Source organism: Neovison vison, chromosome 7, assembly GCF_020171115.1.
Source record: "Neovison vison isolate M4711 chromosome 7, ASM_NN_V1, whole genome shotgun sequence".
In the NCBI taxonomy this organism is placed as follows: domain Eukaryota; kingdom Metazoa; phylum Chordata; class Mammalia; order Carnivora; family Mustelidae; genus Neogale; species Neogale vison.
Window position 1 is genome coordinate 118,037,389 of NC_058097.1, and position 288,358 is coordinate 118,325,746.

Genomic DNA, 288,358 nt, shown 5'->3' on the forward strand with positions numbered 1-288,358 from the left:
TTTATCCTCTGCTCAGCTATGTTTAACATTTCGGTTTTTACAAGGGAACCATGAAATCAAAAGAGTATTGAGCATAATCTGAGCTATTAATAATATGGCATTTTTCTTACTTCTGCTCTAGTCTGGGGATAGACCTCTTTTCATGAGATCTTCAAAGAAAAATGAGTGAGTGGCAGGTCAGGATCCAGGCATTCCCAGGCTCCTGGTCCTTGGCCTGCATGCTGATTAGGACACGAATGGGGAAATAGACATAGATGAGGTGGGAGAGGGAGTGCATGCCAGAAAATACTGAGCATGCTTGCCAGACCCAGGGACTGACGTGTCCTACAGCACGGTGCTTCTCAGAATGGGATCTAACAGCCCATATCGGGGGTTTGACGTGTTCATTAGATATTGCTTCTTGAGCCCTAGTCCCAGATCTACTGAATCAGATCCAGTAGATCCAAACCTGTGGTCCAGGACCCCACAGATTTGTAAGATGACTGGGTCATGCTTATGCACACTTTTCTATCAGTTGGAAAATACTGACACCATTGACTGAGAACTGAAGTAGAGATATGATGTAATCAGATTGGTCACTTGGGTTGCACCTTATGGAATGAATTTTAAAAACTGGAGACCAGGGGCACCTGGGTGGCTCAGTGGGTTAACACCTCTGCCTTTGGCTCAGGTCATGATCTCAGGGTCCTGGGATCGAGCCCCGCATCAGGCTCTCTGCCCAGAGGGGAACCTACTTCCCCCTCTCTCTCTGCTTGCCTCTCTGCCTACTTGTGATCTCTCTCTCTCTGTCAAATAAGTAAATAAAATCTTTTAAGAAAAAAAACCACTGCAGACCAGAGAAGTGCTTATTGCAATACTTCAGGCGGGAAATGATGAGGAACTGAGCTAAGCTACTAGCAGTGAGGCTGGAACAAGGGGAGGAGATCAACCCGAGAGTTTCTGGCTTGAGTTATTGAGTCAATAAAGGATAGTTAAAGAATTTTGAAGGCAGTGTAATTTGGGGAGGAAAATTTTTAGTTGCTTTAGACACATGGAGTTGAGGGGTTTGTGGGATATCCAAACGGGAGCTGTTCAGGAGGAAGTTGGATTGATGTCTGGAACTCAGGACAAAACCTGTGCAAAAGATACAAAGCAGGAGGGAAGGAAATCCTTGGCATGGAGGCGATTTCTAGGAAGAGTAGGAGAGGGAAGAACAAGCCCTAGGACAAAATCTTTAAGAATATCAACATTAAAGGGCTATGCAGAAACAAAGTTGCCCAATGAATGGGGCTCATTATTAGCAGAAGTTTTTTTTTATTGTTTTAGGTCAATTTAAATTTTAACAAGACACAATGTTTTGGTGGGTGGTAACTGGTAAATACAGTGCAATTCATGTTCTATCCCAAGCTATTTAATAAATTGACTCAATAATCAAGATGATATTCATGCAATAGCCAAAGTCAAAAGTTCCAGTTAGAGGCAGGAGGAGAGAGGGTTGAGTTGGGCAAGAGAGGAAAACAGCTATATTATCACGTGACGAGGACAGGAGTGAACCCTTTTCACCGGGGGCTCTGATCCCTGCACACTGAGAAAGTCAATATACTTTCAGCAAAATCACCACCGGTAGGAAATGTCACTAGCCAATTCTTTCAGGTATGAGGATAAGAAAATTCAGCAAGATATTTTGGAAGGGAAAGTTACACCACACATCTGAGTGGGGACTGGAAAGATATTTGTTTAAAGGTCTCTTGGCTGGAAACAAACGGATTTTCCCTTTTCCCCTCTTGATGTGGATGATGTTGCTAATAATTCACAAAGTATTTTCTTTTTCATACTCCAATTCTCCCAAGTAAATGTTTAACCATGGTTGTGCCTTCAGAAAAAGAAGAAGAAGGAGGAGGAGGAGGAGGAGGAGGAGGAGGAGGAGAAGAAGAAGAAGAAGAAGAAGAAGAAGAATTATTTAATTGACTACTTTACCAAGGCCCAGAATATTCTAAGTGCAAAACTGATCTCAGCCCCTTTGTTCTGCACAAGCATGTTCCCCCCTTATTTCATGGAAGAGTAAGCAGAGGGATATGGAGGTCAAATGACACCATCAAGGTCACTGACCTAGTAAGAATTCATACCCACACACCTGTCCCCTTTGCCTATTATTTTATACACCTTTTTAGTTCGTAAGTCCTAGTGCCTTTTAACAAATGAAGCCTTTTAGATTACCCAGGTAGTTTTGAATTTCTCAGAGGAAGCCAAAGGTTGTTAACGGCTCCGAACTGCCATGAGGGTTTATGATAAATCATGAGCGAAGCAGAATAACTCATCAATGCTTGTTCTAGATATTGGACTCCATAATATATGTACATTTCATTTTAAGGCCTTATGCATATTTATCACTTCAGATGGTTTTCACCTGTCTGGTTTTAGCTAGATTATAAATTCTCTGAGGCTAAAGAGTGCATACTCCAAAGATTTGGAGCCCTAGCATAGGAAAACAGTGCAAGTCCAATGATGCATCTTTAATGAATGAGTCAGGTAATGAAGGGGGGAGCTCGGAAGAGCTTCTTTTAGTCACAAAAATACTTTCCAGTTATTTTCCAAATTGCCTGGGTTGTGAAATCTAAGTTGAAATATGTTTTAGGGCTTGGTATGTATTTGTCTTTTAGGAGATAGTTGAAATATATATTTTTAAGCTCAAGAGAAATGTATCTGTATAGACACAGTTCATTCTGATAGGACATTATGGGATTTATAGCATTAAGAGTCTTTTATGATTATTATTATTAAAGTAAAGAATGAAAATTCTTGCCCAGGCCAGTCTCGGAACCAAAGGGTTGTATCTGGAGGTTGACTGTGCTCCAGCGTTAGCCTGAACTCCTCTTGTACCAGCATACTGAATCTCTCTCTCTCTCTCTCCATCAAAGGTATTCTCAAATACGACTCTTGCTACCGGACGATATCTGATATAATATGTGAAAGAATAAATGCTGGTGGTCAGAGCGTCTTCGCTGAAAAGAACTTCCTGCTCTTGTCATGGGAATCCATTAATTTAGGACAACCCTCCTGCTGAGAACAGATCTTAAAACTAGAGAGAATCTTAAAAACTGCTCTTGAAGGCATCGTTAAATCTTGTTAGCGAGCTAATAAGATCACAAAGAATTAGTAAGGAAAGATCTAGATGCCCAGGTCCAGAGGCCCAGACCAGAGGTAAGCCCTGTAGCTGGGGCACTGCCCCCAGCAAGTGTGTGTTGACTCTAGAGAATCCTGCTGAAAGGCCCCGTGGCGTATTTGTAGGGCTTGGTGTCCCAGGAAAGGAGCGCAGAGCTCCCCAGCATAGGGGTGAGCCAGTGTACAAGGATGCTCTGATGAACCTACTTCCTTTTGGGTTGGGGTTCACAAAACGGCTGCACCCTAGGAGCAAATGGACAGCAGTAGATCACTCTCAAGGATACTGCAATTCAGCTCAAAGGTCTCTCAGTGTCTGGAACTGGCTTTGGTAACTCCAAGTGTTGGCCTTCCTACATGCACAATGGAGGCAAGTGCGCGTCCTTTCTGGAGCAAGGCGATATTATTCTAGTCCTCAAATTCTTTTAGCAAACCATTTCTCAAAACTAATGGTCAGAAGACAATGGGAAATAACAAACACACAAGAAGAAAAGAGAAACTAAGAGAAAAAGTAGGCAATAGAAACAGACTTACAGGGATTATAGATACAATTGTTACTAGACATGAACTTTAAAATATCTATGCACGTGTGTTTCAGATGACAAAAACCACTATGGAGAATTTTGGCAGAGGAGAACTATTTTTTTAAGAGAATATTCCAGAACTGAAAAACACAAAATTCTATTTTTAAAAAGAAGCTCAATGGATTTAATAATAGATTAAATTCATCTGAAAAGGTAATTATTGAATTTACGAACTGGTGGAAAGATGATGTCCATAATCAAGTATGGAGAAACCAAACAATGGAACGTAAGAGAGTAAGAAACAGAGACACTGTGGTGAGAGTCTAAAACACACATACACTTGGCATGTCAGGAGAGCCGACAGAAAACAAGGCAGAGACAATATTTAGAGATCTAACAACTGAGAATTTTACAATGCTGAAAAATATTAAGCCATAGATTTAAAAGATTCTACATCCCTAAGCCAACTACATTAAAAATATTTATGTCATATATATTTTGTATTTTTGTATACGTGTGTATATCTATCTATACACATCATCTTGCATGAGCACTCTCTCTAAAATAAATAAATAAAATCTTTAAAAAAAAAGAATGGAGGTAAAATGAAAATATTTTCAAATAAATAAAAATGAAGAGAATTAATTAATAAGTTAATTAGTTTCAGATCATGAAAAGATATCATTGAGAAAGTGAAAAGACAAGCCACATGACATGGTTCTTGGCCCTAATCTAGCTGGGTTTGACCACTGTTGAGTATCCCAAGTCAGGGGGCTACATCTCTACCCAAACTAGTATGAACAATTAAGGAGACTGCAGATGTGTCAATTCTAAACTGTCCTTGCTTTTTCCTTCAGAGGTAGGGGAGACCTGAGGCAAATCTTGATGAGAAAATATTGGAAAAAGAAGTCAGATGTGTTCAGGATTCACTAGAAAGGCCCAAATTCCTGTCCAGTTGAATTTCCTCCGGGCTACTGAGAAGAGAGAAGAATTCTCCAGATGGACATAGCGGGCACCACGAATTGAGCTGAATTCCAGAGACTCCTTGTTCCTCCCACTATGGCGGGTCTCAGAAACATTTTCCTGGCTATTTTGACTGTCCCTGCTTCCTTAGCTGGAAAACTTTTGGATCTTTTATCCATTTTCTATGGCTGCTGTAACAAATTACCAAAAACTTGGTGACTTCAAAAACACCTATTTACTGTCTTGCAGTGTTCAAGTTAAGAACCTGCATGAGTCTCACCAGGCTGAAATCAAGCTGTCAACAGGGGTGTCTTCCTTTCTAGAGGCTTTAGGGGAGAATCCATTTTCTCACCTTTTCTGGCTTCTGGAGGCCTCCTGTATCCCTTGGCTCATGGCACCTCATGGCTCCATCATCAAAGCAGCAACAGTGAGTTGAGTCCTTCTCACATGGCATCACTCCAGCCTGGCTTCCACATCTCTTTTCCTGACTCTCTTCTGCCCATCTTCCACTCTGAGGATTCTTGTGATTATATTGAGAATCTATCTTGAGATAGCTGATTTGCAACTTTTAATTCCCCTTTGCCACGTAACCTAACACTGTCACAAGTGCCAGGGGTTAGAGCCCAGCCATCTTTGGGGGCCATCATTCTGCCAATTGTGTTGCTGCCCTAGCCAGGTAGACTTGCCTCCTTGACACACCCTCCAGTTGGCGTGGGTGTGCACAGGCACATGCATACAACTCATTCAGATTTGAACTAGTAACCACTGATTGCCAGAGATGTGAGGAAAGTTTCTCATATAAGGGACAAAAACAAAAATAAACAGATAAAGGAAAATTAAGGGGGAAAAGAAATGGAAGGGATAGAAGAAAAATAATAAAAACTCATTTAATATTTTAGAGAGCTGGGTCCTGCCTGGATCCACTAATACGAACAAAAAGATATAAATGAGGAGAACACTCAAAGAACAAGAAAGAACTGTTGGGAATCAAAAATACAGAAGTATAAAAACTCTTTGAAAGGATTCATTTTTAAAATGAGCCGATGTCCCACAAAGTAAAATAAAATGTCACAGATGGACAATAGCAGAGAAAAGATAAGAGAAATCAAAGGTTAGCTCAGAAGCTCCAACATCCGGGTGCCGGAGTGGCTCAGTGGGTTAAACCTCTGCCTTCAGCTCAGGTCATGATCTCAGGGTCCTGGGATCAAGCCCAGCATCAGGCTCTCTGCTCAGCAGGGAGCCTGCTCCCCACCCCCTGCACCCTGCTTCTGGCCCCACCTGCCTCTCTGCCCACTTGTACTCTCTCTTTGTGAAATAAATAAATAAAATCTTTTTAAAAAGAGAGAGAGGGAGAAGTTCCAACATCCAAGTAATGAGTGTTGGGAAAATAACTGAGAAGAAAATTTAAAGGAAGTATTTTAGATCCCTAGAACCAAAGACCATAGATTTCCTATTGGGTGAGCCTGGTGGTGGGTATTAAGGAGGGCACGTATTGCATGGAGCACTGGGTGTGGTGCATAAACAATAAATTCTGGAACACTGAAAAGAAATTTAAAAAATAAATAAAAATTTTTTTAAAAAAGAAAGGGCCACTGAATGCCCAGCACAATTAATTTACAAAGACCCCTACCGAAGGGAAAAGATCATAAAATTGTCCAAAGAGGAAAAGAGTTCACATATAAGGACCAAGAAACAGAATGACACCTGACTTCTCAACAGCTAGATTTGCCACAGAAGAGAGAAAAAAAATTCAAAATATAAGGGGAATTGATTTTCAGTCTAGAATTCTATATTGATCCAAATCATCCAAAAGGGTAATGGTAGGAAGAAAGAATTTTTTTCAGAGATTCAAATTCTCAAAAATTATTTCCCTTGCACCGTTTTCCATCACAAAGAGGAAATAAAATAAGACACGAAGGTGTGATTCAGGAAATAAGGGATTCCCCGCAGAGAGAAGTCCAAGAGTAGCCCCACAGCAATCACAGCTGTGAAGCAGTTCCAGAGAAGCACCATTCTAGATATATATTTTTTAAATTAACATCTAATGCATTATTTGTTTCAGGGGTACAGGTCTGTGATTCATCAGTCTTACACAATTCACAGTGTTCACCATAGCACATAACCTCCCCAATGTCCATAACCCAGCCACCCCATTCCTCCCCACCAATGCCCCGGCAACCCTCGGTTTGTTTCCTGAGATTAAGAGTCTCTTATGGTTTCTCTCCCTCCCAGCTCCCATCTTGTTTCATTTCACCATTCTATATTTGAGTGGGAAGAGGAAGGGTTTCAGGGGACACCCTTTCATCCCCACTCTCCAAAAAGAACAACACAGAGAAACAGAGAGCATCTGATGTGTGGAACCATATTGAGAGGAAATTTATAGTTCCACATAGGCACCGAGAATGAATTAGTAAGTACATACAAAATACTGGATACTGACTGAAGGGCTCTGTAGTGTAACTAGAACTAAAAACGTAGATGGAGTGCAGATGCGTGTGTGTTGTTGGGGCAGTAACCAGACACAGCACCAGTCAAAGAAGCTCTCCCTCAGCCTCAGGGGAGGAAGTTAATACATGATGTTTAACATTGAAAAATCAAGAGGTAGCACATTGTTTTAGAAAGTGGGTCCTAGGGCGCCTGGGTGGCTCAGTGGGTTAGACCGCTGCCTTCGGCTCAGGTCATGATCTCAGGGTCGTGGGATCGAGTCCCGCATCGGGCTCTCTGCTCTGCAGGGAGCCTGCTTCCTCCTCTCCCTCTCTCTGCCTGCCTGTCTGCCTGCTTGTGATCTCTGTCTGTCAAATAAATAAATAAAATCTTTAAAAAAAAAAAAAGAAACTGGGTCCTAGGGGTACCTGGGTGGCTCAGTCAGTTAAGCGTCCGCCTTCGGTTCAGGTCATGATCCCGAGGTCCTGGGGTCCAGTCCCGCACTGGACTCCCTGCTCAGCAGGGAGTCTGCTTCTCCCTCTTCCTCTGGCCCTGCTCTCTCCCTCTCATGTACTCTCTCTCTCTAATAAATAAAATATTTGGAAAAAAAAAAAAGAAACTGAATGGTAAATATCAGAAGAGACACCTAAACAAATTGAAAAGGTTGTCTTGAGAGGCAGTAGAAATTTGAAAGTGAATGGGAATTAGGTTTCATTATAAAGACCTGTGACTATCTGATTTCTAAAACTAATCACGTGAATTAGTTCCATTACAACAAAGTTATTACAGTTGACAGCTATTATAATAAATGTTTATAAATGTACATGCTAGCTTGAAATCCTTCAGCTCACGCACCCAAGTGGCCTTCAGTTCAGGTTATGATCCCAGGGTCCTGGCATCGAGCCCCATGTTGGGCTCCCTGCTCAGCAGAGTCTGCTTCTCCCTGTCTCTTTCCCTCTGTGTGCTCTCTCTCTCTCTCTCTGCCTCTCAAATAAAAATAAATAAATAAATCTCTTTATTTTTAAAGATTTTATTTATTTATTTGACAGAGAGATCACAAGTAGGCAGAGCAGCAGGCGGGGCGGTGGGGGTGAAGCAGGTTCCCTGCTGAGCACAGAGCCCAATGCGGGATGAATTCCAGGACCCTGAGATCATGACCTGAGCCGAAGGCAGAGGCTTAACCCACTGAGCCACCCAGATACCCCAATAAATAAATAAATCTTTTTTTAAAAATGGCACCTGGGTGGCATTTAGCATCTGCCTTCAGCTCAGGTCGTGATCCCAAGGTCCTGGCATCAAGGCCCGCATTGGGCTCCCTGCTCAGCAGGAGGCCTGCTTCTCCCTCTCCACTCCCCCTGCTTGTGTTCCCTCTCTAGCTGTGTCTTTGTATAAAATCTTAAAAAAAAAAAAAAATGAATGAATGAATGAAAGAAAAGGAAGAAAGGAAGGGAGAAAGATAAAAAGAAAGAAAGAAAGAAAACCTTCAGCTCTAGAGAGGTTTTGGACTAATTCTCACATCCCGCTAGACACACACACCTCCCCCTCTCACTTCCGTGACACCACGCTCTGCTCCTGCATACCACTTCTTTGTCCCTCAACACTTCTGGAAGAGTCATGACTGCAAATAACGGCCCCTTGTTACAGATAAGGCAGCTGAGTCTTCAAGGGACGGAATAGCTTAGAAAAGTCACATGGCCAGTATCCTCAAATCTGGTACGGAGTCTGGTGGCCATAACTACATTAGGCGTGCAGTTACGAATAAAGAAGCAGTGGGCGCCTGTGGCTCAGGCGGTTGAGCCTCTCTTTTTTTTTTTTTTTTTAAGATTTTATTTATTTATTTGACAGAGATCACAAGTAGGTAGAGAGACAGGCAGAGACAGGGGGAAGCAGGCTCCCTGCTCAGCAGAGAGCCCGATGTGGGGCTGGATCCCAGGACCCTGGGATCATGACCTGAGCTGAAGGCAGAGGCTTTGACCCACTGAGCCACACAGGTGCCCTGAACCTCTGACTCTTGATCTCAGCTCAGATCATGATCTCAGGGTGGTGAGATTGATGGAGCCTGGTGGCCGGCTCCGCACCGAGCATGCAGCCTGCTTGAGATACTCTCTCTGTCCCTTCACCTTTGACCCCCACCCCCTGGAGGGCTCGCTCTCTCTCTCTCTCTCATTAATATTCTTCTCACAGAATTTAATGTACTATGGTGTTGTGTAGATCTAAGCAATTTTACAGCTAAAAAAACCCCCATAAATCTATTTGATCCATTTTTCTATAAACCTTGGGGTCACATGATCTTTGGGAGCTGGGGGCTGGGAGACTCCCATTAACAATGAAGACCCTGAAACCATGCTTGGGTGACCCTGGCCTGGGGCCTGGTTAAGCCCAGACAAGGCAGGACTGACAGGGCCTCGAAGGGAAACCGGAGGGATGGCTCCTAAATCCTGGATGACACTGAATCTTCTGAAGAGTTCTTTGTAAAAATACAACTTCTCTGGCCATCAAAGAGACACCTGATTTAGTGGCGTGTAGAAATCTGTATCTTAAAACAGCTCCACAGGGAGTTCTGGCGCGCATCCAGCTTTGGCAACAGAGAAGCCAGGCTCTACACAGTTTATGCCATTTCCTGAAAACAGGAAACCTTAAAATCATAAAATCATCCCTTGAAATTATGGAATCTCACAGTGAAAGCCAGCCCCCGTGAGAGATCTCCAGACATGACATTTTCATCCAAGTCCTGTGCAGCGCCCTTCAAACCTTACCCTTCCTTTTTCAGGCGGATTCCAAGGAAGCAGCTCCTCCTGTCAGCTCCCAGCATTTGCGGCAGGCCACTGCCCTATCAACTGCTCAAGTAAAAAAGTCAGGGCGGGGGGAGTTGAGGGAGGGGAGAGGGAGGAAAGGAAATACTGAAGAAAGCAGCAGCCTGTTGAATCAGGTCGGGAGGACCCTGCCTAGACACGGGACTCCTTGTGATTGAAAAGTGTGTCAACAGCACCATCTGGTGGCTGTTTTGATTTCTGGGCCGTTGGCATGTGGAAGCCCAACAGCACAGGAAGAGACCCCTTGTGGTTACACAGGACAGTCTTCTCGTGGGGGGCTGAGCAGTAGGAAAGTAACGAAGTTCTCTGAAATTATTGTTTCCGTGATGTTTCTTAAACATCCTTCATTCGTCCGTCTGCTCCTTCAGCAAACCTACTGGAGTACAGACCGTGTGCAAAGTGCTGATGGAGCTTACCTGCAAATCAGTGACGAGATAGACAATTGCTAGACAAACTAGTAATTACAAATCATTTCTGAGTGATAAGTGCTATTTAGAGTATTAGAGGGTGACATGATCGAGCAGCTACCTCGAACTGGGACATTAAGGAAGGCCTCTCTGATGCAGGGAGATCTCAGGGAAGAGAAGTGACCTCCCTTTTGAAGAGCATTCCAGGCAGAGAGAAGAGTATATACAAGGAACCGGGGGCAGAAATTTTAAAAGAAGCCAGTGTCTAATGAGAGAGAGAAATCAGGGCGAAGTCAGAAAGCCAGATCATATAGGCCAGAGGGAAGAGTTTGGATCAAAGTGCTGCTGGAAGTCTGTGAGGGGGCAGATGCCACCCAGAGGGAGGGGAAGAAGAGCACTCTGGGTAGAGAGAGCAGTGCGCTCACTGGGCAGCAGAGCCAGCAGTCCCAAACGACCTCCAGGTGGCACTGGCCTCCAGTCCTTGGGACTTCACAGATACCACACAGCCTCCAGGTTGGGGAGGCCTTCAAAGGTTTGCTCAGATGACCCGCCTAATATTTCCACCCCTCCTCTTACAACATCTTTGCGGGGTGATGATCCATTTCTGATTGCTTCCACCATGTAGGGTCAATGAGAACAAGTGTCAACTCCTTTCTTCTGGGAGGTGTGCAGACCTTGGGCTGACTCGTACGCTGGCTGCCTCCCTGCACTACAGTTTTGCTAAACATGTTGCCGAGGAGCTTGGGAAGAGCCAGAGCATGAGGTCCTAAGGACGTCTTTGAACAAACATCACGTTACTGAAGATAGGGGGGAAAGGTGCCCATTTGTATAAGGGGGAAACATCCCAGAGAGCCAAGATGACCTTGAAGTAGAACAGTGAAGCCATCAGTACTCTACCCTGCAACAGTCACTTGTTATTCATGTAGCAAAGTATTTTCTGAGTCCAACATTGGGTGCTTTTGCCTAGCACCGAGGAAGCCCCTCCTCCGTGACTTGGGTTTTGGTTTTTTTGTTTGTTTGTTTGTTTTTTTAAAGAAAAGGACCATAAAAATAAAAAAAATCAAGATAGCCTTTGGCACCCTAATAATCATAAGCTCTGGTAGGAAGAGAACCATTTCCCACCATAATCAGTGTAAAAAAACTTGCCACGTGGCACTGAGACGACCGCCAAGGGAAGGGGTAGCTTCTAGATCAGGAGGGGCCAGGCAACAGTGCAATCTAGAGCCTGTGGCAATTACTTTCAGAGAGTTCTTGAAGCTTCCAAGGCTCAAGACTTCCAATAACTTTATCCTGTATGGTTAGGAAACATCAAGAAATGTTCTAGCAATTCCCTTCAAAACTCCTGTAGCTTGGAGAAGGCACTCATTCAGAAACTAGCTCATTTATGTTTCCCCAGATTCTATTATCCCTTTGTACACAGGTTACTATAGAGGTTTGTGGAAAACTATCCAAGGCTGTTTCATCTTCTCTTCCAAATTTGCCATGACCTAGATTCATAACATCTTCTTGGGCCCAAACCCTAAGATGCTTTGTAGGGCACATGGGAGTAGGGGGAGAAAGCACTCCTGGACACACAGAACATCTCCATTCTTCTCTTCCAGGTAACCCCCTTTCACTACTTTCCAGTTTTCAAAGCCAACCTCCTTTAAAAAGATTTTCTGATTAGTTCTCATCCCAGTAGCTGAGATCATCTAAGCCTCCTTGCTTTCCTTTTGGGGCCATCGAGCAACACTGCTAGGGCAAACGTGTTTGTAGCATATGGACATCAACCAGACAAGTGATGCTGGCTTCAGTCTGCTGCTGAAGAAAGACAATCTGTTCTATTACAGTACCCGAACTGTTTCTGAGCACCTGCCCTCCACTGCCTTACTGTGGAAAATAGACCCATCAGTCCATCCGCTCAACAACCATCGATGCACATTGTGGCACTGTTTCAGCACTAGGACCCAACAGTGAACAAGACACAGTTCTTGTGCTCTTGGAGTTCACACTCTGGAGGAGGAATAGCTATCAGACAGGGAGCATGAGAAAGCAGAGTAAGTAGACGGAGAGAGTAACCGGGGTTGCTCTTTTGCCTAGGGTGGTCAAGGGAAGCCTTTTCCAAGGAGGTGACATCTGGTCAAAGACATAGTGTGAGAGAGCAAGTCACATGAAAATCTGGGACCTGGGCATTGTTGGCGGAGGACTGTCCGTCTGAGATGGAAGCGGACTTGGTACGTTTGTGGAAGAGGAGAGGAGGTCGGTGAGGTCAGTGAGAGGGCAGAGGAAGGGTGATTGCATTTACCTCTCACAGGATTCACAGACCACGGTGGCTCCTTAGCGAGCCTTCCTCCATTTCTCTGGGACCGGAGCAAGACACGCCATCGCTTGGCTTATGGAAGCTTTTCTCCGATCTACGATCAGAAACCTGTGGGTGCAGGGCCAATGTCTTGCTACCATTTGGGAACCGCCAAAAGTGACACCTCACCAGGAGAGCTGCCGATCCAACACTGCCCCTCGATTTCTTTTGTCCAAAGAACTGTTATTCCTTGACCCCGTCTCAGGGGCTTTTAAACGCAGCACTTATTTTCCCAAACTACGATGCAGTTGTCTGTAATTAACGGGACGGGAGAATCAAAGAGGAGAGCCTGGTGGTGTGGCAGATGCTGGTGCTGCTCACGGCTGCCCTGTTGGGCTCTGCTTCCAGACACATGGCAGACTGCCTCCAAGTGCCTCCTTACCCATGTTTGGGCAGGGCCTTGAAACGGGTTCTGGCTCATAAGCTCCGAGCAGGAACAACCTGAGTTACTTCTGGGCCACATTTTAACCACTTTCTGCAAGACCCTGCTGTTCTCTCCTCGCCTGCCACAGATTCCCAAGAATATGTATCAGATGATTTGGCTAAAGGATGGGGAAGCTGCCCTCACCCCAACGGGCTGTGGGGCCACACAGAGGACTGCCACCCAGAAGAGTCACCTGCACCTGAAGCCAAGTTTGCTTGAGCAGGAAATACACCTGTGTTTGTGTTAAGGTACTGAGATTGTGGTGATGTTACTACAGCATAGGGCCAGCCCAGCCTGATAGGAAGGAGTTGATTTCCCTGCAAATCAGTAGCATGGTATCTTCACCACTTGTGTAAGGGTATTCACAATCTTTGAAGATCCACTTTGGGAAGGTAGCATAGCATGCCCATAAAAATCACAGGCTCGGGGTGCCTGGGGGCTCTGTTAAGCCTCTGACTCTTGATCTCAGCTCAGGTCATGATCTCAGGGTCGTGAGATTGAGCCCCACCTTGGGCTCATCAGGGAGTCTGCTTGAGATTCTCTCTCTCTCTGACCACCCCCTCATCCCGGGCTCTCTCCCTAAAAAAGGCAAACAAACAGAACAACTACAGAGATACGAACTCGGGCGCATTGCTTAAATTTTCTGGGCCTCAGTTTCATTATCTGTAAAAGGGCAATAAGAATTATAGTGCTGGGGCACCTGGGTGGCTCACTGGGTTAAGCCTCTGCCTTCAGCTCAGGTCATGATCCCAGAGTCCTGGGTCTTGGGCTCTCTGCTCAGCAGGGAGCCTGCTTCCCCCCGCCCACCCCCATCTCTGCTTGCCTCTCTTCCTACTTGTGATCTGTCAAATAAGTAAATAAAATCTTTTTTTTTAAAGCAATAATGCTACTTCACATCATTGTTAGGAAGACTGAGCTATATTAATATATGTAAAAATAGACTAGCCTGGTACCAAATATTGATCAATAAATTGTCAGATCTATTAGTATCCAATCACTCTCTTCTCTGGCTGATTTTGTTTAACACATGTTGAATCAGGAAAAATGTATTTAAGAACAAGGGGAAGGCCCTTTGTTATTTACCAAGTATTACCATTTAAAACTGGAGAGAGAGTTAAAGCCACCTCTGTTCAGCAACTCTTGTAAAAATGCTGCACCGGTTTCCCCCTACTGTTCTCATCGAAGGGGAGGGCTCATTCTGTTCCTGCCACGGTGCATAGTTCTGGGCCGGCGGATGCTCAGGGAGGTACAAGACAGTGAGGCTTGCAGAAAGTCACTGCCCTGGCAGAGAAGACGCAGCTCACGTGTCTTCCTAAGATCATTTCCTGAACTGCAGCTCTAAGACTTAATGGAATGACATGGAGAGAACGTGGCTCTAACGCAGAAGGTAGGCATGATTCTGTAATCATCACTGCTATCTGCATAAAGGTTTCCCCTGAAAAACCGCAAAATATTTTCAAAAAATAAGGGCTTTCTTCATGCTCCAAACTTCACTGTGAAGTTTCATTTTAATCAACGTGTTATGTCGTGTATCGACTTGCTGAGAATCTTCCTGAAAGAGATCTGCCAACTATGTGAAACCTTCCAGTTTTTGACTCAGTTGAGTTAGTTGTATCATTAAATAATAATCATAATAATAATTATTATTATTTTACTTGACAGAGACACAGTGAGAGAGGGAACACAAGCAGGGGGAGTGGGAGAGGGAGAAGCAGGCTCCCCGTCAAGCAGGGAGCCTAATGCGGGGCTCAATCCAAGGACCCTGGGATCATGACCTTAGCCAAAGGCAGACACTTAACGACTGAGCCACCCAGGCACCCTGTATAATAAATTCTTAATGAAATAATTATATGCACATAATAGAGACCTCTTTCCTGTAGCTGGGGTAAGGTCTTGCCCCACTTCTGTTGGGTACCTGCTCTCCCCCTAAGCCCTCCTGAGACCTCTGTTGCATAATTAGCCCTCACAGGAATGGTAAGCTCTCTTCTCATTTCAGAGATGAGAAAGCCATGGCTTAGTAAAGAGTTTCAGAATTTAGAAGGGTTTAGTAGCTCAGTGAGGGTTTTAGAATTAGTAAGTAGCAGTCAGGATTCAACTACCCAACTTCAAAGTCTGCTTTTATTAGAACATAAACCCACGTTGAGAGTGCCTGGGTTTGAATTTCAGCTCCAACACTCATGAGCTGTTTGACAGCAGGCAAAGAGTTCAACCTTGTGTCTTGGCTTCATCTATAAACCAACGGGCTAGGAGGAACAAAGGAGTCGATAGCCGTAAAATGCTTATAGCTGTGACAGGCACGAGAGTAGAGTAAGCATAGTGTTAACTGTCCTTAGCTGTTAAAAATAGCACTATATTGTTGTCCACAATTGATTAAAATATATAAGCTAATTATGTGCTGGTAATTTTTTTTAAAAGGTTTTTGGTGAGAAAGGAGTGTGCATCACTTGGTTCTAAGAGTTGTTTCCATGAACACAGTGTTTGGAGCATTGACAGCATGCGCTAACTACATACACTTCCTAACCAGCCTAAATGTCCCCCATGCAAAAGAACTACGTAAGCATATAATTGGAACCAGTGCTGTGGTAATCAGTTTTGATGTTACCTGTTTTAGAGAATGTTGAATTGCTTTCTATGTTGTCAGCTCAATTAGTCCTAATTTCTATGTGTCATTGTTATAAATAATTGAGTCTAGGCTCGATATTTAACCACTGGGGACAGGGAAATGAAAGATAAATTTGGGTTCTAGCGTCACTCAAGTGATAGGGAACCAAGATATGAATGAGGAAAAAGTGGTAAAGCTAAATGAAGTAGAAAATGGCTTCTCTTTTGGAAAAGGCTATTAAAGATGCTGTCTGGATCAGTACTGATCATCCCTCTGGACCAGAATCACATGTAATGGATGCTAAAACTGTGGATTCTGGAGTCCAAGCCAGACCTGATTAATTAGGCTATCTGGTGGTTGCCCAAGAAATCTAATGTTTCACTGACTTTACGGTGTTTTTAACAACCACTTGTCCAGTTTAAAACATGAACAAGTGGCTAAGAAATCTCAGGATGCTTTTCAAAATGTTTTTAGGAAATTAAAACACACACACACACACACACACACACACACACACACTCTCTCTCTCTCTCTCTCTAACTGAATGACTCAGGGATAGTCAAAGCTGTCTGTGTGCCTAACACTCTTCTCTTCTTTCCCCCTGGTATTCCCAGTGGATGCTAGAGGTCTCCTAGGGACTCGCACAGAGAAATACTTTGCAGTTATTAACAGAGAAAATGCTGGGATCTAATCATAGATCTTTCTCACAGAATGTCACGTGCAGGGAGAACTCCCATACTCTTGGTTTCATTCTCCCTTCTAATACAGTAATATTGTACACATCTCAACTTATACAGTAATATTCCACTTTCTGAAACTTGGCTACTCAGGCACTTTGCTAGGAGAAAAGATCAAGAGGTTCCAAGTAATGAAAAATAGGAGACACAAAGTCCTAATCTTTCTGGGCCCCAGTCCAGAGATTCTTTTGCTCACCATTTTGACAAGCTTTCTTATTTTGAATGGTTAGAGGAAGAGGAAGATTAGAGGTAGTTTGTAGACAACAGCAAGAAGTAAGAGCAGAAAGAAAAAGAAGATATAGAAAATTAAAAAAAAAAAAAAGCAAGACTAGGAGAGTGGTGTAGAGACCTTGGAACAGAAGCAAACACTCCAACACTCCTTATATCTCAGTATGTCCCCAAGGGTATCATTATACTATGGATATCTGTATGTATAAGTGATGAGTCTTCAGGTATAATGGCAGCAAAGTTTGTAGTTTAAAACATATTCTTGTCCAGTATGTCATTTAAAGCCCTCATTTCCTTGTTGATCTTTTGCTTAGGTGATCTGTCCGTTTCAATGGCGGGGGGGTGTTAAAGTCCCCTACTATTATTGAATTATTTTTGATGCACTTCTTTGATGGTTATTAATTGGCTTATATAATTGGCTGCTCCCACGTTAGGGGCATAAATGTTTACAATTGTTAGATCTTGTTGTACAGACCCTTTAAGTATGATACAGTGTCCTTTCTCATCTCTTCTTACAGTCTTCGGTTGAAAACCTAATTTGTCTGATATAAGGATTACCACCCCAACTTTCTTTTGATTTCCATTAGCATGGTAAATTTTTTTCCACTGCCTCACTTTAAATCTGGAGTTGTCTTTGGGTCTAACATGAGTTTCTTGCAGACAACACATGAATGGGTCTTGTTTTTTTTTTACCCAATCTGATACCCTGTCGTACAGCCCATTTACATTCAGGGTAACTATTGGAAGATACTAATTTAATGCCATTGTATTGTCTGTAAGGTGACTGTTACTCCACATTGTCTCTGTTCCTGTCTGGTCTATGTTACTTTTAGGATCTCTCTTTGCTTAGAGGACCCCTTTCAACATTTCTTGTAGGGCTGGTTTAGTGGTCACAAATTCTTTGTTCTTGTTTGTCCTGGAAGCTTTTTATCTCTCCTTCTATTTTCAGTGACAGCCTAGCTGGATAAGGTATTCTTGACTGCAGATTTTTCTCTTACTGTGCTGAATATATCATGCCAGTCCTTTCTGGCCTGCCAGGTCTCTGTGGATAAGTTTGCTGCCAATCTAATGTTTCTACTGTTGTAGGTTACAGACCTCTTGGCCCAAGTTGCTGTCAGGATTTTCTCTTTGTCTCTGAGATTTGTAAGTTTTACTATTAGATGTTAGGATGCTGACCTACTTTTATTGATTTTGGGGGGCTCTCTGTACCTCTTGGATTTTGATGCCTGTTTTCTTCCCCAAATTAGGGAAGTTCTCCACTGTAACTTGTTCCAATATACCTTCTGCCCCCCTCTCTTTCTTCTTCTTCTGGGATCCCAATTATTCTAATATTGCTACATTTTATGGTATCATTTATCTTTCGAATTCTCCCCTCATGACCCAGTAGTTCTTTTTCTTAGCTTCTTTATTCTCCATCATTTGATCTTCTGTATTATTAATTCTCTCTTCTGCCCTATTTGTCCTAGCAGTTAGAGCCTCCATTTTTAATTTTACCTCATTAATAACCTTTTTTTAATTTCAACTTGGTTAGATTTTAGTTCTGTCACTTATCCAGAAAGATTCTCTAGTATCTTCTGTGCTCTTTCCAAGCCCAGCTAGTATAATTGTCATTCCAAACTCTGGTTCCGACATCTGACTAAAGTCCACATTGATAAGTCCCTGGCAGTCAGTACTGCCTCTTGTTCTTTTTTCTGAGGTGAGTTTTTCCGTTTTGTCATTTTGTCCAGAGAAGAAGAGATGAATGAGAGAACAAAATGCTAAAAGGGCAACAAAGACCCCAGAAAAATATACACTAAACAAATCAGAAGAGATCTGAGACCCAGGGAAAAAGAAAAAAAAAAAAAAACATATATGAAGAATATGATCAGATACGTGAATAGAACAGAGAGAGACACACACTAGATTTTGAGTGTATTTTTGGTCTGTTAGAAGAACCTGCCTCCCAAAATTTTAGAGAAATATATATATACACAAAAATAAGGGTAAATACAATGAAGGGATGGAATATGGCTGTAAAAAGTAAAAAGATTTTAAAGAAGGAATTGATAAGTTGGTTGTAAAAGGAAGAAGAAAAAAAAGGGAGAGAATGTGATCAGGCAGGTGAATAGAACAAAGTTATACACTAGATTTAGGGTATATTTTGGTCTGTTAGAAGAAAGGGAACACTCCTACACTGTTGGTAGGAATGCAAGCTGGTGCAGCCACTCTAGAAAACAGTATGGAGGTTTCTCAAAAAGCTGAAAATAGATCTAACCCAAGACCCAGCAATTGCACTACTGGGTATTTACCCCAAAGATACAAATGTAGTGATCCGAAAGGGCATGTGCACCTCAATGTTTACAGTAGCAATGTCCACAATAGCCAAACTATAGAAAGAGCCTAGATGTCCATCAACAGATGAATGGATAAAGAAGATGTGGTATATGTACACAATGGAATACTATGGAGCCATCAAAAAATGAAATCTTGCTATTTGCAACAACATGGATGGAACTGGAGCGAAATAAGTCAATCAGAGAAAGACAATTATCATATGATCTCACTGATATGAGGAATTTGAGAAACAAGACAGAGGATCATAGGGGAAGAGAGGAAAAAATGAAACAAGATGAAACCAGAGAGGGATACAAACCATAAGAGACTCTTAATCTCAGGAAACAGACTGAGGGTTGCTGGGGGGTGGAGGGTCAGAGGGATGGGGTGGCTGGGAAATGGACATTGGGGACGGTCTGTGCTATGGTGAGTGCTGTGAATTGTGTAAGACTGATGAATCACAGACCTGTACCCCCCAAACAAATAATACATTATATGTTAGTAAAAAATTAAAAAAAAATATGCTGGCAGTATTTTAATTAAAATACTTAAAATAAAAAATTAAGCCTCACAATTTTCAAGACATACAGTCTCAACTATTTGAGAAACACAACCACCTCAAATGTCTTAGTTTGGGTGTTTGTAGATGCCCGTGGTTTTGTTGCAATGGGGAATCAACAGTATTTTAAAATGTACATGCCTTTTCCCATAGAATACCACATTTAAGTAAAATCTCAAATGGCATGAATGTATCTACCACTGATTCTTCAATGAAAAATACACATTTTTAAAAAGTAAGTACCATACTTTCATCAGTATGAAGTACATTTGGTGATGAAATTACTGGTAAAGACCTGGTGGGAATTTCATACAGGTCTTTTCTTTAATCCCATCAGAACCACTTCCATGGGAACACATGTTCAAGTCTGGAACATTCGCTGAGAGCAAAGTTTACTCCTTTGCTTTTCGTCTGCAATGTGGTGTGCAGGTACGCAGAAAACACAGGCTCGCCAGGGTTGTCTGTACTAACCAGGCAACTTTTCCTGCTACAGACAAAAAGGAAAGGCCCCCATAATCCAGAATGCAGAATAATTTGTAATTTATGACTCCCAATAGAAAAACTAAGATTTCAACAGCTGAATGTCGAGGGGTCTTTTCCTCCTTCAAAAAACCGTGGCCAGGGGCACTTGTGTGGCTCAGTGGGTTAAAGCCTCTGCCTTTGGCTCAGGTCATGATCTCAGGGTCCTGGGACCGAGCCCCGCATTGGGCTCGCTGCTCAGTTGGGATCCTGCTTCTCTCTCTCTCTGCCTGCCTCTCTGCCTACTTGTGATCTCTGTCAAATAAACACTATTTTTTTTTAAAAAGCGGCCAATGTGGACATATTTTTGAGAAGAACTTTTGCACAACAATGTGCTCTAATCTCTGGCCATGTGGCTCGATTATGTGCAGAACTTGTGTTGCCACAAACCAGCCTGCCACGGAGTGTAGGAGAGGACACTCTTTTCTGGTCTCTTCTCTCTGAAAAGTCAACAGGATGTCTGAGATGCTTCGAGGGAATCTTCAGAAATATGCTTGCTATTTAGAACTCCCCTGTGGAGGATCCTGAGCTCAGAAGCCAATCCAGTTTCCTGAAAACTGGCAGCTTGGGAGTCAGGCCACAGCAGCCAGCTGTGGGTTCCTGTCTACACTTCCCAGCACGGAGCAACCTGTCTGACCTGGGGAAAACCTGGCCCAGCAGCACACTGTAGCAGATAGATAAAACAGGAGCCATTAAATCCCTTCCCTCAAATAATATATACCGTTCGGTATAATTATCTCTGTTACACACTTACCTTTTTGAATATCCCCAATTATCCCATTTTGTTATAGTCATATTATGGCAAAAAGGAAACACATACACAAAGAAGTCTGTTTTAACCTGAAATAATTTTGTTGATATTTGAATTGCTTTCAGTGGGACATTTGCTTTAAACCACAAGATATCTCCATCTGGATTATTGGAGTACAAAATCTCTTCTCTCCCCGCCCTCCCCCAACCAAAACAAGAAACGAACAAAACCCAAGCCCACAACTCAGCTTCAAATAAGTTTTGAAGAAATGAGACTCTAAATATTTACATATGGGTCAGGAAATAAATCACAAAACTATTTACAAAAATACACAAGCTTATATGCATTAACAATTTACACCAGTTCACAAAAATATTAAAACATAAAAAAAACACTATATAAATTAAAGTTAAGAACTCAAAAGTATGATCTAAGACTTCCTAGGGTGCTTCTCTCATGCAGGTCATGGCTGGAAAATCAGGTTTTGCTACCTTAGAATCTAAACTGTAAAACAACCAGTTTTATTCTTTGAACACTAACAGTACTAATCAGGAAAGGAAAAAAGACCCTCTGTGCACACAGACATTAAAATATACCATTCCTGACGTTTCCGTAACACACAGTACTGAAAATCACATGCCTCTAACCATTTGGAAGTAAACTTTCTGACATACGTTTGCTTTCATTATTTCCTTACACACACTGCTCAGATGATACTTTGCCAACATAATGAAGGGTGACTGACGAACAGGTCTGGGAACAAATAAACGGACTTTGCAGGCTCCTAATTTTTAAACTCAAGGGGCAAATTTCCAATTTACATTGTATGCATCCATTGCTGCTTTAAATGTGGCTTCCTCCCGTTCTACATCCGCTCACACTGATGGACGGTCCCGCCTGTTGACAGAGTCAGTGCTAGACTTTTTCAATCTGACCCCGACTTTAAAAACAAAATGGTCTGCCATTATGAAAGTGTGCAGGCCCTATCCATGGGACCATCCTTAAAAGAAAACTGAATACAGTTAAGTCTCGGGTGAAATTAATAAGAAAATGGCACTTCGGGGGCTATAAGCAAAGTCTCTGGCCAGACATCCAGGGAATATTTGTTTCAATCAAACCAAACTGTGACATCTGAGTTTTGCAAAATGATAATGATAATAATAATAATAAAATAAAATTTGGAGACATGGTTATAAAAACACCAGTAGAATTAAATTATGGGTTTAATGCATTAGGCGGCTCCATTTCCTTGATCATAATTTGAATATTACTGTGAAGTCACACACAGGTGAACAGTGCTGAGTTCACCTGGTTCACAGTGACCTGCCGTGCGATTTCTGGGGAAAGATACAGGCAAAGTCCCTCAAAAAACTGGATCCAAAGTTAAGGCCATGTCCACATACATTAAATGGAACAACTCTGGATTTTACCTCAAGTTGGTGTTTCACAATTATACCAGTAATTGGGGTCATTATTCTGTATTCCAAATATTCACCTGATATTTCTAAGTCCATAGGACATAAATAAAGTAATTGTTTTGAGGAATTCACCTCAGTATTCATGAAATAGACTTAGGTTCAAGAGTAAATGATGTGTGTGACCACAAATCCACAAATTTCAAAACTGGACAGGACTCTTCAGCGGCTTCCTTCTGGGCTCTCAGTTACTAACGCCATCCGTACCTCCTCGTCATACCGGCTCCTTCCTGTGCTCCATGCTGCTGGTGAGAACTTACAGGGTGTGTGTGATCTCAGAGGGGCCATGGGTTGCCTACCTGACACAAGATGGTTAAGGTTAAAACAGAAAAGAAAAAAAAGCGCTGCATATTCGCCAAGGATCCAACTCCTGTATGTAGCACCTGATGTGTTTCTGTGCTAAAAGGAAATATCCTATTAGGTTTCCTAACTGTGATTCTGCCCATTGGGTCTGCGTGCTTGATGGAGAGACATGCCCACAGACCTTTCATGGGTCAGTGTGTCCGGACTGCTACCGTGCTCTTTACTGAATGAATTCCTCTCATCAACTCTGGGGAGACAAAACAAAACCTTATAGAGTATTTCCACATATAAATAAATGTGTTCTTAAAACTTTATTTTTTTCTATATATAAACCCTTAATATGCAATCACATGATTTTCTTTTAAATTAAAAAAAAAAAAGAACTGGCATGAATCCTAATCTTTATACAACTTCACAGCAATAATAGCAGCATGAATTTAGCCTCTTAAAAAGATTTCTTCCTTTGCTCTAAAGAAAAGTTAATTCCAAGTTTTAAAAAGCCAGAGCAGCAATCATCCAGTAAATGGAATGATATTCTTCTAGTGTCTTCTACAAACTGAGCTTTTAAAACATGTGAATGTATAAAACTCAAGTATGATTGAGAGTTATGGAATACAAGGACAATCTAAACTCGTTTGTTAATACAGGACGGCCTGGTCGGTCTGGTGTGGACATTGCTGGGGCGGGGGCAGGGGGCGGGAGAAGATGGGAGTGGAGGCAGGCCAGACAGCTGTCCGACCAGAATGTGACTTTCAAATGGAAGTCCAGGGTATTCCACACATGTAACATGCCCACGGGCTTGTAAGGACTAGACCTGAAATGCTGGTGTAAAAATGGCAATTACAGGAAGACTGTGAGCGCATGGCACACAGGTCCCTTAGGACGCACACGGTCACAGACCGGGATTCTGACTGCGGAGATGGGGCGGTGTGCGGAGCGAAACTGTTGCAGGGCCTTTCAGCTAACAAATAATTCATCACCTCTTTAACAGTCCCCAAGAAACCGGTACTCTGGTTCAGAAACAAAAATCAACATGTACATGTGTAATCATTATGTGTATTTATCCAGTCAAGTCATGCTGGGTTTTTTCCCCCTCCCCAATTTGGGAAAAAGAAAAAAAAAGAAGTTGCTTCAGGAGAAAAAATGACATGAAATGTTTTACCAGGATTACTATTTACCAAATATTATTGAGAAAAAAACAAAACAAAACTGAAGGCAGGCGACACGTTAGAAGCCCTGACAGGGTTTTACAGTGCTAACAAGGTTCACAGACTTCTGCCTAAGAAGTTTCTTTACTCCTGACTTTAGAATCCCTTCTGCAGCTGACGTCAGCCTGCCCACCGAACTGCGAGGAACGACTCTGAGAAGTAAGAACGTAAAGAACATTGTTCAGCCTGGATCTAAATGGCCTGACATTTTACAATGGGTCTTTATTAGATGCTTAAAGTCTTCATTCCTTTATTATTATTTTTTAAATTATAATGTGCTAATTGTCTGCCAGACTCATCTGAAGGATAAGGGAGAAGTTTTTCTCCACTGTAACTTAACGCACGAAACCCTTCAAAGTCAGGGAGAATAAAGGGATAAAAACCAAGTGTTGACCTGGGCAAGCTGCATGGCTACTGAGAAAGTTAGTAGAAATGCAACAGAAATGCAAAAGCCTACCAGGAACTAGACATAAACCGCTTTGCGCTGTGTAGCAAATATTAAGAAGGACAAGGTTAAATTCAAATTCAGTTAAAGGCAGTCCTCAGGCTCTGACACATCAGCCCCATATGGCAAGTATGGTCTGTGACAAACTTCTTCACTAGGTTTTCAACACAGTGCTTTACAATCATTCAGATCTCTTTTAATGACAAAAATCACAGCCTAGAGATGGAAGAGATGGTGATGGAAGCAGGGAAGGGGAAAAGGATGGTGATCTTTCTTGGTTGTTGTTGTTTTTAATGTGGTCGGGGATAGGGGGGGATTGTAGCTTTTTTTTTTTTTTTTTTTTAATCTTTTTGGTTACTGAAAAAAATAGAACAGTCCACTGTCCAGCAGAGGCTGCTTCAACTCTATTGCTCCAGGGCTCATTCTGCATGAATCTGTGTTTCAGGGTGCTGCAAAGACAACTCTGTGGGCAGGAAGGCCCCCTGGCCCAAAGCTGTAGCATATGTCCTGTTTTGCAGGTGGGGAAAGCCAGAGGGCACATAGGTTCCCACTGCTCCTCCTCCAAAGCCTCCTCGCTGGTGCTGGGGTGGGGAGTGGTAGCCCTCCAGGTTATCATACTGGGACACAACAGTCACACTGCTCTGGCGCTTGCCATGTGTTTGGTATTGGTACAGCACACCGGGGTCCCTCTCCACGTTCTGAGTATGATGGAGTTTCAGGCTATGACTCCTCTCCGGTTTCGGGGGTGGAACTACTGACGGGGGGAGGTGCTCCTCCTCCTTGTAGCAGTCTCTGGAGTGTTTCTCTGGGGCAGGAGGCTGCCTAGCCCGAGGCCTCTCGAGCTCTTTGGAGAGCCTCACCTCTTTGTGGTTCAGTCTGAGAGACTCCTGCCCCGATGTAATATATTTCCCTCCAGAGTTATGGTAGCTGACTGGCTCAGAAGTGTCTGGAATCCCTTTGGGCCCATAATCTAACTGGCCAGCTCCTTGCGGGTACGGCGGCCCATTTTTTGATTCACATAACTGCCTATGGCTTGCTTCCTGATGGGCCCTGTGCTCAGGGAGACTACATCCCATGTCGTGAAGCTTCCTGTTCCTGAGGCTACTTTGCTTCTGAGGGAGAGTGGGTTTCTCTGGCGGTCCATTGCTGTATCCTCCATGGTGGTGGGCTCTATCAAACTCTGGCTCTGGATGCTTTCTATAGAAACGGTCCTCTCCCTCAGGACTGACAACCTTGGTTGGATGTCGCCCCTCCTTTCCCTCTGCCACCGAGAGAAGTCCAGTTTTCCCAGGATCTGATTTACTACGGAGGTGGATGACATAGATCCCACCCAAGTCATCTTGCATGGCTGGGGTCATGTTATCATACTGGGACATAACAGGCCCCTTCACCTTCTGCCGAGCGCGGCTCTCTCTCCGGATGGATTGCATGCGGTATTTTTCCATGTCCTCGAGATCCCACGAGGTGTATGTGTGCTTTACATCAGCAGCTGGGGGCATGTTGACTACGCTGTGGTCATTACCAGAGAAATAGCCAGTCACGTTGGCCCGGGGACGTGGGAGCAAACCAGCGTAAGTGTGCAAGTGCTTTCCTTGCAGCCTAGGATTGTAGAAGGCAAAATCGCGATTGGGTAGACGGTGGAGGGGCCTCAACTGTACCGTGCTGTAGGCATCCACGTCACACAGGGCTCCTTCTGGACTGTAATAGGAACTGGAAGAACTGGAGTAGGGGCTATACCGGTAGTGGACCCGACCATTCTCGAAGTAAGGCTGAAGCTGAGTGACGTGATAATCTGAGCGGGCCTGCGAGGACTGATATGGCTTATATTGGTACAGGGGTCTTGGGCAGTAGGCTGGTTCGTCATCTGGGGGGACTTCTGTCCGTGAAATGGGGACAGAGCGAATCATGGAAGATGGAGGGGCATGGAGAGACTGTACCCTCCGGATGGTAGGGTACGGGGGAATATCTTCAGGGTAGCAACTACTCCTAATTGTGGGGCCTAAAGAAGATACATACTCCACTCGGCTGCATGGTTTGGAGTGGTGTCCAGATGCATTTCTTCCCGGGGCCACGTATGTGTTGTAACGAGGTCCCATGGAGGCTGGTGGCTCTGATCTGGCACCGTACACTTGGTGTTGCTCCAATTTATTATGATGTGGAGGTACGCTCTGGGGACGGTACTGGCAGTTGGGATTCATACTGAAATGCACACAGTTTTCTGGCCCAAAGGGTTCAGGGGTGACATCAGGCCTGGCAAAGGTGGAATAAGTTGTTTTCTGTGAAGCATGCTTAGGTTGTGGGATGGGAATTGGTAAAGGCAGACCGTCATCCACAGAGGCTGGGGACGCGGTGGCGAAGGGATGGTAACCAGAACTGCTGGGAGCATCTGCGCCACTGGAATGGAGGGCAGTGGCGATCTTACTCTCCATTGTCCTGGTGGGAGGAACCGGCATGGGAAAGCCACAGGAGGCGTACACGGGGACAGAGTCAGCGCGCAGGTGCAGCGGTGGGGCCCTGGCACCCTCCCGCACCTTTTCGGGAAGGCTCGGTTGGAGAGCAGGGGCAGAAACGGGACACTGAGCAGCTGCGCCGCCATCACTGACAAGGATGGGTGCGGGATCGTCCGTGGCTCTGGGGTCAGGGGGTCTCTCTGGAGCTGGAATCACTTGAACCTATTGAAAGACAGTTATATCATGAGCTTGGAATCAATTACTATTCAATCTGTAACCCACAAGTTGAGGCTATCTGGATGATAGCTTGAGACTCTCCAAGCCGTGTGGTTGCGCTGGACATGATAGTAGTCCAATCTGCCCGCACGTCCAGGAAGCAGTCTGTGCTGCCACCTGGTACAAGAGCCATGGCCACCTTTGGGAAACTGTTCTAATTTGTGACAGGCTTTAAATGTGAGGCGAGGTTGCCTGTGACAGCATCTTAGTGTCCAGATCAAAAGAGAGGCGTAAAGTATAGTCAAGCTTAAAGACATATACCTAGTCTACTGGTCTCAACACCAAGCACATTTTGTTAAACAAAGAGGGTTGATTCTAGCTGGAGAGATTTATGACGTGACTCACAGCTGTACATAGTGACACTGGTCCGAGGGACATTCAGACCGCTCCGTTACTGTCGCTCCCCACCCTCTACTCCACCCTGGTCCACAGCAGCTGACGCCAAACATGACCCTCACAGCAAGGCTGCAAATGTGCTATCCCTGAGAAGCAGCTGCTAGAAATAGCATCCTCCACTCAAGTCTAGATAGCAAAGTCCTTTTAGTTCAAGGTGACCACAAAGCACATGGGGCACTTTTTTAAAATCTGAGAAAGTCAGAAAGAAATCTTAGCTTTCTGCATCCAATATTCTCTCATCAAAACAGAAGCTTGATTATAAAACAACCTGCTGGCTTATGCTAAGGAAATAACAAAATGACCTAAAACCCTGTCAGCTCTTACATTTCTAAAAAAGTCTGCAAGGCAGAAAGCCTTCCAAATGTATTGAGAATAAAGCACATTCACTGTGCAGATGTGAATCACTGGCAGAGGGTGGGTTAAAAACGACTTGCCCAAAGTCACACTGCATCAGTGATGGAGTTGGGAGGGGGGTGCGGGGACCAACCAACCCACAGCCCTGACACCTGAAGCCCAGTCTGACGTATTTGATCATGAGCTCCTTGTAGTTCTACGAGGGAATATCTACCCAGATGCTTTAGGAACAAAAGGCAGCAGGTATGCACTAGAATCACTAAATGACTGCTCCTTCCTCAGAGAAAAACTGGCATCAACGCAAAGGCAGGTCCAACCTCAGACAGGAAAGGTTTCATGGAAACTGCCACAGGACTTCAGATAAATGTCCTATCTGACTCAAAGGGAACAGCACACCCTGCTGAAAAGTGACATACCTTTGGAAAAAGTACATTTCATCTCCCCAACTCCCTCCCCTTCTTACCTTGTGGGAATTATTCAGTCCCACACTGGCGGCTGCTTGTACCTGCCCCACAACCGGCAGCTGCTCGGCTGATCTCTGGGAAGGAGGCGGTGGGAGGGGACGATTAGTCCTTGGAGGGCGCTGAAGGGTGGCAGTGGCGAAATCAGCTGCAGTGGCTTGTTCAGCCACATCCCAGCTGGCTTCCCTGGTGCTCATCTCGGCTGTTGGTGGAGCAGCGGTCATGTAAGCCATGGCGGCCGTGTTGGGATTCTCTTCAGGGGACCCAGAAGGAGGGTAGCTTTTGTCCCGAGGCAAATTAGAAGGTGTGGGCGATTTGTCTGCAAGTTCTGAAGGGTGATGATGGGGTTCATCCACACCTGCACCAAGATACGAAGGAGGCTGATCTCCACTGTAGAAATGAAGCTGACACTGGTCCTGTTCCATAAAAGAGACGGTTGGCATAGTGGTCTTCCCAGACTGCCCTTCAGGGAAACTCAGGGGATCATCCAACTTAGAGTCTGTTAAGGGAACTGAAGTGATTCTGGCCTTGTCTGGGTCCCCAGGTAAATAGGTTCGATGTGGATGATTCCCTGGGAAGTCGGCCTGGTGGAGCTGCTCCCCAGATTCCGTTGCACTGGCATAGGTAGGATTCCCAGTGGCGGCCAGATCTGGAATAGGCTGGTCACAGTTCCCAGATACATTGTTCTGGACGTGGAACTCCTCTGCTGGCCTATCAGTTTGGAAATAGGCTTTATCTAGAGTAACGCTAGAGTAGGAACTAGGCAGTTTCTCTTCTGCTGCAACCACTGCTATGTCTCCGTAATTTGTGTAAGCAGCCTGGGAAGTGCCTGGTCTCCTCAGTGACTGGGTTGAGGCTTGCTGCGCAGACTCAGCTAACGCTAGCGCCAACAGGCGGGCAACGTTTTTCGGAGGCGGTGGTGGTGGGATAAGAGAGACTGAACTGACAGGAACGGAATCCTGAGGGGGGTCATGGGTAACTGCTCCTGGTGGGAAATTGGGAAAAAAAATGAGAGTGAAAAAGTAGCTTGTGTTATCCTATACGGAAAGCCAAACTCTCCCCATTTGATCACTAAAAAGTAGGTGCCTTCCATTTTTCAAAACGGCCATCCATGATCTTCTGTCCCACATGCAAATGCTGGAGAAAACACATCTGGTTCAGAAGGAAAACTGAAACCAAGTGCTTAAAGATTGCAATTTCCTCTTGAATTGCTACAGAGCTGGGGCGGGGGGGAAGCAGGTCCCTCATCTGGCTCAGAAAAGACTGCTTAGAAAACAAGCTTCAAGTGCCTGCAGATTGTTATTAAGGATAGTTTTTACATCTGATGGTGTAGGCTGGCTGGTTAACTTGTAAGGCTAGAATATCTTTTATTAGAAAATAAAATCAAGAGCTACGAAGTTGTGCAAAAATTATCCAGGAATTCTGACTGTCCAAAGACAAAAGGGGACATTACGAAGGTCTGAAGCAGGACCACTGGCCCTTTGGGGAATTTCTGTTTGATTGATTTTAACTTAGGGCTTTGAGCCATCAGCACCACCCAGAAAAACATTCTCTTTGATTAAAGGCTAGCTGTGGAGTAAATTTCTCTCTTAAAAGGCACAGATGGCACACAGGGCTGGAGATCCCTCTTAGCTTAAGGAAAGAATGGAGGAAAACAAATGGTACCTGTCTGAGTCTGTCCAGAAGGTACAGCCTTACTCTGACTGCTCGCGACGACCTGCTCCTCTTTCCCTGGCGACTCTACTTCTGCAGCAGTCCCCTGCTCTAGGGGCTGGACTTCACATTCACATGCTCCTTGGGCGTCTCTCTCACTGGTTTTCATCTTTACTACCTGGGTGGGGGATCTATTTATGGCCTCACTGTCTTCCACACTTTTGCTCCAGGTTGGAGAAGATGCACTTGGAGCTGCCGTATTTGACACGGTCCCGATGACTTCTGACACCCGGGCGGGAAGAGTCACTGAAATTGGCTCAGATATGTTTATAGAAGGTGATTTGCTTAATTTCCGTCCAATCTTTGGAGAAAAAGCGTAGACGACCTTTTCGGTGAATGAGGATGGCTTGGATGATTTCTCTTCCGTTGGGCTCAAGTCCAGGGTAAAGAATGGACTCAGTTTCTCCTGAAGAGGAGAGACGGCTTCAGAACTTGCAGTGCTTCCTGGCGTCTGAGACTGGCTACCGCCTGCTTCCGTATCCTTTTTGTTGGAGCTTATTTTCTCCTGGGAGTATCCTAATGCATCTAGAAAGGAAGCCCCGCTCTCCAGACATTCTGATTCGGGCTTAGGGGGGCTGCACTGAAATGACATTGGGTCGAAATCCAGGCTGGCCACGCCAATGTCCGGCGGGCTCAAGTCAACATCCTCAGCCGCATGAGGAGACATCAGAGCGGGAATGTGCAGCGGCCCTACCTCGTCCTCGCTCTCATTGTCATGGGGCAGGTTATCATAGGAATTACAGCGGTTCCCCAGCATTTCTCCGTTAAAAGAGGCACTGAGTGCATCACTGCTAGACCTGGGTCTTCTGGGTCGGAACAGCTTGGAATCACCTGGCAAAAACAGGTATCAGAGTATGAATGCCTAAGACACATAATACACAATACCATGAAAAGTCGCCTACTTAGGACAGCAGGAGGGCACAACGACAGTGTAAGGAAATGTTACTTCTCATCTTCTTTCCAGAAACTGTCTCTTGGGCAAACGGATGGGACTTCTGAACCAAATGCTAAATAACAAAGACATCTGATATCATCAGGGGAGAATGCAGCCTTTGATGGTTTCAACAGGAAAAATGACTCAGAACTCTTGGATTCTATTACTAGTCCAACACTGCAACTTTGGGCAAGATTTCTTTCTTTTTGTCTTATTTTATGACTGATCTCATGCATGATTTCCAGGATAGAACTAACCACTTTCAATAGTACTTTGGATATCGCACAGCAAAAGGGTTTTGTTTTTGTTTTTTGGGTGGGGAAAAATCCTCCTCACACCTCCACTTCTGAAAAGTAAATACGTCAACTAAAAAATTCTCTACAATTCCATAAAATATTTACACATACTTGCTATAGGATTCTTTTCAGATACTTAGAACAATTTCTTTTTTTTTTTTTTCTAATAAGAATAGGCTTTAAGTCTCTCAGGCAGAACCTTCAATCACAATTTTGATATTGCTACACATCCGCTGGCAACACAGGTGTTTGAGCTCAGCATTCTACTTCAACAGTTAGAATCACCATGGTGAAAATGTGCTCTAAAGAGGCAGAAATTGCCTTAACACAAATACGTTCACTAATGTGTTGACCACTTATACAATTAATCTCTACTAAAACGTTATTTTCTGCTTAATCCTGGCATCTATCCAGCCCACTTCATCATGTCTATGAACCAGTCTCTTAACTGCAGTGAAATGGAAAATCTCGGAAAACCCTTAAGATGTCAGACACCCAACTAAAGGGATGTGTGAGGATTTCTTGAAATAAGCAAGTGTCGGCCGTCGAGGATCTGGCAGTTAGAAGAGTTAATAAATGAAGATGAGAAAGTCGACCAGGACTATGACACCCCAGGGTACCTCAAAAAAAAATGATCCCAATATCAACAGATGAAGAAAAGGCTGTGGGAAATCCGTTTAGCTCTCAGTTATTTTTGTAGAAAAGGCCTTTTTTACAATCCTGCTGCATAAGCCAACATAAAGTGAAGAATGTCGTATTTACTATTATGACAAGGTTTTGTCAAAAAAGCCAGATCTCCTTCCAATTGAAGTAATCCTTTGTTCATTCTAAAATCAGTACATAATTACAACTATACCCCGACTTTTGTTAATTAGGAGCTAAAAAAACCCTTATTTTCATAATTTTTAGTTTTGTTTGTCAAGTTGCAATCAAACCTTTTTATATCCTTTACTAAAACTTTGATCCCCTTTTTAAGAGGATTCACGTCTAAGTTTTCTTCTCCTTGTACAGAGGATGCCATCTTCAGATAATGAGGGCTGCCTATAATCAATCTCGTCTATGAAATTTAATGTCAGGTTAAGTGATTTACAAGACAAAAGACTACTGATGTGAATATCAAAACTGCTTAATCTTATACTTTGTAAAATTTTGCTTTCATGAAATCTAAAAGAAATACTAACAGCATCATTTTCCACTGGGCTTTAATAAATGTAAGTGGTTACCTATTTTTAGGTACACTGAATAGCAATCATGTCAACAGTGAAGAGATTAGAGCCTGGTACCATATGAAGACATCGATGGACAGTACGAAATAGATATGATTATTATCTAGGAGTGGTAGTCTGTAGCCTATTTATATATATATGTATTTATCAAATATACTTGATTGTTGTGTTCTTTTATGAAATACAGAATAAAACAACTGATGTTTTTAGTCTTACCATCGACTGCATGGAGAGAAGTAAGGGATTCTTCACTTTTAGCTGAACGGAGTGTTCCTTCTGCCCTGCCACCTGAAGAATTAAACCAAACAGTGTGAGGTTTTATCCACGGCTACTGCTACATATGTAGAGAAAGGAACAGCGTTCTTCTCTACACATACTTAAATTTCCTCTGTACATATTCAATTTAAGCAGCATATTGAATAAGGCGCTGTATTGTTTTCACATGGTTTCCTGTGTGAAAAATCCCTTTTCTGAAGGATTATCAACTTGAGAATAGAGATGAATTTTAAAACATCTTCCTTTTTTATTTTCTAAAGACCAGCATGATGGCTTAGGATGAAATCACACTAGATTTACGGTGAGCCCTAAATCCACTCAGGGTGTCCTTTTCAGCAGAGAGAACCCAGAGAGATGGAGAAGCAGGCCAAGTAAAGATGGAAGCAGAGACTGGGGTGATGCCACCACAAGCCAAGGAATGCCAGGAGCCACCAGGAGCTGGAAGAGGCAAGGAAGGATTCTTTCCTGGACCCTTTGGAAGGAAAATGGTCTTGCTGACACATTGATTTCAGACTTTTAGCCTACAGAACTGTGAGGAAATAAATTGGTTGTTTTAAGGTGTTTAAGCACCCAATTTGGAGCACTCTGTTCTGGAAGTCCTAGGAACCTAACACAGTGCCTTAATTACGTATGTTCAATCTTATTTGTTAAATATCCTCATTGGCCTCCCAGCACTACTCAACACTGGTGATGCTTTTCTCTTTAAACCCCTCCTCCATTATTTCTGGGGACAGTGCTCATCTCTTGTGTTCTTTGCCTACCCTTTTAATCATTTCTTCTTACTTTCATGACAACTGTACCTTTTCTGGTCTTTCCAACACCGCTTTTCTCCAGATTCAGTTTTCAACCTGCTTCTCTCACTCAACAGGCTCTCCCACAAGCTATATCTTTACAGTTTGCTGACAGCTTACAAATCTGTATTTCCCGTTATAGTAAACTCTTTTATTGAATTCCAGACCCATACTACTGATCACCTCTTGGGCATGTCCAACCCACTATGTCCACAATAAACACATCACTTCTCTTCTCCTAACTGCCACTCCCTACATGAATGACAGCATTGCCACCTCCCTAATCATTTAATCAGAACCTGAAAATTATCTTTGCTCCTCTTTTTTTCTCATCCTTCACAATCATTTGGTCACACAGCCTTGTAGATTCTACTTCCTAGTATCTCTCAAATCTATTTCCCACGTCTACTGCCACTGTGTACCCCAGACACTCACTGTTTTTTGGTTGTCCCCCTGTAACTATCTCTTGCCCACCTGTAACACCACCTGTAACTGGACAGTTATTGTCCAGTGTCCAGGCTTATCTCTCCTCGTACATTCCCTGTACTGCTGCTGAAGTCCTCTCTCTATACCCTACACGGAACCATGTTACATATTAAAGCCACAGGATAACCCCCAAAGGAAGACAGGACAAAACCAAAACTCTTTGGCAAGCACTGGAGGCCCCTGATGACCTCTCTCTGAACCATGATCTACCCAGCCACGTTCCCTGCTTCACACACTAGCACACACTGTGCTCCCATTTCCTGAAATGCCTTTCTCAGTTGGTGATCACGTGAATCCTTATCTATATTTCAAAACCCAAGTCACAGGGTAGATTTCTTCCCCCTAGGAACTGACAAGTCCTACTGTAAATGCCTCACACAAATACCTATTTCAATTGGTATGATTCTGCATGAAATTTATTTTCTTACACAGTTTCCCAAGTAGGTCTCTGAAGGTGGGGGCAGTATCTTAGTTTTCTTTCTATCTGAGAGGCTGCTATCTAAATATTTAGCACATGTTTAGTACATGATTGCAAACTGAATGAATGATGAATTAAATGAATTAAACATTATATTTCTAACATTCAAGTACTATTGTCCTTCCTAGCTTCAGAAGCTGTTAATATCATGGTTTTTAAATTATTTTTTAAAAGTAGTATTTGCAACAACAGTAGTAGATTTACTTGATCCAGTAAGATACTCTCACCAATGAGTTATCCCATAAAAAAGATCGATTCCTTGGTTATAAGAGTTAAAAACTTAAAAGGCATGTGAAAACATGGTTTTGTCACATTTTAAATATATAAAAATACAGATTAATAAAAATTAAACACCATAGCAGTCATTTTTTTATTAACAGCACACAACCATGTTATGAATTTCAATCACATCCACACTCTATATAATCTGCAGTTTCCACAAGAAACTGGGCAATTCCACATATTCCCCACATATTTATGTCTGCATGTGGGGATGAAGAACTGGTAGAAGAAGACAACTAATGGCCAGCACCATGGCTGTGGACACGCTGTGCTGACGCACACCATCGCGACAGACTGGGCACCTGTGCGCAGCGTGACGCCAGCCGGCCGAGAGGAGGGGTGTGGAGTGGCCACGCCAGCTGCTCCGATGATGCGGCACAGAACAGCAGGGAGCACCAACCTTTCAGAGCCATGGCTTTCATCTCGGAAGGCTCACTCTCGTTCCGCTGCAGCTTCCGCTTAGAAACAGACGATGATTTCCCCAAGTTGAAAAAGGAACGCCAGCTGCCCACGGGAGATTTTTTCATTTTATTTTGAGGCCTCCTCCTAAGAGAGAGAAGGTAGTCTGTATTAAGATATCCAAGGGGCTGTCTTTATTTAGAGAAATGAACAAATGATGGAAAGAACCCAACAGCCTAGAGAGGGCACAGCTGGAACAGTACCTGTGTATCACACATCCACTTCATGTGCGCAAACATGTAGCACACATATCTCTTCTGTCATGTATGTAGCACATATCCACCGTGTCGTGTACATAGCACACACCTGCTTATGCCATGCATGTAGCACATAACCACTGTGTCATGTATGTAGCACATGTCCACTGTGTCATGTATGTAGCATGCATATCGCTTTGTCATGTACATAGCATACATCCACTTGTGTCGTGTATATAGCACATATCTGCTGTGTCATGTATGTAGCATGCACAGCTGCTGCATATGAGCATACATGTAGCATGTGTGTGTGTGTACAGCACAGTCTACACAGCACAGCTGAACTGTACAGCTAAAGCATGACAAGGTAATAAAATGTATAGATTTGAGTATCAATAGTCACAAAGATAATTTTTATACAAATTTTTATATTTAGATCTAACCTTACAATCAGTGAAATAAGAATAAGAAATATTTAGAAGTAGGAATTATTAAAACTCCAATATAAAAGAGTTAAAGAAAACAGTTTTGTGTGTGAGTGAACAGAATTAAACCAAAAAAGAAGAAAAGTATTACAAATAATAACTAACATAAATTGAATGCCAGGCACTGTGATGTCTTATGTAGTAGCTCATTTAAAAGAAAAATAACTGACAAAGTAAGTACTATTATTCTTAGGTTATAGCCGAGGAAATTATGACACTAAGTCTAAGTAACTTCCTTAATGTTATAAAACTAGTAAATGATGGAGTCAGGGTTGGAACCCAGTTATATACATATCCAAATACCTGCTCTCTTGACTGCTACACTATAAATTTTTGAAGAAATCATGGAAATGGTGGTAGGCATCAACCTTCTTGCCCTCCTTCAGCCAAGCTGGCCCAACACTGGCAGGAGCCAGTTCTGACATCATCTATCTACCTTGCTAGCACCATTTGCCCCATGCCAGGGTTCCCTTCAGACCAGCCCCACTCAACCCACCTGTCCCTGCAAGCGCCCCTCCAAAGTGGTTCCTGCCACACTAGTAGGCAGTCTTGGTCAGGATGGAGCCCATTCAAGGTAACTCCTGCCCCAGGGAGGGAAGGTGGCAGCCCTGCCCAGCAGCACACCAGCACACCATGCAGTGAGGGCTGGCCCCACCCACCAGCAACCCTGCAGCAGCCAAAGCCAGGCCTCTCAGGTGACTGCACTCAAGTCCAGCTATGCCCACCAGTGTGCCCAGAGTGGCCATGGCTGGTCACTGCAAGCAGCGGGACTGAGACCCATACCCACCCACCAGCACACCCACAGCAGTCCAACCCAGTTACAACAGGAGAGCACACACAGCCCACACAGGGCACACCCCAGGAGCACCTGGTTCTGATGACCAGGAGGGACTGCGCTACTGGGCCCACAAAACCTTCCTCTAAAAAAGCCACCACTTTAAGACCAGGAGACATAGCTGACTACCTAATACACAGAAAGAAAAATGAAGAGATGGAGGAATATGTTCCAAATGAGATAACAGAACAAAGCCTCAGAAAAAGAACTAAACAAAACAGAGATAGACAATTTGCCTGAGAAGCAATTTGCGTGTTCAAAGTAATGGTCAAAGACACTCACGGGACTTCAAAGGAGAACGGATGGACTCAGTGAGAGCTTCAACAAAGAGATAAAAAATTTTCAAAAGATCAACAGAGCTGAAAAACAATAACTGAAGTGAAAAATACACTAGAGGGAATCAACAGATCAGAATATGCAGAAGAATGGATAAGCAATCTGAAGGACAGGGGAGTAGAAAGCACCTAAGCCAAAAAGAAATAAAGAAAAAAAGAACGTTAAGAAATGATGGTAGGTAAAGGGCCCTCTGGGAAACATCGAGCATGCTAACATTTACATTATGGGAGTCCCAAAAGGAGAAAAAGGGTAAGGGGCAGAAAACTTATTTGAAGAAATAATAGCTGAAAACTTCCCTAACCGAGGGAATAAAATAGATATTGAGGTGGTCCAGGAAGCATAAAAAGCCCCCCAAAAGATGAACCCAGGGTAGTCTACCCCAAGACAAATAATAATTAAAACATGAAAAATTAAAAATAAGAGAATTTTAAAAGCAGCAAGAGAAAAACAAATAGTTACATACCAGGAAAACCCCAAAAGGCTATCAGCTGTTTTTTTAGCAGACACTTTTCAGGACATTAAGAAGTGAAATGATATATTCAAAGCGCTAAAAGGAAAAAATCTACGGCCAAAAATATTCTACCTGGCAACGCTATCATTCAGAACCAAAGGAGAGATAAGGTTTCCCAGACAAACAAAAGTTCTAAGAATTCATCACTAAACTGGCCACACAAGAAATGATAAAGAGACTTTTTTGAGTAGAAAAGGCCATAACTAGAACAGAAATTATTAAAGGAAAAAATATCATGGGTAAAAGCAAACAAAGATAGTAGACCAATCATTTATAAAGCTAGTATGGGGTGCCTGGGTGGCTCAGTCAGTTAATCATTTACCTTTGGCTCAGGTCATGATCCCAGGATCCTGGGATCAAGTCCCCTATCAGGCTCCCTGCTCAGTGGGGAGCTGTTTCTCCCTCCTGCTCTACCTCTCCCCTGCTTGTACGCTCTCCTTTCATGCTCTCAAATAAATAAATAAAATCTTAAAAAAAATAAAACTAGTATGAAGGTTAAAAGAAAAAAGTAAAATCAACTATATCTTAAAACTCACTAAAGGGACTCACAAATAAAAAGAAGTAAGATATGATGCCATATACATAAAACGGAGAGAAGAGAGTAAAAACACAGTGTTTTTAGAATGTGTTTGAACTTAAGTGACCATCAACTCAATATAAACTGCTATATACATAGAATATTACTTATGAACCTCACAGTGATTACAAACCAAAATCCTGTAATAACTACACACACACAAAAGAGAAAAGAATCCAAGCATAACACTAAAGAAAGTCATTAAATCACAAGAAAAAAGAGCAAGAGAAGAACAAAGAAACAGAACTACAAAATAACCAGGAAACAGTAAATGGTAATAGTGCATACTTACCAATAACTGCTTTAAATGTAAATAGACTAAATGCTCCAATCAAAAGTCATAGGGTGATTGGATAAAACAATATGACCTACAAGACAGTCACTTCACATGTAAGACACACATAGACTTAAAGTGAAAGAATGGAAAAAGATAGCGCATGCAAATGGAAGCAAAAAAAAAAAAAAAAAAAGTTGGGATAGCAACACCTACATCAGACAAAACAGTCTTTAAAACAAAGACTGTAACAAGAGATAACAAGAGACAAAGCGGGTATTACATGATAAAAAAGAACCAATCCAACTACATGCTGTAACAACTATAAACAGCTATGCATCCAATAAAGGAGCACCTATAAGCAAATATTAACAAACACAAAGGGAGAAACTGATAGTAATACAACAGTAAGGAACTTTAACTCCATTTACATTAAAGAATACATCTTTGATCAAAAAAATCAAGAAATACCTAATACCTATCCTTCTCAAACTATTCCAAAAAAATAAATAAGGAAGCAATGTTTCCAAATCTATTCTTCGAGGCCAGCATTACCTGGACACTAAAACCAAACGAAGATACTACAAAACAAAGAAAACTACAGACCAATATTTCTGATGACCATGGAAGCAAAACCCTCAATAAAATATTAGCAAATTGAGTTCAACAACACATTAAAAGGATCATTTACCAAGATCAAGTGAGATTTATTTCGGGGACGGGAGGATGGTTCAATATTTGCAAATCAATCAACATGGTCCACCACATTATCAAAACAAAGAATAAAAATCATAGGAACATCTCAACAGATGAGAAAAAGCATTTGACAAAATTCACTATCTGTTCACAATAAAAACTCTCAAGAAAGTGGGTTGAGAGGGAACATACCTCTTCATAATAAAGGCCATATACAGCAAACCCACAGATAACATCACAGTCAATGGTAAAAGGGTGAAAGCTTGTCCTCTAAGATCAGAACAAGACAAGGATGCACTCTTGCCACCTTCTTTCAACATAGTACTGAAGTGCTAACTACAGCAATCAGACAAAAAAAAAAAAATAAGAAAGAAAGAAAAAGAAAAAAGAAATAGTAGGCATCTGAATTGGCAAAGAAGAAGTAAAGCTGTCACTATTTGTAGATAACATGATACTATATATAGAAAATCCTAGATTCCACCAAAAAACTAGTAGAACTAAAGAATGAATATAGAGTTGCAGACACAAAATTAATATACAGAAATATTTTGCATTTTTTACCATACTAACACAACTGGCAGAGAAACAAATTAAGAAAACAATCCCATTTACAATTGCATCAAAAAGAATAAAATATCTAGGAATAAATTTACCAAGGACCTGAAACACCTATATCCTGGAAACTGTAAGTCATTAGTGAAAGAAATTAAAGATGATAAAAATAAAGGGAAAGGTACACCATGTTTATGATTGAAAGAATTAATACTGTTAAAACGTCCATACTACCTAGAGCAATCTACAGATTCAATCTACAGATCACAGTATGAATGGTATTTTTCATAGAACTAGAAAAAAAAATCCTAAACTTTGTAAGGAACCAAAAAACAGCCACAGCAATCTTGAGAAAGGACAAAGATGGAGGTATGACACTCCCAGATGTCGAACCACGCTATAGATGAAACTGTATGGTACTGGCACCAAAAGAAACATAGTTTAATAGAACAGAAGACACCCCAGAAATAAACTTATGCTTCTATGGTCAATTCATCTATGACAGAGGTGGCAAGAACATGCAACAAGGAAAAGACAGTTTCTTCAACAAACGTGTTGGAGAAACTGGACAGCTACATGCAAAACACAGAAACTAGACCACTCTGTTATACCATGCACAAGATAAACTCAGAATAAAGACCTAAATGTAAGGCCTGAAACCACAAAAGTCCTAAAAGAAAATATATGAAGTAATTCTCGGACATAGGCCTTAGCAATATTCTTCTGAATCTGTTTCCTCAGGCAAGGGCATAAAAAGCAAAAATTAGCAATTGAGACTACATCAAACAAAGCCATATATGAAACAAAATGTAACCTACTGAATGGGATAAGATATTTGCAAAAGACATATCCAATAAAGGATTAATATCCAAAATATATAAAAACTCACACAATTCAACACCAAAAGATACTCTGATTGAAGCAGAGGACCTTAACAGACATTTTCCCAAAAAAGATATCCAGATGGCCAAAAGACACACGAAAAGATGCTCAGCATCAGTTATCATCATGGAAAAGCAAATTAAAACCACAATGAGATACCACCTCATAACAGTCAGAATGGCTAAAATGAAAAAGAGAAGAAATAACAAGTGTTGGTAAGGCAGTGGAGAACAGGAAACCCTCATGTGCTGCTGGTGGGAATATAAATTGGTGCAGCCACTAGGGAAAATAGTGTGGAGGTTCCTCAAAAAATTAAAAAATAGAACTATGATATGATCCAGTAGCTCCACTTCTGGGTATTTATCCAAATAAGGCAAAAACATTAATTTGAAAAGTATACGTTCACTGCAACTTTATTTAAAATAGCCAAGATACGGAAGCAACCTAAGTGTCCATCAAGAGAGGAATGCATAGGGGCGCCTGGGTGTCTCAGTGGGTTAAAGCTTCTGCCTTCGGCTCAGTCATGATCCCACAGTCCTGGGATTGAGGCCTGCACTGGGCTCTCTGCTCAGCAGGGAGACGGCTTCCCCCTCTCTCTCTGCCTGCTTGTGATCTCAGTCAAGTAAATAAAAAAATTCTTTAAAAAAAAAAAAAAAAAGAGAGATGAATGCATAAAGATGTGGTAGACACATACACACAAGGAATAGTTTTCATTCATCTCTTGATGCTGGCTGGGAGATAGCACTATGAGAAGTACTGGTCTATTCTAAACTTAATATGGAGCCAATGTTGGGGCGCCTGGGTGGCTCATTGGGTTAAGCCGCTGCCTTCGGCTCAGGTCATGATCCCAGGGTCCTGGGATCGAGTCCCGCATCGGGCTCTCTGCTCAGCAGGGAGCCTGCTTCCCTCTCTCTCTCTCTGCTTGCCTCTCTGTCTACTTGTAATCTCTGTCTGTCAAATAAACAAATAAAATCTTTAAAAAAAAAAATATGGAGCCAATGTCAAATGAGTCATTATCCATTCTTTATTTCCTGAGTAAGTTATTCCAATCCATTTCTTTTTTTCTTTGAATGAGAGAGAAAGAGAAAGTATGAACAAGGGAGCGGTAGAGGGACAAGCAGACTTCCAGATGAGTGTGGAGCCTAACACAGGACTTGATCCCAGGACCCTGAGATCATGACCTGAGTTGAAGTCAGATTTGTCTAACCAAATGAGCCACCTAGATGCCCCCAGCTTATTTGTAAATAAATTTCTAGACAACATATGTCAGAGAGAAAAGCACATCCTATATGGTGGAAGTGTATTATTTTTCCCAACAATTTGCCCTCTATAATAAATTTCATCTTCTTTAAAAATGACATGCTGCGGGGCACCTGGGTGGCTCAGTGGGTTAAGCCTCTGCTTTCAGCTCAGGTCATGATCCGGGGGTCCTGGGATGGAGCCCCGTATCGGGCTCTCCGTTCAGCAGGGAGCCTGCTTCCCTTCCTCTCTCTCTGCCTGCCTCTCTGCCCACTTGTGATCTCTGTCTGTCAAATAAATAAAATCTTTTAAAAAAATGACATGCTGCTATAATGCTATTTTGAAAATCATTTGTATCATTCCCTATGAATTATCACCTATAATGAATGAGTTTTTCTGGGACTAGCCCAAAATCAATATAGTAGTATTAGAACACAACCGTGTAAAAAAAAAAAAAAAAAAAAAAAAGAACAGAACACTGGACTATGAAAATCATATCACTGAAAAGGATTTAATGAATTTTACCTTTCAAGTGGGAACTCAATTATGGTATGAAACTTCCCCTGAAGTGCAGCAGGTCCTTCTCCGACTTCAATATATTTATTTTCAGTCACAATTGGAGAGTTGACCTGAGCTTGTGTTCGTGCCTGGGCTTCCTCCAATGTTAGCAGCTTGGTGGACGGAGAGGAAACCAGCAATGACTTGGGTCTTGAGAGAGAAGCTTTGGACAAAAAGAAAAGTGATGAAAAGAGTCAAGATCTTTGGCATAGGTAAAAAATGTGAGTGTGCGTACATCGATCTCCATCTGTCTACCTATCTCTGCTCTTTTATTTAAATGGCAAAACAACAGGGGTTTATAATGGATGAGGAAAAGAAGGATACACACCAGGATGTTAACAATGACACATATATAAATATAAATTCCTTAGGTAATAACTATTTTCCTTTCTTAAAAGATACCAAGCAAGGCCTGGTATCACTCAGATATCTCAGATTTGGAAAAAATTTTTTTCTTTCACTGTTCCATATTATATAACTTTATATGCAAAAAGTAGGTGGCACGGGGTACTTTTTAATGTGTCATAACCTTAGATCATAATAGGGCTAATGCAGTATTCATTAAATACTGAACACCCACAAAGTAACTGTTAAACCATGCATTTTGGGAAGTGGACATAAATTACCTGCTTTCTACCAAAGACAGATTTATTCAACTGAGATGAGAAATGCAGTTTTCCATGCCTTTGGAAGTTTATCCCTGTTCCTCATAAACAAAATCTGTGAGAGCCATACCTGCCCCGTCCTGAATGACGGCACTGATTTTCCCACTGAAGAGGACGTCTACATGATTCAGGATGAATTCAACCACTACAGACTGAATTCTCACTTCCATGAAAGCTGCTGTTCCACTGAAGCAGGCAGATTCTATCTGTTTTGATCTGTGGGAGAACCAACATAACCATCAGAGAATCCCAAAGACAGCAGCTTTAAAGGGCATTATTATTATTATTATTATTTTTTTAATGTGTAAACCACAAAGAGACCAGAGGAAGAAAGCATACTTTAATACTTTGGCTAAGCCCCACTTGCCTCTTTCACGGAGATGCTCATAAAAACAGCAGATGAATTTTACCTTTAAAAACTGTCCTCAAGGAACACTGACAAATTAGACTTTGATTTAAGATGACTAGTTCTACTTAAGGTCATAAGTCAAATGCAACTTACCTTAGCAGGTTTGGAGCCCAAACAATTGCTAGGTTTTTTGCATGCATATTTGTGATGGAACAATAATCAGCTAGAAGAGACAAGTGTCTCATCAGGAACTCCAGCGTTCTGGAAAACGCAATGTAACATATTAATGAAAAGAAACAGTATGTAGCAGTACAGGGCATAAAAGCCCTACTAATTAATTTTTAAGATTTCAACAGAAAAATAGAAAAGGAAACCATACAAACTCCAACAGAATTTTTTGTTGCGTCTTAGGTCTGAATATGATTGCCACAGAAGTGTCAGAAGAATATTATGAATCCTATATTCTATACATAGTAATCACATCTCCAGAGTATAAGAAAAAAAAAATCTAAGGTAGACACAGTAAGAAATTAACACTTCTGACAGGACTGGTTCCAAGAAAACGGCCTTAGTTTTTAAAAATCTTTAGAAATATTTGCTCCTGGCTGTCAGACATCTAGTTTCAAAACACCAGTGAAGTAAATCTTCCATAAAAACTAGTTCCTAAACAAATGATATCATGAAGTTATATTATTCTACTTGTAGCAGCTACACTAACAGGAGAGGATTTAAACTTTTCTTTTATAAAAGGAAACAGTATTTCATAGGCCTAAAAGATTAAAAGAAAAATTGCAGTAGGCACCAAGGGGAGAGAAGAGTTGAGCAACTATATATACATATATACACATACACATATATACACATACACACATATTTACACATATACATATATATATACACATACACACATATTTATACATACACATATATACATATACATATACACACATATACATATACGCATGTATACACATATATATACATATACACATATACACTTATATATGGGGTGGATATTAAGTAACAGGGCAGAACATTTTTGGAAAGAAGGCATGATCAGCTTAAACGCAAGTTAAATCAGATAAACACAAAGAGGTATTACCTAGCAGCTCCTGCTTCTCTCAAAATGTCCCCACCTACTTGTACAGGGATTGAAACTATTAAAGACAATGTATAGGGAACAGAAATTTGAGACAGTTATTTGCAACAGTTATGAAAGTTCAAGTGTGGTCAGCATGTGAGCCTCAAAGACCAAGATGAGCCCATGGTGAATCAGAAGAAAAAGCAGACAGCAGCTAGCAGCACTGCTCAAGAGGCTTTCTGCAGGAATCTCAGTGAATTCCCACAGCAGCCTGATCTGCCCAGTGCTACCACCTCCCAGACTATGGAGGAGAAAGCCGAGGCGTGCTCAGGTTCTGTCTCAAATCAAGGTCAGCTTGGCTTCCCAGTCTCTCATTCAGTATCCTCTACTGCAACTGCTCTGCAGTACAAATGGTACTTGTTGGTACCTCCTATACATACGCAGATACAAAAGACAGACAGACAGAAATGAGGCTGGTCTGGAGACAATGTTAAGGTGGGAAGCTTGAGAAATGGGTTTAGGAAACATGTAAAATTTTATTATTTTGAGTGGGGGGGTAGATGAAGGAAGGGAAATATTTAAGTACTTCAGAAATATATTTTAGAAGAAATGCAAATCAAAACAACCAAAGATGGCATTTTATTCACATTATCTGTTTGTAAAAATGTTTTTTAAAAGCTCATAGGGAATTTTAGTCAGAGTCCCATGAAATGAGCATTTTAATAGTCAGCAGAGTACAAGCTGCAAAAATCTTCATAGAATACAATTTGGAAATTGCTGTATATTGGGGGAAAAATTTAGTACCTTTTGACTTCTAAGAATTGAATTTTCAGGTCTTCATTCAAAAAAAAAAAATCTAGATTTCCAAAAAGATTCATGTAAATGGATGGTCTTCAGAGTAATGTTCAAAACTGAGAGAGGAAAATAACCCACCACAGAATACAAACTAGTGCAGCCACTGTGGAAAAGAGTATGGAGGTTCCTCAAAAAGTTAAAAATAGAGCTACCTACCCGACAGTCCAATAATGAAACTACTGGTTATTTATCCCAAAATAGAAAAGCACTAATTCAAAGGGATACATGTACCCCTATGTTTACTACAGCATCATTTACCAGAGCCAAACTACGGAAGCAGCCCGAGTGTCCATCAGTGGATGAACAAAGAAGAGGTGGTGTACACATTCAATGGAATACTATTCATCTATAAAAAGAATGAGATCTTGCCATTTGCAACAATATGGATGGAGCTAAAGAGTAAAAGTCTAGGTGAAATAAGTCAGAGAAAGACAAGTAATATATGATTTCACTCATATGTGGGGTTTAAGAAACAAAACAAACAAGCAAATTAGGGAAAGGTTAAATAACATATAGCCCATTCACATAAGAGAACACTATTAAAAATCATGTTTTTTCAAGAATATCTGAGGAACTAGGAAATGTGAATATTAATATCTTAAAAGTCGGGATGGAAAGAGATATATTAAAGGAGATTAATACTCAAATTATGTAGAAGAAATTTGAATATAAAAACATAGAGCAGGAGATACATCAAAATGAATTTTATATAATACAGAGTAGGAGATACATTTATAGGAAACAATATATATAAAACATGTGGGCATGTGCTGTAGGTAATATATATTAGGAATATGGAAGATAATATCAGCAAGCTATAAAGTATATGGTGCATAAAATATATAAAATGTATATGCAATATATATTATTGAACATTTACTATGTGCAAGGTTCTATTCTGAGAATACAATAATGAACAAGAAAAAATTCAAGACCTCAAGGAGCTTGTGTTTTAGAGGGATTATACATAAAGTAGGCAATAAAGAGAGTGAGAACATACAGTAGGATATACAATATATAATAAATAACAGGCAAAGATATATAATGTTCAAGATTAAATAGATAAGTAGTAAGGAAGCTACATACGTAATTAGTAAAGGAAATATCTATATATTATTGAGAAATATCTCTATTTATATAATAAGGGAGAATATATATGATGTAGGAAAAATATGAATGTAGTTAAAGAAGATAACTGTAATATAACAGAAAAGTTATATGTATCAATATATACTGTAAGCTTTCTGAAAGCCAATGTTTATGCAAGGTTATTTTAATTCATAATGAAGTTAAATGCTATCAATACTGTATTTAGACATGATTAAAAAAATATTTTCTTGCTTCTATAGGAGATATATATGTATGTAAGTATATATACACACAGACATTTATACATTCACACTATAGACAAAACAAAAAAGTAAAAGCATAGATATACATAACAATAGTAAAAGGGGTGATTAACTCATATGAAAAGCACTTACAGAACAGGCCTTGCTCTAAGAGCTACTCTTTTGATATTCATAATAATCCTAACAGAAAAGTACCAGTAGTCTCTATTTTAAAAACGAAACTGAGGCCAAGAGGCAAAGGGACTTGCCTAAGGTCACAAGGTCACATAGCTCATACAGATAATTTGGCTCCAAAGTCCCTACATTATAATACCTAATACACAGACACTATATATCAGGTAACATATATGTACTACACAACAGGGGAAAAGAGATATAAGTAAAACATATGTTGGGAGATTTGTTTATATAAAATATAAAATATATAGGAGATGTATGTACTTTACCATATGAGAAACATACACATACAAGATATATACACATACATACTCTCTATTACATACAAACACACACACATACACATGCACATGCATTTACACTCTCTCCATGTATATCTCTTCTTACTGAAGTTCTCTTAATTCACTCACAATATTAACCAATAGTCTTGGTTCCCTCTGTAAAATGTCCTGATTGGTGTCTAAGGTACTATAAATTGTTTTGCCTATAGATTTCTCTCCTGAAACCATTTTGACTAAATATGATTTAAATTCTAAGCTTACCTAAAGCCAATTTTAAGTGTTAATCTGTGTATGCAAGATTATTTTAATTCACAATGAAGTTAAATGTTATTGCACTTATAAAATATGACTTTTAAAAAAAGAATTTTTATTTCTCGCTTCCATGAAATCTGTTGACTATTTTGCAGTCTTGATAAAGATGAGTTGCCAAATGAGGAAGGAACAAATTCTATGATAAGCAGAAAACAATTTAAAACAAAACCTACAATTACTAGTAATATTCTCATAGAGAGAACAGATTATATCCATGAGGTAAGAGAAGGATGCTATAAAGTAGGATCATTCAGAAGAATAAGAATGGGTGTTCTCGGAAATCATTTTCTTTTAAAGATTTTATTTATTTATTTGACAGAGAGAGATCACAAGCAGATGGAGAGGCAGGCAGAGAGGGAGATAGAGGGAAGCAGGCTCCCTGCTGAGCAGAGAGCCCGATGCGGGACTCGATCCCAGGACCCGGAGATCATGACCCGAGCCGAAGGCAGCGGCTTAACCCACTGAGCCACCCAGGCACAAATCAAGAAATGGCCAGGGGGTGCCTGGGTGGCTCAGTGGGTTAAGCCTCTGCCTTTGGCTCAGGTCATGATCCCAGAGTCCTGGGATCAAGCCCCACATCAGGCTCTCTGCTCAGCAGGGAGCCTGCTTCCCCTCCTCTCTCTCTCTGCCTGCTTCTCTGTCTACTTGTGATTTCCCTGTCAAAAAAATAAATAAAATCTTTTAAAAAAATGGCCTGGAGGAAATCTATACATGGACACTGACAAAGAGAAGGTAAGAAATGAAAGAACTGGTTCAAGAACTACAATAAATCTAGAAAGAGAATAGAGAAAAGGGTTGGGTTTAAGTTGCCATGAGAACTATTGAGGAAATAATAGCAAGAAAAATGTTTGGAAGTTCCCTGATGGAAAGGCCCCAACAAGTGCCCCCAGCAAAGGAAGAAAAAGAACCCACTCCAAGACAAGTCAATGTGAAAACTGAACACTAGGTATGTTCTAAGTGTAAAAGCATCCAGAAAGGATACAGACAAAACAAAATGCGTCATATTAAGAACTGGCAGACTAGAATCAGATATCACTGCAGCATATCTGCTTAGATGACAGTGGTGTGATACTACCAAAATCATGGGAAAAATTATTTACAGACTAAAATTCCATAGTTATCAATCAAATGCAAGAGTTGAATAAGAGCATTTCCATATCAATGTCTCAAAACATTTACTTCCCTTATAGCTCTTCTCAGAAAGCTACTGAAGATGTCTACTACACAGCAGGGAGGACAGACAAGGGCACCCCAAAAAGAAGGATCCAACTCATGCAGGAGGCAATGAAGAGAACTTCCAAAATGAGGGGGAAGAGTTGAAGGTGTTATAGTTCTAAAGAGCATTCAGCCTGGACTGAGGGACTGAGTAGTGGGATAAAAGGCTCCAGGAGGGATGTTTCCATGGGAGACACACACACACACACACACACACACACACAGTTCTGGGAGAACATACATAGTCCTGTGAGAGAGTTTCAGGGATAAATTAGTGATGAACAGAAACTTAGCAAACCAAACATGGGCAAGTGCTCCACAAACACACACAAAGTTAACCTGGAAAGGAAATAGAAGTCTAGTACATATTATGTGCGCTTGTAAATAACAGTTAACAAAGTTATGACAACACAGACAGTGAATACTGATTTAACTCCAAATGTTGACAAGACCAGACTATGAAGACAAGAGAAGGGGAAACGTGTGTCTGTGCAGTATTAGGGTGGGTGGGTAAAGAAATCTAAATTTCATTTACTTAAAAGGAAGGTAAAAATAACATCTAAAAATGAAAAATCAAGAAATAAAACCATAAGCATGTTATTCAGAAACAGCTAAGGAGACATCAGAAAGGGGAGCTGTGAGGCAGGAAACTGCTATTTTTCACTGGCCGCAATGCAGACCATTTGACTTTTTAAAAATTATGTACATATATGTTATATTGGTCTTTTTTTTCTTAATTTAGAGAAAAAAGACATATTTACATGGTACCTCCTATTAAAACTACCAAGTCAAGAAGTCTTGGCTTAATTCTAATAATCTGTCTTGCTATGCTTTGTATTAAAAACAAAATACTAAGGACCAGACTTATTCACACATTTTAACATTAAAAAAAATCTTCTTAAGAAGGTATTATTAGTATTCTTTTCACAGATACAGAGATTAATGCTTGGAGAGGTCATGAAGGAAGTGATGAAGTTGCAAATTCAAATTCAGATGTATCAAAGCTAATATTTGTTATATTGCAGTAGGTTTCTTTTTCTGGTAATTTAAAAAGTCCCTTTCCTCCTTAAAATATTGTTCAATAACTGTGTATTATCACATTTGTCTCCTCAAACCTTCTTTTTCAGGACTGAATACATGAATACCTGAATTTCTTGAGCTTCCTTCAAAAAAGCTCTTTTGTGTTGTATTTTTTTCACTCTTCAGTGGGTCCTTAAGAACTTCTTTAATTTCCTCACATTTCTCTTAAGACACACATTAATGGCACAATGAGTCAACGCTAAGTTACCTTTTGGCTCTTGATCATCATGATTTACAGCTATAGTGTGGACTTAAAAAAAAAGTGCTGATCTTTAATGTTGATTAAAACTTTAGGAGTGTGTGGCTGGCTCAGTCAGAAGAGTGTGTGACTCTTGATCTCAGGATTATGAGTTTGAGTCCCATGTTGGGTGTAGAGATTACTTAACTAAATTAAAAAAAATTTTAGTGTTGAATTAGTGCTGAGTTTAAAAAAAAATATATATATATATGTGTGTGTGTATATATATATATATATGAACTATGTCATTTTGAAAAAGAAAGCACCAAATTATTTAATTTATATATTACTAAAACATCTACTGCATTTAATTTTCTGTCAGTAACTGAAATTTTAAAATTTTACCTTTGCCTTTTGCATATCATCATCTATGGTTTGTACTGTTTTCTTTCTCTCACTAAATGGCATTCATCTTCAATTTTATTCTGGTCTTTTCAGATATGAGCAAAAATATTTCTGAGAGTCCAAACTAATATACAAATTAAACTAACTCTTAAAAAATAGCAACAACATGGGGTGCCTGGGTGGCTTAGTGGGTTAAAGTCTCTGCCTTTGGCTCAGGTCATGATCCCAAGGTCCTGGGATCAAGCTCAGCAGGGAGCCTGCTTCCCTCTCTCTCTCTGCCTGCCTCTGCCTACTTGTGATCTCTGTCAATAAATAAATAAAATCTTAAAAAAAAAAAAAAAGGAGCAACTACAAAACCAATGAATAAGAACAAAACCTACAAAACACCCAAAAAACAGGTCTGTTGATCATCTGAGAGTCTCCTGAGGAAGAATTCTGAGACACCTATTAGAGGCTGTGGTTCTATGTAGTTTGGACATCTTTTGAAAAAGAAAAGAGGAATCCAGTAAACAGGAATCCAGTACTTTGTCTACATTTTGGACTCAAGCAATTACAAGTCAAATATTCACACATGTGATCACACACCCCAATATTTCTCAGTGACTCAAAAGACAAAGAAAACAACAAAACCAGGTTTAGTCAACTATCCATTTGTTCATTTATTCATTCATTAATTCAACATTTATTAAGTGCCTATCAGATGCCAAACACTACTCCTTGGGATACAACGACAAATAAACATAATGTTTGAACAAATGGAAGTTTATATAGAACTCCACGGAAATTTAAATAGTTAAAAACCCAAAGGAAAAAACCACTCTTCGCATCAAATGACTTGTACTTTTGGGTGATATCTTAGAACACACGATTTACCTGTAGTGTGGAGGAGGGAGCTGCTGGATGACGTCATGAATTTTTATCAGCCTTTCTTCATCTGTTGCTGCTGAAACAGCATCCTGCAACAATCACAATGTGAGATAAACCAGTAGTCTTTGTTGGTAAAAATGAAAGTTCTTCACTTACAATTCAGTTCCACTCAACTCTTTGATGCTGAACAACAAGGAAACACAGAGTATCAAGAAAGTAAACTTTGTTTCCATACTATGTGGACATTGAAATCTACTGAAAGAGAACTTTTTTAAAAACTTTATGGTAACCAATGTCTACAGTGGTAAGAGTAGTGGATCAAAGTTAGAAACTAAAAGAAAGAAAATGTGAAAACACTGAAGACTATGGACTAGCTAGCAATAACTGCTTTTTTGTTTTCTTTAAAGGAATATTTTAGTCACAGAACTATTTCTTACTCATGTAAACCACCCTTATACACTTTGAATAAAATCATCAGAGCGAAACTCCAAAGAGAATTCGATTAAAAATGACTTTACTCACAGAAAATTTCTCATACAGCTGGTAGGTGAGCAGAGGGTTTGGGAGCTCTCGAAAATACAGCTTACAGAGGGAGCCCACAGAATGGATGTCCTGAACATACGGTTCTTTTGTCAGGTCGGGGACATGTTCAGAGTCAAATTCATGGCTAACAGATGAGAGACAAAACAAAATTATTTTATTGAAGAAAAAGCAAATATAGGGCTTAAAACAGAAACCAAAGTTAATGTTTTATTCAAATGATTATATTTTACATAAACTCTACTTGGACTTCAGCAGTAACTGGATGTCTGGTCATAAGACACGTATTTTTCTAAGTACGAATTATGAGCACAACTCTCAAATTAAAATGGACAACAATCTCTGAAATGCATACAGATGAGCAGCTCTTAACACAGATCTGAAAACTGAAACTACAATTCCTAATTTCTAATGGTTCGAATATACAAAATTCTAGCAATTCTGCAAACTAGGGCTGAATAGCAGTGGTCCATGAGCAACTCTGTAAAGAAATCCCTCAGGTACAAGAAGTCTAGTTCAGAAATACTTTACTGAAGAAAGGTAAAGGAGCCAGAAATAATATAAAGCAACTTCTAGCTAACTAAAATTTACTAGCCAGCAAAATCTATAGTGTAAAGTGAGTGAAATGAAAGTTCTATTTGGAATACTAAGGCAGGTGAGGCTCATTCTCCAGGAGGTTAATTAACGTTCATCTGTAGGCATGGGTCTACTTAACAACCTAGGGGATTAGTATATGTGGACAATGTGAATGAATATGAGATCTGCTGCATTTGAAACTTAAGGCTGATATTGTCTTTAGCCAAGAATCAACTTAAGTATTTTCCAAACATGCATTCCTGAAAATAGAGATGACCTCTGTGGTCAATTAGAATACTAAAATCTGTGTGGAATAATGGCAATTACCATGCACCACAGTGAAAAATAAAGGATAATAACATATTGAGGATAGACTAGAAACTGGGAGACTAAGCAAAAATAAAATATCTATTGCTCATCTAAAGGAGACCACTATTTTTGTCTCTGAGAAGGGGAGAGGATGTAGCATACGTAAGACATACACACTTGAGCATACACTACAGCTCTGGGGTCAAATGAGATTAGAAGTTTCACTGTAGAAATGCAAATAATTATGAAAATATTATGAAAAACTATATGCCAATAATTTGGACAACCTGGAAAAATGGATAAATTCCTAGAGGCTTAAACTACCAAAACTGAAACAGGAAAAAACAGAAAACTTGACAGACTGATAACTAGCAATGAAATCGATTCAGTAATCAAAAATCTCCCAACGAGGGACGCCTGGGTGGCTCAGTTGGTTGGACGACTGCCTTCGGCTCAGGGCGTGATCCTGGAGTCCCGGGATCGAGTCCCACATCAGGCTCCCAGCTCCATGGGGAGTCTGCTTCGCTCTCTGACCTTCTCCTCGCTCATGCTCTCTCTCACTGTTTCTCTCTCTCAAATAAATAAATAAAATCTTTAAAAAAAAAAAAAAAATCTCCCAACGAAAAAAGTCCAGGACGAGATGGCTTCAAGGGTGAAATCTAAAAACATGTAAGGAAGAATTAATACTTATTCTTCTCAAACTATTCCAAAAAACAGATAAGAAAGGAAAACTTCCAAACTCATTCTATGAGGCCAGCATTATTCTGATTCTAAAACCAGAGGAAAAAAATCCACTAAAATAGAGAAGTATAGGCCAATATCCCTGATGAATACAGAAGCAAACAGTCTCAATAAAACATGAGTAAAATGAATCTGACAGGACATTAAAAGTCATTCACCCTGATCAAGTGAGATTTATTCATTGGTTACCAGGGTGGTTCAACAGAATGCTTCACTTGTTGATTTTAATTAAGAACTAAGGAATAACTTATTACAGGGTAAATTTTCATTTCTCATGGTCTTCATGGATTCAAACTTCAAAATTTAGTAAATCTTCAAATACTGCAGTGAGGCAAAATACAAGTATTGAAGATGTTAAGGGGACATGGTTTTCAAATACAACAGATAAGAAATGGGATCCAGGAAAACATTTACAGAAAACACTATGGATATGATTTCCTACTTTACCTAAACTGTATTACTGAAAATTATGGTTATCAATGTGACTAATTTTTTAAAATCATTTCACTTTAATAAATTACAGTAGGAATGAAAAAGAAAATGCCAAATGAGGTTTTACCGTAGTCTCTGGATATTAGAGGCAACGCCAGAGAGACGATATATTCCATCCACAATGCCATATCTCTCGATGAATGCTGTGCAGCTCTGAAGAACCTGGGGCACTGAAGAGAATTTTTAAAGACATGGATTACACCAGGAGTATCCCATCTCAACAAGTCACCAAAAAATGAGGATGTCTTAGTGTTCCTAAGTAAAACAAAATCTGTAAATTAAAATTACAAGGGGCAGAGATTAACCTACTACAAAAAGTGATGAGGACATATTTACTTATCTTCACATCTAAACTAGACAACTGGTTCCTGAATATCAAGACGGGCTCTCTCCCATTACATTTAAATAAGTGGAAGAATCTGTATGTTATTAGGATAATCTCTCGAAGGTCTTCAACAGCAGTCTTGCTTAGGTTACAGCACTAAGATGAACTGTTCTGTCCTAAACCATGCCAGACTTAAATATATATATATACATATATATATATGTATATATATATTTTTTCAGCTGAATTTCATACATAGAAAATGGATATACAAAGTTAATGCTTATTCCAACACTATAATTGCCTAGAAGTGCTCCAATTTCTCACTTTGAAAAGTTTCTTCCATCTTTTCATAGCTAATGCTAATTTTAAATGTTATCCAATAAACCAAACACTGACATAAGGCAAAGGACAAAGCAACTTCAAGTAGAAGGAATCTTTTGATTTCCTGCCTATCCTTACATTAATATTGCTTTACATTAAATACTATGAGCTCATCAATAAGTAGAAAGAAAAGAAGGGTCCTTTCTCTGGTCACCTCACTGAGTACCTGACACAAATGGACAGCTGTTCCGGGCCTATAGTCTAGAAAAGACTGTTTGAGGTATAAAATTAAGAATTTTTTATAATCATTCAAAACTGTACAGTAGCTGAAATCTGAACTTTGTCTTATAATGCAGAATGATGAATTTACCAGATTTAATTACTATCTTCATTTGAGAGTGTTAGCTAAAATCCCTGGAAAGAAGGTTTGGAGAACATTATTTGGTCTACAGAAAACTACTACACAAGGGATAAAACGTTCAGATTGGGAAATGAAGCAATTCAGATATTTTAGTAAGTTAATTTTAACTAATGTATTTTAGTTATCACATGTAATACCACTTTATTATTATAACAGACTTTTTCTTGGTTCTCCTGCCTTTTGCTGTTCTTCCGGCATTCTATCTTTTAAATTCTGTCAGATCCTACAATTTACATTTAAAATTTATACTCCTTAGCTTTGAAAAAGTTTTTAAATCAACTATGTTACTGAGCATGTAATATGTGCCAAGCTAATTTTTTTACAATAGATGCTCCCATTTAATTCTCACAGAAATTCACAGGAAAAGAAAGCTCTATCATTATCCCCATCATATAGAGAGGAAGCTGAATCTTAACGAAGTTTTACCTAAGGGCAAGCAGGAAACAACGGCAGAAATGAGATTCTAACTCAAGCAGTCCAAGGAGAAAGCTGATTTTTAACCATGGCAAAATACTGCCTAAAGTATAAGGTCCGTCACAGTTCCATTTATTTATTGTTACCATATTTCCATATTTCACAGCTCTAGGGCAACTGAAGTCCCTCTTTTGCCATACAAACCAGTCATTTTATAAGTCTGGTAGGGAAAAAACAATTTCCTCTCCCTGGTCTCTCTTCCTACAATCACCTTCTTATAAAAAACACCTGGCTGTTGAAAACCTCAATGAACTGCACCTCTTAAGCAAGCCTTCTGTGAATATCTCCAAGGAGACGGAGCTGCACTACGTCCTAGGAGCCCAAAGAACTATGCTATTTTGAAATATTACTTGCTTGTTTATCCAACTATTACTCTTTATTTGTCATGCTTTTAAGGAGAAAAACCATGCTTCATCCATCTTTGTGTATTCAAAATCCAGAAGCACGTCTTGAAACAATGTACAAAATTAACAAATGAATTCATTTATAAGTGCCTTTGTGAACCCAACAAAGTTATAGGACCAAGTCAGCAGAGTAGGGAAATCTCAGTTTTCGTGAGAACCTGTACTCATTTTCAACTGTGTGCTTTCTACCTCTAAAGATGTCCAAGAGTTTTAGTAACAAGAAAGGCACTCAGTTTAGTTGGGGGAGATGAAGGGCAGGCAGAGTTGCCAAGTATGTTTTGTGGACTCATTTTGATATTATGAGCAATCTCTACATCAAACTGTTATGTAAAATATAAAATATCTTACATGAACTTGAGTCTTGCTTCTAATACTGTTCCATCAATGATAACCTCAGTGCCTTAGGTTTCTATCCTTACAAACTACAAGTAAAATAAAATGAATTGGAACCTGGAAAATTTCTATCACCTACTTCGAAGCAAATATATTTAGAGACTACTGGGGTAACTAACTTAATGACTCAAAGAAAGAAAGGCACACAGAGCTTTAATTTTTTTCTGAAAAGATACTTCTCATTCTTTATGCTCCAAATTAGCATGCTAACTCACACTGCTACATAAAGCCCTTCAGAATACAGGGTTTTCTTTTTGTATTATCAGGCTCTCCTAGTATACATTACATAATCTTTACAAAAATAAGCTACCATCCATTAAAAAGTACAGATTATTCTCTTGGGGCTCTCACAAACATGTGAAATTAAATTCATACCTGCTTATAGTCTCCCAAACAGGTAGGCAAACTTCAAAAATGCAGGGAGTTGGAGGTCTTTCCCTGATAATATGGCTAAGGTTCTGCAAACATAATACTTCATTGAAAACACCTGAATTGTTTCTTTACATTTTATGTTCCCTAGGTAAAAAGACTGAATGTCCACTAATCACATAATGGGTCTTCATAAATAAAATTACCCAACTGAACAACGCTATTACTTAGAATTCTTAGAGAGACAAATGAGACAGTTATTTAAAATGGGTAGCAAAATGAAAGAGAAAAGCACAAACTTTCATTCTAAAGAAAAGAGTGTAGAAACTGACGAATAGTATCAGCAGATAAAAAGAAAAGATTTGGTTTCTCTTTTCACTAACATATAAGAAAGCAATATGGGAACCCAATACAGTATTAGAAGACATCCTAGTTAGAAAGGCATCCTATTAACTATCGTTTCCTTCCAAACCATCTAACAAACCAGGCAAGTGCATAGTAAACAATGGCCCAGTCAAAACACAGCTTGAAATCTTCAAACTGGTTCTTCCGAAAGATGATAGGACTTTAAGAATTATCCCCACACATCCTATAATCCGATCCACTTTTATTTAGTATTTATATCATCATGGCAACATAAGCACACCCCGTCGAAGTTGAAACTGATGACCCTTAAGATTAGAATCATGGCTATGAGACGTATGCGATTAAGTAGGACACAAACTGGTCTTTGGTTTTTCTTGACAGTTGCAGTTTCATTTCTGCCCTTTTCTCATCCATTCATTCACTCACTCACTCATTCATCAGTCATTTATTAATCCCTTCTATATGCCAGATATCATGCATGCATTCTGTGATACAGAGGATGAAAGAGTTGACTTCCAGTCAGGTTGGTGGCTTCTGGGCCAGGAGTACATTGGTACAGTATTATTAGCTGTTAGAATGTGCATTAGGATTTTTCGTTAGGAAAATATCATTAGCTAAAGGATTAATTTCAGGGTTATTTGGGCCTTCTTCCCCCCCCCCACCCCCGTGTGCTCTGATTTCTGTATATTTACAGGCACCTGGGTAGCTCAGTCAGTTAAGAGTCTGCCTTCAGCTCGGGTCAGGATTACAGGGTCCTGGGAAAGAGCCCAGTATCAGGTTCCTTGCTCAGCGGGGAGTCTGCTTCCCCCACCACTCCCCCGCCTCTCCTCTTTGCTTGTGTTCTTCTCTAATAAATGAATAAAATCTTTAAAAAAATTTTTCTGTACTTATAGTAGTTTTCTTAAAAAGCCACTTGCTCAAACACAGAAATACGTGCAGGCAACAGTGTTTCCTCACCTTGAGTTTTTAAATTTTCGTATTTTGTACCAACTCTAAGGGTTTGTTTGTTGTTTTTTTTTTTTTTTTAGAGAACCAAGCTTTCTACAAAGTTCTCACTTTTTTACAATTTCATTTCAAATCTCATTTTAAGGAAATATGATTTCAAATTGTGCAACAAACAAAACAAGTCCTATAAAAAAAAATGATACCTGAAAACTCTTTGCTCTGCTAGAATAAAGGTATCATAGTTAGGGAATGCATCAACACTGTAGTTATTAAGTTTGTTAATTTTCAGAAAGAAATGAGATACTGGCATCTGTCTTCTCCTATCATACTAACAATGGAAACACCCCTGAAACTTCTAAGTACAACTAAAACTTGCTGAGTTGATGTGTGAAAGCTAAAGAGCATGGCAGAACAAACGAGAAAACACTCCCTCATATTAATATCACATCCAAGCAAGGCTGAACAAAACTAGATACAAAAGAAATAAAAATGAAAAAGAGATACAAAAGAAAAAAGAAACTAAGATAACAAAAAACATTTAACTCTATAATTAAGGATGCCTATGTAAATGACACATTATCTACAAAAAAGTACTATGTGACAAGATTTTTTTTAAAAAAAATCAGTTCTTTAGATAACTGTTATATAATCTTTAAACAACTCAATTATAAACATTATGGTTTGTGGTAGCTGAAATATTGTAAGATCATTCTGAGTAATCCTGGCATCAGAGATCACTTAAAGAACTTTTTAAAAAATGCCTTGTCAGGTTCCTACATGATTTCTTACAACACTTTGTGTGGAAGAAACAGGTCTGGCTTGTCACTTGGTCCGACAGGGTGGTGCTCAAAAGTTTATAAAGCGTTAACAGGATAATCCTCTATAAAGTTAATTATTCATTAGGAATACCATTCAAAGAATGAGTCACTTAGCAAAGCAGCACTCTGAAAGGAGCTTTCATCTTAGAAAAATCTGGTACAAAATCAATTTTATATAGAATAAGGATACTATTTTAAAGTCCAAACTAAAACAGAATAAATATAAGAAAGAAGGATTATACACATTATATAATTATATCTAACTATCCATATCTATATCTCCTTTCTCTTCACAACTACGTATATACTATATAAATATAGCATTCTTCCTTATGATTATTCTGTTTGCACTTAGACTTTAAAATATTATGTATTATATTTTAACTTTTTCCTTTCTTCCTATCCATTCATCCCCTCCATCCATTTATCCAACCACTGAATTCTTGAATCAGAATTTAATTTATAGAGAAATTTAAATTTTTAGCAATAAAAATTGGGAGACTGATCTTGGTATTTTATAGTCTCAAACTTTGACTTTTTTCCTGAAATAGAATTTAAACAATTTATAATAAAATGTGAGAGGAAAACTGGCTGAGAAAGCTATCTGGACAGATACAAAAATAAGAAAGTCTAACAGTTCCTTTGCGGGAAAGTCTTACTCATCCTACAGACCACGAGCATCTCTGATGCTCAAGTGCATTCTTAAACCTTCTTTATTCTGTTATCTCAGAACTCAAATGATAGGTGGAAAGTTCCATACCGTGCAGCTAGCTTAAATGGAATAGATATTGCTTGTGTAATCTGCTTCAAAATGGATTCTAGAGAATTGATATGGAGAAATTGAAGCTTAAATTATGAGATTATAAATTTTATTTTTACCTTCAAAACCTGAATTCAGAAGGTGCTCCCCCAGGTCACAACCAAACACCCTCTCTTTCAAAATCCCCCGCTGCTTCAGCTTCTGTTTTGTTGGACGAGACTTCATGAATGTGCGTAAGAAAGTAATGAGCTTGCCGTGCTTTTTAGACACTAAAAAATAATAACAAAGAGGGAATACCTTAGTTGTGGCAAGAAGTTACATTTTTACCTACTGTGAAAAAACAACAGAAATCTCAACAGGCTGACTGCAAAACAAACTATTACAAGAACACTTTATATTCTGCAGGAAAATTCTATCAGAGGTTTAAGAACAGTTGCTCTACAAATAACATCAGAATTTTATGCCTTCTTCTCACCAACCTGAGATCCTATTTGATGAGACTGTCGGCAAATTTAAGTAATATCTGTGATCTATAAATCAAGATTGGTAAACCAGCCATCTTCCCAAGGCATACCCAACGATGCTACAGGATTATGAATGGGACTCGAGTTTTACTCTACTATATTCCTTTGGAAATCTTTATAATAGGTAAGACCTAAAATGTATAAATGTGGTTTACATTTTTAGTAAATTTTTAAAATATTTTATGTGGTGGTTAGAATTTTTTAAGTTTTTGTTAACCGGAAAAAAAAAACTGAAAAAAGAAACAAATCCCTCTTTCTTGTTTTATAAAGAGGATAATCCCATTAAGATATAGAACACACCTGTCAAACTAATAGCTATATAAAACACATATACAATATAAAAAAATCAGATAGTCTATTAACATACTTCTATAACATACTAATATGTCACCTTAATTCCTCTTAGATATAGCCAAGAAATAAGTACATTATTATGCAGTAAAATATACCCACTGATCCATATATTGAGAAAGACAACAGCAAAAAAATTGAAAACAATCAAATCCCTGGAAAAAATGACTTCTGAAAAGCGCAACCTAAAGGAAAAATTACTCTAAAAGTCAACATATAACAACTAGTATAAGCTCAGAGATTAGCTGTGAGAGAGAAGCCACAATGGCCTCAATCCTCCTACTCACTCTGCTGACAATTACTGGGAGTCTTACTGAATGCTACCATGTAAAGATCCTTGAGTGACCCCAAATCATAAGTCCCCTGAACTGATGCAGCCTCCTGTAGGAACTCCGTGTATCCAAAGAACATGTGGCCTGGGGAACTCCAAGATGGCCTTTGATGGGATTTATGGATCAGATCAGCCATTTGCCTTCCATATCTTTCCATTTTATGAGAAATAGTATTTACAGATATAAGCATCTTTTCTATGAACTGTATGAGGGCGATCAACCATTATGAGTTGCCCATATTTCCTAGAACATGAGATTATCAGTGTTAAAACCAGGAAATCCTAGGCAAACTGTAACAAGGTAGTCATCATAGACCCTACACAGATTAAATAGGTAATTTATTTTTCTACATTCATTATTTAAAATTTACTTAGAATTGTCAGAATAATTTTGATGCTGTATCTACTGACAAGCCCTGAAAATCTGGGTAAATTACAATCTCTCTTGTATCTAAGGTTCCTTGTTGTAAATGTAAACCATGCACTCTCCTGCTCATGAGACATTTACAGCACACTTGGGTAAATTCAGAAGTATTTCACACATAATATTACTATATTAAAAGTCACTGGATTTGTAGGAGTATTGTACTCCCCTAGTTGATAGCAGATAATGTGTTAAGCATCTCTGTTAAAGAATGGCCATCAAACCATTTCTGTTCATTCTCAAACACTTTCTACATAAACTTTAAAATAATTTTGATAAGATTTATTAAAAAGTATAAATGAGTTTGTTTTTTTTTTCAATAACTGAACTTTTTTATGTATCAACATTACAGTGATATAATTTGAAAGAATTTTAGTTTCTACAATATTCAATATTATCATCTGGAAACAGGGTGTGTCATCATTTTTCTAAACCTCTTACCTCTCAGTAAGTTTTGTATTTTTCCTTATGAAAAGACACATTCCACAAAAATCTCTGGTTAGGAATATTCCTAAGTAGTCTGCATTTGTTGCTCCTCTTGTAGAATAGTACTTTTCTTCAATTATGGCTTTAACTGGTAATTATTGGTATACTGAAAAACAATTTCTTTATCTATAGTTCAAATCTGATCATTTACTAAACTCTTAACAATTTTAAGAGGATTTTTTATTGATCCTTTTGGATTTCATGGATATATAATTCCATCAAAGCAAATATGGTAATTCTGTCCTTTTTTCTCATAGGAGTAAGTTTTTACTTCTGTTTCAAATTTTAATAATTGGCCAGAACTTCCAAGATACATGTTAATAGTAGGCATTCGTCCTTTGATGACAAATTTGATGAAAATCTGAGTTGAATTTGACAACTGCATATGATGTGTATGAGAGAGCATTCTTTTGGTCTCCAATCTTCAAGAATGTTTCACAGGAAGAGGAATTGAACTTCAAGTATTATTCATTCAGCAACAAATATGAAAGTGCCTACTATTTCTTAGGAAATGTTCCAAGTCCTGAGATTATAGTGGGGAACAACTCAGGCAAGCTCTTTGCTGTCACATAGCTTACTGAGGGAAGAAAGACAATGAACAACTAAATAAAAATGCCAACATAGCCAGCACTTATTTTATACTTAGGAAGTGCAACTTCCTATACATAGCAACTACACAAGTGTTTTTATTTACTGACCATTCCTTTCTCACAGAGCCCTGTAAGGAAACTACTATTATTATCCCCCTTTTCAGATGAGGAAACTAAGGCACAGGCACAGAGAGCTAAGTAACAGTCAGAGGTCATATAACTAGGATTCAAGATCAGGAGGTCTGGCTCAAAACCCAAGCTCTATGTGATATTGCCTAAATGAAGGCAACCAGGTAATTTCAGATTGCTTTTAACAGCTTGTAAGGAAACAGAGTGAAGGAACAATGGCAAGGGGAAAGAAACTATACTGGTTGGGCTGGTCAGGGTAGGAAGGTAGGAAGAAGTCACATCGGATCTGTAAGGCACCGAGAACAGTGGGAGAGGAAGACAGTGGTATGAAATGAGGTTGAAGAGGTATGCAAAGGCCAGGTACTAGAGGCCTTTGTATAGAGTCTGGATTGCTGGCAGTGAGAACACACTGAACAGTTTAAACATTTTAGAAAAGTTACTTTGAAAATAACCCAGTTTGTGTTTTAGAAACTCAAATGTGCATTAACAGAGAACTGGATGAGTTAACTATGATTCTGGCTCAATTCCAGGACCCTGATAATCATGACCTGAGCTGAAAGCAGACGCTTAACTGATGGAGCCACCCACTGCCCTGTGTTTTTTTTTTTTTTAAAAAAGGACGATCTTTACCTACTGATACGGAGTAATCTCCAGAACATATTAAGTCAAAAAGGAAGGTAGAGAACATTATACTTAGTAGAAGAATGGGGAATGCATATATCACACACACATAAATTAACACAAACACATGTATGTGTGCACCTAAGAGTTTATTTTTGCAAAGAGAAACACTAGAAGGATAAAACAGAAATTAATAAAAATGGGTAAAGAAAATGGGTAGAGAAAGTAAAACTGCTCTGAATACATATATCTTTTTATATAGCTTCATTTTTAAATTATGTTAACATTCCTTCTACATGTTCAAAATAGAATTTAGAACATTAAAAAAGCAAATCCTAATTTTGAAAATAATCTGAAACAATGTATCTAAACACTAACTTGTTAACATTGTCAACAGAGAGCAACTACTTTAAATTACTTGGAAAGAGTAAATTGACCATGCTTAGGGGAATATATTCTAAGACCAAAAAAAATTACTAAGTAATATTTAACTTCATTCAACTGTTTTACTATTGGTAATAATATTGGAAGAGTGATTCTGAAGTAATTTTATACATATTGTAGGACAAATGTATTAATGTTGTTCTTTCCTAAACAAATGTATTAATGTTGTTAGGAACGAAGGTTTTCAGTGTGAAAGGGGATTCAATTAGAAAATCAAAGAAATCAAGGAAAAACCCCAGTAATGTTCTCTTGAATTGGAAATGTGAACATGAACTTCAAATTAAAATACATATTTCTTCTAAGTTCTTGTCAATGAAAAGGTTTAGAAACTAACATTCCAGTTGCAATGAACACCTTTGGTCTCAAGAGTGGGTTTGCTAAATATCATTCCTTAATGAAATAAAGCAAGACTCCTTGGAGAAATGGCTGTTTGCAAGTTGACAGCAGGGAAAGCACAAGGTGAGATGGGGAAATTCTGTTGTAACAGCAAGGGAAACACCCACACCCAGAAGAAGCCGTGCCAAGACGACAGGTGAAAAGATTCCCACTGGTCAGCTGTGGGACATAATGAAAATTCGAACATCACAACAAGTGATGACAACTTATAGTAAAACATCAAATAAATAAAAATTTATGTGTCCATAGTAACACTCCCCAAAAGAAAGGAAGAGAGTGACAATTTCTCAGCACAAACTGAGCTAGAACAGTTTTTAAAAGTTCATGAGTCGTTTGCCATACTGAACTGGCTAGGAGAGAAAGGAATAGATTTCTTCACATCAATTAGCAGTATCATATCTGGAATGAGTGGAATTAATTCTGTATTAACCAGGAAATACACACATTCATAATTCAGTGATAACTGTATGGAAATAAATTATAATCATGATCTTCCAAGCAAACTCTCAAACACAATAAAATTACATTAGTCAGAGAGCAGCCTATGTAGAATTGCATTTTCCAGGACACAAGACAGCTCTGACTCCACTTTTGGTGTGCTATGTTTGGCTCAAGAACTAGGAAACCTGGCCATCTTTTTCTGTTAGGGTCAAGACTGTTCATGCTAATTTTTCCTAAATACTGACATAAGACTCAATTAAGTAAGGGCTGTAACAGGGGACAAAATTAGAACCAATGGAGAGTGTCATCACCAACCCTGTGATCCCATTTGGCACCTGAGGCTCCTGGGAAATGGTGCCAGCATATGTACAACCTGGCTTCTACTCTGTGTAGCCGGGCACCTTGCTTCTGCTACCTTTCAAAAAAAACCCAGAACAACAACAAAAAAACCCCATTAAAATAAAGAGGGAACTTTAAATCCAACTTGTAAAGAGATTGGGATGGGTGGGTGTGTGATCTCTACCTACTAATCTATAATTCCAATCTGAGACACCAAAAAAACCAATGTTGATAAATGATGACTGGACATACAGTCTTAAATGACTTCTAAGTCTTCAAAGTAAGATTAAACTATTTCTACACAGTTTTAGTGTTGTCATTATTGTTGTTCATCTAGCTGGCATTCTAGTCCACTGTGGTAGAGACAGTTGTGGTAAAAGGCTCTGGCATCCATAACTGAATAATGAGTTATCCATCTAGATGGATAAATTTCATTGTATTGGGAATTTAATAAAAAATATTCAATTTAGTTATACTCAAATTTGAACATCTAACAATACTTCCAAATATAAATGTCTCTTCGTATTAATTTGTTCTTTATATTTTCTTCCCATTTCTTAGGTAGTAATATGGCCGGAAAAAGCTTACTGCAGACACGGACACTGTCCCCACCCACTGCTTTATAACAAACCAGAAAACTAAGTTAGTGAATCTACCTTTTGAGGAAGAGAAGTATGGAATACTGTCACTTACATCAGAAGACTTCTATTGAGGAAGGTAGAGTGGAGATTTGGCTTTAGACAGTTAAGTGCTTATAAACCCGTTTCAATAAAGGAAACTTGGATGCCACCATAAGGGTGTTAGCGTTAAGGTCCACCAAACATGCTGGATTACAGAAACGAAAATGGTGAACAGCATTTCAACAGATAAAACAGATCAAAAATAAAACACAAACAATATTTACACAAAAGCAAATCATGCCAGTTTATATTCAACTTCCCTTTTCTGGAGTTGAAATGCAACATGGGCCACAATGCTAACTTCTTCCATGTTCCTCACATGATAGACTTTTCCATCTGCGGTCTTTTTTTTAAACCACAGAAAAACCCAACTAGACCAGTCTTTCTAGTAGTTAAAAGCTTTAGCAGTATGACACACAACATAGTATCTCCAAGGTAGATCTTTATGATACCAATAACCAGCTTACAGGGTACACTAAAAGCATACAGTTCAGTAGGCCATAGTGAACCTTGACATGGAGACATGGGGCACCAGGTGTTGCTAATTACACAGCATAATTTTGCTCTAGCAAAACCAAAGATTCCTTACTTTCTCAGTATTTCACCGAAACCAGGCTTCTCTAAACTGGGTGGGTCTCAGAAATCTTCTAGACTGATTTGAATGCAGGGCTTAGATTAATTTCTCAGGAAATTAAATTACAAGATATTTGTGCCAGAAAAGGACTGCAGCATTAGGTTTATTTGATCGTAAGCACAGAGTTCTAAGATCAGTAATAAATTCATAAAGTCAAGCAGATGAATGAAAGAGTAAAGGTGGGATGCATAATACTTAAGGAGATTATTATTACTAAACCTAAGGTACAATAAAGTATGAGAATAATGTTTAGCATGTCCAGTGGATTTTCACGATTGTGCACAATATCCTTTTTTGCTTGAAGTTTTTAAACACATATTCGATGCCATTTGGTGGAAATTTAACAGGGGAATAGAACTGGAATTCTGACAGGTAACAGGACTACATGATATTTAAGGATCTTGTAACCTCCCAAGCTTTGTCTCTGTTGCAAACTTTGAAACATTTTGTTAAATAAATATGAAAATATTTGAGTTTAAAAACAAAATTCCATAAACTTGCTTTTAGTTAAGGCTAAATAATATATCTAGTCATACCAATAAGCATGAGGAAAGGATTTTCCTCTAAGAAATGTCAAAATGACTTTCTCACTTTGTTATTATATACATGGACTAGTAAGTTCTAAAGTTCTGCTCTTCAAAGGAGTATCCTAAAAATGAATTTTAAGAAAAAAAAGATAAAATTGTTTTTTTTAATATATTTTTTAAAGACTTTATTTATTTATTTGACACACACAGAGAGAGAGAGAGAGAGCACAGGCAGGGGGAGCAGCAGGCTGAGGGAGAAGCAGACTCCCCACTGAGCAGGGAGCACGATGCAGGGCTCAATCCTAGAACCCTAGAAACATGACCTGAGCGAAAGGCAATGCTTAACTGACTGAGCCACCCAGGCTCCAGCAGAAAAAAACTGTTGGGGGGCGGGGGAAGTCTATTGTAGTACATGGTTAGTTTTAACCTCACTACTATTTAAAAGCCTACTGGCCTAAAACTTTCTTAGACTGTTTTCAGGCCAAACTGATGGGAAAACATGACCACAAGACTAGGCCTGGGTTAGAAGGTCCTGGGTAATCAAAAACTAAGGACACTGAAAAACAATCAGAGGGTTTTGAAGGGACGGGGGGTGGGAGGTCGGGGTACCAGGTGGTGGGTATTATAGAGGGCACGGATTGCATGGAGCACTGGGTGTGGTGCAAAAATAATGAATACTGTTATGCTGAAAATAAAAATAAATTAAAATAATCAAAATATCAGAAGAAAAAAAATAAAACAAGGAACTGTTAGTAGTAGTAGAGCCCTGTGTAGGTATGCTTACTTTAAAAAATATTTTTGATTATATAGAAAAGTTTAAGAGAATTACATGACAATATCGATGTGCATATCATCTAGCTTTTCAGTCTTAACATTTAGCCATATATTTCCTCAGATTCATTTTTCCTTTTTTTAAATTAAAAAAAAAAAAACTAAGCACTACAAATATAGAACACGGTTATCTTCTCCAATCCCATACTCATACAGAGAGAACCTTTATCAGGAATTCAGTATGCTTTTTTGTGTTTTACCACATGTGCTTTTTTGTGTTTGTTTTTAAAAAAATTTTAGAGAGCTTCATTGAGGTACAGTTGACATACGATAAACTAAGTTTTTTTTTTTAATATTTTATTCATTTATTTGACAGACAGAGATCACAAGTAGGCAGAGAGGCTGGCAGAGAGAGAGAGGAGGAAGCAGGCTCCCCGCCAAGCAGGGAGCCCGATGCGGGACTCGATCCCAGGACCCCGAGATCATGACCCGAGCTGAAGGCAGCGGCTTAACCCACTGAGCCACCCAGGCGCCCCGATAAACTAAGTTTAAAATATATAATTCAATATGTCTTGACATGCACACATACCTTTGAAACCACCACCACAATCCAAATAATGAACAAACCCATCTTAGTATAGGTTTCTATAATTGCTTTCTATTTGTCTGTTTTTCTAGCTTGCCATTCAGGGGAGCACTATAAAATTGCCCTTTTTTATTACTGTGTATTGGCTAATTGATGACATAAGTTTTTATACTTTACACATGAATGTAATAATAAAGAATATATCCTATCATTTAAATGTTTTTAAAATAGGCAGAAATGGAATCATACTATATTAAGCCTTCTCCCAAATTATGTATTTTCAAAATATGTAATTGTGATTCAGTATATGCATTTTAACTACATTACAGGATTCCCTCATAAGTAAGTATATACCGCCACTCGGACTTCTCTTCTCCTACTGACTGTCATTGAGGGAGTTCCCAAGTTTTTGTTATTACCACCGATATTGCATTGAGCAACTCTTAAGTGTTTTCCCTGGACAACACTCAAGTTGAGATATGGGTTGTAGAGTATATTATTTTTCAAACATATTTCAACTTTGCTAAAATATTCTCTAAAATGATTTATCAAAATGTATACTCTCATAGGATGAATTTTTGGGTTCCCAGTCTTCATTTCATTATCTGATACCAAACAGATTAGTATGAAATTTTCTCCCACTTTAATATGCATTTCTATACTTGACAATCAGGTTAAGCAATATTTCATCCATTTATCAGCCATTCCCTTTTCCTCTTCAGTGAAATAACTGTTCATACCCTTTGCCCACTTTACTATTTGATGTCATCATCTTCTTACTGATGAACAAGAATTCTTTAGATAATCTAGAAATGAATCCTTTGTTAATTATTCACATTACAAATATCTTCTCCCAGTCTGTGACTTATCTTTTATTGCACAGATTTTAAAATGACTTTAAGTATGGTTTCCATGTTTTAAGATAGCTTTCAAGTAAGGAAATGAGTAAGGTCAAAAACATGTCCTATTTCCTCTAAATCTTTTTCACTTTTTTTTTTGGAACTTCTGTATGATTAGAATGGGGTTGAGATATAATCATATTATTTTTTTCCCTTCCTCATAACCAGTAATTTCATCACCTTCTACTGAATACTTACTTTTGACCCCTAATCTTTAAGATCGATTCTTAAGTGAAAGATGTGTGGCGCCTGGGTGGCTCAATTGTTAAGTGTCTGCCTTTGGCAAAGGTCACGATCCCCCAGAGTCCTGGGATCCAGCCCCGCATCGCATAGGGCTCCCTGCTCAGCAGGAAGCCTGCTTCTCTCTCTCCCACTCCCCCTGCTTGTGTTTCCTCTCTTGCTGTGTCTCTCTCTGCCAAATGAACAAATAAATTTTTTTCTAAAAAGACAAAAAAAAAGAAAGATGTGTACAGTGTGTGAGGGGTCTGTTTCTGAGTTCTCTCAATTCTTTCAGTCTCTCTCCCTCCATTTGTACCTCAATTTCTTAAGTTCTCACACTTTCTAAGTCTTAATATCTAGAGCAAGAGGCCCCTCTACTTACTCTTTAAAGATTATTTATTTATTTATTTGACAGAGAGAAATCACAAGTAGGCAGAGAGGCAGGCAGAGAGAGAGAGACAGAGGAGGAAGCAGGCTCCTTGCTGAGCAGAGAGCCCGATGCGGGACTCGATCCCAGGATCCTGAGATCATGACCTGAGCCGAAGGCAGCGGCTTAACCCACTGAGCCACCCAGGCGCCCTCTACTTACTCTTTAAAATAGCCTTTATATTTTTGGCCTTTTACTTTTTCATATGAATTTTAGAATCAGCCTGCCAAGTTAAAGAAGGAAAAAAATTGGGGGAGAATCTGATTAAAGCTGCATTGAATTATAGATTATTCTGGATGAAAACTGGCTTATAACATTGAGCCTTCCTGTCCATAAACACAGTAAATCTCTTCACTTATTTAAGATTGATTTTTCACGTCCTTCAGTAAATTTTTCTAATCTTTCCCCATAAAGGTCATATGAACTTTTGTTATAGCTACTCTCAGGAACTTTATGGTTTTTGCTACTAATGCAAATGGTACTATTTTCTAAATTTTATTTTCTAATTGTCACTAGTATATAAAAATACAGTTACCGTGCTGTGAAGGACCACTGATTCCTTCCAGTTGTTCCCCTGAGAAGTATGTAACTTTTAGTCCTTCATTTTCCTCATCTAGGAAAAAGTTAAAAATCTACCTAACAGAATTATGATGCTATGAGGATTAAATAAGAGTAGATTTTTAACTTGTAGACAATCATCAGCAAAGATTTGTTCATTTGCTTCTTCCTTTCCAATCCTTTAACTTACTTAATATCACTAAATTTCCAATAAACAATTATCTTATTCTTGATTTATATAGGTTGTTTCTTTTTTTTTTTTTAAGATTTTATTTATTTATTTGACAGAGATCACAAGTAGGCAGAGAGGCAGGCAGAGAGAGAGAGGAGGAAGCAGGCTCCCTGCAGAGCAGAGAGCCCAATGTGGGGCTCGATCCCAGGACGCTGGGATCATGACCTGAGCCAAAGGCAGAGGCTTTAACCCACTGAGCCACCCAGGCGCCCCTATATAGGTTGTTTCTTAAGTCTTACCATTATGAATAAAATTTTCTTGGGGTTTTTGGATGGAGAGCTTAACTATATTCAAGAAATTCCCTATGTTTAATTGCCAAGATAAATAAACAACTGTTGACCTTTATCACATAATTTCTTTGCATATCTTAAGAAGATCATTTAGTTTGTCTTGTTTAAGCTTTGAGTGTGGCAAACTAAATTTACACCCACTTTTAAAGGTCTTACTTTTAGCGACACCTGGGTGGCTCAGTCATTAAGCATCTGCCTTTGGCCCAGGTCATGATCCCAGGGTCCTGGGATCAAGCCCCACATCAGGCTCCCTGCTCAGCAGGAAGCCTGGTTCTCTCTCACTCCCCTCTTGTGTTCCCTCTCTCACTGCCTCTCTGTCAAAAAAATAAATAACAAATCTTAAAAAAAAAAAAAAAAGGTCTTGGTTTTATACTTCTATGATAAGTTCCCTTTACTCCTACTACCCTTGTATCCTTTGCATGGATGTAAATGAGTGCAAGAGACGTGAGAAGGAAACAGTAGTTTAAAAAAATAATGTCTCAAGCCCAAGTTCCAACTTAAAAACTGTAATAAACAAGGGAGTACTGTAAACATATTAGAAGTGACTTTTAATAAAGGAACAGAAATAAAATAATTCTATACAGTACAAGTATAGACAAATAATTCCAAAATTACTGATGCCTTAAATAGCAGCAAAAAAATATGGCATAGATTTAAGATTTGCAGTCTTAAGACCTGAAGTGAATTGTGTTACTTAGTATTTTCACATTTATTAATAGGGATATTGACCAGAGATACAAAAATTAACTTATTTTTAGTATGCACTGTCATATGTCCTGAAAGGATCTTTGGGCAACTGAGAAACATAGCTTTGGAACCAGTGTAGTAAACACTCACACCGGAGAAAATCCAATATAATCCTTATTTACTTTATAGCTCTGAGGATCAATTGAATTAGTCCAAACTAACCAACAAAGCTGTTATTTGAAATTAAATGAACTCAGAAATTAAGCTGTGATTCACTAGAATAATAATTCTACAAACCTTTTAAAGAAAAATTTCTAGATAGTTAAGATTCTAACGTGACTCAAATATAAGTCACAAAATAAACTGAACCCAAATCACTTTTCTGAGTACTACAGAATGTCTGTAACTTTTCCTTTTGCATAATATAGAAGAATTTTAACATATATAAAGCTTTTAGGATGAAGGACATAAAGGAAGTTCTTTAAGTCAGTAAGTGAAAATACACAAAAATAACTCTAATGATGTGTTTCTTTGATCTTACAAAAAACACCCTCCAAATCAGAGTAAAGGAGCTTCTTGCACACTGAACTTAAGAGTAACTTTTTACTTGATGGAATAAGAATATGTCCAAGAAATTCTGTCACTGACTCTTTTATCTCTCAAAATCTTCTGGTCTATCTTGTGTTAGATCTGCCTCAACCTGGCTCCACCCATGGCCCAATGTTGCAAAACAAAAATTGAATCCTAACCCCAAAAAAATGAAGGAAAATTTAGAAATAGTAATATCCATGATATAGTAATATTATAAAAATAATTATAGTACAGCTAATATTTATTGAGTGTTTATCTAAACTCAGTCCATGTTAGTATCACACTCTAAATGATTTAAAACTCAAAATATAACCCAGTTATCTGATCACTAGAATTTTCTTCTTAAAAGTGTAAGAACAGGGGCATCTAGGTGGCTCAGTTGGTTAAGCATCTGCCTTCAGCTCAGGTCATGATCCCAGGGTCTTGGGTTCAAGCCCCGCATGGGCTCCCTGCTCAGCAGGTAGTCTGCTTCTCCCTTTCCCTCTGTCCCCAGCTCATGAAATGAGCTGACATGAAATACTCTGACAAAATAAAATGTTAGAAAAGCACAGAAAGCTCTCAAGTATTGGAAAATGTCTTTGCTGTAGGAAAATTCATCAGTAGGAAAGAAAGGGCATCATTTAAAACTTCATCAAAGAGCTATATAAAAAAATAAATCGGGCTTTCTAATGATCTTGGAAAAGGGTGGTATAAAAATTTAAGATAGAAAGATCACTGTTAAATGTTACTGTTTCATGCACAGTATATTAGGTTTAGCACTTTTTAAGTAAAAATAATTTTAGTTGAATCATTTTATTTCTTTTTCTCCATGAAAACTTAAAATAGTAGTAAGGAGTCTTATATAACTAATTTATACAACATGCTTATATAACTATTTCCAAAACTTGATGCATAATTATACTATCTTTAATTGTTAAAGGCATTCAGAGTTGTTGATTACATTGTATGAGATACTATTATTTTTTTGATTTGCCAGCAAATCCTTGGTAAACAGTACAATGGCCATTTATAGTATTGTTTTTACTAGAAAATGCCATATAATTTATAAAGATTAATTTTTGAATTAGGTTTCCAGAATTTGCTGCAGTAATAGAAAAAAAAAGGTAAATATGATCTACAGGTTCTGAACTTCCAAAAACTTATTTCTATCTGATTTATACTCAAAATGTAAAATCCTCACTGTCTCCCTCAGAATTACTTTTCATTTTTAAAGCAAGAATACAGAAGTTTCATCCTTGAATTTCATGTCTCTTCGTCTTTGCCCACCACCAAAAGTAGATGTCCTAGAAAACCTTTAGATAAATTTGAGTATTAAATCTTAATATGCTGTTGAAATTGTTATGGAACAAGAAAGTTCAGAAACTCTTTTGATCAATGTATCATGAATTATTTTGGAAGTTGAGAGAAAAAACTGTTCTCTAACGGATGCATGTAACAGCTGTAAGGGACTGTCCCACAGACCAGCTCAGGGATGAGCTTCTGGAATGTGGACGACTGGAACAGTTTTGCTATCTGTACATTCCAACCTCAAAGGGAGGAAACCAGGTATTTGAGAAATGTCATGTACAATGCTAAATTAAAAATAGCATTGACAGTAATGGCTCTTGATTGAAAAATTGGAAAGCTACTAACAGTTACATAAGTCAAGCATGCTTCCATTTACTTAGGAGAAGAGGCATTTCAAAAGGCACTGCTCTCTGGAATGCAGGTGGATGACACGAAGGCATCCAAAAGATAAATCTATAGTAAATTTTAGAGAAGAATCTTTCAGACACAGAAGAGATAAGACCAATTCACTTGGAAAAAGAGAGGCAGAAATGGGCAACAAAGAGCTTCTTCAGAATATTCAGCACAACTCTTAAGCAGAATGGCATGCCTGTGGTTAACAAAAATATTTGAGTATTCGAATAAAAATGTATCTCTTTTTCAGAGTGAAGAATGAAACCAAAGCAAGATCAGGCTGCTGCTCTTCCTAGAGGAGCACACAAACAGTTATAAATTAGAAAGGGCATGGTTATGTTAGATCTTTATAAATCACAGTTCCCTTGGGAAAATGGTCATCAGGTTAAGATAAGACGCTCTCATTATTTACATTACACATTTACTTTTCTAGGAGCTATAAATTTCAGTAATATCAAAGAAGGCTCAAATTTAGCTTATCTGATTACAGTATGATATAAATAAGCTATACATTCTTCTTGCTAAAATTTACAGGTTCTTATTTTAAAATTTAAATTACAAATTAAAATAAATGTGATTTGTTTTGTTCTCCACACAAAAAAGAAGCAAAAAAAATTTTTTTTAACTTGGTGACTTTACCACCTCAGTTATTATATAAAAGACTCTGACTAATTGCATTTCTAAATACAGAACAGAAAGATTTGCAATTTAGCAAAGAAGAGTAGGAGGAAACATGAGGTGGATATAAATTTCTGATGCTAAAGGATTCTAACACAGGAATGGGATACAATATACAGATAACAGAAGTATCTCTAATGAGGATTTTTAAATAATCCAGGATCTTATTTTTCCAGGATGAACTAGTACTATTTGACATGAAGCTTAAAAATTATTTCAGGAAGACATCTATCCATAGATTCCTGCTTATAAAAATGGAAGTATAATAATTACATATTCTTAGGAATTCAGTAACATCAAAGGTAAGAAGACTATCAAAAATACTACATGAAGTTCTAGAAATCTGAAAATTTAGAACCTTAAGAGTGTGAAAACTCTTTTCTTGAAATTATATTTTTTATTAGATTCAAAACAGATTAAATGTAGATTAAAGTATAATCAGATTCACTTTGATGTCATCTAATCCTCTACTGAGCCATAAAGTTTGGTGTAGAACACTGATACGATCATAGGTCATTTTTCATTTGTTTCTGTGGATTAGTTTTTGTTTTGTTTTGTTTTGTTTTGTTTTTCCCAGGAGCCGGAGTGGAAAGGTTCTGTATTTGAAAGCATGGAACTGATAATGAGGACATTTTATTTAGAGGCAATCTTAAAAGCCTGTACCACAAAAAAAAAAAAAAAAAAAAAAAAAAAAAAAAAAAAAAGGACCATTAGCAAGGAGAGTAAGACACAGATTTTGCAGGCCGACAGACCTGAGGTTTTGAACCCACTGTCTAATCACTTCCCAGTTTGCAAGCTCTTGAGTATATAACCTGTTTAAGTCTCAATTCCAACAACTACACAATAAGAATGACAGTAATAATACCTATCAGTCAGGATTACTATAATGGTTACATAAAATTATATATGCCAAGCACTTACCTCAGTAAGTGTTAATAAGCAGGAGTTATTTTTACTACTATAGTTTCTTTCTCTTTACCTTTGGTCTAAAAATGTGTAGAGTCCAAAGCACAGGGCTAGCCAGAATCTGAGTCAGCTTTCCAAGCCCGGCTTAATCAAGTCTGGTTGTAGCTCCTAAATTCAGAGCTGAGATCACTAAGGAAGGATGCACACGAACATGGGGTCACTTTCTAGTCCTTCCTATAATCATCTTAAGTGTAAACTTAACCTAAGAAACTTCAGATTTCTGTTCCCTCCTGCCAAATAGCACATAGTACTACCTGATACTTTAAAAAACGAGTTACGGTCTCAAGCCATTATCACATGAGCAACAGGTGCTTTTTAAAAAACTGACAATGAAAAAGAACTGTAAATTCTGAAATCTCCCACATTTATGGTTTTGAAAATTAAAATATTGGTGTCATTTATATGGTAGTGGAACATTCCCGAGAATCAGAAAAACGTTCAGCTGCTTAATAGGGCTGATCTGTGATTCAGAGAACATTCCAGTTTCCATGCTATCTTAATGAAAAGCATTTGTCACCAAGCTCTAAAGAAACACCATAAATACGGAATTCTACCCTAGTGCTGAAAAAAAAATAATCTCTGCAACAGGAAAAAACTTAATTTATATATTTTATGGACAGAAATGGTTATTAACGCCTATGAGGAAAAACAACACACAGTACTTGAAGTAAAAGGGCTGGAGGGTTATTTCCTTATGCTAATTTAAACAGCCTTTTAATGCTGTCTGTTAAATTCTTTTTAGTTAATCAATACTGCCTGTTTTCCATCACCAGGAAAAAGTTTTTTAATGTGCTGGTTGTTTATGATACAAAGGTATGTTCTTTTAATCATGAAGACTTTTGTACATTAACCTCAAGTCCAGAAAACATTAAGATATAAGATGATTTGAAATAGAAAAATGGGAATTTCCTGAAACTGGCCAGGGAAGTAAGATATATAACCCAATACCTATGTAGTACAATCTACTTCAACAATTAATCCTCTCTACAAACATGACAAATACTAAAGCTCAATTACTCATTTTCTGAATAATGAAGTGACTAACCACGCACCTAAAAGCAATCAAGGAAACATGCTCCCCCAAAAATGTAAAAACAGACTCCGTGAAATATTTTGAATGTTGCTGGAGACAAGCGTTTGAATAACTGACAGATTCTTACCTCTTGCTGTGGCACAGGTTTTAGGATCAGTACTTAAAGTTACTCCCAGCGACTGTACTCAGCAGTGGATCCGACAGGACACAGGGCACAGGAGCTCTGCATTCCGGGTACAAGCATGCAGAAGAATCACAGCCCCCACAGCTCAGACCTGAGCCGCCTCAGGATAAGTCCGAGTTAGATCACCACAGCACTTTTAGGCTCCGGCTCTGTCTCCAGGCACCCCTTTCCTGCAGTTTTCTTTGCCACGTGGGGTCCCTACCCGAGGCGAGCTGGCTTGTGTGTGGGCAGGAGGCTCGCCTTCAGGAGCTTACTCCTTCCCTCGGCTCGAATGGCTTCCGCAGCACCGCAGGAAGGGCCCAGCCCCAACTCAGACTCACTGGCCCAACAGGCTGGGCCGGTCTCGCTCCACCCATCAACCTCACACAGGTGAGGAGTCCCGCTCGCGAAACACCAGCAGGAAAGTGGCATTTATTGTCCTTGCAATCTTTTAGAAATTTACTTATTCTTTGGTTGTTTATATTTGTTACCTGGGTGGGAGACAGTGTATCCAATAAAAAAGAGGCACTTCAGGCCCAATGAAGAAAGAAAAGCGATCAAGCACGATGTATTGCCAGTAAAAGCCTGGATCACTAAACCAGCAGCAACCCAGGATTGTTAGTTACTCCACTAACGTGGAGAAAAGAAAAAAAGGATCAGTTTACACTGCTTCTGTGTGAACAATTCTGAGACAACAACCTGTTAAGCATCTATTAGGAGAAGAAAATAAAGGAGTATTTTTCAGAATTGAAAATCTAGAATTAAATTTTCCTGCCTATGACTTCCTCCTTTGTAAGTTATCCGAGTGTTCCAATTGTAAGGCTGCTTATGTAAGTATTCAAGGGAGTCAATATTCATCATAAATAACAGTATTGCACTGTGTTTACCTATTTAAAATGATTTGAAGAAATAAATTAATTGTAAGAGACCAACATATTTTCTGTTACAAATGACTTATTTTTTACAAATACCAATGTAAATCCACATTCAAACATTTGTTCTTAATAAAATAATGCTACTATGTGTTAGATATAATTCTAAGTATTTTACACATAGTCTTTCCCTATAACCATATGGAGTTGATTCTAATACTGTTCCCATCTTGGAGATGAGGAAACCAAGGCAGAGAGAGGACTTAAGGGACTGACAAGGTTACACGAGCAGGAACTGCCAGATTCAAGATACCCAGAGAGTATTTACCAGGTACCATGCCGAAATCTTCTGCTATCGATCAAATTTAATCTCTTTCCTCTCTGAACATAGCTCTGAATACAAAATTGTTGATAAGTGGTAGGCCACAGTAAGAGAACCAATGAATTTATATAATTTTAAAATAGGAAAAACCACAGAAAGTTCCAGTATGTGGCAAGAACAAAACATGTTAATTTTTACCAGTGGAACAGCTGTGGATTTATGGATTTTGTTGAGTAAGAAATGACGCTCTTAAAGTTTTTTCAGAGTGGAGAAGGCAAAGCCACCCTTTAAGAAAAAAAAAAATAGAAACTAAAAAGCAGCCTTCCTCCCACCCTTTCCTTGGTTAGTACTGAAGACAACACGGAGGTGGAAGAGGGCAAGGGAAGAAGAACAGGAAAGAAAAGGGGAAGGAAGGAGAAAAAGAAGAGGGAGGGGGAGGTCCATGCTATAGAAAAGCCATCTGGGAATACTTCATACAACTCCTCTGTCCCTTGTGTTACCTAACATCTAAGCACAGTTAGCAATAAATTTGACAACAGTTTGCCCAGAGTGAAGGAGAATTCCGTAATTAATAACAGTAAATCTCACCTGAAACCCAAATGGCTGCATTCTATGCTGTATAAAAATACATGTTAGGAAAATGAGAGTATGCAAAAAGTGCTGAATGCAAAGCAAGGTCTGTAGTCTCGTTCACTGCAATGTGACAACGTCAATTTCCTGGTATGGAGAATGTGTTGTAGGTTATGTAAGATGTTAAAACTGGGCGAAGTTGGATTTTGCGTATATGCGATTTCTCTGTACTATTTTTGCAACTTCTTCTGAGATGATAAGTATTCAAAATAAAAAGTCAAAACAAAATGGCTGATTGAAAGCATCACATTTTGTCTTCCAATGACTGCTTCTGGCCCAGGACAGGTCACTTGTTATTTTTCTCTCGTATTTAACAGAACGTGTAGAGGTTGTCCTGTGAAGCACTAACATGTACCTGTGTGGGTGAAGGCAGCAACAGGGGAGCTCACGGGAAAGGCAATAGCTACATTCTACTCATACTATTCTAAGAATTAGCTGAATTATTCAAACATTTCACAGTATGTCTAAAAATTCTGCAGGTTTCATGGCCAGAAATATATCCAGAATCCAATCACCTCTCCCCACTTTCACAGCTACCGTGCTGCTCTGAGCCACCCCCCCTCTCCTGCCAGGCCTACTGCAACAGTTACCAGTCTCTCTTCTTGCGCCCGCATCTTCTCCTTTCCTTAACACATCAACCAAAATGATCCGCTAAACAAGGTCAGTCGAGTCAAATAAAAGCTCTGCACAAAACCTTCTAATGTCTTCCCATCTAATTTTAAATGAAAGCCAAAATCCGTCCAGTGGCACCCAGGCCCCAAAGAGAACCCGACCCCTCCCTTCACCTCCAAACCACATCTCACGTCACTCACTGTTCTAGTCAAACTTCTAGCAAATCCTGTGACAAACCAGGCAAACGTGCAGCTCAGCATCCTCAAGCAAAACTCCCCCCAGGTAAGTGCATAGCTCCCTTCATTTCTTTCAGGCCTCTGCTCAAAAGCAACCTTCTAATGAGCCCTTCCCAAGAACTCTACCCTCCTTTGGAATTACAAACCCACATGAGCCACATACCCACACTTCCTAACCCCCGCACCCCCTTCCAGGCTTCATTTTTCTAAAGCACTTACCTACCATACTGCATATTTTACTTGTTTACCTTCTTCTCTCTCATCACACTTGAATATAAATCCCAAAATGACAATATTTCTGTCTATTGTGTTTGCTGTCTTAGCCCTAGGACTTAGTATGTACTCTGCAAATTCTGATCAATGAATGAGTGAATACTGGAAATGACCAAAAATGGAAAAGGTTTACTTACTTGGGGGTAAGAAGAAGACTCACTAGGGGCCCATTCCTAGCATTGGCTAAAGGGCATACAGGAGGGGCAGGAAACATTTGTGATTACTAGAGTGAAAACTGTTCAAGTTTGGGGCAACAGGATGGCTCAGTCGGTTAAGCATCTGCCTTTGGCTGAGGTCATGATCCCAGGGACCTGAGATCGAGCCCCAGTCAGGCTCCCTGTTCAGTGGGAGCCTGCTTCTCCCTATGCCTCTGCCCCTCCTCCTCCCCCAACACGGCCAGCTCATGCACTTGCATAAACACGTTCGTTCTTTCTCTCTTGATCTGAAATAAGTGAATAGGATCTTTTAAAAAAAGAAAATATTCATGCTTATAATTATCAATCAATGGTTTTAGAACAAGCGTTATATATAGAGGATGTAAATCAGGATAAAATAAAATATATGTCAACAAGCAGATAAGGAAAAAAGACACAAAAAATGAAATATCAAGTTCAAAATAAGTGAACTCATTACTATACACTATTTCCAAATGACTGACACAAACAATAGCTACTGCAGACTAAATACTGTCCCTTGTTATTCAAAACATAGTCTTGGGACCAGGATCATGGAATTACCTGGGAGTTTATTAGAAATGCAGAGCCTCAGGTCTGGCCCTAGGCCCACTGAATCAGAATACACAGTTTTTAATACTATCTGTCAAGCAAAATGAGCACACACTGGCCTGAAGAGCCTTCATGAAGAACACAGTAAGTCATTTGAGGCAGGAGAAAAATCAATAGTCAAAGAGAAGGAGGGAGACCCCAAAGCATACTGCAAGGTAAGGAAAGGGGTTACTGACACTAAATATGAGTTAGATCACAAAGATAAGTTAGTTCTAGTATTGATAGAGCACCTCAAATTCTAGACTAAAGATTTTATACGTAATTCTGGAACAGAAGGAAATCACCGAAGTTTTCTGAATCCAGGGATTTCCAGATAAAAGCTGTATTCTAAAAATTCATCATAGTAGTAAATATTGAGACAGTAATTAATTATACAACCATTGTACGAACCTTCTGTGAGGGAGAGAAAGATGGATGAGACACACTTGCCCCTTGTGAGGAGACGGCAATTTCATGAGCAAGTCGGAGCTGCTATTCAGTCTGGCTAGGGGTAAACAGGAGATGGGTGAGGGAGAGACGGGTCAGGGAAGCGCTCATGTAGGAAGTCGGTCACCGCCTGAATCTTGAAGCAGAGAGGATTGCAAGTGGCCAAATTGGGGAGGAGAGCATTTTATGCTCTAGCATAGCTGGAGCACGGGGAAAGCTCTGAGCACATGTGTATTCAGAGCACACAGACGCAGAGCCCGTTAGAGCACACGGGAAGAAAGACTGGAACAGGGGAGCAGAAGATGGCTCAAAGTGCTAGAACAGAATAGAGTCCAGAGTGCGGGCTTGAGGAAAGACTGTAGGATAGTTTTTGGATTAATTAGAGAGGCATTAGCAAGGATGATGGTGGGACTGAAATCATATTAAGCAGGGTCCTATAAGCACTTCTTGTCAGCCTCCATTTAATCCAGTTTTTGCCCTAATTTCTCTTCTGTTGGTAGAAGCCTTGTGGAAATCCAAATATGTTCTCATTCACTCCTATTATAATAAAAGCTAAACATAATAAATAAATATTTGTTTTGAGAGAGAGAATATCAAACTGTATCTCTACTCAATATTCTAGAGTGGGACAAATTCTAGATTTTGAGTTACTGAACAGCAAACGAGCTAATCTTTGTCTTGGTACAGGACATGACACATAGTAAGAGCTACATAAGTGTTGGCCACAGATTCAGCCAGATGTCAGAAGACGTCAGTAAATCCTAGTTGTGAAACCTCAGGCAAGCTGTCTGACCTCCCTGAGTCTCAGTGGCCCCACTTGTTAACACAGGTGTGGAAGGGGATTGAAATACTCTCCCTATTACCAGTACCTCACAGGATTGTACCAAGATTCGAATTCCAATTCACATAGTGGAAATACAAGCATCCACAAACTCTAAAGCACTTTACAGATACGTGCTGGTGTGAATCTTCTGTTTGTCCTTGATACATGGTATGAAAATATTCTGTTGCTTGCAGTGTATTTGAAAGCAAACTCCTCAGGGCCTTCTAGCATTTTGGTACTCCTTTGAATCTAATATCAAGGCCTCCTAGGGTACCAATTTTAATATCTGATTCTTGAAGGATTAGCCTCCAGATTATAAGCAAAAACTCAGTGCACATAATGTAAGTAAAAATGTAACTTACTTTATTTGATATAAAGTGTCTGGTTAGTTCGTAATAAAGTGACATGTTAAAGAAACATGGTTACAGAAGAGCAAAGTGTGAGAAACTCAAAGAAAGAAAACAGAAACAATTCAGGAACAACAATAAAAAAAAAGAGAGAGAGAGAGAGAGAAAGAAAGAAAAGAAAAGAGAAAAACTACAATCAGGCAAAATTGGTTAAAAAAAAAAAGTAAAACAACAAAGGAAGTGAGTCACTAGAGGACCAGTTCCCTAAAAGAAGAAAACAAACAAACAAAAAATTTTATTTTAAAACTATGCTACATATTTGGGTTAATTTGTTACCTTATAAACTACTTCTTAATATAAGGATTTCAACAGTATTACATCTAATTACTAAGTCCTTCCCCTAAATGAAGGCCTCAGCTACTTCTATGTCTACTAATCAAAAAATTTAGCTGTCACTAAACAGTAAGACAAAAATTTATAATGCAAACTCTATTCAAGGAGCCATTGACAGAGGCTCCCTCCCCAACCGTGGTCCCACGAAAACTACTGTAATTCATTTCTTTCAGTGATATACAATTACATGTTGGTATAAAGATTTTACCAACAAATAAATACTAATTTCATATCTAAGTAAACTAAATCTAGTTTGTGATACTCTGGAGTTTAAATAACATAACAGTGCTAAGCATATATCAATAAATAATACAGCTGACATTTATTAAATATCCAGGGGCTTTAAATGTCTTATCCCTAATCTTCAAAGGGCCGCCTCACTTTTTAGATAAGGGAATTAAAAGTCAGAGAAGCCAAATGATGTGCACTCACAGTAAAATGTGGCTCAGAGATTAAAACAAAGTTGGAGCCTATTCTCTTGTCCCTTCAGCTGTGCTGCTTTTCATACATATACATAAATTGAATAAATTATCTAAGAAGTTAGAGCTATTGTCAGAAAATATTAGGTTAAGCCTCTGCCTTCAGCTCTGGTCATGATCTCAGGGTCCTGGGATCAAGCCCCGCATCAGGCTCTCTGCTCAGCTGGGAGCCTGCTTCCCCATCTCTCTTTGCCTGCTGCTCTGCCTACTTGTGATTTAAGTAAATAAAATCTTAAAAAAAAAGAAAAAGAAAATATCTATTTTATGGGGTGGCTGCATTAAGAAGGACCCTTGGAAATTACTTATTTGGACAGGATGGAATTAAGAGGAGGTACAATCATTTTTTTCATATTTTATAAAGTAATACATGTTTATTGTAAAGGGGTTAAATAATACAGAAACAAAGAAAAAATGAACTGTCTCTTGCTATCTCCATTGGAATCCCATTACCCTTTACAATTAGGCATGTATTCTTCCAGGTCCTCTTTTATGAATTTACAATGGGATCATACTATGCTGTCATTTGCTTTTTCATTTAACAACAAAAATTTCCTATGCCTCTTCCTCTTTCTTTTTGATGGCTGCAGAGTATTTTACAGTATGGAAATAGCGAATCTATTTTGAAAATGTGATTTCCAACATCGGAATATTAAAGCAATACTGTAATGAATATTCATCTGGATGGAGGTATACTTAAAAAATGCAAAGTGACCAATTCAAAAATGACAAAGGACGTTAAAGGCATTTTTCTACAAATGGCCAATTAGCACATAAAAAGATCCTCAACATTACATTCTTGTACAATCACCACCAGGATCAACAGAACATTACTAGCACTCCAGAATCTTCTCTGTCCTACCCATCCCAATCATCTAACCCCCTTCCTTCTTTCCAAAGGTAACTGATATTCTGACTTCTAACACCACAGAACAGTCTTGAGCTCTATGATTTTGAATTCTCTCTTTATCTTTGTGGAATTATACAGTGTATGTATGTATGTATAAAAAGCAGCCTTCAACATTTACTCGACTCCACATTCATTTTTGTGAAATTCATCCATATTGTTGAACTCATTTCATTTTCATTGGTGTAGAAGAATCCATTCAATGAATGTATCTTCATTTATCCATCCCATTATGGAATACCTCTGAGATTTTCAAGTTTTTTTGACAATTAGGACTAAAGTTGCTATAAGCATTCTATATATATATCTAAGAATGAAACTGCTGGGTCACAGGGTATGTGTCTAATTCAGTATATAATGCCAAACAATGACTGTCCCACATTGTACTCCCACTATTAGCATGTGAGAATTCCCACTGATATATATCCTTGCCAACCTTTGGTATTGTTCTTCTTATATTTTAACCATTCTGGTGGCTATGCATTAGTCAGTAAGATTTCAAATTGCATTTCCCTAAGACTAATGATGTTGACCTTTTTGTCATGTGCTTACTAAAGTATCTGTTCAAGTTTTTACTCAATTAAATCAGTTTATTCGTCCTTTTCTTATTGACTCTTCACATACTTTAGTTATGTGACCTTTGTCAAATATCTTTCTCATTTTGTGACTTGCCTTCTTCATTACCTTAATAGCTTATTAGGATAAAGTTCTGAACTTCAATTAAGTTGAATTATTAAGCTTTTTGGCTATGATTACTGTTTATATCTGCCCCAAGATCATGAAAACAAGCCATGAAGATATTCTACTATATTATCTTCCAAAAGTTTTATTGTTTTACCCTTCACATACAAATCTGTAACTCTCCTCCTGGAAATGATTTTATATACAGGTTAAATAAAAAAAATAATTATATATACATATATGTGTATATATATCTCAAGGTGACCTAGCACATTTATGGAAATGACTATCCTTTCGATAATGCTCTGCAATGCCACCTTTGTCATAAATCAAATATCTATGCATTCACAGGTCTGTTTCTGGACACTAAGTTCCACTCATCTATTTGTCTACTCTTGAATCAACACCATCATCTTAAAAACTGAAGTTTTAACAATAAATCTTGGGGCACCTGGGTGGTGCAGGCTGTCAAGCGCCCAACTCTTGGTTTTGGCTCAGGTCGTGATCTTAGGGTAGTGGGATCAAGCTCAACAGAGAGGAAGGAATCTGCTTAGGATTTCTTTCTCCCTTTGCCCCCTCTCCCCATCCTGGTGCTCTCTCTCTCTCTCTCTCAAATAAATAAATACATCTTTTTAAAAACCAAATAAATCTTGATATTTAAGTAAGTTTCTCACTTTTTTTTTTTCAAAATTGTCTTGGGTATTTGGGGCTCTGCATTTCCATATAAATTTTAGAATCAGTTTAGAATCAGTTATCAATTTCCACAAAAATTCTAACTCAAATCTTGGGGTATTTATCAGCAACTCTAACCTACTGGGCTCTGAACTAACTAACACTGTGACCTTCTCTACTCCATCAGTAGATACCCTAGGGAAATAATGTCTCCATAATACTGGGGTCGCTCTTCAGGATGTTCTTCTTCCTCTTAACCTTAGCTCAGTAAGTGTTTACTGCTTTATTAACTTTCCAATCCTTCAAAGAGATATTTTTATATTTCTGTTCAAATTTTCTGTTTTCAGAGACTTTGCATCTCTAAATTCCCTATGAGCGGGCTTTGGTGGTATAGTGGGGAGCATAGCTGCCTTCTAAATTCCCTATGCCCTTCATTTTAAGAAGTTCATACTTCAAAAATGAGCTTTGCTTTGCTTTTCTCTTATCCCCTCTCCCTACTTTCCTCTCTCTCCTTTCTCCACCCCCCCAACTCCTCTTTTTCTTTCTTTCTATATGAAAAGGTAGCTAATATGAGAAAATGAGGAATTCCACCACAGAAACTATAAAAAAGACAAAATGTTGATCTAAGAAATAGCATATGTAAGAATGGAAGGAGTTTATTAGATGGGCTTAAGAGAAGCCTACAGGAAGAGAAAAATCAATGAATTTTAAGATAGGTCAAAACAAAGTATCTAAACTGAAAAGACGATGTGTGAGACAACATCAAAGAGTGTAACCAATGTGGAAAGGAAAAGAGAAAAAGCAACTATTGCACAAAAAAAACACTGAAGAGATAATAGCTGAAAAAACTAAAAACTTGAAGAAAGAGATCAGTAAATAAATCCAACTGCTCCATCAACTCTGAACAGGATAAACTGAAAGAAAACACATATGCTTTCCCTTCTTCCCCCTATCTCAATCGCATCTACCACCATCAAACCATAACCTGTAGTGACTGAACTAACTGCCAGTTTCTTATGGACAAGCTTCTATCTTTCTTCCTCTTTTCTTTCCTCTTCTTGTCTTCCTTTCTCCTTCTCTCCCTCTCTCCCCCTTCAACCCCACTTTACCACACCTCCTTCTTCTTAAGGCAGCATGAATCCTTGCTTTCTTGATTGGGACATGGTGACTCATTGATTTTATTTTTACATACACAAATAATTGAACATATTGAGATCATTAAGAAGAGCTCCAAAGGAAAAATTTTTCCTATTGCCCTTGTTGTGTAATAATATAGGGAGCTTTAAATTTCAGACTCAAACTATAGCTGCATCTTTCAGATTTGGCATCTAACAGTAACAGATGGCAATGTTAAAAATAAATAGAACATTCAAGTTGTTTATACTGTAGGCAAAGACAGTTTTAAAGTGTGAAACAAGCCTGAGGCTGAGAGAATTCACATCATCCTTTTCAAAATACATTAAGAATGCACATTTCCTTATGCCAACCCTGCAAAGCAGCTCACAAAAGATAAAATATTAGCTTTTGAAGGTGTGCTGTCATTACATGTCATCACTAATTTAGAATTAACAGTGTCATTCAGGTTTATTAATAGAAACTTATCTTCCAGAACTATCAATAACTGATTAACTTTCTCAAGTTTTTGTTGGTTGTTTTGTTTAAGATTTTATTTATTTATTTATTTGACATAGAGAGAGAGATTACAAGTAGGCAGAGAGGCAGGCAGAGAGAGAGGGGGAAGAGAGAGCAGAGAGCCGGATGCAGGACTCGATCCCAGGACCCTGAGATCATGACCTGAGCCGAAGGCAGAGGCCCAACCCACTGAGCCACCCAGGTGCCCAACTTTCTCAAGTTTTAAAAGCTTCTGGGGGTGCCTGGGTGGCTCAGTGGGTTAAAGCCTCTGCCTTCGGCTCAGGTCATAATCCCAGGGTCCTGGAATCAAGCCCCGCACCAGGCTCTCTGCTCAGCCAGGAGCCTACTTCCTCCTCCCTCTCTCTGCCTGCCTCTCTGCCTACTTGTGATCTCTATCTGTCAAATAAAAATAAATTTAAAAAAAAAAAAGCTTCTGGAGGTTATCACTATTAGAAATGTCACTTTCTCATTCAAAATATGAGAAAGTATTTAATTGGCACAATACCAATATTAAGCTAATTTTTAAAAACTAAGTTTACAGTATACCTCCGAGGCAGAATTATCAAAGATGAGACTTAATACCTAACAGGTTAAGTTTACACAGCAGAAATATATAAAAATAATGCATGAGAAACCATAATACATTTTTGATGCTGAATTTAGTAACCTCAAAATAGAGACCACAAAAACCCATGATCACCTCAACAGATAGATTAGAAAGTATTAGACAAAGTCAACACCCTTTCATGGTAAAATCATTCAACAAACTAAGACCCAAGATAAAGGGCATCTATGTAAATCCCATGAATGAAGGATGTTTTCTCCTAAAGTCAGAAATAAGACAAAGATGGCCATTCTTAGAGGTCTTGCCAGGGAACTTGGGGAAGAACAAGAAACAAAAAGCATCCAGATTGCAAAAGAAAAAGTAAAAATACCTCTATTCATAGATAACTTGATCTTGAATATAGAACATACCAAGGAATCCAACTTAAAAAAAAAACTATTAGAATATACATTTCAACAGATTTCAGGATATGTGACTAGTATACAAAATGAATTATGTTTGTATTTACTTGCAATGAATAAGAAAATGAAATCAAGAAAATAATGCTGTTTACAATAGCATCAAAAAGAAAAAAGATAAATTTAACAAAAAAAAAGAAAATTTACACTCTGAAAACTACAAAACAGTGAACAAAATTAAAGAAGGTCAGAAAAACATCCTATGTTCATGGATTGGAAGACTTAATAAATACTGATAACATGGTACCACTTCCCAAATTGATACAGAGATTCAATACAATCCCTATCAAAGTCCAGATGACTTCTTTGTAGAAACTGACAATCTGATTCTAAAATTCATATGGAATTGCAAAGGACCCTGAAAAGCCAAATCAATCCTGAGAAAGAATAAACTAAGAGCAAAACTTACCACAAAACAAATGTAATCAAAACAGAGTCGAATTGGCCTTAAGAATATACATACAGATCGGTGGAATAGAGACAAAGGTACAAAAATAAACTTGTATGTTTAAGGCCAATTAATTTTCTACAAGGGAATTAAGACAATTCAATGGGGGAAAGAATAACCTTTTTTTCAACAAATAGTACTGAGATTCTTATATGTCTAATGGAGTTGGACCTCACACCAGATACAAAAACTAACTCAAAATTAATCATAGACTGAAATCTAAGACCTAAAACTATAAACTTCTTTGAAGAAAATATAGGAGTAAATCTTGACCTTGGTTAAGCAAAGTCTTCCTAAATAAGACATCAAAAGTATAAGTAATGTGGATGTTTCTGTATAGTTTCTGTATTCATTCACCTAATGAAAGGCATCTTGCTTGCTTACAGGCTTTGGCAATTGTGAATAAAGCTACTATAAGCTTTAAAAAAAAAAAAAAGTATAAGTAATGAAAGAAACAATTAACTGAACTTCATCAAAATTAAAAACTTTTATGCTTCAACAGACAGAATAAAGACAGGCAAAGACAACTCACAGAATGTGAGAAAATGTTTGCAAATCATGTTACCTGATAAAGGACTTGTATCTAGAATATATAAAGAACACTTACAACTCAATAATAAAATAACAACGCAATTAAAAAACGGGCAAAGAATCTGAATAGATATTTCTCCAAAAACACGCAAATGGCTAATAAACACATGAAAAGATACTCAACATTATTAGTCATCAGGAAAAGGCAAATCAAACTCATTAAGATATACCACTTCACTACCACTAAGATGGCAACAATCAAAAACACAATAACAAGGATATCAGCATCTGAAACTCTCCTATACTGCCAGGGGTATTGTATAATGGTGAGTTACTTTGTAAAGCAGTCTGTCAGTTCTTCAAAAGGTTAAGCACAGAGCTACTATGTGACCCAGCAATTTCATTCCTAGATACATGCGTGAGAGATAAAAATATTTATCTACAAAAAAACTTGTATATCAGTGTCCATAAAGGCATTATTCATAGCCAAAAATGGAAATGACTAAAAAATGAGTTGATAAAGTATAGCAGACTCCTACAATGGAATATTATTTAGCCATGAAAAGAATTAAATTCTGATACATGGCTAAACCTTGAGAACACTATGCTAAGTCAAAGAAGCTAATAACAAAAGACCAAAAGTTAATAACGCCGTATTTTAGAAAAGAAGCCTATAGTCATTGCAACCACTAGTGACCATTTACTGAGCAAGTACCCACTGAGAAAGTTTTTTTTAAATAGTGTTTACCCAAAGAAGGGAGATTTAACAGAGGATAAAAATGTCTTGAAAAGAGACTAAGAAACCTGCCTCGAGTAGAACTGCAGAGAACAATTTTTCTCTACTAAACATTAAAGGTAGTCTGCCTAAAATTTTACAATTCCTAACTTTCTGTGAAGAAATAAGCTTCAAAAGGGGTTATTGCCCTTTACTTTTACCCAAATACTATAAGCAAAGATAGTGTGATATATACTTTAGGAACAGAGATGGGAAAACAATAAGATTTCTTCCTCCTAATTCTCACACATAGGTCCTAACACTAGAAAATACCTTATGGAAAACAATCCAAATAAATTCCGAGGCCCAGAAATCTTTTCTTTTTCTTCTACTGGGGCAGAGTAGGGAGAAGGGTGGAGAAAGGCAAAGGAATAATGAGAGTAGGGAGAAATAAATTTGATTACTTCCTCTTCCCTCCAAAGTCTTTCAGTCTGTGTTGTTTTCCTTTAAAAAATTTGTATCACACTAAAAACTTTCAGGCTAAGTATTCTATAGAATATGCCTAGAATAAATCACCCCAATAAAAACAAAAACTTCCATTTTCTTGATTTCCACCCCCTGAGACATAGCTTTACTTATTCATAAAACAGTCCACATATTTACACAGCACTGTGAATACACTAAGTAATGAAAACGCTGTTTAAAACAGTTTTAAAAAATAAAATACCTTTGATATTCATAGTCATCGATAAAACATCCATTCTCTTTAATTTATTAATTTTCAGCTAATCATACCATCTCTGTGAATTCTTTAAACTTGTTATTTTTATTCTATCACTGTGCTCATTAATAAGCTACATTCCTACTATAATACAAAACAAATAAGGACAAAACCTAATGGACCAAGTAGTTCTTTGAAATTATCTAAAATGTCAAATGCACCTTTGTGAAATCATCAACAGAGAAATAATATATTAAAAATCAAAACCACATAAAATTAAGGATGCATATTGTATCAATAAATGGGAAGAACAGCAAAACAAGCTATGTATTTACCAAAAAGAGAAAATCTGTTTTTTTTAACAGTTGATAAGAAAACCATACTAATGAAAAAGTATACTCACCTGGTTTTGGCACTGAGTTGGTCACTGACTGGGGAACTTTCTGATTAATTAACTCAACACAGTGTCCAGGGAAGAGTCCCACCTAAGGAAGAAAAGCAGCAAAGAGAATTCTAAACCAGAACACAGAACAGTATGTGAACACTGCCAATTCCATTCCAGTAATGTACTCCACAGTCCCTCCCAAAGGATTCTGTTATTCCAAGACTCTAAATCACAGATGATACCAATTACACAAACAAATAATAAAACAATCTGTTGCTATGTGTATACAGAGCGGTGTATTATTAGTCCAAATATCCAAGTCTGCTTCTTCAGTTTTAGCTTTTAATTTCTCAAACTTTCTTTATACAAATTAAAATATTTAGTCTGATATCAAGCTATACAAGAAGTACTACAATTTTTACCTCTAAAAACTTGCTGTAATTTCAACATAGTTGTATTGTTGTATCTATGGCCAACTTTTATATTTATTATCTTCTATATATGACAGGGTTAAAATAAACTGGTGAAACAATCACTCATTTAAAATCCTGATATTTACTGTTGCTAGTAGTGTATAAATACGTGGGAAAGCAAAAGAGAAGGAAACAACTAATCTTGGTGGTAATGACGGACTCTGGCTCCGAAAACACACCACTCTGACCTGGTGGCAGAACGGCTCCTGACGTTAGGTATAGAATCCTAAGGAGTTGTATTAGGGAAATGCTGAGCTCACCACAGATCACCCAAATTACACGGAGATACACTGCAGAGCCAATAGAATAAATACAGAGATAAACAGCCTGGAAACAAAAGTAAAAAGGAGATCTCTGCCAATATTTATAGATGTTTCCTTAGATAGGAATATAATCAGGCTACCATGCAGCAGATGTTAACGCTGAACATGAAAACTACATCACTTTTTACATCCCTCTGTTGACAGACTCGGGAAGAATGGAATGGTCTTCCAAAAGTTATGACTCATCATGAAGTTCTGAGCTGTATAACTTCCATCTGTGTGGGATTATTTTCACATATGTATTTGCTGCATTCTTATTCCAATTTCTGGATCGATATTCCATGGTAGTTCTTAAAATTATGAAGATGTAACCAGTTATCATGAGCTGAAAAGGGGCTATTAACATGTTATCAGGTCTGTTGAAAAGATATTTGAATTTGGGATTCTTAAAGTCCCTATACATTGCTTTCCAAAATGCAGCTTTAAGTGTTTTCCTGGTGAAATTTCATACCATATTTTATTCAACGTCCTATGTAGATAAAAGAGTAGGAATTCTTCCGAGATCAATTAGAAAGAACCAGCTAAGAATCAGCTTGAGAAATCCTCCTCATAACAAATCAGTTATTGTGAGAGGGTGGATGGTGTCATGGCCAATGTGTAGCCTCAATGGTAAGAGTTAATGGTTCAGTTCTGGGTCAGTTCTAGGTCTGCTGCTTACAAGGTCAGGTTTGTGACTAAGCCTCTCTGTTTTCAGTTTCTTCATCTAAACACAGTAATAGTACCTAGTTCATAAGGGTTGTTGTAAGAATTAGATGGGTCAGTATAAGCTAAACGCATGTAGTAAGCACGCACTAAGTGTTAGTGTCCTATGTGCTGGCTCCCCGAAGCCTAGCGGGCTCAGGCTTCACCATTAAATGGATGACACATAACACTTACTACCTTGTCCATGTGTGGACTTGAGTTCCTTCCCTATCAAATATCATTTTTCCCATAAAATAAGAATTAATTTTGATTTATAAACATTTTCTGCAATTTTCTAGAGAGAAATGACCAGGTTCTAAACTTGGCCTGCCCATTTACTAAGCTCTGCGATCTGGAGCAAATCAATTAACACCTGTCTCAATTTCCTACTTTGTAAAAATGGGAATAATATTAGCTACCACAATGATTTGGGTGAAAGCACTATTTTCTAAACTCAAATACCTTTCAGCAAATAAAACTAGTTTTCCATCACTTCCTAGACTGAACAAACCATAATGAACTTCTTTGGACAACTACATCATATATTAGCTACATTTGCACTTTTTAAATTTGTCTCAGTGCATTAGGTTTAGATATATGAGTGAACATGACATTGTGTACTATGTAGCGGTCCATGGTAACTTCACTTAAGGCCTGTCTCCAATCCCTGCTCACCTGTCTTCCTTTAACATAAAGTATAATATCACTACTATAAAGTATAATATTACTATTAGCATAAAGTGTAATATTACTATTAGCTAAACTATTTACTCAGTGCCCAGGCTCCTAGCATCTGGGTGTAGCCAGAGCAAATGCACATACGGCTCTACTGCTACTGTTCCAGCTCCCTCGTCCTGCTGTGATGCAGGTATTAGATCTGTAGGAACCATCAGTTGACCTTAAAAGAAAGACCAAGAGAATCTTAGAAATTTCTGTCTAGCATCTTTAAATTGCTAACTCAACAGTGACCATCAGCCACTTTTTCTGTTCACTTTTCTGTTTCTCGAAACCAAAAGCACTCCTGTTAATAAGCCTTTCAGTTGGAAGAGTTGATTCTAGAAATTAGTGAAAGGCAATAGATTCTGTTTTCATATTATAAAATTTCCATTACAAAAAAAATGAGGCTGTGTTCTGTTGAAAATATACACAAGAATGAAAAAGAGAATATAACTAACTCTAAAAATACAGTTAATGAGCATTTACTTTTCTGACTCATGCTTAAGCTAATATTTCATGAAATATAAACAATTCTGATAAACACAAAATGTCAAATGTTAAAAGTGACAGGAACTCTGGCACTGTGATCTATGAGCTATGTCATCCCGTTTCATATATTCTTTCTGCCAGCAGTGACAATTTCTAAAGCTCTAATTTTTACAGCTGAGAATGGTGAGGGAAATTGGGTATATTGGCAGAAATCAAAATGAGATTCACCTATAGCAGTAAGATGGAAGAGAGAGAAAAGACCAACATCTAGAGCCCATCGGGCAGAAGAATGGGTAAAAACACATAGGAATAAAATAGAATAGAATAAAAATATAGTAAAAGAAGAAAAAACCTTAAAGATAAGGCTGCAAGAAGTCAGGGATGAGATTCCAGGAAGGAAAAAAGATTTTCAATTTGGTAGTTTCCCCCCAAATCTTTGAGATAAAGTGAGAAAAAGCAAGAAGTACTGTTACAGTTGACCCTTCTACCCTTACCCGTAGGTTCTGCCTTCTGTTTCAGTTACCCATGGTCAACCATGGTCTGGAAGCAGACGATCCTCCTTCCCATGCGTTGTCAGAAGGTCAATGGCAGCTTAACCTTACATCACAATACCTACCAAATTTGCCTCACTTCAACTCATCACATAGGCATTTTATCACCTCATCATCACAAGAACGATGAGTATAGTACACTAACATATTTTGAGAGAGAGATCCCATTCACATAACTTTTACCATATTTTTATAATTGTTCTATTTTATTATTATTTTTGTAACTCTCTTACTGTGCCTAATTTATAAACTTTATCATAGGTATATATATATATATATATATGTAGAGGACAAACACAGTAGATATAATAATGTTCAGTACTATCCATAGTTTGGGGCATTCTCTGGGGGTCTTGGAAGGTACCCCCATGGATAAGAGAAGACTACTATGTATGCCACAGTGTGCTGGTAAATGTTGAACACCTGGTCCTTCAGGAGGAAGGGCCTTGATTTGTAGCATTTGCCAGAGTCCGTGGTATAAATACTCCCTGACCATGGCTGATTTCAAGCCACCCGCATGGCACAACTTAATGCAGAGCTCAAAAGAGACAGGGCGGCCTGTTATGCGGTATTTTATGCCTTAAAGAATACTAGATGGAAATTACTCAACAGCACAAATAACAGCAAAATACAGTAAAATAATTACAAATAAAGTGTTTATAACCTTTATTTTTAATACAATTCACTGACTTGTAAACTCACATGCTTTATTTTTTAATGGCAACTGTGTTTCCCAATTGTGCTACAACATTCCAAAAAAATTCACAACTTGCTCTGGCTCACCACTAATCCAAACCTATATACTCAGTCAGGGACCGATCCTAACTCTAACAGTCCTAGGAGTAGGTTTCAAGCAGCCTGACAAGTGTACAGCAACCTCACTGCGAGTGAAGAAGGACAGATCTAAATGTAAGACTCCAATCTGATTCTCTGAACCGTCTTCTACCTTAAGGATCGGCTCAAACTGTAAAATAAGTCTGGATACAAAAGTGAATGTACTGAAAAAATATTTTGGTACAACAGCAAGGAAATGTTAGATAAGGCACTACTGCAATAAGGTAAGGCTGGAACTTTGATAACGGCGGGAACTGAAAAAAGTCATTGTTTACCAATGGAGCCTAATCCTAACTGCGGTTTCTCTGAGGAACTACTCAACATATAAAGGAAACTTCAACACAACAACAACGTGCTTATCACTGATTTTTTAAAATTCCTATTCTAGTGGTTGATTTATGTAATTAATAGCTACTGAAACTCTGATACTGTTAGCATAACAAAATATGTTTTTTATTAAGCATAGTAAAGTAATGCTCTTAACTTCCAGAGGCATGCCACAGATTTTTCATCAACTGAAACAACTACTATGAAATGGCCTCAGAGAGTTTCCAATTTTTCATTTTCAGACTACAACTTTCTCTCCTCCCAGGCCTCTAGTATTCATATATTCCATGACAAATGAAGGTCAAATTCGGAGGTACTACATCCCCTTCCCTTCATGTATTTCCCCATTAGGGTACCTAGTCCCCTTCCAATCTCTCTTTTTTGCTACCTAGTGTGAACCCTGTGATTGATCATTTGTACTTTAAAAAATATCAGCACCCTTAATCTCCTCATAATACTAACTTTCTGCCAAACCAATCTAATAGCCTTCTCCAAAATAAATCAACATACCACCCTATTTGCATGCCTCTGTATTGCTAAAGAAAAATCATACCACTCTGGATATTCAAACAAGACAAATTCAGCTTTCCCACCTTGAAATGTCAATTATCTTCTTCCCACTCCCCAAATATTCTTCAAGAACTCACTCCGTCTTAGGATCTCTGTCCAGTCCAGGCTACGTGCCCCTGCCAACACCATCCCAGTCACAGTTAATCATACCATAAGTTAATTAGTCAATTAGTCCGTATCTTAAGATTTTGGAACTAGGTCTGAATCTTTAATTACCTCCAAGTTGCTAGAACTAGAAAGTTGTTTTCAAAAAAAGGAGAAGGATGAGACAAAGCAGCTGCTGCTACTACAGAGAAAGGAGTTAAAACTGTAAGCAAATTCCCTCAATTCCTGACTTCCCAGTTCCCGGTTCCATCCAATAATTTTTGCACTGGTTCTTTGAGATATTCCTAATTGTGTCTCCCCACCTTTATGTCCCAAGAAACACCACATTGCTTCTGATTTCTTTGCCTATTTACACTTTCTCCCAAACTTAAATGCCAGCTCCTTAATTTGTACTGTTAAAAACATTAGTCTTCCAGAAGGATGTTAAGGCTTGAAACTGAGAAACAAACTCAGGAGTGGTGCCTACGTGGCTCAGTCAGTTAAGCACCTGCCTTTGGCTCAGGTTATGATCTCAGGGTCCTGGTATTTAGCCCCACACAGCAGGGAATCTGCTTCTCCTTCTGCCCCTCTCCCTGCTAGTGTGTGCTCACACTCTCTCGCTCACTTATTCTCTCTCAAATAAATAAAACCCTAAAAAAATAAAGTCAGGAATCAGGGTACAAATCTGGGAGATGAGCAAATAATACTGAATTTAAAGCTGAAAGAGTAAATAAGATAGTTTAAGAGAAAGAGCAGAGAATGAGAAGGCAGTTCGACCCCAAACTTTCAAGGATCTACTAGAGGAGGATGTGCCGTAAAAAAGAAGACTGAAGAGACAGAGAAACACTAAGACTATCTTGTCATTTCTATTGAGGGAAGAAAGTATCAAAGAAAGAAAGAAAGAAAGAAAGAAAGAAAGAAAGAAAATAGTGATGAGATCTTAAGTTAAGAGGAGTAATGAAATGTCTATTCTTGCATTAAGCCAAACAGAAACCACTAGTGAAGCAAGAGAAGAAACAGAGTACATACCTGTGATGAGTCAATGTAATAATGATGGCCCTAGAACCCAGTCTTGGTAAAAAAAGCAAGGTAATGGCAGAAATTGGAGGGGCCAATGGAATGGTAATATTGAGCACAACTGCTAATTATATCATAAGTAACTAACAAATGAGATTAATTTTCCCCTTTAGCTCAATGACATATCAAATAAAATTACAGTTGGTTTAAAATTTTAATGACTCTACCTTACTTTTCCCCCTTAGCAGGAGTAAGATGAGGGTAGAGAAGGCATTGTAAGTGTAGAACAAGTAGATGAAAAGAGCAACCCGTGTAATGAGGGAAGGAGGGATGATGGTTAAATTTATCTGGAAACTGAGTTTATAAAAAAAGAGTAGCGGTAAGTAAGACTGGAGAAGTAAAACAGGGTCAGAAATCATGGATGTTCTCACACATCATGACAAAAAAGGTTGAAGTTTTTCTTCTTTATTAAATGAAAGCGATAAACTGTGAGCAGAAGAGGGACAGAACAGGTATGTTTTAGTAAGAAAAATCTAATAGCAGTGTATACCTTTTAGGGTAGGAATAAGGGGTGATGACAAGAAGCAGAAGCACATTTTAGGAATCTGCAAACTAGAAAAGAGAAAATAAAAATGTATAGTATCAAAATGGCATGAAGAATTAAGGAGCATATACAAATGTAGGGGCACAGAGGTAAGAAGTGAAAGAAACTATCAACTGTGTTGAATACAAAAAAATTAAGTCAAAGATGTTTCTCCAGTTTTTTTCTTCCCAATATGACTGAGCTATAATTGACAATAAACTGCTACATATTTAATATATACATTTGGTAAGTTCTGACACCTGTAAAACTATAACTACAATCAAGATTCTGAATATATTTGGGACACCTGGGTGGCTTAGTCAGTTAAGCATCTGTCTTCAGCTCAGGTCACGATCTCAGGGTCCTGGGATCAAGCCCCACATCAGGCTCCCCGCTCAGTGGGAAGCCTGTTTCTCCCTCTGCCTGTGGCTCCCCCTGCTTGTACTCTCTCTCTCTGTCCAATAAATACATAAATAAATATCTTTCAAAAATCTAAAAAAAAAAAAAATTCTGAATATATTCATCAACCCCCAAAAGTTCCCTTTTATCTCTTTGTAATCTCTCCCTCTCCCTGCCCAACCACTATCCCTGCTCACCAGGCAACCACTGATCTACTTTTCATCACAAAACATTACTTTGCATTTCCTACAATTTTATTTGAATGGAGTCAAAAGAATGTATTCTTTTGTTGTGTTTTCTTCCACTCAGCGTAATTATTTTGAGGATCACTAGTGTTGCTGTATGTATCAGTAATTCATTCCTTTTTATCCCAGCATTATTCTGTTGTATAGACAGCACCATTTGTTTATCCATTAATCATTTATTTGTTGGTAAAATGTTTCCATATTATACATATGGCTGCTATGAACACTCATATATGAGTTTTCATTTGGACGTCGGCTTTCTTTTCCTCTTGGGTAATGACCTAGGAGTGCAATGCGTGGATCAGTGGCAGGTGTCTATTTAACTCCAGAAGCTGACAGACTGTTTTCCTAATTGTAGCATCTCACATTCTCACCAACCCTGTGTGTTTCAACCCCCCACAGTGTCACCATTCTAATAAGTACATAGCGATATCTTACTTTGCATTTCTCTAATAACAAATGATACTGGGCATGTCTTTCCGTATTTATTTGACATATATCCTTTTGGAGAAGTTTCAGTCTTTGCCTCCTTTTAAAATTGAGCTCTGTTACCTCATTGAATACCTTCTGAATACAAGTCCTTTCTCAGATATAATCATTGCCAATATTTTTTTCCCAGTCTATAGCTTTATTTTTGTTGTCTTATGAGTGATGTTTTTCAAAGAGAAGTTTCTTTTTTTTTTTTTTTAAAGATTTTATTTATTTATTTGAGAGAGAGAGACAGTGAGAGAGAGCACGAGCGAGGAGAAGGTCAGAGAGCGAAGCAGACTCCCCATGGAGCTGGGAGCCTGATGCGGGACTCGATCCCGGGACTCCAGGATCATGCCCTGAGCCGAAGGCAGTCGTCCAACCAACTGAGCCACCCAGGCGTCCCTCAAAGAGAAGTTTCTAACATTGATGAAATTCAGTTTATCTTATTAATTGTTTGTCGCATATTATATTTAAGAAATCTCTGCCCAGCCCGAAGTCACAAAAATTTCCCCTATGTTTTCTTCAAGCAGCATTTAGTTTATATTTGGGTATGTGATCCATTTTGGGTCTTTACAGATGATTTAAAAAACAAATCAAAGTTTTTTTGTTTTGTTTTATAATGGTTGTGTATGAACATCCATTTGTTCCGGTACCATTTGTAAAACAGACCATGTGCTCTTCACTGAATTGATTTGAATCTTTGTTGAAAATCATTTGTCCATGTATATGTATGGGTCTATTTCTGGCCTCTGTTCTATTCTATTATTCTATTCGTCTGCCTTCCATTAATAACATACCCTCTTGATATAGTACCTTAACAGTAAGTCTTCAAATCAATTAATGCTAGCTCTCCAACTTAGTTATTTTCCAAATTTATCTTGTCTATCTAGTCGAGCTCCTTTGCATTCTCATTTGGATTAATTTGCTTATCAATTTCTATAAAAAAGTTTGCCAAGATTTTGACTGGGATCTCTGTGGTGAATAATGACATCTTAATACAATGTAAAGACTTCCAATCCACACACGGGGTGTATCTCTCCTTTTTTTTTTTTCTTTTTTTTAGATATTCTTTGACTTTTCTCAAAAAATATTTTACAATTTTCAGTACAGAGATCTTTCATATTTTTTTCAGATATATCACCAAGTGTTTATTTTTTATGTTATTCTAAGTAGATTTTATTGTATCTGCTGACTGATGTTAATGTTGTTAGTCCACGGACTACATTTAGAATAAAAGATTCTCATGGAGTTGCTCCCAATATTTACATTTCAAGGATATATGTATATACTTTAAATACATATTTGTATTTCTTCTATATTACATGTGAAAATGATTTTCCCTTTTCTGAAATTCCTTGTAGGTAGTTAGATCATTTGTCAATGTCATGTTATAAATCATACAGAAGGATTTTAGAAAATACCTATTATAACAAGGGTGTGAAGAGTTTGACAAGGTTAAGAACTACTGCTCTAAGCCATTTTGCCAATAATTTCCATGAAACTGAATGTTTAAATATCATTTGATAGGACATACTCTGATGTTATAAATTAGCAAGAGGATATCAAGAAACAAGTATCAATGGCAGTTGCTAATGCCAATTGCACTAACAAGAAAAATAAAAACAGCAACAAGAAATACAAAAATAATTTAAGAAAATTTTCATCTTTTTATGATCCAAGGGGTGAAAATAATACAGAATTGGAACTCAGCAAGCTTGTGTACTATCCTGGCTATACCATTACGTACTGTCTTTGTGAATCAGAACAATTTATCTAAATCTTTCATTTCTAGATTTCTGCAATTTTTAAATGACAGGTTAAGAAGAGATGATCTACTCTCATTTTTTTCTGCTGTAGAAATCTATTATGCATACAAGTCAACAAGTACAAGCCACTACTGGTTCATTAAATTACTACTATGATCTCTTCTTTGCCCAGAATACCTAGGATTTGATCTAAGCTCTGATATTAAACAGCAGAAATAACAATGGGCTAGTTGTTTTACCCCCTACACTTAAGTTTTTCATCAGTATGAGATAATAGTCCCTTCTCTACAGAGCTGTAAGAATTAAAGGTCAATGCAAAGCACTTAGAACAGCACACTAAGGAAGCAATGAAGAAGTGTTACGACTGCTTTTATTTGTAGTATCACATACTCCCTTTCCTTAAAGTTATTTAACATTACAGATGAAGATTTACATGATCTCCCAAAACTTAACTAGAGAAGAAATATGATGTCCCATATAACAGTAAGTAAGGAAAAAGGCACAGCTTTGTATCCCATAAATAAATATGCTTTTTTTTTTTTAAAATAAATGAGCAGGTAAACTTCCTTCCTTCACTAAACTACTATGAGGGACAGGCTTCCAAATCTTCCCTTTGGGTAAATAATACTTTTCTGAAAATCAAAAAAAAAAAATAGAATTAAATGAAACTCCTGAGGTAAGGACATTGTTATTGTTCAAGAACTGCTTCTCTCCTATTTGTACACAAAGACCCTAGCAGGATATTCTAAGGCAACGATGAAAAATTAAAAAGCTGATCCTTTACCATCTTGTGGAGAACTAAGAGAATGTGAGCTGTATAAAATTCAGTCAATCTCTAAGTGGTATTCTATCCATTAAGTGCATCCCAAATGTGTTTCAAGAAAGATTTCCTGGGTGGAAAAGAGAACATTTGTTAAACTGTGTTTAATTTCTTCTTTTTTCTGTGCACAGGATAAACAATGGGAGACTGCTCCCTGGTTATCACATTTTGTGTTTAATAATTATCTGAAAAACTTGATAAAATTCAGAATCCTGTCTCCAGCCCCCAAAATTCTGATTGATAATACCCAGCTTTAAGATACTTCTCGCAAGTCATTCTGATCCTAGCAGCTCCCAGATAAAACTCTGAGAAACTGCCTACACAAACAAATAATCCTGAAAGATAATAACATTTTATATTTGTATTATGTCTCTTACCTAAGAAAAAGGGCTCCCCAGGTACTCTACCTCATATTTCCAACAAGGGTCTAGAGCCAGGCACAAAAGCTGGTGACATTTAGTTTAAAAAATGAGAAAAAAAATTGTGGTGTTTTTTTTTTGTTTAGTTTTGGGGTTTTTATTTTTTGGGGTCTTGGGGGGGTTTTGCTTAAGTACATTTTATGGTAAAACAAAGGTAAAAGATTCAATATATACTTTAGGAAACAAACTAAAAACAGATTTCAGAATTTCAAATTACTATAGTTAATATAATTTCACACTTCCTACTCCCAGAAGTTTAAGAAAAGAAACAGAGTCACGGTATAATTAAAACACATGGATGAACTAATCCTTCTGTTCCCACAGCTAAATTATGGTCTAAAACAATACACAGACTAGAACTTGGCAAAATGCTCATCTTTATCAACCACCAGATGATTAGCAGAGCTTACCTACAGTACAAAGTAAGCACTGCTTCTAGAAGAGCTGTCTGAGGAATACCTGGGCCAGAATGACATAGATAAAAATAAGGTACCACAACCACTGAGACAGAATTTCTGGGCTTAGGTCCTGGGACTTGACATTTTAACAAGATTCCCTGGTGATTTTTAAGTGCACTAAAGATTGAAAATCAGTGCTAAAGGAAGGAATTACTTGTAACAGAAGAATGAAGATAGCAGTGTAACACCCTTAAGTATATTAGTAAATGCTGTAAGTTGGACTTTATTTGCAAATTAAGACAATAATGTAATACCACTACATACCTAATAAAATGGCTAAAATCCAAAAAAAAAAAAACCCCTGAGAACTATCAAATGTTGGTGAGAACGCTCATCAGTGTCATTGCTGGGAGGAATGCAAAACGGGTCAACCACTTTGAAAGACGGTTTGGTGGTTTCTTTACAAAGTTAAACACAGGCTTATCATAGGATGCAGCAACTGCACTCCCTGGTATTTACCCAAAGGAGCTGAAGACTTATATCTACACAAAAACCTGCACATGGATGTTTACAGCAGCTTTATTAGTAACTGCCAAAACCTGGAAATAGCCAAGATGTCCTGCAATAAGTGGCACATCCACAACAATTAATATCAGTGACAAAAAAGTACTTATCAAACCTTGGAAAGATATGGAAGAACCTTAAATGCATATGGCTAAGGAAAAGAAGCCAATTTGGAAAGGCTACACACTGGAGGACTCCAACTCTATGATGTTTTGGAAAAGGCAAAACTATGGAGACAGTAAATGATTAGTAGTTGTCAGGGATTATGGGGAGAGAAGAATGAAAATGTAGAGCGCAGGGCTTAGGGCAGTGAAACTACTCTGTACGAAGCTGGAATGGTTGATGCATGTCATTATGCCTTTATTAAAACCCAAAGAACTATACAACACAAAGAGCGAACCTTAATGTAAACAATGTGCTATAGCTAATAATAATGTATGAAATTTGGTTCATTTAATTATAATTTAAAAAACCCAAAACTATTTCAATCATTATGGGGCAGGATGTGAAACTGGCATTCTGTATTACATATATCCATACATTCTGCATCCAGGTGACTTTGGCCAAGGATCTAAGAAGCATTAGATCCTTAGACAGCGCTTCCAGAAAGAGGACTTATTCTGTGTTGTCTATAATCTCTGCAGATCAGCTGGTGGTCAACGAAGATCAGCATTTTGCCAATTCTATACAATGAATTTATAAAGCAAGACGTTAATAACAAGGGAAGCTGTGTATATGTCTGTCCGGGTTGGAGGTGATTATATGAAACTCTGTATACTATCTGCTCAATTAGTCTATAAATTTATACTTTAAAAAGGTCTATTATTGTCTTAATTAAAAATAATTTAAAAAAACAAAAAACAGCAACTGTACAGCATCGGTTCACAGCAATACCAAGGGAAGGCTTCCGCACTGATGCCTGGACTTTGTCATACTTTGAAAGCTGGCCAGAAAGGAGACAACAAACACACATGACTGTAACAAAAGAAAAAGTGGAATCTATGTAATACATCATAAACACATCAAGTTGAGCAGACCTGCAAGTGGAGATGCACAGGACCTGCACACGCACAATCACATTTCCAGCAAGCTTTCTAGCAGTGCTCAGAGCATGACACACACCAGAGCTGGCCTCCATTCTGGGAAGCAGTGGCCCACATCCTTGCTTCTCTTCATTTTCTCTCCTGAGAACTGTCAGCTCTAAATGGTCTTGACTCCCAGAAAAAACCCACTGAAAGCTACCTCAAGGTCAAGCCCAGCCCCTACACTATTAGCACAGCCTTCCTAACCTTGGTGTGTCCTCCCCCATGGTCCACTGACAAAGCCCAGTTTACAAAGTCCATCTGTATGTCCAAGATCAATCAAGTTAGCTACGGGCAGTTACAGGTCTAACCTGTGTGCCTCAGTCATCTGGACATCCTATCCTCAAAAGAAATACACAAGACTCTGCATTCCAAAGTCACCTCCTCCAGGAACCTTCCTAGAACTCCCAGGGAATCTTGTCTGCTTCTGAACCTACCAAGTATCTAAGAGGCCCCGAGGGGAACACTGAGGCCTGTTTGCCTTCCTTGTTCCACCCTGGGGCATGGTGCTCAAAGCCAAGAGGGCCTTCTGCCATGAACAAAATAAGAGCCCAATACCAGCCTGTGAGAATGAAGTGGGCCCCTTCAAATGCTGCCCAGCCTCCTTGCCATCTGAGGATGGGGGATGGAGGGCAGAGCACCCATGGAGCAGCCACTCCCAGGAGCTCCTTCTTTCAAAAGCCCTCAGCCTCTCAGCAATTATGGCCAATGCCTCTAAGCTGTGCCTGAGAACAGCTGGCTCAGGTAGGGCCCTGTTCCTTATCAAGTCTATGTGAGAGTACCTGAATGGCCTTCAAACCAGCCCTAAAGGGCTGGTTGGCACCTATGATGAGCTGAATTGTATATATCCCCCCCAAAATTCATATGTTGAAGCTCTCAACCCCAGTATCTCAGAATATGACTGTATTTGGAGATGGGGCCTTTTAAGAGGCAATTAAGATTAAATAAATTCATATGGGTGTGCCTATGCTAATCTGACAGATGTCCTCATAAGAAGGGGTGATTAGGACACAGGGACAGAGACACTGGGGACATGTGCACACAGAGGAAAGAGTATGAGGTCATGGCAAGAAGCTAGCCATCTGTAAGCTGGGAGGAGAAACTTCAGAAGAAACCAACTTTAACAACATCTCCATCTTGAACTTCCAGCCTCCAAAATGCCCAAGAAAATAAATTCCTAGTTCTCAAGTCACCCAGGCTATAGTATTTTGCTACAGTGTCAACCAATCATCACCTAATAGACAAATGAAGGAAGAGACAACTTCAGAAATAGTAATACTTGATAACACAAAAAAACTCACAGAAGTATATTTGTGATTATTATTTGCATTCTCAATTTGTACCACCCATCTATACCAGAATCTATGAAGTTCCAAGAATTCAGACACAATTTACATTAGAGAAATAAAAAAAAAAATCTGAGTATTAGCCTTCTAAAAGGAGTCAATAAAAAACATTCTTATATGGGAACCTCGATGACTCAGTCAGTCAAGAGTCTGACTCTTGATTTCCTCAGGTCATGACCCCAGGTCATGACCTCAGGGTTGTAAGACTGAGCCCCACATCAGGCTCCATGCTTGGCATGGAGTTGGCTTGTCCCTCCCCCTCTGCTCCTCCCCCTCCTCGCACTCTTTCTCTCTAAAATAAATAAATGAGTAAAATATTTTTAAAAAGCTTCCTATAAAGAACAAGTTCTTCTAATATTTTGAGAATGTTAACTGGTTTTTAAAAATAAAAATTATAGGGATGCCTGGGTGGCTCAGTTGGTTAAGCGTCTGCCTTCAGCTCAGGTCATGATCTCAGGGTCCCACCTCAGGCTCCCAGCTCAGCAGAGAGCCTGTTTCTCTCTCTTGCTCTGCCTGCTGCTCCTCCTGCTTGTGTTCTCTCTCTCTCTTTGACAAATAAAATATTTTTTAAAAAATTAAAATTATAAAGTAGCCTGTGAGGTAATATAACCACTATATACTACTAGAAACCTAAACAAGTGCTTTTCCAATGGTAGTGTTTACACACAGCTCTACTAAGGCCCCTCTGGGACGCTGCACAAGACCCAGGGGAGGTCAATCAGACATGCTCCCCTGGGAATAAGGCCCAGGGCACCTGACTTGAACTAACCTCACCAGCACAACTCCACTGTTGCCTTTTCTCACACTGAGGTTCTGTGTGAGATTCTGTTTGATTATCAATTCCACCGAGTTAAAAAATACGTATGTGAAAACCAGTGGACTAAGCCATTATTCCAGTTATTTCAAAATTTAAAATCAGGAATCTGATCTATAATTATCACATACATGGAATAAATTATAATTATCTTCCTCTCTCGATAAAATATCTGAGTAAGTAAGGGCACATGCTCATCATTTAAAAATACATAACAAGGGTAGAGAACATTACAAAGACCTTGAAGAGGAGTTTTCTCCCCAGATGCAATATATTAATTATTACATAAAAACATAACATATTGTGATAGCAATGCTTCTACCAGTAATTCTGTATGCTTTACAGTCCTCTGTTGGTTAATCTTTACAGCATTCCTTTGTTGGCTGAGAAGGAAAGATGTTCCTTTCCATACGGTAGAAAACCGAGAATAAAGTTAGTAATATAAGAGTAAATGCAGAAGTCATGCTTCGTGCTTCTTAGGCAATGTGATCGAGCAGACCTGAATAAGTAAGGAGCAGCCCTTACTCCATCTCTTCCTGACTGTTTATTAGCACTCTCAAACTGCTTCCCCTCCATAAAACGGGTTAATAGTTTTGTGGAGATTAAAGAAAACATTATGTATAAAGTGCACAGTAGTACTTTGCACATAACAGATGTTCAGTTTATGCCTTCCCATTCACACCTTCCCTGCAATAACCCATGAGGCAGTCTTACAAATGGAATGGATGAGCGCTTAGGAACATCGAGGAAGAGTGCACTGTGTGCATTATTTCCTTAAAGTACTGGACTCCTCTTACAAATGACATTTTGACAGTGATGTTTAAAGACTGCTCCTAGTTTTTACGGGAGACACCCCCCACAATGCCCACAATCAACTCTTCTCAAATCCGTATTTTCCAACATGATATAAACAGAAATGACCGCCCTTCCAGGACCAATTAGAATGAAAACAAATAGCAATGCTATATAAAATATCCTTTCATTATCAACTAAAAATAAATCCTGTGTAAGTTTAAAAATCTATTTTTATTTTTAATATATTTTGGCAACAAGCTAATTTTTAACAATTGTTAATTTATATATTAATATTTAAAAGAATAATCTGTTTAGGCAAGAAACTGTTCTGTGGGGGCACCTGGGTGGCTCAGTGGGTTAAGCCGCTGCCTTCAGCTCAGGTCATGATCTCAGGGTCCTGGGATCGAGTCCCGCATCAGGCTCCCTGCTCAGCAGGGAGCCTGCTTCCCTCTCTCTCTCTCTCTCTGCCTGCCTCTCTGTCTACTGTGATCTCTCTCTGTCAAATAAATAAATAAAATCTTTAAAAAAAAAAAAAAAAAGAAACTGTTCTGTGTGACCCTAAATAAAAGAGTTAGGAAGATAAATCTACGCCTAGCACAGAGTCAGATCTCAATAAATTATCTGTCACATGAAAAAAGGGAAAACCTACTACCAGTTTTACAATAATAGAAGAAAAATGCTGAGAATAACTAGAGAGATTTTGAATGGAACTCTCCAATTAAGAAGAAGCTCAAGTATGAAGAAAGCAAATAACTTGTCTATAATTATAAGAAAGATAGCAAAATCAAGAAAAAAACAGCCATCTTAAAGCCAAATTTATTTTTTTAATCATCTCTTAGACCCTACAGTTTATGAATATGGAGAATTGACCACTTAATAGGAAAAAAGATGACCCTACTTTTCTATTTAGTTTTACATTTAAGCAAATGCACCAATTATGCACAGCAATTAAGAAATGAGACAAATAAAAGTCCCCAACTATACAAACAAGAGAATTTGTGGCATAATATGAATATGATTTTCCTGGTCTTCACCAACAAATTCAATTGCTATATATGATTTTATAATGGATTAAAGGATAGATAAAATTAAATTTATAAAAAAAAACAGAATTACTTACACTTAAAAATCAACATTTTTTTTGAAATATACGCATCAGGCCTAGTCTATGTACTTCACATATTTTAACCTCAAATATGAAATCTTTACCATAATCCTATGAAACAAAGAAGGGTCTTACAATCCCCACTTTACAAATGAGGAAACTGAGGCACAGAGAAGTAAAATTAACAAGCTCAAGGTAACACAGCATAACACCCAGGCAATCTGGCACCAAAGCCCACACTCTTTAACACCATGCTATCCTGTTTTAAACTGTATGATTATTTTTAAATGAAATGTATTTTATAAAAACCTAATACTAGTTTCCATTTAACATGCAAAGCTCAAGATATTTATATAATACTTATTAATATTTCTAGCTATATAGAATGAACATTTTATTTATGTAGCATTTTAGGAACACCTTTATAAAAAGACCACAAAATCCATAAAAAATTCACAGGTTACCTACTAAAGACACAATTTTAAGGCATTTTCAGATGCTCTTCTATGGATGATTTTAACTGATAAAAGAAAACCTACATATCCTATGGATATTAGTGTTAGTCAATCTAAAGAGTCCATCATTAGCTCTCAAATTATTTAGGAATATATAAAAAAAGAAATGAGACTGCTTTAGATGCCATTGCTGGTATGCAATTAACATATTATTTAAATATCAGTTAAAATACCTTTTTATAAAAAATGTTGATCAAACTGACTTAATTCTAGAGAACAGAAAAAATATGTGAATTATGATTCAAAACCAGTATTAAAAGCAAGGTGGAGTTATAGGCCTGATAATCTAAAAGTGGTCATCAGACCTGTAATTCTGTTCGAACTTTGGTTATATCACCATTTAGAAAAGAAGATTAAACAACCACAAGAGTAAGCAGAAAAGGAAATCCAAGTCTAATATCATCTACATATTTCTATTTCTGCTGACAAAGTCCATTGCCAGTACATGCTATAAAGAGAAATATTACTGAAGAATAAACAAAACCTGTTTTTTGAACTTCTTCACACCTAATTCTTTGCTGCTTACCTGAAATCCATGCTTGCCTCTCCACCACGTGCTTAACACTTTTGGGGGCATGTCAATAACAGAAACGATGTCTCCCACCTACAAGGAAGAATTTTAAGTGAAAATTTTTTAGTCAAATTTTAAACCAATTGTTATGTCTAGAATTTAAAATCTGAACTAGAACAAAAAGTTAAAGTACAATCCTTATTCTCAGGCTAGTTATTTCTGGAAAAACATAATACCTTTTTCTGTAAAAAATTTAATAATCTTTAATTTGTAAAGAAGAGTTCTAAAAAAAGTTAAGAAGCATGAAGATGGGGATCCAAGCAACATATGTGCAGGAACTTCAGAAAGCCAAATTTAGACCATACGATTTTTGAATGCCAGGTGTCATACCGCCATCACCACTTCTGCTAAAATATTGTGACTGTTACTAAAAGGGATCAGATCCACTTACAAGGGACAGTTTAAAGTATTCATATTTAGAACAGCCATAGCTTTTATTAATAACATTTAGTGTACTGTTTTGAGCATTTGATATATTTTATTTAATCATATAACAAAGGCTTGCAATGTCTACAATCACCTGGTTACCCACAGTAAGTATAAAGTTGGATGACAACTATACTTTTTTCAATAGATGGTACAATATAACATTTTCACTTAATGGCCTACTTTCTTCACTCTAAATGACAAACTAGTGAGTGTATACAAACTTTTGCAAAATCATAAATACAAAAATCATAATGATAGTTTCAAACAATATACTGAATGGGAGTTACACTCTTCAATCAAAATAAGTTACGATTTCTAGGATAAAACATAGTAAACTACCTCAGAACAGTTTTACTATGGTATACATATTGCTTTAAGAATTTTTCTTTGTATATTAACAACTGATCTCTCAGGCCATGAAAGAGTTATCTTCACTTCATTCTTGCTAACAGACATGGCATCTTTCAAGACATGCATTCCTTTATGTATGGAACCTCAAACTTTGTATCATTTTTTCTTAAACTGAGCAACTGTTTGCAGTTTTTTTGTCTCTCATCAGTCAATATTAAGGAAACTTAATTCTCCTCCTTTTGTATCTGATAGCAAGAAATGTTCTTTTCACTTTTCATCTGTTCTTTAACTCAATCTTTGAACAAACAATGAGAAGAAAGTATCATTGGTTATCGTTTTTAGTACTAAAAACACAAAGACAAAAGACTGACTCTCAAGATCACGGAGATAAACAGGATAACAACTATGACTGAGTGTAATACATGAAATGTCAGGGATAGGAGTGCCGGGCTGACTCAGTCATGGAGCATGCAACTCTTGATCTCGAGGTTATGGGTTCAAGCCCCATATTAGATGTAGCGATTACTTAAATATAAAATTAAAAAAAAAAGAAAGAAAGAAAGAAAAAAGAAATGTCAATCCAGGCTATTTGGGGATAGGTATTTGCACAGAGTAGGGAGAAGATCAAAGATGACTTCCTAAAAGAAACGGGAGATACAAGCTGAATTTTCAAGGATGAATATGGTCATTTAATAAAAATAGATGGCATTCCAGGCTGAAAGACAATGAAGTACAGGATAAGGGCCTGAGTCTTTAGTCATTTACCTCTAAAGTCAATTCGTCAGGGGCCCGAGCAGTGTACCTCTTGATAACGTGGGCAGCACCAACAGCAGGAGTGTTAATGGATGATTCTTCATGAACTAGAAGATGATTTCCCTTATTATCAATCTATAACAAAGAAAATGAACTATGAGATGGTTAAAGACATGGGACTTGCAAAAGTTTCTTTGACTATTCATAAAAAGTATTCAATTTGATTTTGAGAAACCACAACCTGAAGAATCTTTAAAAAACTACTATTATATATTGAGTACTTAGTGTATACTAGTCATTGTGCTGTGCACAGAACATGATTTAATTTAATCCTCATAACTCTAAAGGATACTTAACACCATTATCATCATTTAAAGATGAAGATGCTAAAGCTAAAAGAGGTTATATAATTCATGAGAAATTAAATAATTTGTACAAGATCACACAGCCAAAAATGGAAGAGCCAATATCTTAATGCAGGTTGGCTCTAAGTTCCATATTCTATTTCCCATCCTGTCTTCCAATTTCTACTGAGAGGACAGATTAATATAATTTTACATATGCAAATTAAGGAGAAATACCTAGCATATTTTCTGGATACTGTAATATGTAATACTTAATCTTAAATTGGACTCTTCAAAAGGTGAATTATCTCTTGTTCATAAATAATTGAAAAATATTTTCAATTACTATGTCAACTAAACACACACACACACATATACACACACACACTATATATATATATACACGTTAATACATTAAATACCAAAATAAGAGGTGCCATTGCAATTTACAAGATATATTTAAATAAGCTTACTGGATTCTCAAAGAAAGATAGATCTGAGATAAAAAATCCTTAATGTATCACTTTATCTTTCCAAAAAAATAAGAATAAACTCCCTTTCTTGGATTCCTGAAACTCAATAGCTATCAAAATTAAATTAATATTAAATTTCTGAAGTAGACAGTTTAAAAATAAATTTTGATACGAGGTGAAATAGATAATACCTCCATCCAAGTAAGGGCAGGTCCACAATTGATCTTGTTGCCGGCAATTGCTGAAAGGCGGGACAGGTAAGCCATAAGCATCTGAGTGACAGACTAAAGAGAAAGAAAAGATTCAGTGGTAACTCAAAGTCAAGATACAGCACTCTGTTCAAGTAACTGGTATAAATTGGTTTCTGAGGGCAAAAAATCTGCAGATTTTTAGGCATTTTAATAGTTATAGGGGATTCTTCACAGAGGCTCAAGAGTTCCATTAAGTGAAACCACAGGCACTTACACAGAAAACCCCTGTCTTGTAAAGAACTTTAACTGCTATCTCCTCATCATCAGGGGTCAAACTAGTTTATAGCTTCTAACCTTGTTGCTGTCTTTAATTTTATACTGAAAATATAAAAAAGATAATTATAGCAGATACAGATGTACTTGGCCTTTTCTGCCCAACCTCCTCCTGGCTACCTTGAAACTCTCCGGGACATGCTGTAATCTTCCACTCATGCAGCTGTGACAGGACAGCCACGTTCATGTGCAATTGCACACCATGGGTCCATGGAATGGTCCAGGACCAATTAGCTGGCCTAACAAGAGTTATGGTAAGAATTAGGAATTATGATACAAAATTTCAACTCATTCTGGTGGCTGTCTTAAAAAAGGAGAATAAAAACCTGGGAACTTTTCTTGGTGGCCATGTCCTGAGACAGCCTGAGAAAGAAAAATGTGACAAGTAGGTGGAGATGGGAAACGGAGATGGACTTCAAGGTTTCCTATGATACAAAAGAATCTGTGACTTTAAGATGTTCCTGAGACCCTGCTGCTGTGTCAGTTCTTACAAGACTGAGGAGATCGCTACTTTGTCCTACCTTCTTAACTGCCTTGGAATTAATTAGAAATTTGAAAGGGCTTCCCCTCAGGATGTGAAAAGTACCTACACTCTTTTCAAGTATCCAATGCGCCTGCTGAGGAGTCTAATGTCAAAACAATTCTTATTTTTTTAAGAAAGCGTTTTGCTCTCCAAAATCTTTCTGGGTTTTCTGTTTTGGCATTTTGAAATTTCACAATAGTGTCTCTAAATGCATGTCTTTCCAGTCATCATACTTAGCACTTACTGGGCCCATCTGATCTGAAACATGACTTTTTTTAGTTTTAGGGAATTTCTTATATTAATTTTTAATTACTTCCACCTACTGTATCCTCATAGAGCTCCTAAAAAAGGGAAGTAGGAACTTCAAAATCTATTCTCTGTGATTTCCATTATTCTCCCCCAACTTTTCATCCTTCTTTCTGTTCTGGGGTATATTCTTAAAAAATTTGCTCTCCCAGCTCACTAATGCTCTCTTCACCTGTGTCCATGTTGCACACAGTCCAACTATTCAGGTTTGCGATGACTAAAATGAACTTACATAAGCACATGTTCATTTCTAAGATCTCTGATTTTTTTATTTTTATACAACTCTGCTCTCATTCCACAGCTGATAATCTTACTTTCTCTCTGAGGACAGCCTTGTTTGCTCTTTTCAGTTATTTTATTTATTTAGCTTATACAATCAAGACTTCTAGTTTGTCTTCTTCAATCCTCTTGTACATTTTTTTTTAAAGATTTTATTTGTTTATTTGACAGACAGAGATCACAAGTAGACATAGAGGCAGGCAGAGAGAGAGAGAGAGGGAAGCAGGCTCCCCGCTGCGCAGAGAGCCCGATGCGGGACTCGATCCCAGGACCCTGAGATCGTGACCTGAGCTGAAGGCAGCGGCTTAACCCACTGAGCCACCCAGGCGCCCCATTGTACATGTTTTTTTACTGTATTTGCTCATCTCCATAAATCTTACCCCATCTACTCCCAAAGATTCCTCAAAATTTTGATGGTTGTTCTTTTCTGATGTTTTAAAGAATCTCTTCCCATTTAAATTTTTTAAAAATCTTTTCTCTTTTTACTAGAAGTATGGCAGGAGTGGAGGTAAGGGCACAGATAACGGCATGTCATCATAAACTACGCCTTTCTCTAATTATTAGTGAGGTCAACATTTTTCCATATTTTTGCTTTCATATTTTATGTTCCCTTTAGAGAATGGTCTGCTCATATAGGTAGTGTTTATATACTATGATTTTTTTATAGAATTACACTCCAAACCTACTTTATTTTTTAAAATTTTATTTACTTATTTGACAGACAGAAATCACAAGCAGGCAGAGAGGCAGAGAGAGAGAGAGGAAGGGAAGCAGGCTCCCCACTGAGCAGAGAGCCTGATGTGGGGCTTGATCCCAGGACCCTGAGATCATGACCTGAGCCAAAGGCAGAGGCTTTAACCCATTGAGCTACCCAGGCCTACTTTAATTCTAAACATTCTTCAGAGCATTACTAAATTTTTTGTTATGAAATAATTAAATTATCCCAGGAATCATCCTGATTGTTCAATATAAGCTTTTATTTAGTATACACACAAAACTTTCTGCTAATTTATATACAGTGATTACTGCTGCAAGTACTAAATGCTTACCTCTGGACTGTCCTTCAGGGCATCAGAACGGGGAAGCTCTGAGAGTTGGGAGAATCGTCGGTCATAAATACACAAATGGAGATGTTTATCAAGTACCCGAAAATCTTCATAACTTCTTTTAACAATCCAACTTTTGCCCTATGGTAAGAAAGAAAAGAAGCTTTTCTACAATGACTTTATATTCAGGATATTTCACATTTGCTAATGAAAAGCTCATCAACTTCATAGTAAATAGGTAAGTAGTTAAATATTTATTTACTTATTTAAGAGAGAGAAAGAAACCACATGAGCAGGGGTCAGGAGGAGGAAGAGGGAGAGAACCCTCAAGCAGACTTCCTGCTGAGCATGGAGCCTAATGTGAATGCCAGGCTGGATCCCACAACCCACGACATCGTGACCTGAGCCAAAACCAAGAGTCAGACACTCAACCAACTGAGCCACCCAGGTGCCCAGGTAAATAGGTAAACTCTGAAACACCCTAGTGAGTTATAGTACATTAAAATGTCAGTAAGGGAAAATAAGATAAAACTCTCCACTGACCATCTTTCTACTGCTGGCGGTAGAAAGTCCACTGGCTCTCTTTGGGAGTAATAACTGCTAGACGGTAAGACAGCATGTGACCTTAAACCCACAGAAAGAACCATAAAATAATTTTGGATGGGAGAATATTATCAAAAATTAAAGAAAAATAAAACGAAGTTATCGATAGTTATCACCAACATTTTCTGAGCTAAGACTGGAAAATCGAAACCACTGAAGTCCTAGTCAATATGCATTCGATATGGATGTATTATCTAGAACTCATTATACCTCCCGACAATCACAGGCTTTCTTCCTCTCCTTGCCCAATCTCACAAGCTCATCAAAAATGAAAATCCACTCACAGAGCATATTTACTATATTCTACCTTCTAATTTTCTCTTGACTCTATTACTTTTTATAACCCAAGCTTTAGTAGGGATGAACATCTTCTCTTAGTGCTAATACTCTCTACCTTTGATCTGCCCTGCTCCCTCCCCACCAGTACAAAACACAAAGCTTATCAGGTAAACATTATCACAATTCCTTCAAAAACTCCCATGGTCAGCACTAATGAGCAGGTCCCAAGTGCACACCCATTTAGTTTTGCAACTGAACCTAATTTTATACAGAGGCATTCACCTCATAAAAAATCTGGAAGGAGTGCAGGAAATACCCATCGGAGCGACCATCTCAGAACTGAAGAAAGGCAGTGTAGCTCTTCTCCATTTGCCCCAGCCTAAAGGGGCAGAAACAGAAGGCATCACTTCCCAGGAGAGAGACATACTGAATTCTAACCACAGGTATGTTAAAACTAACATGATAAACTTGTATTGTCCTACTCTGGACTGTAATTCTATACTGCATGGGTGGAGAACAATACTAATTCCCTGTCTGAGAGGGTTTACTAGAATGAAATAAGAAAATACACGTGGCAGAGACTTTTAACAAACAGTGTCCTGGTCACTGTTCTAAGAAATACTAGTTCCATGAGGCTGAAATAGCTGAAATGGGATTCAGTTAATTCTGATGATCAGCCTGAAATGGGAGCCACTGATCCACAGGATAAAGTCCAAACATATTTGCACATATCACGGCTTTCATCCTCTGAGCTCTATCTAAATTTATATGCTGATCTCAGTCATCACTCCTCCATGTCCTTTCTTTGCTTCCAATTATGCTCAATTACTTGCATTTATTCAGTTTGAGATGTTTGTTCCATTTCTTGCCTCCCTGATCTTTAAGTGTTGTTTCTTCTGCTATGAAAAGTCATTCTTTTACTCTTTGCTGAAATAAGTTCCTCTGTTTTCTCAGTTCTACCACTGTCTTTGAACCCAAAGATTTCCTAAGTACCACAGAGGGTTAAATACTTGTTCCTTTGGATGACAAAAAAGAAAAAAAGAAAGAAAGAAACAACAAAGGCAGAAAAAAAAAATAAAAACAGGATATAGTTGCAATTATTTTCTCTTTCATACACCTTTTTAAAATTATGGGATGCTTCAAATATCAGAAACATACATCAAAAAATTTATCACATACTTATGTCTCTATCACAGAGATTAAACAGATACTGACTTTTTTGTTTCAAACTCTGGATATATTTTAGAAGAACCAATTATCATACATACAAGGTCCCATTCTTTTGTGTTCCTCTTCTAAAGGTGAGAACAGGAGTTCATGTGCATTTTATAATGCATAAATGCATTTTATACCTTTAGTATACAGCAAGTATTCAGTGCATTGTCCAAAACAAGTGACAAAATTTTATTTCCTTCTCTATGGATCTAATCACAAATTAAGTAATTCACTCAAAATTTCAGATAGGTTATGTGAGAGAGTATCAATTAAAATACATGTCAAATAAGAATAATTCAATTACGTTATCATCTGGACAAGAAGGTTTTACTGCCATGACCCACAGTATTTTAAATTTATCCACTCCATCTTCTGATTTGGGTTTGGCCTAAAGTGTTTTTTAAAAAGTGCATATGACTACTTTAGGTACAGCACTGCAAAGTCTAATTTGCCCGAGTAATTATCATAGCACGCTATTTACCTTACTTACATTACCTGCACAGATTCTGAAAATAAACAGATTTACCTCTTGACATAAATAAAGAGCTAAGAAATTGATGTTAGGATCAGAATATCCCCACTGTGCGTCCTGGCTGTTTAAGAATTTAATGAAGTAAATTAATGTAAAGTGATTAGTAGAGTACCGGGTAACAGAAATGGCTCAGTACATGCTGGTTATTTCTATTCTTTATTGATTTAGAGAACTTGTTCTGGGCCAAACAGAGTAAAATTAGAAAACAGAGTTTCCAAACAATTCCCCACAGTATTCAACAGAACAAATGACTGGTCACCAAAAGTGCAGAAACTCAAAGGAAACTACGCCATTACTGATTACCTTTAAGTACATCAGGGTTTCAACTAGGAAAGTAATGTATCTTTAGAGGTCAGGCTATTTTCCATACTGGCTGAATTACCAGTTTCAGCTATTAATTTTTTGCTTAAAAGAAGTAAGAAAGAAGCTGGTAGGGCTTTCTTACTTAAGACTTCTTCCTACAATACATTGTATTTTTAAAAGAGGATTTTGTGCTTTACATTTGTTCTGCAAGTTAAACTTTTTAGTTCCTCTGGCTCTGTCTTATCAAGCACCAATAAAAATAAGAAGCCCAATGAAAACACATTGTGATTCGGTCATATTTCAGAAATGATCTTATTGTCAGTTTAAAAGTAAATCAGACTTCCAATTTCTTTTCCAGTATATAAAGAGCTTAGAGATTGCCCCTTTTGTCCTAACAAATAAAAAGCTGAACAAGTAAAAAGCTGTCCTAATAAGTAACAAACTGAAAAATCAGTAACTCTTCTTAGATCCATGAGAGAAATGAGGTGACAGGGCAAATTGCTCTTCCCAGAACTGGAGAGACATAGAAATCTAGAAAAAAAGAAAGAGCTAAACTCAATTATCTACAGTTTTATCTTAAAAAAAAACAGCAAAATTAAAAAATAGAAAATTAAACCGAAGTAAACAGACTAAATAAAAAAAAATTACAGTAGAAATCAATAAACTTGAAAACAGGAAATCAACACAGAAAATTAACAAAACCAAAAGCTGATTCTTTGGTAAGATTGATAAAATCAACAAACCCTTAGCGAGCTAAGTAAAAGAAAAAGAAGAGAAAACACAAATTACTAATATCAGGAATGAAAGAGAGAACATCACAACAGATATGAACATTAAAAGAATAATAAACACTATAAATAACTTCTATGCTCATATATGTTAACCTAGATGAAACTAACCCAGATCCTCAAAAGACACAATCTGACAAAATTTACACAAAAAGAAATGGACAATCTGAATAAGGCCTATATCTAGTTAAAATATTGAATCAATAATTAATAAGCTTCCAAAAGAGAAAGCTCCAGGCCAAGATTCACAATGTTTGAATTATAACAAATATAACAAATATTTAAGAAATAAATACTTAAGAAAGAAATTATACTAATTCCCTATACTCTCTTTCAGAAGATTGAAACAGAGGGAATACTTCCCAATTCATTCTATAAGGCTAGAATTAACAAGCTACCAAAACAAGACAAAGACATTACAAAAAAAGGAAAACTACAGAACACATCTCTCAAGAATACTGATGAAAAAAATCAACATTATTAGCTAATTGAATCCAACAACATGGAAAATAATTATATACAAAAATCAAGTGGAATCTATCACAGGCATGCATGTAAAGCTGGTTCAAAATTCAAAATTAGTTAATGAAATTAATCACATCAATAAGCTAAAAAAGTAAAAACACATGACCACATTGGCAAATGTACAAAAAGTGTTTGCAAACATCCAACACTCAATCAATGTAAAAATTCTCAGTAAACTAAGGCTAGTGGGATACTTCCTCAACTTGATAAAGACTGTCTATAAAATCTACAGTGGGTATCATATGTAATAGTGAGAAACCTGAAGCTTTCCAAATAAGATCAGGAACAAGGTAAGGATGTCCCCTCTCTCCACTGCTTTTCGACCCTCTACTGGAATTCCTAGCTAACGCAAGAAAAGGAAATAGAAGAAATAGAAGATATACAAATGGACAAGGAAGAAATTAAACAGCCTTTTCACACAGAAGACATAATCATTTAGGTATACACTACAAAATAATTATCTAAAATCCTTCTGGAACTACTAAGTGATTATACCAAAAAGCAGAATACAAAGTTAATATACAAACAGTCAACTGCTTTCCTAGGCGCCAAAATGAATAAGCTCAATTTGAAATTAAAAACACAATAGCATTTATATCAGCACCCTCCAAAAAAAGAAAAAGTTAAGTCTAAGTCTAAAAAACTATATACAAGATCTATATGAAGAAAAGTATAAGTCTCTGGTAGAAGTAAACAAAGGACTAAAAAATTTGAGAGCTATACCATGTTCAAGGATAAGAAATCTCAATATTGTCAAGATGTCTATTCTGCCCAACTTGATCAGGATTCACAGTGCTATGCCAATCAAAACCAAAGCCAAGTTATTTTTGTTAATATCAACAAACTGTTTCTAAAGTTTGTATAAAGAGGCAAAAGACCAAGAATAGCTACCACAATATTGACAGAGAAGAACAAAGTTGGAAGAATGACACTAAGTGATTTTAAGACTTATCTGAAAGCTACAATAACCAAAACAGTATGGTATGGGCAAAAAAAATAAAAACACCAATGTAACAAAATAGAGAGCCCAGAAATACCTAAATATCATCAACCAAACTTTGACAAAAGAGAAAAGGCAACACAATAGATAAAAAGCTTTTTCAAAAACTAGTGTTGGAAAAATTGACAAAATCAACAGGCAAAAATATAAATATAGCCTTATAGCTTTCACAAAATCACTCAAAATGGATCACAGACCTTAATGTAAAATGCAAACAATAAAACTCAGAAAGTAACATGGGAGAATACAGGGATGATCTTGGGTTTGGTGAGAGACTTTTTAGGAAACAACACTAGAGGCACAATCCATAAAGAATTGATGAGCTGACCGTCAATGAAATAAAAATTTTCTGCTGTGTCAAGACACTATCAAGAAAATGAAAAAACAAGTAATAGACTTGAGTGAAAATCTTGACAAAAGATTTTTCTGGTAAAGGACTATTATCCCGAATATACAAAGAACTCTTAAAAATCAACAATAAGAAAACAACTGATTTAAAAATGGTCCAAAGACCTTAACAGAGACCTCACCAAAAAGATACGTAAATGATCACTAAGTATATGAAAAGATGTTCCATATCACATGTTATCAGGGAAATGCAAACTAAGATGAGATACTACTGCACACCTATCAGAATGGCAAAAATCCAGAACTGGTAAAACCAAATGCTGACAAAGATGTGAAGCAACAGGATATTTATTTCATTGCTAGTAGGAACACAAAATGGTAAACCCACTTTGGAAGACAGTATGTCAGTTTCTTATGAAACTAAACATACCTTACCATAGGTTCCAGCAACTAGACTCCTTGGTGTTTATCAAGTAAGCTAAAAGTTATGTCCACACAAAAGCCTGCACGTGAATGTTTATAGCAACTTTATTCATGCTGAAATTTACAAGCAATCAAGATGTCCTTCAGCTGGTGGATGTAATGTGGTAGTGTATGTAAACTGTGGTAGATCCAAGCAATGGAATATTGTCCAGCCCTAAGAAGAAAGAAATCATGAGAAGACATGGAGGAAACTTGAATGCATATTACTAAGTGAAAGAAGCCAAGCTGGAAAGGCTATATACTGTAATAATTCAAACAATATTATATTTTGAAAAAAGACAAAACTACTGAGACAATAAAAATATCTGTGGTTACCACTGGTTAGGGAGAAGTGAAAGATAAATACAGCACAGAGAATTTTTAGGGCAATGAAACTATTTTGTATGATACCATATGGTGGGTATATATTATTATAAATCTGTCCAAACCCACAGAATGTACAACACGATGACTAAACCCTTGGTGACAAAGATATGTAGTATCAATTGTAACAAAGATACCAGGTTGGGGGGAAAGATGTCCATAGTGAACAAGGTTGAGCATATGTGGGGATAAGAGGTATACAGGAACCTTGAACTTTTCACTAAAGTGTTCTGTGAACCTAAAACTATTCTAAAAAATATACTAATTTTTAAAAAGTAGTCATGTTTTCTTCTTTCTAAGCAGTTTACTCAAGGAAATAAATAACCACCAACCACAAAAATGCAAAAGAATCTAGAAAAGTAAGTGGTGGTATGGTGGGGGACTGGATGTCAAAATTCAGTCAAAATTATACAACAGTGAACTGATTTCTTTCGATTTTTTAAAAATGTTCTTATCCCAGTAAAATCTGTTCTTTTAAACAGATTATCATTCACAAAATTAAAACCTCAATATAATTTGCAAATCATCTAAAACTGTTAAATTCACTGAGAAAATTCTAAATATAGTAAAATATCACCCATTTTAGCAGATATGAAAGAACCTGAAATTTCATATGCAAAAATTTCAGATGCAGTTTAATCATCAAATTTCCAAATAAACTGAATAAAATACAACTGACCCTTGAACAACATGGGGCACTGACCTCGATGCACAGTCAAAAATCCACATACTGGGGCACCTGGGTGGCTCAGTGGATTAAGCCTCTGCCTTTGGCTCAGGTCATGATCTCAGGGTCCTGGGATCAAGCCCCATATTGGGCTCTCTGCTCAGCGGGGAGTCTGCTTCCCTTCCTCTCTCTCTGCCTGCCTCTCTGCCTACTTGTGATCTGTCTGTCAAATAAACAAATAAAATCTTTTTTTTTTTAATCCAAATATTAAGTTTTGCTCCTCCAAAACATAACTTCTAATAGTCTACTCTGGAAGCCATGGAATAACAGAAAAAAGCCAATAAGCATATTTTATATGTTATATTATGTACTATATTCTTTTTTTTTACTGTATTCTTAAAGTAAGGTAGAAGAAAGAAGTGTTATTAAGAAAATCATAAGGAAGAGAAGATACATTTACAGGAATACATATATTTATTAAAAAAAAAAAATCTAGGGGCGCTTGGGTGGCTTAGTGGGTTAAAGCCTCTGCCTTCGGCTCAGGTCATGATCCCAGGGTCCTGGGATTGAGCCCCGCAACGGGCTCTCTGCTCAGCAGGGAGCCTGCTTCCCCCCACCACCACCGCCTGCCTGTCTGCCTACTTGTCATCTCTGTCTGTCAAATAAAACCTTTTTTTTAAAAAAAATCTATGTGTAAGTGGAATCATGCTACTTAGACTGGTGTTGTTCAAGGATCAACTACAAATGATCAGAATATTTTAGAAATTTACTTCTTTTATAAATAAAACACAAACAATTCAAAAAACTCATTATGTATATCTGCTTAAATTTTTAAACTTCTAATTTACTGATAACTTCTAACCTTAATAGTTATTACTATCAAGTAATTTTTGTTATCCAACCAGTAACAAGATATCAACAATTCTTGATAAGGCTAAAAAAGGATGAGAGAAAAAGAAATCACTAATGTACACAGGATCAAATTTCTAAGACAAAAATTTGTTCTTCTTCCTCTCGTTACTGAGGACCTACACAGCACGAGAGCTGGAGTAAGCATTAGAAATGCCAGAGAACCATCAAACCTCTGATTTCTCAAAATTTATTTCTACTGAGAAAAGTAAGTGTTACTGAAGTAGCACTGAAATGGAATGTCACACACTAGTTTCAGGGGCACAACACAGGGCTTCAACAATTATAAGCATTACAAAATGCTTACCACAGTAGTGTAGTTACCATCCGTCATTGCGCAATGTTACTATACTCCATGATTTATGTATTTTGTAACTCCCTTTACCTATTTTGCCCATCTCACCAACCACCTCCCCTTTGTCAAACATCAGTTTGTTCTCTATAATTGAGTCTATTTCTGTTTTGTTTGTTTTGCTTTTAAGAATCCACATATAAGTGAAGCCATATGGTATCTGTTCTTCTCTGTCTGACTTATTTCACTCAGCATAATACCCTCTAGTTCCATCCATGTTGTCACAAGTAGCAAGCGCTCCTTCTTTTTTACGGGTGGATAATATTCCACTGTGTATATATATGCCATAACTTCATCTGTTCATCTATTAATGGCTGCCTAGGGTTGATTCCATAGCTTGGCTATTGTAAATAATGCTGTAATAAACATAGAAGCGCGTGTATCTTTTTGAACAAATACTTTTTAAAGTAAATAAATACATAAGTAAAATAATTATAACTTCATTCTGTAAGGAGATTAAACAAGAACCTACCTCAGGAAAGGCAGTCAGGAAAAGCCCTTCTGAGGAGGTGGTATCTAAACTCTAACCTGAAAACTGAGAAGGCACCAGACACAGCCAGTGCAGTGTGAACGGAGTTACAAGATGAGGAATATTCAACATTTTATAGTAGGAAAGGACTTAGTCAAACTGAATGAAAGTCAGTGTGACCAGAACAAAGAAATGAGCAGACTATCGTGACAGGATGCAGAAGAGATAAGCAAGATCCAGATCAGGTGGGACTTTCACAGGACTTGGTTAGCAGTTTGGGTTCAGCTCTAAATACAGTGAAAATTTATTGAAGAGTGTTAACCATGAAGATAACATTTTCAATTTACATTTTACATCACTCCAGCAGTTTAAAGGGTTCTAACTGATTATAGGATGCAAACACAAATGCTAATCATAACATCCCAACAAGATACAGCACCTTGGACTAGTTTGGTAATAATATAGATGGAAAAAGACAAATTCTAGATATATTTGCTGTTCTTTCTGAGAAGAACAGTCCTCACCCATGTCCGTGGAAGTCCCTTTATCATGGAAAAGTTGACTGAAAAAGAATAAATTCTCTCTTTAATGGTATGATGAAGTTCAGTAAAAAAAGAATGATCTGAAAAGAAAATGAACTGATTTAACCTCAGCAGGGCTTTATCCTAGATATAGGACTTTACATAAGTTACTTAACATCTATCAGCAACAGTTTGCTCACCTATAAAATGAAAACAGTAACACATTTCACAAAAGAGTTACAAGGTTGGGATGTTTAACAAAACCTATCTATATATTTTGTTCATACACAGATGCTCTACAAATGTGATAAGTCAACCCCACCCCTCAATAACGGCATTTTCTAAGTAGACTAAGTGGAGGAGATATTTAATACCAAGGAATGCATTTCTGATGGTGGAATTTCAAGCAGGAGATATTTTGAGGCAGGAAAGCATTCCCCTAAAACCAACTGTTTACCCCACCTACCAGGACATAAAGGAGCTTTCAGAGTACAGTAAATATTTATGAAAAACTTGATCCTCAGAAAAAATAGACTATTATATAATGATGAATTCTCATTAAAATACAAAGGTAGTTAATACAATCCAAACACAATAAACCATTCATTTCAACTGGTCTAAAGCTTACAATGAAACAAAAAAAAAAAATAGGACTTTATTAAGCAGCAATTTCTTACACTAACAAAACTATACTTACAGAAAGCAAAGATCATAAAGGATTTTCCTTAGGACACATGTTAAAATAAATTCTGTAACAGTAGGTTTAAATTTGCCATTTTAAAATCAACACTTAAAAGCTGATGTTTGCTTACTTGCTAAAGAATAAAACAATAGAACACTGAGTGGCATGGAGACTCATTACCATTGACATTATACTTATAAATGATTTATTCTAAGTAATAGGGCTCAATTAGTGTGAGGGTTTCTCTCTTTTTGAACTTTTAAAAATTACTGAACATTCAACACTTGAGACAGTAAAAGTTTTTCTAGTATCTTCTTTGACATGAGACCAGATCTCCTAGAATTATTATTAATATTTATTAAATTCAAACTAAATACATTATGCTTTCTGAAAAGTAAGGAATAGGCAGAGAAAAAATCAGTGTGATTTTCAGAAAAGATAAAGTATTATCATTCAGATCAATATCAAGACACAGGAGTGTTTTTTTATCCACACCAGCCAATCTGTTTATTCTACATAATACTCTTTTTCAGTTTGTGTACTTGAAAAAGAGAATGAAAAAGAAATGGAAGGAACATTTAAAAAATAATATTCTTACACTGGTAAGACACTTTATTCTAGATCATGATTAGTATGAAAGGCAGGGCACCGGGAGCTTCGGCAAGGCATTAAAGATCTATTTTTCAAAGCATTTGAGTCATTTTTTTTTTTCCAAGATTTTATTTACTTGAGAGAGAGAGAGAGAGAAAAGGAGCACAAGCCGGGAGGGAGGCAAAGGGAGAGGGAGAAGGGGACTCCCTGCTGAACAGGGAACCCAATGTGGGACTTGATCCCAGGATGCTGGGATCACGACCTGAGCCAAAGGCAGATGCTTAACCAAACGAGCTACTCAGGCGCCCTATGAGTCGTTTTCAGAATGGTTAATATTCACCTGAGACACAGCAATGTGGTTAAATGAGACTGTACGACAGTTATCTGTTCCACTGCTTTGGGCCCATGCTATACCAGCTTATAATATTATAACTATCACTCAGACTACATCATGGCCTGGGATCATAACCACTTGGCCTGGGATTCTTGAGGCTTCCACTTAAAGAGCCTCTAAAGACTTCCTCAACCTGAGAAAGAAAACAGACATCCAAGTTCAGGAAGTCAAGGAAGCCCCAAACAAGCCAAACCCAGAGAGAACCACACCAAGACATATTGAGAATTTAAATAGCAAAAATTAAAGATAAAGAGAGAATCTTAAAAGCAATAAGAGAAAAGCCAGTGGTTGAGTATAGAGACTACCCATAAGACTATCAGCTGATTTTTCAGCACCAAGCTTTCAGGACAGAAAGAAGTGGCATGATATATTCAAACTGCTGAAAGGAAAAAACCTACAACTAAGAACTGTTTAAGTTTTCATACAGAATTGAAGGAGATATAAAGTTTCCCAGACAAGCAAAATTTTTAGAAGTTCATCAATAACCTGGCATTACAAGAAATGTTCAAAGTATTTCTTTAAGCATAAAGGAAAGGGTCATAACTAAAAGTCAGAAAATTTTGGAAGAAAAAATTTCACTGGTAAAAGCTAACATATATAAAGATGGTGGATTGATCGCTTATAAAGCTAGTATGAAGGTTAAAAGACAGATTTAGTAAAATCGACAATATCTACAATAATTAGTAAAGGGATACACTAAGTAAAAAGATAGAAAATATGAAGTCAAATACATAAAACAAGGGGTGGGGAGTAAAAATGTAGTGCTTCTTAAGGGACCATCAAGTTAAAATGGACTTCTATATACAAAGAGTGTTACATATGAACTTCATGTTAAAGACAAAACAAAAAACTATAATAGATACACTAAAAATAAATAGAAAGGAATCCAAACATAACACTAAAGAAGTCAAGTTACAAGGTAAGAGAATAAAAGAAATAGAAAACAATTAACAAAATGGCAATGAGTACAAAATTATCCACAACTGTTTTAAATGTAAATGGACTAAATGCTCCAGTGAAAAGACAATGGCTATCTAAATGGATAAAAATGTAAGACCCATCTATATGCTGCCTACAAGAGAGTCACTTCAGACATAAGGACACATACAGGCTGAAAATGAAAAGAAGAAAAATAATACCCCATGTAAATGTGGCAAAAAGAAAGCTGGCATGGCAATACTTGTAACAGACAAAATACTTTAAAACGAAGACTATGACAAGAGACAAAGAGAAGTATTACATAATGGCTGAGATAAATCCAACAAGATAATGTAACAACTGTAAATAACAGCCCAAAAGCAAGAAACTGACAGTAACACAATAACAGTAGGGAACTTTAATATCCCATTTACATTGATGGATACAGTGTCTAGACAGAAAATCAATAAGGAAACAATGACTTTAAACAACACATCAGACCAGATGGGCTTGACATACATATACACAGAAAACGATCAAAACAGCACAACACAAATTCTTTTCAAGTGCACAGGGAACATTTTTCAGAACATATCACATATTAGGCCATAAAACAAGTCTAAAGTAAGTGTTAAAAGACTGAAATCATATCAAGCACCTTTTCCCATCACAATCGTATGGAATTAGAAATCAATTCCAAGGCAAAAATTAGAAAAAATACAATCATTTGGAGGCTAAATAACCAACTGATCAGTGAAGAAATCAAAGAAGCAGTGAAAAAATACTTGGAGAAAAATTAAAATGGAAACACAACTGTTTATAATTTAAAGGAATAGCAAAAGCAGTTTTAAGAGGGAAGTTTAGACCAATATAGGCCTATCTCAAGAAACAAAAAAAAACTGGGTGGCTCAGTTGATTAAGTTTCTGCCTTTGGCTCAGGTTGTGATTGAGCCCTGTGCTGGACTCTGTGCCCAGCAGGGAGTCTGTTTCTCCCTCTCCTCCCCACTTGTGTTCTCTCTTGCCATCTCTATCCCTGTCTCTCAAATAAGTAAAATCTTTATATAAACAAAAATCTCAAACAATTCAAACTTATTCCTATAGAAATTGGAAAAAGAAAAAGAAACAAAACCAAAGTTAGAAGACAGAAAAATAATAAAGATCAGAGCAGAAAGAGGAAATAAAAACTAAAAATATGAGACAAGATAATGAAACTAGGAGTTGGTTCCTTGAGAAGATAAACAAAATTTGTAAACTTTTAGCCAGGGATGCCTGGCTGGCTCAGTTGGTGGAGCCTGTAACTCTTTATCTCAAGGTTTTAAGTTTGAGCCCCATACTGGGTATAAAGATTACTTAAAAAAATAAAACAAAACGAAACAAAAGCAGACTAATCAAGAAAAAAAGAGGGAAGTCAAGTAAATAAAATCAGAAATGAAAAAAGTTACAACTTACAATCCAGAAATACAAAAAATTATTAGACTACTACAATTAGTTAGACAAATTACAAAAAATGGATAAATTCCTACAAACATAAAATCTTCCAACACTCCATCCAGAAGAAACAGAATATCTAAACAGACCAATTACGAGTAATGAAATTCAATCAGTAATGGAAAAATTTCCAACAAATGGAAGTCCATGGCCAGATGGCTTCACAGATGAATTTGAAAAAAAAAAACCATAAAGAAGACCGAATACCTAGCCTTCTCAGCTTGTTCCAAAAAATGGAAGAGGAAGGAATGTTTCCAAGTTCATTCTATGAATCTAGCATTACTGTGATACCAAAACTAGACAAAGACACCGTAAAGAAAGAAAATTACAGACCAATATCCCTAAAGAATGTAAATGCAAAAATCCTCAACAAAAGATTACACAACCAAATTCAACAGCACATTATAAGGATCATACACCACAATCAAGTGGGATTTGACAGGGATACAAAGATGTTTCAATAGCCACAAATCAATCAATATGATATACTACATTAACAAAATAAATAAAAAACCATATGACCATTTCAATAGATGCAGGAAATGCATTTGATAAAATTTAACATCCATTCACGATAAAAACTCTCAAAAAAGTGGGAACAGAGGGAGCATACCTCAACATAATAAAGGTCATATATAACACTACTACAGATAACATCGTACTCAATGGTGAAAAGCTGAAGGCTGTTTCTTTAAGATCAGTGACGAATCAAGAATGCAGTCTCAACCCTTTTATTCAACCAAGTACTGGAAGCCTTTGTCATAGTAATCAGAAAAGAAAAAAAAATAAGAGGAATTTTAATTGCTAAGGAAGAAGTCAAACTGTCACTATCTGCTGCTAACATGCTGCAAATATTTGTAACACTATACATAGGCAACCCTAAGGGCTCCACTGGAAAAAAAACTATTAGAAATAATGGATGAATTCAGTAAAGTTGCAGATATAACATTAATATAAGAAATCGGTTTCATTTCTATATACTAATAACAAGCTAGCAGAAAGAGATATTAAGAAAACAATCCCACTTACAATTGCATCAAAAATAGTAAAATACCCATGCATAAATTTAATCAAGGAGGTGAAACAGCTCTACTCTGAAAACTAGAGGATATCAATAAAAGAAAGGATAGAGGACATAAATAAATGTATAGATTCACCATGCTCATGCTTGGAAAATTTAATATTGTTTAAATGTCTATATTACCCAAAGAAATCTATAGATTCAGTGCAATCCCTATCAAAATAGCAAGAGTATTTTTCATAGAACTAGAATGAAAATTCTAAAATCTGTATGCAACCACAAAACACCCCGCCAAATAACCTTGAAGAAGACCAAAGCTGGAGGTATCATGCGTCTAGATTCCAAATTACACTTTCAAGCTATCGTAATCAGAACAGTATAGTACTGGCATGAAAAGAGACAGAACAGAGTAGAGAACCCAGAAATAAACCCATGTGTATATGGTCAATTAATCTATGACAAAGGAGCCAAAAATACACAATGGGGAAAGACAGTTGCTTCCATAAATGGTCTTTAGAATACTGGACAGCTACATGCAAAAGAATGAATATGGACCACTTCCTTATACCATATACAAAAATACACTTAAAATAGATTCAAGACCTAAATGTAAGACCTGAAGCCATAAAACTTCTAAAAGAAAACACAGGCAATAATCACTCTGACATCAGTCTTAGCAATATTTTTTTGGATCTGTCTCCTCAGACAAGGGCAACAAAAAGAAATATAAAAACTTGAGACTACAGCACGTTAAAAAGCTTTTGCCCAGAGAATGAAACCATCAACAAAATGAAAACACAGCCTCCTAAATGGGAGAAGGTGTTTGTAAGTGATATGTCAGACAAGGGGTTAATATCCAAAATATCTAGAGAACTCAAACAACCCAAGACACATACACACAGAACAAAAATCTCATTTAAAAAATGGGCATGGGCACAGGACCTGAACAAACATTTTTCCAAAGAAGACATATAGATGGCCATGAGATGCATGAAAAAATGTTCAACATTGCTGATCACAGGGAAATGCAAATAAAAACCACATTGAGAGGTTACTCCCACCTGTCAGAATGGATAATATCAAAAAGACAAGAAATAATGGATAATATCAAAAAGACAAGAAAAGGAGTCCCTCATGTACTGTTGGTGGGCATGTAAATTGGTGGAAACACTATTAAAAATAGTATGGGGATTCCTCAAAAGTTTAAAAACAGAAATACCATATGATACAGTAATTCCTCAACGGGCTATTCACCCAAATAAGACAAAACACTAATTCAGAGAGCTATTGTATGCACCACTATGTTCACTGAATCACCTTTACAATAAATGTGACATGGAAGTACTAAGTATCCACTGCCGGATGAATGAATAAAGAAGTTATGGAATACAGGTGCATGGAGTATTACTCAGCCAGTGAAAAAGAATGGACTCTTGCCACTTATGACAACACAGATGGACTTAGAAGGTGTTACGCTAAGTGAAGTAAGTCAGCCATAGAAAGACAAACACCTTATCATTTCATTTATATGTGGACTCTAAAAAACAAAACAAATAACAAACAAAACAGAAACAGACTCATAAATGCAAAGAACAAACTGATGGTTGCCAGAAGGGAGATATTTGGGGGATGCATGAAATAAGTGAGGGGGATTAAGAGGTACAATCTTCCAGTTATAAAATAAGTAAGTCACAGGGATATGAAGTACAACATAAAGAATAGTCAATAATAGAGTAATAATTATGTATGGTGAGAGATGGTGATCATTTTGTACTGTATGTAAATGTCAAACCACTCTATTGGTATACCTACAACTCAATATAATATTGTATGTCAACTATACAGTAAATTAATTAATTAACTAATATTTACAGAGATTTTAGTAACATGGAAGAATGCTTTATAAATAAAAAATTGTGTAAGGTTTTATACACACACACACACACACACACACACACACACATATATGCCTGTATTCAATTATAAAATACAACTATGTAAAACAAAGCAAAAATATGCAAAAATATAAATGGGCAATCTCAGGATAGTAGTTTCATGGCAACTTTCTTTTTTTTCTCCACTTCCCATGTTTTCCAAAATTTCTAGAAGTATTTTTATCCTAAAAACCCATAAACCCACACTTTTAAATCAGAAAAAAGATACATATATGTGTCTTCAAATATGCATATATGAATGGTACCTAGACTCTTTCCACTATGTCATGCAAAGAAATTTGACTGTCACTCTCAATACATTTCTATAATTCTTTATTAACATTTAGGATATGCTTACAGATTTCAGAGTAGCTAATCAGTTATAAATCATACCAGAAAATGACAGAAGAATCAGGGGGAAAAAAAAAACCACGAGACTGAGGTTCAAATCCTGGTTTTTTTCTTTAATTTTACGACCTTGGGGAAGTTATTAACATTCTTGAGTCTTAGATTCATCATCTATAAGATGAAAAATGGACTATTTACCTCACACAGTTGTTGAAAGAATGAAATGTTGTACTGCGTATCATAATATCTGTACACTAGACACATAATTAAATGCCTACTGAATTTGGATCACTTCAGTATGAAAGACATGGTTTACATTTCTGAATCCACAATTTAACAAGAAATAAAAACCTAAAGGGCAGAGGCAAAAGCGAAATTAAAAGGTTCAAAAATAAGACCTAAAAGAATCAGCAGTACTTAACTTCAAAAAAAAAAAAGTCAGTTGTTTAAATTGGCCATTTTCTAAGATTGAAGAACAAGAGAAGAGTAGGTTAAATAAAGAGAACTTCAAGGATACTTTAAAAATTAGAAATTAGTAAAAATACGCAATATATGAAAAAATATCAGCAGGTAATGGTGATGGTATCTTATCTGAAGACTAAGTAAGCTATCTCTTAAATCTGTTCTAGACTGTGAATTCCACTGAGATGCAGGAAAAACTGGCAATCAGATCTTTAGCAGTTCCTGCTAAGATTTCATATAAAGTTAGGAAGGTCACATCAGTAATTTGGGCCTCAATTTCCTCATTGGCAAAAAGAGAGGGCTTGATTATAAGTCTATATATTATTAGTTATTAAAAAAAATATAGGATTCCAATTTAATATGATTTACGACCAACACATTTGGCAAGGAAACAGAAAATAAGCCATGGGGGTGCCTCAATGATCACTTATAGTACTGCAGAGAAGTGCAATGGCATCATTACATTGCAGTAAATTACTACTTTGATGTAATGAGTAGTATACTGAGTAGTCTTAAATTTTTTAAGCAGATTGACAAAATACTTACAACCAGGAAACAGCCTAACTAGCTAGATCACTAATTCATGTAAGTATAATCAAGTGACAATTATACATTCTGACATATGGTTCCAAAATATCATGCTTACCTTTTGAAAGTCACCTAAAAAATAGCATAATTGTTTGTAATATTAGGTTTTGCTTATGAGAATAAAACTATTTGCATTGTCAGGTCATATGGAAATTAATAGTGAGAAGAAAGATGCTAAAAGATGTTAGGTTATAGAGGGATTAATTAATTACATGTAAATAATGACATGTCAATCATGTACTCCAGATAAAGAAGATATGATTTATATTTATGTATGAGTAATGGTTCACCAAAACATATGTGTTATTTTCACTTAAAAATTAAGTCATGGGGCGCCTGGGTGGCTCAGTGAGTTAAGCCTCTGCCTTCAGCTCAGGTCATGATCCCAGGGTCCTGGGATCGAGCCCCGCATCGGACTCTCTGCTCGGCAGGGATCCTGCTTTCCCCTCTCTCTCTGCCTGCCTCTCTGCTACTTGTAATCTCTGTCTGTCAAATAAATAAATAAAATCTTTAAAAAAAAAATTAAGTCATGATAGGGCACCTGTGGCTCAGTCGGTTAAGTGTCTGCCTTTGGTTCAGGTCATGATCCCAGGGTTCTGGGATCAAGCCCCACACTGGGCTCCCAGCAGAGCAGGAAGCTTGCTTCTCCCTCACCCCCTACTTATGCTTTCTCTCTCTGTGTGTAAAACAAAATTTAAAAAAAAAAAATTAAGTAATGAAAAGAAGCATTTTATGAAATATGACATGACACTTAGTGATTCAGAGCTGCCTACTTCCTCAAAGGAACTGAGATGATACAAATAAAACATACATTAACAATATGAAACTTTGGCCATCTTATTTATAAAATATATAAATACGTAAATAAATATATAAATATATATAATTATATATAAATAAATAAAATACAAAACAAAAGAAAATTTGTATACAAATTTATAAATAAGAAGATGGCCAAAGTTTCATATTTGTATACAATTTCCAAATTGTATACAATTTATAAATTTTCAATTTCCAATCTCATATTCTGACACCAATAAATAAAAGCACTTAATTCTGAAAAGTTTTCTTTAAAATCACTAATACTAGGAGCGGAGGTACTTCCCATATGAGATGACCATTAAACTTTACAAGATTATGTAATTTTTAACTTCGGGTACAAGAATAACATTTTTGGGGGGGAAAAAACCCCGTAAATGTCCCTATCTGACTCTTTCCCAAAGAGAACTAAAAACTTCGCACAAAAGAAAGCTTTTCTCAAAAACAGTTACTTTATAATCACTAATCAAAACTACACCTAAGGCTTAATTATAGTGAAGTAAGAAAAAGGAACTAAACTACTTACGTGGTGGAGGGAATAGATGACCTACTCCAAATCTCATTAAGAGAAGTCACGGTAATTATCCTCACAAAAGTTCTAACACTAAGAGTCAAGAAACAGCACCTTCCTAAAACATGCACACAGGTACACACACTATATCCACTACAGTGAAACTTCCTGCCTGGTAGGAAAGTGAGCATCTCAGGCAGAGACGTTTGCTCTTTTACTGTATGAGGTGACCAGCAGCTGATTCATTTAATCTTATCATCAATAGAAGATGTATTTCCTTTACTCTTATAAGAAGAGTTTTCATTTAAGTTTATAAATTAAGTATCTGTAGGACTGGTTCTATTAATTGTTTAGACTCTGAGCACATGCAGAATTGTCAATACGACTGGGAGAAAGAATAAAACGAAACATCTGTGTTGCCATAGTCACTGTTATTCGTCCACAAATGTCTAAAGCCTTAAAAGACTTCTAAAAATGCAGACAGAAGATATACAAGTTACAATACTAAACTGGGCATTCCATGTACTTTCGTAAGAACACATTTGTCCCTTTCTTAAAGGATACCGTTTATTTTCTTAACAATGGTCATGCACAGTCCAACTTCATTTCAATACCATACGAGTCTCTTTCTGTGAATTCTATGAGACACTGTAAAAAATGCATTCAAAGTAATCTACACATCCACAGAAATACCTGACAAGCGATGTGCACGAGGTAGACCAGCTCTTTAGATTCACAGCCGTTTTTCGTTACTTCATTCTGTTCTTCTGAAAGTGAGAGCTATGTCAAAAGGGGGGGAGGGGAGAAAGAGAAAGTCATGATTAATGAACACAAATAAACGAGGCATTCAGTAACACTTAAACCCTCTCATCGACTCACTATGAGATATGCCTTTCAATGGAACTCTGCTGCTTATGAAGACAAAACAAAGAATTCAGGATGTTTTCAAAAATATGTTTCTAAGTATTGGCTTCATACTTTAAAGTAGCACAACTGCATAACAGCAGTAAATAAACTATGTCCATTCAAGAGAAGGTCTCCACTCCCGAGTTTATTTAGCACATATGTGACAGGACGGCAGTGAGGGCACGGACAGGCAGCACGGGCAAGTGGGTGAAAGACAGCTCGGACTCATGCCAGAGATTGGAAACTGGCTTCCCGGAGAACAGTCTGGGCCTGCAGACACGTGTTCCTTTAGACTTCTCATGCGTATCTGAACATCAGATTTTATTTTATTTTTACCTGAACCAGAAGCAAGAATTTAGAAACTGAGTCATTTCATATGAAAAATACAGATTTCTGGTTTCTACTAGAAAATCAGAAAATCTGAAATATTAGACCCATATTCTCATCTGAGCAATAACCAGCTGGAACTGAAAAGTGACCAAACCCTTTAAATGAGGCATGTATTCTGCAAACGCTTTGACCCCAGTGTCTAGGCTGAATGGCAAGTGTCCGTCATCATGCTGCTTGCTTCGTTATTTTTTCAGGCACTACTCTCTTCTTGCATTTATATCAGACATCTGCCCCACCTAGGGATGTGAATTTGCCAACTCTGCTCTAGAGACAGAGCTCAGGCTCTAGAACCCTGAGTTCACAATTGTCACTAACTAGCTGTAGAATACTGACATACCTCCTCCATCTCTCCTTGGGAAAATGAGAATGATGAACAGTACCTATTCTCAAGTTCGTGAGTATCAAATGAGATAATGCACTCAAAGTGTTCACCAAGACGCCTACTACGCGTAAGTGCTTAATGTTACCATCATTATAGTTAATATTATAAAAAAAAAAAGATAAACACATATTTTCTATTTTTGAGAGCAGAATGACAGAACTATTTTTAAAAACATTCTGGTATTAAGTAGAAGCTTACAAGATAATGATCATTCTCACACCAGCCAAAATAAGCCAGATTAACTACAAAACTATACTTTTAAAAAAAGAATTAGATGAACTAAAAAGGGAAATGAACATTCATGAGACAGAAGAGACCCACGGACATGCTCAGGAGCCTGGTAAAGATGCAGAAGGAAAAAGAACCTGCATTAGACAGGGTAAGAAGAAACCAGCCGAATGCTCAAGACTGTGCATGGACTGGAGTAATGAACAAAAATTCCACGGAAACCTTGTAGCAAAGAGTTAATGCCCACCAGACCCCAGGCTATAGGATCAATACAGCCTAGGCTGGGGGAAGAGCAGCAGGAGCCCAGAGAAGGAGGAACCTATGGTGTGTGTGGTATCTCCCCAGCACACTGCAGCTAACCACTGCAGATGGGGAGCAGGGCAAGAAGGCTCAGAGACTGCCTTCTGGGGCATTCAAGAGATTCAACAACTAAAGGCTGGCACAGAAAAGCCAGGAGAAACCCCTGGAAGCAACCAGGGCTTCAGAGAGTAAGCAGCAGCTCTACACCAAGGTTCACAGTAGGACAGACAGAAGCAAGCTCTGTGTTTGCACGGGAGATTGGGGAAAGGACTGGAGAACAAAGAGAACTAGCAACCAGGCACAAAAAGACAGAGAAAGAGCACATGCTCTCCCTCAGTTCAGAAAACTGGTGGCTCAGCAGTAAAGCACAATGAGATCTTTAGATATCTCACCAATTTTCAATTCCCCTCAATGGAGGTTAAAAAAAAAAAAAAAAACCCACAATTCCTGAATATCCAAACCACAAGGAACAGCTTTAAATTTTAAAATGGTCGTAAATACAGAAGAAATGAAGACTAGAAATAAAATCAACCTTCTTAGAAGAACTAGGGCGAAGGACAGAGTGAGGAAGAGAAGAAAAAACTTCCCCCAAAAGGCAAAAAGATAGGTGGAGAGGACGTAACAGAAAGGGAGGATGGTCAGATGGTGTGGACAGTCAAACGGTGTCAATAAAATGGCTGGCGGGGGGGGGGGGGACTCCAAACTCCATTCCCTTCACAGAAAAACAAGCAGTAACTCTCACAACCAACTTTCTCAGTAATGTAGAATACAGTAGAAGGTTTACAATCAGCATGAGACACCGAATCAAGAAAAATGGTGACTTCTGACTTGCAGGAAAGCTCCGTGGTATTGTTACCCACCCTTGCTCCTCCCCTTCCATCTCAGCAACACTCCTGTGCACAGCAGCCCTAGTGCCTCTGCTCCTTGCGTCTGGAAGGAGCAGAGACATCATTAATAAACTATTGTATTTGTCTGTTCTGATCTGTCTGGCATTTACATGAAGGGTTGACACAAAGAATACGTTTCTTCTTCACCTAAATTGGAATTCACCCTGAGGGATTTTTAAAAAACAGCATTGTTAAAATATTGTAAAGGGAACTAAAAGTCTTCAGTCACCTGAAGCAAAAGATTATTGCTAAGACATAATATAGATCGCTTAACACCCAGGAGAAAGAGATGAGAAGAGAGGTTCCTTGGCAAATGAGAGCATTCAAAAGTATGTGTGTATGGTAGGGCATTTAGAAAGCCATGAATATGTTCAGAGTAGGACCCACGCACAAAAGACATAAAGATTTCCTAAGCTTTCACCTCTACCCTCCAGGCTAAGACAGAGCTGTAAAGAGCCTGGTTAATTGTTGAATGAGTCTCTTAATACAAAGGAAATGTGCAAAGACTGGCTTATTATTTATTTTCTTTATTTTTTATTTTTAGTTCTGGGCATTCAAGGAATTCCCTAACAAAACACTATCTGAACACAAGTAAAAAAAGAAACATCTGTGAGCACACAGGACACAGAACACAGTCTTTTCAAAAACAGCCTGGAAAAGTTGCTAAAAACACAGACTGCAGCCCTCAAGATCAAAAACAGCATACCTGTGGTAAGAGATAGAATCTGATTTCCATAGTTACCACATTATAATATCCAAATGTCCAGTACGCAACAACAAAACTCACAAAATACACAAAGAAACAGGAACATATGGATCATTCACAAGAAAAAAAATAATAAACCAATACAAGCAATACAAGGACCTAACAGATCTCAAATGTACTATATAAAACACACTCAAAGAGCTCAAAGAACTAAGGGAAACCTGAAAAACAATGTATAAATAAATGAAAATATCAATGAAAAAAAAGAAAATAAAAAAGAGAACAAAAAACAAATTTGAGGAATGACTAAAAATTCTAACTAAAGGGATCAGCAGCAGATTTGGGCAAGAAGAAGAAACAGCTTACTTAAAGATAGGGTAAGTCAAAATACAGATTTCCCCCACTATCCAAAGGTAGAGCGTTCCTTTGAAACCTTTTAAAAGCCAAAACGGTATGAAGCAAAGAGTATCCTCTACTTTCCAAAAGTCTGCATTACACCACCTTACTTTTATGAAAGACCTCTGTTAGTACCTGTTTTTGTTAAGAGAAAGAAATCCCAAAAGGATTTTCACTTTTATGAAAATAGCCATTACTGTACTAACATTAGGTCTTCATCAAAGCAAAGTAGTATAACACAAAGTTCCAGAAAGCAGGAGAAACCTGAATACTGTTCAAAGAACAGAAAGAGAAAGGAATTTTAAAAAGTAAAATGTTGCTCAGGAACCAGCAGGACACATTCAAAAAGACCAAAACATGCATTGTGAAAATCCCAGAAGGAAAGAGAGAAAGACATAAAGAGATTATATGAATAGTGATGTCAAGAAGACGGAAGAATCAGTGAACCCAGACGCTAGACCACCTCTCCCCACCAAAACAGACATTAGCAACTATCAACACATAAGAATTTGTTTGTGAAAATCCTAGAACTTGGGAGGTGAGGCCAACACAAACACTTAAGAGCAAAAAACTGAGAAAAGTCATATTAGAAGGGAAAAAGGAGTAGTTTCATAATGACCACCACCCCTTTCCTAGGCCAGCACAGCACCACACTGAAAAGAATTCCCTAGGGCTATGGTTTTTCTTTAGGAAAAAAAAAAGAGCCCTAGAGAGATATCTAGCATCCCCAGTGCGAAGGGGTGAACTTCAGGAGGCCCATTTCTGTCTTGCCTCACAGGGGAACACTGAAGGAATTGACAGGGGTAGACCACATGGGATCATTTTGTAACAAAGAAAGAGGATGGGGCACAAAGAAACTAGTCAACGAATATTGGTAGTGGACAGGACCCTGCTGGCAACCTTGCCTGATAAGAAAGCCCCACCTGCACCTCCACCCATCTTCAGAGCCAAAATGGAAGCCAGGTCAGCTCAGGGGACACAGTCATCAGTTTTGCCTGGTTGGGGTCTCCAATCAAGAGATCAGCCAACTAGAGAGGGCAGTCAGTGATCTTACCAGACTGCAGAGCCTGGCCTCCAGGCAGTAGCACTCAGATGCAAGACACAGCCTGTGACCCTGCCCACCCTAGGAAACCAGTCAGTGAACACTCTTGACCAGCCACAGCCAGAATCCCTGACCAGGGAGAAAAGCCCACCAGTTACCATGCCCAAATACAGCAAAAGATGTGCATACCCTCCATCATTACAGAGACCAGCCCGTGTCCCTGCCCAAAAGCACAGATAGCCTTTAGCCTCCCTTAGTCATAGGGCCCAGCCTGCAGACCCACCAAAATACAAACACCAGTTTGGCAGGACCTGGCCATTCAGTACCAAGTGTGGCACAACTAACCAAGGATGATTACTGAACCCAGCCTGCACCTATGTGCAATCACAGCCCTGCAAGTGGTCCTACCTGATGACAAAGCCAAGCCAGCAATCCACCTGACCTCAAAAGATGTGCAGGGGTTTCATCTATCAGAGACCCCAGCAGCAAACACTATGTACAGATGCAACCAGCTGGCCCATTCAAACTCACCAGCCATGGGGACTGCTCAAAGTCTTCTCCTGTTAAATGAACCTATAAAAACTGGAATCGGACACTACTTCCACCAATGTGCAGACACAGTGCAAGAACATAAAGATCATGACAAATCAGGGAAACATGACATCACCTATGGAATAAATATCTAATAAGGGACCCAAGAAAAGAAAGATCTAGGCAGTAATAGGCAAAAAATCCAGAATAATCATCTTTTTTTAATCAGAATAATCATCTTAAAGAAATTTAGTGAAGTACCAAAAAAAAAAAAGAGAGAGAGAGAGACAGAGACAGAGACAGACAACTAAACAAACTTAGAGAAGCATTACTTAGACAAAATGGGAAGTTTAAGACGTAGAAATTATTTTCTAAAAACCCAGAAAGCACAGAGCTAAAGAATATAATGACTGCACTGAAAAATTCAATAGAGAACAGCAACAACAGACTCAATCTCAAAGCAGAAGAAATAATCGATGAGCTTAAAGACACGGGTATTTTGAAATTAGTCAGAAAAGCAAAAAGAAAAAGAAATGGAAAAAGAATGAAGAAAGACTACAGAATTTACAGGATATATTAAGTGTAACAATACATGCACTACTGGAGTCCCAAGAGAAGAAGGAAAAGAGGAAAAAAGTTTATCTGATCCCTTCCCAATTTGAGAAGAGATATGGATATCCAGTTGTGTGAAGCTCAAACATCACCTAACGTATTGAACCCAAAGAGGATTTGACCGTGACACATTATAATCAGTCAAAAATCAAGCAAAAAGAATTTCAACAGCAGCAAGAGAAGAGACTTTCGTGTACAAAGGAATCCCCATAGCATTATAAGATTTTTCAGCATAAATTTTGCAGACCACAAGAGACTACGATGATATGTTCAAAGTACTGAAAGAAGAAAACGGACAAACAATTCTACTATACACGGCAAGCTGCCCATAAGAAATGAAGGAGAGATGCTTTCCCAGACAAATAACAGCAGAGGGAGATCACTGCTATAACTGCATTACAAGAAAATCTAAAGAGAGTTCTTCAAGCTGAAATGAAAAGATACTAGTAAACAAAGTAAAAACATAAACATAAAATTTAAGAATAAAGGTAAATGCATAAATTCAAAATTCTCTCTTACTGAAAGTGGTATGTAAATAACTTTTTTTAAAAATTTTATTCATTTATTTGATAGATGAGGTCACAAGTAGGCAGAAAGGCAGACACAGAGAGAGAGGGGGGAGGAAGCAGGCTCCCTGCTGAGCAGAGAGCCCAATGTGGGGCTCGATCCCAGGACCCTGAGATCATGACTTGAGCTGAAGGCACAGGCTTAACCCACTGAGCCACCCAGGCACCCCTGTAAATCACTTTAAACTCTAGTATAAAAGCTGAAAGACAAAAATAAATGACTATAGCTACAATAGCCTTTAAATAGATACCAAATATAAAAAGATGTAAGTTGTAATAACAATAACCTAAAATGTGAGCTGAAGAAAACCAGTTTTTCTATGCAATCCAACTTAGGTTCATATCAGCTCAAAGCGGGATAGCATATGATATTTTATGTAAACTTCATAGTAATCACAAAGAAAAAGCCTAGAGTAGATACAGGAAAGAGATGAAGAAAGGAAACAAAGTATAATGCCACAACTACTCAGTAAATCACCAACAAAGATAGCAAGAGTAAGAAGGTAACAAAGGAAATATGGATCAAACAGAACAATTAACAAAACGTTCTGAACTATCAATAATTATTTTTTTGGATTAGTTGCTTTATTTAGAACAAAATCTGTAAGGTTAAAGTCAATGAGATCAATGCTATAAGCTTGATGAGCAAATTCTATACCCATGAGAAACAGTTCATAACCTTAAAAAGTGAACAGTTTTCTGTATGAAACGTTCTAAACAAATGTAGTCTCCTAAAACAAGCTTAACAGAAACTGCAATTATTTCAAAGACGATGTCAGTGTAAACTTCTTAAAGCAGAATATCACAGAACTTCTTACAATCTAGTCAGAAATCAATTTCATAATAAAATAATTAGTAGAGATACAAATTTAAGATAAATCTTTAACCTTCCTATCTACTGTTCTCTGTATGTTGTGGCTTGACAGTTAAATACACTTCATTACAAAAACAAAGTAAAAGTACCCTTCATGCTTTAAATTAGCAAAACTCTTTGTCATTAATCTTTTCCCCTTAAAGTTTCTCATTTAGTACTACTATAATTTGCAAGTCAGTTTTTAATTTTAGGCTTTTTAAAAATTAAGGCTGAATGAGAGTAGTTAGGGCTTCTACTCTTCTATGTCTGGACCAATGTCCAGTTAAAACCAGCCGGGGCAAATGATTCTCTTAGAGATATGCAAGACAGTCTCACCCCTCCTCCCTTCTAACTACTTCATTCCTCATCCTTATGTCCTATTCCCAGTTCACTAACCAAGGGATTAAATTCTCAAGTCTAACTGTTCATTTATTCCACCCACATGATTTTTTTAATTCCTGTATAGTTAACATACAGTGTTATATTAATTTCAGATGTACAATACAGTGATTCAACAATTCCATATATTACTCAGTGCTCATGAAGACAAGTGGACTCTTTTTTTTTTCAGCATAACAGTATTCATTATTTTTGCACCACACCCAGTGCTCCATGCAATCCGTGCCCTCTATAATACCCACCACGTGGTACCCCAATCTCCCACCCCCCACCACCAATTCAAACCCCTCAGATTGTTTTTCAGAGTCCATAATCTCTCATGGTTCACCTCCCCTTCCAATTTCCCCCAACTCCCTTCTCCTCTCTAACTCCCCATGTCCTCCATGCTATTTGTTATGCTCCACAAATAAGTGAAACCATATGATAAATTACTCTCTCTGCTTGACTTATTTCACTCAGCATAATCTCTTCCAGTCCCATCCATGTTGCTACAAAAGTTGGGTATTCATCCTTTCTGATGGAGGCATAATACTCCATAGTGTATATGGACCACATTTCCCTTATTCATTCGTCCATTGAAAGGTATCTTGGTTCTTTCCACAGTTTGGAGACCGTGGCCATTGCTGCTATAAACAAGATCCTAGCAAACAGGATCCAACAGCACATTAAAAAGATTATCCACCATGACCAGGTGGGATTCATCCCTGGGCTACAAGGATATGTTCACCATTCGCAAATCAATCAATATGATAGAACAAATTAATATGGGAAGAGAGAAGAACCACATGGTCCTCTCAATTGATGCAGAAAAAGCATTTGACAAAATCCAGCATCCGTTCCTGATTAAAATGCTTCAGAGTATAGGGATAGAGGGAACATTCCTGAACTTCATAAAATCTATCTATGAAAGACCACAGCAAATATCACCCTCAATGAGAAAAAGCTTGCAGACTTCCCATTGAGATCAGGAATAAGACAAGGATGCCCACTCTCACCACTCTTGTTCAACATAGTATTAGAAGTCCTAGCAACAGCAATCAGCCAACAGAGAAATAAAAGGTATCCAGACTGGCAATGAAGAAGTCAAACTCTCTCTCTTTGTTTTTTTCTATTTTTTTTTTCAATTTATTTATTTTCAGAAAAACAGTATTCATTATTTTTTCACCACACCCAGTGCTCCATGCAATCCGTGCCCTCTCTTCGCAGATGACATGATTCTTTATATGGAAAACCCAAAAGACAAGTGGACTCTTAATCCCTTTCACCTTTTCAACCAACCACCCGCACCTCACCCCTGGCGACCATTAATTTGTTCTCTTGTTAAGAACTCGTTTTTGCTTTGTCTCTCTTTTCTTTCCCCCCTCCTTGTTCTTTTGTCTGTTTCTTAAGTTCCAGGTATGACTGAAATCATATGCTATTTGTCTATGACTGGCTTATTTCACTTAGCATTATTTTTTTATGGTGAAGGAAATTAGATTTAGGCTGCTGGACTCAGTTTAGACTATTCCAATTTTGTTGACAACAACCAAAGCATCATAGAAGCCAGCCTTGCTCTCCAGAAGGTGTTGATCTTGGCCGCGTCAATGTCCTAGAGCTTCTTCACAGCCTGTTTGATCTGGTGCTTGTTAGTCTTGACATCTACAATGAACACAAATGTATTGTTGTCTTCTATTTTCTTCATGGCTGACTCAGTAGGCAGGGGGAGCTTGATGACTGCACAGTGATCAAGCTTGTTTCTCCTGTGGGCATTCTTTCGAGGATATTTGGGCTGCCTTTGGAGATGGAGTGTCTTGGGTCATTGAAATGTAGGTGATGTGTGGATCTTCTTTTGTATGACTGTGGACACCCTTCAGCACTGCTGTCTTGGCCATCAAAGCTTCTGTTTTGGCTTCAGCTTTGGGAGAGGCTTCCTTCTTGGCCTTTGGCACCATCTTCATTAAAGGGATTTCTTCACTTAGTATTATACTGTCTAGATAAATCCATGTTGTTGCCAATGGAAAGATTTCATCTTTTTTATGGCTGAATTATATTCCATTGTATATACCACACCTTCTTTATCCATTCATCTATAGATGGACATGGGCTGCTTCCATAATTTGGCTATTGTAAATAATGCTGCAATAAATATGGGGGTGAACATATCCCTTCAAATTAGTGTTTTCATATTCTTTGAATAAATACCCAGCACTGTGATTAGTGGATCATAGGTTAGATCTATTTTTAATTTCTTGAGGAACCTCCATACTGTCTTCCCCAATGCTGTACCAATTTGCATTCCCACCACCAGTACAGACAGGTTCTTTTTCCTCCACATCCTTGTCAACACTTATTTCTTCAGTTTCTGATGTTAGCCATTCTGACAGATGTGAAGTGATATTTCATTATACTTTTGATTTGCATTTCCCTGCTGATGAGTGATGCTGAGCATATTTCCATATATCTGTTGGCCATCTGGATGTCTTCTTTGAAGAAATCTCTGTTCATGTCTTCTATTTTTAACTAGATTACTTGGGGCTTTTGGTGCTGAGTTCTGTTAGTTCTGTATATATTCTGAATACTAACACTTTATTGGATATGTCATTGGCAAATATTTTCTCCTATTCAGTAGACTGTCTTTTAGTATTGTTGGTTGTTTCCTTTGCTTTGCAAAATTTTGCTGTGTAAAATTTTTATATATTCCCAGTATCTTATTTTTTATTTTGTTTCCCTTGCCTTCAGATACATATCAAGAAAGATGCTGTTACAGCTGATGTCAGAGAAATTACTACTTGTGCTCTCTTCAAGGATTTTTATGGTTTCAGGTCTCACATTTAGGTCCTTAATTCATCTTAAATTTGTGTTTCTGTATGATGAAAGGAAGTGGTCCAGTTTCATTCTTTTCCATGTAGCTGTCCAGTTTTCCCAAACCAATCTGTTGAAGGGACTTTTTTCCCCCATTGCCTATTCTTGCCATCTTCACTGAAGAGTACTTGACCACATAATTGTGGGTTTATTTCTGGACTTTCTATTCTGTTCCATTGATCTTTGTGTCTCTTTTTGTACCATTACTATACTGTTTTGATTAGTAGAGCTTGAAGTGTGGAATTGTGATACTTTCAGTTTTTTCTTTTACAAGATTGCTTTGGTTATTCAGTGTCTTTGGCAGTTTCACACAAATTTTAAACTTGTTTGTGCTAGTTCTGTGAAAAATGCTGTTGGTATTTTGATAGGAATTGCATTAAATATTTATAATCTTTCTACTACTATATACATTTTAAAGTATTTTTTCTTTCAAAACATGAGCATGAAGTGTCTTTCCATTCTTTGTTTTGTCATCAATTTCTTTCATCAGTGTTTTATAGTTTTCCAGAGTATATGTCTTTCACTTCCTTGGTTAAGTTTATTCCAAGGTATTTTGTTATCTTTGGTGCAACTGTAAATGGGATTGTTTTCTTATTTTCTCTTTCTGTTGCTTCATTATTACTGTGTGAAAATTCAACATATTTCTGTACATTGATCTTGTATTCTGCAACTTTAATGAATTCATTGATTAGTTCTATTAGTACTTTCACTCTTTCATCTCAAAGAGTGAAAGTTTTACCTCTTCCTTACAAATTTCAATGCCTTTAATTTTTTGTTATCTGATTGGTTGCTGTGGCTAGAACTTTCAGTACTATGTTGAATAAAAGTAGTGAAAGTGGACATCCCTGTCTTGTTCCTTAAAGGAAAAGCTCTGTTTTTCCCCCACTGAAGATGTTCACTGTGGCTTTTCACATATGACCTTCATTATGAGAGGTATGTTCCCTCTAAACCTACTTTGTTGAGGGCTTTTATCATGAATGGATGTTATACTATGTCAAATGCCTCTTCTGCATCTATTGAAATGATCATATGGTTTTTATCCTTTCTCTTATTGATGTATCACTTTGATTGACTTGCAAATATTGAACCACTCTTGCACCCCAGGAATAAATCCCGCTTAATTGTGGTGAGTAACTTCTTAATGTATTGTTGCATTTAGTTTGCTAATATTTTGGTGAGAATTTTCATATCTATATTCATCAGAGATATTAACTTGTAGTTTCCCCCTTTTTTGTGGTGTTATTATCTAGTTTTGGTATCAAGGTAATGCTGGCTTCATGGATATTTGGAAGATGTACTTCCTTTTCCACTTTTTGGGAAAGTTTGAGAAGAACAGGTATTCACTCTTCTTTAAATGTTTATACAATTCACCTGTAAAGCTGTCTGGGCCTGGACTTAAGTTGTTGGGAAGGGTTTTTTGTTTGTTTGTTTTTTAATTACTGATTCAATTTCATTGCTGGTAATTGGTCTGTTCAAATTTTCTATTTCTTCCTGCTTCAGTTCCTGCTTTGGTTTTGGTAGGTTATGTATCTCTAGGAATTCACTCATTTCTAGGGTATCCAACTTGTTGGCATATCATTTTTCATAATATTCCCTTGTAATTATTTGCACCTCTGTAGTGTCAGTTGTTATTTCTCCACTTTCATTTCTGATTTTGTTTACTTGAAGTCCTCTCTTATTTTTGGTGAGTCTGGTCAGAGGATTATCAACTTTGTTGATCTTTTCAAAGAACCAACTAATGGCTTCATTGATCTGTTCTACTCTATTTTTTAGTTTCCATATCATTTATTTCTGCTCAAATCTTTATTATTTCCTTCCTTTTGCTGTTTTGTTTGTTCTTTTTCTAGTTGATTAAGGTGAAATGTTAGGTTGTTCGTTTGAGATTTTTCTTGCTTCTTGAGGTAGGCCTGTATGCTATAAACTTACCCCTCAGAACACCTTTTGCTGAATCCCAAAGATTTTGAGCCATTGTGTTTTCATTTTCATTTCTCTCCAGGAAATTTTGATTTCTTCTTTGATTTCTTCGTTGACCCACTCATTGTTTAGTAGTCTATTATTTAACCTCCATGTATCTGTGCCCTTTCCAGATTTTTTCCTGTGGTTGATTTCTAGTATCAATCATAGCACTGCAGTCAAAAAAAACATGCACAATGTGACTGATCTTTCTGAATTTGTTGGAGACTTATTTTGTGGTCTAATATGTGATTTATTCTGGAGAATGTTCCATGTCCACTTGAAAAGAACATGTATTCTCTGCTATCTTAGGATGGAATGTTCTGAATATATCTGTTAACTCCATCTGGTTCAGTGTGTCATTAAAAAAAAACTGGTTTTTTTTTTGGTTTTCTGTTTAGAGAATCTGTCCACTGATGTAAATGGGATGTTAAAGATCCCCACTATTATCATATGGCTATCAATTAGCTTTTTTTACATTTGTATTAACTGTTTTATGTATTTGGATGCTCCCATATTGGGTACATAAATGTTTAAAATTGTTGTATCTTCTTGTCCCCTTCATTATTGTATAGTGTCCTTCTTTGTCTCATTATTGTCTTTGTTTTAAAGTCCTCATTTTGCTTGATAAAAGTATTCCTATCTTGGCTCTTTTTTTGTTCACATCCACTTGCATAATAAATGTTTCTCCACCCTCTAACTTCCAATCTGTATGTCGGGAGGTCTTAAATGAGTCTCTCATAGGCAGCATATAAATAGCACACAAATTACTTATATGTGTGTATTTATTGCCATTTTGTTACTTGTTTTGTGATTGTCTTTGTAGTTCTCTGTTATTCTCTTGCTTCTCTCACAGTTTGTTGGTTCTCTTTAGTGATATACTTAGATTCCTTTCTCTTGACTTTTTCCATGTCTATTATTGATTTTTGGTTTGTTGTTACCATTAGGTTTGTATATAATAACTTCTGCATACAGCAGGCTATATTAAGTGGATGGGACACTTAAGTTTGAACTCATTCCTTACTCCTCTCCCCTCGCTCCATGATTTAGGTCTGTGGTTGTCATACTTCACATCCTTTTATTCTGTGAATCCCTTGACTGATTTTTACATGTATACTTATTTTTACTGCTTTTGTGCTTCCTACTTTTCTTACTCTTACTTATGATCTTTTCCTTCCACTGAAAGAGTTCCCTTTTAACATTTCCTATAGGGCCAGGTTAGGGGTCACAAACTCCTGTAGCTTTTGTTTGTCCAGCAAACTCTTTCTTATTCTGAATAACAGCCTTGCTGGATAGCATATTCTTGGCTGAAGTTTTTTCCTTTCATCACTTTGAATATATCATACCACTCCCTTCTGGCCTGCAAAGTTGCTGCTGAAAAATCCCCTAATAGCCTTATGGGGTTTCCTTTGTATGTATCAGTCTTCTTTTCTCTTGCTGCTTTTAAAATTCTCTCTTTATCACTACTTTTTGCTATTTTAATTACTATGAGTCTTGGTGTGGACCTCCATGGGGTGATTTTGTTGGGGGATCTCTGTACCTCCTGAATCTAGAGTTCCGTCTGCTTCCATGGATGCAAGAAATTTTCAGCTATTATGTCTTCAAATAAATTTTCTGCCCACTTTTCTCTTCTTCTTAGGTCCCTGTAATGCAAATGCTCTTTTGCTTGATAGAGTTACTGAGTTCCCTAAATCTATTTGCATTGTGCTTAATTTTTTTTTCCTTTTACCTGTTCAGCTTGTTACTTTCCATTACTCTGTCCTCTAGGTTGCTGATTCATTTTCTCCTTCCTTTAGTCTGCTCTTTATTCCATCTAGTGTATTTTTATTTTTTAAGCATCTTTTTAAAAAAGATTTTATTTATTTATTGGACAGACAGAGATTACAAATAGGCAGAGAGGCAGGCAGAGAGAGAAGAGGAAGCAGGCTCCCTGCTGAGCAGAGAGCCCAATGTGGGGCGAGATCGCAGGACCCTGGGATCATGACCTGAGCCGAAGGCAGAGGCTTTAACCCAATGAGCCACCTAGGTGCCCCCCATCTAGTATATTTTTTATTTCACTTATTGTGTTCTTCATCTCTGATTGGTTCTTCTATATGTCTTTGTTAAAGGCTCACTGATGTCTTCCACTCTTTTCTCAAGTCCAGTGAGTATCACTATGACATTTATTTTAAATATCTCTATCTAGCTGGCACATTATTTATCTCCATTTTACTTAGATTTCTTATTGTGGTTTGACCTATTGTTTCATTTGGGACATATTCCTCTGTCTCTTGTGTCTAACTCTGTGTGTCTGTTCTGTGTTAGAAAAGTCAGCTACATCCCCTGCTCCTGAAAGTAATGGCCTCATGAAGAGAAGATCTTATCATGCCCTGCAGTGCAATGTTCCATGCTTACTGGAATCTGGCACTTCAAGGGTGTCTGCTATGTGTGTTGCATGTACCCCACTGTTGTGGCTGCTGGGCTGCTTTTTCCTTCAGTCCAGTCAGCTGCTGTGGCTCTCTTTGCCTGTTGTCAGAAATGTCTGCTCTCTGTGGTGTCAGTGGACCAATCTGGGGCCTTCTTGGGCATGAGTTTCATCAGAACACGCATCTGCCAGGTAGCACCAAACTGTAGGGCACACTGTGTGTTGTCCCCTGAGATGTTTTTGTTGGTGGGTGGTCACTGCAATTGAACCAACTATCTGTCCCCAGCCTACTGCTGGGACTGAAGTCTGACTGGTGTGTGTGGTCTATTCCCCTCTCCCAAGGACAGGAGTCACTTTGATGTGGTGCTGGCCACTTTGGAGGCTGCCTGCACACTTTTCAGGCTTATGGCCCTGGTTTGAATGGGTTCTGGCCAACAGCATACTGGAGGGGACTAATCACACAGTGCCTGCAAGGTTTGTGCATCAGCAACAGGGGACATGAACCCCCTCATCCCCGGACCTGGTGGCCAGGCAAGGCATGCAGTTTTAACAAGATGCCAGCCAAACTGCTTGTAAAATGAGACCTGCTACTAGTGCTGAACCAAGGCCTGCTGGGGTGGAGGGGGATTGCACTTTGTGTGGGGCTCACAATTTTAACAACATGTACCCATTCTTCTGCAGAAGGGGGCCCACCACCACTTCTGCCACCACCTAAACCAAGGCCTTGCATACAGGTCAAAGACACACTGCTGGCAAAGTATGTGGTGGTCCTCTAAGGGAGAGAACCCACAGTGGTGGGACTGAGGCAAGCATGACGGGAAAGGGCAGATTCCCTAAAGGACTGAAGCTAGGTAGCAAATGTTTGCTGGTTCCCACAGGTGGCCACTGTGTGTATCTCAGGAATGGGAGAGTGAAGTGGCACCTACCAGCTGCCTTGTTCCTGGAGGAATCTCCCAACAATCTCTGTCCCTCTATGACACACTCTAAGATTAGTAAATAACTCTCCCTCCCCTATGCCCCAGGCCTGTTTTTCAAACTGTTTCCATGCTGTATGTCTGTGGGCTTTTTGGTTGTGCTATCTCTTCAAGGGCAGGGACTCAAGTCCTATTGCCCTCCAGCTCTCCCAGAGCTAAACCCACTAATTTTTAAAATTGCAGGCTTTAAGTCCTACTGGTTTTAAGAACTCACAAAGTTCTTGTTTTCAAAGCCAAATGTAAAGGGGATTTAGCTTCGCTGTGTGAACTCCCTGGTATGAGAGTCTGTTTCTCTTCCTTTTCAGCACCCACAGATGCCTTTCTCCCACAGACAGCCCACACATCTATTTAGCTCCCACTGCATCTCTGCTCTTCCTATCTTCTTCGCTGTAGCCTCTTCTCTGCCTTTAGTTGTGGCATTTGTTCTGCCAGTCTTCAGGTCATTTTCTGGGTTGTTGACAGTGATGTGTTATCTAGCTGTATCTCAGAGACTAGGTAAGCTTAGAGTCCTCCTACTCCACTATCTTCCCAGCCTCTAGCTGTAATTATTTTAAATGTAAAAGGCTTAAATTTCCCATTAAAGTAACAGAGTGGCTAAATGAATAAAAAGCTAGATTCAACTACAAGGTGCCTAAAAGATGCTCATTTTTAGCTTTAAGGACTAAAAGTGAAAAGATATATACAATAAAGCTGAAGGAACAGGGAAAAAATATTCCTTGCAAATAGAAACCAAAAGACAAGAGAGATGACTGTACTTCCATCAGACAAAATAAACCTTAAGTCAAAAACTGTCACAACAGACAAAGGTCATTACATAAAGACAAAGCGATCAATTAATGAAGAAGATATAACAATTGTAAATATTTATGCACTCAACATTGGAGCACCAAAATACATTAAGCAAGTATCTACAAAAACAAAAGGAGAAATAAAGAGCAATACAACTGTAATGGGAGATGTTAATACCCACTCTTAACATGGACAGGAAGAAAATCAATAATGAAACATTAGACTTAAACTATATTTTAAGAGAAAAGGATCTAACAGACACACACAAAACACTCCATCCGACAGGAGATTACATGCTCTTCCTAAATGCACATGAAACATTCTCCAGGACAGATCAAAGGTTATGTCACAAAATATGTATCAGGAAATTTAAGAAGACTGTAATCATGCCAACTATCTTTTCTAAATGGTATGACACTAAATATCAGTAACAGCAAGTAAACTGGAAAATTCATAAATATGTGTAAATTAAATAATATACTCCTGAACAACCAATAGGTCTGAAAACAAATCAAAAGAAAAATCAAAAAAATCTTGAAAAAAAAACCTGGAAGTAAAATATAACAAAACTTGTAAGATGCAACAAAAATAGCTTGGAGAAAAGTTTATAGTGACAAATGCCAATATTAAGAGAAGAAAGATCTCCAATAAGCAACCTATCTTTTCATTTAAAGGAACTAGGAAAAGAAAAAACTAAGACCAAAGGTAGCAGAAAGAAAGAAAGAAAATCAAAAAATAAATGAAATGGAAATAAGTGAAATAGATCATAAATGAATGAAATAAAGAAAAACAACCACTAAGAGGTGTTTTTTTTTGAAAAGATAAACAAAATTGAAAAACCATTAGCTAGACAATGAAAAAAGAGAGAAACTCAAATATAATTATAAATTAAAGAGACATTATAAGTAATAGCACAGAAATAAAAGGCTCACAAGAGACTATACTACCAACAATAATATGTCAACAGACTGGATAACCTAGAAGATAGGAATAAGTTCTTAGAAACCTATGCTTACCAAGACTGAACTGTGAGAAAATAAAAAATTTGAATAGACCAATAACAAGGAGATTGAATCCATAATCAAAACTCTTCTAAAAAAGAAAAGGCCTGTGCCTAATGACTTTGGTGGTGAATTTTGTCAAACATTTAAAGAAGAATTAACACCAACCCTACTCAAATTCTTCCATAAAAATGAAGAAGAGGGAATACTCTCAAATTTGTTTTATGTAAGTATCATTATACTGAAAACAAAGCCAGATAAGGACATTACAAGAAAAGAAAGTTCTAAGCCAATACCCCTAATGAACATGCATGTAAAATTTCTTAATAAAATATTAGCAAACCAAATTCCACAGCACATTAAAAGGCCATGATCAAGAGGGATTTGATACAAGGGCGGTTCAACATACAGAATCAATAATGTGATACACTATAATAATGGGATGAAACAAAAACCGTATGATCATCTCGACAGAAGCATAGACAGTATTTGAAAAAAATTCAATATTCTTTCATCATAAAGATGTTCAACAAATTAAGTATAGAAGAAATGTATCTTTTTTTTAAAAGATTTTATTTATTTATTTGACAGACAGAGATCACAAGTAGGCAGAGAGGCAGGCAGAGAGACAAGGAGTGAGCAGGCTCCCCGCTGAGCAGAGAGCCTGATGCGGGGCTCGATCCCAGAACCCTGAGATCATGACCCAAGCCGAAGGCAGAGGCTTAACCCACTGAGCCACCCAGGCACCCCTAAAAGAAATGTACCTTAACACAATGAAAGCCATATGTGAAAAACACAGAGCTAACATCATACTCAACAATGAAAAGCTGAAAGCCTTTCTCTAAGATCAGAAACTAGAAAAGAGAACACCTCTTGTCATTTTTATTCATTATAGTACTGGAAGTCCTAGCCAGAACAATAAAGCCAGAAAAAGAAATAAAAGGCACTGAAATCAGAAAGGAAAAAATAAAACATATCTCTTTGTAGATGACATGACCTTAAAGTAAAAACAAAACAACCAAAAAACCCTATAAATTCTATCAAAAAACATTAAAACTAATAAATGAATTCAGTAAGACTGCAGGATACTAACTCAACACACAAAATTTGGTTGCAATTCGATATATTAATAGTGAAATATCTGAAAAAAAGTTTAAAAATCCTGTTCACAGGGGTGACTAGGTGGCTCAGTGGGTTGAGCACCTGCCTTTGGCTCAGCTCATGATCCTGGAGTCCTGGGATTGAGCTCCCCATTGGGCTCCCTGCTTGGTGGGGATCCTGCTTCTCCTTCTGCACCTCCTCCCCCAACTTGTGCACCCTGCTCTCTTCTCACTCTCCCTCAAATAAACAAATAAAATCTTTAAAAAAACAAAATCCTGCTTATAATAGCATCAAAAAAGAGTAAAATACTTAGGAATAAATTTAACAAAGGAGGTAAAAGATCTGTACAGTGAAAACAGTAGCACATTGTTGAAAGAAACTGAAGAAGATACAATCAAATGGTAAGAACTGATATTGTTAAAATGTCCATTCTACCCAAAGCAATTTACAGATTATAACAATCCCTATCAATATTCCAGTGACATTTTTCGCAAAAGTAAAATAAAATTCCTGAAATTTACATGCAACCACAAAAGACCCAGAATAGCTAAAGCCATCTTGAGCAACAAGAGTAAAGCTGCAGGGATCACACTTCCAGACTTCAAACTGTGCTACGAAGCTACAGTAATCAGACGGATATAGTATTGGCATAAAAACAGATACTGGAACTGAATCACCAAAGGACCAAAAGAAGTGAATCAAGAACCCTGAAATATAGTCAACTAATTTTCTTTTTTTTTTTTTTTTAAGATTTTATTTATTTATTCGACAGAGAGAGATCACAAATAGGCAGAAAGGCAGGCGGGGGGCGGGGGGGGAAGAAGGCTCCCTGCTGAACAGGGAGCCCAATGTGGGGCTCAATCCCAGGACCCTGCGATATTAATCTGACCTGAAGGCAGAGGCTTTAACCCACTGAGCCACTCAGGCACCCCTTAGTCAACTAATTTTCAACAAATGTGCAGAGTACACAATGGGAAAAGGATGGTCTCGTTGATAAATTACAGGAAAGCTGAAATATGCAAAGAATAAAACTGGATCCTTATTTTATACCTTATCTTACACCACACACAAAAATCAACTCAAAAAAATAAAACACAGGACATGAATCCACTAACAGTAACAATCATATTAAAAGAAAATAGAAGAAAAACTCCTTGATGCTGATTTTGGCAATAATTTTTTGGATTTGACCCCAAAAGCTATAGGCAATAAATGCAAAAATAAACATCTAGGATTATGTCAGACTAAAAAAGTTTTTGCACACCAAAGGATATAATCAACAAAATGAAAAGCAATCTGCAATTTGAAAATGACACTACAGACAGAGGGCTGATATCCAAGATCTATAAACTCCTCAAACTCAACACTCACAAAACAGACAATCACATCAAAAAATTGGCAGAAGACATGACAGACACTTCTCCAAAGAAGACCTACAAACGGCTAACAAACACATGAATAAATGTTCATCATCATTAGCCATCAGGGAGATTCAAATCAAAACCACATTGAGATACCACCTTACACCAGTTAGAATGGCCAAAATTAACAAGATAGTAAACAACAAGTGTTGGAGAGGATTTGGAGAAAGGGGAACCCTCTTACACTGTTGGTGGGAATGCAAGTTGGTGCAGCCACTTTGGAAAACAGTATGGAGATTCCGTAAGAAATTAAATATAGAGCTACCCTATGACCCTACAATTGCACTAGTGGGTATTTACCCCAAAGATACAGATGTGGTGAAAAGAAGGGCCATTTGTACCCCAACTTTCACAGCAGCAATGGCCACAGTCGCCAAACTGTGGAAAGAACCAAGATGCCCTTCAACAGACAAATGGATTAAGAAGATACGGTCTGTATATACAATGGAGTATTATGCGTCCATCAGAAAGGATGAATACCCAACTTTTCTATCAACATGGATGGGATAGAGGAGATTATACTGAGTGAAATAAGTCAAGCAGAGAGAGTCAATTATACAGTTTCACTTACTTGTGGAGCATAAGGAATAACACGGAAAACATGGGGAGATGGGGAGAAGGGAGCTGGGAGATATTGGAGTGGGCGACAAACCATGAGAGAATGTGGACTCTGAGAAACAAACGGGATTTTGAAGGGGAGGGGAGTGGGGGATTGGGTGAGCCTGGTGGTGGGTATTAAGGAGGGCACGTATTGCATGGAGCACTGGGTCTGGTGCACAAAAAATGAATCTTGGAACACTGAAAAAAAAATAAAATAAAATTACAAAAAAAATAAAATAAAATAATGGGTCTAAGAAACCCAATATAACATATAATATGATTTTTATATTTTGAAAATCCCCCTGTAAGCAAGAAAGGCTCTATGTCTAATAAACTAAAATGCCTTAAAAAAAAGAAAAAAGAAAAGCAATCTGCAGAATGGGAGAAAATATTTGTAAACCACATATGTGATACGAAGTTATTATCCAAAATATATAAAGAACTCATACAACTCAGTAACAATAAAAACAATAAAAATAAGCTGATTAAAAATTAAGCAAAATCCTAAACAAACATTTTTCCCAAGGTTATGTACAAAGGCCAATGGGTATATGAAAAAATGATCAACATTTCTAATCATCTAAGAAATGAAAACCAAAACCAAAATGAGATAAGTCCACCACTGTTAGGATGGCTGTTATCAAAAAGTCAAAAGGTAAGAATTGGTAAGAATATGGAGAGAAGGACAGCCTTGTAAAGTAGTTGTGGGCATGTAAATTGGTACAGGCCTTATGGCAAAAAGTATAAAAGTTCCTCAAAATATTAAAAATAGAACTACCATATGACTTAACAATCCCACTCATGTATATCCAACGGAAATAAAATCTTTATCTCAAAAAGACACCTGCATTCCCATATTCACTGCAGCACGATGTGTAGTAGCCAAGATACAGAAACCATGTACGTGTACATCTGCACTTAGATAATGAAAATGTGATATATGCACAGGTATACACACATGTGTGCATATATACTACACAAACACAATGAAATATTATGCGCCACAAACAGAAGGAAATCCTACAATGTGTGACAACACAGATGAAACTAGCAAACCTTATGCTACATGTAGAGAAGTCTGACACAGAAAGACAAATACCTCATGATGTCACTTATATGCAGAGTCTTTTTGAAAACAAAAGCTGAATTCTGAGAAACAGTTGTGTTATGGTTACAAGAGGCTGAGGGACGGGGAAAGGGAAGATACAGATGAAAATGTATAAATTTTCAGTTGTAAAGTGAGTAAGTTCTAAAGAACTAATTCACAGCATGGTGACTACAGTTACTAATAATATATTATACACTTGAAATTTGCTGGCAATAGATTTCAAGGGTTCTCAATTCCAAAAAAAGAGTAATTATGTGAAATGATGGATATGTTAATCAGCTTGATTGTGGTAAACATTTCACAATGTATACATATATCTAAACATCAAATTATGTACCTTAAATGTATACAACTTATATTTGTCAATCATTACCTCAAAAAGCCTGAAAAAACATACAGATGCACCAAGAAAAGTAGCCCCCAAATTACATTAATGCTGATAGAATCAAAGGGAGAAACAGCTCTACAATGATAATTAGATTTTAATACACTACTTTCAATAGTGGATAAATTAGCTTCTCTTCATATGCTTATTGGCCATCTGAATAACTTCTTTACGGAAATGTCCATTCAAATTCTTTGCCCACTTGTGAATTAGCTCGTTTTATTGTTTGGGGGTGTAGTAGTTCTTTACTTCGGAAATTAATCCCATATAAGATACATGATTTGCAAGTACTTTCTCCCATTATTGGGTTACGTTTTCACTCTCTTGATAATATCCTTTAATGCACAAAAGTTTCTAATTTCAGTGAAATCCAATTTTCTATTGTTTTTTGCCTTTAACTTTTGGTGTCATATCCAAAAAATCATTGCCAAATCCAGTGTCATAAAGATTTCCCTACATGTTCTAAGTTCTAAAGTTTTTGTTCTCATATTTATGTCTTTTTTTTCTCATATTTATGTCTTAGTTACATTTTGAGTTTATAAGATCCAACTTCATTCTTCTGCATACAGATATCCAGTTTTCTCAGCACCATTTGCTGAACACTGTCCCTTCTTCAAGTGGATAGACTTGGCAATCTTGTTGAACATCAATAGACCATACACGTGAAGGTTTATCTGGGGGCTCTCTATTCTATTGCATTGGTCTATATAACTATCTTTATGTCATACCACACTGTTTTGATTCCTTTAGATTTGTAGTAGGCATTATAATTAGGAAGTGTGAGTTCTTCAACTCTGTTCTTCTTCAAGATTGTTCTGGGTATACGGAGTCCTTTGAGAATTCATATGAATTTTAAGATGGGTTCTTCTACTTTTATAAAAAAAAATGCGACTGGGATTTTGATAAGATTAAAATGAAGATATAGATGGCTTTGGGTATTATCATCACATTAAAAATATTAAGTATTCCAATCCATGAACTCAGGATATCTTTACATTTACTAGGTTTTCTTTATATTCTTTCAGCAACATTTTGTAGCTTTCTGTCTACAAGTCTTTCACCTTTTTTGTTAAGTGTGTTCTTAAGTGATTTATTAATTTTGGTGCTATTGGAAATGGAATTTTTTTAATTTACTTTTTCAAATTATTCACTTTTAGTGTATAGAAATGCCAGTAATATAGGAATGATTATTTTAAATTTAAATTTAAACTCTGTTTAATTCACTTATTATTTCTAAGAGTTTTCTTATGAAATCTTTATGATTTTCCTACATATATCATGTCACTTGTGAACAGAGATAATTTTACTTCTTTCTCTCCAACTTGGATTCCTTTTATTTGTCTTGCCTAATTGCTCTGAATCACACTGAACAGAAGTGTTGAAAGCAGGCATGCTTTTGTTGCTGATGTTAGGAGAAATGCTTTCAGTTTTTCCCCATGGATATAATGTTAGCTAGTGGGTTTGTCATATTTGGTCTTTATTCTTGTCAGAGTGTCCTTCTGTTCCTAGTTTGTTGAGTGTTTTTATCATGAAAGGATGCTAAATTTATCAAATGCTTTTTATGCATCAACTGAGATGATCACACGGGTGTTTTTTTTCATTCATTCAGTTAATGTGCTATATTACATTGACTGATTTTTCATATGCTGTATTTCTGTCTGTGTTGATGAAAACTTCCAGAGATGGGTAGTGGTAATTTTACATAACAATGTAAATGCACTTCATGCCAATGAATTGTATAAAATGGTTGAAATGACTAAAGAAAAAACAAAAACAAAGGAAACTCACCATTGTCTGTTTCATCTTCCCAAGGCAGAAGTCTCCCAGAAGTATTAAATTTAAAATGCAAAATTTTAAATGTATAAAATGGGGTATGCAGCCATATGATGAAATAGTATTCAATGATAAAAACAATGAAGTACTGATACATGCTATGTCTTAGATGAACTTTGAAAACATGCTAAGTGAAAAAAGACAGTTACAAAAAGATCACACATTGTATGATTCCATATATACAAAACTTCTGGAAGAGGCAAATCCATGGATACAGAAAGCAGACTAATGGTTACCAGGGCTGGGTGACCAAAGCAGAAAGGTCAGGGGTCAGTGTACAGGTTTAGAAGGGAATGAGAATGATTGATAATGAGTACAGAATTTCTTTTGTAACTGATAAACATGTTCTAAAGTAGACGTTGGCAATGTTTGCACACATTGTGAATATACTAACCAACAGTGAATTTTATACTTTAAGCAGATGAATTATATAGTGTATGAATTCTCTCTCAATAAGTGTTTTGAAAGTGGATTTTTTGATACAGTAATCAATAGTATCTAATGTTAAAATGTAACTGAAAAAATGTTCCATTCATGTTAACAACAGAAACTGTAAGCTACCTAAAAATAAGCAAAAGATGTGCAGAATTTCAAAGGAAATTATTAAACCTTATTGAAAGATGTGAAAGAAGATGTAAATAAATTCAAACATTTAAAAACTCAGCATGATAAATACAGTAATTATCCTCAATTAACCTATACATTAAATGCAATTCTTATCAAAATTTCAAAAGTTTAATTTTTTTTCTTCACAAGATAATTTTGATGAAATCAGGAAATGTATCCTACTGGAAATCAAGCTTTGCTGTGAAGCTACCTTTCAGTACCTCTCTGGAGGTTCTTGCTTTACATTTCATGGAGGGAGAGCTTCTCTCTCCACTTCTGAATTTATGCTACGGTTGTAATTGTCTGAACCAATAAAATGTGGGAAAAGCTATGTTCTAGGGACTTCTAAGATTAGTCATTAAAAAGCCTAACAGTTTCTGCTTTCTTACGCTTAGAGTCCTAAGCCTTCATGTCAAAGGACCATAGTACAGTGCCGTAGAAAGAGTTCACAGAAGCGGTCCTGGTGGATGAAACGCCATGTGGCGAGAGAGCACGGGAAGGAGCGTCCAAGCGCCAGACGCGCAGCTCCGCCACCATCGCTATAGGACTACAGCCGCCTGAGAACCCAAGCACGATCGACACAGAGCTTCCCACCGGAGTCAGTCCAAGGAATCAGGAATCATGAAACACAATAAAAGGGTTGGCATGTTAAGCCACTAAGTTCTTTATATATATATATTAAGATTTTATTTAGTTATTTGAAAGAGCAAGAAAGAGCACAAGCGAGGGGTTGGGGTGGTAGCAGAGGGAGAAGCAGACTCCACCCTGAGCAGGGAGCCTGATGCAGGGCTGGATCCTAGGACCCTGGGACCATGACCTGAGCCGAAGGCAGATGCTTAGCCATCTGAGTCACCCAGGTGCCCCAAGCCACTATGTTTTGAGATGTTTTGTTATAGAATAAGAAGTAATAGTAATCTATTAATTAAGATAGTGTGGTACTAGCACAGAAATAGGCCGGAGACCAATGGGTCAGAGAAAGTAGTCAGATAATTAATGCGTACATTTGGACACTGATATATGACCATTTAGGCCTTAAAAAAATCACTGAGGAAAAGAATTATTATTTAAGCAATAGTCTAAGATAACTAGAAGGAGAAACTAGACCCCTGCCTTCTACTATATCCAATGAATAATTCCAGGTAAATAAAACAGCTAAGTGTGAAAAGCAAAATCTTAAAATGTAAAATAATAAAAATAAAAGCAAAAAATAGTAATATTCATGGAGATAGAAGAAAAGAATGTCTTAGCTAAAACACAAAAAGAACAAAAGACTGATAAAACTGGCGACATCAAAAGTTTTTAAGTAATCACAAAAGGGATCCCATAAACCAAGAGAAAAGAAGAGTCACAAACTGGGATGAAAATATTTGCAACGTGTATTTGACAGATCTTTAACTATAACACATAATGAAAAAGTGAGATACATACATACCTATCATCTCAACATCTTGAAAAGTACCTGAAACTGAAGTGATGATTCCTAAATATTTAATAAATGACTGAATAAACAACACTGTCCCCCTGGAATATTGTATTCAAGAACCAAACTGAATACATACCTTTCCTTACAAATTCTCTTCTTCCTCCTGAATTCCTAAAGTAAATAAATAGCATAACCACATCCATCTAATTGACCAACCAAATCATCTTAGATTCCTCTACTACTCTTCCTCTCCAAACATCCGCTTTTTATATTCCCATGGTCAAGATCTAACCTCAACATTTAATTCCTTAGAATCTCTCCTGTCTCCCAAAACTTGTCTTTCATACCTGTCCCTTTTTTTTCCCGATTCTCCACTGCTACTTCGCTGGTTCTAGACCTCACAGGATCTAGACTACATGACTGCAGAATGGATAACTGCAATAGTCTTCTAACTGGTTTCTCTCCATTACCCACTACACATGGGTCATGGTACTCTCTTCTCAAAATCCCACAGTGCCTTCTCAGTTCCTACTAAGAAAGTAATTTAGAGGTGCCTGGGGGGCTCAGTCAGTTAAGCAACCAACACCTGATGTTGACTCAAGTCATGATCGTGGAGCCTGCTTGGTATTCTCTCCCTCTTCCTTTGCCCCTCCCTTCCCATGCACACATGTGCACGCTCTCTCTCTCTCTCTCTCTAAGAAAAAAAAGTAACTTAAATACAAAGTTCATAAGAGATCAGTCTCGAAGGAAGGTAATATCTCCATATATCTTCTAAAACACATTTTTCCACAATCATTCTACCCCATCCATTCCCCTCCCTTCCAGGTACCTTTATCTTATTTTTCCTTGCTAAATGCTCTGCATATCTAAAATCTATTCAATCTTCAACAAAGTCTTTCTTGAATGCCATATGAAATAACCTCTCTTACCTTTGACTACCTATAAAAACTCTTACAACATGCATTACATTTTTCTTATCTTACTATGTTTATTGGTATAGTGCTTATTTCCCCCGTGGGAAAAATCACTTATCTACTTCATCAGGGATATTCATGTAAGGATCAAGCACATATAAGGTATTCTGTAAAACCATTTGGAATTGTGGGTTTTAAGACAACCAATGCACAAGTCCCAACATCAGCATGTTTATATAGAACCTGAACCATATGTACCAAGTGTATACACTATGAAAGATTAGGCTACATTTGCCTTAAGAAACTTATGACACAAATATCATGATTTAAATCATGTTTATTTCCTTCAACTTAATGATATCTCAATCCTTTGTTTATAAGAATGAAAAATAGAATTTCTAAGTCCCTTACTTTTAGATTCTTAACAAATCTATTTTTGAAGTTATTTTTCCTATATTGAATTCACTTTTCTATCACCATGGAAACCAATCTGCAATTAGTGTTGTTACAATATTTAAAAATACAACTCTATTCAGCAAGCATTCAAATGTTCAGAGAAGTCCTTTCTTTACATGGAGGGCAGAAATCAGTAACGTAAAGCACAGTAAAAATCACCCCACCCACATAAAAAAATTATTCATCAAAGCCTAATCAACAGCTTGCAAATGGGGCAAAGACTTCTTCATCTTTTATAGACCTATTATGCTTGCAGTTTCACTGTGACATACTTATCCAGTTTATAAACATTTTCCTTCACCTCTGTAGCCCATAGTAGATGTGGAAAATAAAAAATCATTTCTGTTACACAATATTATCTGTTCTACTCACACCTATCATCAACATCCTAATAATCAACACTGAAAATTCTACTTTGAAACTACTGAGTGGAAGATGCCAAGTGGAAGAACAGCTCTTTATCAGAGTTATATCTTAGGTGGGTAGTAAGTGAAGTAAGTTCTAATTTCAGCATAAGGGAAGAAAATCAATAACAGACAAAATAGCTCTTCAAATTTCTTGGGAAAAAGCTAGAGACCTAAATGCATCTTAATAAACCTAACAATCTGTTTCTCCTTCCAGATTGGAATACAGCACTGTTTCCTCAGCTGATTAACAGATATAGTAACTTTATTTTTTTTACGAAGAATTTATTCAAATTCCAGTTCATTAACATACAGTGTAATATTAGTCTCAGGTGTACATATAGTGATTCAACACTTCCATACATCACCCAGTGCTTATCACAAGTGCCCTCCTTACTCCCCATCACCTTTTCTCACCCATCCCCCATCCACCTCCCCTCTGGTAAACATCAATTTGTTCTCTGTAGTTGAGAGTCTGTTTTGTGGTTTGCTTCTCTCTTTCCCTTTTTTCCCCCTTCGGCTCATTTGTTTGATTTCTTAAATTGCACATGAGTGAAATGATATGGTGTTTGTCTTTCTCTGACTGACATATTTCACTCAGTATAATACTCATTTTTTTTTTAAAGATTTTATTTTATTTATTTGTCATAGAGAGAGAAGCGAGAGCAAGCATAGGCAGACAGAGTGGCAGGCAGAGGCAGAGGGAGAAGCAGGCTCCCCGCCAAGCAAGGAGCCCGATGCGGGACTCGATCCCAGGACGCTGGGATCATGACCCGAGCTGAAGGCAGCCGCCCAACCAACTGAGCCACCCAGGCATCCCTCAGTATAATACTCTTAAGCTCCAGCCATGTCCTTGCAAATGGCAAGGTTTCATATCGGAGTATTACTCAGCCATCAAAAAGAATGAAACCTTGCCATTTGCAAGATACACACACACACACACACACACACACACACACACACACCACATTTTCCTTGTTCATTCATCAGTTTTTAAATACCAGAATCACCTCAGCTCAACAAGATGCCCTCAACCTGATAGCAGTACCAATAACTCACTATGCGAACTTTTCATTTGAAACCATCCTCTTAAATGACAATGATTTCCCAGCATATGAAGAGGTATTAGTATGAAATGTGCCAAAAAGTAGGATTGAAAGTTTATCTGTTTTGATTTGAGGAAAAATAAATTCTTCAGTAGATGTAGCAACACTAAAATTATCGCAGCTTTTGTTTCAAAAGGTTATGCATATATTATATGTACTTTCATATAAAACTGTTTTTTTAAAATAGAAATATCTACTAGTCTGGAAACTACATAGTATTAACGAGATGAGGGAACTAACTTTTTCATTGGTTTAATTCATTTTTATTAATAACTGAAAGTCCCACTGATAGGGACCAAAACGTGTTGCTGGCACTTATTTCTATGAACCTTAACATTCACATTTAGATAAATTCTTTTTTTTAAGATTTTATTTATTTGAGAGAGCAAGCAAGCAACAGAGAACATGAGCAGGGGCAGGGGCAGATGGAGAAGCAGGCTCCCCACTGAGCAGGGAGCCTGATGTGGGGCTCGATCCCAGTACTCCGGGATCATGACCTGAATTGAAAGCAGACACTTGACCGACTGAGCCACCCAGGCACCCATATTTAGATAAATTTTTAAACAGGAAGAAAACCTAGTCTGTTTCCAAAAAGACACAACATTTATACAATCATCAACTGAACTGGTAAAACCAAGTATTTAAAAGATACCAGGTATTTAAAATACTAAAACTTAAGGCACCTGGCTGGCTCAGTGGGTTGAGCTTCTGCCTTCAACTCAGGTCATGATCTCAGGGTCCTGGGATCGAGCCCCACATCGGGCTCTCTGCTCAGCAGGGAGCCCACTTCCTCCTCTCTCTTTGCCTGCCTCTCTGCCTACTTGTGATCTCTGTCTGCCAAATAAATAAATAAAATCTTTAAAAAAAATGCTAAAACTGAAAATGCAGAATCCATATATATCCTATCTTGCCCATTAAAAATTTGTTAACAAAAGATTTTCAATTTTTCTATTCAAAGGAGAAGGACACAATAATGTGTTTTCTCTGGTTTCTTTTACCATTATTTTAAACCTTAAATATTCTAAATACATAACAATTTCAATATCTTCAACCCATAGGTTTAATTCTATCTGAAACTGAAGCTAAATTTTTAAATTACAATTACAGAAAAATCATGTTATTTTAACTTACTTTCTTCATTTCACTATTTTTATGGTTATTCTCTATGTTAAAAGAAATATTATATCTAAATAAACTGATCATCAGATCACCAAGTGTATCAGCAGTACAGTCTCTCATGTTAAGGAGAAGTTCATTATAATATTCCTGTTAGTTATACAGCTTGTTATTTGCAAAGAATTTTTTCACCCACTGCCTCAACCCCATCAACAGTACACTCAAGGTCATGAGGTCATGTATTTTCATTTTTTTTCTTTTCTTTTTTTTTTTTTGAGGTCATGTATTTTCTTATTTTACAGATTATGGTCTGTCTACACCAAAGTTCCTTCGAACATTTGTCTTTCTCTAAAGTTCTTTAAAATTTATTGAACAATCTGTTTTTGTTTTTAATTTTCACTTCATTTAATTCCCACAGTACTCCGTAATATATACTAAAGTGGTTATATTTAGTCCTGTTTTACTTATGAGGAAATTGAGGACCAGGGAAGTTAAGGACACAAGTTATGCTGTGTGACTATGCATCATATTTTTTTATTTTCTTACTTTCTTTACTTTCTTACTTTCAACTACATTGGGATATTTCAGATGACAAGATGACAAGAATTTTGTCATTTTTAATCCTTTCCTAGGACTTCTTTAATCAAAAATATGCAGAATGTTTTCACATTTTTTCAATTTATTTATTCAACACTAGCTGCACCACTTTTGGGTAAGTTCTTAAACGTTTTTTACTTCAATACCCTCATCTGAAACTACTGTGGCGAGTAAATAAGACGAGATGTAAATATTATTTAGAATAATGTCTGGTTCACAAAAAGCATTCAATAAATATTGGCCTGTATGTTTTATTTTAATCCTCATTAACACTAAGAAATTAAAATTGAGGCATGGGAGCTTATTTTATACTTCACCTTGTCAACATTTTTACATTCAGGTCAAAATTCACGATCTCTTTCCACATTTCTCACTATCAAGACAAGAATGCATCTGATGATACAAGGCTGTACTGGCACTTCCAAGACCCTTGTACGTAAACTTTAGTAGAGAATGCTCAAGAAACAGGTATTCGATTCATTTTTCCAATGCTTTATTTCAGGTAACACCTGAGCTCCTGCATTCAGGATCATTTAACTTAATGCTTTATATAAAATCAGATAGGAAGAACCATTAAGTCACAGCTCCTGATGACCAAATGATAAAAGAAAATGTAAACCACACACATCCATTTTAGTATTCCACACGCTAGATGGCAGTACCACATAAAGCAAAGCAGGAAATGAGAAATGCCTCAAACAGGTAAATCAGAATAAACTAAATATATCTTTGCATACTGCAAGAGATTTTTTTTTCCCTTCTTAGTGAAAAATGTTTCAAGAAATGTGATAAATCTTTGCGTTTGGAGATGAGACAACAGGGAGAAGTGCTATTATGACAGTAAATTCACAGAATTTAAAACTGCATGGAGGAGGTAAGATGGCACAGTAGGGGGACCCTAAGCTTGTCTCCTCTCACGAATACAGCCTGATAGTTATCAAATCATTCTGAACACCCAAGAAATCAATTGGAGAGAACAAAAAACCTGCAAGTCTACATGGAGAAAATCAACCACCTTCTGGAAGGTGGGAGGTACGGAGAGGTGCATTAGGGGAGATACAGCCATATATAGAACAGCAGGGAAAGAACCTGCTACCACAGGGTATCATGAGCAGCGCAGTGCAAAATCTGAACTTTTAGAGGTTTGCTGCAGTGGGAGACGTGCCTGGCTTAAATGTGCTTAGGTGGCAAAGCAGGGCAGAAGCCCACGTGTGACAGCATGGTCTGAGGATCCCCTGGGTCACAAGAACAGGTGGCACCAATGTGCTGCACTGTTCCCAGGCGTAGCAGCAAGAAAGGTGGCTGAGAACAGCAAGTCTTGGTGCCACAACTGGGAACCACTGTGGGGTCCTGCCATCACTTTCCTGAGACAAGCTGGCCAACGGCAAAAACATGTGCAGGTCCACACGCAGGAGTCTCTAAAATTTGGAGTTTGGGAACTCAGTCACATGCCTCAGATGAAAAAACCTGGATAAAGTCAGTGTGAACAGAGTTCTGACAGAAACTGGGGACATAACAGTGACTGAATTACAGAGCTCATGGAAGAGCCGGTGGTGCAAACTTTCAGCACTGGCGCTGGAGAGCAGGGTGCCCTGATATTCATCCTTATTGACAAGGCTGAGAACCTTCATGAAGGAAAACAACATCACTGAGTGGAGGCCAGAATGGCTTACAACAAGCCCAGCCATGCCCTGCACTCTAGAGGCACATTCCTACTAGGGTTAAGTCCACCTAAGAATCACAACAGGCCCTTCTTCCAGAAGACCAGCACAAACAACTCACTGGCACCACCAAAGTTACTGATCATAGGGTGCTGCAAAGTTTTAGCTCTAGGGAAAACAGGATCTAGCTTCCTTTCTACTTTTAATCTTTATTTTTTTATTTTTATTATAAAATAAATTATAAATACTTTATTATAAAAATTCATAAAAATATATAATTTATAAATTTAAAATTTTTATTATTTTTTCATTTATTTTCTTATTTTTTTAATTATTTTTAATTCTTTTGTTATCAATTTATATATTTTATATATGTGTATATATATATATATACACTTTTTACATTTTTTTAACTTACTTTCATTTTATTTAATTTTATTTTGTTATTTTGAGATTGAGATTCTTTTAACAAGCAGACCAAAATACCCCCAGGAGCTAGGTTTTTTTTTATTGTTTGTTTTCATTGTTTTGAGGCTTTTTGTTTGTGTGTTTGTTTCCTTCTCTCTTTCTTCTCTTCTTTTGTGGATAAAATGAAGAGATGGGGAAATTTACCCCAAAAGAAAGAACACGAAGTAGAACTCATGGCCAAGGATTTAATCAATACAGATATAAATAATACGTTTGAACTAGAATTTAAAACGACAATTATAAGGATACTAGCTGGGATTTTAAAACTCATAGAAGACACCAGAGAATCCCTTACTAAGATAAAAGAACTAAAATTTAGTCAGGCTGAAGTTAAAAATGCTATAACCAAGATACAGATCCAAGTAGAGGCCATAAAAATGAGGATGGAGGAAGCAGAGAAAGGAAGGAATCAGTGATATAGAAGATAAAATTATGGAAAATTACGAAGCTGAAAAGAACAGGGAAAGAAAGGTTAATGGACCAGGAGGGTAGACTTAGGGAAATCAGCAACTTATTAAAACATAGTAACATTCATATCATAGGGGTCCCAGAAGACGACAGAGAAAAGGGGACAAAAGTTTTATTCTAACAAAATACTGATGAAAACTTCCCTAATTTGTGGAAGGACACAGATATCAAAATCTAACAAGCACAGAAATCTCCCATTAAATCGAACCAAAGTTGAACATCACCAGGGCATATCATAGTTAAATTCACAGAATGCACAAAGAAAGAATCCTAAAAACAGCAAGGCGGAGGTTGGGGGAGGGGCGGAGGGGGAGTCCTTAACCTACAAGAGAACACAGATCAGGTTCTTAGGAAATCTGTCAGAGAAACTTAGCAGGCCAGAAAGGAATGGCAGGAAATATTCAAAGTGCTGAATGGGAAAAATATGCAGCCAAGACTTCTTCATTGAGCAAGGCTGTCATTCAGAATAAGAGAGATAAAGAGTTTTCCAGATAAACAAAACCTAAAAGCATTCCCAATCAGTAAAGTGATCCCTGCTAGAAATTTTAAGGGGGGAACTCTTTAAGTGGAGGAAAAAGACCAAAGCAACAAAGATTAGAAAGGAACAGAAAACATCATCAGAAATACCAACTCTACAAAAAACACAATGCACAATGCGCATTGAATTTTGTGATTTTATGAATTCATAAAATCTAAATTCATATCTTTGAATAATCACTCTGAATATATATGGACTAAATGCTCCGATCAAAAGATATAGGGTATTAGAATGGATAAAAAAATAATAAAAAATAAGATCCATCTATATGTTGCCTGCAAGAGACTCACTTTAGACCCAAGGACACCAGCAGACTACAAGTGAGGGGATGGAGAACCATCTATTATGCTAATGGGTGTAAAAAGAAAGCCAGAGTAGCTATACTTATATCAGACAAAGTAGATTTTAAAACAAAAACTGTTACGAGAGATGAAGAAGAACATTATATCATAATTAAGGTGTCTATCCATCAACAACTGTAAATATTTATGCCCCCACCTGGGGAGCACACAAATATAAATCATTTAGGAATAAACATAAAGAAACTCCTTGATAATAAGACAATAATTGCAGGGGAATTAAACACCCCATTTACAGCAAAGGACAGGTCATCTAAGCAGAAAATCAACAAGGAAACGATGGCTTTGAACAACACACTGGACCAGATGGACTTAACAGATATATTCAGAACATTTCAAACTAAAGTAGCAAAATACATGTTCTTTACAAACACACATGAACATTCTCCAGAACAGATCACATACTGGGTCACAAATCCACCCTCATCAAGTATAAAAAGATCAAGATCATACCATGCGTGTTTTCAGACCACAACACTAGGAAACTTGAAATCAACCACAAGAAAAAAATTTGGAAAGATCACAAATACTTGGAGGTTAAAGAACATCCTACTAAAGAATAAATGTGTTAACCATGAAATTAAAGAAGAAATTTTAAAAAATACATGGAAGCAAATGAAAATGAGAACACTTTGTCCAAAACCTTTGGGATGCAGCAAAGGTAGTCTTAATGGAAGTATACTGCAATAAAGGCCTACCTCAAGGAACAAGAAAAGTCTCAAATATACAACTTAGCCTTATACCTAAAGGAGATACAAAAAAACAGCAAATAAAGCCTAAAGCCAGCAGAATAAAGGAAAAAATAAAGATTAGAGCAGAATTAAAAGATATAGAAACAAAACAAAATAAAACAAACAAACAAAAAACACCCATGAATGGTTCTTCAAAAGAATTAGTGAAATTGATAAACCCCTAGCCAAACCTATAAAAAAGAAAAGAGAAAGGACACAAATAGATAAAATCACAAATGAAAGAGGAGAGATCACAACCAACACCACATAAATACAAACAATTATAAGAGAATACTATGAAAAATTATATACCAACAAACTAGGCAACCTGAAGAAATGGACTAATTCCTAAAACCCTACAAACAAGCAAAACTGAAACAGGAAGAAATAGAAAATTTGAACACACACATAGTCAGCAAAGAAATTGAATCAGTAATCAAAAATCTCCTGACAAACAAAAGCCTGCGCCAGATGGCTTCCCAGGGGAGTTCTACCAGACATTTAAAGAAGAAAACTGTGCCAAAAAAAATAAAAATGGAAGGAAAACTTCCAAACTCCTTCCATGAAGCCAACATTACCTTGATTCTAAAACCAAAGACCACACTAAAAAGGAGAATTACAGGCCAATACCCCTGATGACATAGATGCAAAAATTCTCAAGAAAATACTATTAAATTGAATTCAACAGTATAGTAGAAGATTTATTCACCATGATCAGATGGGATTTAGTCTTGGACTATAGGGGTGGTTCAAGATTTCCAAATCAATCAATGTGATATACCACATTAATAAAAGACATAAGAACCATATGATCCTGCCAATAGATGCAGAAAAAGCATTTGACAAAGCACATCATCCTTTCTAGATAAAAACTTCAACAAAGTAGAGATAGATACAACATACCTCAACATCATAAAGGTCATATACAAAACACCCACAGTTAATACCATCTTCAGTGTTGACAAACTGAAAGCATTTCTCCTACAGTCAGGAACAAGAAAAGGATGTCCACCCTCACCAAACTATTTAACATAGTACTGGAAGTCTTAGCCTCAACAATCAGACTAAGTAAATAAATAAATAAAGGCATCCAAATTGGCAGAGAAGAAGTCAAATTTTCACTATTTGCTGAAGACATGGTATTCTATGAGAAAACCCAAAATACTCCATCAAAAAATTGTTACAGCTAATACATGAAATCAGTAGTTGCGGGATATAAAATCAATGTGCAGAAATCTGTTGCATTTCTATACACCAATAATGAAAAGGCAGAAAAAGAAATCTAGGAACTGATCCCATTTGCAACTGTGAAAAAACAGTAAGATATCTAGAAATAAACCTAATTAAAAAGGTAAAAGATCTATACTCTGAAAACCATAGAACCCTTATGAAGGAAATTGAAAAGGACACAAAGAAATAGAGAAACATTCCATGTTTATGGACTGGAAGAACAAACACTGTTAAAATGTCTAGATTATCTGAGCAATACATTTAAAGCAACCCCTATCAAAATACCACCAGCACTTTTCACAGAGCTAGAACAAACAATCCTGAAATGTACATGGAACCACAAAAGACCCTGAATAGCCAAAACAATCTTGAAAAAGAAAAAGCTGGAGGCATCACGATTACAGATTTCAAGCTATATTACAAAGCTGTGGTCATCAAGACAAAATGGTACTGGCACAAAAACAGACACACAGATCAATAGAACAGAACAGAGAACTCAGAAATGCACCCACAACTATATGTTCTATATAATCTTTGACAAAGCAGGAAAGATATCCAATGGATAAAAGACAGCTGCTTCAACAAATGGTGCTGGGAAAACTGGAGAGCAGCATGAAACTGGACCACTTTCTACACCTTACACAAAAATAAATTCAAAATGGATGAAAGACCTCAATGTGAGACAGGAAACCATCAAAATACTAGAGAAGAACACAGGCAAAAACCCCTGTGACCTCTGTCGTAGAAGTTTCTTACTAGACATGTCACTGAAGCAAGGGAAACAAAAGCAAAAATGAATTATTGGGACTTCATCAAGATAAAAAGCTTTTGCAAAGTGAAGGAAACAACAAAACTAAAAGGCAACCTACAGAATGGGAGAAGATATTTGCAAATGACATATCTGATAAAGGGTTAGTATCCAAAATCTATAAAGAACTTATCAAACTCAACCCCCCCAAAAAAATGATAAAAATCCATTTAAGAAATGGGCAGAAGACATGAATAGACACTTTTCCAAAAAAGACAACCTGATGTCTAACAGACACATGAAAAGATTTTCAACATCACTCATCATCAGGGAAACAGAAATCAAAACCATGATGACATACTACCTCAGGTCAGAATGGCTAAAATTAACAACACAAGAAACAACAGTGTTGGCGAGGATGAGGGAAAAGGGGGCCCTCTTGAGCTACTAGTGGGAATGCAAACCACTGCAGCCACTCTGCAGAACAGTTTGGAGGTTCCTCGAAAAGTTAAAAATAGAACTACCCTACAATCCAGCAATTGCACTACTTCGGGTATTTACCCAAAGGATACAAAAATACAGATTCAAATGCACCTGATGTTTACAGCAGCATTATCAACAATAGCCAAACTACAGAGAGAGCCCAAATATCCACTGACTAATGAATGGATACAATGGAGTATTACTCAACCACCAAAAAATGAAATCTTGCCATTTGCAAGAACATGGATAGATCTAGAGTGTATTATGCTAAGTGAAATAAGTCAGAGAATGACAAATCCATATGCTCTCAAACATGGAATTTAACAAAGACAACAGATGAACATATGGGAAGGGGGAAAAGAAGAAAAGGAGAGAGGAAAAAAAAGCCCTAAGAGACTCTTAAAGACAGAGAATAAACTGAAGGCTGATGGAGGGAAGTGGATGACAGATGGGTTAGATGGGTGATAGGTACTTAAATAGGGCACTTATGATGAGCACTGGGTGTTGTAAGTAGGTGAAGAATCACTGAATTCTACTCCTGAAACCAATATTGTACTGTATATTAACTAAAATTTAAATAAATAAAAAAATGAAAATAGTCTTCATAACTAAGAAACAGAACTTAAAACTACATGTAGTTTTACATAAAACAAAAAGCTCTTTCTAAAAATTACTTATCTTTTTCCTTTTTTTTAGGGTTTCAATTACTCTAAACAAAACATAGTACAACACTTACATACCAAAACCTGCAGCCTTTGTTCAAAGCACTATTTCGTGGAAAAATTTCCAAACTTCAATGCATTTATTAAAAAAACAGTGGCTAAAAATGAGTATCAACAATACCTACAGAGTTTTATTTCTCTCAAGAAAAGCAAATATAAAATAGTATTAATATCTGACAAAGTTGATTTATGATAATACTAGTTTTCCAACATCAAGCAAGTGCATACATATTGGTTATTCTGACTCTTCCAAGAAAAAAAAAAAAAGAACTGAACTCTGAATTCAAGAAACAAACAACAACCAAAAAAAAAAAAGTGCAAAATAGTAAAACATATGCTCGGGAATTCATAGTAAGAGAGGAAGGAAGAGTTGGAGGAAGAAAAGGACAAAAGGGGGAATGTAGAAAGGAAGAGAGAGAAAGAAGGAGGCAAAGAAAGGAGAGACAAGAGAAGGGATGGAGGGTTTCCTAATGAGACCAAACTTCAAGAATATCTTGTACCACTTACACCCATAAATTTGAAAAACCTATATAAAATAGATAACTTTCTAAGAAAATATAAATGAAAAAAATTGGCCAAAGGACACACAAAAGAACCAGTCTAGACTTAATAATCAAATCATATATTAAAATGGTAAAGGTTAAGTCCTTGAACAGAAACCAGGCCAAAAAGGTTTTAATGGGAAAATTCTACTAAATCTTCAAAAACAGGTTAATTCCCATTTCCACAAACTTTCATGGTATTTATTTTTAAAACGAGATGTGACCATGAATGCACCAAACTCAGTCTAGTGGACAAGTACAATATATAGGTCAACATCAAAAGTATTTTAAAATATTTAAGCAAGCAGATTGTCTTTAAAAATTAGTACAAAGAATTACTCTGGTCATAGAAATAGATTGTTGAAATATCTTTTTATTCCTGGGACACAGTGTATTCATGCTCTATTGAAGATTAATATAGGTATTAAAGTAAGGACATGACATGATACACCCTCTCTTGCCTATGTTATTATATCCTTTCTCCTCTTTACCTTGTCACATCACCAGTTCATTTAAATCAAGCTCAGAGTTCATCTACAATCCATAATAGCTGAAGGAACCTTAGCTGTCATCTTTTTAGCATGAAGACAAGGGAAACAAGGCGAAGATTAACTGGCAATCTCCCTAGTGGTCAAGACAGTATGGCACGATGAGAACATACCAGCTGGCCACACCCATTCTATGCCACATCAGAATAATTTCTCCTCAACAGGACAATGCCACCTTTTGCCACAGGTTACACCTGAAGATATTAAACTAAGATTTCAAAAGGAAAGTCAGATAATTTGGCTAAGGTCTGCCAAAAATGACTTAGAAATAGGATTTGAACACATCTGTGCAATCTAAAGCATATGACTTGCTAAACCACCAGAAAAAAATACACATGGGCTTGAGAATTATTTTATCAGGTACAAATTAAATCAGAAACAAAGGAATGCTTGAGGATGCTCAGTGCCTATTCTGCTCTCAAAAGGTAGAATACGACTTAGAACTACTCTGTCCTTCAAAATGAGAAAGAAACTTGTAAAACATTCTATTTTACAAAAAACATATATGAGGAAAGTCACAACCCTTTGCTCTAAGCTTTAAACATTGAAGTTATCTTTCTTTTCCTAAAGCATTCTTTCAAAAAAATCACAACCCTTTGCTCTAAGCAATTAAACACGGAAGTCATTTTTCTACTACCAAAGCATTCTTTCAAAAATTGTAACCATTACCTTTTCTTACAAGTTCTTCCAATTATTTTACACTTACATTTAAGTTTTTTTCTTATAGAAACAGTATCTTGCTCTGTTCAAACTCTATAATATAGCAAGAATAATGTTTCTACTTCAGTAAATATTCTACCTGACTTTAAGTAACTGCACAGGATTTCCCTGTATGAATTATCCATAATTTACATAACCCATTCCAACTTCTAAACATTTGTATTACTTATTTTCTTTTTTTTTTTAAGTTTATTTATTCATTTAAGTAATCTCTATACCCAACAGGGGGCGTGAATTCACACCACCAAGATCAACAGTCATGAGCTCTCCAAGAGCCGCAACTGAGTCAGCAAAGCATCCCACATTTGTATTACTTCTAACTTTTTACTATAGATGATGTAATGAATACTTGGACAGTCTTTTGAGACTTGGCCTTTATTCATGATACCCCAGTCTCCACTAAGAGAATTCCTATAATCCTTTAAAATATCAATCAACATCTCCTCTGCACAGTATTTTTCTGTTGCTTCAAAATAGTTAATTTCTCCATATTTATTGAATATATATATGTACAAATAAATGAGGACATGAAATTAACTCCAAGGTAACATAATGTGATTCTAATATGTTTAATTATCCTTCTACAGTTTAGTCTTCCATTTAAAAGAAGAAATAATGTTGTCCTACTTTTTTTTACTCTTTACAACATACAGTATTCTGTCACAACACTGCCAATACACAATAAATGTTTATTAAATGACTGACTCCCCAGCATATCTAACAAGAAACATCACAAAGATGTATCTTCCATTCAAGAGCATTAATGAGCCCCTGCTACTGAAAGACTGTGCTGAGTCCTACAGAAATAAAAAGTGAGACATATCCTCCAAAGAGTTTACAATTAGGAATACCAAAAAATAAATAAAAATAAATCAAGTGGAAACCATGATATAAAATATACAACTCGCAGAAGCTAGCAAATTTTAAAAATAAACTTAGAAACAACTGTCAGTATTTTAAACACATATACCCTTGATCCAACCTAAACATCTAATATGATTTAATGCATATACTCCCATCAATAAAGCCTGGAATATACACCAATAAGGAAGTGATTAAATTATGGCATAATAATAAAATGAAATACTACATAACTGAAAATAATGAGGTTAATCCAAATTACTAAAATAGAAAAATATATCCCAGATACACTTTCAAGTAAAAAAACAACTTTCAAGGCAGTATTTATAGTAGCAATCCATCTATATTTTTAAGTTATAGATAGCTAGATAGATGGTTATAGTTGGAGCTGTATCTAGAGATATTGCTCTATGTGTTACAAAATATTCTACCCAGACACACAATAGTTAACAAGAGCGAACGAGAGAACATAAAGGGAATTTTAACTTGCATTTGTAAATTTCACCATCCATTTTATTTGCTGTTTCATAATAATATAAAGAATATATCCTTACCATACAAGAGCAATATTTAAATGCTGAAAAGAACCAAAATATTAAAAAAGCATTTTTAAAGCAAATTTTATTTTTCAGACATAAATTAATTTGTCCATTTATTCAACAAATACTCATCAAATGATTTTTAATGTGTTGGGCACTTCTCTAGATTGCTGAGGTGGAAAAAAAAACAGAATAAATAATAATAAGATAATTAGCATGCCAGACAGGGGAGAAAAATTAATTAGGGAGATAAGGAATGTTGGTGACCAGTAGCTGCAAGGAGAGAAAGTACTCTCTCTCGGAGAAGATAACATTTCAGCAAGTATTCAAAGAGGGGAAGGTAATAAGTTATGTGGATATCCAGGGAGAAGAGCTTTCCAAAGAGAGAAAACAGAACTAAGTCCAAAGGTCCTGAGAAGGGAGCCTGTATACTGGAGCAAAAGCAACTGGGGGGCACCTGGGTGGCTCAGTGGGTTAAAGCCTCTGCCTTCGGCTCAGGTCATGATCTCAGGGTCCTGGGATCGAGCCCCGCATTGGGCTCTCTGCTCAGTGGGGAGCCTGTTTCCTCCTCTCTCTCTGCCTGCCCCTCTGACTACTTGTGATCTCTCTGTCTCTGTCAAGTAAATAAATAAAATCTTTAAAAAAAAAAAAAAAAGCAACTGTGGACAGGATACTATGTCTCAGGAAAAGAGAAATAAAAGAAGAGATGAGGTCAAAGAGGTTAAGGGCAAATCTGATCATTCCTTTTAGGAAATGTTAAGAAATTTAACTTCTATTATGGAGAAGATGAGAAGTAACTGGAGGGTTTTGAAAAAGTGACATGAACTAACTTATATTTAAAGGACTCATTCTTGCAGTTGTGCCAAATAAGGCTATTGAAATAATCCCCCTAAAAAGACCACAGCAGATAGAAGAGAAAGAAGTAAGTAGTCGGATTTCCTTTATTTTAAACTTATTTTAAATTTTCCTTAATTACTTTAAAGATGCCATTTTTTAAAGAATTTTAAATACAGAGCCAAGAGTTTTGCTGACAGACTGAATGTGAGGCGTAACAAAAAGGGAAGTCCAAGATGACTCCAAAGGTTTTGTCCTGTCTTAGGAACTGGAAAGACGGGTTTTACTATTGACCAGCATGGACAAGACAGCAAGAGGAGCAGGTCTGAGAGGAGACTGTTCTAGGCATGCCAGATCTGAGATGCTGATTAGTCATTCACATGAAGATGCTGAGCAGTCAGCTATGCAACACTAGAATTCAAAGAAGAGATTATGAAAGTTTCCTCTGTATATTATATGATAATAAAATTACTGGCCCAAATGAACTCTTGATATTTAAAGTATTTCATAAGCAATTGTGTTTTACAGTCTAAACAAAAATGAAAATTATAATTGATATTAGATTAATAAAACTTATTGTCATTTTATAACTGAGAGTCTTAAACATGACTTCATCTAGATTTAAAAACTTTAGTGTTCTGTGACATCTTCTAGGACACAATGACTTACTGCAGTTACATATTTTCAGTATGTGAGTAGAAAGAGCTAGAAACACAAGAAATCCATAAATCTAAGAGAAATTCCTAAGATCAGGGTGAAAAAAAAAAGTATGTTAACTACAGACTGTCCCACATTTGAGACATATTAAAAAACAACTGAGTCAACAGGCAGTGTGAATAACCTACAGGGATATAATAGAGCTGCCAAGCATAAAGTGGATGACCTATTCCAGACCCATTTAACAAAGTTTTCATACTTATTTATTCCTTAGAACATGTTGTCAATCTTATATTTAAAAATAAGTAAGGACTCAAGGCACCTGAATGACTCAGTCAGTTAAGCGTCTGACTTGATTTCCGCTCAGGTCATGTTCTTTGGGTTCTGAGATCAAGCCCCATGTCAGACCCCAAGCTCAGTATGGAGTCTGCTTGTCCCTCTCCCTCTGCTTTTCTCCCCGATCGTGCTCTTTCTCTCCTTCTCTCAAATAAATAAATAATATCTTAAAAAAAAAAAAAAAAGGTAAGGATTCCAGGAAAATGGTGGAATAGGAAAGTACCAGGAATCTCCCATCTAAACAACAGCTCCCTAGATAGCAGATCTGGCAGAATCTGCCTGATGCAATTATATATTTGTATTTCTGGAGTGTACTGAAGGCCTGCAACTTCCAGGGAAAGGTCTGGTTAGTAAGTTATGCTAATTTCAGTCCATTTCAGCTCTTAGCACAGTAGCAGCTAACCATGCCCAATCCCTCAGCATTCAAGGCAACCATGCATGCACTGAAGGAGCAGAATCAATCAGATTGGGGTAGGCAAAAAGACCCTGTCCCACAAATATCAAAGAATCTGTGCTCTGATCCCTAATTGCTGGTTCTGATCTCAGAGCCGCAAATAAACAGGTAGATGGCCAGTGTTGTTAAACCTCCCTATGCTGCTGCAAGAACCTAACAGCTGAAGTCACTTCCAAGAAATTTAAAAAGCCTATATACCTTTTTCCTCCTTCAATTTTCTGTTTCCCCTCCAAGGAAGCCAGACATTAGACTAGAACATTGAAGAGGAACTGCATATATGGGAAAAATTAGAAAGTGTCATATGATCAGGGAAGGCAAAGGCTCACAGAATATCTGAGAAGACCTCCAGTTTTCACCTCAGGCTAATCCTTGGCACTGAGTAGGCCTACAACAATAATGCAGAAGAAAGAAGGAAGAAGGAAGAAGGAGGAGGAGGGAAAGAACAAGAAAAATTAAAAATAAAATCTGGGAAGGGGGATAAGAACTCATTTTCAGAATTACCATATTATTACATTAAAATGTCCTGTTTGAATCAAAAAAGCATACAAAGAAACAGTAAATTATGGCCAATTGAAAGGGCCAAATCAAAGCAACAGAAACTCTTCCTAAAAAAGTGATGGTGGATCTACTAATAAAAGACTTAAGACAATTGTCTTAAAGGTACCCCCAAAACTAAAGAAATATGTGGAGATTATCAAGAAAATGATGAAATGAACCAAATGGAAATATCAACAAAGAGATATACAATCTAAAAAGGCACTGTGGGGGCACCTGGCTGGCTCATCCAGTGGAGCACGCAACTCTTGATCTTGGAGTTATAAGTTCAAGTCCCTCACTGGGGGTAGAGATTACATTAAAAAAGAATTAAAGGGGCACCTGGGTGGCTCAGTGGGTTGAGCCTGTGCCTTCAGCTCAGGTCGTGATCCCAGGGTCCGGGATAGAGCCCCGCATCTGGCTCTCTGCTCAGTAGGGAGTCTGCTCTCTGCCCCCTCCGCCTGCCTCTCTGCCTACTTGTGATCTCTGTCTGTCAAATAAATAAATAAAATCTTTAAAAAAATAATTAAAAATGATTCTATGCCTTAAAGTATAATCACTATGAAGAAAATTTTGTAAGAGGAAATTAAGGGCAAATATGAACAGACAGAAGAAAGAATCGGCCAACCTGAAGATAGGACGACAATGGAAATTATTGAGTCTGAGGAACAGAAAGAAAAGAGAGAAGACAAGTGAACAGAGTCTAAGGGACCTGTGTGACACCTAAGAGACCTATGGGGTTCTATCCCATATACATTATGAAGGTCTCAATGAAAATGGAGAAACAAAGGGGCAGAGATTATATATGAATATATAATGGCTGAAAACTTCCTAAATTTGATTAAAGACATGGATAGAAGCTAATGAATTCCAAGTAAAATGAACTCAAAGATACCCATATCAACACACATGAGAATCAAACTTTTCAAGCCAAATAGAGGCATACCTCATTTTGTTGTGCTTCTTGGATACAGTGTTTTTTAAAAACTGAAGGTCTGTAGCAACCCTGCATCAAGTAAAGTCTGTTTATGCCATTTCTCCAGCAGCATTAGCTCACTTTGTGTCTCTGTGTCAAATTTTGTTAATTCACTCAATATTTTAAAATTTTTTATTATTATTATATTTGTTATGGTTATCTGTGACCCATGATTAAGACCTGTTGAAAGCTCAGATGATGGTTAGCAATTTCTGCAATTTTTAATTAATTTAATTTTTAATTAATTTAATTAATAAATTATGCAAATTTTAAAATTAAGAAACATGTGTTTTTTAGACAATACTATCATGAACTTAACAGACTACAGTATAATGTAAACATAACTTTCATATACACTAGGAAACAAAAATTCATCTGACTCACTTTATTGCAATAATCATTTTATTGTGGTGGCTTGGGACCAATTCTAAAACACCTATAAGGCATGCCTGCACAATGAGAGAATCTTAAAAGTAGCAAAAGAGAAGCAACTAGTCACACAGCTGACAAGTCACAAGGGCTCCTCAATAAGATTATCAAGTATCTTAGAAGAAACTCTGGAGACGAGAAAGCAGTGGGCCAATATAGTCAAACTGCTAAAAGAATGTAAGTGTCAACCAAGAATATTACCTCCAGCAAAATTACCCTTCATAAGTGAGAGACAAATTAAGACATTCCCAACAAACCATAAGTGACTCTTAATCTCACAAAACAAACTGAGGGTTGCTGGGGGGAGGGGTGTGGGAGAAGGGGGGTGGGATTATGGACATGGGGGGGGTGTGCTTTGGTGAGTGCTGTGGGGTGTGTGGACCTGGCGATTCACGAACCTGTACCCCTGGGGATAAAAATATATGTTTATAAAAAATAAAAAATTATTTAAAAAATTTAAGACATTCCCAGTTAAACAAAAGGTAAAGAAGATCACTGCCAATATACCGACTCTACAAGGAATGCTAAAAGGACTCCTGCAAGTTGAAATGAAAGGACACTTGACAGTAACTCATCCTCAGTAAAGGTAAATATGTGGGCAATTATAAAAACCAGTATTATTGTAACAACTGTTTTTAACTCCAATCTTTTTTCTACATGACTTCAGAGATTAATATTTCCTTTAAATTGTGAGTATAAAAGCTAGTATTGCTAGCTTTTTCAGTTTATAACTACACATTTTGTTTTCAACATAATTTAAGAGGCTAAAACATTTAAAAAATTATTAATTTATGTTTTTGGACACACAAACATACAGACATAATTGTAAGACATCTATAACTGAAAGGGATGGGGACCAAGCTATAAAGGAGCATAGTTTTTGTATGTCATTGCTGTTAAACTAGTATAATTTTAAATTAGAGTATTATAACTTTAGCATATTAAATGTAATCACATTGTAACCACAAAGAAAACAGCTACAAAATATACCAAAAAGAAATGAATGGAATTTAAACATTTCACTAAAAATAAATCAACTAAAAGCAAAAGACAGTAATGCAGAAAATGAAAGACAAGAAATCTATAATACATAAAGAAAAAAGATAGAAAAATGACAGAAATATGTCTTTCCTTTTCGGCATTTACTTTAAATAGAATGGATTAAACTCTCCAACTAAAAGACAAAGATGGTAGGGGCCCCTGAGTGGCATAGTCAGTTAAGCACCTGACTCTTGGATTAGGCTCAGGTCATGAACTCAGGGTCATGAGATTTAGCCCGGAGTCAAGCTCTGTGCTCAGTGGGCCGTCTGCTTGAGATTCTCTCTCCTTCTCCCTCTGCCCCTCACATCTGGGTGCTCGCTCGCTCTCTCAAATAAATAAATCAGGGCTGCTTGGGTGGCTCAGTAGGTTGTAAGTATCTGCAGTAAGTATCTGCCTTCAGCTCAGTTCATGATCCCAAGTTCCTGGGATTGAATCCAGCGTTGGGCTCCCTACTCAGCGGGGAGTTTGCTTCTCCCTTTGCCCCTCCCCCCTACTCATGCTTGCTGTCTCTCTCTCTCTCTCTCTCTCTCTCTCTTTCACACATAGGAACTCTCTCCCTCTCTCAAATAAAATTTTTTAAAAATAAAAAATAAAATAATCTTTAAGAAAAAACAAGAAATAACAATGGTTGGCAAGAATATTAAAAAAAAGAAACTTGTACATTGTTGGTGGGAATGCAAAATGGTGCAGTCACTGTGAAAAACAGTACAAAGGCTCCTCAAAAAATTAAAAATAGAAATACCATATGATCCAGTAATTCTACTATTGGATATTTACCCAAAGAAAACAAAAATACTAATGAAAAAGATATATGTAACTCTATGTTTATTGCAAGATTATTTACAATTAGCCAAGATACAGAAGCAACCAATTAGCCATCAATAGATGAATAAGTAAAGATGCATTAAATATATCCACATATACACATACATACATACATACATACAATGGAATACCAATCGATAATAAAAAGAAGAGTGAGATTTTGCCATTTGCAACAAAGTGGATGGACCTACAGGGTGTACATTAAGTGAAGTAAGTAGGACAGAGAAAGACAAACGCCATATCATTTCACTTATATGTGGAATCTAGAAAACAGAAAGAAAAGAAAAAACAAACAGACTCTAAAATATAGAAAACAAACTGATGGTGGCCAGAGGGGAGAAGGGAGGTGGGGGGGAATAGGTGAAATATATAAAGGGGATTAAGAGGTACAAACTTTCGGTTATAAAATAAATAAGTCATGAAAATGAAAAGTACAGCATTGGGAATACAGTCAATATTATAATAACGTTGTTGTGTGACAGACGGTGACTGCACTTACTGTGTAATGTATAGAACTGTTTGATCAACATGTTGTAAACCTGAAACTAACAACACTGTATGTTAATTGTACTTCAATTAAAAAATATAGAGATGACAGAATGAATTTAAAAAACATAATCTACCTACATGCCGTCTAGAAGACTATCTTTGGATCAAAAGATACAAATAGGTTATACAGAGAAGTCCTAAAACTCAATAAAACAAAACAAAATAAAACAAATTCAAAAATGGTAAAGGATTTGAACAGACATTTCTTCAAAGAAGATACACAAATGGACAATGAACACATGAAAAAATGTTCAACATCACTAATCATGAAAGAAATAAAAATTTTAACTTACTTAACAGTATGGAAAAATGTTCAAAGATCGCAAATATATGGCCACCCAGAACTTCATCTCTTTTAAGTATCCAATGGTGATATTCCCTGTATCTCTACTGCCCCATCATGCCATGGACTATCCACTCTCCATCCTCTCTTTACTGTCGTGAGCAGAGTCAGTAGTGTCTTTAAAGCTAATCAGATTGAAGAACCAGGAATCAGGGGGTGGAAGTTGGGGTGGGACCATTCAATATGACTCATAGTGACTCACTAGCAAAATCTGTGCTTCCTGTCCCCACAGCTGTATGCTCTACTACCCTAAATGTCTTAGTTCCAAAGGGAGGAACACTTCCACCAGAAGACAAAGTAACAACCCCACTGACCTAAAAGTAACTGCCACCCGGCCACTTTGGGTTCCTTATGCCTCTAAATCAACAGGCCAAGATGTGAGTTTTGGCATTAGCTGGGATGATTGACCCTGACTACTGAAGGGAAATTGAGACTGCTACTGTACTACAGAGGTAAAGAAGAATACATCTGGAATACTGGAGCTCCCTTAGGACATCCCTTAACTACCACTGTCCAGCCACTGAACACAATGGGAAATTACCAGAACCCAATTCAGGCAGGGCTATTAATGGCCAGATCCGGAATTAAGGTATGGGTCATCCCACCAGGTAAAGAACAAAACCACTGAGATTCTTGCTCAGCACAAAGGGGATAGAGAATGAGAAGCAGAAGAATACAGCTGTAACTCCAGCTACAGCCACATGACCAGTTACACAAGCCAAGACTATAATGCTGGGAATATAACCTTATTTTGCTCTGAATGTGTGCATGTGTGTGTGCGTGCATGTGTGTGTGTGCGTGCATGTGGCATAGCAAATATCTGTTTTCTTCTCTCTTATCACCTTACATAAGATCTGTATCATTGTACTTAAGTATTTTTAACTTTATATTATAGTATTTAAGTTAAAGGCTATCAAGAAGAGTAAATTACCCAGGAACTTTGTATACTCTTCTAGGAAAATGCTTAGAATGTTCTGGTTGTGAAAAATAGTTGATCATGATGTTAGGCAGAAGCAAGACCTTCTTATTTATTAGAGACTCAGAATGGCTTAAGGAATGCCAAGTTGAGGGCGCCTGGGTAGCTCAGTGGGTTAAAGCCTCTGCCTTCAGCTCAGGTCTTGATCTCAGGGTCCTGGGATCAAGCTCCGCATTGGGCTCTCTGCTCAGCAGGGAGCCTGCTTCCTCCTCTCTCTGCCTGTTTCTCTGCCTACTAGTGATCTGCCTGTCAAATAAATAAATAAAATCTTAAAAAAAAAAAAAAAGTAATGCCAAGTTGGCAGGATGGACTGTGATTATTATTAATTTTATACATTAACTTCAGGTCAGACATTACTCCAAATAATTCTGCGAAGTTATCTTTTAGATGAGATTAACATTTAAGTCAGAAGACTGAGTAAAGCAGATTGTCCTCCCTGATGTGGGTGGGTCTCATCCAATCAGCTAAAAGTTTTTAACAGAAAACAAAACAAAACAAAACTAACTTACCTTAAAGAGCACTCTCTACCAGCAGACTGCCCTTGGACTCAAACTACAACAACAACCCTTCCCTTTCTTTTCAGCCTATTCTGGAGATTTTGAACTTAACCATGCCTCCAATCACATGAACCAATTCCTTAAAAAAAAACTCTCCCCACCCCACCCCCACACACAGATTGGTTCTGTTTCACTAGAGAATTCTAATATAGCCATATTTTTAAATAGTAATAAAATAGACTCTTTTTTTTTTTTAAAGACTTTATTTATTTGACAGTGAGAGATCACAAGCATGGGGAGTGGAGAGGGAGAAGCATGCTCCCCACTGAGCAGGAAGCTCAATGCAGGGCTTAATCTCAGGACCCTGGGATCAAGACCTGAGCTGCAGGCAGATGCTTAACCCACTGAGCCACCCAGATGCCTCTAGACTCCTTTCAAAAAAGACTGGTGGGTACCTGAGAAAATACTGAAATAGTCGACCACCAATGATCCATATAATTACAAGGGCGATGCATCACACAGGAGAAGGCCATTAGCGCTCAGCTCCAGTGCTACGGTTAACATCCATTCTGACCGGTTATTATACTCGGGGTTTTTAGTATCATTCTTTTTCACACTATAAATATGAATTCCAAGTAACCTCAATGTTCAAGTCAAAGCTATGAAACTTAACAGGGAAAAAAAAACACAATTTCATAACTTCAGAGAAGGGGAGCAAATCCTTAAATATGACAGCAAAACTACAAGCTAGGGGCACCAGGGTGGCTCAGTGGGTTAAGCATCTGCCTTCGGCTCAGGTCATATCCCAGGGATGGAGCCCCACATTGGATTCCTTGCTCAGTGGAAAGCCTGCTTCTCCCCCGCCTGTCACTCCCCCTGCTTGTGCTTGCTCTCTCTCTCTCCCCATATCAAATAAATAAATAAAATCTTTAAAAAAAATACTACAAGTTAGGTTTCTTCATACATAGAACCACACAAAATACATAAAATGAAGAACAAAATAAATGAAGCCTGTACAATGACAGCAGCATAAAGTGAGTGTAGTAACATGCCACAATATGGGAGATACAAAAACAATAAAGGACTAGATGCAACATGAAAGAACATCTAAAATATGTAAAGCAGTCCCATGAGTGGATAAGAAAAATACAAGCAAATCTATAAAACAAAATGAGCAAAAGACCTGATCTAGATTTAAAACAGAAATCTCAAACGTCCAACATTTGAAAAGATGTTCAACTGCATGAAAAATCAAGAGACTGCAAATTAAAATATAGTGAGAGAGACTTACATCTCCATCAGATGGGTAAAAATTAACAAGTATCAAACAACCAAAAGTTGGCAAGAATGAAGAACAGCAACTCTCATTTACTGTTTAGGGGAGTATAAATTGGTAAATCATTTAAAAAAATAGTTTGGCTTTAGTCAGTAAAGCTGGACATGTGGATCTGCTATCACCTTGAAATTCTACCACACCATGAGACACTCCTATGTATATGCACCAGGCTACGTATATAATAGTGTTCCAAGAGGCCAAAACTGATGACCCAAATTTCCAACAAATAAACAAGAAAAGAATGGATAAATTACACGTGTCATATGTTCACTGTAGATTAACATATAGTAACAAACTGAACCAACTATAAGTGTAGACATCTATAGGGACCAGTTTCACGATGCTGAATGAAAGAAGAAAGAATACACACAGTAATGAAGCCTACCCAGGTTTGAGAGTTCAACCTACCCACAGTGCCCCTGGTGCTTATCATGTCCTACCATTTTATCATAGATCTTATCTTCTTGGCCATCCTCTGTGTTCTTTAAGAATGCATCTTTGGTTTTGGTTGTGGTTGTTGCTCACTAATACAACCAAAGCACCTACAACAGTGCCTGGTATAATACAGTACTTAGTATAGGTATAATATAGTACTCAGTAAGTATTTGCTGAATGGACTAGAATAATTCCAATTATTTAAGTTCAAGAACAGGCAAACTAAACACCATATTGAATAGGGATATAGGGACGCCTGGGTGGCTCAGTTGGTTAAGCAGCTGCCTTCGGCTCAGGTCATGATCCCAAGGTCCTGGGATCCAGTCCCACATCAGGCTCCTTGCTCGGCAGGGAGCCTGCTTCTCCCTCTGACTCTGCCTGCCTCTCTGTCTGCCTGTGCTCACTCGCTCTCTCTCCCTCTGTCTCTGACAAATAAATAAATAAAATCTTAATAAATAAATAAATAAATAAATAGACCTGTTTTAAAAAAAAGAATAGGGATATAGATAGTAAAACTATAAAAAATTAGAATGAATACTATAAAAGTCATGGTATAAGTAATCTTTAAGGTAGAGAAGGCAAATGCAATAGAGGAAGGACACCCAGGAAATTTCTATCTCTTAGCCAGGGGTTTAAAATGTACACATGTATGTATAATAATATATATATGCATATATTTTATAAACATATATATATATATATTTATACACATACTATACCTCACAATAAGAAAAAACATTGAGAAAACCTCCATTAGTACATCTCCCCCATGCTACACCACTTCACTCTGATTTAACCATCATTACTCTGACCCAACCTAAGAGTCAGGTAACAACTAGAATGCTTCATACTAGAAAACAATAGCAAACGTTGTCTAGGAATCTCATAGAAATGCTGAGATTTATAGTGATCCTATTATACTATTTCCACTTGAATTAGGAGTCATCACACATCAAGTATTAGTCATCAGAAAAAAATAAAAGTTTTCACATCCACCAACAAGACATCAGTAGAAAAAAAACTACTTCTAAGTGTTACCTCTCAGATACATAGATTTAAGAAAAAGAGATACAGAAAAGAACAGAGATATAGATATATCTTAATTCAGTATGTAGGAAATATTTCAAATATACCTGTATGCTGCCAAACTCAACGTTCTCATAATGGAAATGTGCACATTCAGCCATCTTCGGAAAGTGACCTTTAGTGAAGGGTAACCTGAAGTACATGAAATAACTAAGTGAGATGCAAGATACTGGAATAGTTAAAATTATTAAACCTAAGGAAAAACTAAAATGGGTTGGAGAGCTCATGCAAGCGAAACTATTTAATAAGCACATGCGCATGAGCACACATATATCCACACAAAGCTTTCCCGAAATACAGTAAATCAAATGAGAATTACATTTAGAGCGCAGGTCAAAACCAAAATGAATTAAAAGAATAAATAAAAATAAAAAGCATCACTACACTCTCCTATCCTTGTCTCAAGGCAAGGCCCATAGAAAATCTATGCTTTCAGGGAATGTTACGAAAACTGTGAAGAGCCAACTGCTAATCAGAAGGAGCATTCCCAACAAAATATAAAACCAGATTTTACCTGTGAATGTTGTCGCAGCCCATCAGTCCTGGATTAGTGGGTCTGGATGCAGAATGAATATTTTTATCTTTGTCTTTTCTCTATTTACAATGAAAACATAGCTGCCTAACGCTCTGCCAGGTGAAAAGATGGCTTTTCTGGTTTTGTTTTTTAATACCAACTTAATGGGATGGTGGCGGGTGGGGTATTAAAGCTTCAGTTGGAAAATATGGAATGATTTGTCTGTTGGAAACTGAAATGGAATACCTTCAGATATTTTATATAGGAATCAACTACTAGCATCCAATTCAGGTTTTCTCAAAGGCAGAGCTGAGATATAGCAATCCCGTAACTCAAACAATAGGCTGATTTTTCTAAATGAGCAAGAGCATATATTAAGGGCACCAAGACAGACACACTTGGATTGCTCCTGTTGAACAAACACACCCTAACAGCCAATGACATAAAGTTGTCACAAGAACAAAATTAAAGTATATTTTTAGACAAGCAGATAATATTCAGATCTATTCCACTAATTGTTAAGTCATAATTTAGGCTTACAGTATAATTTAATGTATGGACAGTAAAAGCATATTTAGTAAGAAATCTAAAGAAAAGTTTTAAGAGAACTAAAAAACTGATTCCCATTTTAAAAATTCACTTAAAACCCACGGTACAATTCCACTTACTTTTTCACATGTTTAACCTTCATACTGGCTGTACTGCCACATGTCTTAAGACTAAGATCTCCAGGGATCTCTGGAACATCAGCTCCTCTCGCCTTAAAAAAATAAAAACAAAAGATTTAGGACTATTCCCTTAGTATAAATAGGTTTTAAAAAGCAGATTATAATTTTAATGGTTCTGCTGCCTGTACCAACAGCAATACATACTAATAATCTCTTCTTAAAACTATAACTTACTTGAGTCTTGATTTACTAAGAATAAGGAAAAAATATTAATCTAATTCAAATGCTTAACTGCATAAGAAAAAATTTTCTATGAAATATGAATTATTATACTCTTATAATCAAGTTTCAAAATCAGCTGTTATATTATCTGCCTCACCAAAAACTAAAATCTGGAAAAAATAACCTTGGTTACGGTGATTAATAAAAGTTAAAATGGCAATATGAACATAATTAGAAGATCACAACATGCATTTCTCACACCAAAATACAGGTGAAATCTGTTTCTAGCTTACTCTTTTGTCTGCCACAGTTTTCAGATATGATTTTTTTAATTCTAGTGACAGCTTTCAGCTGCATGATTTTAAAAACAAACTGAGGATCAGAAAGATCTTCATATTCTGCACAAAATAAATAGCATATCCAATTATCTATCGTAAAAAAAAATTACAATATATTACCTATGGTTTGTAACAGAAAAACTGAATTATTATAGCCAATGCCACAGAGTGCAATAGGGAAGAAAAAACAGGATGAGAAGTTAAAATGACTTAAGAGAGATTTGCAAGAATGTATACATAATAGAATACTATTCAGCCATAAAAAAGAATGAAATCCTTCCATTGGCAACAACATGGATGGATCTTGATGGGCATTATATTAAGTGAAATAAGTCAGAAAGAGAAAGACAAATACAAATGATCTCACTTATATGTAAAATCTAAAAAACAAAACAAACTCAAAAAACAAAAACAAACAAACAAAAAAACCAAACTCATAAATACAGAGAACAGATTGGCCATTTCGGGTGCAGGGGTAAGGGATAAACTCTAACTCTAGACTCTTAAAAAATATGCAGTGAAATTGATCATGTAAATGACAATTCAGGTTGATAATATCCTAGATGAATACTGTACAACTTAAAAATTATGATAAACAATATCTTTTTAATGACAAAAAGAAAATATTTTCCACTAATCATTCATTCAACTGAAAAGATTTTATCACACAATATTTTGCAACAACTTAGATCATCTTAATTTGCTAAAATAGTATGTAACAATATTCTCTCAATTTTTACGAAATTTGTGTACCAAAATTTACCTGACATAAAGAAGTTTGCTGTGCTTAAATTCCTATTAAAATTTTTAATAAAGTGGGTTTTCATTATTTATTCTGTAAATTATTCATATATTCACTTAAAAAGGGTTATAGCACATAGACACACAGTAGAAGAAAAGACCAGTGAACTTAAGAAGTAGCAAGAAAACAACGCACAAAAAATTGTTTGCTTTTTAGTTTTTGTGTGTGAAAGAAAAAGACCATAAAAAAAGTCTCACTGACCTATGCAACAACATAAAGCCATTTAACATACATGTAACTGGAAAAAAACCAAAACCGTACATGTCACTGAAGTCAAAAAAGGAGAGGAAAATGCCCTCTCTGGGGATGGTGATAGGGGGATTAAGAAGGAGAAGAGGAATGGAAAAAAACATTTTAAAAAATGCATTAAAAATTTACAAATTTTATGATGATTATGAACACACTGATCCAGAAAATTTCATAAATAAAAAGTCTGATAAACACTTAGGAAATTACACAGGGCCTATTATAATCAGGTGGCTAAAAAGCACTGATAAAAAGAAAATCTTAATAGCTGCCAAAGGGGAAAAAAAAGAACATACATTACATTCACAGGAATAAATAGAATAAAAGCAGAACATTTGGACTAAGCACTTTTAGTTGCTTTCTTAAGTAAGTGTCAACACAGAATTCTATATCCAGCAAAATTTATTTCACAAAAAGAATATGAAGTTTCCAGCCTCTTCCACTATTTATAATAAAAATTCTGGAGATAACAAAATGAGATAAAATATAAACATGCAACTACTTTAGAGCTCTAGAAAATTTAACAAGGCAGGTAGATTTGGAAGCACACTCGAAAGCTGAAGAGTGATTAATAAAGTGGCAGGGTGCCCCTTGTTTTCCCCCACTCTGTTATCTCCTGGATTGACCCAAGGACAGGCTGAATCAGGAGGTAAGTAACAGGTAGGGTCAGCAAAACTCTCAGGGTAATCCAAATTTCTGGCCAAAGGACTTGAAAACTGCCCCTTGAATGTGGGGGAAAGAGTCAAGAGATTTTTTTTCCCTCATTGATCTCTTCCAGACTGGCCCAAGAACAGACCTGACACCATTTCAGCTGTGGCATGGGCACATAAGATCCTAAGTGAAAACCCATTCTTCTGAATAGAAAAACAATTTTAAAAGGACCCTGTTATATAAAGATTGTAGAGATAATTTCCTATTTTTTTTTATTTTTTTCCTCAGTACTTAGACCTACCAGTAGCCCAGTCGGGAAAAAATATGTGCAATACCAGAGGCTAAAACTCAGAGAATGCCACCCTTCCAGTCCAAGAAATCAGGAAAAGCATCCTTTCAGAGCACTGTGTGTAAAATCCCTAAGAAAAATAAGATGTAGCAAAGGCTGTAAAACTGAACTGATGCCAAAACTACCACCTAAGGAAGAACAGAAAGAAAGCTCAGTCTGAACCCAACTAGGCTGATGCCTGACAGGACAAAAAAAAAAAAGTCAACATTCTCTAGAGGATATTAGTGGAGCCAGTCTCACAAAACAACATTCAAAATGTCCCTGATGCAACCCAAAATTACTAGATACATCAAAACCAGTAAAATATGGGCAATTCCCAAGGGAAAAGACAATCAAGAAATGCCAACTGTGAAATGAAACAGATGCTGGAATTACCAAAGACTTTAAAACATAAAGAGAATAAACACACTGCATTAGATATTGAAACCAATGGAAAGACAAAAATTCCTCGAGGAAAACCGTAAACCACACTAAAAGATTAAATAAAAATTTCAAAACTGAAAAATGTAATATCTAAAATAAAAAACTCTGACTTGACTCAAGAGCAGAATGGAAATAAGAGAGAAAAAGAGTCAGTGGAACCTAACAGACAAAAAGAAACTATGCTCTGAGGAGCATATATTTAAAATGTTTTAAAAGACTGAAAAATATGAACAGACCCATAGATACATACTGAGAAAAGAAAAAACCTATTTGAACTAATAACTCTCCTTCATGAAAATATAACAAATATGTTGACAGATTCAAGATCAACAAAAATAAAACAAACAAACAAAAAGAAAACCACAAAACAACACATAATCAAGCTGTTTACAACCAATATAAAAGAAGTGTCCTGAGAGCTACCAGAGAAAAAAAACCTATTACATATAAAGTAATAAGAATTGAAATGGCTGAATTTCTCATTAGAAACACAGAAGACCAAAAGACAGTGGAACAACATTTATAAAATGCTGAAAGAACTCTCAATACAGAAAACTACATCAAATGAAAATACCCTTCAGAAAGGACATAAAAATAAGGTCATAGTCAGATTTTTAAAAATTAAGAGAATCTGTTACCAGTAGAGGGGCTCTAAAAGAAATACTAACAAAAACTCTTCATGTAGAAGGAAAAATATCAGAGTAAAACATGGGTCTTCTCATACAAAGGAAGAGAAATAGAAATAATAAATGAGTAGGTAAATGTAAGAGATTGTTAACCTCTTAAGTTCTTTAAAATATTCATGCCAGTTGAAAGCAAAAATTGTAATACTGATCAATGAATGCAGATGTAATGCTTATAAAAGCTGTAATATTAATGGAGAAAGATAAAGGGACCTACATGGAGGCAAGGTTTCTACATTCTGCTTGAAGTGTAAAACAATAATTACAAATAGACTATTAAAAGTTCATTAAATGAGGGGCGCCTGGGTGGCTCAGGCATTAAGCATCTGCCTTGGGGTCAGGTCATGATCCCAGGGTCTTGGGATCGAAGCCTGTATCGGGCTCTCTGCTCAGCGGGTAGTCTGCCCCCCCCCTTTGCCTGCATCTCTGCCTACTTGTGATCTCTCTCTCTCGAATAAATAAATAAAATCTTTTTAAAAAAAAGTTTAAAAAGGATACCAATAATAGATTAAAAAGAAAACACCATAATGAGGCAGATCCCGGGAATGCAAGACTGGTTTAACACCTGGAAAGAAGCCCAATGTTTTGGGTTTGAATTTATTTCAGGAATACTAAGCATGGTTTAATAACAGAAAATCTATTATTATAATTATTTCAAACAGTAGTAATGCAAAGCAACAGACCTCAAATAGGATATATCCTCCTAGAGATAAAGGGAACAACATATTTTCACTAATACTTGCATTATTATTTAGAAACTATTAAAAGTAGAAGATGAAAGCAAATAAGTAATTGCTAATGTCATTAAAAACTAAGGTTTTTCAGCATAAGAGATACAAACATAAATCAAAGAAGTTATGTAGAAGCCCTTATCATTTCCTTTGTTTTAGTGGTGGGGGGTTTTGACTAAGGCTGCTAGAATGATGGAACAGACAAATGCAGAAGGTACACTGAGGGGTGCCTGGGTGGCTCAGTGGGTTAAAGGCTCTGCCTTCGGCTCAGGTTATGCTCCCAGGGTCCTGGGATTGAGCCCCACATCGGGTTCTCTGCCCAACAGGAAGCCTGCTTCCCCCTCTCTCTCTGCCTGCCTCTCTGCCTACTTGTGATCTCTGTCAAATAAATAAATAAAATCTTAAAAAAAAAAAAAAAAAGGTACACTGAAACTTAACTATAGCCAGCAGATAGCCGAGTCTTCTGTGATATACCCGTGGATAGAATTTTAAAATGATAATTCAATATTAATACAGTTAGACATTTGGAGCTGATTCAAAACTCAAAAAATGTTAAATGTCAATTATATGGCAAATCCCTATGCAAAAGGAAGGCGGCAGCAGATACAGGGCTCTTTTATTCCTAGATTTCTCAAAATTTTTATAAAAGATAAATGGAAACATATGACATATTTATCAAATATATAGACAGAAGAGAACTAGAAGGAATATGAACACTCTGAGTGACAAAAGTTGAAGAGATTTTATTTTAACACACTGCAAAGACAAACTAAAATCACTTTAGAGTTAATCAAAGACAAAAATTAAAGCCCCAAGGGACGCCTGGGTGGCGCAGTTGGTTGGACGACTGCCTTCGGCTCAGGGCGTGATCCTGGAGTCCTGGGATCGAGTCCCACATCAGGCTCCCAGCTCCATGGGGAGTCTGCTTCGCTCTCTGACCTTCTCCTCGCTCATGCTCTTTCTCACTGTCTCTCTCTCAAATAAATAAATAAAATCTTTAAAAAAAAAAAAAATTAAAGCCCCAAAATTATTTTCAAAACTCAATTTCATAAGAATGATGGGGGGGGGCGGTGCATGCTGTTTGACAAGAATTCATGTAACAAGATCTAAAGCCTGTACTTGACCACAAGCTAACTATAAGCCAAAGTATATCGTCACTGGCAACAAGCTAGCGCAGTTTGAAAAGATGTGGCATCCATAACAAGGACAGTCAGTATTTGTTTCTCCTTAATCTGAACCAGTTAAACCACATAAGGGAACAGTTCATCCATTTCAGGAAAACATTATTTGATTCTAAAAACATACAAAAATAGGAACTGGCAATGTTTTATCCTCTCTGCTTTACTGCTCCCTAACCCAGAAAAATATTCCACCATCCCTGCCACTGGTACAGATCTTCAAAGAATTTTTCAAATGCCTGTTATCCTGATCCCAAATCCAAGTAAAGCTGTCCCATGACTGTGTAACTGAAGTGATTTAGTGTAACACACAGTGTCCCGATCTAGAAGCATAAAGCTAGCTGCTTCTCAAGTCAGTCCCAATGCAATGCCCATCCCTTTTGTTAAATCCATGTGTGTGACTATCTTCTCCCAAAGTCTAGAAAATCCATCTTAACAGATACCAGCAGAATACTAACAAGTATTACAGATTTTTAACTTAGGGAAAAAAAATAGGGTATGAAAAGGTGTTTAACATGAAATAGAGGACTAAAAGAAATCTCATTCAGCCATTCTACTGGAGAGGAAACTGAAACCAATGAAGAAACAACATGCCACACTAAATTAGTCATAGCAAATAAACTGAATTTTTATTACAAAACAAGAAACATTTAATATAGGCATATGGAAGAAAAAAATGTTCAAAGACAATTGATTTTTTAAATGAAAAATTATGAGAAACAACTTTTATTCTCTCAAAATATGAAAGACCAAAAATTTTTAAGACTGAAAAGATATGGCACAAAAGATACTAAACATTGCTGTTTAGAAAACGAATTAATGAAACTCCTAATAAGTAATGTGGGATCTTCATATTCTTTAGATAAGTTAGTTCCTCATAAGACAATAGTAAAAAGAAAAGGCAAAATTCATCATAAAGATATTCATTGAAGTGAAAAATATAAAGCAAATTCGAGGTCCTAATAATTAACGAAACATCAAATGATACTTCCTATATTATAGGGTATTATTTAGTCCTTAAATTTCTTTGTTAAGAGTTTTCATTTACACCAATTATAACACATGATACACATAAGTTTTGTCCCAGGCAATCATAAAAACATTTATAGTTTTATAAAGTATTACCAGTTTTAAATCTCCTGGAATATTTGTAATTTCCATCAGGTAAGGTATCCCAATAGTTAACTATATCATGAAGCATATATAATAGAGAAAAACTATGCAACACTGTGGTAAGCAACAGTCTAAAGAAGGCACCCTACCCACCCCCCAAACTCCTGCCAAGATTCCTACCTCCTGGTCATTCAAAGACGAAACTAGGCAATGATGGGAAGAGATTTTTTTTGGACATAATCCAAGTCCCGGGTCAGCTGATCTTAAAATAATTGTCTGAATGGGCCTAATCTAATCACAAAAACATCCGCCACCAGCAGTCAACAAGGACACTAGGACCTCAGACCTAGAAACTAAAACTCCGCCCACAACCTAAATGAGGTAGGAAGCAGATTCTTCACTCTTGAGATGAGCGCCCAACCCAGGCAACACCTTGGTTTCTGCCTTTTAAGACCCTAGGCAGAAAACCCAGTTCAGCCTGCCCAAACTTGTGACCTACAGAACTGTACAACAAATTAATATTGTTTTAAGTCTCTACATTTGTGATGATTTCTCACGTAGCAATAAAAACAAATAGTAATAATGTGGTAATTTCTCATACAGCAATAAAAAATGAATACTAATAATGTATATTATTATATTATAATAATATTAATAATGAATACTAATACTAAAAAACAAATTCTAATAATACTAATAATCTCCCTCCGTCCCTCCCCTCAGCTGGCACACTATCTCTGTCTCAAATAGATAAATAAAATCTTTTAAAAAAATGAAAAAAACTCTCCCTCACTTTTCCCAGGACTGTGATGCAAAGCCCCAGGAGCTTCTGCTTTCCAGCACTCCCAGTCTCCACAGAATGCGCTGACTTCAGTACTCTCCCAAGACTCCTGCTGCCAAGCCCTGGGAAGAAAGTGGTTTCTGCAGGTGGAGTTGGTAGCCAGTGGGAGGTACACCAATCTGACTCAGTATTAACAGCCTTCTCTCCTTTCTCCCTTGCAACCCATACGTCAGTGTGCACGCCACAAACAGTTCCATACTCATTTTGCAGCTCTCAAGACCCTCATTTGGGGCACCTGGCTGGTTCAGTCCATTAAGCATCTGCCTTTGGTCAGGCCATTGTCTCAAGGTTCTGTGCTCAGGTCATGATCTCAGAGTTCTGGGACTGAGCCCTGAGTCAGGCTCCCTGCTCAGAAGGGAATCTGTTTTTCCCTCTTCCTCTGCCCCTACTGCCCCCTGCCAACTTGTGCTCACAAACTCTCTCTCTCAAATAAACAAAATCTTAAAAAAAAAAAAAAAAAAATGTCCCTCACTCATTTCTCCTACAAAGAGGAAAAAATTCTTTTCCCTCTCCAGGCAATATTTTTTATTCCCCTTTCACAGGGACACCTGTCAGATCAGTCAGATCTCTCCCTTCCAGTGAACCAGCCAACCCTTTTACCTATGACACCTTTCATAATGCACAACGGGTAAGAGCCATTCTTCCCTTCACTGCAGCACCTTAATAATAAGGCAGAATGCATATATAAGAAAAAGATACAAAACTATATACTGTTTATAAGTATAAAATTACATTTCCAGATATGATGGGGGAAAGAGAATATATTAACAGAGCAATATTCTCTGAAAGTAACAATTTGGAGAAATTAGTAGAAGAAAATTATGTTTATATGGGTGTTAAGTTAGAAACTCTTCTGCATTGTAAGACGACATGAAGGAAATACACCAAAACGATCCCACCAGTATGGGAAATGGGATTATGGGTGAGTCGTTCTTTTTTTTCTCACTCTTCTGTATTTTCTATATAAGGATGTTTTGTTTCTATAAAGGAAGAGAGCTTTACTGAGAAAAAGGGAGAGGGGAAGATAGCAAGCTAGCTATCTTCTTCCACCTCTGCAATTACCTACCTTACAGCAACCATATGCAAATGCATAATGACATAATTAAATGAGATTAGATACTCAATATAATTCCAATAGGCAAAACTAGGTACTCATATTTACAGGCAATTTAGGAAAGAACAAGAGTAAAAACATAGTTATAATGAGATATACCCATGTTCTAGTAATAAAATGGATTTTTTTTATCACTGAGCTAAGATCATGAGTTGATCATGAGTTAACGTGGTAGGAGCTAGAACCACGGTGGAGAAACATCTCAAAGCAGAAAAGAAGGAGAAATAACTGGTCTTCTCCCTGTTTCCTGCCCTCCAATCTTCTACCAGTGCCTCCCACTGGCCAAGCCTACCCAGAAGCCTGCTGGTAAGAGAGTCTAGGAAATGCAGTTTGCAGGGATTTACCTCCTGCAATAGAGAACAACAGAGAAGGGCAGGAAATCTCAAACCCAGCTTCATGATATTAATTACTAAATGATGAAGCTATCACTGCATTCATATATAATTCTAGTAATTTGAAATATAAATTATTTTATATAAAATCTCATTTTCACAAGGCAGAAAAAATGTACACAAAGGTACATACACATACATGCACATTCCTAATAAGCTGAATAAGCAAGACTGTAATACTAAATCTATACTGGGCATAAAGGCAAACTATTCAAAATGAGTAGTTACTTAAGAGCAACAAAGGTAGATATGAAATTGTTACAGAAAATCAATAATAATATCACCAAATAAGCATGGACATCAAAGGACATCAAAATGCAATCAGCACAGAATATACTATTATCAAAATGGCCCCAAAACATCCCTTTCTTCAAGGAACAAAAAAATCCCAATACAACATATGTGAAGAGAAAGGAAGCCTAGATCAAAATCTTCTTTATGTACAAGGCTAGGAAAAAGCATGTAAAAATATCTCAGGGGGAAAAAATGGTAACTTTTTGCCACTCTTCACTTTCTTCCTTTGACAGACTCAAATATTATTTATTCTATTTTTTTATTATTTGTATTCAGAATTTGTGGGAGAGCACAACAGCTTTAGATTAAGGTTATAAATTATGTTTTTCCGTAACAATGATGAAAAATAACACTTCTGCTTAAATATAGTAGTAAAGGGAAAAATATTTGGCCTCTTAAATAGGAAAAAAAAATCACAGGAGCTATCTCTATTTGGTAGAACTGTATACATATACAGATAGTCACCAACTTGAGATGGTTTTACGTAATGACTTTTTGACTTTACAATGGTACAAAGGAATGCACATTCAATAAGAACTATACTCTTAAGTTTTGAATTTTGACTTTTTCCTGCACTTGCGATATACAGTACCATACTTTCTAGTGATGCCGGGCAGTAGCAGTGAGCCACAGCTCGTAGCCAACAGTGGGACCGTGTGGAAAAGCAATGATTCTGCACCCATACAACCATTCCGTATTTCACTTTCGGTAAAATGCCATACAATAAATCCACTGAGATATCCAACACTTTATTATTAAAAAGGCTTTGTGGTAAATAATTTTGCCCAACTATAGGCTAATATAAGTATTCTGAGCATGTTTAAGATAGACTAGGCTAAGCTATAACATTTACTAGGTTAGAAGTATCAAATGCATTTTCAACAAAAATGCATTTTCAACTTAAAGTATTTTCAACATACAATTGGCTTATCAGGACGTCACCCCATCATAAGCCAAGGATGATTTATACAGATACATATGCATTACCCTATACATAACTGAAAAATCAAGATTTGAATATGAAATCCATTCTGTCAAGAAAGGCAAATGGGGCTGCCAGTGTCCATACTCAACCACAGTTTCACCATAAGACACACATGGAACAAATCTCTGAAGTGAAACATGTTTATAGAAGCTATTGAATTTTAATTGATCTAAGTATTATTCCCTTTCTTACAAAGGAACAAAAGACAATAAGGGGGAAAGTAATAATAATTATCCCAATACTATAGAAAAGCTAAATCTGTTAAATCTATCATATATTATGTTGAACAATATCACTAAAATGATATAGGAAAATCTAAAAACAGTATACTATTACCTTTATAAGGACTTTATTTGGGTAAATTACTGCTAGTCTTCAGTGCTGCTAGAAAATGATACTTGTATATTTCTACATTTGAATTTTGTTCACCAGATCTACTAATAAAAATTTGCATGTAATATTTAAATATGTATTATAGCTCTTTCTGAAATAAGGCAGGGTATGAACAAATGAAGAGCAGAAGGGAAGAAAGAACCACAAATGTGGGAGACACTTCACTGGGAAACTTCTATTAAAGAAAAAAACAGCAAGATTCTAGATTATCCATGATACTCCAGTTGAGATCTGTTAAGAATCATTACTCTGGGGGCGCCTGGGTGGCTCAGTGGGTTAAGCCGCTGCCTTCGGCTCAGGTCATGATCTCAGGGTCCTGGGATCGAGTCCCGCATCGGGCTCTCTGCTAAGCGGGGAGCCTGCTTCCTCCTCTCTCTCTCTGCCTGCCTCTCTGCCTACTTGTAATCTCTCTGTCAAATGAATAAATAAAATCTTTAAAAAAAAAAAAAAAAAAGAATCATTACTCTGCCAATTTTAGGTTTTATGTACTTTCTCCCTGAGTGTTTCCTGAGTTAAAAAATTTTTGAAAAGCTATCTAATAAACTGCTTCAGTAAAAGTAATATCCAGATCACTTAACGACTTAAGTAGCACAATATTTGGAATGTACAATTGACCCTTAACACAGGATTAAAGGACCCTGACCCCTTGCACACTTAAAAATGGAGTATAGCTTTTGACACCCCAAAAATTTAACTACTAATAGCCTACTACTGACCAGAAGCTTTAACGATAACATAAATTGTCAATTAACACACACTTTGCATGTTATATGTGTTATATACTGTATTCTTACCATAAAGGAAGCTAGAGGAAAATACATTATAAAGAAAATCACAGGGAAGAGAAGATATATTTACAGTACCATACTATATTTACCCAAGAAAATGCACATATAAGTGGATCTGCGCAGTTCAAACCTGTGTTGTCAACAGTAGTTTTCAGTTTAATAATTAACAACAAAATACCCAGTTTGAGTCAGTTCAACAGTTCAAAAGATTTTAGGCTTAACCTTATAAAACTGCCAATTTTGAGCTTGTTTAACGTAAAAAACTAACAATTTCCTATGGCTCACCTAATATATATCTCAGAACTCTCAGCAGTATGTTAATTATCTTCAATAATTAATGCCACTTGATTCATGCCAGAGAATTCCCACAATCTTCAGCCAGAAAAGGATGTACCATGGAATGTGGTGGGCTTGGAGTTGCTTATTGAAGAGTTCTGAATATATCTGGCAGGAATTCAAAACCTGGGCTTTGCATATTAATCAATGGTTGCATTTGTGATTATTCAGAAAGCAAAACTAAACAAAACATTCAGTTTTTGAAGACTGGGACATGATAAACATTTTCAGTTTCTCTGAGTTATAAGTAAAATTCACCCAAAAGTCAAAAATGCGTTGTTAAATATCATGCAGTAACAAGAGAGCTAGACATTCATTTAAAGAACATTTGCAAAGACTTCTTATTTCTTTTATTCAAACTGCAGGTTTTTTTACAGCTCAATGGGTAAAAGGAACCAAGTACCAAACAGAGTGGACAACTATTAATAAAGGAGCAATAAACAAAATACACACCTCCTCCAAAATTTACCTCTTCCTCAAGATTATTCAGGAAGAAATAATCCAGCTGTTTTAATCAGTCCTCGTTCCTCTTTAGAAAGTAGGCAACAGACAGGGGAAATGGTCCAATACAAAGGGTACTTTTGAAAAGTCTAAGAAAAATGTACCAATTGTCTCACTTTTATCTTAGAAAGGGGAGAGAAGAGGAAAAAAAAAGAGAGAATAGAAAAATAAAAGAAAAGGAAAAAGAAAAGAAAGAAGAAAATTCATATTAACATCTAATAAATGAGATAATAAAGCAGGAAAATTCAGTGGTTCTACTAGTCCAGAGAATGACAATTTCATTCATTCAAAAAAATATTTACTAAGAATTCATTATACCAGATACAGGGGATGAAACAGTAAACAGAAGTGACAAAGTCCCTGTACTCAATTTCCATTATAATCTAATGGAAAAGAAAGATAATAATGACACAAATTACATTTACTATGGAGAAAATGAAAGCCAGTAAAAAAGGCAGAGAGGAAGGCAGGGCTTTCTTCTAAGAGAGTGAGTCAAGGCAGCACTTTACTGGAGTATTTGAAGAGACCAGAAGGGAGGAGCCAGGCAAGCTTTGCAGATCACCTAAGGAAGGCACTTTCCAGGAGAAAAGAACACAAATGCAAAGGCCCTGAAGTGAGAGAATACTTGGCATATTTGAGAAAGAGTGAGGAGGCCACATGACTGGAGCAAAATGATTTACAACAAATCCAAGGACTCTGAACTTGAGTGACTGGAACGAAGTTAGTATTACTAACATAAACCATCAAGTTAAAAGGAAGAAACTCATTTCTGGGAGGACGAAAGCTGAGATTTGGTGACCCTCTACAGGTCACAGTTTCTACAGGACCTTCCAGTGGGGAATGAATTTTTACAGAGCTAGAGATAGGGACATGGAAGTCATCGGTAGAGAGATGATGGCCCAATCTGCAGGAACAGTAAAGAAGTGGAAGAAACAAGCATAAAGAAACAAAATACAGACCCCAGGGGTATGCCTGCATTTAGCAGGTGGGAAGAAGAGAGGCAGAGGAAAAGAGCCAGCCAACCTTACAGGAACACTGTGGCTGTGATTACATGTGTGAGAGAGAGAAAGTATGTGGATATGGGAGAGAGCACACATATATGCATGTGAGCCAAGCACACGCATGTGTGCTTAGGGGAAATGGAAAGGGGAAGGCATGTGCGGAGGCACACACACATGTTAACAACATTGAGCATTAACTTGTTATCTTCCTTTGTAAAATTTTTGATATTTTGGAAATTCAACATTTGTAACTTGTTTTAATTTTCAGAACTCCAGTTATTAGCATCTAAGAGCATTTTCACCAAGGTCCACTGTATTTATTTTATTAGTAACAACTTCTTTACTAGATACAATATGACCTGCTTTAGCCATAAGCCTGGAACATGCTAATTTTAATGGGGGAAAAAAAAAAACCCTCAAGTGAGAAACTGTTCCAGAAACAAAACAAAACAAAACAAAAAACCCTTGAGAATTAACAGGATCCATTCTGAGAATACTGATATAATCAATACTAAAAATAAAATATACAATAAAACATTAAGGAGTATAATGTAAAGTGGTTAAAATATTCAGAACTGGTTAAAGATTCTTTCTTCAGGTTTTTTATCTTATCTGTTTAAGATCCTAACTTTTTTCACTAAATGATTTCACTGCTAAATAATTGCAAATAAATACTTCACTTAATAATTAAGAGAAACTATAGTTTTTTATTAGTTTTTTTAATAATGCTTATATTATATTTTGTTATACATTTATGAAGAGTAATAAATAAACCATAAATCACAAAAGGATAGGGTGCTACTGAAGGGTTTATTGTTTAAATTTTAAAATGATTTAGAACAGATCAATTATCAGTAAGGAAAGTGAGCCAGTAATCAAAAACCTCCCAACAAATAAAATTTCATATCAGACAGCTTCACTACTGCATTCTACCAAACATTTAAGAACGAATTAATACCAACCCTTCTTCAATTATTCCAAAATATAAGACAGAACACTCTCATACTGATTATAAAAGGCCAGCATTATCTTGATATCAAAAGCAGACAAGGACACTACAAGAAAAGTAAATTACAGGGGCACCTGAATGGCTCAGTCAGTTAAGCATCGTTTCAGCTCAGGTCATGATCTCAGGGTCATGAGATCAGGCCCTGTTTCTCACTCAGTGTGAGTTCACTTGAGATTCTCTCTCACATTCTCCCTTTGCCCCCCCACACACACTCTAATAAATACATACTTAAAAAGTAATTTATGGAAAAACATCCCTGATGAACATAGAAGCAAAATCCTCAACAAAATATTAAGCAAACTGAAACCAACAGTACATTAGAAGGATCCCACACCATGGTCAAGTGTGATTCATACAGGGATCAAAGGATGGTTCCATATCCACAAATCAATCAATGTCCATACCACATTAACAAAATGAAGAATAAAAATCATATCAGTATCTCACTAGATGCAGAAAAAGCATCTGACAAAATTCAACATCCATTTATGAGAAAAACTCTCAATCTAGATGATATACAGGGCATGTACCTCAACATAAGGGCCCTATTTGACAAGCCCATAGCTAATATCATACTCAATGATGAAAAGCTAAAAGCTCTTCCTCTAAGATCAGGAACAAGACAAGGATGCCCACTCTCATCATGTTTATTCAGAAAAGTACTGGAAATCCTACAGGGAGCAATTAAGCAAGAAAAAGAAATAAAAGGCCTACAAATTAGAAAGGAAGAAGTAAAACTGTAACTATTTCTACACGACATATTATATAAATAACCCTAAAGACTCCAACAAAATATTGTCAGAACTGGGGCACCTGGGTGGCTCAGTCATTAAGCATCTGCCTTCAGCTTGGGTCATGATCCCAGAGTCCTGGGATCGAGCCCCGCATCAAGCCCCACATCAAGCCCCTCAGGCTCCCTGTTCAGAGGGAAGGCCTGCTTCTCCCTCTCCCACTCCCTGCTTGTATTTCCTCTCTCGCTGTCTCTCTCTTTCTCTCTGTGAAATAAAGTATAAAGTCTTAAAAAAAAAAAAAAAAAAACACTGTCAGAACTAATAAACAAATGCAGTAAAGCTTCAGAATACAAAATCATTAAAAGAGTTGTGTTTCTACACACAGTGAGCCGGAGTACTGAGCATTTTTTCAGTGGGATGCTAGTATCTCTAAGGATTCATTGATCTGAAAGAGGATGTGGGGCTTGTCTTTGCTGAGACTATTTTCCATCTCTGCAGAGAAGTTAACTTGCAGAAAACTAATAATACAAATAATTCCTGTCCACAGAAATGCAAATTGTGTCTAGAGGAACTAAAGAGTTTTGCCAGCTTCTGCATCCATTTGCATCTATTTTAGCTTGATTAATCTCTAACAGTAAGGCACTCTGAATTCTCCTTTGAACCAAATCTCCTTTGAATCGAGTTGTAACACTTGACTGGTTCCTTCATTAGTTAATGAGTTAAATATCCTTGGCATGTGTTCATTTTATATTTGTATGAGAGTCATGATTATATCCTCTTAAACTTTATCCTTCAATAAAATGAATAAAAGATTATCTCTATCCTTTCTCAAAAACTCACAATATAGTAAAAGGAAACAGAAACATCCATAATTAACTAGAATGAGATGAAGTATTAAGACCTGGATATGAACAACATACTATAAGAAGTAAAATCAAAACATTTGATTCTATTTTTATTTTTATTTTATTTTATTTTTCTATCTGAAAGGTTTCAGAAAGCCTTACATCTTAACTTACAATTATATAAGGAAGGGGCCAAAACTTGGGCCAACCCAGCCCAATGCTTGTTTTTGTATAGTCCATAAGCTAACATTTTTAAATATATGGGGGAACAAACAAACAAAAAAAGAAGGATGATTATCTAATGACATGTGAAAATTACAAAAAATTCAAATATGTGTCCATAAATAAAGTTTTATTGGAACACAGCCACACTCATTTATGTATTATCTATGGCTACTTTCACGTTACAGTGACAGAGCTGAGTAGCTATGAGAGAGACCTTATGAGCCACTCATCAATTCATACTGCTGCTCAGCACACCATACACCGTACTATGAAGCTAGAACACAGCAGCATTGCAAGTTCCCCATGTATCACCATACATGTACTTAAAATCACTAACTTGTACACAATATATCAAAAATAAGCCAAGAAGAGATAAGTGGACTACCAATGTCATGCTTTTAAGACATAGGAGAATGTGGGTTTCGTTATCAAAAAAGATCGCAAAAAAACTGTGTTTATTATGTGCTGACACTACAGCTGTGCTGAAAGAAAGAATATAGATCAAACATCACCAACTATGCCCTCATCACAATATTCTCAACTCACAGGAAAACAACAATCTGAAAAGTGAGAAAACGCTAAAACGGAGTAAGTGCGTAAAGCATCACACAAAAATGAAATTTCTTCACAAAAATAAAAACAAGGCTACATCCAGAGTAAATTCTCAAGTAGATCACTTGTCAGCAGAGCAAGGAATGGTGAATCAATTAAATCATGTTTGACTGTAGCAAAGAAATCCAGAGAAAACAAACTGATTTAAGCCTAATAGTCTTTCCATAAGTACAGGCTTGAATACGCTTGAGGGCATTGAGAGCAAAATTAAGAGTCAATTTGAAAATGAGGCAAAACGATTTCAAGTGGTTTCCCTTAATTCTTGATGAGTCAACAAACCTAACCAATACTGTGAAGCTGCTAAGGAGTCAATGCGACTTTAAAGTGGCTGAAGAATTAGCCCCATGTGCAGTCTGCCTAGGACAACTACAGTTGACAATGTTCTGAAATAAATTCAACAAACATTCATTCAGTGCAAGTGGAATCTACTAAGATACTTCATGCCAATTTTGGAAAAAATATGGGTGAAACGGAAAAAGTTCTGTTGGACCTGTTTTTGACCTCTGTTAACAAATGCTAAATGGTTTTTATAATTAAGTTTTCGCTGCATATTTGATGCTATTTCTCACTGAAGCTAACCTAAAATTGCAAAGCAAAACATAGCTTATGAGAAACACTGATCAATGTTAGAATCACAATCACGAGCTGTCATACATATTTTCCAACCTACCAAACGCTAAAACAAGAAGAGAGATCTCCATTACCACAAAAATTTGCAGTGAACATATTTTCTGAACTCAAACTACAGTTCCAGCAAGGTTTTTCGGAAAATGTCCACACTGCAAAATCCATTTAATTTTGCAATGGAGCAGCTTCAACCTCATCTTTAACGGGATGTTTGTAATATAATGTTATACTAAAAGGTCAATATCAAGAGAAGAATCTAATAGAATTCTATAAATGCTTTCCAAGAGACAAATGTGCTCAATTAAAATCAGATGCTCGTGAACTGGTTGGGATACGTATTTGGCAATTCCTGAGTGAAAAGGCATTTTCAAAAATCAAATATGTAAAATCTCATTACAGACCATCAGTGACATGAATATTTGCATTCAAATTTTGGTGGTAAGAAACATTAACTTTACTACAATTTAGTAAAATGTTATTCTTCACAAAAGGAATTTCACCATTCTTATTAACAGACCCAAACCACAAAAAGTTGTAACAGATTAAATGTGTATCTCAAACCATCATGTATAAAACTACACTGAATAAAAAGTGCTTTTACCCAATAAAAAGTGCTTTTCCAGCATTTAAGTAAATGTAACTCCATTCTTCAGGTTGATCAAGCCAAAAAATGTAGTCACCTTTAACATCTCTTTAGCTCACTCTCTAACATCCCACTAATCCGCAAAAACAGTAGGTTTTATCTGCAGAATAATCTCTCTAGAATCTAACCATTTTTCACCTTATCTACCATTCCAGTTCAAGCTACTGTTACTGTTCACCTATAATAATAACCTTCTAACTGGTCTTATTTCTTCTTTTGCCTCCCTTTTTAGCCTATTCACAGAAATCAGAGACTTCCTTTAAAATTTTAAGACAGATCATGTCACTTTTCAGCCAAAAATCCTTCAATGGTTTTCCATCTCGCTCAGCAAAGAAACCAAAGTCTTTATAAAGTACCACAGGAAACTATATGATCTGCTCTCCATCCACGCAAACCACTCTCTGGCCTCACCTCCTTCTACTTTCCCCTGGCTTGTTCAATTTCAGCCACATGTCCTACTTGCGTTTCCTCCAGCTTACTTTTTATTCCTATGCGATAGCCTTTAACTTGTCCTTCCAATGCCTAAAATTATGTTTCCAGATAAGCACACTACTCACTCCCTCACATCCTTCTGCTCAAATTTTACCTTCTTTCAGAGGCCTTCTGTGGCCTCTATTATAAAGCTACCAACCATCCTTTCCCACATTATCCTACCACTCTGTAACTCCACCTCTCTGCATAATTTTCTACAATAGCACCTACCATCATTTGACATACTATATACTTAATTATTTCCGTCTCCTCTTAAACCATTAAAATATAAGCTGCATGAAGGCAGGAAGCTGGTGTGTTTTGCTCAGGGCTCTGCCCATAGAGTTTAAACATTGCTTAGAAGAGATTATTTGCTCAATAGCTACTTTCTGAATAAAATAAGAAAGCAACACTAAAAAAGTTCATAAGGATTCATCAGTTCCTTCTCCTTATAGAAGTAAACTATACATACATATATATGCATAAAAGTGATTTACCATCGTGCTAAGTGTTTCTTCCCAATCAGGCCGCTCTCGAGGGTGAACATTTCTATGTAGTTCTGGGACAAAATCATCCTCTTCAGAATGTACCGAAGACTTCATCTTCCTAGAGATAAAAACATGAGAGACTATGGTAAGAAGTCCCAATTGTATGAAAACCTTCCAGTAATTATAATTCAAAAAATAGAAAATTATGTCAGATTTGAAGTTTAATTAACAGCTTTAATGGTTAGTACTGATTCCCCATTTGTACTCTGGCCTTCAGGTATCTTTCCTAATGTACCCAATACCCGCTTTTATTCCAAAAGATAAATGTAAAGTTAATAATTTTGTAATTCTCATGGTCTGTGGTAATTATTATGTAAGACTGATTTTATCTGTTTAACACAGTAGGAACCTGGAAAAGATTTGCAACAGCTACCAATATTAATGGAACTGTGCTAAGCATTAGTAAAATTCCAGGATTAATAAAATTCTAGGAATATAGCAGTGCATTGATTAGTAAAATTCTAGGAATATAGCCTAAGAAATTCCAGGAATATACACTCTCAAGAACAACAATGAAGGCTAAACAAAACATACGAAACAACTTTTCTAAAGGCACAGGAAAGCAATCAATACAAGTAGGAGTTCTGGGGCTACATTCTCTGAGAGCTTACAAAGCAAATTCCACATTTAAATATTACTTTTGTATAAGAGATTTTCTAAATCAATAATGAAAATAAAGCCCAAGCATAATATTGTAGGCTTACTGGACTAAGCTGGCAGAGGTTGTAAGCTGCAGTTGCCAAAGCAGATGGGGCTTCAGGGTGACAAATGACCCCTAAAAGACGTGTAGAGAAAGAACCCATAAATCTACATGGAAATTCCCCTGAAACCATTAATTAATACCAGAGCCTACAAGTATGCAGGACAAGATGCTGAGAAACCTATCCAAAAACAGCTGATAGGCAACTAAAGAGCCAACAGGACATTTCTGCAGCCCAGTCATGCTGTAAAGATGGAGGCTGGCAAGCAAGCACTGTCAGGATGGAGGAGCATTGAAAAAAGAAAAGAAACCCTGGGCTCTTGAGACTCCAGAAAAGCCATGCCTTAGTAAGGACAAACTAGCAATATATGAACTCTAATAAATCCAAAAACCAAGACTTTATAGCATTAGAACTGCCAGTTAAAAAATAACAATAATAATAACTCTCTTCAGAGGAAAACAACATTCTCAGACCCTCTGCAAATGTTTTACCCAATCTAGTATCCAATAAACATTACAAGGCATGCTTTAAAAAAATTTAAAATAAATTTTAATTAACATAAACAAATCAGCAAAAACTGGGGAAAAAGTCAAAACAGAGACTCACATTTGTTTCAGACTTTAAAATTATCAGAAAGGGACTTTAAAATGCTTATGATGGAGTTCTGCCTTCTGCTTATGATGTAGTGAAAGCTGTAAAAAGCACTGCTTCCAGCCAAACAAGACAAAAGGAAAGATAACCTAAGAAATCATAACTTTTCTCGGATATATCAGAAAACTGAGGCAACCAGCTAGTCTGAACACTAAAGACAGGACTCTCCACGATGAGCTGGTTCACAAGCAATTATTGCTTAGAGCAAAGCAGGAAAGAAGACAGAAGCTAGTAAGAAGAAATCAGTTAAATTCTCACCAAGTTTTATCAAGTTTTAAATCAAAACTAAAAACATTTATGATTAATATGTTCAATAACATTTTTTAAAACTAGATGAAAAGATTAAGAATTTTAAGAGACAACTGGAATCTGAAAAACAATCAAATGCCCATCCTGAAATTGAAAAATGCAGCATCTGAAATTAAGAAGTCACTGGATGGGTTTAACAGAACAATTGACATGGCTAAAGAGAGAATTAGTGAACTAGAAGACAGCTCAGTAGAAAATATCCACCCTGGCGCAGACAAAGAAAAAAGAGAAATACACAAAACAACACAAAACATGAGACTTGACTAAGAAGGTCTCAAATATGTCTAAATTAGAAAATCAGAGACAAGGGAGATGATGAAAAAGAAAACAAGACAACAGCAATATTTGAAAAACAATGGCTAAAATGTTTTCAAAACTTTCAGAAGTCATCAAGTAGAGATTCAAAAAGTCCAATGTCCATTAACCAGGATAAAAAAAAATTCAGCATATCTTACAACTTATTAAAATACCCAAAGTTTACTTAAAAAACAAAACACTAATTGAAATTCTTAAAAGCAGCCAGAGAATAAAAGACAGGTTGACTTCAAAGACACAACGATAACAATGTAGGAGGACATTTCGATGGAAATGAAAAGACAATGGAGTAAACCTTCAGCATAGTAAGAGGAAAAAATAGTGCCAAACTAAAATCCTCTAAAATCATTCATTAAGTCATCCATTAAAAAGGCAGGGAAAATGGGGTGCCTGGGTGGCTCAGTTGGTTAAGTGTCTAACTCTTTGTATCAGCTCAGGTCTTGATCTCAGGGTCAGGAGTTCAGGCTCCACATAGTGGGCATGGAGTACACTTAATTTTTAAAAAAAAAGTAGGGGAAATAAGTTATTTTCAACAAAAGCTGAAAAAATTTATCATCAAGAAACCTACAATAAAAGAAATAGTAGAGTTCTTCTGACTGAAGGAAACTGAGCCTTCAGTCAGAAAACTACAGAAATTTATGAAAAGCACAAGGAAAAAGTGAGAAAGTATAAGTAAATAATGGTTTATAGACTGACACAAATAAAAACAGTATCCTATAAGTTTTATAATAGATATAAAAAAGCACAAAGGATAGGAGAGACATATGCAGTCAATTAGTACAAAAATTCTCAATTGGGTAGGAAATGAAATAAGCACTATTTTAGAAATGAATATGATTTGATCTTCACAGTAACTATTAGAATAACAGTAAATAAATGTATAACTAAAAACCTAAAAACAGAAAATCTTTCAGAATAAAACACATTTGATTAACCCAGAAGAAAGCAGAGAAAGGAAGAATAAAGGTACAAAGAATGAATAAGACAAATTAAAAAATAAGTATGAAGGTGGTAGAACTCAATTCAAACACATTATTAATAATTATTAAAGTGACCAGACTAGTTAACAAGCATGTGGAGCAACTGGAACCTTCATTTATTGCTGGTAGGAATTGAAATTGTGCAGCCACTGTAGAAAAAGTTTGGCAGTTTCTCAAAATATTAAATAGAGAAATACCATATAATTCAGCAATTCCATTTCTAGATATTTAACAAAGAAAAATAAAAACATAGGTCCACCATGAATTTATACATGAATATTCATACCAGTATTCTTTATAATATACAAAAAGTAGAAACAACCACAATGGTAATTACCTGAAGAATGGACAAACAAAATGTACCAATCTATATAATAAAATATTATTCAACCATAAAAACAAAAAGAATGAAATCCTGATTCATGCTACCATGAGAATGAACAGTTAAAACATGCTAAATGAAAGAAGTCAGACACAAAAGACCATATGTTTTATCATTGCATTTCTATAAAATGTCCAAAAAGAATAAAATTCACAGAAGACAAAAGTATACCTGGTGGCTTCCAGGGGCTGGGAAGAGGAAGACATGGAAAATTATCACAGGCATACCTCATTTCATTTCTCTTCATTCTATGACACGTCACAGATACTGCATTTTTTTAAAAATTGAAGGTTTGTGGCAACCCTGTGTCAAGGTAAGGTATCAGCACCATTTTTCCAACAGCATTTGTTCACTTCATGTCTCTGTTACGTTTGAGTAATTCCAGTAGTTCAAACTTTTTCAAGGCTATTGTATTTGTTATGGTGATCTGTGATCTATTATCTCCGATTTTATCGTAATAATTGTTCTGGGATGCCACCAACTATGGCTACACAAGATGCCAAACCTAATAAATGCATTTTTCTGATGCCTCCACCAACTGGCCATTGTGTTCTGACTGCTCCACCAACCAGCCATTCCCCCCGTCTCTCTTCTTCTCTTCATACCTCCCTATTCTAAGACAAAACAATACAGAAATTAGGCCAATTAATAACACTAAGATAGCCTCTAAGTGTTCAAGTGAAAAGAAGAGTCAAATGTCTCTCACTTTATTTATTTGTTTGTTTGTTTGTTTTAGAGAAGGGGAGTGGGAGGGAAAGGCAGAGGGCAAGGGAGAGAGAGAATCTCATAGCAGGCTCCACACCCAGCACAGAACCAGATGCGGGGCTTGATCTCACGACCCTGAAATCATGAACTGAGCCAAAATCAAGAATCAAATACTTAAGCGACTGAGCCACCCAAGCAGCCCCTCTTTTCCCCAAATGTCTCTCACTTTATATCAAAAGCTAGAACTTATTAAGTTTTGTAGAGAAATTGTGTCAAAAGCCAGGATAAGCCAAAAGCTAGGTCTTGTATGCCAAACAGCCAAGTTATGAATGCAAAGGAAAAATTCTTGCATTTCCTACTCAAATGAACACATGGATGATTAAAAAGGCAAAACAGCCTTATCACTCATATGGAGAAAATTTTAGTGGTCTGGATAGAAGATCAAACCACCCACAACATTCCCTTAAAACCAAAGCCTAATCCAGAGCAAGGCCCTAACTCTCTTCCATTCTGTGAAGGCTGAGAGAGGAGGAAGCTACAGAAGAGTCTGAAACTAGCAGAAGTTAATTCATGAAGTTTAAGGAAAGAAGCCAGCCATCTCCATAACAGTGCAAAATGAAGGAGCAAGTGCTAATGCAGAAGCTGTAGCAACTTACCCAGTAGGTTTACCGAGGATCATTAGTGATGGTGGATACACTAAACAACAGATTTTCAATACAGACAAAACAGCCTTAAATTGGAAGAAGATGCCATCCAGAACTTTCACAGCTCGAGAGGACAGGTCAATGCTTGGCTTCAAAGCTTTAAAGGACAGACTGGCTCTCTTGTTAGGAGCTAATGCAGCTGGTGACTTTAAGTTGAAGCCAGCACTCATTTACCATTCTGAAAATGCTAAGACCCTTAAGAATTATACTAAATCTACTCTGCCTGTGCTCTGTAAATGTAAAAAAAAAAAAAAAAAAAAAAAAGCCTGGGTGACAGCACATCTGTTTACAACATGGTTTACTGAATATTGTAAGCCCCATGTTGAGACCTACTGTTCAGATTCCTTTCAAAACATTACTGCTCACTGACAATGCATCTAGTCATGGAAGAGGTATGATGGAGATGTACAATGAGATTAATGTTGTTTTCATTCCTGTCAATACAACATTCATTCTGCAGCCCTCGAATTAAGGAGTTATTTTCAATTTTCAAGTCTTATTATTTAAAAAACACATTTCATAAGGCTCTAGCTGCCATAGAAAGCTAATTACTTCATTATGGGCAAAGTAAATTGAAAATCTTCTGGAAAAGATTCAACATTCTAGATGCCATTAAGAACGTTCATTTGATTCACTAGAAGAAGTCAAAATATCAACATAAATAGGAGACTGGAAAAAGTTTTTTCTAACCCTCATAAATGAGTCTGAGGGACTGAAGACCTGAAGTAAGTAACTACAGGTGTGATGGAAAGAAAAGAAAACTAGAATCAGAACTAAACCTAAAGATGGGACTGAACTGCTGCAATCTCATGATAAAACTTGAACAGGTAAGGAGCTGCTTTTACAGAGGAGCAAAGAAAGTGCTTTCTTGGGTGCCTGGTGGTTCAGTGGGTTAAGCCTCTGCCTTCGACTCAGGTCACAATCTCAGGGTCCTGGGATTGAGCCCTGCATTGGGCTCTCTGCTCAGCCAGCAGGGAGCCTGCTTCCCCCTCCCCCCCGCCTGCCTCTCTGCCTACTTGTGATCTCTCTCAAATAAATAAATAAATAAAATCTTTAAAAAAAAGAAAGAAAGAAAGCGGTTTCTTGTGATAGGATCTACTCCTGATGAAGATTCTGTTAACATTGTTGAAATGACAGAAGACTTTGATTATCCCATAAACTTAGTTGACAAGGCAGTAGCAGGACTTGAGAGGACCAACTCCAATCGTGAAAGAAGTTCTACTATGGTTAAAATGCTATCAAACACCATCACATGCAAGAGAGAAATCATTCATAAAAGGAAAACTGAATCGATGAAGCCAATCCATGTTGTCTTTTGTCAAAAAAGTTGCTACAGCCACCTCAACCTTAACTACCACCCTGATCAGCCAGCTGCCATCAACACTGAGGCAAGACACTCCATCAGCAAAAAGATTACAACTTGCTAAAAGTTCAAATGATGAGTAGCATTATTTAGCAATAAAATATTTGTTAACTAAGGTATGTATGTTTTTTTTAGAGATAATGCCATTGCTCACCTAATAAACTACAATATAGTTTAAACATAAACTTTACATGCACTAGAAAACAAAGAAATTCATTTGATTCACTTTAGTGTGATTATTAGTGTGATACTCACTTTATTGTGGTGGTCTGGAACCAAACCCATAATGTCTCTGAGGTATGTCTGAACTAATAAGTAAGAGATTTCTTTCTGAAATATTCAATAATTAGATAATGATGATGGTTGTGCAACTTTGTGAATATACTAAAAGGCACTTAACTGTATACTTTAAGAGAGTGAATCTTACAGATGCAAATTATATCTTAATAAAAAATTAAATGGACTAAAAATTCTAATTAAAATACTCAAAGGGAGACATTTTATCGTAAAAATGTTAAGTAAACAGGGCATCTGGGTGGCTCAGTCAGTTAAGCCTCTGCCTTCAGCTCAGGTCATGGTCCCAGGCTCCTGGGATCAAGCCCCATCAAGCAGGGGCTCTCTGCTCAGCAGTGAGTCTGCTTCTCCCTCTCCATCGAACCCTCCCTCCCCCTGCTCATGCTCGCTCTCTCTCTTAAATGAATAAATAAAAAATCTTTTTTAAAAAAGTGTTAAGCATGATATAATAAACAAAAGCAAAACCTGAAAGAACTAAAAAGAAAATAAATAAATCCACAATTACAGTTGCAGATTTTAACAGATATCTCTCAGTGACCAATAGAATAAGACAAAAAAATGCCCTAAGTATATAGATCTGAACAACCTACCTTTTCAACCTGAACTAGAACATTGAACCTAACAACTGCAGAATAGAAGTCCTTTTCAACAGCATATTAAACATTTACCAAAAGACCATAATCTAGGCAATGAAGCAGGTCTCAAAAAATATAAAGAATTTAAATCATGAACGAAGTGTTTTGTGACCAGCACAGAACTATACTAAAAATCAATTACTGGAGAATAACTAGAAATTCTCCCAAATGCATGGAAATTACAAAACACAATTCTGAGTAATTCATGAATTGAATACATGAAATCACAGTGAAAATGAGAACATATTTTTATCTGAATGGTAATAAAAATACAACAGATAGAAACATGTAAGACACAACTAAAACAGCAAATTTCAGACCTCTAGGTGTACATTACTGAAAATAAGGCAAGTTGAAAGCAAATGTTCTAAGTCTCTATTGCAAAAAGCTAGAAAAAGAATAGCAAATTATTCCAAGAAAGTAGAAAGAAGAAAAAAAGTGTTTAAGTAAAAAATCAGTGAAATAGAAAGCCGACTCTTTGAAAGATTAATAAAATAGATAACACCAAGAAGTTTCATCAAGGAAAAAACAGACAGAATATAAACAATGAAAAGAGAGTTACAACTAGAAAGCCTACAGACAAAAAGATTCTGAGGACAATTATATAAACAACTTTATTCCATATAGGTGTGAATTTCCATTGAAATGGGGAAATTTCCTTAAGAACACAACTTACCAAAACTGAAACAAGAAACCAAATAATTGTGAAAAGGCCTATAGCTATTAAAGAAGCTGAATCTGTGAGAAAGCTCCAGACCCAAATGTATTCATTGGTGAGTTCTTTCCAACATTCAAGGAATAAATTATAGCAATATTATATTCCTCCAGAGTATAAAAACAAAAGGAAGATCCCTTTTCAACCTCTTCCATGAAGTTAGGATAGTCTTCATAACAAAAGGGGACAAAGACATTAATAGAAAAGAAAACTGTAGGTCAGTATTATTAACATAGCTGCAGAACTTCTAAACAAAGTAGTAACAAATCAAACCCACTGGTTTACAAAAAGGATACATAATACCATTTCCAAGTAAGTTTTAGTCCAAAATGCAAACTGTTTTATCATTCTAAAATCAACTGCTATAACTGACCATATGATTAAAATAAAGGAATAAAAACATTGTCATTTTAATAGGTAAAATTTAATACCTATTCATAATTTTTCTAGATATAGATAGATACATGAACGTTATTAAAACACACACACAAATAACATCATAGTTAATGGTGAATACTGATGCTTTCCTTATGACAGGGATGGTTAATAAGGATATAAACAAGAGAAGAATGTCTTCTATACAACATTACACTTGATGTCTTGTTTTTTGTTTTTTTTTTTTAAAGAGGGGAGTCTGGGTGGCTCAGTGGTTAAGTGGCTGCCTCCGGCTCAGGTCATGGTCCCAGGGTCCTGGGATCAAGCCCACATGGAGGCTCCCTGCTCAGTGGGAAGCCTGTTTCTCCTCTCCACTTCCCCTGCTTACGTTCCCTCTCTCCTGTGTCTCTCTCTGCCAAATAAATAAATAAAATCTTTTAAAAAAAATAAAAAGAAAAATAAGTACAAGAGCAAGAAAAAGAAATAAAAGGTATAAAAATTAGAAGGGAAGGCTCCTGGGTGGCTCAGTCAGTTAAGCATTGAACTCGATGTTGCCCAGGTCTTGATCTCAGGTCTTGAGTTTAAGCCCTGCTTTGGGCCCCATGCTGGGCATGAAGCCTAACTTAGGAAGGTGAGGGGAGGGGAGAAAGGGAAGGAAGGAAAGGAAGGAAAGGGAAGAAAGAAAGAAAGAAAGAAAGAAAGAAAGAAAGAAAGAAAGAATAGAATGCTCATCATTTAAAGATGACACAATGTGTTCAGCAGTTAGAATAAGATAATTCAGCAAAATCACAGCAAATAAGGTCAAATGCAAAAATCAAATGATTTATACATACTGTTATTATACATTTAATGGGGGGGGAAGCCAAATACAATAGATAAGTAATTTACACTATTCTCCACGTAAAACTACACAGAAGTGAAAAAGAATTATTGCTGCCATCTGCAAGAAATGGATGAATCCCATAAGTGTTGAGAAGCAGAAGCCAGACAAAAGTATATGTTAATCTCAATAAATAAGTGTATCAAATCATCATTTTGACCATCTTAAGCAATATTATATGGCAATTATAGCTGGGGAAGAGAGAGCACATACTGTATAATTTTATTTACATGAAGTTCAAGAACAGGCAAAACAAATCCACTGTAACAAAAGTCAGAATAACGGTTACCTCTGGGACAGGTATTGACTAGGAGGAGCAAGGGTTTTGTGGCATATTAACATTAATTTATATCTTGTTTTGGGCTGTGTTTACATGGATATATACATTTATATAAATTCTTCAAGCTATATACTCATGATTTATGCATTTTATTATATGTAAGTTATACCTTAATAAAAGTGTAAAATAGAAAGTCTGTTGGTAAATAATACACATTTTAAAAGGATTAAAATTGTTTATATTGTATGTATTTTGTGTCATAGAACACTTAATCAACTCCATACAAACTTAATATCTATTTATTTAATTGATCATTTTGTTCCATGCTTTTTAAACTATGGGCAAATTTTACCCTTAACATAATTAATTATAGTTTCAAATCTAACAGAAAAGACAGAGTGTTAAGATTACCAACCATAAAACCCAAAGAATCCAATGCTTTATTTACAAATTTTCTGTAAAACATCAGATTTGAACCTTCATATTTTCAAGCAAAAGGAAAAAGGAGGAAAAAAAAAAACTTTCCTCAAATTATGGGAACCAGCCTCACCATCCCAGTCATTTAAAAATTATTTAAATCTCTGACACACACTTTATCTTTGTATGAATCTTGTTCACAGCTTGTAAAAAATTGTACTTGACAGTGTTAAATTCCACAGAGAAGTCCAAGTGACACATTGCCTGAGAAGCGTTTCCTAAGATACTGCTTACACTTGGGCATATCTTTTCTTGATCCCTGGAGTAAAACTCCAGGCACAATAGAATTATCTTTCTCCTTTTATTCCCTTAATCTTTGTTTGCATTTATTGCTGGTTCTTTGCTACGTTTGGTTCTGGCTCTGTGAGAACCAGAAGTTCATGACCAGGAAGTTGTTCCCCAATGGTACGGGAAATGATTAGAAAGTCATTTTATGGTCTGAGCATGTGGTGGTATTTGACAAATAAGAGATAGGCATCTACACTCTATCACAGACCAGAGAGAACTGAGTTCATGACTCAATTTTTATCTGTCTGTTTGTGAAAGAATATGACTCAATTCCACTGCAGAGAAGAGCTCTTTCCATGGGTATCAAGTTTGATATTCTATTTATTTTACCCCATGGCTGAAGTGTAAAACTGAAGATGCAAGGTGTTAGTTATGTCTGCAACTAATAGTCATTAACTGTCATCATAAGGAGTAATATATCTTCCTACCTTCAGAGGATTTAATAAATTAGATTATATAGCTGCTTAAAATATAGGAGGTCTATCCTGGTTGGTTTATATACACTATTAAATGCTTATATAAACCCAGTATTCCCAGAATTCCCAGAAAATAAAGAAACTGATCTTGTAACACTAATGGGGTCAGCTATTTTGGTGGTGAAAACAGAACAGAGGTTTGCTGAAGCCAGTGGAATTGAGTTGTAGTCACTTCCAGCTGAAAATGGCAGATATACTGTAATTCTTTTTTTTTATATATACTGTAATTCTTTTTTTTTTTAAGATTTTATTTATTTATTTGACAGAGAGAGATCACAAGTAGGCAGAGAGGCAGGCAGAGAGAGAGAGGACGAAGCAGGCTCCCTGCTGAGCAGAGAGCCCGATGCGGGACTCGATCCCAGGACCCTGAGATCATGACCTGAGCCGAAGGCAGCGGCTTAACCCACTGAGCCACCCAGGCGCCCTATATACTGTAATTCTTAATAGGTATTATAATTTTATCAGACAGAAGTCCTGCCCAATTCCTAGCCATTAAGCTCCTCACCTTATATATTCTTCCAGATTATGAATATATCTATTCATATGTAATCTTTTCATGTCTTAAGAATATATCCATAACAAATCTGAAAGCAATGTGTAAATATGGTCTTTGTGCAAAAAATGGAAGAACAGTTTTATTCCTCCATTACCAGCCCACTTTTTACTGAAAAGCATATTTACACACCAATATTTTCTAATATTTCCTGGAGTATTCTGATTTCCCTAGGGTATATAAAGAGCTTCTTTGCTGGGACGCCTGGGTGGCTCAGTTGGTTGGACGACTGCCTTCGGCTCAGGGCGTGATCCTGGAGTCCCGGGATCGAGTCCCATATCAGGCTCCCAGCTCCATGGGGAGTCTGCTTCGCTCTCTGACCTTCTTCTCGCTCATGCTCTCTCTCACTGTCTCTCTCTCTCAAATAAATAAATAAAATCTTTAAAAAAAAAAAAAAAGAGCTTCTTTGCTGTTTTCACAACTATATTATATCCCACTGTGTAGATATATTCCATAATTTAACCAGTACCCTACCAATAGATTCTTGAATTATTTCCAATTGTTTAGTATTACAAGCAATGCTAGAGTAAGTTTATAAATATGTTGTTTCTACACATGTGCATGTATATCTGAAGGACAAATTCTCAGTGATGAAAAATATCCTTTTGATACATTAGCCCATGTTTCTATTGAGAGAGTCTTTTCTTACCTATTTTTAGTTCTTTATATATTAAAGAGATTAGTTCCTCATCTGTAATATGAGTTCCTAGTATTTTTCCCAGGTTGTCATTTGTCCTTGCTTATTTTTTATAATACACATGTTTTATATTTCATGTAGTTAAATTTTGTAACTCTTTCCTTTATGGGTTTTGCATCTTAAATTATAGTTCTAAAAGCCTTCCCTGGCCCCTAATTTTTTTTTTTAATTTTCCCATGTGTTCTTTTAAAATTTTTATGATTTCATTTAATACACTTGTATCTTTGATCATTTTGGAATTTATACTTGCTAAGAGGCAGAACTTCAATATTTTTTTCCTACGGATGTGTATGCAGTTTCCCCCAAAGGACTTACTGAAGAGCACACATTGTCCCTATTCATTTTTGAGAAGCCATCTTTATCATATCTAAGTCTTCCTCTGTGTTTGAGTGTATTTCTCGGCTTTCCATTATATCCCATTATGCCTTCTTTTCAAGTACCAGCACCACAAGATTTTAATTATAAAGACTTTATATTACAGTATCTGGTTGCATTAGCCCTTGCTTCTTTTCATCTTCCCAAAGTTTCTTGGTAAAGTTATTTAACCAAGATCAACCTATTCATCAATTTGTCTAGGTTTTTTAAAAAGCATTCTTATTATACATGAATTTATAACAAATTCACATCTTGGGGCGCATGGGTGGCTCAGTGGGTTAAAGCCTCTGTCTTCAGCTTGATGATACCGACTATTACCAGCTATAAACAAGGTGTATCTTTTCATTTCTCCCAAACTTCTTTTATGTCCTTCAGTAATGCTTTATATTTTCTTCAAATACATCTTAGTTCCTCACTAAGTTTATTTCTGGGTATTTTATTTTTGTTCTTAAAATTGGCACCTTTTCACATCTTCTAACTAGTTACTATCTGATAACGCTATTTTTAGCGCTGTTCTGCAGGTAGGAAAATGCATTAACACATCTCAGTCACTCCAGATTTGGCAGACTGTTTTCTCCTGGAAGTTTCCACTTTATATCCTGCAGAAGACACTGAAACATGCCATACACTGAAACATGCCATTCACGTCTCTAGAGACCCACTAGACTGGATAACAGACACCAAGATTCGGCCTCACTGAATGCTCTCTTCAGAGGTTTCCTCTCAAAAGCCATGGAAAAAAGTACCAGGAGACTTCCAATTCAAGACTGCACATATGTTAAGAAACCAACCTCTACATCTCTGAAAAGTCTCTGAGAGCTAAATAAAAAGAAATAAATCCTTAACAGAATGATATGGGTGGAATCAGCAGGCCAGAGATCTTGATAATCTTTTGGAAGACAAAATTCAAGTGGGCTCCTACTGACTGGTAAACCAGAGAGAAACAGACTGAAGGAGGTTACACTCCCACTTCTCCCCACAACAAAAGAGATATCTGCCCCCAAGGGATTAATAAAAACTGTAAAATTACTCTGTAAAGAAATTAAACCATCAATTAGAAGGACTAGGGCTCCTAATGTGGGTGTCTGCACCCACAAGAAGCTCTACGCATCGTGAGACTACTAAAGAAAACAGCTGAAGGAGGCAAAGAAGGGCCGATATTTAGCTTAGAAGTTAAAATCATAAATTCTGTTCAGTCAGAACAAACAGCACATGTACACTGAATGAATAAAGTCACAGAGCTAAAGAACACAACAGCATGAATGTATTATTTACATATGCCAGTGTATATGCTATATCTATACACGAAAAACAACACTTAAAAATTATTTCCCTACTCAGACTGAATTTGGAAGATTGAATATTTTTTTTTAGTGGCCCAAAGAACAAGAAATACATCAAACCAAAAAATAAAAATGTAAAGAGAAATATACATTGAGTAAAGGACAGATTAAGCAGACTTCATATGCAAGAAATAGGTTCCACAAGAAGACAATTACTGAAAACAGAAAAGAGGCAACAATTAAATAAATAATAGGTAACAAAAAATCTGTCTCAACATGAAGGCCTGAGTCTGAGGAATGAAAGTCACTGAGCTCTAAGCCGAAGAACTGATGATAAAACACATGTAGGGGCGCCTGGGTGGCTCAGTGGGTTAAGCCTCTGCCTTCGGCTCAGGTCATGATCTCAGAGTCCTGGGATCGAGTCCCGCATGGGGGTCTCTGTTGGGCAGGGAGCCTGCTTACTCCTCTCTCTCTGCCTGCCTCTCTCCCTAATTGTGATCTTTCTCTCTGTCAAATAAATTAATAAAATCTTTGAGGCGCCTGGGTGGCTCAGTGGGTTAAAGCCTCTGCCTTCAGCTCAGGTCATGATCCCAGGGTCCTGGATCAAGCCCCGCATCCAGCTCTCTGCTCAGCAGGGAGCCTGCTTCCATTCCACTCTCTCTGTCTGCTTCTCTGCCTACTTGTGATCCCTACCTGTCAAATAAATAAATAAAATCTTAAAAAAAATTTTTTTAATTCAATTATTTAGATTTTAAAAAAATAATTCACCCATTTTTTTTAACACATGTAAACTGAGCACAAAAAGAAACTGTTACAAGCATTCAGAGAGAAAGTATGAGTTACCTATGAAAGAAAAGAGGGGCAAATGGCATGAGCATATGCAAGAAGTCAGAGTATGTGGCTTACAGAACTTACGTCAACAAAGTACTCAAGAAAATATCCACCAGGAAACAAATGAGCCAGAAAAGACACATGAAGATGGAAGATGATAAGAAGGAAATAACAGTAGGCACTAAGCAATGATACATTTAATTAGATCTGAATAATGACAAAAAAAAATTAAAACACCTTAGCAAAAAACTAGGGTTTCTGGTAGTGTAAAATATTGGTAAATTTAAGAGTATCCAAAGGGACTGAAGACAAGAAGATGGAAAAGTATTCTGTCAATCTTGTGTTAAAAGGTGGGGAGGTAGAGAAGAAAAGAGAACCATGGTAGGAAAAAGCAGCACACCTAAGTGGAAGAAATTTTTTGATTTTCAAACAATAAAGAAAATACAGATCGCAATATAAGCATGGAAAGGGAAGCTGATCATTAATGGTAAGTAAAAGTATATCAGATCTTCTAAAATTAAATATCTAGAAAGGTTTTGCTTGTTCTGATTTTAATCTTGCTAGGCTGTCACTTAATTTTTCTTCTTAAGGGAACTGACTATATTACATTTATAAACAGAGTTCTATACATTTCAGAGATTTTCATTTACTAAGTTTAAACGTGCAAATGACTGCTTAAGGGAGTTTTAATGTTTAAGTTAAATACAAAGGTTAACGAAAAATTGGTTTTTAGGTGCTTAAATAACCTGATGGCCAGAACTTTCATATAGTTGTATATAGTTTCTGTACTCTAGGGCCCTTCTTAAACATCAAAAAACTCATACAGATAAATACAAGAAAGGTTCACCTTGGATTCCATCCCAAAGAATTTAATTACTGAAATACCAAGAAAGCCTTGTACCAGCATGCCTCATAGTTAAGACAAGATTTATTTCACAGATTATAAAGACAGCCTAGAAGCTTGACTCCACTACCACATAAAATTTTCTGAGATTAAGTGATGTTCACATCAGACTTCGCAGATCACAAAATAAATTTATTATCCTTATGACATTGGTAAGAGTATGTTTGGTAAAAATTAAATTTTATGTTGAAAGAATATATTAAGGGCTAATTTATAATCTAGATCATAAATCCAGTGTTACAGAATATCATTTTTTACATATACACATCTTTTTTCACATCATATACAACAGATTATTAAAGGGTAAAATGCCTATGAAAAGCCATAGACCATAAAATAGACCTGGGTTGGGATACTGGTAATATATGTCTTTGGTTAATTGTTAATGCTACCTCTCCATCCTTCCAGGCTCATAAAAACTGACTGGGATGGTAGAGGGGCACCTGGGTGGCTCAGTCGGTTAAGCATCCGACTCTTGATCTCACTCAGGTCTCGATCTCAGGATCGTGAGTTCAAGCTCTGTGTTGGACTCCACATTGGGTGTGAAGAGCCTACTTAAAAAAAAAAAAAAAAAAAGCTGACTGGGGATCCCCAAATCAATAATTTCTGAAGACAACAAAAGAAGAGTCACGGTATTAAAAGCTGGGAATTGTGAAATAGCTTTGTGGGCTTCCAGAGAAATTTAGCCAATCAAAATAAATCATTCTAGATCTAAAAGAAAAGCAAGAACCTAGAAGAAATATAATATCATATTCCATATTCATATTCAAAAAACTAATAATAGTTCATGTACCTATTTGGACTGCTGCAGTATGTTCTAACTCACAGTATCATTTCATATAAGGCAGAAAATTAATAAAGCAACCAACAAACCAATCAAGTACATGAGCTATTATTAGTTTTATGATGCTATAAACCAATAGCAACATTAAAAGAATTTAAAATATGTTCACCAAATCATCTAGTTTAACTGAAGTTGGAAGTTTCCCACTTAAAATCACATTATTATGGAGATGCAAGCAAAGATCTGATTGAGGTATCTGGGCATCTACAGACTGATTCTAGAAGTACATAATTCTATGGGGCACCTGAGTGGCTCAGTTCACTGAGCAAGAGACTCTTAGCTTTGTCTCAGGTCATGATCGCCAGGTTGTGGGATGAAGCCCAACTTTGGTCTCTGTGCTCACTGTAGACTCTGCTTGGAATTCTCCCTCTCTCCATCTCCCTCTGCCCCTCCCTCTGCTCATGCTCTAAATTAATTAATTAATTAAAATAAAAGTACACAGTTCTAAAGATGTGGTTCAATTTTTCACTGTATCATCTGGGTTTTGAACTATATGCCACACCTGCCAGTCTATGTATGTGTCAATAATACTAGAAAAGATTCAAGCAGATTATATGAAAAACATTTCTAACCTTAAATGCCAAAGAACCAGAACCTTTCATGACCATGAGTTAGTAATAATTGCTACGTGTCTGGAGGTTGAATCTCTGAAAGGTCACATTTACTGTATGCATTAGTTCACTTCTTTATTCATCATATACACATCGCCATCTCAAAATCCCTTTATAAGAAGAAATTTCAGAACTAAGATGTCAGCTTAAAAGGCTCTTAAAAGTTATTACTTACCAGAGAATAACATTTAGCAGCTAAATATTTCACTAAAGTCATTCACTTTCAAATTCAATTACACCTGGTTTCAAAATTTTGCTCTACCATATGTTTACAATGTTGGTCTGTCTATGGGTGACTTTCTAAGTGACAATTTCTTCATCTGGAAAATGGGAAAAATATTACCTACTCTATAGGACTGATAAGTGACATACTGTAAATAACATATATTTGGCTTAATACACTGCATACAACAACTCCAAAGTTAAATTTTTCATTTTTAAAACTTTTTTTAAGATTTATTTATTCATGAGAGAGAGGCAGAGGGAGAAGCAGGATCCCCAAGGAGCAGGGAGCCCGATGAGGAACTTGAAACCAGGACCCTGGGATCATGACCTAAGCCAAAGACAGCCGCTTAACTGACTGAGCCACCCAGGTGCCCTTTTAAAATAATTAAAACATCTCTGCTTTTCTTCTTCTGCCTCATATTCCTCCTACTTACTTATAGAAGGGCTCTTTTCATGATCCTTAAGGACTATTCTATTCTAAGGACTATGACAATCTCTAAATGTTCTAATCAAAGAACTATTTTAACAGTGATAATGATAGGTAGTAATTACACTCTACAAATCAGAAATCAGAAAATGAGAGATTTGTGACTCAGTGGTAGACAAGTTTGAACTATTGCTATGAAGGAAATTGGGCAATGTTCCACAATACTAGAATGTTAGAAAAAGTATCCTTTCTCCCAACCAAGTCTAAAAATAAACTCCATTCCAAAACCTACTGGACAAACATGAATGCCCCTCTGTGAGTGCTTCCTCCTAAAGCAGATGATAGCTGGAAACTCCACAAACCTACACCACAGGTATGGTCTGACTTTATCAGTCATGGTGTCTCAAATGACACAGTGCTATTTTTCTAATAATCAATTTTAAACCTAGATTAGAAACCACTGAGAGATAAAGAACAGTACACAATCTTTTGCCCTAGCGGGGTGTGCGTGTGTAAATGAAATTAACTAGAATATAAAGAATGATAGTTCGATTTAACGTGTATTAGCACAGATTTTAAAAGAAACACATGAAGACTCTTTGTATATTTTCTTTATTACCAAATTGCTTTTACTAAAATAATTTTCATACATAACACTGAGTCTACTATTTGGTTCTCTGAAGGTTACGGCAACAACTCCTACCATCCAACCCTTCACCTTCAACACCCACACACGCATTCTTTCTGTTAGGCATTTTAGCTGGAACGCTGCTGTGAATGTGGCAAAGCACTGTGCGGCTGCATTTCCTCAGGTCTTACAGGTGAGAAACACTACATGACATGGGCCTTACCCAGATCTCTTCTTGCACTTTCAAATAATTTAAAATCAAACCTCAAAAATGCATTTGGTCTGGGAGAGCCTTGATGATATTCAGATATGAAAGATCACTATAAAAAGGACCAATGCCCTATGGTGTGTCATGGTTTCCTAAAACAGTGCAAGCAATAGAGTTCAGTTTCTCAGGATGAAAATGCTATCACAGAGTCTTGAGGAAAAGAAAGCTCAATCTTGCACAGATTTTTTTTTTTTTTTATTTAAGTCAGAAGAAAATCCAGACAGGCTCCTGCTGCCTAACAAGTAAATCAAGGATGACAGTACCAAATCTATTGCAACAACAAAGTCTAGGTTGTCTCTTCCTTTGACTAATATCCCAAAATAACTCTTATAATTTTAACACCAAGTCAAACAGGTTTAATACCAACAAAATAAATACTTTATTTTTCCTAACTGTCCATGAGACACTGACCATATTATAAAGAATATATGCAACATCAGCATATCTTGGGAGAGAAGCTTACTCAAATAAGAAAGGCCAAATAAAATTATGGGAAGAATGAGAAAGTTTATACAAAAAAAAAAAAAAGAATTTCATATGCTAATAGTACATATTCAGACTTTGTACTAAACTTTTCTAGAAATTTAAAACATTCTTATTCATTTTAACCATGGAGTGGCAAATTTAATGTGGGTTACCAAGACTTCCTTATATTCAATCCTTTCTGCCATTTATCTTAGACTTTATTTTTTTATTTTTTTAAATTTTACTTACTTATTTTGGAGAGAGAGGGTACACGGGAGCACAAGCGGGGGGAGAAACAGAGGAAGAATGAGAGAGAGAATCTCAAGTAGACTCCGCACTGAGCACTGAGCCTGCCTCAATCCCAGGACCCTGAGATCATGACCTAAGCCGAAATCAAGAGACAGGAGCTCAACCAACTAAGCAACCCAGGCACCCTTACCCTAGACTTTAAAAACCAAATCTGTGGATAAAGATATTAACTTGAGAGAGACTCTTTTTGAACTTTAAACGTAAAGATAAGATCTGATGTAAATAATGGTATGTTCACCTACCCAAGTACTCCCAGGTAAAATTATATAATAGATGTTTAATTGCTCGTGTGGGTGTCAATGATAATATGTAGAACAAACTTCTTCAAGAGATGATTTAATAACTCTAAAAGAATGAATCTGCTAACCCTGTGTGAAAAAAAAAAAAGTCTCCTAAAATTTGTAACAGAATTAATAAACCAATGGCACTGTTTCCACAAGCAGAGTAAGACCTCTTTCTTCACTAGTACTACCACACTTTGAGATCTGCTCAATCAGGAGGCATTCCCTAAAAACTTCAGTTATGAAGTTACAAGTAGAAATTCAAAGCCAAGAAAGATTCCCAAGAGGGGAAGGAGAGTGAGATATAAGGTCAGAGATAAGTATAGGGATCAAAGCCATGAAATAATTAATTTGTACTTATAGTCAAAATGTTTCATACACATGAATAAGACAACAAAAGCATCCATGCATGTAGGGGCATATATACACAAACATTGAAAAAAAAAAGAAAAGGAAAAAGGAAGAAAAACGTACTACATTCAAATTCAGATCATATCTATTAGGTACAAATCAGACACAGGAAGGAGTGGTAGGTAGTTCATTCATTATGAGTCTCTACTTGAAATTCCTGAAATGCTACTACAAAACCTGTCTAACACCTTCTCTTCCTGGTGTTCTAACAAGTCATTTAAAATGCATTTTATAAGCTCAGAGCATGTTGTGGAATGAAGAGTGCTATGTACAAATAGAAACCTGTTCTTTTCAGCTCCAAAGCTTCCGCCCAGAGAAAAGACAATCTTACCGGAAAAGAGATTTAAAATAGAGAAGATGGGAAAGGAGTGCCGTGGTAGAGGGAGTGGACGGAGAAACAAAGGTGAGAAGGGAGAGCTGTGAATTCCGTAATTACCTGAAGTTGTCTTCCCTCTCTCCCTCTTCACTGCCAGGCGTCTCGGTTAAAACTTCGGAATCCAACCAAAAGACACTATCATCTCCTGAAACGCTACTCTCACTTTCAGTCTCCATCCTGTAGTCGAACAATGTAAACCTCAAGGCATGGGATCAAGACCACCACCAGCGTTTGAGGTGTTCAGCTCTGTTTATGTGTGGCTGCTACACAGTGATATGTGATCATGCCGGGCCACAGTCGATTACGTGCTATTTTAATTACAGTGGGGGTAAAGACAGGAAATCACACAGAGCACACTCACTGCCTCTGACTGCTCTACACCTGGGACACCCAGGCCCCTCCCACTGCCTCAGGGTCTGTGACCTACATAATCAAACTCAGAACCCAAATCAGGGTGATTTTTCACTAATTATTGATTTAATAACAATTTTTCTCTATACAAGTCTCCAGTTACTAAGTTAAAAACACATTTTCAAAGTGCAGGATTTTCTTATTTTGCTCTTTCAGAATTCAGAAAGGTAAACAGAAAACTGGAAAGACTAACGCTATATGTAAAAGTCTCCTGGGCCAACCACCACGAGAGGGAGGCACAGTTACAGACCTCTCAGTTGAGGAGGATCACAATTCAGAGCAAAGAAAAGCATGCTGCAGGGACCTGCCCGACTTCATGCCTTCTAATACTACACCCATCTTTCCTTCCCCGCAGTAATAACTGCCAGAGACACCTTGCTCAGGTATCCAAAATGCGACCTAAGAGCCGCCAGGCTTGTCTGTGACCTTTTAAAGATAGGTAAGTACATACATACATACATACATACGTATCCACTCTAAGGTTAAGGGCCTGGAAGATTACATTAAACAAAAGCATGCAACATTTTTACACATCATTTAAACTGCAGACGCCCATGGTAGCCATAAAATGACCTGCTGGGAAATGAGGGAAAAGTATAGCATCTGTAACACGGGCAATGACACAGCTGTTCCTCAGGAAACAGCCACGTTGGTACCAACCCCTTACGTGTCAGCTACTCATCTTTTTGCCCAGCAATTCCCCTTCTAGGAAACCACTTTATTTTCACAGGTGGAAATAAGGAATGAACAGAAATATTCAGGGCAGTAAGATTTATAACAGCAAAATAGAAGAGCAAAAACCACCTAACTTGCTCATTTAACAGAAAACTGGATAATCGAATTATGGACTCTCCACAGAATGGAAGGCTGTACAGATGGGGGAACGAGAAACACAAGGCAGCCCTACTGGTCATGACAGGACACAAACCCTAAGGCACACTATTAAGGCAAAGAAGAAAGAGGTAAAGGTGTACCATAGGATATATGAAATGCTCCCATTCCCATTTGCAAAGAGGAGGAAGGAGAAACACACAGGACTACGTGTGCAGAATATACACAGGGCAGCACCGTGACAGCTGCCATCTCCAAGGGCAAAACGTGGCGAGTGAAGACGACCGCACACGACCGCGAGGGAGACAGGTTTTCACTGTCTCATGCACACACCACCCTCACAAAATAACTTTTATATTCCCCTAGCAAAGAATCAGATTTTTAAGTGCTATTTTAAGTATTTAGGTCTTTTTTTCCTCCTAAACAAATCTAACCCCTTTAATGTGTTTCATGAATCCTATGTACCTTTCCTTTTAACTACTTTTTTTGCTCCTTCATTACGGTCATTGATTGCCTCACCTCCTCAACTCCTTTCAAACATGAAAACGTGAACTTTTACAGAGACTCCTGAGGACAGTCTGACCAACAAAGCTCACTCAGGAAATCACCTTTTCTAGTCCTGGGGCCACTGCAGAACTGTCCTCCCCAGACACCCCTGCTGCAGTGACAGCCTTTGATCCCGCCAATCTGACCCGTGCACCAAGACCTTCCACAGGTCTCACAGTTTTGACTCTATCAGTTCAAAAACAGTTTTTAACTTCAAAATCAACATGTTCTATTCCCTTCTTCAGTGCTAACTGAGGCAGTGAACAGCAGGGAGCATGTCTTAAGGCACACAGTGGAGTCAATCACAGGGGCTACCAAAAAATGAGAATGAATTCCTGAAGACCACAACTGCTTTAACTCCTTTTTCCCCCGGTTGGCTTAAAACCTGACCAGGCTTCACTTCTCCAACAAACTTTTGTGGGGCACAAGTCTCTGATCTAAACCACAGAAGCCATCATGGAGAGTTTAGAAACAAATGAGTCTTCATCATCTACTGACCAAGAGGTAAGGAAGACAAGGGATAGGAAAGTTCCTAAGTCCACCACAGCAAGAGGAAGAGGAATTTTCACAACAGTTTAAGAGTTAGGTGCATTTTTTTCAAGAGAAATATTTTTAAAGTGGCTTATTTTCCTAGTAGCAGTAGTAATAATAATAGCAAACATACCCTAAGTACTTAATTGCCAGACATTGTGGGCCTTACAAAATTAATTATAATTTATTATGTAATTCTCATACATAGGAGCTATTATAATCCTCATATTACAGGTAAAGCAATTGAAGTTAGCATAATGATTTGTCCAGGGTTATTCACTTTGTAAAGTTTGTATTTAAAGTACTTTTTTAAAATCTACCTAAAATCTAACCACCATGTAAAATATTATTTCTGTGAGGAAAATATGTGGCTTTCAATATGATCTACATTTAGCTCACCAGACTGACCCGCTCTCATCTCGTAATTCTGTTGTGTACTGACGACCTGCGTTCACTTCTACACAGCACCCTCCACACATCTGGGTGGACTACAAAGAAAGGGTGCACACAGGGATCACAAAACAAAGCAGTAGCAGAGCAGCAAGAGAACTGAGGTCCTGATACTCCCATTTCAGTGCTCCTTTTCCCACACTTTAAATTAGAATTCTTTTTATCAATTCTGTTCAAAACATAGCAAAGGCTCAATAAAATCTCCTGAACTGGGCACCAACCTTTGGTCACAGAATGCGTCACAACTGTGACTCTAAATAGATACAGATACACCAGGGTGCCTGGGTGGCTTATTGCGTTAAGCATCTGCCTTCAGCTCAGGTCATGATCTCAGGGTCCTGGGATCAAGCCCCACATCAGGCTCTTTGCTCAGCAGGAGCCTGCTTCTCCCTCTCCCCGCTGCTTCCCCTGCTTGTACTCTCCTCTGTCAAATAAATAAAATCTTAAAAAAAAAAAAATGAATACCTTTAAATACAGATATACAAAACAGACTCTTCAGAAAATTTTGTATTCTCAATGTGAGGAGCATATGTCTAGGAGCATATATATCTGTGTATATATATATATATATAATACATATAAATAATTACATTAGAAAGAAAAGTTAAGCACAATTCCTCCTCCAATATTTTCAATAACTAAAGATTTTCTTCCAACATAAAAAGCACCATATATAATATATAAATGTTACCCATCATTAATCATTATTATACTATGTATTTATTCTCAATTCCAGATTAGTTGTATCTTTAAATTGTTTTTCTAACTGGGGTGCCTGGGTGACTCAGTCAGTTGAGCAGCCAACTCCTGATTTCAGCTCAGCTCGTTTTCAGGGTTATGGGATCAAGCCCGGAGTTGGGCTCCCTGCTCAGAGTGGAATCTATCTGAGATCCTCTCTCTCCCTTTCCCACTGCCCCTCCCCCCATTTGTGCACACTCTCTAAATAAATAAAACTTTTTTAAAATTTTTTGAATTGTTTGTCTAACCAGCAGTAGATTGTTTGTAGGATTCTTACATTGCAATGACTAACTTCAAGAGAATAACTATTTTCTTTTTTACTACAGAATACTCCTGGGTTCTGGATCATCACCCATAGACATCTACTTCAGTTTACCAATATATCTAAAGGGCAAACAATTATGCATACTTTATTTCATTAAAATTTATCTAAGTATAATAAATGTATTTGTTTCCTGATAAATTATTTCATTAAAATATCTAAGATATACAATTCACTTAACATGATCCTCTATGTCACTTAAAACACCAAAAAAAAAAGCCTATTTGGCTAGAAAATGGAATGTATCATGTTAGAACAGATTTGCCTCTTTAGAAATATATATTCAAAGAGATCTAACTCAGAATAACTCTTCAAAAGAGCTAAATAAAATTTCAAAAAATTGGATATCTTAATAATGTATCTCCCCTATCGCAACAATATATGCATTTTAAAAATATGTTGTATTTCGGGGCACCTGGGTGGCTCAGTGGGTTAAGCCTATGCCTTCAACCCAGGTCACGATCTCAGGGTCCTGGGATCGAGCCCCACATCAGGCTCTCTGCTCAGCATCCCCCCCTTTCTCTGCCTGTCTCTCTGCCTACTTGTGATCTCTCTCTGCCAAATAAATAAACAAAACCTTAAAAAAAATAAGATAAAAAAATAAAGAATATGTTGGTATTTCAAAAAGCTGTGTCATGAAACTGGAAAACAAATTTCAATAGAAATGGAAATATTTTGAAATCAGATAGACATTGGCTCAAATCTCAACTATGTTTTAGAGAAAGTGTGGTTTGAGCTAAGTAGCTTAAATTAAGTCTCAGTTTGGTAATCTCTAGAAGAGGAATAATAAGAACCTTGTACGGTTCGTGTGTGGATCAGAAATAATGCATAATGAAACTACCATACTGCACAGTAAAGATCCTCTATAAATGACAGCCATCATCCTCATCATCACTGACACCTTGGAATGTTTTTATTGTTATAATTATATAAAAACCGAGAAACAAGATATTTTATCTTTAATATTTGGCTTTCTTCAGTCATATCACTTTGTAATTTTTACCACTATTTTAAAAGAGTAGTAATCTAATAAATAAAAGGAAAAGTCTCAACTAAAAGGAAACAAGTCTCAAGTAGATAATATTCTACTTATTTGAATCCCTTTCATAAATGTGGATGGAAAATCAAAAATCAGAACCAAAAGCTCATATACTCCCCTTAATACATTAACATAAGGATTACAAATACATATAAAATTAGATCATAAGACAATTTACCATGACATTTCCAATCTCCTTAATGAGTGATTTTTAGTGGAAATTTCTCAAAAATATGCACAAACTCACTCAAAATTTAACTAAAATCAACTATTGTTTTAAAATTATATATCCTGGGGCACCTGGGTGGCTCAGTGGGTTAAAGCCTCTGCCTTCGGCTCAGGTCATGATCCCAGGGTCCTGGGATCGAGCCCCATGTCGGGCTCTCTGCTCGGTGGGGAGCCTGCTTCCTCCTCTCTCTCTCTGCCTGCCTCTCTGCCTACTTGTAATCTCTGCCTGTCAAATAAATAAATAAAATCTTAAAAATATATAATAAAATAAAATAAAATTATATATACTTAGTCAACCAAGCAAAGATTAAAAGCATAATTTCTGGTATTCAAGTTTTAAAATGTGTTAATATTTATTATAATGTAGAATACTGCCTTCAACAATATATCATCTCAGGCTATGTTTTCACTGAATCAGTAACTACCATCAATTGTTACACATTCTAGAATCTTCATCCCATGTAAATACTGATTGAAGAAAATACTGAAATTCAGTCTACTGAATCAGACTTCTTCAACACAATTTTTAACCATAGTGCTATAGTCTGTCTGGTATCAATAACTGAAAAAAAAAAAAAAAATCAGAAACACTATATAGATTAGATTCCATTATTATAAGAAAAATAGTGTGTGTGTGTGTGTGTGTGTGTGTGTGTATAAAAAACACATAGGAGATCATATAACAAAAACACTGAGTAATTTTTACTTTCTTCTTTAATTTATCTATAATGTTTTTAATTTCTAACATAAAATGTGTTATCAATTTAATTTTTTAGTTCTAAACAAATTAACTCATAAGTTAAAAGATCCCTTCCAAAGTTTTTCTCTTGCATAGCTGAATGCTTATTTCTGCCATCTCATATAACATAGACATCAACAATAAATGCTTATTGAATAAATACATACAAGTGAACAACAGAAAAATATAATTGCCAAGCTTAGGGAATGTAAGTTCAAAAATAAATAAAGTCAGTATGCATAAATAAGGCAATCTTCTTGCACACACCAAGGCAAATCTAAAATGATGATGAATAGGAACAAGTAAAATAGCAAAGGAGAATTATGTGGGCTGAACAAGGAAACAGAAGTTCTTTATATATCGGAATCTCAGAATCATGATGTAAATCTGCAATAGGAATTAATATAAATTTAATTCCTCCTCTACAGTGTGAATTTAATCCCTCCTCAAAGAAGAACCAAATCTATGGAATTTGCACCTCGTTAATAAAGAAACCTAATGCCTCTACTGTAAGGGCAAAGACAACATCTGCTTACTGTCAAATTCATATACCACATCACCTTGTTTCACTGTTTCCCTTTCAAAAGTTCATAAAATCTAACCCAAGAATACTTTGTTCCAAAACTCAAGAGTTCAAGGTGCTCTTGCACAAGGGAAAAAGAACATGGTATCTGCATTAACATATTCTTCCAAATGAAATTCGTCAGAGACTGAATAGAACAATTCTTACAACTACCAAGCCACGGGCACATAGAACAGGCAAGTTGTCTCAGCATGAGCATTCCATTAGTAGACTCTGTAAATAAACAAAACAAAAACACTTGCTTCATCACAATCCAGAGATCTCGAGATAACCTCACTGGTCTGAGACACTCCTTAAAATAGTGTTTCAATCTACAGATAAAATAAAACTATACTGTTGTTAACAAAGTTAAACTCTGAAATGTCATAATTCTTCTGGCAATAAGTTTAAGGCCACTAACATACAACATCTGTAAGTAATGGTTAAATGAAAACAATGCTAAAAAAGTAGTCAGTAAAAGCATAGTGTCAAAAATCAAGAACTAATTATGCTACAACTGATCCGGTAAAAGGCTTTATAGAGACAATAAAGATTCTATATTCTATAATATAATGCTGAATTAAAGAAATTATTTTCTGAGCTAGAATTCTCACTGATAATGTCATAAGCAGTGAGGTACAGAGAATAAAAAGGCTTTACATTCCTTTTACAAGTTCAGGGCCTTAGAAAACTATAGTCTTGGCAAAAACTGAAATTTATGTACAGTACTTCTAGTAATTCCTGTAACCAGACTGCTTCCTAATGTTAATGATGTTGCAAAGAAAAATGTCAAATGTAAATTTAATGAGTGATAATCAGGGGAGAAAGCAAGTGATTCAAGTAAACTCTATCTTAGTAGAAGGTCTGGGAGAGAACAGGATGAAATCACTAGGCGAAAAAAATTAAATTAGGGCTAAGCAAAAAGAAAAAAATCAAAAACAAAACAAAACAAACAAACAAACAAACAAAAAAAAACAGCTGTACTAAGTCTGCATGCCTGAAAAGCTCGGGTAGGGGGCCTGGGTGGCTCAGTCAGTTAATGGCCCAACTCTTGATTTAGGCTCAGGTTGTGATCTTGGGGTTATGGGATCAAGCCCACATCAAGACTCGTGATCAGTATGGATTCTACTTGGGATTCTCTCTCTCCCTCTCTCTCTGACCCTCCCTCTGCTCTGTTATAAATCAATCAATCAATCAAATCTTTTTTTAAAAAGTTCAGGGTATGGCATACCGTAATTTAGTGGAGTCTCTCCCACAATATACTAGAAAAAATGTCAATAAATCAAATGCTTTTACCTAGTAGTATCCTTACCTGGATGGCTCACTCTAGTGCATGTTGATTTGCAACTCAACTAAATTTTGACAGCCTGCTACCTATTTCATACCACTCGCTCCCTTACTATCAGCTGACAAGGGTGGCAAGAGTCACAGTGGGAGCCAACAGCAAATTCCTTCATGTCTTAGAGAACATCCAACTACTTATAAAATTCCAAGTATTTTTCTCAAAGCACAATCAGCCTGTCCTCAAATAACAGAAGCTAAACCTATACTAGTAAATGTGAATCTGAGGCATATTATTCTGATGTATCTCCAAGTAAGTGTACTTCTACTCCTGGTATCAATAATTTTTTAATTTTATTTTCTTAGCAAGGAGAATTAAGTTCTTATCTGCTCATTTAGCTTTATTTCAGCAAACAGGTATTTTTTCCCATTACCCACTGTTATAGAAATTTGTTCTGGTAAATTTTATTAATTACAAAAATAATAATAATGTAAATCTTTTCATGAGTAAACTATAATAGAGAAGTAAAAAGTTAATGGAGATAGCTCTTTAAAAGATACACAGATTTATATTTAAGTATGAATGACACATTAATTTGGAACTGAATATCTGCCTATTTCTTATTTGGCTAAAGCCAGACATTAATATTATCATCTGTGGTGCTTTTCATGTGGTATTTTCAAAAGATGTAGTAAATGCAAAGTATATTTTATAATCTCTGAAAAAGTACTTCAAAATAATAAAGTTATTTCTTAAGTGTTAATTCAGAATCTTCAAATTATATCACTACGTCCTTGTGGTAAATTAAGCATGCTTAAGAACTGAACTAACTTGTTATATATTGACTTGTAATTTTTTAAGATACTGTTTCACCATTTTAAGTAGTATTCAAGTTAAATATACAAAGCAACTTGAAAACAACAGTACTATTTCTGAGTATCGATGGTTTCCATTTAGGAAATAATGTTGGATTTTTTCTTTTAATTTAATGAAGTTAAGATGACTCAAATTCCTCTGTGCCACTTATTACCTATGTAAACTCCAGCGATTTGCTCGAGATCTCTTAAGTTCAGTTTCCTCATCTGATCAGAATAACCATGCCCAATTATACTGCAATTGAAGTGATCAGATGAAATCAGATATATAAACTATCTATGTACCACAACATTTGTAAATAGTGCTAAAAACAAACAAACAAACAAACAAAACAGAAGGTATAATAGAAGAAAGACATTTCATGAATCCATGTTCTGGATCTACTAAAAAATGTTGAACTTCTTTAGGAGAATAAACATTTTCATGAGATAATGACTCTTTTAAATTACTAAAATATCATGATCTCACTTTCACCTTAGGTAATTAACCAATAATGCCTTAGTATCATAAATATGTAGTCAATGCACCCAGGCTTTCCATTTCTCATGGACTTTTTTTCTAACAGTTGGTTTGTTTGAATCACAAAGTCCACACACAGTGGTATTACAGTTAATAAGTCTCTTAAGTCCCTTGTGATTTTAAGGTTCCCTCTCCTCCTTTATTTTTGTCATGCTATTGTTGAAGAAACCAAATCCTGTATATTCTCTAACACTCAGTCTGGTTCTACAGGCTCCTCTAGCTCTCATATTTCCTTTACAGGCAATAATAGTTTTTTTTTTTTTTTTAAGATTTTATTTATTTATTTATTTGAGAGAGAGAAAGAGAGCGTTGGTGCATGGGTGAGCACTAGCAGGAGGAGAGGCAGAGGGAAAGGGAGAGGCAGACTCCCTGCTGAGCAGAGAGCCTGATTTAGGGCTCAATCCCAGAACTAAGATCACAACCTAAGCCAAAGGCAGATGCTTAACCCACAGCCACTGAGGCGTCTCTACAGGCATTAATTTTTTTTTTTTTTGAAGATTTCATTTATTTATTTGACAGAGATCACAAGTAGGCAGTGAGGCAGGCAAAGAGAGAGAGGGGGAAGCAGGCTCCCTGCTGAGCAGAGAGCTCGATGTGGGGCTTGATCCCAGGTGCCCCACAGGCATTAATTCTTAAAAGCTATATGGAATGAGGGGCACCTGGGTGGCTCAGCTGGTTAAGCCACTGCTTTCAGCTCAGGCCATGATCCTGGAGTCCCGAGATCGAATCCCGCATCGGGCTCCCAGCTCTGCGGGGAGTCTGCTTCTCCCTCTGACCTTCTCCCCTCTCATGTTCTCTCTCACTCTCTTTCTCAAATAAATAAATAAAATCTTTTAATGATACTTTCTGCCTCAACAACCAGGCTTCTAAAATAAATACTAATCAAATGAACAAAAAAAAAAAAAAGGTAAAAATATTATAAATACAAAAAAAAAAAAGTACCCAAAGGGCCATAGAGAAAATATTCTTGCAATGACTTAAAAAGGTATGAGTGGGACAGCTGTATGAGGCAACGCACATTTAGAGGTTTCAAGTGTTGTTCTGACTTCTAACCTACATGGGCTCTTGCATCCTGTACTGCATCCAGGACATTACTATATCCCCTACATGATCTACTAAGTCCATCGGCAGTATCTGCACACATCTGGACAATCTACGACTAGTACTAAAACTCAACCCAGCATGTTTGCCACTACTCAGTCCCTATCATTTTAGAAGGGCAACATAAAAGCTGTATGAACTATGGAATATCTTAAACGGAAAGAACAGTAACTATGAGGGCTCCTATCTGGGCAGGTATTAGAAACAACGGAGATCCTGGAATAAACTATCAACTAGATGAATAAAGCTAAAATAGAGAAATACACCAAAATCTAGTACACTAAACTTAATTTACAAACTCTTAAACATTTGAAAACGAAAGATTAGTAGGAATCAAGAGGCCAAAGATTCACCTATGTAATGGGCTGCATATCTTAGAAAACACCGATTCACATACAGGGGAATAAACATCTTTATGAGCTTGTGAATCCAATGTGTCAGTACCAAGTAACAGAGTTTGCCAAGAATTAGACCGTCTCCTCTCCATCCATCCGAGAAAACATTGTTACTATTTGGCCAGTGTATCAAAATCTACAAGCCAAAGAACAGTTAAAATAGGAAAAGATTCTACAACTATCAACTATATCCACACACTAACAAGGAGTTCTTAAGTGAACAAATGGAAGACAATTCATCATGCACTGGTTTTTCTGCCAGCATCAAAGCAGGCAAGGATCACCATCCACTCTGTCACTTTTCAAATATAAAACAGATAAAAGCACAATAAAAATGCCACCTTAGACTAGTACAGCAGTTTACTATTTTTAAAGCATTCTGACATATTTCAAAGCAAATGACAAAAAGAAATTAAGCCAAGGGAAGGGTGGGAATCTTACATCAAAAACACAGATTTTAGGGAACTAAACTTTTAAAAGAAAAAGCACTGAGAATTTAATTCATTATAACTTTCCCATAACTACATAGCAGTTCTAATATTAAAGAGCTTAATAATAAACACAGGTGTAACATATTACAGGAAATGAGTAGGCAACAAGAAAATATGGTCACGGCATTGTTTTACAAGGAAAAAACTAAGGATGTTCCTTCAAGTGTGGCTAAAACAGAAATTTCCAATCCTTTTTTTTCTATCCCCAAACAATTCAAAAAAATGCACACATTCGTTAACAAAACTGACTCATAACCTGTTTAGAGATTTATTTTGATTAACAACAATTTAAAAGCAAATTATCTTTGAGAGTATCAAGCTTGTTCAGTATTCAAACCTTAAGTTGAAAATTATTTTATTTAGAACATAATTTCATTGAAATTGGCAACACAAAAGAAGTTAGTTTTAAGCAGGGATGGGGAGGAAGAGCTAGATGAAATGGAGTCTCTGGTTAGCTAAGGGCAAAATGCGAAGGTAATAAGGAGTAGGGCAAAAAATAAACTTGTAACTCCTTATAAATTCACAGATGAGGTGCGCCTGGGTGGCTCAGTCAATCAAGCATCTGCTTTCGATTCAGATCATGATCACAGGGTCCTGGGATCAAGCCCTGAATCAGGCTCCCTGCTCAGTGGGGAGTCTGCTACTTTCTCTCCTTCTGCCACTGCCTCTGCTCAGGCTCCTCCACTCTTTCTCAAATAAATAAAATTTTTTAAAAATTTCACAGATGGGGGCGCCTGGGTGGCTCAGTGGGTTAAGCCGCTGCCTTCGGCTCAGGTCATGATCTCAGAGTCCTGGGATCGAGTCCCGCATCGGGCTCTCTGCTCAGCAGGGAGCCTGCTTCCCTCTCTCTCTCTCTGCCTGCCTCTCTGCCTACTTGTGATTTCTCTCTGTCAAATAAATAAATAAAATCTTTAAAAAAAAAAAATTTCACAGATGACACAAAACATTAACCAGGTTATCTGGGGACATCAGAAAATTATTCAAAACATTCTGGAAATAACATCAAGGTGTCAGAATTCTCAACTGTGCAGACACTAGATGTGAATCAATATTGGGGGGGGCGGTAATTTTTAGGTTGATTGATATTCCTGTTAGGCTATAATCTCTGAAATCAGGAACATTTGTCTGAGTATTTGGTGTAATGTCTATTAACAGTAAAGGAGAATTTGGCCAATGGTTACTTAATGCTGAAAAAAATAAAGGACCGGAGAAATATCTGTGTCAAAGAACACACAGAACTTAAAACGATTAGCACTTACAAAAATGTGAGAAATTCAACTACTTTCAAAGTTGGACAAAATCTTAAAGACTACCTCATCTGAAGTCAGAAAGTCAACTAAACTGTAGAAATTCGTGTTTCTAGGACACCCAGGTGGCTCGGTCAGCTAAGCATCTGCCTTCAGCTCAGGTCATGATCCCAGGGTTCCAGGATTGAGTCCCACATTGGGCTCCCTGTTCAACGGGGAGTCTGCTTCCTCCTCTCCCTCTGCCTGCCACTACCCTGCTTGTGCACTCACTCACTCTCTCTCTAACAAATACATAAAATCTTAAAAAAAAAAAAAAAAAAAAGGAAACTTGTGTTTCCTTTTCCTACCTTACAATTAATTGTATAGTAAACTTTCAGAAAGTATCTCATTTTAATTCTGATACCCACAAAAACCGAGTAGTGTGATCAAGAAAACAACACTATCCCCTATATTCCATTTAAGGGAACTGAGGCTTGCCCAAGATCACATAATCTATAAGTGGTATTTATCTCTTAGGTTATTTGTGAAGGAACAGCTAAAATATCTCCTCCACCAAAAAATTTTCAAATTATTCTCCAGTCCAAAGCATTCTCCTGTCTGCTGTCCTACAATATTTTGAAAAACACTTTCAAAATACTTTTTAAGGGACGCCTGGGTGGCGCAGTTGGTTGGACGACTGCCTTCGGCTCAGGGCGTGATCCTGGAGTCCCGGGATCAAGTCCCACATCAGGCTCCCAGCTCCATGGGGAGTCTGCTTCGCTCTCTGACCTTCTCCTCGCTCATGCTCTCTCTCACACTCTCTCTCTCTCAAATAAATAAATAAAATCTTTAAAAAAAAAAAACTGCAAAATACTTTTTAAAATAGAAGAGAAATAGGCATTAAAAGGATAAGTGATTTGCCCCAGGACACAAGGGTAGATAGAGCTGGGAGACCGACTCCAGATATGATCACTACACAGTTTCCCCAAATGATCATTAAATATGATCTCTTCTGCTAGGAACACATTTCTGTAACACGGATCAGGTCACACTCAGGTTATATGTAATATTTTTTCCCCCACACATTAATGCTTTCAGTCAGATACATGCAGTGTAACAGGAAGTTCACAACCATATGGTGGACGCAGTAAAATGCAGGGGTTCATTGGACTGTACATAATGCCCATTCACACCACTCTGATGCTGTTCTCAACTTGGTCCCACACTGTGTCTGTAGGGCTTTTGCATGCTACTTCCTGGTTTTTGCATACTTTGCCCTTGTCTCTGTAATTCAGCAGCTTCAATGCTTCATGACCCCTTGCCATTATGGTAACCATCACCTTTTTTTCTAAGATAAAATCCTATATTTAATGTAATATTTCCTTACTAGCAATTTGAGATTGTCTTTTTAACTGCGCTGTTATTATTAGGATTGTTGATTTTACTAGTGCTCTAGATACAGAGCTGTAGAGTTTCTGAGCGATTTGTACAACTCTGTTTTTAATCAGACCTTTTTAGTACATGATTTGTAAAAGCACAAGATTTTCCAGAAACACATACATTACAGTATAGCAAAAACTGTATAAAAATGTTTTAAAATCAACATCAGAGAATTATACAAACTATGGCTGACCCATAAACTTGACCAGACATCAGAATCACAGGAGTAGCTTAAAAAAAAAGTACAGATTCTCCCAAACCCACAAAGACACTGGATTTCCAGAGGCCAGAACCTAGAATATGCATTTGAAATTCTTCAGTTGATTCTACTTACTTAACAGGCCAGTTGCTTAATGATCAGGTATTTACATAAGAAAGAAATAAGCACAGAAATTAGACACTCCCAAAATGATATATAGGTTTTCTTTCTGAAATGACTGGTGATCCAAGCAAAAGAAACAGCATTCCTAAATGAAGAGTATTAAAATTGCATAAATAGCCATTGCTAACCCTATAACTTACAATTAATTCAAACTGATCAATTCAAATATGAAGTGCTGTACATCAGTTGTGATTACTAAGAGGCTGAATGAACGGTGCTAGCAATGTAGCCATCAACTACACCCTCTCACTGGTTGCCTCATTAGCAAATAAGGCCCTCATTGTAGTAAAGCAAAGCAAAATCATGGGGTTTATAATACACACACATAGCAAGTTTTATTTTCTTGGCTCGGAGCTCCAGAAATCTGCAAGAAAGTCACCACCTTCTGACTTCTTTATTTTGAAATTCTTGGGTCTACTGGGAGGAATTATTCACAATAAAGGTGTACCAATAACATTTACACTGTTACTAACCATACCACTTAACTTACCTTAATTTATACCTATTTCTCCATTAACAGTTCTTATTTAAATGCTGCATGAATCTACCACAACTGGTACATTATAGCTACTATAGTATATGCAACATACTACCACTGTAAACACTATAGTTGATAATTAGAGCAAGGTACGCTTGTACAAAATGCTCTAGGAAAGTTCCTATCATGTTATATTCTTGTGTCCTTATAGATGCATGATCCAGAATACTTATAAGGCAAAAAAGGGGGTGAGGGGGCCTAGGTGGCTAGGTCAGTTGAGCATCTGCCTTCAGCACAGGTCATGATCCCAGGGTCCTGGGACAGAGCCTGCCTGCATCAGGGTCCCGGCTCAGTGGGGAGCCTGCTTCTCCCTCTCCCCACTCACATGCTCACCTGTTCTCCATCACTGTCTCAAATAAATAAGTAAAACCTTAAAAAAAAAAAAAAGGCAACAAAGGTTTAATTTCAGGGCTAAAAAACTATCCATTTTACCTATAAAGAAACCTTATTTGGACTACCAGATATGATTAATTTGGATCTCAAACTGTATTTTTATTTGGTCTTTCTTTCTCTAGTTGTCCCCCAAAATATATATAATGTCTTATTTTATTCTCCAAACCCTATCAAAGGTTTATATTTCATAACAGTACATTTCAAATAAAATATAGTACACTTAAAAGAATCCATGAATTTTTATTTATCTAAGCCTCAAATGTTTTAACTCACTTGATAGTTCTACTATTTGAAATTTAAATGACATAAATTGAGATACAGGGTAATCAAGAGATGCCCCTCAGGCACTAACATGCTGTTATGCTCAACAAAATTCATATTTCACAGAAAATGGACAAAATCACTGCTTCAGTCAAACCAGATAAACACCCCAGGAGGTATTTCATCTGACACAAAGGATGTGGTTTACTACCTATAGCAGCTCAATTTTAATCTTTCATTTGTCAGAACTACTTGCTAAAGGCAAATGACAGTATCTAATAATATACTGAAATTTCTTGTAGTTGGCAGATGCTGTAACAACAACGGAGAAAAGTAACTGATACAAGAGTCCAAGATGTCATCCCAGCACACTTACAACCCTAACTAAATAACACTTTGCAGGACATGTCGAAAATAACGCACTCTATCTCAGCTGCATTAAGTGAATGCTGCACTGTATTAAAACATAAATATTAGGGGCGCCTGGGTGGCTCAGTGGGTTAAGCCGCTGCCTTTGGCTCAGGTCATGATCTCAGGGTCCTGGGATTGAGTCCCGCATCGGGATCTCTGCTCAGCAGGGAGCCTGCTTCCTCCTCTCTCTCTGCCTGCCTCTCTGCCTCCTTGTAATCTCTCTCTGTCAAATAAATAAATAAAATCTTAAAAAATAAATAAATAAATAAATAAATATTAGACTAAAATCTCCTGAAAATTTAACAGCTTCCCTTTTCTTCAATAAAATTTCTGTGTTGTAGATAACATTTTTTACTAGTATAACATTTTCATAATGTTACATAAGCCATTTAAAAAAAAACATCTATTTCAATTAGATACAGTGCCCTGTAAGAGCCAAAATATCAAAGATTACATGACACGACAGGGATGATCAACTGAGGTGGTAAACGAGGACAGGAAGAGATGGGGAAGGACACCATATACTCTAGTTTGGGGCTGGAGGGAGGTGTGTACTAATGACTTTTTTAAATATAAATTACAAAAATCTTTAAGATAAAAACAACCTACCTCTTGTTTATCTTATCTTGTCCATGCCTGTTGCTCAAGAAGCAATTTTTAAAAGAAGACTGCAGTAGTACTCATCCCTAAAACCCATAACCCCAGTCTAACCATGAGAAAAAAGTCAGACAAACTCAAATCGAGGGACTTTTACAAAATAACCTACTAGTACTAATCAAAACTGTCGAGGTCACCAAAACCATGGGAAGTCTGAGAAACTGTCACAACCAAAAAGAGCCCATGGAAAAATGATGACTAACGGTAATCTGGTATCCTGGAACAGGAAAAAAAAAGTTACATAGAAACTAAAGATTCAAATAAAGTATGGACCATATTATGTATCAATATTAGTTCATTACATGTAACAAACATACCATTAAATGTAAGATGTTAACAAAAGGGGAACTGGATGTAGGGTCCATGGGAACTCTGTACTGTGTGTAACCTTTTGGTAAATCTAAAACTACCCTTAAAAAGTCTTTTTTAAGAATTCTATTACAAATGGTAGAAAACATAAATCAAAATGGACTAAACAAAAGAAATTTACTGACTCAGATAACTGAAATTACTTAAGGATGGCCTCACTTCAACCACAGATTCAGCAGGTTCAAATGTTATCAGGAAAAGCGTCTTCACTTGTTCACTTTGTCCTGCTGTCCAGATGATGGCTATAATCTTGAGTTTCAGGGGCGTCTGGGTGGCTCAGTCAGTTAAGCATCTGACTCCTAATTTCAGCTAAAGCCATGATCTCAGGGTCCTGGGATCAGGCCCCGTGTGGTGTGGAGGCTCCCCACTCAGTGAGGATACTGCTCTTCCCCCATCTCCCTCTTCTTATGCCCCTCCCCCAACCTTCTCTCTAAAATAAATAAATCTTCATATTTATTATAAAATCTTAGGTTTCAGATATGGTTTTGCTATAACATTTGTTTTGAAAATACAAGTTTATTCCAAAGTGATTGATATATTAAGGAACAACGTGAACATAGCATGAATTTTGCTTTTGTTCATGCGTGATTTTCATCTGCTGAAAAGAACTAAGTCAAGAGTTGGCAAACTTTTTCTATGAAGGACCAGATAATACTTTAAGCTTTGTGAACCGTATGTTCCCTGTCACAACTCTACCTTTGTAGAAGGAAAGCAGCCACAGACAACAGTAGAAGGAAGTCTTTACTTCCCACAATAAGCAGGGCCTTCCTCAGCTTGTCAACCAGGGTTGGGGTTAGGTGAATGCAGAGACTATACCCAGCAGAACAACCCGTTTAGGAATATAGAAAACGCACCTCACAGGAGAATAAGCCACACCTATCCACATGTAGTACAGAACTTTTCAACCAATTACTGACCAGCCTCCTTCTACCACATCACAACACACAAGCCACAGTCCTTCTCATCACATGGTGGCCACTGTCCAGCACTCTTTCCTCTTCTCATAGCCACCACAGATTCACTTTAATTGGGCCATGTTAGACTATTTACCTACTCCTGAGCATTGGTTCAAACTGTGTTCAAAAGACTGTACTGTGCTTTCTGGTCAGGTCTGGAGTTATGGACCTTATCCTTGCCAAAAGGAAGGTAGAAACCCTCCTTAATCCCTAAGTAACTCAGGCTGGGAAAAGGATTCCCCCCAAAAAAAGAATCCTATTGTAAAAACATAATACTAAATTTTTATAAACAAAAACGTGAGAAAGGAAAACAAGTATCTACTACAATCTTTCTGTACAACAGCTACAGAGTAAGTAGCACAGTCTAATATACGATTAATTCATGCAAACTCAACAATACCTATTCAGCACTGGGTAGGATTTCAAATGGTTTAAAGACATGCATTTTTTTTTAAAGATTTTATTTATTTATTTGACAGAGAGAGATCACAAGTAGGCAGAGAGGCAGGCAGAGAGAGAGAGAGAGGAGGAAGCAGGCTCCCTGCCGAGCAGAGAGCCCGATGCGGAACTCGATCCCAGGACCCTGAGATCATGACCCAAGCCGAAGGCAGCAGCTTAACCCACTGAGCCACCCAGGCGCCCTAGAGACATGCATTTTTAATAAAACAGAGCTTCCAAAAAAATCTAACTCAATGTATGTCACCTGGTACTCAAATGAAAAAATAACAAATCTATTTCATCTCTGGAAAAAAGCTCTGATGATTTATGAAGATAGTATGCCTTTATTCTGTTCTTCATAGAAAATTTAAAGGGTTTTCAGGGATACTTTTTTTAAGATTTTATTTATTTATTTGTCAGAAAGAGAGAGAGAGAGGACACAGGCAGGCAGAGGTGGAGAGAGAAGCAGGCTCTCTGCCAAGCAAAGAGCCCAATGCAGGACTCAGTCCCGGGACCCTGGGATCATAACCTGACCCGAAGGCAGCGGCTTAACCCACTGAGCCACCCAGGCATCCCTTCAGGGATACTTTTAACTAAGCGTTACTTTCACCTTGTGCACTGACCTCAAAACTAACCCATGGATTAACTGCAGCTCAAGGATACTGAAGTAAACAAAGGTTTTCAGGGAATATATTTTCAGAGTTTATATGCCCAATTGTAACTTTGCTTAAATCCAATCATTTAGATAATAGTTCCTCTCTTTCTTTTTTCACACTGCTATGCCTTTGTGATACTTAGCCCCTCTGTTTTGAACAGCCTTTCACCTATTATTTTGGTAAATAAGGAGTTATCTTTTAAGACTCAACACAGGCAACACTTTACCGGCTGAAGTCCTTCTTCCCGGTGATTATCATTATTTTATTCTGGTTAATGATGATGTGTCCAGTGTTTGCTCAGTAATCATGGTGCAGGCTTTTGGAAACACACCACACACACACACATAGACACACACACACACACAGACTTTATCAGGTTAAAGCAAACAGCCATGTATTTCCTCTATCAAGAATGGATGTTGAATTTTAACAAATGATTTTTCAAAATGAGATTTTTTCATTTGATTTATATGGTGATTTATAAAAGGAATTATCTTTGCTTTCAAGGAAGGGGAGGAAATAACCACATCCTGATTGTGGTACATTATTCTTTAATGAACTTCGGATTCTACTAATATTTAAAGGATTTTTAGGGGACAGTAAAAAAAAATAAAATAAAATAATAAAAATAATAAAGGATCTTTACACTGGTATCTATTTGTGAGACTAATCAATCCTTTGTGCAATCTTTGCCAAGTTTTGCTAGCATCTTTTAAAATTTTTGAAACTGATCCTTCTTTTTCTACACTCTGCACCATTCTATTTAAATGGCACTGGTATTATGCCTTTGATAAAGGCATGGTAGACTTCCTCTCCAATATATCATCCAGTCTCATGGATGGCAAGGAGGGTTGCTGTTCTTTAACAAGTTTTTCTATTTCTTCTATAATTGCTCTGTTTCCATTTTCTCACTCTTCTAGAGTCAGCCTTCTAGGTATAATTACAACCTTCCTAGAAATATCATCCGATTCATTCAGTTTCTCATATTTCTTTCATCAGAGCTGAACAAATCTTACAGCTCTTTAAATTTTTTGTGTCGGGGTGCCTAGGTAGTTCAGTCTTGATTTTGGTTTACAACCTGATCTCGGAGTTGTGGGATAGGGCCCATGTCCAGCTTTGTGCTCGGTGTCTTCCTGTCTGCCCTCTCCCCTCTCTCAAAAATAAATAAATAAATAGATAGCTAGATAAATAAATAAATAAATTCTTTATGTGCCCATGCTCTGTTCCAACAAAACTTAACAGATCATTGACCTAAAGTCAAGATGTTCACAGGGCTGGTCCCTTGAGAAGATGGGGAGAATCTCTTTCTTCCTACATAAGCTTCTAGAGGCCAGTTGTATTCCTCAGCTCACAGCCTTCCCACGTATCACTCTAACCTATCTCCATCATCACATCTACTAGTCACTCTGATTCTCTTGCTTCTTTCTTGTAAGAACCCCTGAGAATACCTTGGGCCCACCCAGATATCCAGAATAATCCCCCCATGTTAAGATTCTTACCTTAAACACATTTGCAAAGTCCTTTTTGCTGCAGGCAGTAATCTGTTACGGGTTCTAAAGACATATCCACGTCCTAGTCCCTAGAATTTGTGAGTTATTTTACTTGAAACAAGGATCTTTGCAGATTACGTTTAAGGATCTTGAAATAAGAAATAACCTGCATTATCTAGGTGGTCCCTAAATGCTATCACAAGTATCCTTTTAAGAGACAAAGAAAGATGAGACACACAGAAGAGGAAAAAGTGACCTGAAGATAGAGACTGGAGTGAACCAGCCAGAAGTGTAGGATGCTAGCAGCCACTAGAAGCAAGAGAAAGTGAGGAACCAGTCCACCCCCAGAGCGTCTGGAGGGAGCGGGGCTTCTGCCAACACCTCGATTTCTGACATCCTGTGTCTAAAACCATGAGAATAAATTTCTGTTACACTATCAGGTTTGTGGTAATTTGTTGCAGCAGCCAGAGTAAACTAATACACCATTTAACACATTCACAGGACACATCTGAGAGGCCATTATTCACCTTTTATTAACTCCTTCCTCTGCTCCCTTTGGATTATGTGGTTTTTTTCTCTCCTTGAGTTAGAGGGTAATCCATTTACTCTAATTCTTTCCTGTTCATTAATATGGATATTTAAGATAAATAATCCTCCTATATATGCAGTTTTAGCTACTCTCCACTGGTTCTAATATAATTTGTTTTCATTGTCCTCTTCTATTTTTTTTAAATTTTTTATTTTTTATAAACATATAATATATTTTTATCCCCAGGGGTACAGGTCTGTGAATCACCAAGTTCTTTTACAGAAGCCATTCCCTGTACCTTTAATGTACTCTCTCCTCCATCCCACTACACACACACATCTCTTCTGACATATCTGGCACCAGCAGGTTTGTTCCCTGGGAAGTGCTAGTGAGACCAACGTCTGTAGCATGGAGAATGAGTCTTAATTAAAAAGGGAGAGGTTGGGGCACCTGGGTGGCTCAGTCAGTTAAGCAAACCAACTCTTGGTTTTGGCTCAGGTTCTGATCTCAAAGTCCCAAGACTGAGCCCCATGTGAGGCTTCTCAGGGCAGAGTCTGCTTCAGATTCTCTCTCCCTTTCCCTTCCCAACCCCCTTACCCCTTCCCCTGATTGTGCACACATGCTCTCAAATAAATAAAATCATTTTAAAAAGTAAAAATAAAAATAAAAAGGGAGAGTTGACTTTTATTGCAGACCCAGCGAAAGCCACAGCCAACCCCTGGAGAGCACTAATGTGGCTCTTCAGAGCAGAGAGGGGTGCAGAGACAGCTCTTTATACCCTGTATCAACCAGTGTCTTGGTCACACTGGTAAGAGGTACTGAATCTACAAACACACACCTATTAAATTTCAAACTCAGATTATGCTCCTGAGAATTTTATAACTAGATTTAAAAAATTCTTTTCACCTTTTATCTGGGGCATTTCAAATAAAAATGATTTATTTTGAAAGCTGTACCTTTCCCACCAGAAATAAATATAAATCTCAAGTGTATGTATAAAAGACTACATATAAAAAATTGTTTCATCATACTTTATGCACAGTGTTTAGGTAGTTATTAATTATCAAATATAAAAAGGCTAAAGATTTACAAAAAAGCCTATCTTTTCCTTCTAGTCTTACCATTTTATTAAGTTTAGCGGGGGCAGGAGGCACCCTTTCAGAAACTTTTCTAGTATTCCCATCCTCCAAATCGTAAATAAGAAAGTTTAAACCTATTTTCCAGCTACATGATTCTGAGGTCTGTTATATAATCTGAGCTCTACTTAGGAAGCACAAAAGAGTAGAGAATTAAAGTCTCACATAACAGCAGAGATCGTGTTCTTTGGCAACTTCTCAGACTCACCAGCCCAAACCTCTATTCTTCTGGTCCAGAAATGTAATATCTCCACTAATTTTCAAACCTCTCTAATATTTGGATAGATAGGTTCTATAACATTAACATATTATTTGTAAATTACTAAGACTTATCTCAAACTTTCTCAGGTCAGACCAGAACTTTATTTTTCTGCCACATAACTGCTAGTATTAGGTCTTCCACGGGGGAAAAGGAAGATAGAGATATGCTCCTATTTCCAAATAAAAATACTTAATATCCAGAGGTTATTAATATTCATCTTAACTACCCATCCACACATACACAATGCTCATTATGAATCCCACATAATTTAGTCTGCTGCAAAAACACTGATACATAACCACTTCGTCCTAAAAAAACAAATCCTGGCAATCTCATTTCCAAACACATCTCTTCATCCTAAAGCACGTGGATAAACAGGGTAAAAAAATTAAACTCTGGACAGATGAGGTTTTGGGAGCTACAGCTCTTTCACAGATTGCTTAAGAAAACTAGATCAGGCAGAGCAGATGATTTGATGGCAAATATGCTTTTCCTTTAACTGGAACATACTCTGAATAAATTACCTTTTTAAAAACTAGAGTACCATTAACTGGATAATGTGGCCTAAACCCCTTTAGCACATTTATTCACCATCTGGAGTGTCCAGGAAAGCACAAAGTGGACAAAACAAAGAAAAAAGATAAAAACGCTGATTTTTTTTTTTAAGATTGTATTTATTTATTTGACAGAGAGAGAGAGAGCACAAGTAGGGAGAGCAGCAGGCAGAGGGAAAAGCAGGGTTCCCGCTAAGCAGGGAGCCCAATGTGGGGCTCAATTCCAGGATGCTGGGATCATGACTGGAATTGAAGGCAGACACTTAACTGACTGAGACACCCAGTGGCCTCTGAAGATGAATTTTAGGTCACAAGAAAGGTATGGGTTAGGAGTGTAAGAGAACTGTGAGTGAGACTATCAATTAAGATATATGAATAAACTCTTAAATTAAGAGGGAAAGGAAAAAAAGTTATGTTAGCCTTGGTGCAACAAGATGAAGAAAACAAAAGGTTACCTTTCTCTTCTAGAGAAAAACAGAAAGTGCCACTTTTATCAGGGGGTTACTAACTGAAAAATACACACAGCTTCCCAATAAGAAAGCCCAAATGTTACTCTTAGTACTTTTTGCTTAAGAGCAGAGTATCATACGCCCATTAAGTGGTTAAACTGGTGTTACGGTAGAATTCTGGAGGGTCCCTTTCAAAAGCAGCACAGAAAGATAGGAGGAGGTATGAGAGAAAAGCTTGAGTGAAGTTATTCCCAGGTCCAAATAAGCCTCCTGCAGGTATTCAATTAAAATGAAATTGTGAACTGTGTTTAATAATTAACTCCTCCCAACATATTTTGTTTTTAATGCAAATAGCACAAATGTTATCAAATGTCTCTAATAGCTACACATTTTTAAGTAATCAATATATAGCTGACCCTTGAACAACACAGGTTTGAACTGCATGGGTCCACTTACATGTGGATTTTTTTTTTTCAATAAATGCAGTACAATACTGTAAACATATTTTTTCTTCCTTATGATTTTCCTAATAAGATTTTCTAGCTCACTTTATTATTAAAAAACTGTATATAAAACATAACACACGAAACATGTGTTTTGACTATGTATGCTATTGGTAAGGCCTCTGGTCAACAGTAGGCTAATAGTAGTTAATGTTCTGTGGAATCAAAAGTTGTGTGGGATTTTTGACTGCACAGGATTGATGCCCTTACCCCCCACGATGTTCAAGGGTCAACCTAGACCAAAAAACTGTCCAACACTGGAAAGGTTGGAGGAGAGGAGAATATATATTTAAAGAATATGTATTTTAACTTGCCAAAGTCAAGTTTTCACAACATGAGAGGCAAATTCCCCATTAGACATATATCCTCTGACCAGAATCCAGTTTGTCTTAATGCAATGGATAATGAACAACCTGCATCACAATCCTCTGCAATGCCTCGAAAAATGCTGGTTTCTAGGATCAATTCTACAACTATTCTATGAAATAAGACTCAAAAATATGCATTGTTAACTTCTAGGTGATTCCTTGACAGATTAAAGTCTGATCATTATTTCTGTATAGAATTTGTACAGTAATATATCAGGCCCAAGTTATATTTATTCAGACCTACAACTATTTAACACATAAAACTGAACCAAGTAGTATAACAGTTCTCAAACCTAACCACATATTAGAATTATCTAGAAGCTCTCAGTGCCTGAGACCCATCAACTAAATGAGATTCTCTAAGGATAGGGTGAAAGCACCAGTCAGAACATGATTCTGTTGTAAGGTCACGTTTAAAAACCACTGATTCGGGACGCCTGGGTGGCTCAGTTGGTTGGACGACTGTCTTCGGCTCAGGGCGTGATCCTGGAGTCCCGGGATCGAGTCCCACATCGGGCTCCCAGCTCCGTGGGGAGTCTGCTTCGCTCTCTGACCTTCTCCTCGCTCATGCTCTTTCTCACTGTCTCTCTCTCTCAAATAAATAAATAAAATCTTTAAAAAAAAATAAAAAAATAAAAAAAAAAATAAAAACCACTGATTCAAATTACAACATATATTCTAACTTGGGGGGAAAGGGATAACACAAAAGAACTGAAGACACTGATGTTTCAAACACATACTTTTCCCAAGCCCATACAAAAAAAATTTTATGTTACACTGTGTACCCAAAAAAAGTCCTATGTAAAACCTTTATTATTTTAAGGAGTCAGACACTTCTGGCTGACAACAGTTTCAAAAAATGTGTAAGAGAAAATCATCATATATATTTTTAATTGAGAACATGATTTTTAATGTCAATATTATATCATAAACGTCCATGTCTTAGTGAATAAGAACAAATTTAAAATACATCTTAACTTTGTTCCTTACTAAAACCCTACTAAAACTAAAATAAGTAAGTTTTGTGATTATCATTATTGTCTGTGTTTTTGTTCTTAAGATAAAACTCATTAGCGGCAGAGATGAGGGGAACAAACCCCATCCCCAAGCTGAGCCCCAGAAGCTAGGAGGCTGCCTGCACTCATCTGTGAATCTATTCATCCTTTAACAATCTAGTAGTGTAGTGTTTCTTTTTGCACAATTTACTATGCAAACAAATCACCTAGGGATTTTGTTAAAATGTAGATTCTGGAAAATAAATAAGTATTAAAATGCAGATTCTGATTCAATAGGGCTGGAGTAGGGAGATTCTGTATTTCTAATGAAAACCAATGGAATACTGATATATTCCCTTGATTAGCAAAGGTCTACTGCAATGGTGTCTTGTCCTCCAGAAATAATTCAAAATGGGTAAAGCTAATTTTCATAATATATTTTATTTAATTTAATTTTCCAAACCATTACCAGTTCAACTAGTATTCAATATTTAAAAATCAATAATGATGTAATTTTTTTCTTCTATCTGTAATAATTTTAAGTGTGCTGATAGGCACACAATGTATAAAGAGTAATTTGAATGAAATAATGGCACAAAGGAAGAGGAGAAAAAGAAGCTATGCAGAAGCGAAGTTTTTGCTCATTGAAATTAAGTTGGTGGGGCGCCTGGGTGGCTCAGTGGGTTAAGCCGCTGCCTTCGGCTCAGGTCATGATCTCAGGGTCCTGGAATCGAGTCCCGCATCGGGCTCTCTGCTCAGCAGGGAGCCTGCTTCCTCCTCTCTCTCTCTCTGCCTGCCTCTCTGCCTACTTGTGATCTCTCTCTGTCAAATAAATGAAATTAAGTTGGTATTAACTCAAACTAGATTGTTATATATTAAAATATTGTTAATTATAATCCCCAAGGCAACCACTAACAAATAACTCAAAAAAATACTGTAACATAAGGGCACCCAGCTGGCTCAGTCAGAACAGCATGTGACTTTTGATATTTGGGTCTTGAGTTTGAGCCCCACCTTGGGTGTACAGATTTCTTAAACATATAAAAAAATTTTTTTAATACTGTAAAATAAAAAAACAAGTAAATTTAAATGGTGCACTAGAAAATAGCTAACAGAAAAGAATGCCGTAACAGAGAAAGAAAGGAAAAGACATTAGACATGGAAAATAAGTAGCAAAATGGCAGATGTAAAATCTTAGTAAATATGTTAAATGTACCTAGATTAAAAACTTCAACTAAACATGCCATTGGCAGAATGGTTTCTCAAAAAACAGGATCCAACTATATGCTTTGTACAAGATACGACTTCAAATATAAAGTGAAAGGATGGTAAAGAGTATTTCGCGAAACTACAAAAACAGAGCTAGAGCAGCTATAGTAACAAATTAAGATTTTAAGGGGAAAAAATGGTTACTAGAGACGAAGAACATTTTATAAGGAAAAAAGGGTCCATCTGTCACCAAGATGAAATAATCATAAACATACATGCATGCAAAATTCATGAAGCGGAACCTGACAGAACGGAGACAAGAAACAGGGAGGGCCGCGACTTCAATGACGCATTAGAAGATGAAGGAACAGAGCCTGACCAACGTCAACGACCTGACCTAACAGACACCTAGCTTTGTGATAATGCAACACCACTGGAATACACATTCTCCTCGAGTGCACATGAACATTCTCCAGGATAAACCATATGTTAGGCCATTAATTGTCTTGATTAATTAAACCCAATGGAATGAAACTAGAAATAAGTTACAGAAAGAAATGTGAGAAACTCACACGTAAGTGAAAATTAACACAACCTAAATGACTTGTAGGTTAAAGAAGAATTCACAAGGGAAATTAGAAAATACATGGAGATAAGTGAGAAAGAAAACAAAATAACCAGAACCAAGGGGATGCAGCGAAAGCAGTGATCAAAAGAAATGTACAGCCATCTATGCCTGTATTTTAAAAAGTAGAAAAATCCCAAATCAATAACCTAACCATCTACCTTAAAAGAGTAGTGGAAAAAAAAAAAAACCCAAACCAAGTAGACAGAAAGTCTATATACCAGAGCAGCGAAAAAAAAAGAAAAAAAAAAAGATATAGAGAAAAGAAGCCAACAGAGAAAAACTAACAAAACCAAAAGTTATCCTCTAAAAGGACCAACAATTTGATAAACCTTAAGTTACTGTTGGCCATAAACCATTAAGTAATATGTGTAATTTTACTTAGAAGTCACAACCACCCATGAAGGTATATCTGGCTATGCCTAAGCCACACAAAAAAAAAGTTGTTTAATTATTACATCACGAACCCTAAGACAAGAACAGGAAACAGAGAAGAGTCCAAACTCAAGCCATGTGTTCTTTATATAATGCTGCACTGCCTGAACCAGTTTTTAGATTTATGAAAATCTGAAATCTAAAGTATTTTTTTACAAAATACAACTGTCTTAATGTCTTACTTTTATAAAATACAAGCATTTATTTTATAAGATTTTATCTATTTGGTGGAGAGAGGGAAAGTGTACACACATGTGCACACAACTGGGGAGAGGGGCAGACAGAGAGGGGGAGAGAATCTCAAGCAGACTCCAACCTGATGCAGGGTTTCATCACAGCTGATGCAGGGCTCAACTCCAAGACCCCTAGATGATCACCTGAGCTGAAACCAAGAGTCAGTTGCTTAACTGGGCCACCCAGGCACCCCAAATATAAGCTTCATTATAATGTTCTTTTGGCTCAAATTGGACATTACTGCAAAAACAGTCTTCATTAACTTACTAACTTCTCAGAGAAAGTACGTCCTGATAGAAGGCCTTAGAGAAATCAGTATAAGTGAAGAGATGTGTATTAATTAAGGCATCAGTCACATAAATGGGTCATATAAATGGGTATTGGGGGGGATCACTCTTACTTTAAACAATTTTTCTGAAATCATGTTTATCGTAATTTGATTCACAAATCTTTTAAGAACGCTTTGTTCCTAATTAATCCTTATACTACTGGCACAATTATCAAACATTCTGAATTACCAAAGAGCTAATTAATACTGTTTTTACACTGTGTTATGATAAAATCTGCTTCTACCACTTCCACCACCACCACCACAAAGCAACCTCAATGACACGTGCATTAACTGCCAATCAAGAGTTCATGGTCTGCAGAGATACAGCAGGGACATAAAAGATAGTGTCAAGGAAAGGCTATCAGCAAGGTTTGGGGCCAAAAGAAAAAAAAAACCATGTATCTGAATCCCTTAAGATATAAAATAAGTTAATTTCTAAAACTTAAGCTATGGATTTTAATTTTTATGATCTTATCTAGACTACAGTCGGCATATTAAGAGACATGTTATATATAACATTAAGGTGACATGATAAGAAGCAACAGGACACAAATATTGTTAAGCTGCTAAATGAAATATGCAGCCAGCTGCTACTAAGGAACTGGAACATCAGGTGGCACTCTTGTGAAAGAAATCATTACTGCAATGCAAAGGCTGAGAACACAAACCTAAATTAAGGTTTAACATTACTGGTTACTGTATAAAATATACATAAAAAGAAAGTACTTAATATTTTTCTCAATCTGTATCTTTGAAGACATGCTTCAAATGTTACTGAAAAAAAAATAATGCTTTTGGATGTGGATAGATATATGTCAGAGAGCTTTCCTCCTCACTCTCCCTCATCTTTCTCATTTGGGTTTACAATTAGAATGCAAAGTAAAACATACAATGAATAATGCAACTGTATTCCATAATGCATTTACTGGTTGTTCTATTTACTTTTTTTAAGTAATTTACTTTATTTACTACACAAATTTACTTTATGTTTTAACAAAACATCTTAGGGAAAAGCATTTTTGTTGGGCCATGGCAGGAAAGCAAACAATTGTTGAATTTAGGCATTTCTGTCCTCCCCAAGCTAAATTTGTGACATCAAATTAAACCAGAATATACTTTTAAAACAATATTTCTCAATATTTCACAAGTGTGTGCCTGAGAGTAAAACTTTCTGAAAAATAGTATTAAAATATCTTTAAACTAAATGATTTCAATAGAAACTATCAAATATTACATATAAAATCAATTCAATGATTAGCTACTTTGTAAACTGTAAAAATCTATTAAATAAGAGCTTACAATTTAATACAGTATTCAAAACTACAGAACAATTTTTCACACTTATACAGCATATAAATGCTTTATGGTTCTTATGCAAATATTTACTCTCATGTGTTGATGTTCTTTTATGCTAGGAAATCCTTCCCTATTTTTGACAGCAGCTAACAATTATGGTTTCTTTTTTTTTTTTTTTTTTACAATTATGGTTTCTAATTACTGAAGAAACCTTAGTAGAGAAGCACTTTTTTGTTAAAAACACTAATGGGCAAGTAGTTCAAAGTAAATGCCAAATTCCTGACATGTCTTCACATGGCCAAATGAGTGTGATATACTACCAGCAAACCAAATATATATATTATATATTTATAGTTATTTATTAAAAACTTAGAAAAGTCTTGGTTCTGACAGTGATGGAGTAGACTGTATTTCTCCAAGTTGTTTATCCCCCCAACAGGTTAAGAACTATCACCTGTGGATAAAATACAAGAAAAGTACTTTAAAAAACTGGAGAGGGACTACAGAAGTACATCTAATGAAGGGATGAACGGGATTGGCCCCCTCTCTCCAACTAGACAACACTGAAGGATTATCCCATTTCAGAAGCCCCTATTAGGTCAGCTCAAATCTTTTTACAGATTGCATCACAGCCCAACTTCTCCCTCCACCCATTACTTCCTTCCCTTTCACAGGTGTCAATATCAATAATCTCCTAATAAACTTCCTGCACATTAATCTCTGTCCCATAATTTGCTTCCCAAATGAACCCATCCTACAATAGTAACTGAAAGTCAGCAAAACTGGCAGAGATTCAACCATTTAAAAAACAACACTCAGAGGTGACAAGAAAAAGATGACCTTTTCCCCTGAGAGCACATCCCAATTCCCATGATACAGGAGTGCCTAGAGTTCAAACAGAAAGCCAAAGTCTTATTTACTAGAGGTATTAAATGACAGAGCTTGGGTGTCACCACAGTGAGTGTAAATTGGAAGGTGGAAATTCTAGAAAAAAAGAGGGCTAAGGAGGAAACCTATACTCTAAAATAAACTCAATTCAAATTCTTGGCTGACTCTTTAACTCACATGTGCAAGAAAAACTAGAAGGCTGAAAGAGGCTGAGTAAGATTATCTCAGCTGCTGCCCACTACAGGAAAAACAGAATTTTTAATTTGAGCCAAGCCAAGTTAACTACTGGCTTTACACTGCAGAGCTGAAGAATAAAGACAGTGTCCCAGGATTAAAGAAGTCCTTGGACTAGCCAAACCAGTCCATGCTAGTGTAGTACCAAACCAAGGTTCTCAATATTCGGTGTGATCAGCCTGTCACTTAAATGTCTACTAGAAGCAAAATTAATATTCCGAAAAAGATAACAAGACAGGCATCTCTGCGATGCTTCATACATAATGATTAGTATATAAAAAAAAAAAAAAAAAGACTAAGTCATAGTGAAGAGAAAAAGCGGTCAACAGAAAAAGTCATGCAATGACCCAGTTATTGGAATTAGCAGGTAGTTTAAATATAAACAGACCAAACACTCTAATTAAAATGCAGAGGCTGTTTGGATAAAAAAGAAAGACCCAACTAAGTGTTGTTGACAAGCAATACACCTTAAAAATAAAGACAAAGTGTTGGAAGACGTCATCAAAAAGACATGACCACTGACCCGTGAGCTGGACTGTGAGATGCTCCTCACTGCTCCCCTGTCCTTGCAATGGCATTCTGCTTGCCTTTCCCACTCCCTGAAGTAGCTCCAAGGACACAGCCTTGAGATAGTGATGTGTTGAGAATACCTGCCAGGTGGATGTTACTAAACCTAGTTAAGGCTTCTTTATAAACTTCTTTGTAAGCCAAAGGGCTGCAAACCAACATAAAGATAGGTTGAGAGTAAAAGCATAAAAAAGATAAACAATACAGCAAAACAGAGGAAAACTGGCATGACTATTATTACTAAGAAAAAAGTATTACCAAAGGTAAAATGGGACATTTGCAAATAATAAAAAAGTCAATTCATCAGGAAAATACAACAATCATGGATGTATATGTTCCAAATAACATAACTTCAAAATACATGAAATAAATACCAATGGAAATAAATGGGAAAATGGACAACCATATAATAACTAGAAAATTTACCAACTCTCTTCCTCTCTAGAAAATCCTGGACAAAAAACATTAAGGATATGGGATTTTGAATAACATTACTAGATCAACTTGCTTTAATTGACGATCAGTTAAAAAAAAAAAAAACTAGAAAAGACTCAAACATTTAGAAATTAAGCAACATATAAATATAGCAAATGAGTAAAAGAAAAAAATTTAAAAGAAATTAGAAAATATTTCATAATAAATGATATTAAAATACACTACATCAAAATTTCTAGGATGTAGTCAAAGTAGTATTTAGAGGGGAATTTAGAACTTTAAATGCTTAAATTAGAAAATAAAATGACTTAAAATCAATTATCGAAATGTTGACTCATAAGCTAGGACAAGTACAAGCAAAATAAATTCAAAGCAAGTAGAAATAAATAATAAAGATACATGAAATAGTAAAAAAATTGGTAAATTTAAAAAAACCAAAAAGTTAATGAAAGTATAGAGCACCTCACTGAACTGATGTTATACTTCAATAAAAAGTTTCAAAAACAGGGGCACCTGGGTGGCTCAGTGGGTTAAGCCACTGCCTTCGGCTCAGGTCATGATCTCGGGGTCCTGGGATCGAGTCCTGCATCGGGCCCTCTGCTCAGCAGGGAGCCTGCTTCCTCCTCTATCTCTCTCTGCCTCTCTGCCTACTTGTGATTTCTCTCTATCAAATAAATAAATAAAATCTTTAAAAAAAAAAAAAAAGTTTCAAAAACAGGGACACCTGTGTGGTTCAACCAGCTGAACATCTGCATGGGCTCTGTGTTCAGTGGGGAGTCTGCTTCTCCCTCTCCCTCTGCCTGCCACTCTCCCTGCTTGTGCTCACTCTCTGTCAAATAAATAAAATCTAAAACAAAACAAAAAAAAAGTTTCCAAAACAAAGGAAATTGCTATGTAGTAAATGACAATTTTTCCTAATTTGACTTACAGATATTCAGTAAATATATGATGTGTAGTGGGTCCAAAACTGTCTACTTCCCATCAAGAGGCACTTACGTAGACCCATTACAAAGAAGATATCCTAATGGATATAAAAGCATATAAAAAGGTGCTCAATTCTTATTAGTCATCAGAAAATGACAAGGAAAAACACAATGAGATACACCCATTAGGTGGTTAAAACAGAAAAACTGACAATGCAAGTGCTGGTAACATCACAGGAGAGCAGTTCTAAAAGTACAGCCAAGGATACCCAAGAACCTTTCAGGAGTCTGCCAAAATAAAACAATTTTAATAACTTATTACCTCTTCACTGTGTTACCATGATGGTACATGGTAAGTACATGGTGGTACAGCCATAAACAAAAGCAGTGTAAACAACTAGTAGTAAGTCATTGTTTTCTTCACCAACAAGCACTCATCGTTTCAAAAACCAAAACCTACTTTCATTCGAAATTCTTAAAGGATAAAAATTATTTTTATTCCATCTTTAGACTTCAATATACAACAGATGATTATCTTGAAGAAATCACTTTAGTGAATAAGATACAAGACGAACTAGCCCCATTTTTAATTGAAAACAATTTTTATCTGAAAGAACAGAAGACAAACTGCAGTTACCTCAAACTATGTTATCTGGCAGATATTTTCTCAAAAATGAAGTAAGCCTGTCACTTCAAGGAAAACAAATGTATTTGTGGCAAATGATAAAATTTGAACTTTCATGTAGTTAGAGTTCTGGAAAATCTGTATCTGATACTGTGGGCTTGACAGCTTTTCTGATGAGATTAATGACTATCTTAATAAATGGTCTCATGAGACCAAAATCAAGGTATCAGCCAGGCTTGCTCCCATCTGTTGGCTCTGGAAAGATTTTTCTTCTGAGGTCATTCAGGTTGCTGGCCAAATTCAGTTCCTTGCAGTTGTAGGACTGAGGTTCCTGTTTCCTTACTAGCAGTCAGCCTAGGGCCACTCTCAGCTTCTAGAAGACACTCATATTCTCCACAACATGCCTCCCCGGTATTATCTCTGAGCCTTCAAGGACACACCTAATCCTTCTCCTGCTTTGAATCTCTGACTTCCTCCTCTGCCACCAGCCTAAAAAACTCTCTCCTAAAGAGCCTTTGTCACTGGATTGGGTCCATCCAGATAATCTCCATATCTTAAGGTCAACTGACTTGAGACTTTGATTACATCTGCCAAAATCCCTTCATATGGGCAAGAAAGAGTCTCTTCATAAATAATGCTGGGAAAACTGGCCAGTTATATGCAAAAGAATAAAACTGGACTGATTTAATACCATACATAAAAATACCATACATACCATATACAAAAATAAACTCAAAATGGATGAAACACCTAAATGAGAGACCTAAAACCATAAAACTCCTAAAAGATAAGACAGGCAGTAATCTCTTGGACATTGACTCCAGCGACCTATTTATGAGTATGTCTAGAGTAAAACAAAAGTTAATTTTGGGGACTACACAGCAAAAGAAACCACCCACAAAACAAAAAGGCAACCTATTGATTGAGAGAAGATACCTGCAAATGATATATCCAATAAGGAGTTAATATCCAAAAAATATATATAGAACTTATACAACCTAACACCAAAAAAACCAACCATCCAACTTGAAAAACGAATAGACATTTTTCCAAAGACATAAGGCCAGAAGAAGGGCCAAAAGATGAAAGTGTCAGAACCAGGTGTATAGTAGGGGGCGCCTGGGTGGCTCAGTGGGTTAAGCCGCTGCCTTCGGCTCAGGTCATGATCTTGGGGTCCTGGGATCGAGTCCCGCATCCGGCTCTCTGCTTAGCAGGGAGCCTGCTTCCTCCTCCTTCTCTCTCTACCTGCCTCTCTGCCTACTTGTAATCTCTCTCTGTCAAATAAATAAATAATATCTTTAAAAAAAAAAAAAAAAAAAAGAACCAGGTGTATGGCCACAGAACATGAAGCAGTAGTGCAAAGTGTAGAGGAAAGTGCTTGGGAGCAAGACCCAGAAACCAGCTTTCATATATACCCATTTCTTCACCACTGAAGCATGTTTTGGAAATTAAAAGCTTGTATCCCTAAAAATCCAAAATAACTTACAAGCAAATCTTGTTGTATCTATAAAACAGACACTGACTCTATTTCTCTCCTCTCCACTGTGACCTTAGTTTAAGCCGTCATCACCATCTTTCACTAAGATTAGCTTTTGATCCATCTCCCTATTTCCATTCCTGCCCATCCTGGTCTAGTAATCATCACCAAAATGGTAGCAAGAGTGATATTTTTTTTTATCTAAACCCAATCATATCACTCACCGATTTAAATTTCTAATGTCTCTTCACTGCACAGTCACCACTCCAGCCCGGCCCACCTCTCACTTCCCTCTTAGTCCGCTGCTTGCCAACCACAGGGGCATTTTTTTTTCCTGCTACAGACCCTGCTGATCCCTTCCCCAGAACCTCTGCACTACTACCATTAGAGTCCCAGATTGTGATCCAGAGGCTTCTTCATCTAGGTCTCACCTTAAATGTCCCTCCTGAGGCCTTCCATGACCACACTAAAACAACCGTCACAATAATTTCCCATCACTCTGATCTCTAATAAATAAAAACTGGCTAAAGACCACCAACCACCCAGCTCCCAATACTTCTGCTATTCTTTGCGTAACACTGCAGTATTTCTGAAAGTACCTTGTTTTATTTACTTAACGAGAATGTAATTCCCATAAGAGCAGGAGTCTTGTCGGTATTCACAACAGAAAGAAGCAGGAACTTGTCTGTTGTAGTACAAGCACTCTGGTAAACACAGCAGCATTGTTTCCTGAAGTGGGACATTCGCATATGCTGTGATCTAACAGCTCATTTTCCTAAGAGAAACTCTTGCAATGTACAATAGAAACAAGAATAAGAATATTCTCAGAAGCTCTGTTCACAGATAAACTGGGAAACAACCAAAATGTCCATAAACAGAAGACCAGATAAATAAATTTTGGTTAGTAGTAATAGAATGAAACACACATACAAGATGAATAAACTTTAGTGACAAGTAAAAATACACATTTTAGCACTGTAATATCAAGTGGAAGAAATCCCAAAGATCAGAGCACCATAATCTTTTTATAAAATTAAAATCACTGAGTTTTTAAATAAAATATTTTTAGAAATACATAGACAAACTGTATTAAAAGGAAAGCAGGAAAATAATGTACATAAGAACCACTGGTTAAAATGTTCACAAGTAGTTTTTTTTTTTCTTTTTTTAATTTAGAAAAACAATATAATGACGGTAAAGTGAAAAAGATACAGTCAGTTCAGAATTTTAAGGTTGCCTACATCCCAGTTCAATGGAAACACAAACCCAGATCTCATGACATAAGATTCTCTCAGTAGATGCCAGCATGCTACCCAGGGTAGTTCAAGTTTTTTGAAAGCCCTTTCTGGAGAATGCTATCACCTCCCAACCTCACTGTCAACATTCTTCTTTACTTTTTTCTTATCTGTACAGTATTTCTGCCTGGAAGTAAGAAAAAAATGACTTTCAACACTAACGTATTTATGGAATCAGGACAATAACACAACAACCTACAAGTATAACAACAAGCACTGATTTTAAAAAAAAAACTGGGATACAGCCATTCAAGGAAATATCAGGAAGTCCTAAAAACAGAAAGATCAAGGAGACACTTTACATAATGATACAGAATTATGTATCATGTAAAAATATTTTTTCAAGTACAGAAAAATACATAATATTGCTATAATTTCTGTTTAAAGGAGAAAATATATGTGCACATAATAATTATACTCAAGATATCTAGGATATGCAAGGAGTGGATATTATAAATTCTTCTATTTCTTCTGAATATCTGAATGTATCATTCAAAAAATAAATTCTATATTTTTTAGGGACGCCTGGGTGGCTCAGTTGGTTGAGCAGCTGCCTTCGGCTCAAGTCATGATCCCAGCGTCCTGGGATCGAGTCCCACATCAGGCTCCTTGCTCGGCAGGGAACCTGCTTCTCCCTCTGCCTCTGCCTGCCATTCTGTCTGCCGGTGCTCGTTCTCTCTCCCTCTCTCTCTCTGACAAATAAATAAATAAATAAAATCTTTTTAAAAATTAAAAAAAAAAAATTCTATATTTTTTAAATAAGACTATAATGCAAAACAAATACATTCTTAAGAGTACTGGTATTTTTCCAGAGAAACTACTCCAAGGTAGCTATTCTTATCATCCTAATTTTGTACACTCACAACCTGGATGATGAAAATATTGTCCACAGAAAAAGAGTGCACTATTCATTCAGTGGTTCTGATAGATCTTATAAGCTTCTTAGCTTTTTAAGAATTTTACATTAGAATTCATCAAGTGACTTAAAATGAACAACTCCTTTCACATTTAAAATGCTATTATTCTCACCTATACATAAATTAGATTGGCTTATCCACTTGATAAAGATTTATATCTATTGGGGCACCTGGGTGGCTCAGTGGGTTAAGCCGCTGCCTTCGGCTCAGGTCATGATCTCAGGGTCCTGGGATCGAGTCCCACATCGGGCTCTTTGCTCGGCAGGGAGCCTGCTTCCTCCTCTCTCTCTCTCTGCCTGCCTCTCTGCCTACTTGTGGTCTCTCTCTGTCAAATAAATAAATAAAATCTTTAAAAAAAAAAAAAAAGATTTATATGTATTATTACCAAAATTGTACCAACAACCCATATCCATTCATGTCTATCTTCTGATTCACTAGTTAGAGAGTTCATATTTTTAACTGGAAAAATAATTGCCCTTATTTGGTTTTTGAGAAGAATTGTGGGTTTTTTTCTCCATTAGGTAGTAGATAACAGTATTTATATCTTAAATGACCTGTAATTTCCTTCGTACACCCAACCACATACTTCAAAAGTGAAATGTTGGCTGGGCTTCCTAGTGTGGGGAATCTCAAACTATTAGTATTTTTTTAAGGGGGGGAGAGAACAGAGAGGGAGAGAAAGAATCTTAAGCAGGCTCCACACCCAACACAGAGCCTGATGCAGGGCTCAATTTCACAACATGAAATCTAAAATCAAGAAAGCCTAAATCAAGATTTGAACACTTAACAGACTAAACCACCCAGGTACGCCTCAAACTATTAAATTTTAACACCAGATAATTAAGCCGAAACCTGACCATCTTCACATTACTTTTCAATATGTAAGTACTATAGCAAGTCCCAAGGAATACAAAAAGTTAAAATGTCACATCTTCCTAGGGGGTCAATTTTAAACACTGTGACATAAATTTCAATATATTACAGTATGTACATTGCAAAATGTCATGTGGATTTTAAGATAAGTATGAAATTTCAAAGACATTTAGAGCTACCTGATGCACATCTAACATTACGTATACCTCAGTAGAAAGTTGTGACTAGCCTACCATCAGTCGATTTTATTCTAGGTTAGCAAACATGCACATGTACACAAATAAGAAAAAAGGATTCTAGTTAGGAAGTCCCTATTCCTTTTTCCCCAAAAATTTGCATTTAATGCAAAAGCAAGTAAAAGAACAGATCAAGTAAAATGCCTAGTGTATTTCAAAATATTCCTTATTTTGGACTTCAGTTCTTGTTAGGTCCTTGCTGTTTGGACTACCACAAAATGGTGTAAACATATGTACTACTTGACAGTACAGTATATGTAATATCCAGCAAATATTAATGCAAAACTGAAGAAATAAAATAATTTTTTGCTGTTCTGACAGAGTAGTTTTCCTTGCTTCCTACCTCAGAATTCCTTCAAAGACTATGCCTTTCATCCTTTCATTCTGGCGCCTCTCTAATACTGCTGATGGCTTCTTCATTGCAGCACACTGATTTATACACAATGCTTAACTTGCATTGTAGACTAGGAATGCAAGGTACCTACTCTTAATGCCTTAAAAACAGTTAACAGGGGCAGCTGGGTGGCTCAGGGGGTTAAGCCTCTGCCTTCGGCTCAGGACCATGATCTCAAGGTCCTGGGATCAAGGCCCGTATCCGGCTCTCTGCTCAGTGAGGAGTCTGCTTCCCTTCTCTCTGCCTGCCTCTCTGCCTATTTGTGATCTCTCTCCCTCTGTCTCTCTGTCAAATAAATAAATAAAATATTTTTTAAAAGATAATAAAAAAATAAAAACAGTTAACAGTGACCAACCACCTTCCTATCTGTATATACAGAAATCCAAGAAAAGAATGAAAAATCATTTTCACACAGATGAAACGCACATTCTGCAAGGAGACTGCAGTTGTGACTATTTGTTTTAGTCAAGTTTTACCAAATGACTTCCTCTAAGCAAACACAGGCTGTTACCTGCTAGACTGCTTTCCCTGCTACTACTTTCCAGAAATCTGTGGTACAATACGACCTCCCAAATGGTACTCTCATGCCACAGCCTCCAGCAACATACCCCTGTACAGTGCTCAAAAGAGCAAACTACCAAAAGGACCCAGTATTTACATTTACATTTCCACAAATCTTAATAGCAATTTGCAAAACTCCTAAAGGGCACATTCAAGCTTATTCCAAGACAACCTTCTTAACTGCTCCTTAAGTTCTAAAGGTCAATCCCATTTTCTCACCCACTGACTCCCTTAACCATAAATTTCTATATTTCTCTACAAAGTTGGCGGGGGAGGCATCAATCAAAAAGAGTCAAAGGAACTTTCTGAGTATTTTCTATAGGTAAGGACCAGAACTGTGCTACTAAGTGCTATATAAAATAAGTGGTAAAGAACTGAGTAATTTTTATCAGTCATTATTATAGTGTTGTTGTTTATAAGGCCATTATGTACATCTTACTGCCTTCTTAATTCATATTCAGAGGACACAGGAGAAATAATGTTTTTCTTATTGTTGCCTATTGGTTCATTAAAATCTATACTTTATAGAATGAAGCCAGTTATTTTACCTGAGAGATGCAAGACCATGAAAGCATCCAAAGAGTATAGCTACACCACGAAATGTTAACCATAAATAGCTTGCAGAAGCATATAAAGATTATCTAATAAAGTTGATAACTGCAATCCTGGAAACTTTAATATGTAATTTTATTTTACTGAGCCATATTGTGCACTTGGCTTACACTGATATCAATGAGATGACTGAGCATATTCATAGTATAATTTTTAAATGCAATTACAAAGCTTCAAAAATACAGATCTTACAATTTTTTTAAGATTTTTAATTCCAGGGCGCCTGGGTGGCTCAGTGGGTTAAGCCGCTGCCTTCGGCTCAGGTCATGATCTCAGGGTCCTGGGATCGAGTCCCGCATCGGGCTCTCTGCTCGGCAGGGAGCCTGCTTCCTCCTCCTTCTCTCTCTACCTGCCTCTCTGCCTACTTGTAATCTCTCTGTGTCAAATAAATAAATAAAATCTTTAAAAAAAAAAAAAGATTTTTAATTCCAGTTAACACACAGTGTTATATTAGTTTCATGTATACAATATAATAATTTAACACTTCATCACCCTGTGCTTATCACATAGATCTTAAAAAATTTTTAATCTTGGGGCGCCTGGGTGGCTCAGTGGGTTAAGCCGCTGCCTTCGGCTCAGGTCATGATCTCAGGGGCCTGGGATCGAGTCCCACATCGGGCTCTCTGCTCAGCGGGGAGCCTGCTTCCTCCTCTCTCTCTCTGCCTGCCTCTCTGCCTACTTGTAATCTCTCTCTGTCAAATAAATAAATAAAATCTTTAAAAAAAAAAAAAAATTTTTAATCTTTAAAAGCAGAAGTCATGTCACTTTCTCATATTAATAATTTCTAATACCGATTTAAATAATTCATTAACTCAAAATGTTATCTGCTTTTTAAAATAAAATGCAAAACAAATGAAGTGGATTTTATAACAACTGGATAGATTTAAAACATGTCAGCTAATATTGTCAAATACCTTTGGAAAATTAGAAATAATATATCAGAGGCATCCAGGTGGCTCAGTCGGTTGAGCGGCTGCCTTCATCTCAGACCATGATCCCCAAGTCCTGGGATCTAGCCCCAACCTGCTTGGCAGGGAGTCTGTTTCTCCCTCTGCCTGCTGCTTCCTGTGTTTGTGTGCACTCTCCCTCTCTCATTCTATCTCAAGTAAATAAATAAAGATCCCTTAAAAAAAAAACAAAAATTTGACTTTCTTTTTTTTTTTTTTTAAAGATTTATTTATTTATTTATTTGAGAGAGAGACAGTGAGAGAGAGCATGAACGAGAAGGTCAGAGAGAGAAGCAGGCTCCCAGTGGAGCTGGGAGCCCAATGCGGGACTCGATCCCAGGACTCCAGGATCATGACCTGAGCCGAAGGCAGTCGTCCAACCAACTGAGCCACCCAGGCGTCCCAAAATTTGACTTTCTGATAACCAAAACACATCAAATGCTTAATCTAAATTATTTAATCCCTAATTTGTAAGTGCATTTCCCCCATGTATAGCTAACAATGGCGAGTCAACAAATCAAACTCTTCCCTACTAAGAAAGGAACTTTTTTTAAAGATTTTTTAAGATTTATTTATTTGACAGAGAGACGGCGAGAATGGGCACGTAAGCACGGGGAGTGGGAGAGGGAGAAGCAGACTCCCCATTGAGCAGGGAGCCTGATACGAGGCTTGATCCCAGGTCCCTGGGATCATGACCTAAGCTGAAGGCAGACACTTAAAGACTGAGCCACCTAGGAGACCCAAAGAAGGAACATGTAATAGCTGATACAAGCAGAAATAATTGGAGACCATTAAGTTCGTGAAATATTTCTCTCCAGATTTAATTTTACGCTCCCTATTTTTCCATGTATGAACAACACATTCTTGAAAATACAGTTTAAAAGAAAATACAGTTTACCACTTATGTGTATTCTTAGGCAATACAGTTTAAAGATAAGAACTGTAATAAAAGTCACGCATTTTATAATGCTAAATAACTTTATGACATTAATAATATAAACTAACCTTGAAATACCACTTAAATTCACGAAGTGCTATGAGAAGTAACTTTTTTAAATGATGTTAACAAAAGAAAGTTCTTCTCAGTATAATTTAAATGCCTCCTTTAAAAAGTGGCAAAGAATGTGCAGTCATCCTTAACCCACCAGGGTTCATCTGGAACCCTAAGGAGAACTAATTCCATCATGTGTCACATACCTGCCACCCTCTCTTTATCACTGCCCCCAAAGTGAATCCCACTCTTGTCAGTGCTCATCTTCATTAACCTATCCCCCCCGCTCTGCTGACCACCTCCTCATCTCTTTCTAGCGATCCCTCAGGAAACTTGTTTTCCTGATGAGTAACTTCCCCGAGGGGTTAATAGGTAAATTCCCAGGTGAGCATACAGCAATTTAGCACAACAGCTACTACTGCATGCTCTGGAGTCAGAATGCCCGGGATTCTATTTCTTATTCCAAACATCACTAGCTATGTGAACTTGGGAAAGAAAACCCTAATCAAACCAACTAGTTGCTATTCCACAACATGCCCCCCAAATTACCTGCCTCAGGAAACTTCTACTGACATGACCATTCCGTAATTGTGCTATCGATCCTTTAGCAGGCCCATCTCAAGTCATCTCCTTTGCTACAAGTTGTCCTTATATCTTCAACAAATCCCCATAATACCTAATTTACCCTTCTTACAGGATATTTTTATTGCCTATAGGTATACTTTTAGTTGATTATTCATAAGGACACAGTCTACACGATTTATCTCTGAATTTCTAGAGACACAACAAAGGACCTTAAATAAGCATATATCTGTGAATCAAACAAGAGATAAATAATCTGCTTGGTTATATGAATTTCTTCTCTCCCTCTCCCAAGCCCTAAATGCTTGAGCATAAAATCTGTATTTTATGTTTTTTAGTCATCATAATCATAAGAAACCACTGCAGTAAATCTTTCCTATCTTTAATAAAAACTGAAAAAACATCTTAGTCTGCAAAAGCAAATTTTATGTAAATTTTGAACACTATACTTAAAAGCAACATTTCAGCAGAGGAAGTAAAAAGGAATGTTCCTGAAGAAATCTGGGAAACCAAAAGAGAACATCATGTGTAGCTCAAGTCAGTGGTTAAGAATACGGATTTAAGAGTTAGACATTCCCGAGTCTGAATTCTGGCTCCACTATTTACCACAACTGCAGCTTTAGACAAATTATTTAACTTCTCTAACTCTTTATTTCCTCACCCATAAAATGAAGATACTGGCAACCATGAGTTATGAGGAATACGTGAAATCATATATACAAAAAGCGTAAATGGGTATCTGGTACATAGATTACACATTTGATGAACAACAGAAAAAAAAGTTTTATTTAATTAAAGGACACCGATGTACTGTAACTTCCACTTCATTAAAATTTCATTAGATTTTTCTTTTAGAAGAAAAATGAAATCTGCAGAACACGTTAAGATAGTCAATTTTGATACTATAAATTGGACAAATAAACTGGATATTCCACCGGATTTACCTCTTACAAAGGACCTTCAAAGTCATAGCACAGTAATTTTGGCTGAATTATTCAACAACAAAAAGCCCTGTAACAACTAAATCCAAGGCACTGCCTTTCTAGAAAAAGAAAAATAAGAAAATATTCAATGATGTCTAAATGAATTTAGATAATGTCTAAATAGAGTAAATCAAGTACTACCAGTAAAAGCACAATACTGAGAAATATAATAGTAAATAATGGGGAGAAAAAAGTCAAAAAAGTTGACAGTAGTTTCCTCTATACACCAGGAAATGGAGGCCAGATGGGGTTAAGTTAGATGAGACGAAGACAGGATCAGGAAACTGATATTTTTCTTTAAAAGTCCCATGGCATATGGATTTTTAAAATCATGTTCATGATTTGATTAATAAAAATACAAACTAACTGTAAAGGAATTTTTATTGTTTAATTGTTTTACAGACAGGACCAGGGCTGGGTGAGCAAGCAAGTTACCTAGGGTTTAAAATTATAGGAGGCATCCCTCTCAGCATCAAGCACTTGCACATACCTGCCAGACTCTAAGAATGAGTACCTCCTCCTAGCCCTGTCCAGGACTCGGATTTTAGGAATGCAAATGTCATAAACAATTGCTACCTATCTACAAATATATATGAAAAGAAATCTAGAATGATCTTCCTGAATATTAATGATAGTTATATCTGGGTAGTAAAATTTTGGGGGGTAGTGAGATTTTGAATATACCCTCTGTACAACCAGACTTTTTTTATAATGGGTATATTATAACAGAACATACACCCACACATTCTCCCATGACAATTTAAGCTTCATCTGCCACATCTATGAGTATGATTTACAAATCTATATTATAATATTTCTAGCCACCCCTGGGTCCCTACTCCCCAAGTTCCAACTCCCTATTGCCAATTGCTTCCTAAAGAGCACCAACTCAATGACAACTCAAAATGTATCAAGTAACAAACCTCATTTGTTCACATACAGTAGCTTACCCTCTTTATCTCCCAATGTACATTACAAATAATAACTTCAGTGAGTCCACAAGTCATTCGGGTTAAAAGTCAGGACGCCTGGGTGGCTCAGCCTGTTGGATGCCCAGCTCTTGATTTCAGCTCAGGTAGTGATCTTGGGATCCTGTGGGTGGACCCACATTGGGCTCCGCACTTGAGGGGAGTCTGCTTAAAGATTCTCTCTCCTCGAAAAGAAGGGCCATGTGTACCCCAATGTTTATAGCAGCAATGGCCACAGTCGCCAAAGTGTGGGAAGAACCAAGATGCCCTTCAACGGATGAATGGATAAGGAAGATGTGGTCCATATACACTATGGAGTATTATGCCTCCATCAGAAAGGACGAATACCCAACTTTTGTAGCAACATGGACGGGATTGGAAGAGATTATGCTGAGTGACATAAGTCAAGCAGAGAGAGTCAATTATCATATGGTTTCACTTATTTGTGGAGCATAACAAATAGCATGGAGGACAAGGGGCGTTAGAGAGGAGTAGGAAATTTGGGTAAATTGGAAGGGGAGGTGAACCATGAGAGACTATGGACTCTGAAAAACAATCTGAGGGTTTTGAAGTGGCGGGTGGGTGGGAGGTTGGGGTACCAGGTGGTGGGTATTATAGAAGGCACGGCTTGCATGGAGCACTGGGTGTGGTGAAATATAATGAATAATGTTTTTCTGAAAATAAATAAATTGGAAAAAAAAAAAAAAAAGATTCTCCTCTTCCCTCTCTGCCCGTCCCCCTGTATGCACTTGCACTCTCTCTCAAATAAATCTTTAAAAAAAAGTTCTTTTTAATCTAAAAGTCATCTTTAACTTCTACCTCTCCCTTATCCCATACAGGAAATTACCAAGCCTGTTGCCCCACCTCTGTAATGCATTTGTCATCCAATCTACCTTTCATTCCTACAGACACATGCTAGTTCGGTCTTCATATTCTATGCTCTGAAATACCAGCTAACAATCAGAGTTCAAGTAAACAGGATACAGTTTACTATCCCCAAGACAAAGCATAAAATATGGCAGAGAATAAGTGAACAACTTTCTGAAAGCATGGGAAAAGTCTTCCCATTTCCCTACTTCCCCCTCTCCTATATCCACCAAATCATTTTGTAGTTACTCAATCTTCCTAAAACATAGATCTTTTTTTTAATTTTTTTTTTTTACTTGACAGAGAGGGAGAGATCACAAGCAAGCAGAGAAGCAGGCAGAGAGAGGGAAGCAGGCTCCCCACTGAGCATAGAGCCCCATGTGGGGTTCAAACCCGAGCCGGGCAGAGGCTTAACCCACTGAGCCACCCAGGCGCCCCCTAAAACATAGGTCTTGTCACATCATAAAAGCCATCATTTGGGTGCCTGAGTGGCTCAGTCGGTTGACCTCAGTTGGTTGACCCTTCGGCTCGGGTCATGATCCCAGGGTGCTGAGATAGAGCCCCACATCAGGCTGCCCCTGCTGAGCAGGAAGTCTGCTTCTCTCTCTCTCCCTCTGCCACTCCCCCTGCTTGAGTCTCTCTCTCAAATAATTTTTTTTTTTTAAAGATTTTATTTATTTATTTGACAGAGAGAGAGATCACAAGCAGGCGGAGAGTCAGGCAGAGAGAGAGAGAGAGAAGCAAGCTCCCGCCAAGCAAAGAGCCCGATGCGGGGCTCAATCCCAGGACACTGAGATCATGACCCGAGCCGAAGGCAGCGGCTTAATCCACTGAGCCACCCAGGCGCCCCTCAAATAATTTTTTTTTAAAAAGCCATCATTTACCAATGTTATATAATTAAAATAAAAATTTCACTGCTTGGCATTGGAGTCATTCCAACATGGGGACTCTTCCTTCTTCAGCCTTATCTTCTTATAATTCTATTCCACTACATACATGCTCTATTTTCCAACCTCTGTGCCTTTGCTCATGTGCCCTAGGAAATAGCGTCTCTCCTAGGCCTACCTTTCAAAATCCTATTTATCCTTCAAAGCTCAGTTAAGATGTCACTTTTCTACCTCCACAAACCCAAAGTAATCTTTGATCTTTCCTATGTTAGAGGTCTCACGATATTTTGTAACTTTCTTGCATCACTTAATACTGATCTGTAATTATATATTACAGTCATCACAAAATGAATTTTACATTCCTTGAAATAAGAACCACAACTTTTATTTACTTATCTCCCATTATACCTAACAAAATGCCTTGCATATATCACATAAAAGTCTCTGAGAAATGAGAGACCTGTGCATCCACAACAATGAAACACAAACAAGAGCAGCAGCCCAATCTGAGTACTTTACATAGGCTGGCTACTACTCGAAGCTATATGTATATATAATTTCATTTATTCCTCACAGTACCATGAGTAAGTTACTATTTACTCTTAATTCTTAAGTAACTGTATTTTTAATAAGTTTATTTATTTAAGTAATCTCTACACCCAACATGGGGCTCAAGCTCACAACCCCAAGACCAAGAGCCACCAGCTGACCCAGCCAGGTACCCCTTAAATAACTGTACTTCCTAAGGGTTATGACCAGTATTTGGGGGTGGTTATTGCCACTGTCATAAGTCATGTTTAAAGAGACACTATGCCTGAATATTTATGGAGAGTTATTTCATAGTATTTACTAGATAAGTAAATCAAGCACTTACTCTACTCAAATATTCACTAAACCACGGGCAACATTCCATTCATTCATTTATTCAACAAACCTTTATTGACAGCCCACCAGGGTCAGGTACTATACTAGTCCCTGGACATAAATCAATAAAATACAATCCCTGATTTCAAAGGGATCACAGTTTTAAACATCCGAGTCAACTGAAGCTACTCTGAAGTCAGTTCTAGTACTGACTCTAACCAACAGTGTTTAAATTTCTAACAGAGAAACACCCAAATGTGGTAGAACTAAAAAAAGGGTCAAAGTTAAAGTAGAGCATCATCAAATACAGAGAATCCAAAAATAAAAGTCTTCAGTTAAAAGAAGTAATAGCTGGGACAAAACAATCTGTAAAAGCATAGAGGGTACATGAAATCTAAAACCATCAAATCAGCAGGATCCTTTGATGATGACTAAGATAAACAGGAAAAAGGTGAAACTTCTACTTCCTACAGAATGAAATAAAGTTATGAAAACCAGTATCTCAAAACACAATAAACAGAGGTATAATAACATGAGCCCAAAAGTTATGGGGGAAAAACTGAGACAAAGCTATAAATCACTCACTGCTCAAAGAAATAGGGCAATACTCAACCTTTAAGGTACTATCAGAGATGAAAGCCATGTTCTCCCATAGCAATAGAACTATTTTTAACTGTAAATCACTAGAGGCAATCAAATACTGAGATTAAATCTTTGGTCTGATCCATTCTAGCAATTTCTAATTCAACCCTCTGGCTCTGTGGACATTTCAAACTAATTTTTCAGGGTGATCAATCATAACACTGGAATGGATTTTTAAAGGCGCCTATCCTTCATCCAGCCCGTCTGTTCCTCAAACTCATCTCTACCATCACCATGCTACTAAAATGGGCCTTTTACAAAAAAAACATATAACATCAAAGTCTGGATCTGGAACTTGATCATAGTTGACTTCATTTTCAGTTCAAAGGCAGTCTTTCTCCCACTGAGTGCCCCCTCTGTCTTCTCACCCAGGTCTACCTTCTATCAAAAATACACTGTTATGCAAGAGCTGATTTTTACTCACCATTCCCCTACAGGCCCAGCAGTGCTTTTCATCTAGCAAATAGTGAATAAGCTATACGAAATAGATTTTAAAACAGCAATAAAATGCTTATTCCACAATTCTCAGAAGTGAGTAGAATATTATCATACTCCCATGCAAATACTCCATGGCTAACGACCAAGATGTTTATACATTAAAAATGTAAATCATCAGGGGCACTTGGGTGGCTCAGTCAGTGGAGCAGCTGAGTGGCTGACCAACTGCCTTCGGCTCGGGTCATGACCCAGGGTCTTGGGATCTGGCTGCTACATGGGATCCTCTCCTTCTGCCCCTCCCCGATTGTTCATGTGCATGCTCTCTCTTTCTCTCATAAATAAATAAAATATTTAAAATAAAATATTAATAATGAAAGGATCACCCCCACCCTTCTTGGGGCCTAAGGCTTGGAGGATGCTTCTCCGCCTTCTGCTGCACACCAGAGCAAGGTTCCAGTTTCAAAATGTAAGAAGATCCTGAACTTACCCCCATAAACACAGTGTGTCTACAGCTACATATGGAACAATTTCCTCCTAAAAAAAAAAAAACCTGAAGTCTGATTGAGCGATGACTACACATCAGGGAACTGAGAAGAAAACTACATCAAAGCAGCTAAGAGAGGCTGAGAAACAATCTCACCTTCAGAGTTGCAATCTGCAGCCACGAAGAATGAAAAGGAACTCCGTATCAGAACCCCAACACTTTAGACCTGCACTTGACAAACCACCAAAATATCTAATTTTAAAAACCAACAGGGCCCATATCCTGAGACGACAAGACAATAGTGATCTGAGAAATTATTCTCAAAGAATTCATAGGTATAGACCCACCCACCCCAGGACCCAGCTCAGAGGCAGCTGTGTCTGCGTCTGTGTCCGATTATGCCGGTGTCCTGACTGAAGGTGAAGGAAGCTCACCTACTTACATTAAAAAGCTCAGCCTGAGGAGCAGGCATTAATTTAGCACACATCTAGGCACCTGCTGGAACATTCTCTAGGATGAAAACCAGTGAGCCCCATCTCCACACTCACCCTTTGCCATGCTCCATAGCACTAGTATCTCCTGATGGAGCCTTTTCCTGCATCTGGTGCCCTGATTCCTGTGGCTGCTGCCCAGGAGATGCCTCTCGATCACCTGGCTGTAGATACCTGGGGGCTTGCATTCCTGGCCATGAGGGACTATAATTAGTATCACCCAAAAAGGAGCTCATACCCCTGTCTACCACTCCAATCTGTGCTCCTTTTTAGGAATCACTTCTACATTGCCTGGCTCTAGTGGAAAGTGGAGCTTACACTCACAGGTCCCACAAGACTATAACCAACAGCATTCTTAAATGGCTACCACCCCAAGGGTACCGCAAGAGGCAACAAATCCAGGAGCTCTTTCTTTCTGAGGCCTATTAGCTATTCATCATAACTGTGGCCTAAGGGTTAAACACACATCTAGTGATTTACAGTAATCCTTTCCAGAGACCTTGGAGGACAACCACTATCTTCATACTCACCCTCTACCAGGCTCCTGGAGGGGGATTATATATATGCTTGGTGCCCAGTTTTTGCAACTGTATGCCCAAGGTACACCCCTTAATCACTTGGCTCTGGTGGCCCAATAGGCTTACATTCCTGCATCCCAAAGGACTGTGGCAATGGGGCGGGGGGGGGGGGGGGGGGGGGGCGGTGCAGGGGAACATAAAAGATATCCAAAATGGAAAGAAAGAAGTAAAACTGTCACTATTTGCAGATGGCATAATACTATAAATGGAAAACCCTAAAGTCTCCACTAAAAATTTGTTAGAATAAATGAATTCAGTAAAATTGCAGGATACAAAATCAACATGCAAAAATCTGTTGCATTTCTTTATACTGAAAATGAACTATCAGAAAGAGAAATTAGGAAAACAATCCCATTTATAATTGTATCCAAAATAATTACCTAGGAATAAATTTCACCAAGGAGGTGAAAGACCTGTATGTTGAAAACTACAACATTAGTGAAAGTACCAGAAGACAACACAACAAATAGATGGAAAGATCATTCATGCTAATGGTTCAGAAGAATTAATACTTTAAAATATCCATACTACTCAAAGCAATATACAGATTCAATGTAATCCCAGCACTCTTCACAGAAATAGAACAAATAATCCTAAGGCTGCCTGGAACCACAGAAGACCCCAAATAGGCAAAGCAATCTTGAAAAAGAACAAAACTGGAGGCATTATACTTTCTGATTTCTAACCACACCACAAAGCAATAGCAATTAAAAGACACATAGATCAAAGGAGCAGAAAAGACAGCCCAGATACAGCCATACACATATATGGCCAATTAATTTATAACAAAGGTACCAAGTCTATACAGTGGCAAAAGGACAGCCTCCTCAATAAATGGTGCTGGAAAAACTGAACAGCCATGTGCTAAAGTTAATGAAACTGAACCACTTTCTTATACCATACACAAAAATTAGCTCAAAATGAATTAGAAATGTGAAATGTGAGATCTGAAAACAAAAAACTCCTAGAAGCAAACCTAAGCAGTGAGCTCCCTGACACAAGTCGTGGTGATAATTTTTTTAATCTAACACCAAAAGCAAAAGCAGCAAAATCAAAAATAAACAAATGAGACTAAGTCAAACTAAAAATTCGCTTTTGCTCAGCAAAGGAAACAATCAACAAATGAAGAGGCAACCTACTGAAGGGAAAAAATAACTGCGAATCACGTATCTCATAAAAGGTTAAAATCCAAAATATACAAAGAACTAATACAACTCAACAGCAGAAAAACACAAACTATCCAATTAAAAAATGGTCAGAAAATCTGAATAGACATTTTTCCAAAAACATACTGATAGCCAACTGGTACATGAAAAGACGTTTAGTATCATTAATCATAAGGGAGATGCAAATCAAAACCACAATGAGGTATCACCTCATACCTGTTAGAACTGCCACTATCAAAAAGACAAGTAATAGCGCACCTGGGTGGCTCAGTGGGGTAAGCCTCTGCTTTCCGTTCAGGTCATGGTCTCAGGGTCCTGGGATGGAGGCCCACATCGGGCTCTCTGCTCAGCAGGGATCCTGCTTCCCCCTCTCTCTCTGCCTGCCTCTCTGCCTATTTGTGATTTCTCTGTCAAATAAATACATAAAAACTTCTAAAAAAAAAGACAAGAAATAACAAGTGCTGGCAAGGATGTGGAGAAAAGGGAACCCTCAGCGCTGCTGGTGGGAATGTAAATTGGTGCAGCCACTATAAAAACAGTACGGAGGTTCCTCTAAAAATAGAACTACCAGGGCGCCTGGGTGGCTCAGTGGGTTAAGCCGCTGCTTTCGGCTCGGGTCATGATCTCAGGGTCCTGGGATCGAGTCCCGCATGGGGCTCTCTGCTCAGCGGGGAGCCTGCTTCCCTCTCTCTCTCTCTCCCTGCCTCTCTGTCTACTTGTGATTTCTCTCTGTCAAATAAATAAATAAAATCTTAAAAAAAAAAAAAATAGAACTACCATATGATACAATTCTACTTCTATTAGCTATCCAAAGAAAATACAAACACTAACTCAAAAAGATATATATACCCCCATATTCACTGTAGCACTGTTTACAATGACCAAGATATGGAAACAGTGGACATGTCCATTAATGAATGAATGAATAAAGAAATTATGATATGCATATAATGTAGTAGTATTCAGCCATCAAAAAGATGAAATATTGGGCGCCTGGGTGGCTCAGTGGGTTAAGCCGCTGCCTTCGGCTCAGGTCATGATCCCGGGGTTCTGGGATCGAGTCCCGCATGGGGCTCTCTGCTGAGTGGAGAGCCTGCTTTCCTCTCTCTCTCTCTCTCTCTCTCTCTGCCTGCCTCTCTGCCTACTTGTGATCTCTCTCTGTCAAATAAATAAATAAAATCTTTTAAAAAAATAATAATAAAAAATAAAAAGATGAAATCTTGCCATTTGTGACAACATGGATGGACCTTGAGGGCATTATGCTAAGTGAAATAAGACAGAGAATACCATATGGCCTCTCATATCCTAATAAAAATAAAAATAAATTTTTAAAAAACAAGCTCATAGATAGAACAAAGCGGCTGTAAGAGGGGAAGGCTGTGAGGTAGAAAAAAATGGGTGAATTATTCGTTTTTTTTTTAATCCAAATAATTGAATTAAAATTTTTTTAAATTTAAATATTGTGCAGACCTAGTTCAAGTCATCATTCAAAGCTGGGAATGAGGCAAGTTACCAACAGTCATAAGATTTTAAACGACTAATCAAATTCATTCATAGGTTCATCTTCACATGCACTCACACTTCCTGTCTGATGACTTCAAAATAATCTATGAGACTTTTTAAAAAATTTTAAATAGACCTCACAAATAACATACAATAAAGGAAGAGGAAAAACATTTCTATTCTGACAGTATTTCTTCCAGAAGAAAAACATATCAAATTTTACTAATCTGTCCTCAAAAAAATCTATAAAAACCAATTTATTTCATCTTCCAGTTCTACATTAAGGGAAGAAAAATACTTTTCTTTATAATATACAAAAGGTATGATATAGCAACTTTCCATCTATCTTTTAAAGGTCATTTTTAACACATTACAACATTGTAAAATTTATAAGCACAGCCTTTGCATTCTAGTGAATATACTTTCAGGAAGATAAAAACTTTGGCAAGAGCAAAACAGGAAGAAAATTACATTTTTAAAAGTATTTCCGGGACGCCTGGGTGGCTCAGTGGGTTAAGCCTCTGCCTTCGGCTCAGGTCACAGTCTCAGGGTCCTGGGATCAAGCCCCGCATTGGGCTCTCTGCTCGAGGGGGAGCCTGCTTCCCCGCACCCCCCCCCGCCCCCCTGCCTCTCTGCTTGCTTGTGATCTGTCAAATAAATAAATAAAATCTTTAGGAAAAAAAAGGTATTTCCTACGAATAACTGAGAAAATTCTCAAGTATTTGTAGGAAGGGAATACTCTTTAGTATTTGTAGGAAGGACTCTCTCCTCTACAGCTCCTAAAATTAAAAATTAAACTGAGTCAATGGAAATTTTCCTTTTAATCATTTATTCTACCTTCATTTTAAATTAACCATAAATATGTTTAATAAAAGGCAAATGACGAGGGCGCCTGGGTGGCTCAGTGGGTTAAGCCGCTGCCGTGGGCTCGGGTCGTGATCTCAGGGTCCTGGGATCGAGGCCTGCATCGGGCTCTCTGCTCAGCAGGAAGCCTGCTTCTCTCTCTCTGCCTGCCTCTCCATCTACTTGTGATTTCTCTCTGTCAAATAAATAAATAAAATCTTAAAAAAAAAAAAAATTTAAAAGGCAAATGACGAAACCAAACATCTTCCTTCAAAATTGTTTACACCCAATCTGATCAAGTCATAGGATACAACTGAAAGGCACTTTTGAAAGCTTATCTCTGTCAGTCTATCTAACCATCTAGGGAAAACCTACTTTCTTCGGGAGTCTGTATTAGCCTAACACTCCATAATATCTGCCTCACAGAATTTTACACCAAGAATGACTTCCTGAGATGAAGTTCAAAGAGCACTTTTATTTATATCTTCAATCTCATTATTTTGATTATAGTATTATTTGAAAATTTAACTTACCCCTAACCAAACTCTAATAAATCTAATCAAAAATCACCCTTGGGGGGCCTGGGTGGCTCAGTCGTTAAGCATGTGCCTTCAACTCAGGGCATGAGGCCAGGGTCCTGGGATCAAGCCCCACATCAGGCTCTCTGCTCAGCAGGAAGCCTGCTTCTCCCTCTCCCACTCCCCCCACTTGTGTTCCTCTCTTGCTGTGTCTCTCTCTGTCAAATAAATAAAATCTTAAACAAACAAAAAAAAGAAGTTACAAAAATAAAAATAAAGGAAAAAGAAAAAAAGAAAATCATTGTACTGGAGTGCCTGGCTGGCTGAGTCAGTAGAGCATGCAACTCTTGATCTTAGGATCTTGAGTTCAAGCCCCACATTGGGTGTAGAGATTACTTTAAAAAAAAACAAAAAAGGGGAAAAAAGAAATCCGTCTACCTTTATATCTCAACAATTCCTATATAAAACATCTTTATAAATGGTGCTCCAAACCTAAATTGGCCCTCACATTCTTTTACCTAGGCTAACCAGAATATTTTCCCACCTTATTATTTCTTTTGTTGTGTAGCTGTTGTTTGTACTCTGCACAGATTAAATGAAATGCTGCATATAACTGCACAGTAACTGGAATGTGAGTCTTCCACGTATCGTTACCACTATGTTTCTCCACATACTTCCAAGATTTCCCTCTCCTCATTTTCTTGTGTCTCCCCAATTCCAAACTCCCACCCAAACAATAACACTGTTGACTTTGGGTGCAGTTAACTATAACCCCATGGTTTGTTCTGCTATATCCTTGCTTAGCCATACCCTCCTAAACTCAGTTTTACTGTGTATCTACTTTGTTCCAGGGGCTGTGCAACACACAGTATAGTGGGTAAAGCTGACCTAATCTTGGCCTCCAGGAGCTTGGAGTTCACTTCCTCTCTCACATGATCATTCAGCAAAACAAAGAAAAGGACAACACAATACCAGTCAGGTTAGCTCTTAAAACAAATGATGTAGTACAAAGATGACAATAATATATTGAATTAAATGAGATTAATAGATGTCCGTAAAATAAGAGAAGCAGTAAAAAAAAAAAACCACAACTATTCTAGAATTCATTAAGAACAGCACAAAACTCTAAGATCTCTTGTAATGAGTCAAACTACTATATGGCAAGTTAAAAATACAAGGACAAAATTGAGACCCTCCCCCCAAAATAAAACCACTGACGACTCATCAACTACAAGCTAAAGAAAAGGACAGTATATTCCAGGACATTTCTCGCTTTTTAGGAAAAAGAAGTTGCATAAAAGAAAATATATATATACCAAAGTGGAAATGAATTCAGAAGGATGGATTCTAAAGAATTTCACATATTTATGAAAAGCAGTGAACTGGCATTAATATTGAGTTTTTTTATTATTAAAAATACTCAAGAAAAGAGGCACTCAAGGCCAGGTCATGACTGCAGACTACTAGCTGAGACCCCGCTGCTGACTCAGAGTCACACAAAGTGGTTTCCCAAGTACACTCATTTTCTACCACATGAAAATCTATCCCAAAATGTTTTACAATATGTGGCATTTTTGCAGGGCTGCAATTCAAGAGAAACACTGGAAGAAGAAATAGAGCCATAAATGATATCAAATGTATTCGTTTAAGAAATGTGACTAAAAAAGGAAACAAATGGAATAACAAAAATACTTGATATCCACCAAACCTCTTAGCCCTTCAAAAAAAAAGGTTCCTTTTTATGAAAACATCTAGAGGCAGCAATACTGGAGGCAGCCATGCTGGTGCCTCAGAAGTCCAGTGTGGATCTAAGATTAGACCCCTGCTTTGCCACTTCATTGGCAGCTGAATTTAAATTAGTCTTCCCTTCTCAAGCCTGAGATACCTCCTCTGCAAACCCGGAGCCGCGAGGGGGCAGGGGGGAAATGTCTGCACTTCCATTGTACTTCTCATAAACATGCGTAAGAAGAATGTAATTGTTAACTGCTTTAAGAGTTTTATGTTGGTGTCTATTTTCCCTAATTGTCTTATGCCATTGAAATACAACCTCTGAAATCAATGAGGATATCTCATTTTACATACTGAATTAATCACAGAATTTTTTTTCTTTACAGAATAGAATCTTACTACTAGAAGACTTTAATGATCCTGAAATCCTGAAGACTTTTATTTCTTAATACTGATGCCATGATGAATAAAAACATAGCTACAACACAGATTTAAAACGCTAATCAGGTGGAACCTGCGGGGAATTATATAAGCTGTACTTATGAAAACCATGTTATTGCTGACTAACAACTGGTTCATACAGAAGATGGAGGCCTCATACCCGGCCTCCTTTTACCATCAGAAGTGAAATACCAAAACTTTATTTTGTTCTAATGAACATTTTCACTTTCTCTCCTGTAGCAGAGTTACTTCTAAAACCATCATGTCATAAGCTCTTCAACTATCCAATTCTTGGATACATTAGTGCTTTTGTCAATAGTTTAATGGTATCTTTCGATACTTTTTGCAGAGTTTTAACTATTATGTCATAAAGAGAAAAACAAGAAGGAAATTAAACTGTGTAGGTGCCGGGGCGCCTGGGTGGCTCAGTGGGTTAAGCCGCTGCCTTCGGCTCAGGTCATGATCTCGGGGTCTTGGGATCGAGTCCCGCATCGGGCTTTCTGCTCAGCAGGGGGCCTGCTTTCCTTCCTCTCTCTGCCTGCCTCTCTGCCTACTTGTCCTACTTGTGATTTCTCTCTGTCAAATAAATAAATAAAATCTTTTAAAAAAATAAATAAATAAATAAACTGTGTAGGTGCCAAATGCATGCCAGACACTATAAAACTTAACCTATATAGCTTAATCTCTCATTTAACCTTTTAAAATAATAAATAAATAATAGAAAATAATAATCTTCAAAAATAATCCTGTGAAAAAAAATACACCGGTCCCCCCACCCCCATCCCTGCCAAGGTCACAAAACCGGTCAATGGCAGAGGCAGGATCTGAATCAAGGCAATTTTTACTCCTGCCTATGTGCTACTGTCTATGATTTCAGCTTTTTAAAAAATCTTAACTGCTTTTTCTGATTATAAAAATAATACTTATTCATTGCCAAAATTCTGATAAGTACAGAAAAATGCAAAAAAGGTTAAGAACTGTGTGAACTACCTTCCAGAGATACCTCTTGCTTATATCTTACAGAATTGTTTTTCTTTACAGAATAGAAGCTTAAGTTTCAGAGCTTTTTAAAATTCTTTAAATTACAAGTTAATATACAAATATACTCACTGTTAAAATTCAAGTACAAGTCAAAAATGTGCCTTTTCCTATCTCCAACTGCAGTTACTGCTATTAATAATTTGACTAACCAGAGTTTTCTCTATGCTTGCACATGCCTATATGTGGATATAAATATGACTTATTTAATGCATTTTTATAAATATCTTACTTTTTTCTGTGTATGTGTGCATTATTCTACAACTTGCTTTTTTGCATTTAATGTGCTTTGATTATCTATCCAGGTTTGTATATACACATCTGATTTATGTTTTTAATTGCTATTATCTAACAGAGCTCAACTTTTTATCAAATTTTTCATAACTCTTACATTTGTATCATGGTTTTTCCTTGTTATTAAATAATCTTCAGAAATAAATTTTTTAAAGATTTTATTTAATTGACAGACAGAGATCACAAGTAGGCAGAGAGGCAGGCAGAGAGACAGGTAGAAGCAGGCTCCCCACTAAGCAAAGAGCCCGATACAGCGCTCGATCCCAGGACTCTGGGATCATGACCTGAGCTGAAGGCACAGTCTTTAACCCACTGAGCCACCCAGGCACCCAGTACTAAATTTTATAAATAGGTAACATTCCCTTATACGGATACATCATAATCACCTATTTTTTTGTTGGATATTATGATTTACCAAATCTTCACCATTAGGTGTAATACTACACTGAGTATCTTTGGTTAAAATTTTTTTTTTTCTTTAAAGAGTTTATTTATTTACTTGAGAGAGAGAGAGCACAGAGGGAGAGTGAGAGGGAGAAGCAGACTCTCCACTGGGCAGGGAGCCCAGTGTGGAACTCTATCCCAGGACCCCGGGATTATGACCTGAGCTGAAGGTAGATGCTTAATCCACTGAGCCACCAAGGCACTCTGGTTAAATCTTTTTGTACATGTTATATTACTTTTAAGATCATAAGAGTGGAATTACTAGGTCAAAAGTAACATTTCAAGGCTCAATACACAATCATTCCTAAAATGCCCCTCAGAAAAATCACACCATTTAACATACCCAGAGCACTGTCTGAATTCCATTACATTATTTTTGCCTTTTACAGTCATTTATTCATGAAACAGATGTTAAGAAGTTATACTAAATGCTAAAATCTAACCTCAAATTTGGCACAGATCCAGAAAATACATTATTATTTAAACTAGTGAGTTGTGATTTCTTAGATATTGGTGATGATTCCACAGCAGTAGACAAGGAAGTAAGTTGACCCTATCTTGATGAGGCATCCACTGCTAAGTAACTCCAAAGCTGATGGTGATAAGATAATGAAGTTAGCCGAAGACACCAATACTTTTATCTGGTTAACAGACTCCTTTTCTCAAGCATCTCTCCCTTAATGAAATATGATGTGCTCCAATAGTCCTAACTGTCGAATACAATTCTGTTAAATGAGTCATTTTTCCACCAGCCTACATCAGAAAACCTTGGAACAGTTTCACTGAGAAGAAAATGTGCCTCTGAATGTAAAAGCCACATGGTATAAAACAGTAAACTTTTAAAAAGTAAGTGGAATATATGAACACATGAAAATATATTCAGAAAAGCACAGATAATGACATCTAATTCGCTTAAGCTCAATGTTCAAATGCAACTACATTTTAAGATTATGTATTTGTTACATATTTAACAGAAATATTTCTAATAATCTTGAGACACCTGAGTGTCTCAGTAGGTTGAACAACCACCAACTTTTGGTTTCAGCTCAGGTCATGATCTCAGGGTGGTGAGATGGAGCCCCACACTAGGCTTTGCACTCAGCATGGAGTCTGCTTGACATACTCTCTCCCACTCTCCTCTGCCCCTCCCTCCATTAACATGTGCCCACACATGCCCACATGTGTGCTCTCCCACTCTGTCTCTGTCTCTGTCTCTCTCTCTAAAACAAATAAATCTTGAGGTGCCTGTTTGGCTCAGTCGTTTAGTGTCTGCCTTCAGCCCAGGTCATGATCTGAAAAAAAGAAGCCAATTTATAGTTTAGAACCAGTGCTAAACTTATTTAACTTTATATCCATGGTATACTTTTACCATCTTTAACACCTTTACTACCCCTTACACTACTCAGTCTGTTCGACCTTTAACAGTTTTACTCTAAGCCACGGCCATATCTAGTCTTTGAGAGGTAGTGATGGTCAGCTAATCGGCAGATAGTACCTGTACTAATTGGTACTGTTATCTAGATGCTGTCTATGTTAATACACTGCTTTCAATTAACAGTTTAACTGACAACTTCTGTCCTCAGCAAGAGATTCTAAGTCATCAAAGATCCTTGCTGAACTCCATAAAATATTGATCACCATTACAAACTAGTTATTTCTATTTCTATTAACAACAACAACAACAAACACACAATAGAGTAAGTGAAATACTCCAGGAAAGTGTTAATAGGAGCCAGTCATTGGATACCAATGGCAGAAAAGGTCTTCCAAATTCAACTGTGTAAGAGAAACAAGATTCAAGCGTATTTGTATTTGCAGACACCTAGGTGGCTCAGTCGGTTAAGCATCTGACTCTTGATATCAGCTCATGTCTTCATCGCAGAGTCAAGAGTTCAAGCCCCACATTGGGCTCCATACTACGCATGGAGCCTACTTAAAAAAAAAAAAAAGGCATATTTATATTTGAGTTAAAGCAATACACCACCATAAAGTAATATGACTGACTTTGCCAGCATGCCTGGGGGTAAGTGACTATACGTTTAAAAGAACTGCAGTCTTTTTCTCACAAGCAGGCCCAGAGGCAGGCAGAGAGAGAGCAGGGGAAGCAGACTCCTTGCTGAGCAGTGAGCCTGATGTGGGGCTCGATCCAAGGACCCTGAGATCATGACCCGAGCCAAAGACAGAGGCCTAAACCACTGAGCCACCCAGGCGCCCCTGTAGTCTTCCTTGGAGGCTGTCTCCTTGATGTAACGATCCTGCCATGGTTTAAAACATTAAAGTCTTTGTAAATGCTACTCCCTCCACACACCATGCTTTAGCCTCTCTCTAGCCAAACTCTAAATCCAACTAGAGAATATCAACTAGGGAAGCTCCCTGAATTTTCACACGAGCATCTCAGTAAAATTAATCTGGCTTCAAAATGGAGGAAAAATGAACTGGAATGGAAAAGGCTTAGGTAGAGAGAGTAGCAAGGAGGCTGCTGCAATAACTGAAGAGAAAGAGTATCTCTCAAAACTAGAGCAGTAGCTGTGGAGAAGGAGAAAGGCAGACGAATTAAAAGGTGTAAAAGTAGAACTATCTAGATAAAATACGCCCAGGTGTGCTCTGAGGAAGACTGGAAAGCCAGAGAGTATGTTAAGAAGGCAGAAGGAAGCTCCTGAAGTTAGCAGAGAGGGGAACAAAGAAAACAAAGAAGGGATGGGACATCAAACCTACCAAATGCTTCTACTCCTAGCTGCCTAAGGAGTCATCATCTAAGTTTTTCTGAAAAAGATCCATTCCTCTTCCTATTCATTACCTTGCTTTGCTTCTTAAACAGGAACTTCGTTATGTAAGTAAACAGATCCTATCTACTAATGAGGACATACTCTGTAATTTATGGATAGGCAGGTATATATTCTTTATGTATGTAGGGCTGTAATTAATGGATAAGTAGGTATATATTCTCATTGTTTTCCAATCCAAGCAAAAAGCCCATGAGATAAGGAAATGTGATATATAAGGAATACGTGCGCATTCATTTTGGATGCACATTTCCCTGAGTACTCAAAAACAAAGCCATAAAATCTTCAGAAAGAGTATGTACTATATAGAGTGTGAAAGGCTAAATCCAGCCAGGTTACAAATTATTAACTAATTATATGTTAAGGAAAAACAGTCCACAACATATGAAAATCTGATACTAACACAGTGCTCTAGAAACTTGACATTTAACTGGAGTAGAAACCCTGAATACTTGAACAGCAATTAAAAATTACTTACTCACAGAAACAAAGAGTAGACATTGTTGCCAGGGGCTGAAGAATGGGGAAAAGGGAGAAGTTGGTCAAAGGGTACAGGTTTCTATTTTAAGACTAGTAAGTTCCAATGATCTAATGTATAATACAGTGACTACAGTTAAAAATATTGTATTGTACACTTAGAAGTTTCTGAGAGTAGATCTTAAATATGTTCAACAAAATAAAAACTAATATTTGCAATTATGAGAGATGAGGATGTATTAACCAACCTTATCTGGTAAACATTTTACAATCTATATCCAGGTCAAACCATCACCTTAGACACCTTAAACTTACACATTATTTCTTTTCAAAGAGTTTATTTATTTATTTATTTATTTGACACAGAGAGAAAGAGAGCAAGAGCAGGAACACAAGCAGGGGGAGTGGGAGAGGAAAAGCAGGTTTCCCTCCAGGCAGGGAGCCGGATGCGGGGCTCAATCCCAGGACCCTGGGATCATGACCTGAGCCACAGGCAGATGCTTAACCATCTGAGCCACCCAGGCGCCCCAAACTTACACAATATGATGTCAATTCTGTCTTAATAAAGCTGGAGAAAAAATTTATTGTTACCAGTGCGCAAATACACCAAGTTATAAGCCTAAGGCATACACCTCTATTTGGAAAGTTGGATGGCAGGAATCACATCTGTTTTGCTCATCTTCATATTCCCAGCACTTATAAACTATATGATAATCAGTATGCACTCAATAATTACCTGTTCAATAAATGCTGCCACTGAGCTCTTAAGGAAAAATATGTGCCTGACCCACTCACACAGAACTTCTTCCCCACCATACGACTGTGTAAATGGGTTGCTTGCTCCCAAGTATCAAAGCAAATTTGGGTAGGTTAGTAATTCTAACTCAAACAGGATGTTATTACATAATTTTTAACTGTTCAACTCTAATTCTATTAAAATTAATTATAAAGAAAACAGTATATTATTTATTTCTAATGAAAATAGGTGTGATCAGAGTTTTATATGCCTAACTCACGTTCAGTTCCAATTTCTGAATCAAACATGAACTCTTGTAACTTATTAATTAAAAGGAGAAAAGAAACTCACACAGCCCACATGCACATAGATCTCTGATCATCTGGCCCCTATTTTAAAAACTAGGGAAAAAAGTTCCCATATTGTAATGATCATGTATTTTCAATTTCCCAACATAATCTCAGTTTTAAGTAATGTATTCTGCATGATGACATGTATCATATGATATGGAAATTTGGAACACACAGTTACTGTATCCAGCATGCTCCCAATTTCCCTTCCTTCTTCCTGGTCTCCAATCCCCAAAGAAAATAAGTAAAATTATCAATGATCAACTTTGAAGAAAAGTAATTACTATTTTACTTTAGAACCTTATGATTTCCCCCAACTGGATCAACATGAAATGGAAGGGGAAAAAAAAGGCAGGACACTGAAGAGAAATTTCTTCCAACTGACAATATCATATTACTAACAAAGATCATTGCCTTTAAATGTCATACACAAATGATTCATTCTTCCAGATGGGTTCATCTTATTTTTATTTCACTATTCCTATTTCATCTTTTTGAAGCAAACTAATTCTTAAGCATGGCATCTACAGAGCTGGTCATGATAAACAAAACAGCTGATTACTTACAAATGAGAAAATTAAGCATCAGTGCAATTAAATACACACATTTGAACTAAATATTTGATTACTGAACACTGTAGTGATTTATGGTAAAAGTGAGCACTAATTGTAAATGTGATGTATTATGTGTACACCAAGAAATTATTTTCTGTTTACTCAACAAATCTGAAAATCCATTAAGGGGTTAGAGGTCCTAACTGGGTTTCTTGATAGCTAAGTAGACGAAGCCAGTATCTCAGTTGGTTGAAGGATGTACACAGTAGAAGTTAGAAGGCATACAAAATGAATATAAACTCCACCTATCCAGTTGATAGTCACCAATGTCAGCTAAGGCCATCTTAAAAGAAGAACAAAACTGGAGAACTTAACACAAAAGTTAACAAACCCTGCTATAAAATTATAGTAATTAAGACAGTATGATATTTGCAAAAGGGAAGAAAAACTAACTAAAGTCCAGAAAAAATCTACACATACTTGATTACCTGATTTCGACAAGGGTGACAATGCGGTATAGGGGGCAAAGATGATGTTTTTAATGGTACAGGGGGCAAAGATGATGTTTTTAATCAATACCACTGACTCAGCTACATACCTACAGGGAAGAAAAATGTACTATGGACATTCCCCTCAATCCTACATAAAAGTCAGGGCAGATGGGGGCACCTGGGTGGCTCAGTGGGTTAAAGCCTCTGCCTTCAGCTCAGGTCATGGTCCCAGGGTCCTAGGATCGAGCCCCACATCAGGCTCTCTGCTCTGCGGGGAGTCTGCTTCCTCCTCTCTCTCTCTCTCTGCCTGCCTCTCTGCCTGCTTGTGATCTCTGTCAAATGAATAAATAAAATCTTTAAAAAAAAAATATCAGGGCAGATCTAATTACAAAAGGTAAAAATATAATGCTTTTATAGAAGAAAATACAGATCATCATCTTTGTGATACTATAGTAGATGAAGATATTTTTTAACAATAGCCAAAAAGCAGTAACCATAAAGGAAAAGATGACAAATTGTATTATATTAAGAACTATACCTCAAAAGAGACTTATAGAGTGTAAGAGTAACTCAGAGAACAGGATAAGATATTCACAATACAATATGACA

General features: G+C 37.1%; 1 protein-coding gene across 4 annotated transcripts; it reads right to left on the reverse strand.

Annotated features, from left to right (window-relative positions):
• Nucleotides 1-24,342: 24,342 nt before the first annotated feature.
• ARHGAP32 (Rho GTPase activating protein 32) lies at nt 24,343-225,710 on the reverse strand. Of its 4 annotated transcripts, XM_044258194.1 has the most exons (23): nt 225,481-225,710; nt 205,352-205,460; nt 186,311-186,402; nt 185,643-185,684; nt 185,176-185,260; nt 132,666-132,752; nt 112,863-113,000; nt 110,373-110,465; nt 109,377-109,499; nt 107,787-107,864; nt 89,891-89,972; nt 59,385-59,534; nt 53,734-53,836; nt 51,531-51,675; nt 51,015-51,097; nt 43,359-43,466; nt 42,927-43,072; nt 42,159-42,354; nt 34,991-35,136; nt 32,494-32,565; nt 29,774-30,652; nt 28,111-29,093; nt 24,343-26,843 (listed from the first exon to the last, which is right to left on the reverse strand). In XM_044258194.1, the coding sequence occupies exons 1-23, from the start codon at nt 225,594-225,596 to the stop codon at nt 24,591-24,593; spliced, it is 6,309 nt and encodes a 2,102-aa protein (XP_044114129.1). In that variant the 5' UTR covers nt 225,597-225,710; the 3' UTR covers nt 24,343-24,590. The 4 variants fall into 4 exon arrangements, with proteins under 4 accessions (XP_044114129.1, XP_044114130.1, XP_044114131.1 ...); XM_044258195.1 differs by lacking the exon at nt 185,643-185,684; XM_044258196.1 differs by lacking the exons at nt 132,666-132,752; nt 185,176-185,260; nt 185,643-185,684; ... (1 more) ...; nt 205,352-205,460; nt 225,481-225,710 and adding an exon at nt 113,403-113,431.
• Nucleotides 225,711-288,358: the final 62,648 nt, after the last annotated feature.

Bases quoted from the DNA above. Each gene is read 5' to 3' on its own strand.
- ARHGAP32 (XM_044258194.1), bottom strand. From the start codon at position 225,596: ATGGAGACTGAAAGTGAGAGTAGCGTTTCAGGAGATGATAGTGTCTTT. The intron at 113,001-132,665 runs GTATTTCTGTGG...TTCTTACCATAG, and splicing joins TCGTGCACATCGCTTGTCAG to GGCAAAAGTTGGATTGTTAA. The intron at 51,676-53,733 runs GTAAAACCTCAT...CTCATCTGTTAG, and splicing joins TCTAATATCCAGAGACTACG to CCATGAATTTGACTCTGAAC.